Source organism: Notamacropus eugenii, chromosome 2, assembly GCF_028372415.1.
Source record: "Notamacropus eugenii isolate mMacEug1 chromosome 2, mMacEug1.pri_v2, whole genome shotgun sequence".
Taxonomy (NCBI): Eukaryota; Metazoa; Chordata; class Mammalia; order Diprotodontia; family Macropodidae; genus Notamacropus; species Notamacropus eugenii.
Window position 1 is genome coordinate 535,910,746 of NC_092873.1, and position 288,358 is coordinate 536,199,103.

Here is a 288,358-nt window from a genome sequence, read left to right on the forward strand (position 1 = left end):
CTTACCAGGCTACTTGAGGGACCTTTGCTATTTTCAAAGAACATAGACTAAGCCCTGAAATGGTCACACTCTGAAGCAGAAGCAGAACGCACCAATGGACTGAATTTGTATTTATGTAGCACCAGGTGGACCCCATAGAGACCTTACCAAAAGAAAGGACACCAGAATTATGAAGGACAACAAGTGTGGACGGGTTGAAGCCTGTACCATAAGAGGGAATATCTATATGGAAGTGATCAGAGAGCCAGTCAAATACCCACATTTAACATTTACAGAACACTTTCCTCTTAATTCCCCTGAGATAGCTAGAGAGCAGGAACCTATGTGACTATGGACAATCAAGAGACAGACAGACACAGTATTTATTAAGCATTTACTACACTTCAGGAATCATGCTAAGGGCTGGCGATACACACACAAACAAGCAAAGTCCATCCCTTTTCTCATGGCACTTATGTTCTCATGGGACCAGACAAGACAATATAGGGAGATTGGAAACAGCAGATAGTCAGGTGGAGGAGAGGTTGCTGCTGAGGACCTAGAGAAGCCCAGAGTGCAGGAGTGGAATGGGAAGGGAAACAAGCTTGGCTGGGCATCCTCAAGAAATAGTGATTCAGCCAAAGGGTCAGGCCATTGTTGGATGGGGTTGAGGAAGCCAAGGCCTGCCATTCTCTCCAGATAGCTTCATCAGGTTGCAGAGCATACTTGGAAAGAGACCACTTAGTCCTACCCCTTCATTTGACACATGAGGAAAATGAAGCCCAGGGGAAGGGGAATGACTTGCCTAGGGTCACACAAGGAGCAAACCTAGGCATTGAACAGCTGGCCCTCTGAGCCCAGGGCCACTACCTCAGAGTAGGACTTGTTTTATTCTTCATATTTATATCTCCAGCTCACAGCCTAGTGTCCAGAACAACATAGACAAGTAATAAGTGTTTGTTGATTAACTGTTGGAGTTAGCATTCTTTCCATTTTATCAGAATGACATTCTAATCTGATACAGCACTGACATCTCCCTGAGGGATCAGTCTTTCTTTCATTCTCTTGGGTCTCAGTGCTTTCCAGGCACCGTGGTACCAATCTAATTTGGCATTTGTGTTGGGTTTACTGTTCTGGAAACTTGGACCTAGTCTCCTCAGCCCTAGGTAGGGAATCACACTTTTCCATCTTTTGGGAGTTGCCCAATCACTTCACATACTAGTACAGTGTCAGGTAAGGTAGCACCAAGGGTGAGCTACTAAAGATTTTTAAGGATTTTGGAAAAAGTTTGCAAGACATAATTTTAAGTTTAACTTGTGTTAGCAAAATTTTCCCCATTGATCTCTTAAGTCTAGACCTTGGATGAGGAACTTGCTATCTCGAGGCCACATGTAGCCCTCTATGTCCTCAAGTGTGACCCTTTGACTGAAGCCAACTTTCACAGAACAAATCACCTTAGTAAAAGGATTTCTTCCGTGAAGTTTGGATTCTAGGCTCTAGAAAATCAAGAAAACAATAACTCTAGACCCAATTTATTTATTAGAATTTGCTGATTTCCAAGGTTTAAATACACTGAAATGCCACACTGAAAATTTAACAACCACTTTTTATGAGCCAATAGGAGATGGCTTCATCTCACATGACCCTGAATAGAAGCTCAGTAAATTGAGGTCAGGTCACTAGAGAATCTTGAATGGGACGGGTAGAAGCTGAACTGAGGTGAGCAAAGGCTCCTGAGCCATACAATATAAGCCCATGTACATATCCAATTGTTGACCAAGAGATGAATGGCTAGCCTTTTAAAAATAAGTAGTTTCTAATTATAGGGGCATTAGGCCATTCACATTATGGGGTAACTACCAGCCAAAGAGTAACCAGTCTAGGATATTCTCTTAGTCACTGCTCTGAATTCACTGAATGTTCTTCAAAGGCTCTGCCATGTTGTGACATAAGGTTGTAAAGAGATGGGATGTCTTCAAGTCCAGCCCTCCAATTCTATAGTAGAGGAAGCTGAGGAAAGCTAATCAGCTTTCCCAGAGTTATTCAGTTAATGGGATTTGAGCCCAGTCCACTGTAGAGTACTAACAAGGCTTAAGACTGAAGACAGGTTCCACTTGTCCTGAAGTTTCCTTTTATGAACACTGAAAGTTTCACATCTCATTTCACTACCTTGGTAGTGAAAATTCTCTGAGAAATAAAAATGCTTCCTTAATGAAACTTGGTGAAGCTTTGGGACAATTGATAAAACATTTGAGGAGGACCAAGGCATTAGAATCAGCTAAGCTTCTTGAGTATTTAAGAGATGTGCTGTCTGACTAACTGAAGGTCAAGGGAGCATTGACCAAGGGACAAAGATGTACCTGGAAGATGCAAATGAACATGGCTGGATGGATCTGTCTGCCACATTGCAAGCTTGGTGACTAGGAGATTGATGGCATCAACTTGACCATCTTGACAATTTCTTCTCAAAAGCAAGAGCTGTTAAGTAGCCCTAGTTCCCTTCCCCAAATCACCCACATCCTCAATAGAGTAATAATTTCCCTTCACCCTGGAAGTAGGACTTTTCTTTTTTCACCAAACCTTAGAAAGTTCCCACTTTCTCAAAGGCAGCTGGCAGTACAATGCAGGAGTGCTAAGTGTTTAACATCCTGTCACTTATATAACTGATTAAGTCATCCTTTTTGGTTCCAGAGCTTCATGTTTAGGGGTTGAAAAGCTAGATTGATGAATGTTCTCAGAAAGAAATATTTTTTGAGGAGTAAGTGAATCTGATGGCACATAACTTCACAGTTTAGTGAAATTCAGCAAATCTAATTCTATTATCCTGTCAAAGTTGCGCAAAAAAGAGACCTGAAAGCATATTTTAAGCAAACCTTTAAAGATTTCAGCAGCCGCACATGCATCTGCAAAATTCAAAAACATCTGGTGCCAATAGACCTTTGTTTTTCCATAGATTAGGAGAGTAAATGACATTGCCAATGATTAATTAAGTTTAAGTAAAGTTCTCTTTTAGTAATGTAGTGCCTCTTTTTCCTTTTGAAGGAGTGCCAGGGCAGTGGAACTCTAGCAACTGATATTTTCATTTCGAAAGCTTTTCAAAATGTGGGCAGGCTCCCTCAATGAAGCCACTTCCTTTCTGAGGCACAGGACTTGAATGCAGATTGCATAAAGTGTTTAAAGCCAAAATATCCTCATTTTATGTCACAATCAAGTCCCAGATAAGATCTGATAAATACACTTTTTTCCTGAAACAGCAAGAATACCTTTAAGGTATGCTGGGCAATTCATTCGTAGTCTATAGAATTTAAACAAGCTGTCCAAAGTTAAGTAAAAGGAGGCTGTCAATTCTTGGGATTTGAGGAATGGTTTCAGAATGCACATAGTGAAGATGCCCCCCCTTGGTCTGGATTAGGCAACTCCTGGTGCAGTAACCCCCTGGAGCAATGTAGGTGGTGAGCTGTACATTAATGGTATGAGAGAGTTTAGTAACACTAAGCAGTTAAGTGACTTTTCCAAGGTCACATGGACAGTACATGTGTCCAAAGCAGAACTTGAGTCTAACTCTTTATGGTTCTGAGGATAGCTCTCTATTCATATACTACATATACCCACACTACTCAGTGAATGTTTGCTGAATTTAGTTAAATTTTTGAAACAAGGAACTTTGGGGAGGAGTTTGACAGGATCCACAGGCACCAATGGCCCCTCCATCTATGATGCCTCATTGCCCAGTTTGCATCTAGACATGTGTGTGTATATGTTCCCAATAGTAAAACTTCACTTGCTTCATTTTAATAGAAGTTACAATTTTCACCTCCCCAGGTGTCAAATTCCTTTCATTTGACAGTCATTTCTTGAAAAAATCTTGCTTGAAATTCACCGTGTAAGTGACAAGATTGCCTCCAATGAGTTGAAGCATAGACTCTGTAGGTTTAAGCTTCTGTGCTCTATGGGGTAGTATGGCATGATAACCAATTAATCAAGAAGGATTTATTAACTTCTCACTATGTGCCAGGCAGTATGGTAGGTGCTGGAGTACAAAGCTGGAGATGCTTCCAAGGACACCATGTTCTATCAGACCAAGAGCCCTGATGAGGGCAAACACTTTCTGCTAGACCCAATTAGCCTGGCATGGTGAATTTCTCTATGGCAATGGTGGGGATGCAGGTGGCTAGTGGCATTTTGGGATGCCAAAAGGGTTATTTATTCCAGTGTACTAGAGAGAAAATCTCTGAGATCACTGAATGTGGACCCCAAGAGAAATAGGGACATAAATGACACCAGAAAGGAAACCCTCATTAGAAATGGGCCCAATCCTGAAGGGCATGAAATGCAGTAGGAATGGGGAGTGGGCAAGGGGAAAGAGAAGTAGTTTGGGATGAAACAAAAGTATATTGGAGCTTGCAGGCTGAAGCACTTATTAGATCATTTGCCTCCAAAAACAAGACACTGAAGATCAGGGAATGGAAATCCATCAAAGTTCTAGAAGATCTCCAATGAGCAGCCAACTTCATCTGACAAACATTTGCTAAGTGTTTGTTACATATAACTTATTGAATTGGAAACAAGAAATGCAAAGATGAAAAACAACATAGGCTTTTCCTTAAAACTCTTACTACCAATAATAATGACTGATATTTATATAGCTTTTTAAAGTTTATGATGGTCTCTATCTGTAATGTATATATATATGTATATAAAATCTCATCCACACTTTACAACCAGCCTGTGAGGTAGGTACTGTGGGCATTGTTTATCAATTAATAAGCATTTATGAAATACCTACTAACTGCTGAGCACTGTGCTCAGCACTGGATATACAAAAAGAGTCAGGAAACAGCACCTGCCTTCAAGGAAGGCACAATATAATGACCTTTTACACATGAGGGAACTGAGGCACAGAGTAACTAAAGTGACTACCATATGGTCACACAGAGGGTTTAGTGTGGAAAGAATAAATTCTATTTGTCCCATGCTGAGTTTGAGATGCCGACAAGCCATCTAACTTGAGATGGCTGAAAGTGCAGGAGAATGACGAGAGGGGCTCTATAAACAAGGGCAGCATGGGCCTAGAGGTGGTTATTGAATCCATAGCTACTGCTCAGATTGCCAAGGAAGGCAGTGACAGGAAAAAGAGAAGAGGGCCCAGGATGGAACCTTGGGAGACACACCTAGTTAGAGTCATGGCCTGTATGAAAAGTCAACAAGGGAGACTGGGAAGGAGTGGATGGAGAAGTAGAATATGGGTTCAAATCGAAGACCCACCACTTGTTATCTGAATGATCTTCAGTGAGTCTTCCTCTATGGACCTCAGTTTCCTCATCAATAAAATGGGAAGATTGGACCAGATAATCACTGTCTCTTTTGGCTGTAAACCTGTTTGCTTCATCTTAACCTTACAGTGATTCAACTTCTCAGTCCAGGGGCTCCAGTCCATCTTTCTTGGCCAATTACACATTAGTTACTTTCAGTCACATCCATCCTAGTGACAAACATGTTTATTGATTACTTGATTTGGCACATTCTAACCAAACTGGCCCATGTGACATTTCATTTGCACACCATGCCATCTCTCACCTCCATACCTTTGACCACACTGTCTCTGATGCTTGGAATATTCTTCTCCCTGACATCCACCTCTTGGAGCCCCTCTGTCCCTTCATAGCCCATCCCTAGGACTATTTCCTAAGAGATCTTTTCTGATTCCACATCTTGTCAGTCCCTCTCTGAGTATTTCCAATCTATTTCTCATCTATTTCACATTTATTTATCTCTATATACAGTCTCCATTTTGGGACATTGGTTTCTTGAGGTGTGAGGACTATTTGTTTTTGTCTTTGTATCTACAGTACTTAACAGATAACAGGCACTTACACAGTTGTTGGAGAAGGAGATCTTAAAGGTCACAGTAAGTGAGAGGCAGCCTGGCACTAAGAAGCTCTGGGTTCATATCCTGCCTTAGATACTTATTGGCTAGTCACTTAGCAAGTAAGGCAAGTCAGCCTCCTCATGCCTCAGTTTCCTCATCTGTAGTAAGAGAGGAGTTGACTTGATGGCTACTGAGGTCTCTTCCAATTCTACATCTGTGATCTGACCTCTTCATTTTGCAGACAAGGAAACTAAACTAGAAGTTAGACGGCTTCCCTAAGGTCACACACATGATCGTGAACAAAGGCAGGATCTGAACCGTCGTCCTCTGACTCGGGGCCAACATTATTTTTTTCCTCTATTACACAGTTTTGTCGTTGCTTTTGGTGCTGTAGTTCTAAGCCGAGAGCCTCAATTTGGGACAGGAAATTCCAGGTGAGATCTATGGGGCATAGAAAGTAGAGCTTGGGGATCATTCTGCAGAGATAAATGATTGGAAGGAGCTAGGAAGCCCCCAACCCTTCCCCCTTTTCCATGGGAGCTCCAGTCTAAGGTTCAGTGGCTGGTGTACCCTTTATACCCCCAAGGTTTCATCACGGATAGAACCTGTCAGGCAAAGGGCCCAGGGCCATGATGGACAGAGGCCAGGTCCAGACAACAGGTAGCCAGCCCTGGAGACCAGGGCTTGAAGACCCTCTTTGCTCTTAGCTGGCATTTTCTAAGCATTGAATCCGGCAGAAGCCTCTGTACTGAATGCAGATAAATAAAAGAAGCATGTTCCTATGGGAACCTTTGGCGGCTCAGATTACCAAGGCCCCTGGGACCCTTCTCTTTCATCATGCTAGCTCAAGCTGAATGCTAGACCAAGAGCATCACTGGCAGAGTGGGACTGGGGGACTGGCACAGCAGAAATGGCAGAGGAAGTGGCTCATGAGTTATTCTCCAGACACTTCACCCGGGATTTGCCCCCAGAGGATGGAATCCATTGTTAAGATAGTAGAAAGAAGAAAGGTTGTGTTTATTTTTTAAAAATCAGCCACAGTCATGGTCATTTGATTAGCCCCTGAACTGGGTTTTATAAGTTGCTCTCATTTAAAAAGAAAGCCCTAATGTAATGCTAGAGTAATGCTAGTCATTCTATTAGAATATTTCATATTGTTTCCAAGAGTATAGGTAAATCCTCATATGGGAACCTCCTTCCCTCTGCAGATCAGCAACTAATCTATGTCTTAGAGTCACTGAGAGATGCCCAAACCAAGACCACTTGTAAGAGGAAACACTCGAACCCAGGTCTTCCTGATTCAAAGACCAATTGGCCATCTGTGAAACGTCTCTGCCTCTCAGACTAGAACGGTAATCTCCTTGACATTTTGCTGAGACTTCTAATCGGTTGTGTTTATCTTAGTGGAAGGATTTCTTGTATTGTGAACTCAGGACTGAAAGGGATAGTGATGATCATAGTGACAGCTCACATCTGAATAGCACTTTGAGATTTGTGTATGTCTGTACATATATACAAATACACATACATATGTATCTATGTATGTGTGAATGTTATATGTATACACATACACACACAGAAGTTATCCACCGTTCTTGAAGAGGAGCTAAATGACACCACTATGTTGAAGTTACGGTACTATTGTATTCAACTGTAGCTGATGAGATCAATATGAGCTCAGAAGGTTCTACCACAAGTCAGGTACAAATAGATCATGTCGACATTTGGAGTGGAGATGTCTCTAAAATTGTGCATCTTGTGTTTTGGGGGGTTTTTTTGTTTGTTTTTTTGAGCTCCTGCAGTTCTATTTTGTTCAGCCTAGAGGCCGTGGGCTACCCAAGTCTGCTTACCTTTCCCAAGTCTTCAGTGATCAGCCGGATAAACGTTATTGAGAGAAAAGTGTAACGGGACGAGTTAGAGCCGACCCCTATCCATTTCAGGACGCCACACTGAGAGCCTGCTTAGATAACCTAGGGGCTTGTCAGTAGGGGTGGAACTAGATGGATTTCAGGAGGAAGGGTCTCGTCTTTGTTTGCAACGTGGCAGTTCTTTGTCCTGGCTCTGGATGTCCAGTGGAGAAGACACCCATATAAGGAAAGGTGATAGGTGATAGGTTCAATGTGAAAGGTAATAGGTGATAGGTCCTATGTAAGGCTTAGGAATGTTTTACGTAGGTAAGACTATATATGCATGTGATTTAGATGAATAAAACGGAGTCTTCACCACCTTTGTCTCCCGCCCCATTTCATTACTCATGAGATCAAGGCCTCTTGAGGGACAAGAGCCTTGGGTCGGGGTCAAGGGTTCCCGTAAATGGTCTAGTGGACCCCAACAGAAGAGACTTTCCAGAGTCAAACAAGGTGGTAGGCTTTATTCAGGGTCTTAGTTATGTATCCACACGCAGGGTGAGTTCTTCCTCAGGAGAAAGGAACCCTCCTCCTCCCAAGGAGCAAGGATCATATATCAAGAGGACAGGAGTGGAAGAAGGGAGGGACCCTCTTCCCTCCAAGGACCCCACAGCAAAAGAGAGGCACCTCAGGCTTTCCTGTCCTTACTTAAGCTCTCCCAGCTGCATAGTTTGCACATGAATACTGTGCGTGCTCTCAGCCCCTAGCTAGTTAACAACAGGTGTGCTCAGACCATGGACCAATCTCAAGGGTGGGATGCACTCCCCAGAAAGTTTCCACTGAGAAGAGGTGGAAAGCTCGTGTTTCACTCCTCAATTCCCAGCTGTTCCCTGGGGGGCCTCATGAGAGCTCTGAGGTTTAGAAGCCCTCACTTTTACCTGCCCAAAGCGGTTCATGTGAAAACTGAGCTTACACCCCAGCACTATTTCTCTCATAGAGCACATGCCTTCCCTGATGCGGGGCATGTCATGCTAAGTGATCCTGTGCCAGTGTCTCTCCTGTCACACAGCAGATATGCGACAAAGGTCTTCAGAGAGACTTTGAAAATGTCCTTGTATCACTTCTTCAGACCTCCATGTGAACACTTGCCTTGTGTGAGTTTTCCATTAAATAATCTTTTAGGCCAGTGTATATTTGGTATCCAAATAATGTGGCCAGTCCATCAGAGTTGGGCTCTCTAAAGTAAAGTTTGAACGCTTGGCTGTTTAGTTTGAAGAAGGACCTCAGTGTCTGGTACCTTATCCTGCCTGCTGATCTTCAGAATCTTCCTAAGACAATTCAGTCTCCTGGCATGGCACTGGTAGACTGTCCAGGTTTCGCAGGCATGCAACAATGAGGTCAGCACAAAGGCAGAAAGGTCTGTAAACCTTCAGTTTGATAGTCTGTCTAATACCTCTTCTTTCCTTTGGAGTCTCCCAAACATAGAGCTAGCTCTGGCAAATGTGTGCATCGACCTCATCATCTATATGTACATCCCTGAAAGGTACACTGCCCGGGTAAGTGAACTTACCCACAGCATTCAATATTCCTCCATTTGTTGTAACCGACACTGTAGTGCTGAGTGGTGGAGAACTGTTTTCTTGGTGTTAATTCTTGGGCCAAAATTAGTGCCCCCAGCAGAGAACTGATCCATACTTTGTTACATCTTAGCATCGGTGGCTACATTCTGCGCAAAATCATCTGTGAACAAAGTGTCCTGAACCTACTCGGTCCACTTTAGTCTTGGCTTGTAGCTTTTTCAAGTTACATAATTTACCTTCATTGTGATCACTCATCTTGATGCATTTTCATCCCTGTTGAAGGCTTCTGACAACATTGCTGAAAACATGCTGAAAAGCATGGGAGCAAGCACACATTCATTGGTGACTGTAAAAGTGTGAGAGCATCTTCCATTGTCCAGAACCTGAGCAAACATGCCATCATGTAACTGGCATACCATATTGATCAACTTTTCTGGGCAACCATATTTTGCCATAAATTCCCACAAGCCCTCATGACTGACAGCATCAAAAGCCTTGGTCAGATGGATGAACATTGTGTTCAAACTTCTGTTCTGTTCCTGGCATTTCTCCTGGAGTTGTCAGTACTTATCAATCATTCCTTGACCCTTTCTGAAGCACGCTGGCTCTCAGGTGACTGTCTTCCAGGTGAAGGATCAGTCTTTTAAGGAAGACTCTGGCAAGACTCTTGCCAGCAGTGACTAAGAGGGAGACACCACTCCCTGCCATACACACACACCATGATTGACATAAGACAATCTATTTCCTTTACCTTTATAGAGATGGACAATGGAGGTATCCTTGAACTCCTGGGAGAACAGCTCCTCCTGTCATATAACCCAGAAAATTCCACTCAGTTTTTGTATGAGCAGTGGTCTTCTTGTCCTGTAAATCTTAACTGGAATAGAATCAGCACCAGGCACTTTGACACACAAGAGGGACCTTATAATGGCATTCAAAATCTCTTCTTTAGTTGGAAATTTGGCCCACAGAAGAATCAACTTCACTTTGAGGTATATGGTCAGTAGCATCAGCATTGATTAATGATGGTCTGTTGAGAACACTCTGGATGTGTTCAACTCTTCAGGATCATGTCCACACTAATTAATGTGGCTCCCTCAGCACTGAGGAGTTGAGAGGCAACAAAAATCTTTGACCCATAAATAGCCTTCAGGAAATCATAAAAGCGCTTTGGATTGTTACTGTCAGCATAAAACAGCATTTCATCTACCTTCTTACTGAGCCAGGAATTCTGCATCTCTCTAAGCTTCACTCAACTTTACTTTTGCTCGAGTTAAGTGCTGCCTCCTTAGAGACAGATGAACTATCCTGTTGATAAAACTCTATGGAGTTCTTGTTTTTTGTTTAGCAGCTTCTGAATTTCTCCATCATTTTCATAAAACCATTCTTGATGTCTGTGAGTGTTTTGGTCCAGATGAGTAATTAAAGATCTCTCTGTGTGTATGTATGTATACAAATGCAGTGCAGTGTATATATACACATTCACACACACACGCGCACACGCACACATATATATATAAGAGTCTGGTCCTCACAACAACCCTGGGATATAGAGAGTGCTAATATTATTCCCCAAAAAGATGAGGAAGCTAGGGCAGACAGAGGTTAAGTGACTTGTGAAGCATTACACTACTCATATGTGTCTGAGGAAGGATTTGAACTCAAGGCTTCCTATTCCAAGTCAAGGTCTGTACACACTGTGGCACCCCCTCAGTGCCATGAATATATGCAAATACTCAAATGGATCTGGGATTTCATCCATGTGGCTGTGCTTTGCAACAATACAGTTCACAACCCATCCACACCTGTCCATCCTGTGCCTCTCCTGTCCATGTTCTTCCAGAACTTTAGCTTCAACATCAAGTCCTACTTGGCTTGTCTACAACTTCTACCCATCACTTCTAATTCAGTCCTCTAGAGATGGGTCTAGTCCCTTTTCTTTGCATTAGTCTTTCTAATACATAAAGACACTGTACCTTTTAGGACTTGGAGGGGAGAAACCATCTTAAGTTATCAGCTCTCAGTATTTCTTGACCTATAATTTCATTAGTAGGCTGTTATAGCAAGAAAACCACAACATGAATGGGGAGGTGCTTCTCTGCAATGTTGAAATGACATACTCAAGATCACACAGCCGGTATATGTCAGAGGTGGGACCTGAATCTGTGTCTACCTGACTTGCAGACCACACTCACTAGTTACTGAGGCACACTATCTTGCAATAGTATCTTCAGATTATGTAACATGAAAAGGAGTGATCTATTCTGCAGCCTTTCCCTCCACCCCTTTGTTTTCATAAGAGAAAATGTGACCCAGAAAATGTACCTGTGCTTTATTTATACCACTTGCAGATTGGGTTGCTCAACAAGTACTTCTGAGCCTAACCATTTCCTTCCAACACCTGAAATTTGCAAAACATTTTTCATCCCTACAATACTGTGGGTGAGGTGCTATTATCCCCCCCCATTTTACAGATAAAGAAATTGAGGCTCAAAGGAAGCCAAGTAACTTTCACATCTTCATTCAACCGTTAAGGATCCCCAAAGTGCTTCAAACCTTGACTTTTTCTGTCTCCAAGTAGAATATGATTTCCATCATGGCACGTGGTAATAGTGATGGCTTGCCTATATTTATAAAGAGAGGTGGTGAAGAATGGCAAGGCTACATCTCAGCATCATGGCACCATCTTGGTATTCCATGTCAGACCACAGAACAGACTGTAGCCTTTGGAAGAGCACATAGGAGTAGGAATCCCAAAAGTTCAGTACTCTTTTATTTAAAGCAAAAAGATTGCTTGTAATTTTGTAACCTCCCAGGAACATTTCACAAAGATCAATGTACTCCACGTTCAAAGACTTTGGGTGTTTTAAAATCTTCCCATTTGGACCAGCTTGTCATAAGAACAAAAAAGCTTCCATTTCTTGGCAGTCTATGAGCTCATGTACATGAGCACAGAGAACTCAAGTCAACATGAATTAGACAGTGAAATGGTGCCTTGGAGAACAGCTATGGAAACAGTTCTGTTTTACATATGAGAAAACTGAAGGTTGGAGACTGAGTGAGTTGGCCACATTTATTCAGGGAATGCACGGCAGAGTTAGAAACAATCCTTCTCCTCAGTCCTGGCTTCTTATCTGGACCTCATTTTGCCTCATCCTCTAGCTATGAGCTATGAGCTATTAGTTCTCTCTTACTTTCGGCATGCCTTTATATAACTTTGTGTATGCGTGTATATATACATACATGCTTACACATAAACACACGTATGTATTGTTTATATCTTATACTTATTTCTTATATGTAAATGTATTGCATTTCATATTTTATGTGTGTAAATAAAATATCTTATATTTTCCTTATATCAGTCAAAACAAACACTTCCTAAGCATGTATAATGTGTCAGGCATTATGCTAGGTCTTGAAGATACAAATTAATGTGTGCATGTAGATATTATCTCCAATTTATTCTACATAAATCTACATCTTGTTTGTACTTAGCTGTTTAACTGTCTTTGCAGTAAATCCAAATCAATAAGCATTCATTATGCTCCCACTATGGGCTATGCTGGTGTGTGTTGGAAATATGAAGAAAACAGCAGACACATGCACACATGCACCAACACACGTACACACACACACCAGTCCCTGAGGTCAGAGGAACTCACCTTCTATTGGGAGATGAAATATGTAATCAGACAGCCCCAGCATCTAGAACCTAAGAAGTCCTGATCCAACGTTTGCTCAACTGAATCAGCCTTTGAATCCTCTATAATCCCATGGAGAAAAGAGTAAGATGCTATTCTAGAAGCTCAAGTCTGTGGTCACTCTTGTGGCACATCAATAAAGTGGTGCACTGATTCAACACCAACCCTCCCACCACTGTTCTCAATCAACGTTCTCTCATTCTTTAACCATTACCTATGACTATTTATTCCATGCATGCATTGCTTTTCAGCAACCTCTTCCAAAATTGAACCTAAGAAAAACAGCACACTCAATCCACGTTTCTCTAAACCAAATAACCCCAAAGATTACACACACCATCGATTTGTCGACACAGGAAAGAAAGCAATGCCATCCCATTTTCATGTTCATAAGAATTTCTTGTGGTTGGACAAATGAACAAAACAATACTTGAGATTATTCTCAGATTGTTGTGAAAACTGTGTGGAGGACAGAACGTGACTGCATGCACGGTCTCCATTATGTATTCTGAGTGGCAGCAAATTATGTGCGTGGTCTTCCCCCAAGGGGAGTGTCCCATTGCCCCTCTCCATGCCTCTGTAGGGGAACTTTGGCTCAGCCTTCCCCATTACAACAGAAGCTTCTTGGGGGTAGGGTAGTTTTTGTTGGTGCTTGTGTCCCCAGTTCTTAGCATAATTCTTGGCTCACAATAAGCACTTGATAAATGTATGTCACCTTGCTTATTGATCTATTAACAAATAACATATGTGCATGTTGTTTTGCCCCCAGTACCACAGGCTAACTCTCCTTCCTGGAAAACACTCAATTCTGGACACTTGGAATTCTGGGATTCCTATAAAACTCAACTCTACCTCAGTTTCTAGATAAAGCCTTGGTTGTTAGTCCCCACCCCCACCCCAAGGAATTTACTTGAAATCACATTTTAATTCATTTTTATGTGACATTTCATTTCCTTCCCATGACCCCCATTAAAAAAATATGGGTCAAAAATAAACATAATTATATGTTTACTTTATCTATAATTTATCCATATATTAATATTTACTTTGCCACTGTCTAACCTGAATTGTAAGCTTTTGGGGGACCAGAGCATTTTTCATTTTCATCTTTATGTGCCCAGAACTTTACACAACACTTGGCACATAGTAGGCATTTCAAAAAAAATTTTGAAAGCCAACTTTCATTCCTGCTTCTGACATTCTGGATTTTTCTGCCATATATCTCTTCCTATCTCATCCTGGAACTTTTCTCAGTACCTGGGCCTTTCTCAGCCTGGAATATGTATCCTCTCCCCCAGTCTTCTCACCCTGGAGCATCTTTCTCCCATTGGTGACTTCCTGTAGACTCTGCTTCTGCCTTCCCAGTCTTCTTCCTCATGCCCATGTGGCTACCTCTGCTTCCTTCTCCAACTGTTCAGTTCTTTTTTATGTATTGCCTTCTCCCATTAGAATATGTGGTTTTTGAGGTCAGGGACCATCTTTCTTTTTCACTTTTTTTTTTAATCTCTAGTACTTAGTGCAGTTCCTGGCACATAATGTTTATCTAATAAATACTTGGTGTCCCCTTTACCTTATTGGCTGATCAGTTGATTGATTATATGTGCACATGTTGCACATATAATCAGTAGATTAATAGCAGATCTTTAAAGACAGGGACTGTTTTGTATATCTCTGTATCCCCAGGATTTAAGACAGTAACTAGAATATAACAAACACATAACAAATGACGGTGCAGCGATTTCGTGAATGAACAATAACATGGAGAGATAGTCCAAGTCGATGCTGCTACAATTCAGGAACAAGGGGATGAGATCCTGGATTAGGATGAGGTTTGAAAAAAGACAGGACAGAGCACAGAAAAGAGAGTGCCTTGGAGAAATCATTACGATTTCCTAGCTAACTGGCTGGATTGAGCTGTGGGTCACGGGGAGCAAGTAAAATCAGTCCAAAACCATACACCAGTGGTAAATCCGGAGTCAAGGAATTTCAAGATGAATTCAATGCTAGATAGTCACAAGGAAGCGTGAAGGGAGTTCACTTGGTGAAAGGAGATACACTTGGGATTTCCTCATATTCCTCCACAAGAGTCATCTTGCAGTGCCTCCTCAGTGTGGAGGAGGTTCAGGAGGGGATCTCGGAGATTTTGCCCAGTGAACACAAGCTCCTGCATGTTCTACCAGATTTGATGAGCCTTAGATCTGAAATGTTCTCCCTCCTCAGCACAGCCTCCTACCTTCCCAGCTTCCTTCAAGGATCAGCTGAGATCCTGCCTTCTGGAAGGAATTGCCCTAGATGCTGTATCTCTCCTCTTTGGGGCTATGTTTGTGTCATACAATTTTCTATTTATATATGCATTGTTTTCCACATTGGAATGTAAGTTCCTTGAGGTCAGGGGCGGTTTTTCTTCCTTTGCTGTATCCCTTTGTTGTATAGCTAAGCACAGTGCTGAGCAGTAGAATTTAATCAGTCACCTAATACATTTGTTGTTTGATTAATTGGTTGGAATATAGGCCTGGCTGTGGGTTGTAGGCATGTTGTCTCAGCACCAGCTTAACTAAGTCATCCATCAGCCTGCTGGCTCCAGCATGATGAAGTTTCAGCCACAACAATTCTCAAAGACCTTTTACTCCTCATAGGAGGGTTGGAATCTGCACTGATGGACAAGATCTCATCTGTAAAATCACTGATTCTTAAAATACTTTAAACTGATAAGTTTCAAGTGTCCATTTCTTGTGATCTTACCTTGAGACATGGAAGCGGCCTTAGTGTGCATCAAGTACAACTCTCTTATTTTAGAGGCACACAAACTGAGGCCCAGAGTGAGGTGAAGCAACTAGCCCAAAGTCACACAACACAACAAGAAGGGAAGACTATGTGGCTACGGGAAAGATGAGAAATTCAAGCTAGAGATGCAAACTGGGAACTCATCTGTATACAAGCAATCCTAACTTGGTGCTTTGGAAGGAGCATGTGCTTTGGAGTCAGGGGGCATGGGTTCAGGTCCTGGTCCTGCTCATATAACTTAAGGGACTTGGGTGGGAGAAGTTCCTCCTAGATGAGATAATCCCTAAAGGCCTTCCAAGGTGAAATCCTAGGAAGCACAACTAGAAGCCTAGAGAAAAAGAATGACCTGGCCAAGGAGAGGTAGCAAGGACTTTGCCAATTTAAAGAGAGTTCCTTTCATTCAGGACATATAGCAGGAATCTCCTGCAGAGGCTAATACAACTGACTCTAAGTTATCTAAGATTTCTTTTTGAAGAGTTATAATTTCCTCTCAGAGCCAGTGATGAAATCTTACCTGGCTGATATTCAAACAGAAAGGTCCCTAGTCTAGTTTGAGGCAGTGGAAAGAGTGGTAAGTTGAGGTAGGTTGACCTGGGTTCAAATCCCAGTTTTTTTCCCTTTACTTTCTGTGTAACCTTAGGTAAATCACTTGACCTTCAAGAATTCCAGTTTCCTATTCTGAAAATGAGGAACATGGACACGTTGAGTCACCTTGGAGTCCTAAGGAAGCTTTCAGCTCTACATGCATGTACTAGGGTCTCCTTCCATGCTGATCCTATGATTATATGGTCCATGCTTTCTCTGTTTGCCTTTGAAAGACAAGCAATGGGTTTGATTTCCTGCAGTCTGCAATTTACAGTAACCTCTAGCTCCATGGTACTCTTTGACTACTGCTCTTTCACTGTGGTGAGAGCTATAAATTCATTTTCATTTAGAATGTTATGGGGCAGCAACGGTGACAGAGACAAAGTATTCTTCTGTTAGCAGCCAGAATGAAATCATGAATAAATAAACATGATGAGCATCCTGGATAAATTAAGAAATGTTTATTCATAGAGGAATTCAGAGCAGAATGTAAGCAGGACATTGAAAAGGTGAGGCAGACGGGTCTCCACCTCTAAAAGGATGCATGATGCTCCTGTTTATATCAGAGGAAAGATGGGCTGCCCAGAAAAACCCTTGAAGGTTTCAAAATGCATTTATTACATACAATAAGTCCATTTGAAATGTGCCTGTTTATTTCTAGCTGAATGCCAGAACATCAGACCAGACATTTTTAATAGCTTTTCCTAGGTTTGTTATCAATTCCCCTTTCAGAACAAAATAATATGGAGGCCCTTTCCTAGATACTTCGTTAGGCTTCTCACTGCTCTTTCTCCATTATTAATTGTTGGTACCAATAAACAGCCATTCTGGGCAGCTCTCTCCCTATCTGTGCTGTTTCTTTGGAGTGAAAAGAATGATTCCCAACTTTGATCTAATCTTCCCAAGTTGAGATGTAAGATTTCATAGGCTATCCAGCCTCATCATAGACATTTGGTGTTTATAAAATGAAAAGGAACACAGTGTTATTTTAATGCCCAGCCTTTACTTGGGGAGAAGGAATGCAGAAATGTATTTTCTTCCTTTAGTCTGAATGATGGCAGATTCTGGCTGCAGAATGCCATGCACTTTGTCCACCATTGTTGATGGGCAAGTTGGTTTCACTTAACTGTTGTACTGGATTTTTTTCTCTTTGTGACAAGGGAAAGTTCTCTTGACGTAAAGGATGACTGAAGAGGATGTTGTCAGCTACAAACGGCATCAGCGCAAGTTCAAAAAACAATACCGATAGAAACAGAAACAAATAAGAAGAATGTGTATTCACGTGCTAAACAGCAGCATTACCAGAGTCTGAGATCAAAAGATGTGCCTCACCATAAGACATTTGTGTGTGATGATGCTGGGCATCAGTGAAGCCCTACTGCCAATTAAAAAAAGAAAACGGACCCAACCGAAAACCAACGGATGAACCTTCTCCATGCCCAGATAGCTTTCATACATTTTTAGTTGCATGAAAACTAATTGGACCAATTTGCATGGATGAGAAATTTTGCTGGAAGACTTTAATCACAGAGTAACATAATGGTTTTCTGCTCCACAGAGTCAGGGACATGATATTACCTTTAGGAAGATGAATTCATGTGGAGGATTCAGAAAGCACTTGGGCCTGAAGTTAGGGAAGCTTGCCTCATAAAGAGTCAGTTAGAAAGCTCTGTTGGAGGTTGATATTTGAATGTTTTAGAAAGGAATTGGGAAGGCAGCGGAGTTAAGGGGCCAGCCCTGGAGAAGGAGGGCTGCTATTTTCTTAAAGGATGAAGCAAGAACAAGGCAGTGAACACTGGGAATTCTTCTGTTTCTACAGTTGAGGTAGAGATGTCGTGACAGCAGCTTCAGGGCTTCTGAGCTTAGAGTGGTTAAGATCTGAACTCAAAGCCTCCCTCTCTCCCATCTTGGGCAGGTGATGAAGACTCCTGGAGCCTCACTGTTTCTCTAGGATCCATGGACTAGAGGTTCAAGGGGAACTTCCACCTGAAGTTCTCTAGTACTTTGTGCTGATAATGTTACAGATCGCCTCTAAATTCCAGTGCACTTTTCACATCTGTAATAATATTTGGATCCCACCTTCCTCACATACCTGTTGGGAGCAAAAATGCCTCCAAAACCTTGGAGTACTCTATGTGACTGGTCTTGTCTGTTGTTATTTGTAGGGAGGCAATGGGGCAAAGTGGGGATGTGCTAGCCTTGAAATAAGGAAGCCTTGGGCTTAAGCCCTGCCTCTGACATGCACCAGATGGGTGACCAAGTTATTAAACCTCTCAGGGCCCCCATAAAACTCTAAAAGATGTCACCCAGGAGTGAGCATCTATATTGGTGGAGATGGTCTCCATGCCAGGAGTTCCTCATACTGGTGAATTCACAGGTTCTGACTGAAACAGTAGGAGCAATTGTCATGGTGATGGCGGTGGCAGTGGTACTAGTACTAGTATTAAAGGGTAGTGGCAGTGGTACACTGGTTTCAGAGCACTAATTTAGCATCTCCTGAAGTTGTCACAGCCTGTTATGAAAAGTGGGGGAGAATTTCCTGGGCCCCAAGACCTTGCTTTGATACCACCACTCCCCTTGGCCCATGACTTAGCCTGTGGACTAAGTAGACAGAGGGTAGCCATCATTCTTCTGCAAATGGATCCAATTGTCTGACTCCAGTGACACCATTCACAGGGCAGGGGGACCAAACCTGGCTTTGGTTATGCTTGGCATCCTTCATGAGCTTGAAAAAGAATAAAATTTTATGGAACATGAAGTCAAGGAAGGAACAGAAAGTTTTTCCTTGTGTGTTTCCCCTGCTCACTTTAGTGAGCCATGGAACTCTTAATTTACAGCCTAACATGAAGAATATTCTCTTTCAACTGCTATTTAAATGAAGATGAGCTAGGCAGAAGCTGTTTACGCCTCCACAAATTACCATGATGAGCAGCCCTGAGTATTTATGGATGCAGAGAGGGAGATAGAGAAGCATAAAGAGAAAGGAAAAGCGAGACAGACTGACTCACAACTGACATACTGACAATACTGACTGTCAGGCAATTGGTAGATGGGTCTGCTGACAGACAGATAGACAGACATCCTGACAAACTGACATCTGACAGACTGACTAGTGACTGATAGGGAGGCACACAGAGAGAGCAAGGGAGATGAACCCAGAGAACCCCAGATAATCTGCTCTGCCTAAGAGTGTGAAAGTAGATTATCACCTCCTCAAGGTAAGCAAGAGCAAAGGGGAGAGAGCTTGGTGTTCTGTGGAGGGAAGACACTGCTCATAGACTTAGAGGGCCTGAGTTCAAATCCTACCTGCCACTGACATTTGCTGTGTCTGTGCTCCTCAAGCAGAAGACCATCCCTAGAGGACAGGTGGACTGAGGACTGGAGAGCCTTCCCACTCCAGGGATCCATAAATAGAATCCACTTGGTCTGAGTTAAGGCCGACAGCATCAACAACCTCTTGGCTACCTGAAATGATCCTTGACCTAGCCAAAGGAAATGAGACATTCACTGAGGGTCTACCCCAGTCAAGGCACAGTGCTGGGCCCCCAGGATGGAGCACAGTGTTGGTCTTCAAGGAGGTGACAAATCTCATACAAGAGCTGTGTATTCTACATGGTGGAGAGGGATAAGGGCAGAGGAGAGATCCAAAGAGATCCAAACAGATACAAAGTCCTCTAGTAAAATCTGAGGAGGGAAGCTAGGAAATCAGGGAAGGCTTCATGGAGGAACTTGAGGCACCTGTGTTGGGCTCAGAAGGAAGGCAAGGACTACACTAGGCAGAGATCGAGAGGAAATGTGTTCCAGGAACAGGGCGAGGGGCAATCAGAAAGGATGCTCAAGAACACAGGGTGCAATAGGGCAACACTCTGTGGTCCAGTTTGGCTGAAGGAGAGAACATGGGATCTGAGCATGAAAGAAGGCTTAAAAGGGAGTTGGAATCAGAAATGTGAATGTCTAACTGTTAGGTCAAAGTGATCTGAGGGCATTAATTCATGAAAGAGTTTGATGATGTAGGAAAAGTGGGTCCTTGAATCAGAGAAACAGGCTTAGCCTGGTGAATGAGGAAGTTTCCTTTGGCCATGCTGGGAGAGCAGATTGGAGATGGGAGGCAGGGTGAATAGTAAGGAAGTGACCACAGGCATGAGTCCAGGCCAGAGACCATGGCATCTGGGACTGACCAGGTGGAAGTGATCCAACTTCAATAGAATAGAAGAAGGGAAGAGAAGGAAAGAGGAGAGAGACAGAGAGACAGACAGAGAGAGAGAGACAGAGAGACAGAGAGAATGAGAATATTAGGGGACTGGAGAAGGAGCACTCCATCTGAAGTCTTGAGGTGGGTTCACACCTGGATCTGTGACAGTGCAAACCTTGGTGTCCTAACTACAATGGAAGGCAGTTGAACTGAGTGGGCACAGTGAAAAGGGCATAGGATTTGGAGACAGATGGCCTGTGTTAGAATCCTTTTGATGCTACCTGTAAGCACTGGATAAGTCTCCTCACTTCCCTTAGACTCAGTTTTTTCACCTGTAAAATGTGGTTGTTGGATCTGATGGCCTGTAGGGTCCATGACCTCATCGTGCCTGTGGGTGGGAAGCCAACTGGGGACAGTCCTAAAGGAAGGAGCCTCTTTGTTTTCTCAAGGACTTTCTTCTAGGAGTTTCACTGATTTTTTTTTTTAACTATTATTGTATGGTTTCCTTGTGCTATTGAATTTACAGTGTGACTATGATGTAAGATTTTATTTGGTTTTGGATGGGCCTCTTTATTTTTCAGTACTTGGTCAGAGCAGGCAGAGGGTTCAGTGGAGGAGGTGGCTGCATTTGGAGACAGAGGACCTAGGTTAAATTCCTGCTCTTCTACTTACTCATCTGATGTCCTTGGCCAAATATGTCTCTTGGAGCCTCAGTTTCCTCATCTGTAATATGAAGGAGGTGGATGATGACCTGATTCTTCTCCCACCTACCAAGCTAAATCTGCGATCCCAGAGCAATATGTGGACCTCTCAGGACTTCAGTCTCTTCATTTACAATATAAAGGAGGAGGATTAGAAATCTGGAGATGTAGATGCAAAACTCCTGGGATTAAAATGTAATTCGAAAATGTTTAACAAAATAGAAATAGGACATACATAATGTTCATTGGTGGTTTCCTAAGTCAACCTGCTGACCAGGGATCTGCTTCTTTTGGAGTTTGCCCCCTGGACTAGATGACCATGAGTCTGCATCCTCCAATGCTCAGTCAGTCTTCCCCATAGGGGAAGGGGACAAGCATTTATTAAGTGCCTACTATGTGCCGGTCACTGGCCTGAGTGCTTCACCAATCTTAGCTCATTTGATCTTCACAACAGCCTAGGAGGCAACTGCTGGTATTATCCCCACTTTAAAGGTGAGGAAACTGAGGTAGGTGGAGGTGAAGTGAGCTGCCCAGAGTCACGCAGCTAGTACGTGTCTGAGGCTGGATTTGAACTGAAGTCTATAAGCATAGCTCCACATGTACAGAGATATTATTGATAACCAATTTTGTAAATGACCCTCGAAGTTGGTACAGTTCAGGGGAACAGCTCCTTGGACAGAACCAAACTGCCAAGGTTGAGCATCAGGACACCTTTCATCTTTGGCTCAAACTCTCCACGTGTACCCACTTCTCAGAGTCTCCCCGCTCCCACATCTCAGGTTTGTAAGAAGTCATAGATGGCGGCAGCACCTGCCCCTTCCCAGCCTCATGCAATGAGGGGAGAGATTCTCTCAGCCACCTTAAACACTGCAAGCATGCCGATGGATAAAGTGAGACCGTGTTATCCTCCATCGAGCACACAGGCTAATTCCTCCTATGTATTTTAAAGAAAAAAAATCCACTTCCAAAAAGAGTTGATGACTCCGGGCACAGTAAACCCAAAAGAAAGGTTGCTCCAACACATCCCCCACCCGGAACGACTCTAGGGACAAGCCAATAGAAGGACAGCTCTCTAAGGACAAACACAATCACGCTATTGTTCCTTTGTGTCCCCAGGGCCTAGGACAGTGTCCATCTTGTTGATAAATGCTTGTTGGCTATTTCTGAAGGTGCTTAGTTTGCCAAATCTCCTGTCTAGGCCTCAGTTTTACCATCTATCCAATGAAAGCGGTTTGATTAGATGACCTCCAAAGTTCTGGCCACTCTAGCTCTCCCCATCCCCTCCCCCCAAAAACAACAAACAACACCAAGCTGGGGACTTTCCTTACCTGCCATCAGTTCCCAGTGGCCCTCATTGGAATCCAGGCTCCAGCTGCATCATTGGGAGTCACAGTTCTCATCTGGCCCCAGCGTCAGAGAACCTGGAGGTCCTAGAGGGCCTCTGGATGCTTGCACAACGGCTACCCACTGCTGGTGAGCCTAGAAACGGGGGAATGTGAACAGAAGGGGCAGGCAGTGCTGTCTATCTGCTTCTCTGTCCTTGTCCTGAGGTTCACAGGCTGTGGGCACCATCCACCCACCCCACTTATTCGCTCTTCCTTTGCATAATTTCCCTGGGGGAGAAGGCTAAACGCACCGGCAAGGCCCAAAGTCAGCAATGACACAAGACAGCTTGGTGGCGGGCCTTTGTTTCTGGAAAGAACTAACTGCAGGAAACCAGATAGTCACCCTGGTGATTAAATATTTATTCTAGAAGACAGTCACATTGTTCATGAGAATCGCCACTCAAAGAGTTTATTTTTTTAAGGAGATAAAGTGCCGAGGTCGCCAGTGAAGACTGGCTAAATTGAGTTTGATCCCCCATTGAATGACATTCTAATCCCTCCAGGTGTGCAATACCACCCAGTTCTTGGGCATCATTTGTCATTCGCTGTCCACTGAACAGCCTTAATAGCCTGCTTCCAAACCATCGTTTTTATTGATTTTTATTCATTGTTTTCCTCTGGGGACAGAGGCAGCCTAGCATCAGGGAAAGAGGACTGCATTTGGAATCAGAGAGCGCCAGGATTCAGTTCTAGCCCCTGACATCAGCCGTGGGACCACCCTCTCAATGCCACCAGGCAGGTGCCTAAGACTAGGAGTCTGGAGAAGGGGCTATTGCCATGGAGGGAGTTCTCAGAGAGCTCCTTACGCCAATGGAGGCACAGGATTGTCCAAAGAAAAACGTGGTTCCCTCAAGGATCATGGAACAGGAGGCAGGTCTGTGATGCCCTACAAAAAACAAAGCATTTTCTTTTGAGTTTTTTTCAAAGTAACTTTCAGGGGCACACCCACAAAATGAGCTAAACATGGTCCTGAAAATGCAAACTAATGTTTGGTGGAACTTCTTTTCTGAATTTTTCAGCCCTGGACAGATCCTAGCTCAAGGGCCATCTCTGGAAGAAATGAGGAGGAACTTTAGGCTCCCTCCGATTGATAAAAATGGTAAGTGGTATACCATCTTCAAAAGCAAAAACTGCCCTTTAGGGTTTATAACCACATAGTAAACAGTGAATTTAAAAAATTTTAAATTTAAAAACCACTAACAAAAAGCATTGAAATACCCCCATAATGTGATCACATATTAGACATCACTCCCCATCATTTGTAGATTGGTAAAAACATTCATATTAAATTTACCAAGATAATAACCCTACTGTGAACCATAAGTAGGGTAGGGCAACTGGCACTTTTTTGTCATAAGTGGAGACTAGACTACCTTTTGTTGGATGGTCACTGGGCACCAATATTTAAAATAATGATTTTTTAAAATTTATTACATTTTTATTTTCATAGCAATTATATGACAGCGTAGAAATCCCTGAGCCAACTTAGCAAGATTAATTGATTAAAACGTGGAACTACAGATGAAACTTTTCCCAATTCTCATCCATCTTCACCTTCCCCTGCCCATGGAAAGCAGATGTCCAGGGATCTCCTACCACAGACAACAGTGGATCAGTGGCATAGGATCATAGATTTAGGGGTGCTATTATCCTCAAAAGTTTTTTATCCAAAAAGACTTTCATATTTTATTTTTAATCCCACAAATAAACAACAAACTCTTCCAATAATGAAATGATTCCAGCTCTGAGTTCTTCTTTTAAAGGACCAAGCATTTTGGATACCAGTTCTTTTTTGGTGAGATTTCTAATGGTCAGAAACCAAGGCAAAATTGCTCCAGAGAAGTCTTGTACTTTGACAGCCTCAAAAGAAGGGTATAGCATATTTCACTTTCCTTGTAAGCCTGTGTTGTTGTGTGAAAAACCCCAACCCTTCATTTCATAGATAGACAAACTGAGGCAGAGAGAGCCAAAGTGGGTTAAAAGAATTTGCATAAGTAATAAGTCAAATAGCCCAGATTCCCACTCTAGTCCTTTTTCTCTAAAACCACAGCTCTTTTGACTACCTTCTGATGATGTACAAATTTCTGTCATTCTACCTAAAAGAAACATGGTGGCAGTCTTTCCAGGTTCACCAGTGTTGAGGTTTCTTCCCCACTCCCTTCAGACACCATTCCAGAGTTTCCCCTGCCCCTCAAATGAATTTTTCTGAAGATTCCTTCTACTAATCACTTTGTACCTAGATTTTCATCGGACACAATTACAGAATTTTACATTTGGAACAACCCCCAGTAGACATTAGTCCAGCCCATCCATATACCAATAAGAATCATGCAGTCTTTGCTCAGTGACTTCAGTGAGGAAAACCTGCTCAATGAATTGGTGTTGATTTAGCAAAAGAGAAGAAAACCTTGCAGTGGTTTTAGGAAAACCTTTCTGTAGCCCATTACACTGCAGTGGGGCTCTTGGCTACAGTTTTCTGCATCAGGCCCTTCACCACCCCCAATGACCCTGATTCTACCCAAGAAGGAAGGGTAAGAGGAGGAGTATAGGGCATGGAGAAAACAGTTGGAAGACCAATTCAAGGCCCACCTTCTATAAAAATTTGCCCTGATCCCCCCTCATGCTGCTACCCACCATCTTCAACCACTTTGTCTTTATTTGTGCATATTTATTCTGAATATCCTTGAATATGTCTTTGATGTCTTACCAGTTAGATTGTCTGCTATTCACCCATCAGGATCACTCTTGTTATTTGCATACCCTGCTTCTAGCATAGTACTTGGCACATACTAGATTCTCAGTAAAATATTCATTGATTGATTAAAGATATATCTATACACATACCAACATGATTTGGAGTGATTCATCAGCCCAGAACTACGTTAGAGACAGGTAAACACAACCGTCAACCATCAACAAGGCAGCAGTCATGTGGAAGGCAATTGGGAAGGGTGGAGTTGGCACAGACAACAATGATTTTTCCCCATGCCCACAGAAACAAGTTTTCCACTTGTTCAAAAGGATGCCACGACATGTTATTGGAAACCATGTGGACAGAAGGATGAGAGTCTCCTAAGACAGTCAGAGCAACCCATTCTTCCCCCTAAGTCAGGGAATTCATGTTCCCAAGAAGGCTAAGCTGTATGCACTCCCCTCTGTAAGCCTTCTTTGGACTATATGGGGAACTGGAAAATGGGTTATCTAAACAGATTCTGTTTCTTAAGGCAGGTACATTTTCAGGGATTTAAGAAACTTTAAATGAGGTTAACACATCTACTTGATAGAATAAGAAATCTGCCCCAAAGGCCCTAAACTGAAGCCTTCAGCTTTTAAGACGATATAAGTGATTTGGATGACCTCACCGATATGCTCAGTCTACAGACTCAGCATTACCTGAGGCGTTAGGAAGCTATTTAGAAAAATGCTCTGAGGAGTTGAATGGATGAGGGTGCAATACCTGAAAACACTACAGAAAGGGGCTTTTATGATTTTCACTTTCAACTCTAGCCTGGCAAGTGGCAAGCACCATTTATCAGCAGCTTTACCACATAATTGTGTTGTCCAGTAACAGATTTGGGGGGAAGGGGGGGTGGAGATGGAAATTGTAGTCATGAATCAAGTCATCTCATTTTTATATATAACTGTAATTTCAGTTTCTCATACTTTTATATATGTGACTATACAGTAATAAAATATGGAGTATCCTTTGAAATGTCCACCCTGACTAGAAGTATTGCATTTTGAAGGGGAGTTGAAATCTATGTTTCTTAAAGAAGCATCACTTGTGGCCAGATTTCAAAGGACAGTGAAGTAAGATCAAAATGAACTAGTTCTGTTACCATAGGGACATTTGACTAAAGGGCATCTGTGGCCATGATAAGAGGAAAAAGGATTATTATGAAAATCATCATTGGCACCAACTGATCATTTTAAGATTTACAGCATGTTTTATATAATACTCTCAGATAACGTTGGGAAGTTTTGAAAAGGAGATGTGTTTCTCTGGAATAGAAACTCCCAGAGCTGGTCAAGCAAGATCAGAAATCTTAGGATCCAGGGTTGGAAGGATGTTGGTCTCCAACCACATATTTGCTGCTACACCTGAACACTGAGTGATATCCTCTTGACAATATCCTCAACAAATGGTTCCCCAGGCTCCATTTGCATTCTCAAAGTGCTTATTTAGCATCCATTAGGCTTATTGACATAGAGTTGGAAGGGACTCTACTTCTTCAGTTTAGAGAAACTGAGACCTGGAGAGAACAAGTCTCTTGTCTAAGGTCATAAGATATTCTGTGGAAGAACAGGGAATGAAATTACAAAGCCAGCATATTTTCTACTGCAAAGGAGTGGAAGAAGGAAGGAATAAACCATTAAGTGCCTACTATGTGCTAGGTACTGTACTAAGTGCTGGACAAAATTTTATCTCATTTGAAATTGATACAGGATTCTTCCCTTTAGGGTAAGCCCTGCCGTCACCCTGTGCCTTCTCGCCATGAGCTAACATGGGGTAGAGGAAGCTCTCTGGCCGGGTGACAGGCTTCCAGGGGTGGAAACTCTGTGATAATAATGCCAATGGTAATAATAATAAAATAGTAACATTAGTAGCAGTAGTAATCGCTAGCACTTACATAGTGTTTCAGGTAGCAAAGTACTTTACAAATATGACCTTATTTTATCCTCACAACAACCCAAGGAGGTAGGGGCTATTACTACCCCCATTTTATAGATGAGGGAACTGAGGCTGAGAGGTGAAGTACATTGTCCAGGACCACACCACTAAGAGGTATCAGAGACAGGGTTTGAACTCCGGTAGTCCTGACCCAGGTCTAGTGTGCCAGCTGAGTGCTCGAGGACTCCCTGCAGAGGCTCCCTCAAGGTGTCTCATCTCTTCTGCTGATGGACTTCCAAGGTCTTTACCTTTGGCCCTCTTCTAGATCTGACCCCTGCGAATCTTTCCTTCCAAAGTTAAAGGTCAAGAGAGTGAAGGTAGATGGGGAAGTGTTGGATTTGGCATCGAGGGACCTGGGTTTGCCCCTCAGTTCTGACACAGACTACCCAGCGGACCTAGGCCAGATCTTAGCTTTTCTGAACTTCAGTTTCCTCGTCTGTCCAATGAGGAGGATGAAGCCGATGAAGTCCAGATGGGCTTCCAGGTCCAAAGTGGAGCAGCGATCTCCATCCCCAGACCCTTTTTATCTGGGTGAGCCTGGACAAGCCACTTAACATCCTTCAGACTCATCTGTAAATCACTGCGCAAACCTTAAACCCTCACCTAAAGTTATTGGTAAAATTGTCATCCCCTGATCCTGGATGGAGCCCGCCGCGCCGCCAGCCCCGGGTCGGACGTCCGGCACCCCTTCTGCCACCCAATGGCTCCATGGCTCCTGCCATTGGACCTTTCGGTGCTGCTCTGGCTTCCGTGCCCGCCCTGAGCTTGGCCCCTGGCACAGAAAGAAGGCCCTCCTGTTCTGTTCTGGACACGTGCCCAGTCTCTGTTTGCCGCTGGAATCCCATGGGACAACGAACGGACCTGCGGGGATTCCACAGCTCTGGGCAGGAAAGAACCGAGAGCTCCAAGCAGTGGGGATGCAGGGGAGCAGAGGGGGAGGGGGAAGGGGAAGGGGGCACCCGCCTCTGGGGCGCACTTTCACTTGTTTCCACTTTTCTAATGTGCCCTTTGTTTTTACCAAGCCAGAACAAATATGATGCTGTTTATCACAGGGAGCGCTCATCTAGCGCTCTGAGGTTTGCAGAGCACTGGGTAAATTGTCTCATTGATTTTCAGAACAACGAGGAAAGACTGTAGTTAAGTGACTCGCTTTGGGTCATAAAGCCTTTAATGTATGAGGCTGAACTTGAACTCGAGTCTTCCTGACTCCAGGCCCAGCATTGTAGCCAGAGCCATGGATTCTGATATTTGGGGATACATTCTTCATTCCACATCATCCCCTAACAACACACACACACACACACTTACACACACACACTTACACACATAAACCCTCACACACAAACCCTTACAAACACACACACACATACATAAACACACACACACACACACACACACGTGCACACATCACCCAGCCTGACTAAGTCTGTCATTTAACTCACACCTCAGAGGAAAGTGAAGGAGGCAGAGAAGAGCCCAGCGTACAGAGGCGTCCACAGGAGCTGCCTCTGTTGTCATGAGCTGCCTCAATGATTTTGACAGGGGTTTCTCTTGATGGAAGTTAAGTCTTCTCACCCAGCTGCACACTACTATGTGCCTTGAGAATTTAGGGGGCTGGGTTGGACTTGGAAAGCTGGCAGTCCTGGACAAGGGCAGCCAAGCAGCAATGACTATTGACCAACGAGGTGAAGGGTGTTTGTTGGCATTCACGTCTCAGCTTGGGAAACACCATTTTTAATAAACAATTGTTCTTCTGCCCAGGGTGGGCTGGGCTCTCAACATCCTGAGAAGTGAGTTCTTTTTTCTTTTCTTTTTTTTGGTCAGGGAGAAATCTGCTTGGATAGTCAGAGTGTACTGTATTGGAGATCTGTCCAAAAGAGCAATGGGGGTCCATCCCTCAATGGGGTTCTTAAGAGAGATTCAATAACCATTTGCAGGGGATATAGTAGGGACAAGCAGGATTTGGAGTCGATGGACCCTGATGTTCAGAATAAATCTGAGTTCTGGACCTTCCAGAGGGGTAAAGATGCTCCAAGCAGAAAATAAAAAGCAGCCTGGTTTAGGGATTGAAGTCTTTGGTGTGAAATTAGGAAGATTTGTGTTCAAATTCTGCCTCTGATGACTTCAGATGGACTAACTGTGGAAAGCACACTGAACCTCTTCATCACCCCAGGCAACTCCAAATTATAAGACGTGGAGAAAAACATTCTACCCTAGCTGTGTGACCTTGAGCAAAACCAAAAACCTCTCTGAATTTCAATTTTCTCCTCTATAATATTACTTGCAATACCTACTGGGAAGCAGGCTATTTGGAGTCTCAAATGAGAACGGTAAGGGCAGCATAAACGGCAACTCTGATCACTAATGATCTCATCTCGTTCAAAGGCTGGTTTTGATGATTGCTAAGTTTAGAAATTTTGTAAGAGGAAAGAAAGAAAATCATCCCATCCTCTCTCAATCAGTCAGCAAGGATTTATTGTATGTCAGTGGTGTGCCAGGTACTGTGCTAAGTTCAGGAGATACAAAAACAGGAGCGAGAGGCCCTTCTCCCATGAGGGAACAAAGATGCAGGAGAGTGATGCAGAACCCGGACCCTTCATCCAATCCCATCTCCACCATTTAGTGTCTGGGTAACTGTGGGCCAGTCACTTAAACTCTCTGGGCCTCAGTTTTAGAATCGAATGTGAGCGCATTTGGGGTTAGGGTTAGAATCTGAGTGCTGAAAATGCACTCCGATTCTATGAAAAGTGAGGGGGCTTGACCAGACAACTTCTCTGCCTGGGAGCTATGATTCTGTGATCCCAAATAAATATGTAATATATACACGTTAAGTACCAAGGCTTCTTGGGCAGTATTTATGCACATGGCTGAAAGTCAAATTCTCAACATTCCAATTTCCCTTCAAAGCTCACTTCCTAAGTGATAACATTTAAGCTTAATTTTCCTTCGGTAATGGCGCACCAGCAGCTGTTGACCAAATTCTGCAGACGTGCTGGAAAGAAACTGGCAAGTAAACAACTTACTTATCATGGAAACTACATTCTTGTCATCATTGGCTCGAGTCTGGGCTGTAAAAGAAAAGTGGGAGATGGAGGTAAACAGAGTCATGAATTCCAGCTAAACTTGGGTTCTCTTTGCAGGCTACGTGTCAGACCCCATGAGCCCCATGACCTTCCAGACACCCCACCACGGGTGTAGCATGGAGGACAGCAGCTGACCAGCAGGGAGTCTACCTGAGGAGAGACTGGCTCCCGACCGCCCACCCCAAGCTTCCCAGGGAGCCAGGCTTCCAATTACAGGGGGAGAATTTATCCCCAGAGATCACATTAAATGGCTTTGCTTATTTACCAAGTCTGTGTCATTTTCAGCCACAAAATGGACTGTGGATTTATGTCGAAAATATTAAAATGCAAAAGAATGAAGCTGGAAATGGAGGTTGAAAAATCATTTTTAATTTTGTAAACTAACACTAAGTTAATCACTACATTCATTATTTCATAGTATTATTTGGAGACAGTGCTGCCGTCCAGAGTGGTCACATGTTGTCAGGCTAGCAAGCTCATTTCTAAGCTGAATTGTGGAGGAACAAGGCTTTGAGAATTGTTATGTTTTCAGAATATTGCATATCTCTCTCTCTCTCTGTCTCTCTCTCTCCTCTGTGTGTGTCTCTCTGTCTCTACCTCTTTGTTCCTATCTCTTTCTCTGTCTCTTTCACTCTCTCCCTCTCTCTGTCTCTCACTGTGTGGCTCTCTGTTTTTCTGTCTTTCTCTCTTTTTTCTCTCTACCTCTGTCTCTCTTTGTTTCTGTCTCTTTCTCTCTGCACTCCCTGTTTCTGTCTCTGTCTGTCTCTCACTCTCTGTCTCTGTCTTTCTGTCTCTCTTTTGGTCTCTCTACCTCTCTGTCTCTGTCTCTCCTTGTTTGTCTCTCCCTCTCTTTCCCTTTATCTTTCTCTGTGTGTCCATCTCTCTCTATCTACCTCTGTCTGTCTCTATCTCTCTGTCTCTGTCTGTCTGTCTGTTCATTTCCATCTACTGTTCTCTGTCTGTCTCTCTCTCTTTTTCTTTTTATTTCTGTCTCTGTCTTTTTCTTCTCATTTTTGGGGGGAGTTTGGATTAAATATTTTTAGAAACATGGAAGTGATTACACCTATATGTTCACTGCATTTTGGCTACAGATCTTTTCCAGTTAAGACAGTTAAATAGAGAGTGGAGGGGGAAGGGAGAGGGGAAAGAGGCAAAGGGAGAGAAAAGATAGGGAGAAAAGATACAGGGAAAGAAAGACAGGTAGATTTTTTTTAAAAAAGCTGCATTCATCCTCTAGAATATTGCCAACAAAAGGCAGCTTACTCTTTAAGGTTTTTTGTCATCAATTTAATTCAATACAATAAATTTGTATTAAGTAACTACTACGCGCAGGGCACTGGAATGCCCTGACAAACAACAGTGAAACAGCCTCTGACCTTGATTAGATCCGTCCCAGATTCCTCCCCTCCCTGCCCGGGGCAGCACGGCTGAAATCACCCTGTGTATTCTGCACCGTTTTGGCAGTGGTCAGTGAAACCCGTAGGCCCTACCCAAAATAGTATTCTTAAGTATATAAAAGAAAATATGTAGAATTACAAAGAAAACGATTGCAATGAAATACAGTTGTTAAAGAGTTTTTAAAAAGCCAAGTTCACCTGGCCCCAGGTTACTTTATCACTACATGGGTGGGGGTCAAGGTTGAGAAGAGCAGCCTCTACAGAAGCCAGTCCAGGTGATGGCAGTGTTCCTGGGGCTTCCCTAAAGGGGGCTGCGTTTCCTCCCCCCCAGCACCCCTACTGCCAGTTGGGGCGGCTCTCCCACCTCTAAGGATGTCAGAATTCTGATTGCGTCTCTGGTAGCTCTGACTTCCTTTGCTGAGTTGAGTGACCGTCTGTGGTCAGTCAGGTTCAGATGAGGACATTCAAACCCTGGTGCCCACACCTAACTTTGTCCTTTCCTAGTCTCTGCATCCCTTAATCCCATTGTCATGGATTCACACACCTTACACTCAGAGATTCCCACAGGGTTTTAGCGGGAAACCAGAAGTAAACGTTGTCAGAAATGATGGACAGGATGGATAGGACCAGAACTGGAGTCAGGAAGACCTAAATTCAAATCCTGCCTCAGATATTCATTAGCTAAATGACCTTGGGAAATCATTTAACCCTGGTTTGGGACTCAGTTTTCTCATCTGTAAAATGGGAATAACAACACTTACTTTACAGGGTCATTGTGAGGGTTACTGGATATAATGTATGCATAACTGACAGGACTGGTACTGGTATTCATGGCTAGAAAAAGTAGAGGAGAAGAGATGATGGGATAAGGGATACCTGTCTCCCCTGGCCCTATTCCCTTTCCCTTCCCTTTCAGTCACTCTAGGAAATGAGCCACTTTCAAGAATAAGATGGTTTATAGTTTAATTTATTTGGTAATTCAACAGATGAGGAGTTTATGAGTTGAAATGAATACCTAACGAAGTGGGGAGAATCACTGAACAATTTTAACTAAAAGATTTACAGTATGTGTGAGGTATAATGGGTGTCTGATCAGGAGTGAGTTAGGGCAAGGCTGGGACCCTCCCAGCTTTCTAATGAACTGACTGGCACTAGATTCAGAGACTGTGCTGTTTGTTCCTGGAAACAACCATTTGAGCAAGATTTTTAAGAAACCAGTCTCTCCAGGGCAGATTTCCTGAGCCCCTTTCTTGTTTTGTCTCATTAGCTACCTGTTCTCTCCATTCCCCATCCCTTCCTATGTGGCTGCTTCCCTTCCTCCCTAGTCTTGTCAAGTTTCTGTAAATAATGAGCCTAATGTGTCTTGATTCCTCAGGGTGGGAACCTTTGGAAGGACGGAGCCACCTGTAGCCTCCCTTCCCTCTCATTAGAGCCCCCAAGATAGGGCACCTCCATCATCCCCAGGTTTCTCTCCTCAGGAAGGATTTTTCCCTCTACTGAAAAATGTCCCGCTAATTGCTTCCCTGTCTGCTGGTAAAAATGAACTTTTAGGATCATGTTTCTGCATGCTTAGCACATTAGCCCTTTTTTTTCTTGTGCTTGCCATGTGAGGCTGCCTTTGAAGCTGCCCAATTAGCTATAATTGTAAGCCAAATTACCCCAGTACCAGGAGAAGGATATTCCAACCGAGGGAGGTTTTAGGTTAAATTATTTCCAGTGCTGCCATTTTCCTGGGGAAAAGGCTAGAAGTTGTAGGGGAGTCAGCCCCTATGGCAAATGGGGTGCCCAAGACACTTGGAACAGAGCACCCCCTTGTCCTGCTAGGGAAGGGCTGACCAATGGACTCAAAAGTCAGGAAGAAAAGTGAGGAGAGTCCCTGGGAAGTGATCTTTAGGGAATGGACAACTGGCTTTTACACAAGCCTAGCTCCACTGACTCTGAATAAAAATGCCAGGTAGAATCAGTCTAGGAAGCATGCTGTCCACCTTAGGATCCTGACTTTCTTTGTTTTCCTGTGTTGCCATCAAGACAAAGCCTACAGAAGCTGGAGAGAAGGGAGCCCTGGTGGTGGCTGTTGCTCAGGACTGGTCTCAGTCCTTGGACTGGGTATGACCTGCATTCAAATCCTGGCTCAGCCACTTAGCCTCTGGCCAGGTCACTTAATTTCCTTGTCCCTGTTTTCTTACCATGAAGGGTGTGGACCTCATGGTCTCTCTGGTTCTGTGGCCCATAAATGGCTTCTCACTGTATGTTCCCCTGATGTCTCCCCAGCATGCACATCCTTGTGGGAGATGTCCTGTGGGCGAGACAGCTATTCTCCCCAATGGCCACTGCCTGTGTGGACATGCACACATCCAACGAGACCTCCATTCCTCCTTGTATACTCTCTCTCTCTCTCTCTCTCTATATATATATATATATATATGTGTGTGTGTGTGTGTGTATGTGTATGTGTGTGTGTGTGTATAAATATGTCTCATCACTGGTGATAGGCCAGAGTCTGCATATAGCCAGCATCCACATTGTGGCTCAGCATTTTCACGTTGTATTCCAGCGCTTCCTTATCTTCATTCATGGTAATGATTTCTCATAACCCTGTCAACAATAAATTACCCAAGGTCATTAGGCCAGGCAGTGGCAGAGTAGGGTTTAAATTCTGCTCAGGAGTGGGGAACCTGTGGCCTCAAGGCTACTTGTGGCCCCCTGGGTCCTCAAGTGCCACCCTGAATCCAAACTTCATGGAACAAATCCCCTTCATACAAGGATTTCTTTTGTAAACTTGGAGTTGGTCAAAAGGCCGCACCCAAGGACCTAGAAGGCCACAGTTTCCCTATCCATGTTCTACATTTTCCCTTTTGCCATGGCTATGTTGCTTCTCTGGAATGGTGTCGCATCTGACTTCTTGGTCTTTGCTCTTCAAAATCAGAGCCATGTGCAAATTCCATTTCTGGAATCATGGTGGTCTCTGACTTAGGGACCATCCACAAAGCAGACCACCTCTCATGATGGCATACCCCTCAGCAATTTCAGGCTTTTCCATTCCTTTCATAAGATTATAGTATTGACCGCAGAATGGGACTTTAGAGTTTATGTCAACCAGCTTTTTTTGTTTGTTTGTTTGTTTTTGTTTTTAACAAATGAGAAAATTAAGGCTCAGAGGATTTTACTAATCTGTCCAAGCTCCCCCAGATTTTAGCACTGGAGCAATCCTCAAAGATCTGCCTCTGGGGGTCATCCATAGACCTCTTTGTTTGCTAGATATGTTATGGAAGGTCTTCTTTGCGGAGTGCAAAGGACGATAAAGTCCTTTTGGATCTTGCCATTCTGAAATTCTAGGAATCAGTAAAAATAGGTTTAGAACTCAGGCCTTCAAACTATAAACCCAACTAACTGATCCCGGAAACAGTTGAATACTCATTGAAACTCAGAGTCTGTTAACTGCTACAGGGCTTGGTGACCCCTCCCAGTCTGACTCCAACCTTCCTTTCCAGGCTTGAGCCATTGTTTTCCCCTTTTCAGCCAACTCAGCCCTGTTGTGGTTCCCTGGTCTCACTCTCCATTCCATCAATTCGTCCTCTCTCTTTATCTTCACCTCATCATTCTTCAGAATTTCCTGTACATATTTATCTATTTATACCTTACATCCCCCCAGGAGAAGTCAATTCCTTGAGGATTGGGGCAGGTTCCAAAGCTAGTTAGTGCCTTGTGCCCAAATGCGTATTGCGTTGGATTCAAATTCACATAGAGGAGGGTGTTGAGAATGGCTGGAAGTGTGGAGACTATGCCTTTCAGGGCCATTTGAGAGAGTCTAGTCTGCAGTCAGAGAAGAGAAGTCTACATAGTGCCATAAAGTATTCTCAGCTCATGAATTTAGAGCTGGATTCCAAAGTGCTCTTTTAGAAGGCAGATAACAGGCATTTAGTATGGGCCAAGGACTGAACTGAAAACTGAGGAGACAAGTATAAGCACAAGGCAAAAACAGCTCTGCCCTCAAAGGGTTTCCATTCTAGTGGGGGAGGTCAGTGCGCAAAAGGAAGCTAAGAAGAGGGAGGGGAAAGGGGAGGTACCCACACAGAGCAGGGGGAATGCTAAGTATGGTGGAGGGGCGGTGCAAGTTGGCCAGTCAGTGCAACTTGGAGAGTAATTTGTAATAAGCCACAGTCTCCTTGGGCTCAGATCTAAGAGTACCAGGAGACAGTGACAGAAGGTGATGAAGGCTTCCCAATCATTATATTCTCTAAAGGAACTGGCAGCCTCACACTTTCCCCCTCCCTCCAAGTCTTCAAGCAGAGATTGGCCAACCATTTATTGGGTATGGTGTTACAGGGATGAGGTGGGTCTTTGAGGTCCCTCTATCCAATTCTAAGATTCTCTTTTACTGTACAGGGTTGATAGGATAATCAGAGAGACATAATAAGCCTACTTTGCAGTTGGAACATGCCACATTCATATGATAGAGACTGGGATTGGTCCATTAGCCTGAGGAATTCCCAGATAAGGAAAGTCCCTCTAACAATGATGATAGGCTCTCTGCAACTTTTGGTCCCAGAGAATCATCCTCAGTACGGATAAAGGTGATATTAACTAGTGTCTCTCCAGCATTGTAAGGTTTGTCAGGCACTTTGCAAACATTTCACCAGAATTTCACAATGGCTCTGGGAAGCAGGTGCCATTCTCCATGTGTTCTATCACCATTTCATGAATGAGGAGACAAGCAGTAAGTCACAGGGAATGAATCCCCTAAGGGCAGATTTGAACTCAAGTCTTCCTTATCTAAGTGCGCTATCCACTGTACCACCTAGCTGGCCATAAGAGGGTAAAGGACCTTTCTGGGTCACGTAACGAGGATGTGTCTGAGGCAGTATATGAACCCCAGCCTTCCCAAATCAGAGCCCAGAAAAGCCAGCTCTCCCTCTGCCACGTCATAGCTATATCTCCTGGGTAATTGTGTCCAAAATATGAATGTTCAAAATTGTAAAGACAGCTGAGATTGTTTAATACAAAAGGCATGAATTCATGACTAAATGGATTTGTTCTGTTGGTGATTTGTTAACCAGGGGGACACAATCTATCTTTCTTCTTTGGTTGCAAATATTGACACAGGAACATCGACCAGAAAATGGAAAGTTGGATCTATCTGCCTTCCTTCCTGACAAGACTCTCACACATACTAGCTGTGTGACCTTGCACAAGTCACTTACCCTTTCAGCCTCAGTTTTATCAGCTATATAATGGTTAGCCCATTCCCAGTCTCAGTTTCCTCAGCTATAAACTGGTGATACTATCCCCAGCAGCCACCGTCACAAATGTATTGGGAGGCTTGAATAAGAAGAATGTATGGGCAAGTGGATGGATGGTTGGGCAGATGGATTAACAAACATTTACTTACTTTCTGCTTACCATATGCTAAAGTTGGGGAACACAATTAGAAAAACAAGAGTCTCTTGTTCTCATAGAACTCACATTCCATTTGAGGGACACAAGATACATAGGAGGATGCCCAGCTGGGAGGATGCTTGGTGCATGAAGGCTTGGCGCACCACGATATAACTGGACTTAAATGGAGATTATAAGATGGGAAGGCCCCAGGGACAGCGGGGACTTCTGAGGTATGAATCTGTGTGTTCCAAACTTGCTGTAACCTTCCTCCTGAAAATCCTAGGGGCACTGCATGACGGGAAATGCCCGCTGGAACTAAAGATGGCAATGCACCTTCTTCAGTGTCCTTTCTGTGGATAAAATCATATTCTCTTCTGGCACTGAAGTGCTCCAGAGGGCCATGGATGTTGGGTTCCGGAGCTTTCTTTTCTTTGTCTTTAGTGTCTGGGCTGCTGAGAAGGTAGGAGGGGCAGTGTCTAGCAGGATAGCGTAGGAAGCGTTTCTGGGCCTTTAAAGTTGTGATTACTATTCCAGCGCACACATGTCCTAACTGGTTCACCAGCTGTCTCCTCCCAATAAAACAGAGGAAATTTATAATATTCTCTCTGTTAATTATAGAAGAAGAGGGGTGGGGATAATTGCAAGGCTCAGAGAACACCTACATTGTTATTTTCTCATCAGAAAGAACAAGAAATGACTGGCAGAAGCAAGACGCTGACTGATAAGACGGAGGAGAGAAGCAGGTAGGTGAGTCATTGCCATTAGGGAATCAAAGGCATCCCCCACCCACGCTCCCTTCTTAGGACCCAACACAGAGAAGGTGGCACTGCCAGTGCAGCCACTGCAGAGTTGGAATGCCAGATTCCTTCCCAGTTAAATGTTGTTCGCAGTCGCACAACCATGTAGACTGAAGAAACCTTTCTGACCAGTCACTGGCCAGTAATTCCAGAGCCCTGGCGACCAGGAGGGGCCATTTGGAAGGTGGTCATTTCCCATAGTCCATCCACAAAAGATGCAGTTTGGCCAAGGCAAAGGTGCAGCGAACACCCTATAGGAGACATGATGGAGGAGCAGAGCTCACCGTTCTCCCTAGACACCTCACATTCAAGGAGATTATCTAGACTGAAGAGGGACAAGGCTGCTCATTTCTCTTTGAACCCTGGATGCAAAGACACTCAACAAGAGATCCAGTGGCAGGCCACTCATTCGTTAATCAGGCTTCCAGAATTCAAACCCCACCCATCCCCTGGCTTCCAGGGCTTGCTGATGAAGGCAAGTCTCCTAAGCACACCCCAACCTACTTTTATTTTTAATTAGTGGAATAAAAATGAGATTAGCTGAAGGATATTTTTTTGACTGATGGACTCAGAACTGGAGGAATATTCACCACCTGCAAAGTCAGTTGCTAAACTTTCTTTGATAATAAAAATGTCGCAATTCTCCTGTGCCTTGCAGTTTACAAAGTGCCAACCTCATAAAAACCCTGGGACAGAGCTACCATAGGCATTATTATGTTAAAAACTCATAGACTGTGAGAGTTCCAAGGGATCTAGTGGCCATATAGACCCCCCCCACCCCAAGGGATACCCTCTCCAACAGGTCCTCACTTTGACTCGAAGGCCTCCAAGATCTGTTGCCAAATGGGAAGACCACTCTCGTCTGGAAGAGGGCTAGGTAGTTGGAAGTTTTCCCCTGAATGGAACCTAGCTGCTTTGCAACTATAATCCCAGTGGTCCAGCTCTCTGGGGCCAAACAGACCAAGCCGAATCATTCTTCCATGGGACAGCCCTTTAGATACAGGAAGACAGTGGCGATGGCCCTCACCACACCAGGCTTCAATGAGCTGAATAGCCCTAGTTCTTTCAGCTAACCTTTTTATGGAATGAGCCTAGGTCCTTCACCATTAGCTGGGTGGCTAGCACCGCGGGGGAGGCAGTGTCAGGCCTGAGACCAGCCTGGCCTGAGTTCAGATCTAGCCTCAGACACTAGCTATGTGACCCTAGGTAAGTTGCACTCAGTTTCATTTGTAAAATGGGAATAGTCATAGCACCTGTTTCCCAAGGTTGTTGTGAGGATCGGATGAGATGATATGTGTAAAAAGCCCAGAAAACCCTTTGAATACGTAGTGCCGAGCACAGAGAAGGTGTTCCCTTGGCCTGCCCACCCCCACATGCTAGCTACCTTCCTTAGAAGCTCCCCAGCTTGTCAGTCATTACAAAAATGTGTCCCATGGAGCCAGACCCAGGACTCCAGATGTGCTCCACAAGGTCAGCAATTCATGGGACTGTCCCCTCTATGATCCGGTAACATCTGCCTCTCTTAATGAAGCCCAAGGTCACATTTGCTTCTTTTGGCTTCCAAATCACATGACTGGATGGAAGACCTGGAGGTAGGAGGACCCGAGTTCAAATCTGCCCTCAGACAATTACTAGCTGGGTGACCCGTGGCAAGTCACCTAACCACTATTTACTTCCATTTCCTCATCTGTAAAACAGGGATAATACTAACCTCTGCCTCCCAAGGTTGTCATGAGGTTGATGTGGGATCATATTTGTAAAGTGATTAATAAACCTGAAATTATAATATAAATACTGGTTATTATGGTTAGGTACATTCTGGCCTTGTCCACCCCTAGTCCTGACTCTTTTGGACACAAGCAGAGACAGAAGAAAGCAAGCCGTAGGGGTAGATAGGGTAGATTTCTCAAATGGACATGGCCATCAATTTTAGCATCATGCACTGCCTTTTTTCCTTCACTGCAGATAGACATCCAGTCATTCACCAGCCCATTAGAAGGTCTATATAGAAACAAACAAGGGACCCAGAATAAAAACATGAGAAAAGGCTATTTATATTTGGAAGGGCCCAAACACAAGCAGAAATGGGACTGATGACAGATCTGTCCTCATGCTGCACCTCAGGACACACAATCTCTGGAAAACCTTCGATCTCCTGGAATGCAGAGTCAGAGCCTTCTTTGGACAAGTCCAAATGGTCAAGTCTATGCAGAGCAAGCAAGATTTTTCCTCTTATCCAGTAATTAAAATAATTGGCTGGTAGAAGAAAGGACTGTCTCCCTTAATTGGGCTCCACTGAAGAAACATTAGGCCTTGGGGACAGTGCATGTTTAACAGAAGTAATAAGTCATTAATGCAGATGGAAATTCTGCAAAATGTGAAAGAAGAAGAAAATGGCGTTGGGAAAGTTGCTTGCTAAAGCTCGATGAAGACCTTCTCTTCCTGGGCCTATCCATTAAGTGGTTAATTGATTTAAAAGGTTAATAAACCCCAACAGTCACCGAGGGGCCCCTCTGGATCCTTAGAGGATGCGCAGCCATGATACTAGAGATCAGAAGGCATCAAACAGCAGCGTCTACACTGAATGAAAGGTCTACATCCAGCAACATAAAAGAGCTCTCGGAAAGTTCAAGATCCTTTTCATTTCAGGCAGTGGGAAGACTGAAGGAAGGAAGGAAGGATTAGTTTAGTGTTGGATCCTGGGGACTGGAACACAAAGTAGTCACAATCCCTGACTTCCATGGGCTTATAGTTTGATAAATAGAGACAAAACATGTAGGGCAGGCATGACAAGGGAAGAATAGTTTGCTTTGGAAAGTTACAGAGCAGTGGATAGATGGCCATCCTTTATATCAAGAAAACCTGAGTTCTAGACCTGCCTCGGACACATACCAACTATGTGCTAGGCAAGCTACTTAGCCTCATAGTGGGCTCAGTGACTTTAATAAGGTATCAGTGGCAGGCTGATCACTCGTCTCCACTTGGAAGAAGATGGTTGCTCACCTGGAGTGCCTTGCACCAAAGAGGTAGAAAAGGAAAGGGAGAGAGGGCAAGAAAGGGAAAGGGGAGGGGAGAGAAAAAGAAGGGAGAGGAGGGCAGAGGAAAGGGGAAAAGAAGGAAGGAAGGGGAGGGAAAGGAAAAAGGAGAGAAAGGAGAGGGAAGGGAAGGGGAGAGGAGAATCAACCTTAACGTTTGTATTCTAAAGCCACATCTTTGAAAACCCAGAAAAGAAAGTCTTGTCACCAGTACCCATGGCACTCTCAGACACTTCAGTATCATCAACCGATGTGATTTTGTCAGTGGAGATGACATTTTACCACCTCTTTTGCTGCTTGCTGCACCCTAAGGACCCCTGGACGCGGCCATCTTAGTCGCACCTGAAACTTCCTTTGTATGTTCTCTCTCCCTACTAGAATATAAACACTTGGAAAGCAGAGAATGTCTTACTTTTCTCTGTGTGTGAATATGTATCCAAATGTTATACATATGTACATATTACACCCACCTAATAATAATTAGCACTTTCCCTTTCAAGTTTATAAATCATTTTACAAATATTGTGTAAATATGCATATATATTCAGAAATGTGTATGTACAGAATATGTGTGCAAACATATATCTATGCTGTATGTGTGTGTATATTATACCTACTTAATAATAATTAGTACTTATGCTTTCAAGTTTATAAATCATTTTATAAATATTATATATATATATATTCAGAAATATGTGTACAGAATGCTTGTGTGTATGTCTGTGTACATACAGACACACACAACAGACATACATACACTCACACCCTGTATCCCCAGGGCTTTGTATACAATAAGCGCTTAATAAATGTTTCATTTATTCCTGTGTTGTAGATCACTTTTAAAACAAATAGCAAAGGGTTAAAAAATCCTTATACAGTAAGACTTCTATAAAAAGAGATCTTCCATGGGACAATCTGGGACATGGTTTCTTTTTAAACTTGTCATCTGCAGAAACTCAGCACAACAGGAATCAGTTACATTTAGTTCATGACTTTCTTAAAGAGAGCTGTAGGAATGTATCACTCACATACTCCATTTAATATATTCTTTCAGCCACATATGATGTCTCTCGCTGGCAGAAGCATAAAGCAAACAAGGATGGTGATTGCCCCAGAGTCTCCTCCTTTGGGCCAGAAAGCACAAAGTCTGACTCCTTCTCATCCCCATCCACGTCTCCCTCAAGTGTCCCTAGCAAGTTTTGGACCAAGGTAGAAGAAAACACACAGGGTCATGAGAAATGTAGGGTGATGTAAGATGGTGCTCACTGGGATGGCTGAGTGATCTCCACTGAGTGGGGGACAGTAGGCATCATTAACTCATCATAATGTGCCAATTTCTGTACTAACCTCTGGGAAACATATGGCTTCCTATCAAAGACCATATGTGCAAACCTCTCACACTGAGAGGCAGCATTGAGCATGCGATGGTTGTACCAAGACTGTGCCCATCCCATGTCTAACTAGACTGTACTCGGAAGGATCTATCTTATCATGGGAATTGAAACATTAATCCTGAGAAAATGAGTAATACTCTCTTGAGATCTTCAATGGAGAAGGAAGAAGGGAAGGAGGAAAGGAAGAAAGGAAGGAGGGAAGGAGGAAACATTAATTAGTGCCTTCTGTGTGTCAGGCAGTGTGCTATGTGTTAGATCTACTAAGACTGGCAATAAATACCTACACACATATATAAGTGTGCCTGTGTCTACGTGAGTGTGTATGCACATGTATATGTGTATCTGTCTGTCTATATCCATCTTCTTTCCAAGGAGCTCCCAGTCTAATGATAATAACAACGAGCATTTCCATAGCAGTTTAAAGTTTGCAAAACACAACAACTATTATCTCAGTTTAGGATTTGAACTCAGGTCCAGTGCTCTGTCCACTGCCCCCCACCCCCAGCCTCCTCCAGGGGGATTGCATGATAACACATGAACAGCAAGGAAAAGAGGGTGCCAGAGGACCACAAATTCACACTGTAGGAAGATTATGAGGGAATTGAGAGACTTTAGCTCAGAACAGACCAGTACTGTGGTGGGAGGTGCATGGTGGTTCCCTCCATTGGGCTTGCATGTGGAAGGCAGATCACATGCACTGTGCAGCCAGAGAGGAAATGACCATTCAGTAATCACCATGTATTATATACCAGACCCTACACTAAGTGCTGAGGATGCAAACAAAAGGCACAAGCAGTTCCTGCCCTCAAGGAACTTCTATCTAATGGAGGAGAGAAAATATGTCAGTGGAAATCTTCTCTCAGTGTGCAAGGCTTGTACGCATGGTCTTTTCTAGGGAGCCATATGTTTCCCAGAGGTTAATACAAAAATCGGTATACACAAGCCGCAGAAATCTACTGGACCTCCACTCAAGGGACATCACTCAGTCACTCCACTGAGGAATCCCACATTCTGTATTTCTCAAAATCCCATGTTGTTTCTCTCATATTGATCAAAAGAACTGAGTTAAGGATGCTGGAGGGAGAAAGGGATGAGGGAGTGGAGCTGTGCTAGAACACCATTTGTGGAATTCACTCTGCCCAGGGAAATTCCTATTCAGGTTTGGGTTGAAATAGGTGACAGCCAAAGACTCTTCCAACTCTGAGATTCTATTTTTCTCGGATTGTTTTTTCTTGTTTTTTCTTTTAAATTTATTTATTTAACTTTTCAACATTCATTTGCACAAAATTTTGGGTTCCAAATTTTCTCCCCATTTCTCCCCTCGCCCCACCCCAAACCACTGAGCATTCTAATTGCCCCTATCACGAATCTGCCCTCTCTTCTAACATCCCTCCCTTCCCTTATCCCCATCTTCTCTTTTGTCCTATAGGGCAAGATAACTTTCTATACCCCATTATCTGTATTTCTATTTCCTAGTTGCAAGAACAATACTCAACATAGTTGTTCCTAAAACTTTGAGTTCCAACTTCTCCCCATCCCTCCCTTCCCACCCATTCCCTTTGGGAAGGCAGGCAATTCAGTATAGGTCATATTTGTGTAGTTTTGCAAATGACTTCCATAATAGTCGTGTTGTGTAAGACTAACTATATTTCCCTCCGTCCTATCATGCCCCCATTGCTTCTATTCTCTCTTTTGCTCCTGTCCCTCCCCAAGAGTGTTGACTTCAAATTGTTCCCTCCTCCCATTGCCCTCCCTTCCATCATCCCCCCCACACTGCTTATCCCCTTCTCCCCCACTTTCCTGTATTGTAAAATAGGTTTTCATACCAAAATGAGTGTGCATTTTATTCCTTCCTTTAGTGGAATGTGATGACATTAAGCTTCATGTCTTTTATCTCACCTCCCTTCTTTTTCCCTGCACTGAAAAGTCTTTTATTTGCCTCTTTTATGAGCGATAACCTGCCCCATTCCATTTCTCCCTTTCTCCTCCCAATATATTTTCTCTCACCGCTTAATTTCATTTTTTTAAGATATGATCCCATCCTATTCAATTCACCCTGTGCTCTGTGTGTGTGTGTGTGTGTGTGTGTGTGTGTGTGTGTGTGTAATCCCACCCAGTACCCAGATACTGAAAAAAGTTTCAAGAGTTACAAGTATTGTCTTTCCATGTAGGAATGTAAACAGTTCAACTTTAGTAAGTCCTTTATGATTTCTCTTTACTGTTTACGTTTTCGTGCTTCTCTTGATTCTTGTGTTTGAAGGTCAAATCTTCTTTTCAGCTCTGGTCTTTTCATCAAGAATGCTTGAAAGTCCTCTATTTCATTGAAAGACCATTTTTTCCCCTGAAGTATTACACCCAGTTTTGCTGGGTAGGTGATTCTTGGTTTTAGTCCTAGTTCCTTTGGCTTCTGGAATATCCTATTCCATGCCCTTCAATCCCTTAATATAAAAGCTGCTAGATCTTGTGTTATCCTGATTGTATTTCCACAATACTTGAATTGTTTCTTTCTAGCTGCTTGCAATATTTTCTCCTTGACCAGGGAACTCTGGAATTTGGCCACAATGTTCCTAGGAGTTTCTCTTTTTGGATCTCTTTCAGATGGTGATCTGTGGATTCCTTGAATACTTATTTTGCCATCTGCTTGTAGAATCTCAGGGCAGTTTTCCTTGATCATTTCATGAAAGATGATGTCTAGGCTCTTTTTTTGATCATGGCTTTCAGGTAGTCCCATAATTTTTAAATTGTCTCTCCTGAATCTATTTTCCAGGTCAGTTGTTTTTCCAATGAGATATTTCACATTATCTTCCATTTTTTCATTGTTTTGGTTTTGTTTTGTGGTTTCATGGTTTCTCATAAAGTCATTAGCCTCCATCTGTTCCATTCTAATTTTGAAAGAACTATTTTCTTCAGTGAGCTTTTGAACCTCCTTTTCCATTTGGCTAATTCTGCTTTTTAAAGCATTCTTCTCCTCATTGACTTTTTGAACCTCTTTTGCCAATTGAGTTAGCCCATTTTTAAGGGTGTTATTTTCTTCAGCATTTTTTGGGTCTCCTTTAGAAAGATGTTGACCCGCTTTTCATGCTTTTCTTGCATGTCTCTCATTTCTCTTCCCAGTTTTTCCTCCATCTCTCTAACTTGATTTTCAAAATCCTTTTTGAGCTCTTCCATGACCTGAGACCACTGAATATTTATTTTGGATGTTTGGGATACAGAAGCCTTGACTTTTATGTCTTTTCCTGACGGTAAGCATTGCTCTTCCTCATCTGACAGGATGGGGGGAGATATCTGTTCATCAAGAAAGTAACCTTCTATGATCTTATTTTTTCCCCTTTTTTGGGTATTTTCCCAACCAGTTACTTGTCTATTGGGTCCTTTGTCAAGAGTAAGGGTATACTCTGGGGACCTGTAAGATATCAGTTCCTCCAAGGTGGCACAATCAAGCGTGTACTGGTCGGGTGCAGGAAAGGATTTTTGTGCTCAGAATCTTAGGAGAGTTGCCTCTCCACAGGCATCTGACCTCCACCAAGCTAGCACTGGGGGGGTGGGATTCAGTGAAGCTGTTGGGGCAGGACTACCATTCAGTGCAAGACAAAGACCAGCTCTCTCAGTGCCCCCACGGGTTTTTATGATCCAGCAATGGTCTCTGGCTGCTGTAAGAGCTGTCATGAGAACTCCTGCTGCCTGCCTGATGTGGCCTTTGTGGGCCGCTGCCTGAGGCCGGAGCTATGGGAAGGCCCTTCTCCCTTCCCGGCCAGCTGAAAAAACCCCAGTCACTGACCTTTGGCACCTATGGGTTGAAGGATCTGCAGACCCTCTGCTGCTGAGACTGGAGATTCTGCCCCTGAGGGCTGTTCACGAGCCATGCGTGAGTGGCCAAGGCTGGGCTGGGCTCTGCGCTCCATTCCGTGTCTGGTGCAACCGATGTCTCCCGTGGGCCCTTCACATCACCCTGGGCTGGAAATCTCCTCCACTCTGTTGTTCTTCACTTCTGCCACTCCAAAATTTGTTGAGAGTCCCTTTCTACAGGTATTTGTGGGGAGACCTACGTCTTTACTCCATCATCTTGGCTCCATAGATTGTTTTTTTCAAAAAAATTAAAAATGAAGACTTTTAGTGGAGGGAAATAGAAAATTGTTTCCCCTCACCACCACAATGCTCATATCTTTCATCCCCTACTGCCTATCATTAAAGGAGAGATGATGAAAGAAGGGGATAGAGTTAAAAAATGTGGCAAAAGAAAGAAGGATAAGGCACAACATTGAAACCTCTATTTTAGGATTAGATGAAAGAGCAAAGTCTGACATGTATGTGTCCAAGATGTAAAGAACCTAGATTTTATGCAGCTGAGAGAAAAGGGCATGGAGGATTCCATGGTTTTCCAAGTCAGCTCACTAAGGATAGAATACTCTGAAGAATGGAAATCAGAATGCAGAAACTGGAGTGATTGTTACAAGGAAGAAAAGGGGAGATCAATCGGGATGCACAGAGACCTGGCTGATGAAGACAAAGGTAGACAACAATGCATGGCATAGTGCCTGGCATATAGTAGGTGCTTAATAAATGCTTTTGTCCATTCATTCACTCACTCACTCCACAATGACCTCACATAAAGACAACTGTATAAAAGAATTCTTCCATATTGCTTTGGTGTGTATGCATGTGATGATTTGTATGATAATATATTCTTTCTCTTTTCCTCACTCTCCCCCTCACATCCTTGCACACAGGGAGAAGCAGGGTGCTTCCCTTCTAGTCTAATGCCAGGGTGGCTCCTTTTGGCCTCCTTGACAGCAGCACTCCCACTAACATCCTACTTGTATCCACTCTGTGGCCCCAGAGTCCAAGAACTTGGAAATCTGAGCAGAGCTCATTGGGCCAAACTGGAGGAGAGGAGCTGTAAACAATTTTAGTTGTGTTCAGAGAAAATTTTGTGTTCTGCATCCCTTTTTATGGCAAACTTTGATAAAAAATGCGCAACTGGCATTTCTTTTTTTAAAATAAAATTTGAATTTAGAAAATATGAAGCACACAGATCTCCTGTGGCTAATTAAAAATAAAACTCATGAAGGGAATATATCTCCCAGGATTTGAGAACAAAATCTGTAATATGGACTGCTCATGTAGAAAGTTAGGAATCACAGATGGTTAGCCCCAATGTGACACTAGTACCAGGGGAATGTGGAAAAGCCTAGAAGAAAGAAGGCCCCTAGCTTGCTGAAAAGCCAGAACCGAGGGGAGGCTAGATCACTGTATCTGAAGGACTATCGGGGGAAGACAGATGAGCTTGGCTATACCTGGCTTCCAAAGACAGAACCAGGAACAATAGAAAGAAGGTGAGAAGAGAAGAACTGACCCTTCAGAGGAAACTTTTCCAACAATTACAACTATCCCAAAGTGGAATGGGCAACCTCCAAAATGGTGGCTTACCCCCTTCCTGGAGGTTTTCAGACAAAAGTGGATTGACTATTCATATGGTCCATTAGAATGAGCTAGATAAAGCAGTGGATAGAATGAGAGACTTGGAATTAAAAACAACTGAGTTCAAATTCTTCCTAAGACCCTTACTGGCTGTGTGGCCCTGGGCAAGTCATTTAACTTCTGCCTGCTTCAGCTTCCTCATCTGTAAAATGGGGATAATAATAGCAGCTACCTTCTAGGGTTGTTTGAGAATCAAAGGAGTTACTGGATGTATGTAGATTTGCCAGCCTTAAAGCAGTCTATGAACGCATGTGTTTGTTGTGATATTGAAGTGGGATTCTTTTTATGGTACAGGCTGGATGGGATCAAGGAGTTTTCTGAAAAAGAAGAGATCCAGACACATCACTACATCTACCTCCAAAAGGTCCAAGGCACCCAAAAGATACTGAGAGCAATGCCTAGTGAGGGAGCGTTCTTGCTCTGCCCTTAAATTATGACATCCTTCTTTCAAAGGAAGCATGCTATGGTAGATAAGGTAGATAGACTTGGATGAGGTTCCCCCGCCAGTATGTGTTCAATACAGAATCTGAACCCATCTTGCTAGCTCTGAGACCAATTCTTTGTTATATCACCTGGCCTCATTGAAGTGAAGCCATTTGTGTTTATCCAGATGCCTGAGCAGGCTGGTGTTCCATCACACTCCACTGGAGAGCCCTAGACTTGGGAGAGGAAGGAGGAGGGAGTTTGGAGCAGATTATGAACTTTGGAATCTCTGCTGGGTGCACAATCCCTCCAACCCCTTCAGGTTGATTAGAGACCAGCCAACGAAGGGGGGGAGGAGACTTTTCTGCTCTGCATCCCACCATGAACATATAAATGTCAGCATCTTCAGTGGCATTTAAGTCCAGCAGGTACCACCACGATCCTTCCTAAGTGACATTCATGATCGTGACATCCCAAATCACTTCTCCTTATACTGAATTTGAAAATATGAAACTAAGCTTGTAAATGCAGAAAGTGATAGAGTTCCTCTGTTAGGGACCCACTGCGTGTGTTTTAGCAAAGTGGGATTAAACATGTGTTATCATCTCTCTTTAATCTACAGAACTAAGTCCCTATCGAGGCTTGGCACATAAGTTATTGGCCTGATTGGAAAGTTGGGTCCTCCTAAAAATGTGTAGTGCTGGGGGAATGGAGGGAAGATGGTATGATGGCAATACCACTTGGCCTCAGAGTCTAGAGGGCCTGAGTTCAAGAACAGGTTCTGCCCCTAACTTGCTTTGTGACTCAGGTCAAGATAGATGCCTTCTCTTTGTTCAGTTTCCTCATATAGAGATAATCTCTAAGGCTCTGTGTTATACTGTAGTTGGAATCACAGGACCTGGATTCAAATCTTGTCTCCATCACGTAGCACCGGGAAACTCTCTTGCAGATGTTGTCTCACAGAAGGCAGGGGGCTGCCTAAGCAATCTGTGTGGTTCTCACCCATATTCTGCCATCATTCTGCCAGAAGCTGTCCACCCAATATTCTGACTCCCTTAATTGCTTTCTCTTGACATTGTTAGGATACCAGGTAAACATGTGGGATAGTTGCCTCTCATTCTTGTCAAAGAACCAGTTCAGCCTCTTCAATATGTATCTTTAAACCATGTCTTTCACTCTTATAGGTTTTTGTGGTCCTTTCTTTGGTGATTGACGAATTATTGAGGTGTTTACATCCACCATGTGCCTCTCCAATGACTGCAATTTGCCAAAGATAACCCAGTCTACTCCCCTCCTGCATAATTCATTCTAGGACTAACTCGTTCATTGTATGATCTTAGGTAATAGACATGGTTACATGTGTGTATATGCATACACACTGAGACAGTTGACATAGATATATACCTAAATTAGCTATAAAGCTCATGTATTATCATGTATGTCTGTATATGTATGTGAATATCTATAGATACGTGGAATGTATGTGTGTATATATACATACATATATGAGGGAACTCTACCTAGTGATAGATGAGAGCCTCTAACTGAATGTCATGATCCTAACCACAGGCATCTTCAACTACTTTTCTTGTTTTGTTAATTATTGGAATGATTTTTGATCTTCTCTAGGAGTCTTGCAATGTTCCAAGATTTGATGCAACCAATCTCATGTTCCCACACACATGCACACACACACATGCATACATACACACTTGCACATAAGTGCATATATATATAAACATGTGCAGATATACATGCATGGACACATACAGCCCCCCCCCAACTGACACATAATCATACACACCTGTATGCAGACCCAAACACTTCCACATGCACACACATACAAACATATCCACACACACTCAGTAAATGGCAGTAGCTCCCACTACCCTCCAGGACACAGTCTTGAGTCCTTGGGTTCTCTTTGCAGCCTGGCCCCTTCCTGGCCCCCAACATCCTCTTCCACCCCACAACTCTAGCATGGGGTTGTACGGGTCCGTCTGCATTACTCAGCAATAATGCCCCACTGTTCTTCTCCTTACCTCCGCACTGACCTTCACCTCTACCTGGAATGGTCTTCCTCCTCATCTCTGCCTTCTGGATTACCAGATTCCTGTAAACATGGCTTAGAGGCCACTTTCTAGTGGAGGCCTCTCTGAGTTCTCCCATCTGCTAGTAGGCCCTTCCCTCCAAGGTTGTCTTCCACCTCCTCATGTGGATGACTCTAGTTATTCCCATGTTATCTTGCCCTACCCCATGTGAATGGGAACAGTTAGAAAGCAATCATGCTTTTTGCCTTTCTTTGTATTCTCAGCACTTAGGCCAGTGCCTGGTACACAGTAAGTGCTAAACAAAAGCTTACTGATTGATGGGCACATAGTGGACACAATAAATGTTTGTTTCTTGCTGCTTGTTCAATGAATCTAAAAGGAAGATTCCAGCCTGTTGTGATGTTAATGAGAGTTATGTTAATAAGAGTTAAAGCTCTTCCCCCTCCATTAATAGGCCTCAGGGGAGCCCACTGGGGAAGGAACTTGTTTAAAGGAAAAATTTGCTGATGTGGAGGTTTGCTTGCTTGAAGGTTCTTGCACGCTTTGGTAATTAGGCACTGAAGCACAGGGGTTGTGATGTCTTCCTGTTCTCTCCATATTATGAGGTTTGCATTTTGCTTTGGGGGCTTGGAAGAAGGTTCATATGCTAGATGAGACTCTGGGTAGTTGTTAAGGAGCCCTCCCAGTCTCCCACCCGCTTGAAAACCCACATGTTGGTGCTTCTCTCTCTGGTAACTATGTACATATGTAATGATCAGACAGTTGGATCTGTCTGTTGTTCTGTGATGTATGTATTGTTTATGGTCAGACAGTTAGAAGCCCTGTCTGTTGGTCTTTATTTCTTTGCTTATATTTTTCGCTGTTGGTGTATGTGATTAAAGAAGATTGTTGACCCCTCAAAAGTTGCTTTCCTTTTAGAAAAGCAGATCTAAGAACCTGTGCTAGCAGGCTATCCTGAAGGTATCAGGGTGCTAGCTGCTCCACCAGTCTGCAGCCCCTGAAAGGAGGGAGGGAGGGATGGTGGGCAGGGATGACAGGTAGAACATCAGAAGGAGAAAATGGTCTGTGTTCTCTCCTTCTGGCAGATGTTCCATGCTTGGAAGTTCATGAATTCAGGCAAGTATTGAGGAGACACCTTAATTAATCCAGGTCATCCATAAACCTGTTCTTTCAACATTTTGTTTATTGGTACTTTTAAGAATGAAGAACACTGGAGGAGAGGAGCAGCTGGGTGGTGATCCTCATACTTTCACTGACATACTGCCCACATGGCAGACCCAGCCCAAGAATACTAAATTCCAAAGAGAAAATTCAGGTGTGCCATGAACAATAACATCCCAGCAAACACTGAGGCCATGAGCCCTTTGTCTAAATCATTCTTTCCTTTCCATCTATCATACAAAAATCACTGTTCAGTGCAGGAAAGAAGCTTACATATTTCATGAAAGCATTGTCATCCCAAAGGGGGAAGACAGAGCACAAGGACAGAAGAACCCTGATTCAGGTTTATTAAGACATGTCATAAAGTATCTCATACTTTGAAGATGAAATCATACCCTCTGTGATCCAATACCTACATACAGGCTGGGAAAAACGCCTATTAGAGCAGGGAATCCTCATCTCCCATGCCAGTTTACTACAGTTGTTAGCTTAGGTCTGGGATAGAAGGCCAGGCAGGGGAGGAAAATACATCAGCCTGCCCAGCATGCCATCCCAGTTCTACTAGAGATCTCACCACTTCCTCAAAGGCCCAACTGCATCCTTCTGATCTATTTTCTTTACCAAAAATACCATATTCTCTTCCCCCCCCAAAAAAAACCTTCTTCTGCAATGAATGACCAATGATCATGCTCCTTAGAGAATTCTCCTTCAATCAACCAAAAAAACAATTCTGGTCCCCAGGGTCTCAGAAGGCCCAGCTGACACGTTTGAGGCATTTGTGTGGGAGACTTGCTGCCTGTTTTGGGGGAAGCAAATGGCTTTTGTGGGGAGGGACTTGGGGGGAAGGATGTTTTGGTGTTGGACTAGATCTATGCTTTTGTTGGCATGGGGGACTTCCAATGAGGGGATTCCCTCTATCAATGAATGAGCTTAGTGCCTTCTAGACCAATTTGTGATCATTTCTCTGCACAATTTATGTATCTTTTTACTCAGAGGTTCACAGATCCAGAAAGGACCTCAAAGTCCACTTTGTCCACCACCCCCCTTATTTTACATATGAGGAAACTGAGACTAAAGGGATGGTACCACTCACCCAAAGTCACATTCAGAATAGACATCAGAAGTGGGATTTAAATTCAAACTCTAAGAGCTAGTACTTTGTCCAGTCTACCAAACCACCTCTATGGCCAAGGCCAGTAGCCCCCAAGGGCAGTGCTCTGTGGCCAGAAGAGTCCCAAGGGAAGTCATGAGCCCCTTTCTGCAGAGGGAGGCACACTCATGCTCATCCAGGAAGTCCTCCCAGTGGTGATCCAGAAATCTAGTGCTGCTATTTATTGATTCAGTTCTTAGCACAAATCCTCCCCGCATGGAAGTGGGGAGCATTGGGCCAACCCCATGCCTCCTGACCAGTCCTTATAGCATGAACACAGATTCTACCAGGGCTTTGATACAAATTGGGCTGGGCTCTCCCCAGGGTTATCATATTCTCTTCACTAAAGCTAAAGGAGACATTCCTTTGATTCAATATTGGTTTTCCAGGAATGAGGACCCTTAAGATGAAATGATGTAAGCTGGGAGCTTAGCTAGCTATCTGGGAAAGGAAGGAAAATAAAAATACTCTCACTCTCAGAAAGCATTTCAAAATAACCCCTCCCACTTAGAGGGAAGCACTTGGTATTATCAGAAAGAAAGGATCTTTCTAAACTATAATCAAAGACTTTTTATCCATCAAATCCATCTTTTCAGGATAATTCCCTGGGATTACATTACCTAGGTCAGCACTGGACTTTGCTTGATGAACAGACATGATTCCGTGACAGGATTTTCATGGACCAAGAAGCCAAAGCATTAGCAACCCCTAGCCACAAGTTTGGCTTAGGTAACCCAAGAAATTAACTGAGATTAAAATGGAAATTAATTTTAAACAAAAAATAAATTCACATAAACTGATAAAACTATGCAGTGATTTTGCATAAAACTATAGGGTAGTATAGGATAAAAGGAACTAATTTTAAAATATGATTTCACTTCGAAAATTGATGGACATCAATTATGGGAAACATTTACAGACTGATCCCATTAGAGAATATTCCTTCTAAGTCATTTTCTTGCAAGTCCATTTCAGTGCCTCTGGATTAAACAGAAAAGTTTGTCTTGTTGAGCATCAGCAAAAATGAATAGATAAGCATCTTGATCCAGCACAGATCTATAGCTGTGTGTGCGTGCGTGTGTGTGTGTGTCTGTGTGTGTGCGTGCGTGTGTGTGTGTGTCTGTGTGTGTGTGTGCGTGCGTGTGTGTGTGTGTGCGTGCGTGTGTGTGTGTGTGCGTGTGTGTGTGTGCGTGCGTGTGTGTGTGTGTCTGTGTGTGTGTGTGTGTGTCTGTGTGTGTGCGTGCGTGTGTGTGTGTGTGTGTGTCTGTGTGTGTGTCTGTGTGTGTGTGTCTGTGTGTGTGTGTCTGTGTGTGTGTGTGTGTCTGTGTGTGTGTCTGTGTGTGTGTGTGTCTGTGTGTGTGTCTGCGTGTGTGTGTGTGTGTGTGTGTGTGTGTGTGTAATACTCAGAGGCAGAAAAAAAGTGCTGTAAAGATCTGGGCAGCACAACGATCAGAGACTTGTCCCTCTGCGTCTTGCACTTTCCAGGAGACATATTTAAAATCATCTGAAAAATAAGAAAAAGACAGGCAATGTTAGCAGCAGGGTGATTCAGCAGAGCCTAGCAGAGCTGGGCTCTCACCGCCATGAAGGTGGCAGCTGAACACAGAGATGCGTCACAGGTAGGACACATTTTGGAAATTGCTCCTTGCTCCATATTTATTAACAAACACAAACTTTACTGCAACTCTAAGGTGAAGGCACAGGAAATACTTAGCTGAAATAAGCAGGATGAAACTTCATGTCATCCTGCTCAAAAAAGAAAGAGAGAAGTAGAGGGAGAGGAGAGAGAGACAGAGAAACAGAGAGAGAGACAGAGAGAGAGAATTTTTCTCCCACTTACGGGAAAGGGGAAAAGAGTCACTTGTTCCCCATCCCCCCAACATTTATGATATTATTCTGATTTTGTGCCTCTGGATAAGGGGGGAATAGTGAGCTGTTTACAGTGAGAACCTGTGTTCCCGATTCAAAGGGGGAGATCAAGAGAAAATCTGCAAACAAATATGATACTTAGTGAGGTTATACAGTACCCTGCTCTATCCCTGCCCCTCAACGACACAGTGGTCCCACCCAAAGCCATCACTCTGAAGGGATCAAATCTGGAACCCTGGAGCTGGCCACATTTAGCTGAGAAGCAAAGTAGAGGGGAAGCGTTTCTCCCACCAGATGTCAGCAGCTGTGACGAAACCCTGGCTGAGCTCCCTGACCACACCTCCTTTCTTGAGCAGTGAACCCTCCCCCCTCAATGTTTCTAGAACACTTTGCTTCCCTCCTTTCCTGCCATCACCCTCTCTACCTTGCACTGTGCTCATCTGTGTACATGCCTTAGCCCTTGTCCCCTAGAAAATGGAAGTCAGGACCTGTCGTTTTTATTTTATCCAGGGCAACGATTGTTTCCTGTTGTCTTTGGGTCCCCAGTTCTTAGTACAATTTCTCACCTATCTTAGGTATTGAACAAACACGTGTGGGTTAATTGCCTTCCTAGCCCTTCCAATATAAGAGGAGATTCATGCATGATCACTGCTGAATCCACTGAATTGCACTGGGCTGAACACAGTCCACATGGAGGTCTCTGCCTCAGCAGAGCATGCCTGTGTGTTGGGCAGGCCAAGGCAGGCACCACCTGTGTCCGCTTCACTCTGTGCTGATGTTTCGGGGGGACCCTGGGAATGCTCACCTTAAGGCCCTGGGGCTTCGGTTCCTGAGGCATCACCTTTCCTTTGGGCTGTGCTGTCTTGCTTGTCTCTGATTGTAGTTGTCTCTTTGGCCACAGCCATGGTTTCTAAGGCCCGGCGACTCTGGCTCTGCGGCACCCCCTCTCGGGGTTGCACTTCTCCCCTGGGTGCTGGTGATCCTGGTCTGGATTCCTCCTCATCCTCCACCTCCCCAGCCTGGTCTTTCTCCCTCATGCAGTCTTCTCTCACTATGTCTCCCCTCTGATCTCTATCCCATCCTGATGCCTGCACTATGAGTCTCGTTTCTAGAACCCCTTCCTCGGTGGCTGGGTCTGCCTCTGGGCCTGTTTTCCCTGCCCCCTCCTCTACAGCTGGGATCAGTTCACCCCTTGCCTCCTCCTCCAGTGTTCCACTGCCTGCATCTGCTGTTTTCTGTAGTAGGTGCTCCTGTCTGGGCCAAGTTTCCCCCACAGCAACATCTGAGGAAGAGGAGGTTTTATTTTCTTCTGTTTTGCCCTCAGATGCTACCTCATCTGCCAACACCTCCCCGCTCAGTGCTGTGGCTGCCATTCTTCCTGCATCCCCCATGCCTGCCTCAGCTTGTCCTTCCAAATCGTGTATTTTGTCCTTTGGGGCTTCTTTCACATGAGACATCTCTGTCCCTGTCCTTGGTGCTGGGGCAAACAGTCCCCCCATCACTGGGTCTTCTTCAACAACAGCCCCATGGGTCTTCACCAGCATTCCCATTTCTTCTCTCGCTTTAGCCCTCATTTCTCTGATTTCCCCCAGGGTCTCTGACCTTTCCATGACCAATGGTCCTTTTGTTGCGATCTCCTCCTCAGGTATCCTCTCCTTTCTTGCCAATGTGATGTCAGGCTCTCGCTCTCTATTGTTGGCTGACCTCCCAACCTCCCCTGGTAATTCCATCTCGTATGTCTCCACGTGGTTTTCTTCCTTTGCCCTGCATGTCACCTCTCTTGTGACTCCATCTCTGGTTTCTCCATCATCTCTTTCCAGTTCTTTCTCCATCTCTAGAATTCCTTCTTTCTCTGATAACTCTTTGACTTCAGAAGCAGATTCTTCCAGGGACAGTTTTCTCTCATTTTCAGCACTTTTTCTGTGAAACACCACCCTCTCCACAGGCTCCAGGGCCTGCCCAACTCCTTCCTTGGTGTCACATTCCTTTTCCTCTGTCTCTTCTCCTCCATTTGTGGTTTTTTCTAATTGCTCAAAAACCTCCTTGACTTTAGCTACAGCTAGGGGCTTCATCACTTCCCTCTGGGACTTGGTTTCCCTCGCAGTTTCAGTCAGTGCCTCAGTATCCTCCTCAGTGACTATTTCTTCTTCCCCAGCTGCTCTAGAATATCCAGCTTCCCCACCAGCATCTTCCAGATCAGCTGCCCCCGTGGTTCCTTCCTCCTCTTGGGCCACAACCCTCAGGTCTGCTGCCTTTTGCCCACCTTTCTGCTCCTCTGGGTACATTCCCTTATGGTCCTCCATGTCTGACACTTCTCTCCAAGCTGTCATGCCCTCCCTGGCTGGAGACACAGCCTCTGTGCGTTCTTCCTCTTCAGCCTCATCCACAGTCTCTTCCTCCCTGGACTTTCCTGTTTCATTTTGGATCACTCTGTCCCCCAGCCTTGCTTCACTCTTGCTGTGGTGCCTTATCTCCCCTGTGCCCTCCTGGCCGTCCCTGGCTGCCTTCCCTATAGCCTCCTCCTCTTGAATCACAGCCTCCTTTCTCTCTGAGTCTCTCTCCCTCCAAGTCTCCTCTTCAGATCTTGCATCAGTCATGACCACTGCTGTCCTCGTCCTCTCTGCTGCTTCCCCCTCTTCCTTAGATGCTAACCCCTCTCCTTTAGCTCCAATCTCCTCCCCATCCCGTGGAGTTCCAGGGACCTCCCTGACCTCAGTTAGTTTCACCTCTGCAACTAAAGCTCGAGGTGCTGATGTGGCACTGACCACCACCCAGCCCCTCCCCAAAGTTGCCTCAGCTTCCTTCTCCTCTACTTCCTCCCCCTTCTCTTCCTCCCCCCTCCCTTCCTCCTCTCCCTCTTCTTCTTCTTCTTCTTCCTCCTCTTTCCTTGATCTGGATTCCTCTGCTTCCACCTCCAGCCCAGCTTTCTTGGACTCTGGTACCAACTCCCCCTCAAAGGCTTTTGTCCTCTTCAGTTGTTCTCCCGCAGGTGCATCATGCTTGGACCCCTCATCCTCCAACTCCAGCACCATTGTTTCCTCTGCCAACAAGTCCCCATCTGGAGTAACAAAAATAATTGAAGCATTATGTGAGAGGTGTGTGGTTGCTGCAGTTCTATCAGATGCTATTTTCAGGGAAGTGAAGAAAAAGGCGGGTGGAGGGGTGTTTTTATTTTTTGTTTGCTACAGTCTTTCATTAAAAATAATTCAGAACTCCTGGTAAGGGAAATTGGAAGAGGTGCCTGTGGTACCTAGCCAGGGGGTGCTGGAGCCAGTTTGAACAGGCATGAGACAGCTGATTGTTAAATTCTCAGTGTGAGCACTTACACCTCAGAAACTGGCAAGTGCTGCAAACCAGGAATTGGTTTAGTGTTTTTGTTGAATGTCTGGACTTAAGAAAGTGTTAGAGGAAATGATAATAATTGCAGATTAAAGTTAAAAATATGTTGTACATAATACTCCCCTCCCCCAAAAAGCTGGTTATTAAACATTTACCAGGGCACCCCTGCAACAGACCTTTGCAGGTTTTCATGCCTGTCCATCTATGCCCATTTTTCTAGCAACACATTTATGTTGATGGATTAGGAGAGACAGCTGAAGATGGTGGAAGGGGAATTGAATAGCAGAGAAAGTGGGATTCAGTTATAGGGTTGGTAGGAAGTCAAGAAGACCTGGATTCAAATCTCACCTCTTCCAACTAATTATGTAAGCTTGGATAAGTCACATCAGCTCTGTCTGATGGAAACTGAGGCAGACAGAGGTGAAGTGACTTACCCAGGGTCACAAAGATATTAATTGTTGAGGTGTGAGGTATGAAGTTCTGTTATCCCAGATCATCTTAGAAGTGTTCAACTCTGCCCCTTCCCCTTTGACATGGCAAAAAAGATGACATATCGAAGGTCAGCCTGGTAACAAGGGGCAGGATTCTCACCCAGAAGCTCTAACTCTAAATCTAATATTCTCTCACTGAACTACTCTGGTTAGAAGTCACTTAGCCTCCGAGCCTCAGCTTTCTCACTTGTGAAATGGGCCTGAAAATAACAATGGCTACCTGTCTAAATGGGATAATACAATAAAATATTTTACTAAACATTCAAGTAAACATTCAAACACCAGCTATTATTATCATGTAACTCAGTGACATAGTCTGGATTTGAAGTTAGAAAGATCTGAGTTCAAATCCAGCTTCAGACACTTAGCAACTTAACCTTGCTCAGCCTCAATGTTCTTGTCTATCAAATGGGGACAGGAATGCCCTCAGAAGAACTACATGGGGATCAAAGAGATAGTAATTACAGTTAGCATTGATGTCACACTTTAAGGTTTGCAAAGCACTTTCCATGTTAACCTTCACAAACAACCCTGGGAGGTAGGTGCTGTTATTATCCTTGTTTTACAGATGAGGAAACTGAGGCAGACAGTGGTTAAAAGAAGGGAAAGGAATAGCTATTCATTAAGCACATGCTATCTGTTAGGCTGTTTACTTCGCATATATTATCTCATTTGATCCTCACAACAATCCTGGGAAGTAGGTTCTATTATTAACCTTATTTCACATGAGGAAACTGAGGTTAAAGGAAAGGAAGGGAATAAACTCTTATTAAGCACCTAATACTACAGTGGATAGAGCACCATGTCTGGAGTCAAGAAGACCTGAGTTCAAATCCAGCTTCGGACATTTACTAGCTGGGTGACCCTGGTCCAATCACTTAACCCTCTTTGCCTCAGTTTCCTTATCTATAAAATGAGCTGGGAAAAAGAAATGGCAAACCACTCCAGTATCTACCCCCAAGAAAACCCCAAATGGGGTCACAAAGAGTCAACAAATGTGACAGTCACTGTGCCAAATGCATTACCAACATAATCTCACTTGATCCTCACAACCACCCTGGGAGGAAGGTGGTACTATTACTCCCAATTTACAGTGGGAAAAAACAGGCAAACAGAGATGAATGGACTTGCCCAAAGTCATAGAGCTAGTGGATGTCTGAGGCAGGCCTTTCGGTGCCATCTTCCTGATGCCAAGAGCAGTCCTCTATTCTCAGTGCCTCCAAACTTCAATAAGGAATGTAGAGCACTTTACAGTATAAATTTGGGCTATTATTATTTTAAGGTTGTTATGCTTGTAATGTGCCTGGCATATTTAAAGTGCCACATTTATCAGTCACTGGTATTTTAACATGCAAATCAATATTTAAGACATCCATCATGATCCTCTCTCAGTTTCAAGCTTCTGATCGGGAGGCCATGTTGTTTAGTGGGAATTGTGCTGGCTCTTACCCATCATTCCAGGGCAATTCTCTGACTACAAGTTGGAGAAGAGGTGCTTATCTGCACAGGGAAAGGGAGTTCCCTCACCAGAAGGAGCTTGCCCCAAAGAACTAACAACTGCACTAAGACTTTTGGAACACTCTTCTAAAACACCTTGGAGTTCATCAACTATTGTCTTTAAATCATCTACTTTGAGCTCTGTAACAATCCTGGAAATTGGTATTTCCACCTTCATTTTAAAAAGAAAGAAATCGAGGCCTAAGAGCAGACATGATTTTCCCCTGATCTTATAGCTAGTGAGCCTCAGAAGGGTTGATTGGACCCAAGTCTTCATGGTTTTGAGTCCAGCTGGGCTAGCCACTGCACCACACCGCCTCTCAAATATGCTGCTGGAAGAGAAGATTGCCCTGTCTCGTTAAGCTCCAGGGGCTCCATATTAACTCTGTGATTCAATCTAAATTCCCCTGTCTGCCATGTAAAGCCTTTCAAAATCTAACCTACATCTACCTGTTCAGTCTTAAGAAACATTCCTCCCTTCATGGTCCCTTGCAGTCCAACTGACCTGCCTGTTCCTGGAGCTGTCCTTGGTCCTGGCTTCCACTTTGGTGTCCTTCATGTCTCAGTCAAGCTTTATGTTTTACAGGAGACCTTTCCTGATTCCCCCAGGGGTCAGTGCTTCCCTTCCCCTGACTGGGAACCCATTTGCACATACTTATCAATATGCATGTTATATACACACGTTGTGTATAGACTTACGTGTGTAAATCTCCTCTGATAGAATGGAAACTCCCGAGATCAGGAGATATTTCATTTCTGTCCTCTCCTTAGCACTTAGCACAGTGCTTGGCACATAGATGCTTTAAAAATCCTTTCTGAGAGATTGTGTGATGATTTGGGATTAGCCTAAGTGCGAACAGGACATGGCTCACATATGTTTGTAATTAAGGTAATGATAGGATTAAAAAACAAACAACTTAGGTAAGAGATTTAGTCTTCAATGGAAAAGCAACTGGGGACAACAAGCCCTTTCAAACTCTATCTTCAGCTATTCAGATTTTAATTAAAAATGTCATTTTCAAAAGTTCCCTCATAAGTCCTTTATTTTGCTAAGCTGGTTCCCAAATTTAGAAGCGAATCAAAGAACCCTCAGGAAGCCAACGGTCCAGAGTTACTGAGCTGACAGAAAAGAACTCACTCAGCTCCAAGGTCTGAGAAATGAGGTGCTATGAGACTACAGGTGTGGACCACCACCTATGAGTGCACTTAGCACAGGTGGGGCTCAGATAGAAAAAGGCTCAGCTGCTGACAAGCTGAGACCAGGTCACCTCATGACAAAGAAGCATTTGCAAGTAAAGAGAAATAAGGTAAATCATATATAATCTTAGAGAAATAACATGTGCATTACTCTCTAACCAGACATTCTAACTTCATCCACACAGCATGGAATAGTCACTAGAACACTGAACTGGAGTCAGGAAGAGCTACATTCAAATCCTGCCCCAGACACTCACTAGCTATGTGACTCAGAGTAAAGCATGTGACTGTGAATCTGTACAAGGGTGGAGTGCAGAGGTTACTTCAATGGTCCCTTCCTGTTTTCATTCTCTCCTTAGCTCTGCCTTTCGAAATCTTCTTCCTTCAAGGCTCAGCTCTTGTGGTGTTTCTACCGATTTAAAGGATTTTCTTCCTCCTGTTATTTTCCTAGAACACTTTGTCTGTGTCACCCCCTTGTCTCCACACACTCGACCTTGGATAGTAACACTCTAGGCAGACTAGGTGCTTAGGGTCAATGCCTAGTAAGTAGCAGGCTAATTTTCTGGGCCTGGGATAGGATAGTGCCTTGACCAAATCTGACCTGTAACGAATGATATCTTCCCATTGACTATTCCAGTCCCCCATCACAAATGGTTCCCAGTTTTTAGTCTTATTAGCCAGATGCAATAAAAACTGTTATCTTGTTAGATAAAGACAATGGTCAAAAATCTCATTGAAACTAGAGTAATATTCATTGATTTTCTTTAAATGAAATAAACTAGGTACAATGGCCAAATGTCAATGAATTTGAGTGTTTCTACTCCTTCTGAAGATGCCAGCTGCCCATGATGGAGATGCTGAAATCTCCCACATGACTAAAAATACTATGTCCAACCTCAAAGATGTATGGGCTTCATGATTCTGAATGATCTTATGAAGTAGATGCCCATTTTGCAGATAAGGATTCTTAGATTCAAAAGTTCCTTAAAAGTTATCTCATCCAACAACTCCCCCCTTTTACAAGTTAGGAGAAGTGAGGGTCTTGTTTGAAGACATGCCAACAAAAAAAGGCAGGATCTGAACCCATGTTTTCTAACTCCCTTTCCACCATACCACACTGCCTCTCATCTGCATGGAATTTTATTGTCTGTCTGGAGTGAGGGGAAACATCATAATAATGATGACTATAAGGAGGAGGAGGAGAAAATATATATTAAAGTTAATAATAGCCAGGGGTGAGAGGGACCTAGCTATGCCAGCTTACAAGAGCCTGCTTTTTGACATTTTATTGTGAGCACTTACTCCTCAGAAATCAGCCAGTGCTACAAATCAGGGTTTGAATTATTGCTTTGTTGAGTGTCTAGGCTCTAGACCTAAGAAAATGATGAAGAAAATACCAGTAATGCAGATTAATCATAAAGGTGTACTGTGCATACATTTGTTTTTGGAGAGCCGGTTGTTAAGCATTTACCAATTTAACTATTTAACATCTCTGTTAACAGTTCCCACTTAGATAATACCTTAAAGTTTACAAAGCACTTTAACTGCATTAATGCATTTGAATCTCAACAACAATCTCCTGAAAGGCTATTATTATCCCCATTTTACTGATGAGGCAGCCAAGACTCAAGGAAGGCTTCACATAATCAGTCACACAGCTGGGAAGTGGAAAAATTTGAACCCAGGGCTTTCTGACCCTCAATCTAGCCCACAACTCATCACTCATTATTCCAAACTGAAAGATTTGTCAATGAGCTCAGTGGAATCTTGCTGTAAAGACCCATCTTGTCCAACAACAGCTGGAAAGTCAAATCCACTGGGCTCATTTCATCTTGAACTTCACAAGGAAATGAGCATCCTTCACATTCGTCACTTAAAAAGTGTGTGTAGGAAGAAAAGAATGATGGAGGCAGAAGCTCAGAGATTCCAGGCGCACAATGCGTCAGCAGCCATTTTAGCGCCATAATTGGGTCAGTCATTCTAAGAGGCACTCTGAGTCAGAATGCTCATTACCTCCAGTCAGGTCATATGGCAAAAGTAAGAAATTCCTTCTTGCTCCTCAAAATAAAAGTAATTCAAACAAATCCTTTCTAAATGTGTGTGTGTTCAAGTGACTTCAAGGAGCAGATTTAAGCCTCTTCATTGAACACTGAAAATGAGGACCAGTTAGGCCAGGCATTTGTGTTGGCTGACTGAACCAGACAGAGGCAGCTTGTGAAATGGGTCAGCATCTGGAGCAAAGAATCACTGTTGTAGCCAGAGGACCTTTGGTGATCTCATTTCTTTCCCCCTAACCCTTTTATTTAAAAAGAGATCAATACCCAGCTTTGAGCTTCCACAACTAACTATGGCCCCTTATTAAAGAAAGAATAATGAAACCCCTGAAAGGACCGGGAATGAAGAATAGACATGTAGATGAAAGATGGAAATGGAGCTGCCTTTTCAAATTTGTTCTTAGGTAAAAGTTTGACCTCACCTTTGGGAAGGTGATCCAGATGGCAGCTCCGGCCTTCTTGTGCTTGGCCTGCGCTGGAGTCACTAGGCTCCGTTTCAGAAGGGTATCGCTCATTCTCTTCCACAGATTCTCTTATTTCCTCTTGAATTGATTTGAGATCTTCGGAAACATTGCAAAATATAAAACACAGGTGGGGAAAGGGGGAGGGGAGAATGTTGGATGATTTCTAGGCATTTTAGTAGAAATTAGGACAGAGGAAGATTAACCTCAATCCATTCCCTCTAAACTGTGATCATCCTTGAAAGAGGCAATAAGATTCACCAATCCCCAAGCCATGGTTTCATAAGAAAAAAGGCAAAAGGCATGAGATAATCACCAGCAAGAAATGCAGGCAACAAAGGCAGGAGGCATGCTCATGTGGCAATTAGACATCAGACTCCAAAGCAGTGGTGGTGGGCCGGGCACCATCTTGGAGATGTTGACCCAAGGAAATGCCCAAAAAAGTCCTGGCATTTTGGCTCCTCTAAAATTCTCTCCCTACGCTTGCATGTTATAAAGGATGGCCGTCTTTTGGAAGTGCTAGACAAACACCAGGAGGGTGTCCCTCTTTTGTTGTATTTCAGTGGTTTCTCAAATTCAAAGTCAACATAAATGAAGCAAAGCTCACTCATTTGTGAGTCTTTTTTGGTTTCTGACTTTCAACAGGAAAGACAGTATTACTGACACTTTACCAGGTAGAAAACCACAAAGAAACCCTGACAACATGACCTTTCTGATAGCTACCAATCCGGAACTACCTGAACTTTGGTCAAGAGGCTCTGAGTTCAAATCTGGCATCAGACATACACTAGCTGGGTGATGCTGGACAAGTCACTTTACCCTGTTTGCCTCAGTTTCCTCATCTATAAAATGAGCTGAAAGAAATGGAAAGCCACTCCACTTTCTACCCAAGGAAACCCCAAAAGGGGTCATGAAGAGTTGGACATGACTGAAAATGACTGAACGACAGCAAAGTAGTTGAAATTTCCCTTCCACGTTCTTCTAGTTCAATCTCACCCTTTGCCTACCCTTTAGCAACCTTTGTTCCAAAGCCCGCAAGTGCCCCGTGTCCCAATGCAGCACTGTACATGAGCCCACCTTTCATAAATGAAAGCTCACTGACTGGATGTGGAGAACCTGGGCTAAGGTCCTCCCTTGGTCACATATTACTTGGGGAAAGTCACTGGACCTCAGTTCTTCGGTAGAATGAGGGACTTGGAATAGATGGTCCCTGAGGTATCTTCCAGCCCCAGTTCTACGACCTGACTCCCAAATTACCTCTTTGTTAATTCATCCTACCCCAAGTAGAACTCGCATTCACCAGCTCTTCTCAACTAGCTTTCCTAAGGAAAGCAAACAATGAGTTTTTATTGTTCTAATACAGCAGCTGAGTAGTGCACTGTGGGGAGTGCAGGACTGTGAGTCGGGGCACTAAGGACAAAGTCAATCCTGCCTCAGACACATATTAGCTGTGTGACCCAGGGCAAGTCACAGTTTCCTCATCTATAGAATGGGGATAATAGTATTATTGACATCCTGGGTTATTGTGAAGATCAGATGAGTTAATACGTACAAGGCATTCTGCAAACCTTTAAGAGCTATATAAATGCTCACTTTGATTCTGCTACTAACACATATCTGAGACTTTGGGAGAATGTTTCTGAATTTCAAGAAAAGATAGGTAGCTTGCAAGGACTCGTCGAAATGAAGTGAATTGCAAGATTGCATAGTCTGTATTCAACAAGTCAGATCCAAAGGGATGAGGCTTTCTGGAAGATCTGGTGATATAGTCATCAATGACTTCCATGAGGAAAAAAGAAAATAGAGTTACAGGAATGAAAAAGAAGCTTTTATTAAATATGGACTCTGTGCTAGGCAGCTTAAAATTGCTGAGAATAAAAATCCCAAAGTGAGAAAAGTCCCTGTTCTCTCATCGAAATGACCTCCTGATGGTGGAGACAAAGCATGGAGAACCCTGGGGTCCAGGAAAGGGACCTTTGGTAGGGACAGTGCCAGCCACAGCAAGCAGAGCCATCAGCCCCTTGACTCTCCTCCCTCTAGTGAGTGACTATTAGTCAGTGCTGGTTTGATTACTGCCCGCCCAGGTAACATTCTAGAGATGGAAAAGAAAGGGTGTAGATACAAGATGTGAGAGCACAGGCAGATGCCTGGGTGTCCTGGTGAATAACAGGACAGATGGGAATCACAACCTGGGTCCAGCTCCATCTATGAGGTCAGGTGAGTTGGTTCTCACTGAATCATCCATCAAGACAACATTCCTCAACTAAGCAGATCAGCTCCAACAGAGTGTGGGCACACTTTCTGGAAGCCCAGTGTTCTTCTAGGCAGAGAGAAGGGCAATAAGGACAGTGGTAGAGAAGATGGCAGGATGCCAAAGTAAGCTTGGGTAGAAGCTGAGTATAGCCAGAGGCAAGTTTCACATCCCAGAGAAGGCTGAATGTTTAAAGCAGTCAGGTCTGCATTTCTCAGGGGTGTATCTATATACCAGGATCTGTGCCAGGGCCTAGCATTACAAAGACAGCCATAAAGTAGCCCTTCCCCTGAAAGAGCTTATACTCCACTAGGGTAGATAACATCTACACAAATAGAAACACAGTGTAGAAATATAAATGTCACAGCTTTCACTCCCACAATAAGTTGGGTCCCTGGAACATGGCGATGAGATCTCCCAGAGCTCTGGAATTAGCCCTTACTGATTTCAGGGCTTTGTTTGTTTGTTTCCAAGGCTACAGTTCACAGGCTCTGACTAAGGTACTTCCCAGTCTGGTTATTGATTATGAACTAGTCAACCAACCTTAGCCAGTGACAAATATCTCCCCAAAGTTGGTGACAGTCGCCCCTTAGAGATACAGAGACCAGAAGAAAGTAGACCCCAACTCAGAGAACACATTGTGTGGCAAAGGGGAACACAAAGGGCCTGGTTGCTGGAAGTTCTTTTGTTCCATTTTGGGACATCTCTCTCGATCCCCATCACCTTGTGAAGCATTTATACAGAGCTCTGAGATTTTACAAAGGGCTTTACAGTTATTAGCTCATTTTATCCTCATGATAAACCCATGAAGTAGGTGCTATTATTATGCCTATTTTATAGACAGAAAATGATGCAGGCACAGGTTATGTGACTTGCCCAGAGTTGGTCAGCTAGGAAGTGTTTGAGGTAGACAAATACAAAGAAGAATGCAAATATAAGCCCCTTCCCTCAAGGAATGGGAGGAAGAGGAAAGCTACTCATTCTTCTAATGGGAGAAAACAACATAAAAGGAATCTGGGGGCCGAGGTGGGGAGAGATGAAGGTAAGGAATGTCTACACCCTGATTCATGGGAATGTCTCCCATGAAATCAAAATCAATCATGGTCATTCTAACTAAATGTGAAAATGACTAGACCTAATGTTAACTGACTTTGGAGCTGATGGGTGTCACACAGGAAGAATGTCCCAAATGCCAGAGGGAACTTGGTTCTGCCTTCGAAGTCCAAGAGAAAATATCAAGGTAGTGCAGGATTCAGGGATTCAGATTTACCAACGTTGGGCTTTCCCATCCACCATTCACACACTCTATCAGCCTGTGGCTGTGCAGTAAGGGGAGCTGAGGACAGACTGTATGTGATGAAGCATGGCAGCTTCATGCCTCCACCAGGAGACTGCCAAAGAAGCCTGTTTTGTTTAGTCGTTTAGTTGTGTCTGACGCTTCATAATCCCATTTGGGGTTTTCTTGGCAGAGAAGACACTGGAGTGGCTTGCCATTTCCTTCTCCAGCTCATTTTACAGATGAGGAAACTGAGGCAAATAAGGATAAGTGAAAAAAAGTGAAGCACTTAGCACAGTGCCTGGCGATGCTACACAAGTGCTATTGCTTCCCCACTCCTCCCATTTTCATGATTTCTCAAAGATCGCTGAAAGCAATCTTTGAAAATATATCTGCCAGTTTTTTGGAGGGGAGGGGAGGTTATAGTACCTTGGAAGCCATCACATCCAAATCCCTCATTTTACAAATGAGGACACTGAGACACAGTGAGATTAGGTGATCTCACCTAGAGTCCTATGTCTAGAGCGTCTGTAAGGTGTGACTTGAACCCAGGTCTTGGCTCCAAATACAAAGCATTTTACCATCCTCAATGTGCTATATAAATGAGTAGCTTTCCTCTTCCTCCCATTCCTCCTCATGAAGTGCCTGAGAATACTGGAGTCAGAAAGACCTGAGTTTGAATTCTTTCTCCATCATTTACTGGCTAGTTGACTCCGAAAAAGGTCCTCACTCCCTTACTCTTCGTTTCTTTATCTGTAAGACAGAGACACGCCCACCCCCCCCCCACCCCCCCCCCACCAGGATTGTGATGACAGTCAAGATAACCGAAGAAAAGCATTTTGCAAACACCTAAAGTGTTCTTCAATTCTAAGAATCTTTCTTCTCCTCATTGTTTTAAACCTCATGGTGCCTCATTGTCTCCTATGGTGACCCGTCTGCCCCACTGCTCTCCCCCTCTGCCCAAAGTCTGCTGGAGGGAGTTGTAAGGGAGACTTCAGGAGAAGTTATAACATTCATTGTATGAGTTATTCTAGGGTACCAGGCTGGGGAGGCAGAAAGAGACACTTTACATAGAATGCACAGTTTGAGTAGAACCCTCCATTGGATTGGTAAGAATGTCTTTGGTCTGTTGCTCAGACAATATGAATGCATTAAGTGCCTACTATGTGCCATGAACTGGGCTAACTGCTGAGAACTCAAAGACAGGAGAAAGCCTGCTGCCCACCGACAAGGAGCACTCTGTGCTATGCACAATGCCAAGCAGAGCAGTGCAGCCAATGAACTAAGCTGGCATCCAAATGATGCCCCAGGGCAGAGGATGTAAGAGACTCTGTGTGGTCTAATGACCAAAGTGCAATAGACCTCTTCTTCCCAAATGGTTTCCTAGTGAAATATATAAATCCCAACATTTTCCTTTTGCTTTTGAAATCTTAGGACCCCACTGAGCCCTGGGGTGCTCCTGTGGAAACCCAGAGTTCTTCTTGGCTCTAGCACTTAGTAGTTGTGTGGCTTAGGATGAGATGACACAGTGAACTCAGGACTGTCTCTAAAGCCAGAAGAACTAGCTTCCAGTCCCCTCTGATGCTCCCTACCTGAATCAAGTCTAACAAGTCACTGGACCCCTTTGGGCTCATTTCTTTACAGGAGGAAGGAATTGTTCCAGCAACCTCTGAGAACCATCCCTTCTAGGTCTATGATCTAGCACCATCTTCTTCATAGAGGATCGTGCAGTACATCACACATAGCGGTGTGTGACTGGGATCCAAGCTGGGAGAGAAGGGATCTGGTGGATCCCTTGAGCTCAGCTCTAAACTGCTGTGGGGCCACCAGGATGCATCAGGAAGGGAGAACGGAGTCAGGTTGGAAACAGAGCCAGTGAGGGCCCCAAGGGTGCTGGTCAGCAGTGGGAAGGGGTCACTCCAGCCCAGATGGAGCCACCTGGGGTGTCCCTAGAGAGACACAGGTGGAAATCTTTACATATATATTGTCATATTGCATTTCAAAGTAACTGTTTCTTTTGTAATCTAACGTATTTTGTCACTCATTTAAGAACATCCTAAGAAGGCACCTTCACCAGACTGCCAGAGGCGCATTAAAGTGAGCTCTAGGTAATGCACACTCTTGGAAGCAATATTTCTGTTTCCCTGTTTGCAGAGTGGAGTAGAATGAACTCAGCAATAAAAGGAGATGGACCTTCTCGTTGTCCGTTTCATTTTGATGGGTGGCTACTCAGGAATGACAGATGTTGCTGCACTTTTGCCCTTGTTTTCACACAGAAGAAACCATTCCCACCTCCTTGCCTTTGCCCTGCTCATGCTCTGGGTCTGGAGTGCACGGCCTCCTCACCTCTGCAGCACAGAATCCTTCAACGCTTTTAAGGCTCCATCCAAGCACCACTTTTATAGGAAGCTGCTATCCTGACACGATGAGAACTTCTAGAGAACAAGAGCTGCTTGTCTTTGTGTTTGCTCCCCTCACAACATCTGGCACATGGTGGGTGAGTAAGACATTTTTGTGACTGATCACAGAGCTGTTTCCTTTTTGTCTTTGTCAGTCAATCATTCAAGGAGCATTTATTAAATACTTATCTGCATAGGATAGTGGGCTAAGCGTTGGAAGCACAAAGCAAGGCAAGAGTCATTCCCTGCTCTCCAGTGGGGGAGACAACATGGAAATCCAGTATATGCGCAGAGCAGATGGAAGATAACTCCAGGAGGAGGCACCAGCACACAACAGGCCTTAACAAAAAGTCACTGACATGAACTAGTATGTCTTCATTATTGAGAACCATCTGTGATTACTGACAATAGTGTAGCTCATGGAAGTGCTGAGCCATCCTTATCCTACTTCCATAGATGAGTCAGGCTCCAGAACCTGCCTAAATGCACCATTTAGGGTTCTAAGGAGCCCTTGATGTACCAATGCTACTGGTCAATCCCCCTCTCCTGCAGTTCATTGGTGGAGAATCATCTAGTCAGTCAGATTTGGAATCTTTTTAGAAAAGTGCCACAGTGAGGCACAACTGGTAGAAAACAGCCCCCAAAAGTCTACCCTCCCAGAGGAAAATGGGGCTTGAGCATAGAGAGTAGACATGGCAAAGGGAGAACAAAGCTCTTGGCTGCTGCAAGTCCTGTCCTCTCATTGGTGGGGGGATCAGGAGGTTTCCCTTAGGCTTGATGCCATCTCTTGTCTGGACTCTTTGCTCTGAGTCCAGGAAGTCTTTAGCTCCTAGTGATGCACAGATCGCCAGCAGCGGCTCCTTGGACATGGCTGGGACACTGAAGAGAAAATGGGAAAGTCAAAGTACTTCAGACCCTTCAAAGCTGGGTGTCCATTTTCTAGTCAAAGGGGATGGGAGGAAGATAGGGAAGCCTGGTCAAGGCCGAAGCTGAAGCAGAGGCCTCTCCCTACTCTCCATCCCCCAGGAAGTTTCTTTTCAGTGATGTACTGGAAAGCCATATTTCAATATCTCAAAAATACTTTTTCTCATCCTTCTTGATAATTTGTAGATGACGTTGGAAAGATAACCAAGTTTTCCAACCTAGAAAAATAGAATTCCTATTGGGCATCATTTCACTTCATCAAATAGTTTTTATTTTCCACACTTGGTCTAAGGTCTTTTGATTCTTTGGTTGATAGACATGTGTACCCGTTCAGTTAATGTGGTTTCAACTCCACTCTTACAAGACATTGGTTTAAATTGCCAACAAGCTTTTGTGCAGTCCTAAAGATAATTAGATTTCAACATATATCTGAAGATGAAATGACATTGGTCATGGTCACAATAATGATTTTGCAATACTAGCTAGAGTATGCTATCTCTCACTCACTTTTTTCTGAACTTTTTCTAATTCTCTCTCCTCATTCTGTTATTACTTCTCTTTCTTTTCCTTCATTATTTAATATGTGAGTCAAGACAATTTTCTTATATTAAAAGAATGTTTACAAAGGGTATAATGAGGCCACTACATGACTCTCCTGGGATTAGTTGCACTCTCAAGACAGGTTTAAGATGTGAAAGCTGACCAGGTCAGCTGAGAAGAAACATGGCATATGAATCTCCCCTCCCTTTCTGGAGTCAAAATTGTAACCAGGGACAAGAGCAAAGGCCAATAAAGCTCAAAGAATTTTCATAACTTAGAGTACAATTCCCTGTTACTTAGTTTTTGCAACATAGATCAGGAAAGTTTCCATTTTCCTTATTTTATTCTGAGGGATAAGAAAGTATAGCCATATATACTTTGTGTTGTTTTTCGGTCATGTCTGATTCTCTGTGACTCCATTGAAGGTTTTGTTGGCTGAGATATTGGGGTAGTTTGCTATTTCCTTCTCCAGCTCATTTACAGGTGAGGAAGCTGAGGCAAACAAGGTTAAGTGATTTACCCAAGGTCACACAGTTAATAAGTGTCTGAGGCTGGATTTGATCTCATTAAGAGGAGTCTTCCTGATTCCAAGCTCAGTGTTTTATCCACTGTGGCGCCATCTGGCTTCCTAGAATAAAATACAAGCTCCTAAACTTGCTGTTTTAAGACCAGGCCTGATCAGCCAGTCTCTATTCACCTTTCTCCTCCTTATTTCTTTACTTACCTTAGGCACTATCTTGGAAAACAATTATTAGCTGTTCTCTCACCTTCTCTGGAGTTTGTTGGCCTTGGTGCATTCCCAAAGACCATCCTCTGTGTCTAGAATTCATTTCTTTATCTCTACCTGGTGAAATCCTTTTCTCTCCAGGGACAGTTGGAAGAGCACGTCATCCAGGGATCATTTTGTGACCCCCAAGAGAAAATAATTATCCCCCTGCTCAGTTTTTTCTTAGACTACATTGTCTGTGCCTCTTCTTTGCCAGGGTCACATTCTATTTTATAAAATATTTATTTATGTAGCTATCATTGTGGATTAGTAGAAGATATTTAGATTGGATGGATGAAAACCCAATGGCATATCAATCCCGTATCTTTGCCATGAAAACCCTAAATGGGGTCATGAAGAGCTGGACATGGTCGAAATGATTGATCAACAATAATACATGTTTGATAAACCCAAAGATCCAAGCTTTTGGGAAAAAAGCTCACTGTATGACAAAAATTGCTGGGAAAAGTAGAAATTGTTTTGGCAGAAACTAGGTATAGACTAAAGTCTCATACTGTATACCAAGATAAGATCAAAATGGGTACGTGATTTACACATAAAGGGTAATATGATAAACAAATGAGGGAAGTATGAAAATTTTTACCTAGCAGACCTACAAATAAGAGAAAAAATTTTGACCAAACAAGAGATAGAGAGCATTACAAGTTGTAAAATGGATAATATTGATCATAATTTTATTTAAATTTGCCCAAACAAAATTAGAAGCAGGAAACTGGGGGAAGAATTTTTAGCAAGTTTCTCTTACAAGGCCTAGTCTCAAATACATAGAGATGTGAATGAAATGTATAAGAATTGGAGTCATTTTTCAATTGATAGATAACCAAAGGAGATGAACAGTTATTAGAAGAAATCAAAGCTATCTATAGTCATATGAAAAACTGCTCTAAATCACCATTGATTGGAGAAATGCAAATTAAAACAATTCTGAGATACCATCCCATACCTTTCAGATTGGTTAACATGACAGAAAGGGAAAATGATAAATACTGGAGGGGATGTGGAAAAAATGGGACAGTAATGCATTCTTAGCAGAGTTGTGAACTGATCTAACCATTCTGGAGAACAATTAGGCACTAAGCCCAAAGGACTATCAAACTGTGCATACCCTTTGATCCAACAGTGCCACTACTCTATCTGTATCCCAAAGAGATCAAAGTAAAAGGAAAATGACCTATTTGCACAAAAATAATTATAGTAGCTCTTCTTGTGATGATGGCAAAGAATTGGAGATTAGTGGGATGCCCATCACATGGAGAATAACTGAACAAGTGATGGTATATGATTGTGATGGATTGCGAGATAAGAAATGATGAGCAGGCTGTTTTCAGAAAAACCTGAGAAGACTTACATGAACGGATACTGAGTGCAGTGAACAGAACCAGAGTACTGTACACAGTAACAGCAACACTGTGTGATGATTCACTATGATAGACTTAGCTCTTCTTAGCAATATGATGATCTAAGATAATTGCAAGAGTTTGATGAAAAATGCTATCCACCTCCACAGAAAGAACTGATGGAGTTTGAATGGAGATCAAAACATACTTTTCAAGTTTTCTTCATTTGTCTTTTTTTTATGTCTGTTTTTGGTTTTGCTTTTTGCAATATGGCTAATAAGGAAATATATTTGACATGACTTCACATGTACAATTTATATCACATTGCTTACCTTCTGTGATGGAAAAGGGGAAGGAGGAGGAAAGAATTTGAAACTCAAATATTTTTAAAATGTTGAAAAATGTTGAAAAGTTTAGTACATCAGTTGAGAAAAAAACAAAAAAGTTTAAAACTTAATATTAATTCAAAATCCTATTCTAAGCTTATCTTTTCTTGCTACCTCTAAAAGAGTTCCCCGACTTTGGTGTTTTTTTCTTTTTCTATGACCAATCAATTATCTCCCCCATACTCCACTATGACAAGATTAGTGTCATCCCTCAAAAAAGTGAAATTGTCATGACATTAACAGGGAGAATAGAAGCCCATCTATACATTTTTGTTATACAAATATGTGTATATGTTCCCCTGCCCCAGCCACTGTTGAACATTTAATAGCACACCCCTGGAGGTAAGGGCTATTTTTATCCCCTTAGGACGGATAAGACAACTAAAGCCAACAGAGGTTAAGTGACTTGGCCATGGTAATATGGCAAGGAAGCCTCTCCAGTGAGATTCAAGCTGTGATTTTCCTGAATCCAGGTCCAGGGAGCTGGGATTTGAACAAGAACTTCGGTGTACTTCAGGCTGAGTACTTGTCTTTGTCAAGCTCCACTGACAGGTCAGTCAGAATCAGCATTTTGCTTCAAACGAAAATTTTAAAACAAATGAAATTGTAAGAGAGCCAAATATTGCAACTCAATGAAAAGACAAAATTTTTCTATCATTATGTGTCTTTTCTCTACTCTTTCTAAAATGAAATATCATAAAATTAAATGAACTGCAATGTACATGTTTATATGTATGTGAAGTTGTATATGTGCATATGTATGAATACAAATGTTTATCTATGGATATAAACCAATTTACATGATACATATGTACACATGTGTACATATGACATATACATGTGTGTCCACAGAGGGAGGTTTCCCAAAAGTCTTCCATGTAAACTGCAGTAAGATTTTGAGCCTCCTACACATACTTCCCACCTACACACATTAACACATGCATGCATTCATCTATCCATATATGCACAAACATGTCATATTCACAATATACATATATACAATGCACTTTAGTGATATACACATCACATGTTGTTTATATGTACATGTACACCAAGAGAGATGATAGATATACAAAAATTTAGATATAGACACAGACAGACAAGAAAAAAAACATAGATCTAGACCCAGACAGATATGTAAATTGGATAAATTGGCCCAAGAAGCATTTCATCATTTTGGATAGGATATTTTCTCTCAAGTACCTGTATGAGATCTAAACAGTACATCCCATAACCACAAAGCAAAGTGCTTGGGGCAGGTAGGGGACGCCATCGAGCATAAAGCACTGGCTATGGAGACAGAAAGACTCTTCTTCTTGAATTCAAATCCAATCTCAGAGATTTACTAGCTGTGTAATCCTGGGCAAGTCATTTTACTTCTATCTGCTTTACTTTCATTTGTAAAATGGGGATAATAATATTCCCTACCTGCAAAGATTGTATGAAGACAGAATATGGTAATATTTGTAAAGCAACCCTGCCGGTCTTGAAATGCTGTGTAAATGTACATTTTGTGGGCTAGTTTAAAGAACACTAGACTTCTGATCAGAGGATCTCAGCTGAATTCATGTGCGCTGGTGGCCACGTTCCATGTCCTCTCTATGCCTCAGTTTGTCATCTCTAAAAGGAGGGTAATGGACTAGGTGACCACTGAGGGGACTCTTAGCTCTTCATCTCACCTACGTTTTTAAAAACTGCATGATTATAACTGAACTGTCTCATGGGGTCAATTCAGTCCATTGATTAAGAAGCAGTTATCATGTGTTAAACATTGTGCTATGTATGTCCTAGGGATACAAATACCCCTCCCCCCCCAAAAAAATCCCCTTCTCTCAAAGAGGTTACATTCTATCATGTGCCATTTTTCACTTTTTCCATCCATATCCCTCCTCTCCTCTCTGGCATGGACGTGCAACCTTGGTTCTTTAGGCCAGTGGAGAAAGGTTTGGCCTGGGCCTCCAAAAATGGAAACTCTCCAAACTCAGAAAATCTCACTGCTAGAAGACTGACCCCCAGATCTTTAGGCACCACATAAATACTATGACATCTGGTACTTTGTAGTTTCCATCCTAATTTTGACTGTCCTCCCCTGTGCTCCTTTTTGCAGTGGAGTTATGAATATATTGGCTTGTTTGGAAGAATCTTGTAAAGTTTCTCATAGACTGTCATCTTCCATAGCAAATGTTGGGATACAAGCTTGCAACCATCTCCATGGTTTGCTTACATGTTCATTACAAGGACTCTAAATTAAGGTGATCACGTATGCCATATATGATGTTTCTTATTTGTGGTGGTCATATGACCTCTGCCACGTTATATACTCACCTCTTTGGAGAGAGTTTAAACAAATCGTGGTGTGGGAATGTAGGTAAAAAGAATATCGTAAGACATGATGAAGATGAGGAATTCAAAAAACCATGCAAATACATAAGAACTGTGACTGAGTCCAGACAAAACTGAGGAAAGCAATACAGAGCAATACAACTACATCGAATGTTTTGTAATTATGACTAACCTTGGCTCTGCAGCACATATGTGGAAATGTACTTTCCTTACTTCATTGCAGAAATGGTGGACTATGAATGAATGAATGAAAAAGTCAGTCATTTATAAGAGCTTCCTGTGCACCAAGAAGTATGTTAAGAGTTAAAGATACAAAGAGGAAGGCAAAGATGGTCCTTGATTACAAGGAGCTGACATTCTGATGGGAAGAAGGCACATATAGGAGCAGAGAGAGGCACTTGGGTCAGGGATGTACATGGATAGTAAATGACGCTATGGGGAGATTGACCCATCTCATCCAGGAACAGTGGCAGAGAGTTGAAACGACTGTGTCTAAGTTCAAAAGCTGAAAGGAGGAAAAGAGAAGGAAGGAAAAGAGTACAGAAAGTATCAAGATGAGGCAGAAGGCTTTGGAAAAGAAGTTTGGAAAGTAAAGAGGAAAATTAAACAAGGTGGCAAGGACTTTCCTGAAATAGTGGCCTATAGGGATGGAGTCATACATGTTCTGTCATATGTGGTTGCTGCTACTTTTTTCCTGAATTGTTTTGTTTTCTCTTAAAATCTTTGTTACAAGGGAAGGCTCACAGTTACATGTTAAAGGAAATGAGAAGGTTATATTCAGAAAAGAAGCTAATACGTAAATTCATCAATATAAAAAGAAAAAAAAATCAGTGGCTGGCATACTTGTCAGTCAATAAGCATTTATTAAGCACCTACTACGAGCCAGGTGCTAAATGCTGGGAATATACAAAGAAAAATATGCCTTCAAGGAGCTAATATTCTAATGGATGAGAGAACATTCGAAATAATGTACATACAAGATATCTATAATGTAAGTGGAAAGTAATGCCAAGAAGAGGTACAATGAGGGGAGAAGTGGGAGTTGGGGAGAAGGACAAGTTGGATCCTAGGAAAAGCCATATTTGATTAATATGTACAGCAGCAAACATTATTCAGAGCGAGCCAGACCTTACTGACGAGGTACAAGCCAAATTAGAAAAAGCAATACATTTATTATTTAGTCAAGAACCCATGTTTTCCCAGTATGTCAAGAAAAACAAATCAATATATTTTTATGAATCCTACAAGAACCTCATATGTACCTCTGGGTATATGGCCAGAGACAAACTGACTGCCCACATTATCCATCATCTTCATAATGCCATCTATACTTTTTCATCATACAAATATGCGTATGTGTGCCTTACTGTCACTATGTTAATTATATGCATATACCATCTACTATCTGTGATTATATATGTAGATACATTCATTATAATATCTCAGTCTAGGTTTTCTAGAATGAAAATCAAAGTATTAAGACATGGTTTCCATATCAATGAATGCATTCACCTTATTTAAGTCAAAGCTTACCTAATTTAATAAATCTGCAGAATTATCCAAAAAGATGTAATTAAACTCAGCAGTTAAGCTAAAGTTACTGAAAAGCTCAGCTCCTTTTTAAAGCAGATTTCTTAAATTCAGTTTATGGTACTGTTGACTCAGATATTACAAAACTCTGAAGAAAGAGGCTTCCTTTATGGATATGCTTGGCCTGCTCCCTTTAGCTAAGTTAAAAAAAACACAACTAGAAAGCGTTCTACCCACTTTGTTGGGCCATGTAGATGCTCAGCTCTCTAGCAGAGCAGATGGGGAACAACTTGCTTCCCTTTGTACACGTCAGCTGTGATCCCAACACAGCTCCTGTATATTGGCCTCCTGCGTAGAGAAGAAAGCTAGATCCTCAGGTACTTTAATCTCTCTAAGCCAAAGATAATGGAGAGTGGAGACCTGAGGCACGTGGCCACTCTTCCCCCTTACCAGATAGAATGAATCCTAACCTAGAAGCAGGAGTCAGTTCCTGAGAAATCCAATCAACCATCCAATGGACATCTAGTGACCTGACATGTCTTACAGTTAGGAGGATCTTACTACATATTTGTTAGAGGACCCTTGGCATTTGTCACTGGAATATCCTCAGACAATGTGGGTACAAGTCCTGACTCTGCTTAATATTGGTTCTATGTCCTGGGATAAGTCATTCAGCCTCACTCATTCCCTCATCTGCTTATTTGTTAAGGTTTCACTGATATTGGGAATTCCCAGTGAGTAAATTCCATCCACCAATACAGATTGGCACCTGTCTTGCAACATAGCCTCCAAGAATGGCTTGCAGCATTGAAAGGATATGACTTGACCAAGATCATGGGGCCAGTACGTATTAGGGGCAGGAATTTCAATTTTCTTTCTGATTGGGGTCCTGTTTTCTATTCACTGGACCACGTTGTTTCTCCTTCTCTATAAATAGGGATAAAACTCCTTAAACTCACAGATGTTTCCTGTGTCTCAGATGAGATATTTATGATGTTATGTACAAACACTTCTCTTTCCAACACTGATACTTCCTAATGATAAAGGATTGTGTCCATAGGAATCATTATATTCTGAATCAAATGTCAGAGACTGGAATAGGAATTCTTCAGGAACTGGGAGCATGTGTGGCTCATGCTATTACCCTGAAAATTCATTAAGTTGTTTGCACCTGTGAACCTGCACCCTGTTGAATATTCTCTCTGTATAGAAGTGAACGCTGTGTCAGTTACTGCCAAAGCCCTCGAGGGCATGTCCCACAGAACTGAAGGACTTAGGAGAACACAAGCAAAAGAAGACAGAAAGGCCAGGTATACAATATGATTTATGTGGCACAGAGGCAAACAGGAAATAGCAATCTTATGTCTTCAGTGTTGCTGCAAGTGTATTTCCCATGCTCCCACAAAAGATAATGGCCGTGATCTACTTCCATGCATTAGGAACATCTCAGCTCAGCTCAGTGACTATACTCACCACCACCTTCATCAACCTTACAAAGCCCTGCCATTGTACCATCTGTCTCTTTGGTGGTCTTGGCCAAAGACAACCAAACATCCTCATCCTCTTCCTTTCTTTCCCCAGAAGCCTGGACTCTGCACCATTCACTTGCATTCTTTTGGGTGATTTCTTTTAAGGAAGAGTAGCATTTTGTCTCTTGGTCTTCACAAATTCCCTCAGGGTCCATTCTTTTTGACTCCGTTTCTCTTCTATCCATGATACCCTGGTAAAAGAGGTATTCTTCTTCATCTGTATCCCTGAAATATGGGTTTTCTTGGTGAGTTTCTTCTTGGCTTTGTTCACTGTCAGTTCTCCCATCCCCCGTTTCAGACATATCATCCCCGGAATTAGAATATGTATTACTTCTGGATGAGCCTGAGAAGGAACTTTTCCTAGCTACAAACAGGAAAAACAAGGACAACATAAGAGTTATTTTTTTATTGCCCCCTATATCATTTCCATTTACCAGATGGTTAAATGCTTCCAGTCACTTTCGTAATTTCATTGACCTCAGAACTATCAACTGTGTTCAAAAGTGCTCTGGACTAGCAGGTAGGAGCCATAGGTTCTAGTTTTGGCTCCATCACTTATTGATTGCACAACCCTAGCAAATCATTTCCCTTCACTTGTAAAATGAATGTGCTGGAGGCTGTATTCAGAATCAGAGGACCTGGGTTCAATCTTGGCTCTCATGTCTGTAACCTGCATGAGTGTGGACAACTCATTTAAGATCTCCAGGCCTCCCTTCCCTCATCTTCACAATGGTGAGTTTGGGCTGGATGGCCTCTGAATCTCTTTCCAAGATTGCGTCTGTGACCCTAAGACTAGATGATTTTAGATCACACAAGGTCATTCAATTAAAGGTCATCTAGTCTGATCTCTTCACATTTTACAGATGAGGAAATTAAAGCCCAAAGAAAGTGAATGACCAGTCCAAGATCACATAGACAGGAAACGGACAGAACTGGGATTCAAAGTTAAGTCCCCATTCCACACATCTTCCATTATACCAACCACACCACTTTCTTTACAAGCTCCTATAGTTTTAGAAATCTTTGACTGGTCATGGACAAAACAGCTCAAAGGTTTAGGTTTATATATACATGCCTACCTGTATTCCATGTGATATTTGTTGTGAAAAAAAATCAAATACATTAGAATCTAATGATATTTTAAGTCTGCCAAATCAACCCAAATGGCTTGTTCTGTTCTAAGATGTTTAAAGAACAGTTATCAAATTTTGAAGACCTGCAGTAATGTTACAATATAATTAATCAAATAATATAACATGAATGGAACTTGAGGTAGGGTTAGAAATCCATTGGATATCAGAAACTTAGTAAACACTTGGACTGATAAATTAATCTAGTTATTTTATGCTGACACATTTACAGCAGTATATAATACTAATGAAAATGGACAGGCCCAGAACTGAATGGTAGCAGGATGAGGAGGGTGGCACCAGAGACAGTAGGCAGTGCTTTGAGGGATACTGTTCTCTAATACCAAAGCACATCTTCCAATCATTCTTCTCCTCCCACTGATGTTTTATAAGTGTGTATTCTGTTGTAGTTGTGGGGGAGCCAAGATTTTTGGTAACCCAAAGATTAGGAGAAAGGCATATGGTGGTTATAGTTTGGTCCTGGCTTCTTACCAATGAAAATTCATGAATGATGAGTGATACACAAGATACAGAGTTATTTGGCCAGCAACAGACATGAGAAGGTTGCATAGCATGAATGAGAACAGACGATGTACAGTCCAAGGGCTGCACTGGTAAGTGAAAATATATTAAAAGAATAGAGGCTAGAGCTCAGATGGTGGAGTAAAGGCAGGGAATCACCTGAACTCTGCCAAATTCCTCTTCAGCCAACGTTAAAATAATGTCTCAAAATGAATTCCAGAGTGGCCGAGGTGGCAAATGACAGGGTGAAACAATGTTCAGCTTAAGACAACTTAGAGGAAAGGTCTGTCTCAGTGGCGTGACAGCGGAGTGCAGTCCAGCACAGGCTACCCTGGCAAAGCATCATCCCCTGGGCCCTGGCACAAGCCAGCAACAAGGCCTCATGCCCCTGCACCAGGCAGCCAGTAGCAGGTCATGCTTGGCACAAGTCAGCAGCAGGTTTTAGGGACCACTTAAGTGGCAGTAGTGGATTCTAGGGCTCTCAATCCACAGATGGTAAGGAGGTCTGACAACTGGTCAGAAGAAAATGACAAGAGATCCTTTGCTTGCCTCCAGTACAGGACTGTTTCATTGACCACTCATGGTTCTGGATCACAATAACAGGACAAGGAGGAGAATTAGCAGAAGCACAGTTCCAGAGCTGAAGAAAGTGCTTGTGGTCATTCACAGACAACAGTGCAGGTGAGGAGAGTCCTAATCACACATCTCCTTAGATTGTACCACTTTGGAAGAACTGAAACTTACAGACTCCACTCTCCCATTCCCCCAGAACAGCACAAAAAACCTGAAGATCAGTATGGCGCCCCCACCACACCAGGGACAAAGCCAAACTTTAAAGTAAAATTAAAAATGAAGAAAAAGATTAGAAAAATGAAAACCATTAAAAAAAACTGACCATAGAAAATCACTATGGTGACAGGGAAGATGAAAACATGAACTTAGAAGAAGACAACGAAATCAAAGCAGCTTCATGCAAAGCTTCAAAGACAAATATGAATTGACATCAGGCCCTGGAAGAACTCAAAAAGGATTTTAAAATAAAAGGAGGCAGGAAAATATGGGGGAAAAGAAATGAGAGTGATGCAGCAAACAGTAAATAGCTTGGCTGAGGAGAAGCACAAAATAATGAAGAAAATACCACCTTAAAAATAGGCCAAATGTTAAAAGAGGCAGAAAAAATCCACTGGAGAGAATTCCTTAAAAAGTTGAATCAGCCAGATGGAAAAGGTGGTACAAAAACTCACTGAAAAAAATAATTTCTTAAAAATTAGAATTTGTCAAATGGAAACCAATGACTCCATGAGACATCAGAAAACATTAAAACAAAATCAAGAGTGAAAAAATAGAAGAAAATATTAAATATATCCTTAGATAAAATAAATGACCTGTAAAATAGATCCAGGAAAGATAATTTAAGAATTATTAGACTACCTGAAAGTCATGATCAAAAAAAGTGCTTTGATATTTTATTTCACAAAATTATCAAGCAAAACTGCTCTGATGTCCTAGAAAAAGAGGATAAAATAGAAATCTAAAGAATTCACCAATCTCTAAAAGAGATCCCATAATGAAATGTTAGAATCCCAAGAATATGCTAAATTCCAGAGCTCTTAGATCAAGGAGAAAATACTGTAAACATCCAGAAAGAAGAAATTCAAATATCATGTACAACAGCCAGGAAAACACAAGATTTAGCAGCTTCTACATTAATGAATCAATGGACATGGAATATGATATTCCAGAAGGCAAAGGAGCTAGGACTACCACCAAGAATCACCTAGTCAGCAAAACTGAGTATAATTCTTTAGGGGAGAATATAGATATTTAATGAAATTGAAGACTTTCAAAAATTCTTGATGAAAAGACCAGAGCTGAATAGAAAATTTGACTTTCAAACACAAGATTCAAGAGAAACATAAAAATATAAATAAAAAGGGGAAATAATAAGGGATTTAGTATGGTTATACTATTTACATCCTACATGGCAAGATGGTACTTGTAACTCCTAAGAATTCTATTTTCTTTATTTGGACAGTTACAGGAATATATATATATATATATATATATATATATATATATATATATATATATATATATATATATATATATATATATATATATGTATGTATGTATGTATATATGTATATACACACACACATATATATTATATATGTATATATATATTTATATATATATACACACACATATAAACAGAGGGCATAGGTCTAACTTGATTATGAGGAGAAGATATTCCAGAAAATTTAAATTAAATTCAAGGGTGAGAAAAAAAGATGCACTGGGAAAAGGGGTAAGGGAGAGGTTGAATGGGGTAAATGATCTCACATAAAAGAGGCACTAAAGAAAGAGCTTTCACAATGGAGGGGAAAGTGGAAGTGGTAATGATGAGCAATGCTTGAACCTTACTCTCATTGGAATTGGCTCAAAGAGGGAATGACATCAAAGCTGAGTTTAGTTCAAGAATCTATCTTATCCTACAGGGACAGAGGAGGAAAAGAAGATGAGGTGTGTGATAGAAGGGAGGGCAGATTGTGAGAGATGGTGGTCAGAAGCAAAACATTTTTGAGGATGGACAAGGGTGAAAGGAGAGAGAAGGAAAAACAAGGAAAAGCAGGGTAGAGGGGAATAAACAGTTAATAATAATAACTGTGAATATGAATGGGATGAACTCCCCATAAAACAGAAGTGGACAGCAGAATGGATTAAAAGCCAGAATCCTATAATATGATGTTTAAAGATTCACACTTGAAGCAGAGAGACACACAGAATGAAGGTAAAAGGTTGGAGGAGAATCTATTATAGTTCAAATGAAGTAATATTTTTTTAAAAGCATGGGTAGCAATCATGATTTCTGACAAAGCAGAAGCAAAAAGAGATCTAATTAAAAGAGATGAGTAGAGAAACTACATTTTGCAAAATGGTTCCAGAGTCATAAGAATACTAAACATATATGAACTGAATGGTATAGCACCCAGATTCTTAAAGTAAAAGTTAAATGAGTTATAGTAGGAAAAAGATAGTCAAACCATAGTAATGGGGGACCTCAACATGCCCTTTTCAGAATTAGATAAATAAAACCAAAAATAAGAAAGAAATTGAAGAAAGGAATAGAATTTTAGAAAAGTTAAAGACATTAGCCCTCTGGAGAAAGATGAATGGGAATCAAAAGTATTATACCTTTTTCTCAGTAGTACAGGGCACCTACACAAAATCTGACCATCTATTAGGATATAAATAACTCACAGCCAAATGGAGAAAAGCATCTATCTCAGATCATAATGCAAAAAAATCACATTGGTTAAAGGGCCATGGAAACATAAATTAAAATTTAAAATATAGATTAAAAATTAATTGGAAATTAAATAATCTAATTCTAAAGAATAAATCAAAGAATAAATCATAGAAATAATAATTTCATTAAAGGGAATAACAACAGCAAGACAATATACCAAAATTTATGGGATGCAGCCAACATAGTACTTACGGAAAAAGTTATATCTCTGAATATCCTTATGTCAATAGAATAGAGAAAAAAAAACAAATCAATGAATTGGGAATGCAACTAAAATTTAGAAAAAAAAGCACAAATTTAAAATCCCCAGTTATAAAGCAAATTATAAATCCTGAATATCAAAGAAGAGATTAATGAAATTGAAAGTAAGAAAGCCATTAAACCAATAAATAAAACTAGAAATTGGTTTTAAGAAAAAAAAATAAAATAGATAAACCATTGGTTAAATTGACTTAAAAAGAAAGAAAATAAGTTACCAGTATCAAAAATGAAAAGGGTGAATTCATTACCAATGAAGATGAAATTAAAGGATTTATTTGGAGTAATTTCACCTAATTATATGTCAATAAATTTAATAATCTAAATGAAATGGATGAATATTTGTGAATATATTAGTTTTCCAGATTATCATCAGAAGAAATAGAATACTTAAAAATGCCATTTTAGAAAAAGAAATTGAAGAAGCCATCATTGAGTTCCCTAAGAAAAAAACCCCCAGAACCAGACAAATTCATAAGAGATTTCTGCCAAATATTAAAAGAAAAATTAATTTCAACATTATGTAAAGTATTTGGAAAAATAGGCAAAGAAGGAGTTCCTCCAAATTCCTTTCATGACACAAACATGGTGCTGATAAACCAGGAAGTACAAAATCAGATAGAGAAAACTGTAGACCAATTTCCCTAATGAATATCAATTTAAGAATTTTAAATAAATTATTAGCAAGAAGATTACAGCAATATATCAGAAAGATCGTACAGTAGGATGAGGTAGGTTTATACTGGGATTGCAGCGTTCATTCAATATTAGAAAAACTAATTGTTTTTCTTAATTGTACATGTCAGTTTCTCTTGTTATGGAAGATGGGGGAGGAGGAGAGAGAGAGAGAGAGAGAGAGAGAGAGAGAGAGATGGTATAGTTGAATATGAAAGGATGCTATCTAAAAATAAAATTAAAGAATGACAGAGGAATATATTGGGAGAAGAAGGAAGGGAGAGATAGAATAGAGTAAATTATCTCACATAAAAGTTTTGCAGTGGAGGGGAAAGGGAGAAGGTAAGAAGGAATGAGTGAACCTTTCTTTCACTGGATTTGGCTTAAGGAGGGAATAACATACACATTCAATTGGGTATCTTATCCTCCAGGAAAGTAAGGGAAAATGGAGGATGATAAAGGGATAATAAAAGGGAGGGCAGATTGGGGAAGGGGGTAGTCATTAAATAACATGTTTGAAAAGTCACAGGGTCAAAGAAGAAAATAGAATAATTGAGGGGGAGCAGGATAGGATGGAGGAAAATATAGTTAATCTTTCACAACATGACTATTATGGAAGTTTTTTCCCATAACTACACCTGTAGAACTTATATTGAATTGCTTGCCTTTTCAATGAAGGTGGGTGGAGAGGGAAAAAGGGAGAGAATTTGGAACTCAAAGTCTTAAAAACAAATGTTAAAAAAATGTTTTTACATGCAACTGGGAAATAAGATATGCAGGCAATGGGGCATAGAAATCTATCATGTCCTTCAAGAAAGTAAAGGGAATGAGGATAAGGGTGGGGATGATAAAAGGGAGGGCAGAGTGGGGGAAGAGATAATCAAAATGCATTCTATCTTGGGATGAAGGGAGGGGAGAAATGGGGAGAAAATTTGGAACTCAAAATCTCGTAGAAATGAATGTGGAAAATTAAAAACAAATGTAAAAAAGAAAGATATAAAAAAGAAACTACCTCCTACATCTTCTATTTATTTTGTACATGTTCTGTATGTGTTCCAGATCTTGTCTAGAGACAGGTGAAAAGAACTGGAATCTTCACAGTCTTCTGGGATTGGGAGTATTGTGTCCATTTTCTAAGACTGGGAAATATTGAATTGTTGAAGAGCCCTTGGAAAAGAGGGTCCATGGAGAGGAGGGAGAGGGTAGGGAAAGCTGGACCCATGGAGTAGCTGCAGAGTTGCTGTGGAAACATCAGCAATGCTCCCTCCTCAAAACCAGGTCTTCTGGGAGTGCAAAGGTGAAAACTAAAGGGAAAGTCTCCAAATCAAGAACTGTGTTTCTCATGAGTTCTAACTCAAGTGGTTGTAGCATTCAGGAAACAACAAGAGGCCTCTTCATTCTCTTCTCCTACCTTTCTTCAGCTGGATGGGACTGGTCCCCACTTCTATGTGGGGTCTTTTATTCTGACCAAGATTGTCCCTGACTGATCCATTGTTATTTATCATTAACACTGGTGCCTAGCCCTGTCCTTTGCACTTCCTTGTATCCTCTGTTCATGGTAAGGGCCTTCCAGATGGCTCTAGGACCACACAGCAGACAGTGATCTTTCAGTGAGCAAGCTCCTGGTTCACTAGGAGAGAGTTTTCTCTCTCTGACTGGGGGCATAATCAAGAGCCTTCATATATCTCATGCCCAAACTTCCAAAGATAGAATTCCTGTGTCTTTGAATCGTTACATTTCATGCTAACATTCCAAATGAAGTCTTTTAATTAAGTTCATCTCCTCTTTCTCATCCTCTGCTTTATTTCTCTTTTTTCTTTGTGTTTTCCACTCTGCAACTACAAACTGATGCTGTATCATATGGGAAGAAGATAGGTTAAATGAGGTATTCCCACTCTACCCTTAACTCCTCCCTCAGCCCCACCTGCCCTGAGCCCTTTTCTCATTGTCTCTGGATGATTTCAAGGGCCTCTCCAGACCTGAACTTACATCAGGAGTTCACAAGCCTTGGTAGCCACCATTAGAACCTGACTGCTACACACCATAAAGAATAAAGATGCTTTCAGCAGCTAGACAAGTCAATTGCAATTCCAGTCTTCTCCTGCCCCCTACCTACCATGGGCATGCACCAGACATTTCTCAGCAAGATCTCTCAGGCTCCAACTCATCACTCTGTTTCCAGGACTTCTCAAGGGGCATGTGGTCTCTTAATATCAGTCAAAGTGATCAAGGTCACTTCTCCATGCTGTTGTATCAGAGCGTTAGGCATCATGGCATCCCCTCCCTTGATGAGAAATTTTGAAATTGTTTATGAAAATTTCTACAGTAAACAGTTTGTTTAATCAATGTTTTTCATTAAGTACAAAAATAACTGGAATGCCAATTTATGCATTCTCTGAGCTTCCAAAAATACTCATATCTAACACCTGAACATTTACATAATGACTCCCAATATTGGCTAATTGCCAGGATTGGCAGAGTAAAGAAAAGTCAATATGGCAGACTGGATGGAAAGTCTTCCTCAGTCATGAAGATGTGGACTCAAGTTGTACTTCCAGAGTTACTGGCTATGTGACCCTGGGCAAGTCATTTAACCTCTTAAAGTAGTCTTAGGTATAGAAAAGTTGCCAATTTGCATTAGAAGGAATTCTTTCATTGGAGAATCCCTATTCCAATGAAATTATAAATCCAGAGGAAAAGCAAACAAAAAAGGTAAAGAAAATTTATCTGCCATCCCATGTTTCTCCAGGATCAACTAGATAGTAACAAAGAATTACAGTTCATTTTAAAGTGAGCAAAACACATTCTGCTAGATGCACCTCCTGAAAAGAGATCAAGGGAATGACCTCAAAATGTTGAGAGGAGCCACTCTCCCCTATAATTTCATTTACATTTTTTTTCCAATTCAATGGCATAGTTTAATGCCACTCTCACATCTTGCTCATACGGTCTCATACTGACCCTCTCACAGAGTTAAGGCATGTAGAGACCCAAAGTCAATGAGAAATGGATCAACAAACATGGAGTCCAGCATGGGATAATAGCCAGAACCTTGGCTTGGAGGCCTGGCTCTTGATGATGTCCATAACCAAGTCACTTAGCTTCAATCACAAAATTAATCTGGATTCGCTTTGTAGATATTTTATATAAAGTCAGAAGTCCCTGGTATACAGTAACCACTTAATAAGTACATTATTGATTAGTGTAGTAGATAGAGAGCTGCCCATGGAGTAGGAAGATGGGGTGCAAGTACTACGTTTGATGCATACTAGTTGTGATGCAGGCAAAGGCAACTTTTGAACAGTCAGTTCCGCAGAAGGTGTCTGTCTGCACTGCTAGAAGTTCCTCACAAGGAGCTTGTGACACTGATAAAATCACTGCTCCATTTCAAAAGAACCTTCCCCACCATATTCCCTTATTCTTATACATTTTGTTTTCCCCATCCTACCCCCACTAGACTGGAAGCTCTTGCGGACAGGGCCTGTTGTCATTTTTGTCTTTGTTTTCCATGTATCATACACAAAGCTAGTCACATAGTGAGCATTAAATAATGCTTGTTGCACTGAACCAAATGGAATTGAAATATCAGAGATGAAATAGCCCCGAGGGGCTTCTTTTCTGACCCAGCCTCCTCCTCCCCGTCCAGGCCAGTACCTTTCCCCTTTGTTCCATTTGAGAGAACAATCTCCATGCTGCTTCACCCAAAATGATGTTTGGACAGCCTGACATCTGTCACTATGATCTTCACATCCAGCCAGTGGGAGCATTGACTGGCTACCACCTCCTGGTCCTGGTTTCCTCTCCTTGTGACCACATATTTGTTTTGTACCAAGGGACAGAAAACACTTTTTTTCTCCATACATACTAACTAAGTAGCACACAAATGTGCTTTTCTTTGACAACTTTTTAGAAGAAAACAAGTAAAAGTCCACATTTTCTTCTGTAGACATTACTGAGTAATTGCCCTGGTAATAATCCTGGATCAAAGCCACTTCATTCATGTATATAGAAGTCTGCACGTGTGTGTGTAAGTAAAGGCATATAACATGGTTGAAAGGTAGAAGGCTTAGAAGAGATCACTTCCTTGCTACTTTTACTTAATTTTCCCTCAGAATTAAAAGTAACTGTTTCCAGATATTTTCAAGAAAAGCACTGCAGTGAAATTTTTCATCCATAAGTATATGTCTCCAGATGTTTTCTCCATTCCATGAGAGACGGACTGTGTGACATAGTGGAGAGAGTAAGGAAGTAAGTAAGGAAACCTGGGGTTGCATGTCACCTGCTGTGTGACCATGGACAAGTTACATAATCTCTGAGTCTCAGTCTCCTCAGCTGTGAAATGGGCACATTCAACCTCTGGGCCCACATCACCCACTGACCCATCAGTCCAAGCTGTTGTGAGTCACCGGTGAGATACTTCAAAGTGCTATAGAACAGTCTGCCGATATTCCGGATATCTTCGGAGGTTTGTACTGCACAAGAATTCAGCAAACACTTTCAGTTGTGTGACCTTATACCAAGATAAATAATGAAATGAATGTGCATTGATTGATATGTAGAAGTCCCATTGTGGAAATTCTCTCCCTTTAGGCAGATCAGCAGTTTGCCTAAAACCTGCAGTCCAGAGTGTGCTGGGAAATGTTTGACAACTGGCCTGTCAAAAACGTAGATACCCTTTAACGTGTAATTGGCAACATTCATGTTTCCTGGCCACTTTCTTAAGTCCGGACAATCAACAAACATCAAATCAAGCCCTGGTTTGTAGGTATTCCAGTATCTGAGGTATAAATGTTCACCTTTCACAACCAGGTCTTTTGTTTTACAAGAACCCTGAAGTCAAGGAGTCTTTTGATGCTTCAAGATCTGAGTTTTCATGGCTGTGGTTTAACAGGACCTAAATCCCCCTGCTAATTCATGCAGAATGAAAATTTCTTTCTATCCAGGAGACTGCGGACTAAGTTGCCTTGGTTAAAAGAAAGCTCTCATCACCTCACAGAAAGATCACTAACCCTGGGCCTTTCTCCTTGGGACATTCAGATCAGCCATCCTTGGGCCTGGCCTCAACACCTTCCCAACTTGGTACCATGGGCATGGCCTGAGACAGGGGGTGGATGGGTGAGGGGAATGTGTCTCTGACTTCTCTGCAGAGGACATACAGCCAAGATATCACTGTATCCAATGTAGTATGCTGTATCTTTTGAATAACCCAACTTTCCTAATCATGAAAAGCCTTAGCTTTTATCCACCACATACCCTAACCCCTCTAAGCACATAAGGGTTAACTCAAGTCAAATTGTCTTCAGTTAGCATTTATTATGTACCTGCCATGTGCTGCATCCTGTGCTAAGTTCTGAGGAGCAATGATGATTCCTTCCCTCAAGGAGTTCACAGTATGCAAATGGCTCTTAGTCACATAAAAGACATAAAACAGTAGAGACCAGAGGCAGAGAAGCAACCTTCAGTTAAAATCAGGGGCTATTATGTAGGAAGAAAGAGAGATAGAGAAGGAAGGAAGGAAGGAAGGAAGGAAGGAAGGAAGGAAGGAAGGAAGGAAGGAAGGAAGGAAGGAAGGAAGGAAAGGGAAGGGAAGGGGAAGGAAAGGGGAAGGAAGGAAAGAAGGAAGAGAAGGAGGGAAGAGGGAAGGAAAGGAAAGGAAAGAAAAAGAAGGGAGGGAAGAAGGAAGGAAAGGAAAAAGGAAGAAAAAGAAAGAAAGAAAGAAAGAAAGAAAGAAAGAAAGAAAGAAAGAAAGGAAGGAAGGAAGGAAGGAAGGAAGGAAGGAAGGAAGGAAGGAAGGAAGGAAGGAAGGAAGGAAGAAAGGAAGGAAGGAAGGAAGGAAGGAAGGAAGGAAGGAAGGAAGGAAGGAAGGAAAGAAGGAAGGAAGGAAGGAAGAGAGAGAGAGAGAGAGAGAGAGAAAGAAAGAAAGAAAGAAAGAAAGAAAGAAAGAAAGAAAGAAAGAAAGAAAGACAGACAGAAAGAAAGAAAGACAGAAAGAAAGAAAGAAAGACAGAAAGAAAGAAAGAAAGAAAAATTTTCACTGAGGACAAAGTGAAAACGTGAATTAGTCACTTAACTTGCTCAGGATGGTCTCCCACTCAGTAGTAATTAGGTCCTGAACTAAGGTCTTCCTCACTTTGAGGCCATCTCTCTAGCCATTATACCACATTGTCTGTCTGGACCTGGAAGTCCTTCAATATGCAGAACTCCCAGTGGAGATATTTAGTAGAAACTTACTGGGGCTAATAGGAAACTCGTGCATTAAAGTAGTATTAGAGAGTCAGCTAGGGATACAATAATCTTACCAAGTATTTATGTCACACCCACTAGACTTACTGCTGGAGACATAAAGGCAATATGGAGGTCCCTGCCCTCAAGGACCTTACATTCTACTTATAGGCAAGGTCTGCAGAATAACTGGAGCAGGGAAAGAGTATTAACCACCATTTTTTCAGGAAAAGGCTTCATTTAAGAAGTAAGAGAGAAAAAAAGTCCAGTTAAGTGAAATAATAAATCTTGTTGCCCACTGGTACATTTGCTGACTATTCTGCATATGGTATCTTGGTGAAACACACATGGAATGCTTACATGTGTACACGTATACATACATGTATGAATACACAGAAACATATAGACATTAACCTACCTGGGTCTCATGTCTCTTTCCTATCATCTCCATCTATCATCCATTATCATCTTTCTGTCTGTCTATCCCTGTGTATCTATAATCTGTCTCATTATCTGTCTCTCTGCCTGTCTGCCTCCCTGTAGATCATTTCTCTATGTCTCTGGTTTTGTGATTTCATCAGCGAAAGGAATGCCTCCAGTTCAGATCAGCAATGATTCTCCAGTCACTTACAATCCTCTAGAGTTGGAGGGACTGCATGTTTACAGGATGCCACCAGGAAAGCAAAGCTTGTGTATGTCTGAAGAAGGTCCTGAAACTATGTCAGTCAGAGACAGTCTAACAAATAGCTCTGCTACGCCAAAAACCCACATGCAATGGGTCTGCCATGTTAACATCTTTTTAAGTGGTGATTCTTGACATCATCAGCTACTCAATAACTCTGAGCATCCCTGTTGGTGCATTAATTGTCAAGAACAAACAAGCATTGCCTACACCTTTCTTCAGTCTGATCATAAGAAAATAACTTTGTCTTAGAAGATCTGAATCTGATCGCAAAAGTAAGCTGATTATGCCACGCAAAAATAGCCCACCTGACTCCCGTGTTTCCCACAAAATCATCCTGATTATTTATGAAATCAGCAAACTAATCATTCATTGAAAAAACACAAAATTAAGACCCCTTTTGATCACAGCACTGATTCTCACATACAAACACTTTCATTCTTTTTTCACCTCCTTGCCCACCTCCACCCCCCAACTTGTTTTCTGATTCTGGAGGATTTTCTGTTTTCAAGAAAATAATCAAGTCTTACTTGCAGCTGCCACCTCTTTTCCATCAAAGGCTTTTCCTTTCCCCATGTCACAGAGTTATATAAACATTAACGTAATGTTCACGTGTACTCTGAGAAAACAGCCCTTTTATGAAGCATGCAAGTGAAAGAAATATAAATGACTCATGCTTTAAATAGAAAATCTGCCTGGTATAATGGGTACAAAAGATGTATAGAGAACTGGCAGTTATCAGTGGGTGGTTTATTCACATTGAGAGTAAACCCCAAATCTGGCTTTCAAGTTTACTGAATCTGATCCTACCTACTTGCTTTGTTGATATCAGATCACTCAATTTCAAAGAATTCAACAAAAATGGAGGTTGGATTGAATGGCCTTACATTCTCAAAGGAAAGTCATCTTGGAAGGAACGGGAGCCTGTCAACTCTGAAGTCCTGGTGACGCAGTCGAATGTGATCTTACCAAGAAAGAAAAAGGAGCATCTCTAAGGAGATGGATGTGGCTACACAGGAAGCTCACAGATGACCCAGAATTAAAATAGAAGCGCAAGACATGGAAACATGGGGAGGGACCTGACACCCACTCAAAAGGCAACACAGACCTGAAAGAATGGGGTAAGGAAAGGAAAGCTTAGGATAACCCAAGTCTTCACACACATCTAACTGTGTAAGGGGAAAGATGATGAACAAGGAAGAGATAGAACCACCACACAAGGAAGTTGGGATGGCAAGAAATGACTAAGAGATGGAAGAAGTGCTCAATGTCATTGTTTCGCTTCTATTTAAAAAAAATTCCATATCACAACATAACCAAGCAGTTGTGATCTTGACCCATCAGTCCTCTTCCGAAGGTACATATAAGCAGCAGAAAGAGTCTGTCTGGGGTGTATTTCTCCTTCAAGGAAAGAGGTATCCTGTCATTAAATAAATCCCAAGCTCTGTGAAGCACTTTCAGAGGTTCCAGGTCTGCTTCTTTTTCAGGGCAGAGCACAGAAGAAGGGACCTCAGGGTCATCTTGAACATCTCAACTTAACAGAAAAGGAAATCAAAACCCAGGGAAAGTTATGGGACTTACCCAAGGTGTTCCTGGGAGGAAGGGACAGATCCAGGATGTTGAAAGTCAGACTCTGGGACTCCATGTCTGAGATCCTTCCACTGTCCCATGTTGCTTCTCCCAAAGTCAGCTCTAACTTCTCATAATATCTCCAGGTAATAGTAGTGGGAACCTCAAGAGCGTTCCAAGATCTGCAGAGTACTTTATATACACTATCTCATTTGACCCACACGGTGACCTTGTGTGGTACTGCGGTTTGTTGGTTGGTTTGGGTGTTTTATTTTGTTTTGTTGAGGGGAGAGTCCTGTGATCTCACTGGTATGGGGGAAGTCTTGGTGTGAAAATTCCTTCTACTGATACATATAATCAGGTCATCTTTGAATTCTTAAGGTATTGCTTGGATCCCTGAGAAATGACTTGTGCAAGGTCATATAGCCAATGTGTCAGGGGCAAAATTTTCATGACATCAAGGCCAGTAATCCATCCACTACACCATATGGTTTGTCTTTTGTTATATTTTTGAGGTAACTGAAGGTGCTCCATATTGCACTGATTAGCCATTAGATGTTAGACTCCTTCCCCATAATTCTGTTGGGCTTGAAAACAGTCTTGATTAAATGAAATCCTTTCTACAAGACTGTCTAGTTTCATTTTTCTAGGGATCATTTTCAAAAGTTGATGCTACAGTTTGAAAAATCTATTTCACATGTATAAGAAGAAGGAGAAATAGTTAGGCACCAGGGTTTTTGTTGTTTTTGATTTCTGAAAAAGATCCAAGAATTTTAGTGGACCACATGCAAGTTTTATGCAAGTCACTATCATGTTATGGAAGCCAAAAAAGTTCATGTCCTCTTGGGTTCCATTGACAGGCAGAAGTTCCAGGAATATGGAGGTTATATGTACTCTCTGAAGTGCCTCTGGATTGGACATTGGTATACGTGTGCTACTTACAGATTGGTCTCTGCCCTGGTAAGACCACATCTAAAGTATGATCTTTTAGTTCCAGATCTCCCATGTTAGGAAGAGAAGGACATTGGTAAGAGAAAGGGCATCAATAGAACAGCCACCAAGTTGGTAAGAAGGCCTTGGTCCAAGCCATGAGAGGACCAACTGAGGGAAGATAAAACAAATAATCCTTACTCTCAAGGAGCTTACATATTGTTTAGGAGAGGACAGGGAATAGTGTAGAGGTGAGTACAGAATAAGCACCTGTTTATTCGTTCTCTGATTGAACACTTTCAGAGAGTTGGCATGCACAGCCTTCCAAAGCAATCTCTTCACTGAGATGGGAAGGCTATGACAGCTGTCTTCATATACAGGCAGGATTCATCCAAGAGTCCTGCTCTCTATTCACTATACCACATGCTGCCTCACCAGGAAGACTTTTATCTAAATTGGAGGCCACACAAAATGGAAGAGGTTGCTTTGGAAGGCTGTGCGTGCCAACTCTCTGAAAACGTTCAATCAGAGAACGAATAAACAGGTGCTTCTTCTGTACTCACCTCTGCACTATTGCCTGTCCCCTCTCCAAGCAGCGTGTAAGCTCCTTGAGAGTAAGGATTGTTTGTTTTATCTCAGTGTCAGGGTGCCTGGCACAAAGTAGGGGCTTTTAAAAAGCTTGTTTGATAGAACTGAATTCTCAATTTCAAGCCCAATTCTCCATCCATTATGGAACTTTAACTCTGTCCAAAGTAAGCAGTGTTATATCAAAGCTGAAAATCTCAATCAGTATGGGGACTGGGATAATTTTTCAATGACTCACATGTAGTATGTTTCCCTCACAAATAATTTGTAAGATTTACATTTCTGCCATAACTGAGTGACTATTCTTTGTATCCCAAGTGTAGGCTGATCTCCCTCTTGGAGGAAAACTACCTTCCAGGAGTGGCTCTGTACATTCCAAGTTCTAAAGTACAATGAAGTGTTCTAAAAGGAAACAGAAGCAAGGCTTCACTGGGAGGAAAGGAAGTGAGGTGAAGGCAGGAAGATGCCCCTCACAAAGAGATTAGAAGTGTGTCACACAGAGGAGACAGGGAAGAAGAGGGATGGCAATAATGTCAACTAAAGTCCATGCAAAGCTTTAGCCAAAGAGAATAGAGATGGATACTCTAAGAGGAAGCCTTTGCTTGTCCTTTAAGCAACAGCAGAGATGAGACAGAAGTTTGTTTCTCTTCTATAAGAGAACATCCATGAAGGGTCAGAGGAAGGAGAATGATGAAGACTGAAGACATCCCAGCCCCAGAATATTGCTGCATCTATCTGTCAACCTAACTGCATCAAGAGAGGGGTCTACTGTCTTTCCAGGTCACATAACCAAGGCATATCAGAGAGCCTACCAAAACTTAGCAAAATAGATGATGACGAACCTCTTCTGGAGATTTATGTAGGCAAAAATGTCACTGCCCAATGGAACACAGAAAGCATGATCAAATATTATAGTCTTAGGGAAGAAAACCTGAAGACCACTGGAGTATAGGATATATTTTCCTCAAAATGGTGATATCTGAGAATGGGATTTGAATATCCAGTCCCCACTTTTTAATAGAGTGATGATAGGTTCCTGGCCAGTGACGGAGTACACCTAACAAAGGTTGGTATTTGCTTGGTGTCCTAGAAATAAATGGGGAGATCTATTAAAAATGGTGGAGGAGGGAGAAGTCTGCCTATGTGCATTCAATAAGCTGGATATCATAGGGAGCAACAATAAGGAAAGAGAAATAGCAGTGGAAATGCACACAAGCTCAAGGAAGACAAAATTAAAAAAGGGGCCATTAGTTAAAACCCTGGCTTCAAATGGCTATATGTAAATGTATACACAATTCTAAAAAATGAAGGCAAGACAGAAAGAGAACTCAGGTTCTGATTCAAAGATGGGAAAGGGGAACAAGCATTTGTATAGTATCTACTGTGTGCCAAGTACTTTGCTAAGCACCATTTTCTTTTTTTTTCTTTTATAAATATCATCTCATTGGATTGTCACAATTCTAGGCAGGAGGTACTATTATGATATCCATTTTACAGAATAGGAAACTGAAGTAAAGAGATGTGAAATGATTTTCCCAGAGTCACACAGCTAGTAGGTGTCTGAGGTCAGAGAAAAGGTACACCTTACAGGTGCTATTGACACCAGGTGGAATAAGATCTACCTTATTGAAAAGAAACAAGAGAGGTAAAAGGTCAGAGGCACTATTGTCTATTAAGAAGACAAATGTGAGGAAATTCAGGAACCAGAGAGTGGAAAGCATGTAGGTGAAATTAATCAAGAAAGTGATTTTGTCATTGGAGGGAAAGAAGAAATGGATGAAGAACCTGGGAAACAGGTCTCAAGACTGGCATGTATGTAAAATATATAATGACAAGGGACTTAAATTCCCTAGACATCTCCTCCTCTCTGTCTCTCCTTCCTCTCTCTGTCTCTTTCTGTCTGTCTCTCTGTCTCTGCCTGTCTGTCTCGATTCTAACCCTAATCCTAACCCTAACCCTAAATGCGCTCCAAAAAAAGAGCATTCAATAACTCTTTCTCCTTGATTTAATGATAATTTTTCATCCTTTACAAGGTGGAAGAACCAATGGCTGATCTGATTCAGAATTGGATATGTGACTGGAGTCGAAGAGTAGTTGTTAATGGTTCCACATCACCATGACAAGGATCATCAGTGGAGTAACATAAGGAACTATATTTGGCCTGTGTTGTTTAACATTTTATCAGTTACTCTTATAAGGGTATATGTGGAATGTTCATCAAATTTTCACATAATATAAAGTAAGGAGGGATAGCTAACACTGTTGATGCCGAACTCATGATCCAGAAAGGGTCTTGACAGGTTGGAGCTGGGTGAATCTAACAAGGTGAAATTCGAGTGGGATAAATGTGGTCAGGAGCAAAAAACAAAAGCAGCATAACACTGAGGAAGTGTGGACAAGTAGTAACTGTTCTGAAAAAGCATCGGGGCTGCTAGCAGATGACCGACTCAATATGAGTCAACCACAATGTTTCTGGGGAAGGCAAGGGAAAAAGTATTTAATATTCACCCATTATATTCCAGGCACACCCCCCAAATGCTTCATAAATATCATCTCCTTTGATCCTCACAACAACCTTAGGAGTCGGTGGTGTCACTAGACCCATTTCACTGGTGAGGAAATTAAGGCAGATAAAGGTCAAGAGACTTCGTCACTGAGTGAAGAAGCATCTGAGGCTGGCTTTGAATTGATGTCCTCCTGAATCCAGCCTCAGCACTTTACCCACTGAGCCATGTAGCTGCTAAGAATGATTGGCAGTGGAAAAGGTGAATGCACTTTGGGGCTGCTTTCAGAGTGTATAAGCTCCAGGGACAGGCAGGTGACAGTCCTGCTGCACTCTGTCCTTCACACCTCATTCTGGGCACCAAAGTTTTAAAATGAAATTGATTGGAGGGCAGAGCCATGGCAGAGAAAAGCCAGGAAGCTGCCTGAGCTCTCCCTAGTCTCCTTCAGAAAAAATGTTAGATCAAGCCTCTAAACAGATTCTGGAGTGAGAGAAACTACAGAAAGATGGAGTGAAACATTTCTCCAGCCAAGACAACTTAGAAGGATTGAAGGAAAGGCCTGCCTCACTTGGATAAAAGGGGAGCACAGCCCAGTGCAGACAGAGTTTGGGAAAGCCAGATAGAGGCTCTTAGCCTCCATCTGCAACTGAAGTCCCTCAGTCCTGTCTCAGCAGACCCATGTGGCACAGCAGGTCAGCTGGAAGGCCCTCAGTAGAAATCAAGTTGCCAGCCCCTGAACCCAGGCAACAACAGGCATGAATAGGTTGGGCCACCCCAGTGCAGTGAGCAAATGTACAAAGACAGTGACTAGGCCCCTGGTCTCCAGCACTAGAAACTTGGGACAGTACCCTCCCCCCATGTCCCAAGAGCACAGGTCAACATTAAAAGCCACAAACAGGCAAAAAATGAGCAAGAAGCAAAAGAGAACCAAGCATCTATGGTAACAGGAAAGATCAAAACACAAACTCAGAAGAGGGCAACATCGTCAACATACCCATATCTGAAACCTCAAAGGGGAATGTGAACTGATCTCAAATCTAAAAAGCCTCCATGGAAGAGCTCAAGAAGGATATTTAAAGTCATATAAGAAAGGTAAAAGAAAAATTGGGAAAAGAAATAAGTGGTATAGAAGAGAGAGTCAACAGATTGGAAAAGGAAGTACAAAAATCCACTGAAGAAAATAATTCCTTTAAAAGTAGAATTAGCTGAATGGAAAAGGTACAAAAGATACAAAACCTAACTGAAGAAAATAATTTCTTAAAGATTAGAATTGGGCAAGTGGAAGCTAATGATTATCAGGCATCAACAATCACTCAAATAAAATCAAAAGAATGAAAAAATCAAAGAAAATGTAAAATACCTCACTGGAAAAACAACTGATCTGGAAAAAAAAAAAGACCAGAAAATATAATTTTAAAATTATTGGACTACCTGAAGGCTATGATAAAAAAAAAGAGCCTGAAGAGCATCTTTCAAGGAAATATCAAGGAAAACTGCCCTGACATACTAATACCAGAGGGTAAAATAATCATTGAAAGAATGTACCAACTACCTCCTGAAAGAGATCTCAAAATGAAAACTCCAAGAAATATTGTACCAAAATCCAGAATTATCATGTCAAGATAAAAATACTGCAAGCAGCCAAAAAGAGACAACTTAAATACGTGAACCTACACAGTCAGGATTACACAGGACTTAGCAGAAAACTGATTAATTGAAGAGCATTTTCAGAGGAGGGCTTTGAGGATGCTTAAGGGTCTTGGGTCCATATCACAGAAGATCAGAGGATGAAAATCATTGTATTTAGCATGGAAAAGAGAAGCCTCAGCACTCAGATTGAAAGGGGATGAGGTGAGGCATGACATTGTCTTCAAATATTTTAAGGGCTGTTATGGACAGGAAGAACATTCTGTTGGACTGCAGAGAGCAGGACCAGTACAATGGATGGAAGCCACAAAGAGGCAGATTTAAGCTTGATGTCAAGAAAGCCTTCCTAAGAATGAGAGCTGTCTCCAAGTAGAACAGGCTCCATAGCAAGTATGAAGTTTCCCCCCTCTCTGGAGGTTTTCAAAAAGAGAAAGTACAGAAACTTGCCAGACATATTAGAGCATTGATTCCATTCTTATATGGGTTGGATCATTGAGGTGTCTTCCAGCTTTCCTGTTCCATGATTCTCACCAACAGGGCAGAAGTGGCTTCTGGGTGGAGAGTGACCACTCCATCCTAGCATTGTAATAGAGAATACAAAGAAACCCAGACACAGTTTGACAAGTACCTTAGATCAGGGGAAGACAGATTCCAATGTTTTCAGAAGAAGCCTGATTAAGTTCCCCTGGCTTAAAATTCTACAGGGGAAGTCAAAGAGACACAGGCAATGCTCCAGAATGAAATTTTAAGGACACTAAGAGAAGCAGTCCCAATGAGAAGGAAGAAAAGGAGTTGTCTGAAAGGACACTGAAGATCTTCAGGAAATTCACCAATCAGCTTAGATTTCAAAAGAACTGTAATCAGTCAAGAGTCAGCCTTGACAATCTTTTATTGAGGACTTACTATGCTGAGTGCTGAAGGTACAAAGAAGGCAAAATATAGTCCTGGCTTTCACCCAGCTCACAGGTGAAAGGGAAGACAACAACATTCAAAGCAAGATGCACACACAGGAGATATGCCGTGTAAATAAGAGGCAACCTCAGAGGGCTGGCACTAGGGAGTTGAAGGGGTTGGGAGGTGGAGGATGGAAGAGGCCTTTTGCAGAAGGAGGGATTTGGATTGAGTCTTGATGGAATCCAAGGAAGCCAGGAGGCAGAGGTGAAGTCAAGAAGATGGAACCTGGGGCAGGTAACAAATTATGAATATGACAGGATAGCACAGTTAAAAAAATAATGGCAGGAATGCATGCGGTCAGAATGAGCTGAGGTTGCCAAGGGAAGTTAAAGACAACTAAAAGTGAATTAAGTTAAAATGAAAGAAAAGGGAGGATGGAAGCAAGACCTATGCTTGGGAAGGATGGGGCATTAATAACTGATGAGAGGGCGGGGCAGAAGAATGACCTTGGCAACGAAAATGGAAGAACCAAAATGACCCACAAAGAGTTGATGCCCAAGGCAGGCCAGCACACAGACGGGGAGCACTGAGGGACCCTTGATGGGCTCAGATCACTTAAGCCAGAGGAACTAATTAGAAGGTGCTGAAAGTCCCGGCAAATGTGAGGGCTCAGTCACTGCAGGTGATGTTTGAAGGATCATGGAAGACAAGAGAGGTCCCATAAGATGGAAACAGTAAGTTTTGTCCTGGATTTTAAGAAAGCCTGAAAACTCTAAACCAGTGAACTTGACTTCAGGTACTAAAAAATCTAGAACAACTTTTTAGATGCAGTAAATATTTAGGAAAGGGAGTCATAACTGACAGCACATACAACCATTCAATAGATTCATCAGCATGTTGGGTAGCCAATAAGTTAAGCACATGGTATGTGCACAGTCACTTGTAAGCACTGGGGATACAAGGAGCTCCCAATCGGATTAGGGAGACAGCATGCAAACATTTATGTAGAGTAAGATACGCAAAGGCCCATTGAAGGCAGACTCAGATGGAAGGCAGTAAGATGAAAGACTGGGAAACACTTTGTACAGAAAGTTGGACTTTAGCTGAGACAGGAAGGAAGCACAGGAAGGAAAGAGGCAGTGATGAGGGGGATCATTCCAGATGAGGTGGGAAGCCAGTGAAAACACTTTAGGTTGGGAGATGGCGTGTGGTGGGCGAAGATTACAAGGAGACCATAGTCACTGAACTGCAGAGCATGTGGAGGCGAGTACCTAGCATATCCAAAGACTGGAAAGGGAGGAAGAAGGCAGCTCTGAAGGGCTTTAAAATCCAAACAAAGGATTTTTCTCTTGGATCCTCGAGGTAATAGGGAGCCACTAGAGTTTCTTGATTAGAGTGACAGTCTGCTCAGAAATGCACTTTAGGAAGACCTGAGTATGAAGTGAGAGAGCTGAAGCAGAAAGTCCACCCAGAAGGCCAGCACAAAGGCCCAGGCAGGAGGTAACAAGGGCAGCATTAGAGGAGGGGAGAGGTTATATAGAAAGGAACTCATGAAGGTCACCACACCTGGATGGGGAGGTGAAAGAGCGAGGAGTCCAGGGCACCTCGTGTGGGATCCTGAGTGACTGGAAGGCAGTCTACAGTAAAAGGGAAGCTGGAGGGTTTGGGGGAATAGCTGATGGTTTCCATTTTGGATATGATGAAGTTGATGGTGCTTATGATGCATCTAGTTCAAAATGTCTAATAGGCAGTTGGAAATGTGAGGAGAGAGGTCAGGAGGAAGATCCTGGACAAGCAGATCTGAGAATCGTCAGCACTGAGAGAACTGAAACTATGGGAGCTCATGAGAACACACAGAGAAATGGAAATGTGAAGAGATCCCAGGATGGCCTCCTGTGTGACAACCATGAATTGTCACAAGAATGACTTAGATGAAGATCTAGCATGGGGATGGAGGAGTGGTCAGGAGGAGAGCCAGGGGAGGGCAGAAGCACAAAAGCCTAAAGTGAATATCAAGGAAAAGAGTATGTTTAGCAGAGTCCAAGGCTGCAGGGGTGTCGAGAGGATGAACCTTGAGAAAGGGTGAGTGGATTTGGCAATTAAGAGATCCTTAGTAACTTTGAAGGGAGAAGGATTGGTCAGAAGCCAGAGTGCTGCAGAGGAGTGAGAGGACAGAAAGCAGGGATTATAGATAGCTCCAGGAGTTTAGCGACAGAAAGGAGATACCTGGAATGGTAGCTAGAGGGGATGCACAGGTCAAGGGAGGGTATTAGGAGGATGGGGAGACAGGGGGATGTTTTTAGGCTGCAGGGAAGCAGCCAGCAGACAAACAACAATTTGAGATTAGTGTGAGAATAGGAATAATAAAGGGAGTAACTGCTAGAGGAGATGGGATGGAATGAGGACATTTGTATATGTAGAGGGGTGTGCATTGGGGGATGTGAGTTTAGTTTACCTTCCCTTTCCACCGAGCACTGGGTGAAAGCCAGGACTATATTTTATGTATCTTAAACAATTCTTGTGTATAGATGGAAAAATGTGGACTAAATGATATAATTAGTTGGATTAAGGATTGAATGGCTGGACTCAAAAGAGGAGTCATCAATGATTCAACATGAAAATGACAGGCAGTCTTCAATGGACCATCCCAGGGTCCTGTGATATTTTCATATGTTTATCAAAGACTTGGAAAATGATGGAAGATGACATGATTATCCAATCCACAGATGACAAAGTTGAGAGATCCCCCCCAAAAACAAAGGACTCCAAAGCCCCCGGCCAAACATAATGAGATGAAATTCAATGCAGATAAATGTAAAGTCTTACAAATAGGTTCAAAAAATCAGCTTTACAAGTACAGCCTAAGGGAGGCATGGTTAATTAGCAGCTCTTTAAGAAGTTGGGAGGGTATTAACGGAAAGCAAATTCTCTAGGAGGCAGCAGTGTGAGATAGAAATCAAAAGTGCAATGCTATCATGGACCCTACTAAGAGAAACCTAGTTTCTCAAAGTCTAATAGGCTGCCTTCAAGATGAAGCTGGAGAGCGACTGGTTGGGCATATGACAAGGGCGACTCCACTTCAGATATTTGGATCAATGGCCAGTGAGGCATCGCCCAGCTCTCACATTGAGTTATTCTGTGACATAAGGCTGTTTAGCCTGAAGATAATCCCAGGGAACCTGGGGACTCTCTTCATGTATGTAAAGGCCATCCCCATGGAAGGCTGTCCCTCCAGAGGGGAGAACTGGGAGAACAGGGAGTAGGTCAAAGAGTCAAATTTAGAATATCAGAGGAAAATTCCTTAATTTGGGGGGATCCAAAGAAAGACTAGGGATGTGATTTCAATTTGAGGCCCTCCTATTCCTCTACTAATGCAAAGCAGAACATTCCCAGTCACTTAGGAAAGAGTACAGACACTGAAAGAGGCAATGGCTTGTCCCAGGTCATGCAGCCCGTGTATGGCAAAAGTGTGACCTGAACTCATGTCTTCCTAGAGGCCAGGTCTCTACCTGCTACACCACAGTGCCTTCCCCCCAACTAGAGCTCAGCAACAGTGTACTGGACCATCTAGAGAGATGGCTGGGTGCCCTCTATCAGAAGTCTTCAAACAAGGGCTTGATGACTCCTTGGCAGGCATGGGATGGTGAGTTTTCCTTCTAGGAGGCCCTCTCCAACTTCCCAGTTCTGTTTGATTTGTGGAGTGAGAAGGAACATATGGGGTACGTGGAGAAGCGTCACTCAGTCAAAGTTGGAGATTGAGATCAAAATACAAAAATAAGGCATGGTTTGATCAATTGTCAACTGAATATGTACCCACATGGGTAACATGGCCTGTGGGCTACACTTGTCCACAGGTGCCCCCTCCCTCCTATCATGCTACTAATGATTCCCACCTGTGCTGGCACCCAAACCTAGAGAGGTGGAGGCTAAAACATATGGCCTTTGACGTCTTTCCAGTGAGGTGGTAGAACCTCATGATTCTATTAATTTACTCTCATTTGGGAAAAGAGAGCATGAAATAGTAGAAGGAAGATTTCATTGGGATGGATGTCAGCTCAAATATCACTTATATGACCTCAAGCACCTGCTTCCTTCTCTAACATGGGCTTACCTAAACTTGGCCTATTTCACAGGACTATTGGGGGGGGGGGGAGGGAGAAGGAGAAATCAAATCCAAAAGTGTACATGGCAGTTCTTTGTGAAATGTTATATTTATAGAAGTAGAAATCTCTCATGTGTCCTGCACAGGCTTTAAAACTCCAACATTTAATCGCTATCTCTTCAATACTTTAGGTATCTGTTTTCATCAGTGCAAGAATTCCTTTCCCTGATGAAGATTGAAAATCTCTATGACTTAGAAGATGATATTTGAGAAAAACTCTGGAAAAAAAGATAAAATTAAATTAATCATCCTGTGACTGACCAGGTTGTAAACCTCACAGAACTTTTGTAGGTGGAGCCTTGAAAGCTACAGCTGTCACCTTGCTTTTCCAACCCTTCATGGGTAAGGGATTGCCAGAACTGCTCTTCCATTGGCACAGTCTCAGAGAGCCCAATGGTATCCAAGTAAGTCCAAAGTAAGTGCAAAGATTGCACTTGATAATGAACAGTGTTTTATGAGCAGGGAAGGGGAAGTGAGGAAGTATTAGGGGAATAAACAATCATTTTTTGTAAGCTATCAATAAAGCATTTTTAAGAGAGTAGAAATTCAATTTGACTTAGTAGCATTTTAAAATATAATGTACTTTCTTAAATAAACCAAAGCTGACAAAAAGCAGTTCTGCCTACGAACCAAATTCTCCATCATAAGAATGTCTTAGGTTCCTTCTAACAAGTCTCACTGTGATCAGCTCAGACCTAGGTGAGGAGAGTTGGCATCACCAATAGACTGAGCAGGCATTCTAATGAGGAAAATGGAGAGTTTCTCAGACTCAAAAAAGTCAAGTTTTCCTCAGGCCATCTCAATATTTCAATCTCTAACTTGAAATGAATTCTAAGGATATTGGGAACGTGATAGGTAGAGGCATACACACACACACGCACACACATATCTGTGTATGTATGTATATATGTGTACACTCAAATTTCAATAAAAACAAGCACAAATTGAATTTCTGTATTGCTTATCATTTGGAATTCCATAAAATTATGGTTCCCTCCATTAGTAAAGGATGATTATAATTAATTACATAGCATTAATTAGCATCTAGTGTGTGCCATACTATGATGATATAAAAACAATCAACAATTTGCCCTCCCCCATACTTATTGACCGACATTCTAACAAAGGAAACATCACTCACGCGTGTGGAAATATGTGATACATACTAAGTACATAGAAACTAATTTGGGGGTGGATTACTAGTGACTGGCTGGGGATGGGAATCAAGAGTCCTGTAAGAGGTGGGAGCTGAGTCAATTTTTGGTGAGAGCTAGGAATTCTAAGAAAGTGAGGAGGGAGTGAATTCCAGGCATGAGGATCAGCCTGAGCAAAGACACAGAAGTGGATGGTTGAATACCATGTACAAGAAGTCAAGTCAACAAGTATTAAGTACTTATTACATGTCAAGTGTTATGGTAAGCTCTGTAGTTGGGAAGAAAGGGTAAGAGAGTCCCTACCCTCCAAGAGACCAAATTCTAATGAAGAAGGTAATTTGTAAACAACTAAGCAGATAACATGATAAGCACAGAGTGATGGAAGGTAGCCTTAGAGAAGAAGACATTAACAGCTTAGGGGATCAGGATTTCTGGAGACGGTGGTATCTGAGTTGAGCCTGTATGTTGGCCAATTGTGCTACAACCTAGAGAATAATAGGATGTAATAAGTCTAGAAGGGTACACTGGAGCCAGATCCTGAAGGGCTTGAAGTACCAAAGATAAGAGGCTGTATTTTATCCTCGAGGACACGAGATTGATTGGGGAAAGGTGGGGGGGGGGGGCAGTAAGAAACATAATCAGATGTGCTTTAGAAATATCACCTTGGCAAAAATGTGAAAGATGGATTGAAAAGGGAAAAGACTTAAAACTTAAAAGACTTGTTTGTGAGAAGCAAAAACTCCCTAAAAGGGGATGACAGTCTAAACTAGGAAGAGCAGCCATAAGAGTGGAGAGGAGATGGATTTAATGGATATGCATACAAAATGACTGCTCCCCTAGGCTATGGAAGAGAGATGGATGGAAGATACAGGAAAGATCCAAGGATGACTCTGAAGTTAGAAACCTGGGCAACAGTAAAAAGGGAAGGTGAAAGAATCTGAAAGTCTGGGGGGGGGGTGTGTGTGGAGATAATCTGTTGGACATCTTGATTTTGAGATGTCTTCAGGACTTTCAGTGGGAACTAAAAGCAGCTGGTGATGTGGTCTAAGGAGAGGCAAAGGCCAGATGTGTAAAAGTGAAAGTCATCTGGAAAGAGATAGAAATTAGACCTACGGAGAAAATGAGATGAGATTAGGGATTCAATCATTACATTTTGTGTATAGTACAAATCGGTGCCACTATCTATAAGGGCCCATCAAGAGAAACCAGCCAATGAGTGGTTTAGTCAATCCAAACCCAAACTGAAAAATTCACTATGCCACTTTGATCAGATTTTACTAATGATGTAAATGGACAACATCAACTTCATTTCGATTAGGCATATGAACAAAATTCTAAACCTCATTACTTGTGCATTGGTCATTTCTCTCTGAAGAATTAGGTAAAAAGGAGATCAAGAGATGAAAATGTCAGTCAAAACATCTGTAACCATTGGCTTTCCCCACCAGGGACAGGAGAGTCAGCATTTGGATTCAGTCCCCAGTATTCTTTAAGAGGGAGTAGAAATGGCAATAAAACAAATAATGATGGGAAAAATAGGTGCACCAGACAAAGCAAACATGTGACAAGTCCATGCTGGGGGGGGGGGGGGGAACGCTGATATCTAAAAGAGAGGAGGATATCACCTTAGAATCACCAACTAATAACTACCTATGGAAAAAGTGGCCACATCACTTATTATTGACACCCCTGCTGCATCAGCAAACACTCGGGAACCCCCAGGATGGCCTGCCAGCACAGGTTCTTTGACCTGCTTATAAAGGAAAGACAACTTCAAAGGGGTTAACAATCCCTCTTTAATTAAACACATGTAAGCCATTCACTAGTGCAGGGGAAAGGTTAACTCTCTGAAATGTGGACAAAATAGAGAGAAAATACAAGCAGAAAAATGAGCACAAAGACCAACAGACAGGGCTCCAACTGCTATACAAAGTGATACAGCCATCTGTGTACACTACTGAATGGGAAAGAACAAACCTCTGACTAGTGGGGGTTGGGGGCTCTTAACAAACAGTTGCTCAGAGTCCCATCCACAGAATCAAAAGGTGCTTCTCATAAGTGAAACTCCCAAAACAAAATACCAACCTTCCAGTATATAAAACAAAGACTTGGCTCCTGATTGGCTCAGAGCCAGTAGGCATGAAACCTAGGTGACTGTGAACCATCAGGGTTCAAAGGAGATCAATTCCTCCATCGTTTTCAATGAGCCTGGGAAACTGAAATCCAGAAAGAAAGCAGAAAAAATCTCACTTTGTTTGGGCTTACACATGTCTATCTCCTATCTCTACAAAATTTTTATGAGAAGTCCTCTCCCACATAATAATGAAGGTACAAGGAGGTAACAAGCAGGATATCCAAAATACACACACACACGTTTAGTCACACTGCTCATTCTAAGGTGTGTGAAGAAGAAAAAGCTATGTGGCAGCAGTTAGTATTTGTTGACTCTACATAAAAGGTTTAAGAGAAGGCTAAAGAAAAGCATTGCCTGCTCTCCCTTCTAACAGGGTAACTTCCATCCACTGTTAAGAAGATGAATGGCATTCATATAGCATTGTAAGATTAGCAAATATCCTCTATAAATATTACCTCATTTTATACTTATTGGTACTTATTACCAATTTTATCCATTTTCTGAACCTCTGAAGGTCTCTTGTCCTGAAATCTAGGGCGCATGCTAGCCTATCCTTGGTTTTATGTTTGCTTTATCACAAATTTCAGAAGAGAGTTATCCCTCTCCACCCCAGAAGCGCCGAGGCCCTCCTTGTCAGAAGTGCAGAGGAGAAATTTCTCTCCTTTGTTCCTCTACCTTTCGAAGGGTGGAATTATCATAAAAACAAGTCAGGAATTTTTCAGCTTCTCTGCTCTCAAAAGACACGTTCTCCCGTGGATGCTTGGGTAACGATCACTACTGTGCTACGCAGCCAGGCCAAGTCTGTGATCTTTTCCCAGAATTACTTCTCTATTCCCTCTTCCTGGCCTGGTGGTAAGTAGTGTACTTGGGTAACAACATCATTTCTATCTCTGTGGACATGATTTTGACTCAAAATCTCTTTACCATGATTTGAGAGAGTGAGAGTGAGAGCGAGAGAGACAGAGACAGAGACAGAGAGACAGAGACAGGGAGAGAGGGAGAGAAAGAGGGAGAGAAAATGTGTATTATTTAGAGCCATGCATTTGTGGCTGGCTCCTTTTCTGGATTTTGTCCCTGTGAATTTCTGAAAGTTATTCTGACATTGTTACTGTCTCTGATTTCCTTGTTGGGAATATGCAGCAAGCACTGTCCTCCCCCCCTTCCCCAACCCTGCTCAATTCACTTTCAGTAGAAAGTGGCTTTTGCTGTTTTCCTTTTTAGGAAATAGATGACTGAGCTGGAGAGGACACAAAGGACTGATAAAGAGTATTGAGACCATGTCAAACAGGAGCAATCAAAGAAAAGGGAGGTTTCATCGATAGAGGAGAGAACTAGAGTCATGATCAGATCAGTGTCTGACAGACTTTGAGGAAGACAAGGGTTCTGTTTTGTGTGATGGACACAAGCAGTAAAGAACCTTAGATTTGATTTAAGTGGGGAAAAGTCTTGCTCTGAATAGAGGTGACTGGATGGGAAGGTCATGGACTCTCCTTCCCTGAAGGTCATTAAGAAAAATGGGGGGGGGGTGATCATTTGTCAGATATATCATAAGGGATTGATTTACGCTGGTATGGGCTGGCCCAACTGGGGCTGAGGTCCCTTCTGCTCCACAGAGGGAAGAACCTGGACCAAGTGATACAGGGTATGGTAAGGTGGAAGGAGTCTTGGTAACAATCAGAGCCATCTAAGAGCTCATCAGAACACAATAAGATCCCTGCGCTTGCCAGCATCCAGAGGCTGGGGCACCACATCACAGAGATTTTCTATTAGGGGCTCTAATATTGAGAAATAAGCAACGAGATAACACCTAAGCTTCCCCATGAGGCATCTCCAGAAGACCAGCTAGTTGACATGGAACATCGAGTGCGTGGAGGTATTTTCCATGAGATGAGTCTGGAAAGGTCATTCTGAGTTCCATAGGGAAGACTTGTAAATATCTTTCTAACCCTAAGATTCTATTTATTTTTAAAGTTGATAGCTTACATTTCTGCAACACTTCCCGGTTTTACTGTGATTGCTCCCACAATTCTGGGGAGGGATTAGAGTGAGTTGGACAAATATCAGTTCCATTTTTAACAGATGAGTAAACTGAGGTTAAGTAATTTTCCTATAATCAATCAACCAGTTAGCACTATGATAGGATTCGAACCCATAACTCATGATTGTAAGTCTATATGTTTTTCAGCTATGCCAGATTGTTTACAAACCACTGGTTATATTCACTTCTATCATTCTCCTGTGATAAACTTCTTCAGTTTAGAAGCCACCGACATATAAGTCATAGAGGGATTGTTCTACCTCATCTAATTCATCTCCCTGGTTCCTAGGTAAGATTCTGCCCAGAAATTCTAGCCACATGTCTGTCTAATCCATTAAGAGAGATGAATTATTGATTGGTTCAATTTACATAGACTAGCTCCTAAGGACCTATAAAGAACGAATTTTACTTTTGGTCAAAAGAATCAAAAATAGGAAAATAACATGTATACATACATACATAGATACATAGATACATATTATATATATGTTAAGAATTAAGCTGTGTTATCCCTTGTTCAAAAAGAAACTAACCTTGTTGGTCATTCTCCAAGTCATTGTCTGAGCAGCCATCAATTTCGTATTTCATACAATCAGAGGTGTCTCGTATTTCCTGGAATGAGGCTTCACTCTCCTTTTCACGGTCTAAATTATCTTTTTCATCATCTGAGGGTGACTTTGACCTTCCATTCATTTGATCATCACTCTGTCCATCTTCATTCCCTTTCTCATTTGATTTCTCGTCATCGATTTCAAAATCTTCATCATACTCTGAGGAAAGAAAGCCTTGGCTTTAAGGCTGAAAATAGAATCCCTCACACTTAACCTATTCCAATTTAATGAGGGTTTTGACTTCATTAGGTCCTGTTTCTCTTTCCCTTTATTCACTTCTCTTTCACACAATTAATGGACACAGGAGAAACTGTGTGGAGCTAACAACAAATGACGGGTGATTGCAATCTAATACATAGACCCCAGTGGAGAAAAGAGAAAGCCCGACGCCAAAACCTACAGCAGACGGAGAGTTCATTTTTAAAATGGACATAGTCCATTACAATGAATAAAGTAGACAAAGGAAGGCAGTGATAGGGAAAAACTAAATGAGAGAGAAATTAAAAATGAGGAGAACAGACTCATCATAATAAAAGTTAATTTGGAAGCTGAGCAACAGAGTACTTTGCATGAAAGATGATCAAAATATTTGGATATCAAATTAATGAATAGTGAAGTGGAAAAATTCAATTAATCAGGTCTAAAGGCACTAGGGAGAAATGTGGTGAATATTATCTATTCTTTGAGAAATAAGTGGACACCAAAAAGAAAAAAAGGAATTGGGAAGTATATCTCATTCGGAGTGAAAATCCTACCCATTATCCATCCTTCTAACAAATCAAATAATTATATTTCAAAGCTGGACCTTCTTGGAAAGTAAAATATTCCTATTACGGCCCCTAATTTGCAACTTTCTCCACAGAGAGGCAGCAAATCAATGGCAGAAAAGCAAATTGTCACATCAGATAAACTCCAGCTGTCTCTGGTGGCCATAATTTTTCACCTTTCAGATTTAATTGTCCGCCTGCTTCTTTCCACCCACATTTTTTAAATGTTGAAATGACAACATGCCAAGGAAAGAAAGCAAAGGGCTCTCATGCGGAACCAATTAAGCAAATAAACAATTATCCATAAAAATGAAAATGAGAGAAGGAAGTGCCAACCTTGGATTGGATATTAGGGGAGTGCCATTCTGGACCTTTTACAGGGATGGGGACTGAGTTCTACATGTCGTGCAATGCAAAGAACTAAATTCTATATGTATGTAAAGGCAGTAAATCTCAACAAATTAGGAAAGCCATACTAATTCAGAGAACCCAGCAAGGCAATGGCAGGAGAAGAAAATCACAGAGTTCACAAAAAGAGATCTAGGGCAACTAGGTGGCGGTGCAGTGGATAGAGCACTGTCCCTGGAGTCAGGAGGACCTGAGTTGAAATCCAGCTTCAAACACTTGATACTTACTAGCCATATTATCCTGGACAAGTCACTTACCCCATTGACTTGTGAGAGAGGGAGAGAGAGAGAGAGAGAGAGAGAGAGAGAGAGAGAGAGAGAGAGAGAGAGAGAGAGAGAGAGAGATGGAGGCAAGTGCAACCTCAGGAGCATCTTCACACTTGCCCTAATCTCTCCCCTTTCAGCCTCATCCTACACAGCTCCTTCCCACAAACTGTGGGGCCCACAAACAGGCCTTCCTGCTGGTTCTCACAAAAGACCCTGCATGTCTCCTGTCTGCACAGGCCTTCACAGAGATGATCTGCTGGCCTGGAATGCACTCTGTCCTTCTCTCCACCTTCCTCATTAAGCTTTTCTTGGCCTCCCACCACCCCTAAAGTGCTAATGCTCCCTGGGGATCTGTTTTGCATATACTTTGTATAAACCTATAAGTGTACATAGTGATCCCCTCTGCTGGAATGTCAGTTCCCCGAGGATGGGGATTAACTTTTGGCTTTGTATTTCTGAGACCTAGCTTATACCTGGCCCATATTAGACACCCTTAATATATGCTGATTGATCAATGATCCTCAATTCTTTACTCTCAGCCCAATGTCCAAAGCTCATTAGTTCACATCTGCCCTATAAATCTCCTTTCCTCCACCTACAAGTCATCACCATGGCTCACACCTTCTCTTCCTCTGGCCTGGTCGATTACAGCAGTTTTATCATTGGCCACAGATTCTAATCCATCCCACACCCAGCTGTCAAACGGATTTGAGCACAGGTCAAACTGTGTAATGCCCATAGTCATAGAGAACAGACCTAAGATTTGACTGATATATAGAGACCTCCCAGATGAGGCCCTTCCCATCTACCCATGCAGGTCAGCACCTTCTCTACCACTTCAAGTCTGAGGGAGCTCTTAGGGACCCTTATAGCCCTATAGCTAGAATGCACTAGAGGCAGGGTTTGAAACCAGGCCTTCCAAGCAAACACTCTCTGCTACACCACACTGACTCATCATTGAGGAAAATCCAGTGGCTCCCCCCTACCTCCAAAAGCAAATGTGGAATTTTCCATTGGGTATCTAGAGCCCTTCACAACTCGGCCCCTTGACTTCCACTGCCATTTTAAACATTACTGCCCTTCATGTACACTCCAGGCTAGCCACACTGGACACGAAGAAAGCCAAGTTCAGAGAGATGAAATCATTTTTCCCAAGGTCACATTGGCAATAAAGGACAAGGCTAGCCCTCTGACTACAAATCTAACACCCTCCTCTGACTATGCCATGATGAATCTAGCACCCTCCTGAGTATATTGTGTTGAATCTAGTGCCTTTCTCTAAGACTATGTTGTGATGAATCTAGCACCTCCTCTAAGCCCGTACTATGATTTTCTTTTCCCCTACCAGCTTGCACTCCTTAGAGTAGAATCCATCATCTCCCCAGGAAACATTGAAATCAGTAAACTTATCACCCCATGACACTGTATCAGCTCTGAAATCCACACCAGCTCAGTGCCCTCTGCCTCTCTGAGCCTCCATTTCTTACTCCCAGTCCAGCCACATCTTTACTTACCTTTCATTTCCTTCATTTCCTTCACTTCACTTCTGCTTCTTTGGGGCACTGTCTTCCCCCAGTGGATTGTAAGGGCCTTGAAGGCAGGGACTGTCTTTTTCATATTTGTATCCTCAGGGCTTAGCACAGTGCCTGGCACATCACAGATGATTCATCATTGTTCATTAAGTGATTGTCACTGAATCAACCCATTCTCTGGTTGAATCTTGTAAATGTTCAACAGTCTTTTCCTATGTGGATCCAGGATCAGTGCCAGCCCATCTCTCCTTTCTTGAGTTACACAAGATAAACCCCCACGACTGACCTTTAAGTATCAGCAGCTACTGTCACCATCTGCCCCCCAGAGCTGGGAATTTTCATCCTGAACTCTCACTATTTTCAAAGATAAGAAAGTTGGGACCTTCCAAAGCCTAGAAAGCTTTTCTGCACCTTACCATCTTTAAATGAGGGTTCTCGGTCATTGTCAGCAGGATCTTGTTCCGTCTCCTCTTCTCCTCCCACCTCTTGCTCAACACTCTCTTCATCTTTCTTATCATCCTCTGTTGGCATTGGCCCCACGTTCTCCGCATCTTTGTGGAAATTTTCCCTTGGTTTGGTGGCCTCTTCCTCTTGGACAGGGCCCTCATTGACCTCTGTCATCTCCTTCTCTTTTTTTGGAGGCGGAAATGGCTTTTTATCAAGTCCCATTGAGATGATACACCTTGAAAGAGGAACAGAATGTCCATCACACATTAGGGATCCTTAACACTCTCTTCTATGTTCAGCTACTTTCCCTTATTACATATAAGGAAGGGGGTAAAAAAGCACATTTTAGAAAGGATAAGTAGATTGAAACTGAAGTAAGAAGAAGACATGGCCCATGAGGAATTTGTTTTGTCTGAGTATGTGTATATGTGACAAGGTTTGTGTTTTTCTGTCTGCTTATTTGTTTCCCAAATGCCAGTGTCTGGAGATAAGAAGAAGAAATTTTTGTTAATTAGAAAAATAAAATTTAATCTTAAAATGAATTTTCAAATCTCAGCACTAGAAACACATAAGTTAATAACTTCTTAATGACCAATATTATCTAATTAAAGAACAGAGAATTTTTAAAAGTAACATTGGCTTATAGGACCATAGATGTAGATCTGAAGGGGATCTAAGAGACCAATGAATCCAACCCCTTCATTTTACCGATAAGGAAGCTAAGATCCAAAGAGGCTAAGTGACTTGCCCAAAGGTCACACAATTAGCAAACATCTGAGGCAGGATTCAAACTCACATCTTCAGGACTACGAGTCCAACGTTACCCTAACCATTATGTGCCCAGCTGCTGAATCATAGATGCCAACTAAAATTTGAATTGTAAGGTATATTTTTCAGAGTTGGAAAGCACTGTGCAGCATCTACTGCTCCCTTCACATCACATTTCCCCAAAGCAAAGGAAAAAATGTGCACAATCACAGAGACAGGACAGTTGGAGCTGTGAGAGCTGACGCCCTCAGGGAATCAGCTTCCTCCTCTCTCTGAGCCCATCTCCATGGTAACACAGACAAGTCCAGACTGCCTAGGCTTTGGGTGTGTTCCTCAGGTGACTCTCCTCCCATTGCCCTGGAGCTCAGGGTCTGAACAATAGAGCAAGGGCCCCCTTAGGCCTGTCAGTCACAGGGAGCTGAGGAGTCTGGTTACCTGGTGGATTTCTGATTACCCAATTTCTGTTTTGTTCTCCTGTGTTGTATGTGTCCCTCGGAAAGTAATAGAATGGGTAATAAGGAAGCAGCCTGAGCTCTTGGGCACAAAGGAGGGTATGGGCAATGATTCTGTGCCAAGAAAGTGAGCAGCTTCAGTGGCCTTGACAACACTCCCTCATATTAAATTGTGTAAACAAAACCCGACAACCAAGTAACTCTGCTCTAACCCTAGACCTGAGGCTCATGAGATGTCCAGAGCACTGACACAAGAGCATCCCATGCAGGGATGGCCAGAAGGCCAGTAGTGTGAGGAGTGCCTGGTGTTTGGTGCTCTTTCCCAGAAGCCTTTTCTTCATCCTCATCCTCATCCTACTGGATGACACCTACCTGTAGGGAAGCTGCCTAGTAGGTAACAAGGAATGGGGGAAGCAATGAAATAACAATGCAAAAAGGATGGAAATCATCATTTTACACTTTATAATAGTCTGGGAGACCCATATTTTCTCTGAGAGGCAACGTGGTGCAGTACGGTGAATTTAGAATTGAATGTGGCTAAATCTCGTGTTGTGTGGGGCGTCTGCCAAGAGCTGCCTCTGAGCTTTGGAAGCCTCATCAGGTGGCCTCAGTTATCTGAAAGCTCCCTCCCAGCTCTCAAGCTCAGATCCTATTATTCTGAGCTAACTGGAAAGCAGCTCCAGTCTGCCCCCATGTGATGTCAGGACCTCAGGTTTCTCAGGAGGTTGTAGAGGATTCCAAGGCCCCTTCTACCTCTTAATAAATGGACTCCATATCACTTCTAGATCCTATTCTCTGATTCTGAAATCGTTCCCATCTACCTATTTCCTAATTTCTTCATTCCCAGTGGGAGCAGGATGTCTAGACATCAGGGAAGTCATCATCTCCTAAGAGATAATGGAACGTTAGAGTCCATTAGGCACATATCACTTACCCTCTTAACCTATGGCTCTGAAGGGGGACTTAACAATATTTTTTCCCTCTAAATCTCACAGGGATTCTTTTGAATGGATACAGTGATATGTAATGAGGGCATTAATTAGGTTCCTTGGAAACAAAAGGTTATGAACTTTAGGCAAATTATGACTTTCCACTGTCTTTTCAAAGAAGCACAGACAGAACCAGAACAAGGGAGATTAGAGACCGTGGGTCCAACTCCTCATTTTATGTGTGTGTGGGGGGGGGGACGCTCAGGCCAAGGTCACACTGCTAGCGTCCTTCCCTCTGCAGTGTCACCACCACATGTTCATACTCAAAGCCTTGCATCAGGACCATGGAGAGCTCAGCTGCCTCCAAATTTCATAGACTCAGCACACAGACTCTTCATTGTCCATCTGCTTCAGGAATTGGGCACACAGACTGTGCTTCTGTCTGGTTGTCCACGATCCTTCTTCAGGGCATACTTCAAGGTGCTGATTTGGTTTTCTAAAGCTCTAAATAGGTCACATTCTAGTTGGTTTTGGAATGAGTTTCCTTCCCAGATTTCCCAACAAGTTCTGAAAACCACTGGTGCCTTCTTCAAAGATTGCCTATGCTTAACTGACAAGCAACGTGAGGCACAGGGCTGGACTTGAGAGTTGAAGGATACCCAGGTTCAAATCCTGCCATCAGAAACTTGCTGGCTGAGTGACCCTGGGAAATTCTGAACCTTGGGTTTCAGCCTCCGATTTGTCCTCTAGAACATTCCTGGAGTACTGATACCACAGGGTTGTTGGGAGGAAAAACTGAATTGATAAAAACTAAGCATTTCACAAAACTTCAGGCGACTTGAGGCGAGGAAGACATAGTTTCAAGACATGCTTTTGATCCCCATGCCTGCATAATCTGAACAAATGACCTAACCTTTCCCAGACTGAGTTTCCTCCTCTGTACAATGGGAATAAGAAGAGCTGCCCCCTCATAGGGTTGTTGTGAGGATCAAAGGAGAAAGCACATTCAGTCAACAAATGCTTACTGTGCAGAGTGTCTTACAAACATTAACTTGTCATATCAAAGTCAATTATCTATTATTGAGACAAGTCACTACCAGCTGTTTGGATACTGACAGCTAAGAGCTAGCATGGTGAATACATCCTGTTTTCTAACTCCGTATATGACACAAAAGAGGGAGGGGACAGGCAACACTCTGGATAACAGAGACATGATTTAAAAAAAACAGGTTTCGAAAGCCTAGAGCATTGGCTTGAATCCAATGTCAAAATGGCATAAGTATTTATTTAAAACCTTACACACACATTGGTTTGAAAAATCACCTTCATGAGTATAAGAGGGGGACACATTGGAAAGCATGATGATGTTTGGGGGGGGAAATGGTGATTTTTGTTTGTTTTCTTTTGTAGACTGCAAGAAAAGCATAGCTTTGAAAATAAGGAAAGGCATCTGATGCAGTCTCTTTCATACCTGGTCCAACCAAATCTAGAGTGCTAGTGTTTGCTTCTGGGAATTCCAGCTTCAGAAGGACATTAATAAGCTATAGAATGTCCAGAGGAAGACACCCAGGATGGTGAAAGACTTTGAGATCATGAAATACAGGGCTGAAGGAACTGGGATATTTATCAGAATGAAGGGAAGACTTTGGGGAGATATACAAACTTTTGCAAGTGGGGAATCATTCTACTCTTTTACTTTTATCCCTAGGACCTCACATAGTACCTAGATCATCGTAGGGACTCAATAAATACTTACTAACTAATTGATCTTCAAGAATTTGATGGATTAAGACATAGAAGTCAATCAAGAAGACTTTATTAAGCAACTACTATGTGCTAGGCACTGCACTAGGCCCTGAGGATACCAAGAAAAGCTAACACCAGTCTCTGCTCTCCAGAAGCTCAAAGTCAAATGCCAGCGAGCTTAGATACAGAAGAGGGAAGACACATGTTCTTCTTGGCTGCAGGAGACAGAATTAGGATCAAAGAAGCAAACTTTGGCTTGATTTCAAAGAAGAAACTTCCCAACAGCTGGAGCTTCCCAGGAGACAAATGGGCCATCTTGGGAGATGAGGGTGTGCTCTCCTTTATAGAACATTACAGACACAAAGGGTGTGGCCACTTGTTGGACATAGAGTAGAGGGGCTTCATTCAGGATGGGCTGGACTAGAGGTGGTCTCTGAACTGCCTTTAAAATCTGAGACTTTTATTTTGTGAATCTGTATCTAACATGATAGGTATAAGGTAACTTTAAAGCTTCCAAAGGCCTTGCACAAATATGCTTCTGCTCATCAGCAATCCTGTAAATTAGGCAACAGAAAATTAACTTGCCCAATGACAACAATGTCATATCTGCCATAACTAACCCCTAAAAATGCCTTGCAATGCACCCTCTGCTGCACCCTTAGGATTTCTGGACCTGTCCATGAGCCCTACAGCTATGTTGTCTCCCTATTAGACTGAGGAGCTCCTTGAGAGGAGGGATAGCCTCACTCTTTGTGCTAGTATCTCAGTGCGTAACAGTGCTGTGTACACAGAAAGTATTTAATAAATGCATTTTCACCCTAGTATCCACTCATTCATTCATCTGGAACTTCTTGACTTGGAAGCCCACATGCTGACAACTAGAATTTAAAACCACGCTCAGAGTCAACACAGCCTGCTGGTTAGACCACACTTGTGAGATGCTAAAATTATGTCATGTATCATCCTGTTTGCTCCTGCAGAACCTAAAGAGTGTAGAGAACAAGAGTTTCTGTCCAGATCACCAGGCTAGGGAGTCAGGGGTCGGAGATCAAAGCTTGATCTCAGGGCTCCAAGTGTTAGAGCAGCAGTAAACATAGGCAATGTCAACACACACATGACAACTCTCCCAGTGGGGCCATGTTAAGGCCTGGGCCTGTGATTCCATTTGTCCTGAGAACTCCCAGGAGAGGACATACTCTCTATCACTGCAAGTCAACCAATTATCAGCAACTTAAAGAGTCTTGGTGAATTTCCAGGAGCCCCAAAGAGTCCAAGTGACTTGCTGGGGTCACCACAACTAGGATGGGTCAAGAGTGGAACTCCAGGTCATAGGATCACAGGCCAGGGATTCCAGAGGCCATCTTGCCTAAGCCTTCATTGTACAGCTGAGGAGACTGGATCAGGAAGGCTAATAGATCACATGAACATAGAGTGAAAGGGACTTTGAGGTACATCAAGTGGAATTCCTCCTTTTATACATGAGGGAACTGAGGTGAGTGACTTGTCCAACTGGTTAGATGAAGGCAGTAAGTGTCAAAGGTAGCTCGAGTATGAACTGAGGTCTTCTTTATCCAAAGGCATGCTTGCCTTCCATCTAATCTAGTACACCAACAACAAAGAAAGAATGAAGTTGAACAAAAGTTTCCAGGATAATTGGGGAGATATTCCTCTCTTCTCCCTCTTCCCCCATCCCTTCCATCTTTTCAATGTGGATTGGGATCAAGTCAGAGCAAGGACCAAGACACAAGAACACCTTGACTTGTGAGCCAGCTCATACCACCTATGATGCATTAGGGTTCAACATTGCTAATCATGTACCTTGAAGAAGTCACTGTCCCTCTCTGGACTGTACAGCAAATCCAATCTATGGAAATCCAGATTGATCAAACAGATGCAATTGGGCCATTTGTCTGCTCTGTGAGGGGTTCTGGGCAGGATGCTTCTATTTTTATTTACAAAGACCCAAGAGAAAATATAAACAGTACAAGAATCCAAAGGACAACAATATTAAAAAGAATTAGCTGCAAAGAAAAGTAGTGATTCTGGACAGTCAAGGCTGAACTATGTCTCTCCCCCCAGGCTCAGGAGAGAGGTGCACCCTAGGACTGTCATTCATTCCTTGCTATTCATTCATTCATTCATTCATTCCATAAGCAAGCCTTCCTTAAGTCCCTACAATGTATGAGACATGGTTAGGCACCAGAGGTAGCAAGAAAAAAGCAAAATCATCTTTGCCCTCAGGGAGCTCACCTTCTATTGGAAGAAAAAGTGTACAAACCAATAAGTAGATGCCAAGTGGATACTGATTAAATCCAAAGCAATTCTGAAGAGCACTAGAAGGGGGAGGAGTCTGGGGTTGGCCCTGAGTAATAGGGAGCCCTGGAGATGGAGCTGGAAACGGAGTCATGGATCCCCACCCACAGGCACCAAGGGATGCCAGCTGAGGCAGGAGATGGAACTTCCCACTGAGGCACAAGACAGAGGCTGGGTTTGCTTGAACAAAGTTTGTGGTGGGGAGTAACAGGGAATGAGTCAAGAAGGGTGGGATGCAAAAGACTGCAAAGGGTCTTTTGGTTCTTGAATCCCTCTTTTAATTTGTTAGAAGGAAGGGCACAGTGGTAGAGGGGCTGAATGCATATCGGCCGTAACATGGATGACATAGTGATAACAAACGTTATATCTCCTTAAATTTGATGGTGCAGAAAAGGGAGTATTGATAAACACAGGGACCAAACAATACCCGCTAGAAGAGATGGCCACCCACTATCCCCTCCCCCATGACCACTCGTATCCATACTTGTAGCACGGAGAAGCTCCCTCGATGTTGACAAATCCAAAATATCCATTCTTGCCTCCCAGCCGGGCCCCTCTGCGATGCTTAAACTCACAGCATGAGCTCAGCCTGTCCAGCTGCATCCCATTCAGGAAAAATGTGAGGCTGAAGGGGAAGCCATAATGCCGCCTGGAAATGAACTGGAATGTTTCTGGAAACAAAGAGAAAAACAAGCATGAAAGAGCCATGGAGGAGGCCTCCAGGTTGGCTTTCTGTCACAGGAATACTCCAAGGGACTTTGGAACACCTAGTCTTAAATTATTTTTTAAATTATCTATGGAATCATCATACGATCACAGAAGCTGGGTGGTGCAATGGATAGAGCCCCAGGTCTGGAGTCAGGAAGATCAGAGTTCAAATCTGTGTGACCCTGGGCAAATCATTTCACCTTTTTGCCTCAGTTTCCTCACCTGTAAAATGATCTGGAGAAGGAAATGGCAAATTGCTCCAGTGTCTTTCCCAAAAAAAACCCCAAGTGGGGTCACAAAGAGTCAAAAGTGACTAAATTGTCTGAACAACAACAAAAAAAACAAGGGCCTAAGAAGCCTAAAGAACTAGCTTAGGAGTGAAGATTCGAACCCAGGACTTCTCCACTTCTCTCTTTTCTACTGTACCCCAAGTCTGAGAAATTCTGTTCTGGACATCGAGACAAGGGGCTCAAAGGCCCAGGGGAGCTGGAGCCATGCCCCAATACAAACAGGTTCCCTCCACCACCTTCACGACTGTCCCACACAGTGTGAAGCAAGCACCATTCAGGGGCAGCTCCATTTCCTATGCCTTCAATTTCAGGAAGGAGTTGAGCCAAAGAAGGGGTCAAGAGTGAGACACGGCAGGATCCTTGACCTCAGACTGAAAGGGACTGAGTGCAGATGGAGGAAGAGCATTTCACTGTGCCTCAAGGCCTCAGTGATGTGGAGACCTGACAGGGCCTGAGCCCACCACTTCCCCAAGCAAGGAACTTCCAGATGAGGAAATGCCCTGTACCAAAGTAAAAGGTGGTCAGTACCTTCTATGCACCTGTTGTGTTAGAGCTGTCCAGAGCACTGACCAGGGAAATGGTCAGTGTCAGGTCCGTGGGCAGTGAGGGTCACATGGGCAGTAAGGTCACAGTTCTTGAGTCTCCCCTTCACAAGGCCAGCTGTCCAGCCACACTCAGACTCCTTCTCTCTTGTCAACTCAGCTATGACAGTTCTCTCACTGCAGTCCTATATCAACCATGGGGCTTTATGAAGCCCTACCAGGTGCTGGCACTGCACTGAGCAAGGTCTGCTTCCCAGGGGTGGGGGTGGGGTGGGGTGGGCCCACTGCCTCCAGTCTTTACCAGTTGGTCCTTTAAGTCTCTGTGGTCTCAATCTTGGCCCTGCCACATAGAAGCTATCCCTTGAGATTGCCCCTGCCATAGGACAGCACTGGGCTCAGCCCTTTGGGAAATAGCAAAGAAAATGCCAAGGTAGTACAGAGTCAGTGACAGGCCAAGTCTTGCCCTCAATCAGTTTACCATCTAATTGAAAAAGGAGACAACACATATATATCAAGATGAAAAATGAGAGGGCAGCCAACAACCTGCGATGGTGCATGAGTCACTGCCCAGCTGCCTAGTTCCATACTCCTGATGGTCAGAGGGAAGCAGAGAAGAATCCAAGGAGGAGATAGAATTGATTTGGGGCTTAATGGATGAGTGGTGTTGATAAGCAGGAGGAGCTGACATTCCAAGTGAGAAGCACAGTCTAAGAAAAATGAGAGAGAAGGCATCAAATCTGCATGAGTGTGCATGGACAATAAGGAGATACAGCAGACCAGAGGCATCTCCCAAAGTTTCGTACATGGGAAGCATCAGAACTGGGGGGAGCTTCCGAGAGCTGTACATTTCAGTCCTCCAGTGGTCAGCTGGTTACCTCTCCTGGCATCAGAAACGCACCCATCTAAATCTCTTTGCCTTCCCTTCCCAACATTCCTTTCTTTGTCAGTTTGAAGTGACAGGAAGAAGGTGGTCTTGTCAGAGGTGGGAGGCCTGGTGAGGAAGACCAGACAGAAGGTTCTGACTCTAAGCAGCAGGAAAGAGAGAGCCTCTGAAGGCTGCTGAGTAGGCAGGCTGAGAGCCATGATCAAGGAAGGTCATCTTCCTCAGTAATGTGCTGTGATGTGGATTTGAGATCTGGAGCCTGAGAGATCTGAGAGTTCAAGAGGTGACTGGAGAGAGGGGCAGGTGAGGTAGACATGAGGGCTCAAGCACTCAGGACACACAGGCGATGGAAGACAGATTGAGAGGGAAAAATCCACCAGGTTGAGGGAACTGACTGACTATGGGGGTTGAATCCTAACAGAGCACACTGACAGCAGGGACAGGTCATCCATCTGACTCCTTCATTTTACACAGGAGACCACTGGAATTTAGAGAAGTGGAGGGACTTGCCCAAAATCAGCTTTGTAAGTGAGGGAGGTAAAAGAAGAGTCATACTTGTCTCCAAAGGTCTCAGTCTGGGGACAGGGGACATGACACCAGACTGACAAAGACAGGAAGGCTGGGAAAGGGAGCCCATGTCTGTATGTGCCTGTGCATGTAGTGTGTGTCTGTGTGTGTGCACACATGTGCATGTGTGTGAAGATTGAATTAGGCTTTAGGAAAGTTGAGTTTTAGGCAACAGCAAAGTATTCAAGTAAAAAGTTGGCAAAATGGAACTTGAGCTCAGGTAGAAGGACACCAGCAAGGAGTTAGTATTAAGATAATAGGAAAGGAGATCTGAGGTCTTGTAGTCTGATTCCCTCATTTTACAGACAGGGAAACTGAAGCCCAGACATGATATCAGAGAGGTGGTAACTGGCAAGGGCAAGCTTCATGTCCAGTGAGGGAGCAGCCAAGATGGGAGGAGAGAAACAGGCCATGCCACTCAGTTGTCCCTACAGTTCTTCCACCAAAGGCCCAGGAATCGGGCCTGACTGAAGGCGATCAGGAAATCTAGGGGGAAAGCACAGTGGGTCCCCCCAGAGGCAAGTACTCCAGGCAGGAGCTAAGCAGAGGAGCAGGCTGGAATTGGACTTGGAGCAGGGCTGGGACACAGCACAAATAGGGACAGTTCTAGCCAGAGATTTCATGACCAGTTGGAAAAGCCCAGTGTCTCTGAATGGGAGTTCAAGACAAGAGTAAGTCCATGAAATAACCAATGCCTGGGTCATAGGCATCCCTGACTCACAAGGGTTTCACTTGTTAAAAGAATTAAAATAAAAATGATATGGTCATTTCAAGATCTTTCAGAAAGGCTTTCACAGCAGCCAAACTTGGACAGGATGGCCTGCCAATGACTCTGCCATCTTCCCAATAGGCAACTAGGCATCGATATGGAGGGAGGGAAGGCTAAGGACAACTAGTCTCTTGTGTGAGGTAAAGAGTGGGACTGGGTTACTTTTTCTACCTGTATCCTCAGTACTTAGCAAAGTGTGCAACCCCTTGCAAGCACTTAGAAAACATTTTCTCATTCACTTTGATTAGAAAAGTACCAATGGAGAATATCACCGACCTGGAAGGACAGTCCCCTAATGCAACCGACTCACGATGCAGGTAGGGAAACAGAGCCATGGAAGTGAAGAAGTTGGCCAAGACCGGGCAGCTTTGTGCTGGTGGAGATGAGAACACAATCCCACTCTCCCCATTTCAAGTCTTTCTCCTCTGCCATTTTCTGTTTTTAAAATGACTCTCTATTCAACTTGTGAAAAATAGCTCATGACTGAGGGGGTAGGAGAAGTAACCATTTGAAAGCCCAGGACTGAAAACAAAGGGGTCAAGCACCATGATGGAAATAAAAGGTTATATCTTTTCATGGAAAAAATGTGCCTGTCATGTGACTATGAAATTATCTTACTGTGATATCCCATTAAAGGAACAAACCATATTCAGCCGCCCTGGACCAGCCAAACGATGCACTGATGGAAAGATCTTGTTTTTAACGGAATTGACTGCGCAGGGCGTTGAGCGCTGAATGAGCTGATCATGTTTCACCCAGTCACTCAGCATGGTCTGGGGAGAAGGGAAGCATCTTTTCAGCCCAGCTAAACCGATCTGATGGCAGAACCCGGAGTCGGCTCTGGCTTGTACAAGTTTTCAATTCTGAACAATTACTGTTCTGGCAATCAAGGGGCCCTCAAAGGTAAAATCCTCAGGGGAGCGGGATCCAATTATACCCATCTCCATCCTTCACCATTGTGGGAGTCTCTGTTAAGCTACAGCAAACAGCGGGGAGTCCTAGGATAAATCTGTGTGTGCTGGGTCACAGAGCAAAGGACTCTTCTTTCTTCTGTAACCTTAAGTCTGACTTCTGTCTCAGAGCCTGAGTACAGCACGCAGGAGAATTAATCCAGCTAAACCTTGGGCCTTCATTCATTGGTGTGCATCAATGTTGTCTGTAAATTTTCCAAAAGCCCCATACACATTCTGCTGAATAAAACATTATCTGCCATGCAAGGCTGGCTTAATTATATTAATTCCAATTTGAGCCTACAAACTGTTTTCAATAAGTCTTTTAATAGAGGTACTTGGAATTACATTTTGTGTTTGCATAACAGGAAGCAGGTGCTGGATGACTTGGCACTCCCGTGATACTCTTTGGGAGTGACTCGATATCCCCAGCAGAAGCCTTGGACATTTAAGGGAGCTGACATTCTCATCTCGTTTGGATCTCATGAGAAGTATGGAGCCTTGGCAGCTGCCACCATGTTCTGCAAGCAGGAGCTCAGGCTCAGACAGGTAGAGAGATTGGACATGGTCTCACTGCTAGTGTCAGCCTTAGCATTTGAATTCCTGTATATAAAAGCTCCCTGAGGGCAGGCACTGTTACATTTTCTCTCTAGATCCCTAGTTCATAGCACAGAGTGGCACTCAGGAGAGAGAGACAAGGATTGGACTTGTGATCTCACTGCTGCAGGGAACTCCCAGGTGAGGGAATTTCTACCAATGAAAATTGGCAGCTTTTCTGCCATCTGGTACCCTGAGAGATTAGGTGACTTACCCTGGCCACACACCCCATGTTCTCTAGCACCAGACTGAACCCCCTCCCCCAGGGTTTTTTGACTTTGAGGTTGGTTCTCTGCTCACTCTGCCATGCCTGGCAGTTACAGGGAACTCAATAAATAAATGCCTGATGATCAGTTCCTGACTCCAACTCAATTCTGAGCAGGACTGGATCCAGAAGTAAGGGCAACAGCATTCCCAGTTCTAGCTCCAGCTGACCAGGTGACCCTGGCAAAGTCACTGCCCCACTCTTCACTTTGGTTTGCTCAGATCCAAAATGAAAAGACTGGAAACATGACTGGTGGTCTCCTTTCAACTCAAATCTTCCATCATTGTAACATATATGAAAGAATTATCACTCTGTCAAGCTGAATTCTAATTCAAATATGTAATAGGATAAAATTCATATTGAAAATCCATAAAAGTATTTTGTATTTAGTTGAATTAAAAATAAAATGCTTTGTAGGCCCCAAAATGTTGACTTATTAACAGTCACACACATAAAAAACAATATTTAGTTACGTTACTTCTATTTAAACAAAACCTAGAAGACAGTTTTCCTCATCTGTAAAATGAGGAGATTAGATTAGATACCTTCCAACTCTAGATCTCTGATTTTATGGGGAAAGAAATCACTGAATTCAGTTTTTAGATCATAGGACCCTGATCTGAGAGCTAGAAAGGACTAAGAAATCATCGGGTCCAACCCAACCATTTAATAGATGAAAATATTGAGGCCTAAAGAGCTTGAATAAGTGTCCCAAGGTCACACAGGTAACACTGAGTGGAAGAACATGAAGGTCTTTGACTCCCCATCCCATGTCCTTTCTCCTGTGCTGCTACAACTTGGTCTCAGAATCACAAAAATCAAAACTTGTCAGGGTAGGGAATGGGCCTCCAGAATCACTGAGTCCTGCTCTTTCCTCCCCATAACAGCCCAATTCACAAACTGGGTGCCTAGTTTTTCCCGGGGGACCTCCAGGGAGAAGGAGTCCCTGCCATCATGCTCAGGCCCATTTCATCTTTTGATAGCAACCATCCATAGGAGCTTTTTTGTGACATTAAGTCTAAATTCACCACTTTCTTCTCACATTTAACCCAAAGTTGCAAACTCAATCCATTTCACTCTTCATTTTCCCCTTTTATTTTTTGTCAAGGAAAAGCTAGGATGACTGAAAGGAACAATTTTCCCCATTTCTTTCCTGCCCCACCATTACATGAAGAATGCCAAATCAGTAGAAAAGTTTCTATTTGAATGAATATCTGGAAACAAGTCCTTAAAGATGACATTCTTTCTAGACATATTTTCACAAATAAGCTATTAAAACTCGAATGTCTGAGAGAAGTAAAAGCACAGCTACAAGTTTCCATTTCACTCTTGTTTCACATGGCTGGATATGTGAGAGATATGTGGTTTCATCAGCACTGAGGAACTTCCAGTAGGAGAGCTTCCTCTGCCAACAGATTGTAACCCTAGAACATAGTACATAAATCTTCAAGAATCGCCCAGGGCTCAGAAAGGTTAGAATACTCGCTTATGGTCACAGAGCTCTCCTGAACCAGGGGGGCTTGAACCCATATCTTTCTGTCTCCAAGGCCAATCTTCTCCCTATTACAACACGTTAAAAACTCCAATGCACAGCTGACTATCTAAAGCCAGATACTGAGATTTAGTACATGAGAAATTGTGTCAGAGAGCAAGTGGCCTGGGGCTAACTATGATCAAGTCATGATGGAAATAAGACAGAAAGCAGCATACATCCCAGACCCCAGACTTGCCCACCATACATGGGGCACATTTCACAGTGATATTCATCAGGTTTGTGATTTGAGGTCAAGGTAGAATCTACAGAGAACCAACCATCATCCTGGCATATTTCTCTCTGAATAAGGGATGGTATCTTTCCCAATGGCAGCCCCACCAGGAACTATGGCCTTCTAAGACAGCTTAGTCCTGCAACCTTTGGATAATCTCCTCCTTGAATTAACCTATTACCTGCTTAAATCATGCCACCTTCTTTCTCAGACAGTCCAGCAAAGTCATTGCTGCCTTAATTCTACCTGCTAAGAAGCAGTAAATCCCTATTTGCTTTAAGGCAGGAAGTCCATAAATCCCAGGATGTGCTCCTGGAGCAGGGCCAGTTGTTTTTGTCTATACCCTCACCTCCAGCCCCTATGTGAGGACTCTCCCTAGTGGGACAGATACCTTTTTCAAGGAGTTTGCCTTGGAAGACACAAAGGTTTTCCCCGCCGCAGTGCTGCTGATAAATTTTGATCTCATCTCTGTAATCTGCATCATCATGATTCAGGTGCACACTCTTCCCCCAATAGATCATGGTGATGAAGGCATTACTGTGCAAAGAAGATTTGTGATATCTGCCTGGATCCTGGAATGAATCAAGAAAGCCCCCATTAACAAACCAACAAGATAAGGAGAGCCCAAAGTTCATCCTCCGTAGCTCTTGATGGCAGACCTAAGAAAGTTACTCTTTACTACCCAATAAAATGAAGCAAAACCTACTTTTCTTTTAGAAAACTAATCTGTCTTTTTAGGCAAGATGAATTCCTTTGAACAACCACACCCAATCAATGCTTCTTTGGTGGATTGGTGGGTTAGACATTCATGAAGCTCTTTTCAACTTGCAAATTCAGTGACTTTATAATATGAAGATCTCCGGAAGAAGGCAGCACCTAACCCCAAACCTTGACTTGACCCAAGGCTTTCAAAGGATGGAGATGAGCAAAGAGATCATTCCAGGCATGGGGGCCCATCTGTGCAAAGGAATTGAGGTGGGAAATGGGATAGCATTTATAGGTGAGCTGTAAAGTATGAGGTCCACCTACAAGAGATCGTGAGAATGATAAAATGGCCTGGTGGGGCATCACTCTAAGGTTGATCCCAGGGACACTGGTGAGCATGAATGGGCTGCCTTGTATGACACAGAGAGAAGAAGAAGCAGCATTGGAGTGAGAATGTGAGGAGCTACAGTGGCCACATGACAAGAGGTCAGTAGGATGTGAGCCTGTCCACATGCTCCCCACTGGCCTCATAGCACAAGGAAGCAAGCATTTATCAAGCTCTTACTGACTGTGCCAAATTGGACAAGATACAAGGAGGGAGATTTCACCCCCAAGAAGCTCATGTGCTAATGGGTGAAAAGGACATGTCAAGGGAGAGTTGGGCAATGTGGGGACTGAATACAAAACACTGTGCATAACTCAAAGTCCTTCCCTCTATTACCCATCTAGGTACTGACTTGTCCCCTCTGTTAGAAGGAACTCCTGACTGAAGGATTCTTCCATGGGTGACATTTACACCCACGGGGCCTGACCCCTACTAGATGCTTCAGAAATGCTCAATATAATTGATTTCAAGACAAAATGGTTGCCCTCAGCTCTGTGGGCGGACTCAGGATGGGCAGCCACAGATGACTTGGGATCTGCATTGTTTTAAGGGACTTCTATACTGATGAGATCACAGATCCACCACAGCATTTCAGTGTCTGAGGAGAATTATTTAATTCATCCATGAGGAATATCACATTGGGTGTGCCCAGGGATTGGCCGCCATAAGAAAGGGGATAAGGGAACAAGCTTTTATCAGACACCTTCTCTCTGAAATGTTATGAAAATATTGGAACTTTCTTCTCTAGTTTTCTATCAGTAGAATCTCAGTAGCAATTTCTGTTTACTGAGTAGGCAAAGTTATAGCTCTCATTCTTACTCCTGAATTTAGCATACAGTGAAAGTGAGAGAGAAGGCCATTTGGCTTCCTAGCAGACTGTGCCCATTAGCAGTTTACCTGGCTCTTAAATTTATTCCTGCCTCAGTATTTTGAGGGACTAAGTCTAACAAAATGTAATTAATGCCTCCCAAGAACAGAAAGAGAGACTCTTCAAGATGAGGGTCATATTTGACTGTGTCTCATTAAAAATCAACTTTCATGTTTGACCCAAAGGCAGATGCAGCAGAAACTTCTGACACTATACTAAGACATGAGTCAATCAAAGGAGTGGTTACTTTGGAAGTAGGTCTGGATTACTGGGTGGTTTTGATCCCAAGACTGGTTAAACAATTCTCTTCCTAAGGATGGTGAATGGACTGTCCAAGTGGACTGCTCACAGCCTGGACTTCTGTTGCACTGGAGTCAGCAATTACATTTAGAAAATTGATTCCATGTCTTTGCATTGGCCACTCTGCATATCATTACCCCAATTTTCTTCCTGTGCCCTTGAAAATCTAGCTCTACGCCCTGTGAATCTGCAAACAGATTGGTTCAGTAATTACCCTGTGAGGATCCGGGATGTTTGGGGCTGTGGTTGGACGGACTCTTCTCCTCCATGCCTCGATTCGACGTCTGTTGACCATCTTTTCATTTCTTGGAGACGGTGGGGGGGGCACAGGCATCAAATACTCATTAATGATGGGCAACTGATATGGAGCCACTCCATGGGAAATTTCTGAAAGGTTCTTCTGCCTTTCTCCCTGGAAACATATGTCCTCACATTAGAATTCATTTAAAAAAGGAGATAAAAACCACTCAGATTGAACCAACTCACACAAATCAATATATTCAATGTCTAGAAGTCCTTCTGATAGTCTGATCTTGAGTTCTAAGCCAGTTTCAGGTACCATCTTTGCCCCTCACTTTCTAGGTGACCCTGAAGAATTCCATCTCTCTGAATCTCAGATGTGTCAAAAGTCAAATGAGCAAACAACACCCACACAAGGGTACCTCCCAGGCCCATAACGAAGGTCACATTAGACCATGCAGACCCCAGTCTTGTGTGACTTAAAAATGAGACATCAAGCTGAGGATTCAGGTCTCGGTCTCACAGGATGATGACTTGGATGTCTCCCACTGGCACTAAGATTCTGAGACTCTACATTCTCTCACTTGGTGCATGTAGCTGTTGATCATACCCATCATTGCATCAGAATTATTAAGCCTTGTCTTCTCTCCTTGTCAATATAAAGGAAAGCATAGGAGAAAATCCAGTGGCCACGCTTTCTTGGCGATAGGGTAACTTCTTTCTGGGAACCAGAGACAGGGGAGCAGCCTAGCCAAATGCATTTAACAGACGTGAAAATTCAAATTTCTGATTTGCCAACTCATATATGTGGCCCTTTGGCCAATACTTAACCCACTGGTGGCCACATTTCAGTTTCCAGCCACTCCCCTGATGTGGTTGCGTACCTACACTAGGCAATCCAGAAGGAAGTATTGAGATCATGGGAGCCTATTCCCTTGAGGGTCAAGTATAGACTAACTCCTTTTTTTGGCATTCAAAGCCCTCCACAACCTGGTTCCAGGCTCTCTTACCAGCCTCATTATACAAACAACCCCTCCTCACACTCCTCAGACTAGCCAAAATAGCTTCCTACTATTTCCATCCCCAACATTCTATCTCTCACCTCCATGTTTCTGGATAAGCTGTGCTCAATACACACAATTCACACCCTAAGAATCCATACTTTTCTCCAAAGCTCAGTTTGAAGATATTCCTACATGAAGCCTTTCCTGATCCCCTCAGGTGTTGGCACATTTGTCCCCATTAGAATTTACCCTGTGTTTATTTTGAATGTGGAAAGGCTGCCTGAGAGAGACTGGCCTGCCCAGCTGGTCTCAGAGCCAACCTGTCTTCCCGATCCACCCTGGCAGTGTGCCCTTTCTTTCCCAGGGTTCATCCTCACACCTCGCTATGTCATAGAGAAGTTATCAACCTACAACCCGCACACCAAGGAAATCCTCAGATCAGACCCTCCAATGCACTTGCACATGGACAGGCTTGCCAACCCTGGGTAGAATGAGAGTGCCTTGAGGACAAGAGCAGAGTCACTCGTATTTTTGCATTCCTGGCACCTACTGCAGTGTTGTTTCCCAGGAAGTGCTTAATAGATGCCTGGTGACTGTTTTCTGCTTTAGCCATTTGTTGTCAGAATTGCTACTGGACATGGATTTCTCACAATATATTTTCACTATGAAGATGAAAGTTATCAATACCTTCCTATAAAGGACATGTGCCCATGAAAGGAACCACTGGTCATTGTTACTCTCTGTTCCCATTGGAGGCACAGTCTATACTTTAGGCAGGGCAATGGGACAGCCCAGAGTTGGAGGGGACTCTCAGGCATCACATAGCCCAACCCCCTAATTTGACAAAAGAAGAAACTGAGGTTCCAGATGTCAGAGCTGACAATCTTCCCAGGTGAGGGTTTCAACCCAACAGCCCTGACTCCAGGGCCTCTCCTCTTTCCTCTGTGCTATTCTGAGACCACAGTTTGAATCCTGGCACTCAATAACTTGTTATGATAAATAAGTAAATTCATTTTAATCCATGTTATCAACAAAATGGGGATACTAACACACCACTACCCCTCAGAGAAGCAAGAAGAAAACCACTTGTAAAATCGCAGGGAACATGATCCTTGAAAGAATCTGTGATTCCATCAGTGCAAGGCCACCTTGCACCCTCCCTCCCCTCAGGCAGATTCCTAACTCTCCCCAAGTTAGTAGGCAAGTTTTAGGAAGGGGCTAGAAGTACCACTGGTTCAGTAATAGTAAGAGTTAATTAATAAAAATTAGCATTATATTACATTGCTAAGATTCACAGAACACAACAAATATTATCAACTTTTTTATTATTTCCATTTTACAGATGAAGAAACTGAGGCAGAGGTTAAGCATGTGACCCCTACCCACATTATTGTCTGAGGCCAGATTTGAATCCAGGTCTGAACTCCTGCCCCTCCAGCTGACCAGATTCCCTGAGCTCAGGAGTGCCAGAGGCAGGATTTTAGTCCCAGTCTGTTAACTCCAAGCCTAGTCCTCTATCCAGTACACCATGAAAGCTCAAGTTCCTATGGAAACAGAAATTATCACAGTGCCCCCCCTCCCCACAGTGAGTGTTTAATAAATGCTTATTGGGGGACCAGCTGGGACAATAAAGAACAATGACCAGCACTTCCATATCAGCAGAAAATGGACAAAATCTTTGCTGTCCGTTCATCTGGACACTTAGCTCTTGGCTTCTGCCCATACGGAGAGAAAAACAATAGCCTGACATTCATTAAGGTCATAATGAGATTCCTTCTGTCCACTGGGGTGATTTCTTTGTGTGGATTTCACAGCACCCACATGTAACTAAATCTCCCACAGCGCACATTTCCTCAAAGGGACCCAAACCCACCCAATCCCTCCAATCCAAAGCAACGAGGATTTTCTTTGGATTTGTCCCACACATAAGGCTGCCATCATCTTACATTTATTTAGCTCCATCCCTAATGAATGGGCTAATTATTCCTCCCTGTTTCGGGATTTCCTAGTTTCTGACCTCCTCTTAAAATCATCAAAACATTATCACATCTACCCAAGTATGTGAGCAAAACCTAAGCCATCACTTCAGAAAGGCAACAAATCAGAGGACTGGGGATGATTCGCTGGCACTTGGCCAATGGAAAATCCTTATCCTTTCTTCATTGTTCACCTTTCTTGCAAGTCAAACGCCAAGCAATTTCATATGTTGATGGGAAACAAGATGATATTCGAATTGCATCTATTTCAGGGCTTCTGATTCCCTTGCTTTTGTGAATCTGTAGCACTCCTCCCTCTGGAGTTGCCCCTCCTCGATGCTGAGCCCAGTAAAGGGGACTAGTCTGCAGAGCCAGAGAACAGGTGGTCCCAGGAAATTTACAGCCAATGGTGCCCAACCCCAGGTCAAGGAGAGGGACACCAGCGGTCATGGTAGGGGCACTTTGTGCCTTGCTAGGCTAGACATGAGTCCACTCCTTCTGCTCTGTGAGGGCTGCCTGAAGCGTCATGTCAGAGGCAGGAGAGTAGGGAATGAGATCAATCACCCTCAGCTGGCCAGGAGAGGGGGGAGTAGTTCTGTCTTCTCTTGAGTCCACCCAAGTGCAGCCACCACCTCCCCCAACCATGAGTCCCAGGTCCAGAATTCCTCTCGAGTTTACTAAAGACTGGTCCTGCTGGATATTTAAGTCAAACACATCTGTTTGTTTCCACATCTCTGCTGTTTGCAAGCTACCACATTCACGGAGGAAATGAACAGACCTGAACTGGCCACATCTGGATCTCGAGTCCAGCTCCATGCACCTGCTGAGTTTCCCCAGATTTTAATACATGTGGTATGCTAATAATTATGTAATGTTTAGCTTATCAGTTCCAACAGTAAAAACAATTGCAAGGCATCATCCCAACATGTTTGGTTCTATGAAGAGTCAGCTCACTCTGCTGAGGTAACATGCCTAGGAAACCCTGAGCACAGCCAATTCAAAAAGGAGACTGTGCCTAGGCTGTGTTGGATGGGGGCTCACAGCTGGCCCTGTTCTGAATAAATCCACAAATCTCCATGCCTCAAGGTGAGGTGGAGCTGAGAGAAAGAGAGACAGACAGACAGAGAGACAGACAGAGACAGAGACAGAGAGACAGAGAGAGGAGAGAGAGAGAAGAAAAGAGAGACAGAGAGAGAAAGAGAGAAGCCCCTGGCACTCTGAAGACCAGAGTGGGACTGCTCAGCACATGTCCAGGACTTCTGCCCAGCAGAGTATGCACAAACTGCCAAGATGGAAGTGAGATGCCCCGGGGCCCAAATGAATTGAGTTAGACAGGATCAGAGGGTGGATGTTGATGCCCCCAGTGGCTAAAAATTTAATATTTGGAAACAGCACAGAATCTTTTTCTTTTACTTTGGGTGTAATTCTTCAAATGCCCTTCTCCTTATTTTTGGTCAGAACTCAGAACTCTATCCTAGGACACCACTTCTTTGTCTCTCTCTTTTCCTCTCACCCCCGCACCCCACCCCATGTCTCTGTCTCTGTAAGGATGTGATCTATACCTAAACCATAACTTCAGAAAGAATGGCCAAGTGCTTCCTTACTGAGCCACCCGGCCACTATAACAGTAGTTTCCTAAGTAGTCTCTCTGCATACAGGCTTTTGCCCTTTTCAATACATCTCCCACACAGCTGTGGCCCAATTAATATCCCCAAACTTAACTGTGAGCATGTCACTCTGCTGCTCAAGAACATTCAGCGCTTCTCTATTTCCTTTAGGATAAAGTGCAAGTGCCTCATTCACTATGTCTCATGCTCCACATGAGACATAGTGCTGGTACCTTTCCAGCTTCCTGTACATTACTGACCCTTCAGACAGATGTGCTATGCTTCAGGCAAGCGAGATGACCTCTTATTCCCCATATACAACATTCTATCTCCTCTCTCCAGTCCTTTGCACAGTGCCTCCCATAACTCCGTAGCCCCTTTTGATGTGCACCTATGGGAACCCCGCCTCCCTATCCTCAGCTCAAGATAAGATCCTACAAGAGATGCTTTGGATTCCCCTTTTGTGAGTGTCCCATCCAAGAAACTTGTAGTTACTTTGGATGTCTTATATTTTTATCTGTGGACATGCTGAACCACCATTATCAACCACCACTCAACTGAGACTGTCAGAAGATCTGGGTTTGAATCCAGCCTCAGACACTTAACTTTGTGTCCTTGGGAACTCCCCCCCACCATCTTCTCTCAATCTCATTTTGCCCATTTGTAAAATGAGAACAATAACAGCCCCTATGCCCCAGGGCTGTTGTGATGAAGGAAGGAGGTACTGCATGGAAAGCATCTGAGAAAACCTTTACAAATCTATGCTAAGGGTGGTTATGACCCTCATCATCCTGGGTCTGACACATAGTAGGTATTTCATAAATGCTTACCAGATTGAAGAGCAAAGGATTATTTTTCAATAACCCAGAAATAGTAGGATTTCCATTCCTAGGGAGCTTGACTGACACTACTAAAACCAAATTTAGATGAACTCTATTATTTTACAAAGGTTTCTAAGACTTCAATGCTTTCCAAAGCATTAGGAAACATTCCTCAAGGAAGTGCCTCACCCCACTGGGAAATCGACCCTCTATCTCCGCCTGAGACGGCTTTGACTTGGACATTGACGTTGACTTGATTGTCGCACCCGCTGCCTGATGATTGAGGATAGGCTGCAGCCGACTTGGTCGTTGCTGCATGTTTGCTGGGGCAGTGCTGGGTCTTCCTGGGGTAGTATGTGGCCGAGAGAGAGCCTAAATAATCAGGGGGAGAATTTGGCTTAAATTAGAATCTAGATACAGTTCCAAAACCAATTAACAGCCCAACAAATTGCCTAGAGTAATTAAAGTTGGGTTTTTTTTTTAACTGAACAGATTAAACTTTAATTATATCCTTCCATTATACCCCCTTGTGACCCAAAGTATTTGTTCCAACAGTCGGTGCTAGCGTTCTCTGCATAAGCAGATGCAACAACCGCAGAGGATTCTAAACAACGGAGATGCTCTCTGATACCTTTCGGTATTTTTATTCATCCTGTAAACCCAGCGACAATATTGAATCTTGGCTGGGAACAGGATGGCTGACAGGCATGCTCCATAAACACAGAAGAGCAAGATGTTCAGATTTTGGAGCCCAAAGGACTGTCCGAAAATTAATCCTTTTCTGCTAAAATGTCATCAACGTAAAGGATTCTAGTGGACTCTCAAAGTCACAAATCTGTCCAGGACCAGAGGCATGCCAGAGTCTGTGTCTAAATCAAACTTCAGAGTCTGATCTTCTACAGCGTGTCTGACTAGTGGTCATCCAGTTTTGGCTGAGGGCACCCTAGAAGCCAAAATGAAAAACCCAGCCCTTTGGCCCGGACAGTCTTTCAAGCTCTCCAAGACAATCGTTACTATAATAATCTGTGCCCTGCATCTTCTCTTGCCTAAACATCTTCAGTTCTTTCCCATGAGCCACCCAGCCCTATCCTGAGAAGAGAAGAGCTCCAGAAGGACCGAATCTCCTGCGGGACAACAGTGCTGTCCTCTCAGAGTTTGGTGAACTGAGTTGACTTCAAGAATCAACACCATCAAGACATGTAAGTGACCTACACGGATGCTTGGCAAGACTCAAGTCGAAGTGCATGTACGTTGGGCAAGCCAGCACGCTGAAGCAGGGTGTACAGGTGACCATGGCCACAGGGTGGCCCAGAGACCCCAAAGAGCTTCTGTGTGCCAAGGCTGCTCTGAGGATCCAACGGGATGCTGTCTGTAAAGTGCTTAGCGCACAGTAGGCACTATATAGATGGTTCCTACTGCTATGACTACTGCTAACGTTATTATCATGACTAATTAGCACAGTGCCTGGCACACAGTGGGCACTATAGAAATGCTAATTGCTGTTGTTCTATTTCCTGGAACACAGTAGGTTCTATACAAACACTATTTGCTATTATTACTTATTACTCTATAACTATCATTATTATAGAATTATCATGAACATAGTGCCTGACACCTTTGTTCAGTCATGTCCCTTCATGACCCTATGGGCCATTCTCGTGTCAACACTGTCCATGAGATTTTCTTGGCGGAGATATAAGAACGGTGGGCCATTTCCTTCTCCAGCTCATTTTACAGATGAGGAAACTGAGGCAAACAAGGTTAAGTGACATGCCCAGGGTCACACAGCTAGTAAGGGGTCTGAGGCCAGATTTGAGGTCAGGTTTCCCTGACTCTAGGCCCAATGTTCTCCGTCCTACTCAGCCTAGCTGCCTCCACCTGACGTATAAGAAGTGCTGCGTAAATTCTAAATATTATTACCATAATCATTCTTTCTGAAAAGTGCCCAGCATGTAACGGGATCTACATAAACACCAGTTATTAGCATTATCACCATGAGCACGATGCCTGGCACCTCACAGGGACTCTGTAAGTGCTATTGTTATGGAAGTAGTGGTGGTGGTGATCAACATTTCCTCAGGAATCTTACTAACTTCGGAAGGAGGCAGCTGACCAGCAGTGTGGCCGTACGTTACCAGTGTGAACACTTGTTTGAATGTACTTGTAACAAGGGAGGATCCTGGGGGGGGCAAGAGGGAAGGGAAGACATCTCCTAGGGATGGTGATGGGCAGATATAGATATAGAGAGATTATGTGTATATGTATATGGACACATATACGTATGTATGTGCATATATGAATATATGCATACATATACATATGTGTATATGTGAAAGAAAATAATTCAGGGACTGACAGAGGTCCCAGAGTAAGGAACAGCCATGTTGACTCTTTTGGGTGTGGTCACTGCTGGTGGCTAGATGAGCAGATCACCGAATAAAAAGACTCCCAAGCAGGGGAAGTGGGGTGGCCATGCATGGTGACTCACAAAAGGGAGCTGTGTGATACAGTGGATAGAGAGTTAGGCCTGGAGTCATGAAGTACCAAATCCAGCACATTTAGGGTTCAGGTTTGGACAAATAAATGAATCGTTTACCTCAGTTTTCTCTTCTATAAAATGGTTGTAGTGAGGACCCAGTGACACTTAGTTCAGTGAGCCTGGCACATGACACCACACAAACGTTAGCTACAATAATTGATATCACCATAATATTATTATTACAACAGGACAAGGAAGACCACTGAGAATTTGGTTCCATGCTGCCTTAAGCACAAGTCATATGGAGGGGCAGTCCCTGGGTTAGTTAAATAGTTCTTTAACTTCTACTACTTCTACTTATGCAGGTATTAAGTCCCGAGAAAAAGAGAAATTCATAACGCAGTACAGGAATTCTTAATCATTTGGGGTCTCGTCGACTCTTTCGGCAATCCAGGGAACCCCATGACCCACTTCCTGGAGTACTATTTTCATATACACTAAAAATCAAGGTGGAATTTTTCCTATCCAAGTTTGCAGATCCACTGAAATTGATCCCAAAGGATTCCTATATCACAGGTTAAGAAGCCTCAGAGAGAATAAGGCAGGAAGTAGTCGAGTAGGATTGATCAAGCTTCTCTCATATGCTAAGCAATGTGCTGGGTACCGAGGAAACAAATACAACGAATGAAAGAATCCTTCCTCTTTGCCACATCTGTCTATATTAACAAGGCCAAATCCCTTTGGCTGTGATCTACTCACTCTAGTCTGTGATTATAGGATTGCTTTGGAGTCACCATAGAAATAATTATAAAACATTCTATACTGAAAGCAGTGGTAGAAGAGAGGATGGTGGAGAGTCAGAGGATCTTGGTTGAACTGGCAGGTCTGCCATGTACAGCCCATGTGACCTGGAGCAACAGCGGACAAGGAACTCAGAAAAAACCTATCATGGAAGAACGCATGGACTTTGGCCATGAACACGACCTGCCTGGCTCTCCATACTGTCCACTTTTGATTGCATTTGGGGCTCCTTCAGAGGGACCATGGTCAGACTCTGACAATACCCATCTGGGCAAGCAGCTGTGAGCTGGCCCAACAGCTGTGAGCAGAGCAATATTGTAGGTCTCCATCTGAAGCCATCTACAGACAACTACGTTTGGACGTCTCCCTCTCTATTATGTTGGCATAAGCAGGAGTCCGATAAACCAGTGACCCTGGAGAAAGTGCTGATAGAACATGACCTGAAGGAGATAACCTGGAGATGACCAAGTCAGCTTAGCATGACAGTTCTTAGTAAAGAGGTCTTTGGGGATAAATATTCCAAAACCACACTGCACTTTCATGGAGATCACGCAGCTGAAACTGGATGTGCTGATGACCAGCAAGCTTACATGTGATTAGAAGCAAATGTAAGAACTCTGTGTTGTTGCTTTTTTAAAAATTTTATTAGATTTTGCTTTAAACCAAAAATGCCCACAATTGTATAAGGGATCATAGGACCACAGAGGCAGGTAGAAGGAACAGGAGAGGCCACATAGTCCATTCTCCTCATTTTACAGATGGGGAAACTGAGGCCATGAGAATATAAGTGACTTACTCAAGTCACAGAGGTAGTGAGAATTAGAAAAAAGATCGAACCCAAGGTGACCCAAAATCTAAGCAATCAGGTGGTTGACCATAACTGACCAGATGCAGTTATCCTGGGCAGGTCACATCCAGAAAGCTCTAGAGCCATATTTTAGGATGCACATTGATGAATTGGAGGCATCCAGAACCAAAGAGCTAAGGATCAAGCTATATGAGATGGATTGGAGGAAACTAAGAATATTCACCAAGGAGAAAGGCAGGTTCAGGTGAACAAGGTGGTTCTCTTGGGAATTAGAAGGGCTGCCCTGAGGAACATGGATGAGATGTTCTCCTTGTCTCCAGAGACCAGTGCCAAGATAAATGAACAACAGGTGGTCAGTTAGTCACTCAATCCAGAGGCATTATGAAACATCTACTATGTTTGAAGCACTCTGCTAAGCCCCAGAGATGCAAAGAAAGCTTAAAACAATTCCTACCCACAGAAGTTCACATTCTAATGACAGAGACATGTTAGTAACCGAGTATACACAAGATATATACAGAGTAGAAAAAAGATATCTCAGGTAGGAAAGTATCAGCATGCAGGAGGGCCTTCTGCACAAGGGATGCAAAGTGAAATCTAGAGGAAGCCTGAGAAACTAAGAGGCTGAGGTGAGAAGGGACAGCATTCCAAGAAATAATTTCCCTAGGAGTCACATAATTACTAGGTGGCTCAGACAGAATTTGGATCCAGATCTTCTTGACTCAAGGTCCAGCATTCTATCCACTACCTAGTGGTTACCCTATTCTACATATAGACATAGACATATTATGTGTGTGTATGTACGTGTATATATAGTACAAAAATATAGACAGGTATACACACACAATTTCCATATATGTAGAAATAAGAGATAACATGATGGAGTAGAGAAAGAGCTGGCCCAGGAGTCAGAAGGGTGTGGGGTCATGTCTAACCTCTGCCATAGAGCAACTGTAGGACCCTGGGCAAGTCCCATGATTCTTTGGGGTCCCAGGTGGGTCTCTAAGACTATAAATGGGAGAAGAGCTGCCCATCTGCTTTGAATGATAGCGCTTCCCTCTCAGTGATCCTTATACCAAGTCACACTCACACACACACACACACACACACACACACATACCACACATATGCATGTACATGTTCAGAAAAGGCTATACTTAGGACTTCTGTGATTGGGCAAGTAACTCTCTCAGCCAAGGTTGTTCTACAGTCTATGATCCGCAAGAATTGCCTAGAGCATGAAGAGGTTGGTCTGCTTTGGGATCTCATGAGTTTTGGCTTATCATTCAAAAATATTATTTGGAGAAGTAGCCCAGAGGTTTCTCCAAATGTACAGGACATGAAAATGGCCAAGGACCCCTTGTTTAGGGTGGGCCTAGATCCCTGGGACTTGGGAAGACATCCCTCACGTTCCTAGACAGCTAGACAGTTCCTAGACAATGAATTAGCAGAGAGCTGGCCTTGTTGAAGCTCTGGGGAGCCCATTTGGACTCGGTATAAAGAGAAAAGGTGCTTGGAGCCATCAGAGAAGTGAGTCAGCCTCCTCCCCAGGCAGCGAGCCCCTCCCCACTGGAAGTTTCCAGGCAAGGCTGGATGACCACATGCTGAGGTCGTAGGTAGAGGACCTGAGTGAGAGTAGGGAGAGGTGGCTCCCTCTGCCGCTGTATCCCTGGTGTGTAGCACAGTGTCTGACATACTTTAATGATTAGTAAATGTTTGTTAAAATGAACCGAATCAAACTGTGGCAGGATTTGGACCGGCAAACTGCCAGAATCCTCACAGTCACCTACATTTATGTGGTGTCAGGAGACCCTCACAGTCCAAGCTTCTATTTTCCATCATTTTTTCAATTATTTCCAGATTTCTGCTACTTGCTGACCTCCTGGACAGAACACAGACTATTCACCAAAGGTTTTCAGCTAGAAACTAGTAAGGGTTAAAGGAAGAGATAGAAATCTCTTTCAAGAGATTTCTTCTTTTGCCCCCTTTCCAACCCAAGTGACAACCCTAAATTCAAGCTGGATTGGGTGGCTGAGATTGACTCTCTTTCCTGCCTAGTGGCTGATCAAAGGCTACACAGACATAGACAGATCTGGCTGGCCCAGGAAGGGAGCTGAGGAGTAGAGGTCTTGGGATTTACATGATGGCCCCAAGCCCATTTGCTTTTTCTCGGTTTCCCTTTGCTTTTCCTGGTAACATTCCACTTCTATAAATGCTGTCTAAACCCAGGAGTCATTGCAATGAGGAAACAGAGTATTGGATTTCATAGCAGAATACAAAAGATGAGTCAATGGGGACTTACCACACCCATGTTAGCAAAGATGGTGCATTTGTGAAGACATATTCCTTTGGTTAAAGTACCCTTAGCTACCTCCAAGCAACTAACTTTAGCTAAGGAAGTTAACACAGCCCTAGGACAGAGTCCCAGTTACATTCAACAAGACATGTCCCCACTGTGACTCCCCCTGAACCTCAAACCCTAATAGCCCCGATGTCTGACCAAAACATCCTCCAGCTTCTATTATATGACTCTAAACACACCCCCAATCACCTCTAATTTTATAATTGTTTTAAGCTTTTTAATCGAAAACGCAAATAATTAATCCTATTTCTTCATGATTAGACCTTTGATTTTGTTTGAAAGAAGACCTCAAATGGATCCTGGAACGGTGAGTCCTGGTGCAGCCCTGTGCACAGGCACCTACAGTCTCAAAGCCACAGAGATCTGAGTTTAAACTTATATCAAGGGGAGGATGGGGCAATAAATCTGTAATACGGGTCTAACGATCATCTCTATGCTGATCATTTCCAGCCCCAGTCTCTCTCCTCCCCACTGGTCTCACATCACCAACTGCTTTGTAAACATCTGGAGCTAAATACCTGATAGACCTCTTGAACTTCACTTTTTCCAAAGGCCGTGTTCACCAGCTTTACTCTCCAACCCTCTCCTTTTCCAGATTCCCCATCATCATCTCAGTCAAAGCAGGTTCTAAATTTCAAAGTCATTGCCAATTCATTCTTTGCCCTCATCTCACAGATCGGATCTGTTACTAACCTTGTCTTTTCTACCTTCACAAAATATCTCAGATAGATCTCTAGTGCTCTAAATGCCGTCCAATCTCCTCCCTTCTGGACCATGACAGTAGCCTTCTCATTATCCTCCATAGCCTATGTCTCTCTCCTCCCCCTGAGTCCCCAAAGTGGTTTCCCTGAAGCACAGATGTACTCTCTCTCTCTCTCTCTCTCTCTCTCTCTCTCTCTCTCTCTCTCTCTCTCTCTCTCTCTCTCTCGCTCTCTCTCTCTCTCTCTCTCTCTCACACACACACACACACACACACACACACACACACACACACGTACTTAGTGAATATTCCTAGAAAGTATAATTCTGAATAAAGAACAGAGCTGCTGTTTTCAAGAGAAGATTTTTAAGGCTATAGTGACATCCACGTCTTGATTCTAGCTGGAAACTGAACCCAGCTTCCCACATCCAAACATCACATGAATCTTCCCTCCCCATATTCCTGGGAGATGCACAAGGAGTCTAAGAATGACAAAAGGGCTCGTGCTTATTTGATTTTATTCAACATGCAATCTATTAAGTACCCAATATCTGCCAAACATTATGCTGCATGCCAGTGATATGAAATACCCCCAAAAATAAGCCAAAAAAGAAGGAGCCTTGGCCTCCAGGAGCTCCTGTTCACCTCTACAGAAGAAGAGGCATTCTGTCTCAGAGGCATAACAGCAGGGGGTGGGGGGAGAAACATGATGGCAGCCGATTGAGGCAACCACAACAGATGTCATTACCTATGAACCCTTAAATTTGTCTACTTTTTCTGTTTTTAATAAAAGCAAACATGAAAAACAGCTGTCTATGTATAGAATTTCATTTCACAACCGAATTGGCTACAACAATAACCATGAAGATGGTTAAAAAGAAACTCAATTAGAATTACAGATCAATCAGTTTTTGATTCTTTAGTTTCATTTTTATGAGTCAGATTATATTCCCCTGCAATAGTGATCTCTGTCATTAAAACTCGGAAACTTATATTATCCTGGAGGATTCTTTTTGTTCCAGACTCTAACCAAAATTGGCATGTTTATTGCATATCTCTATGAATGCATAATATACGCATCTGTTTCTACATATATAAATAGAGATATAGAGCATAGTACACAATGCATATGTAAATACATGCATTATATTACATTACACATCTATTCATACACATGTAAATGTAGATGAATGAGTTATACGCTTATCCAAGAGCTATCCATAGGAGGGGATGGAATGGGACAGACTGACCAGATGAGAGGGCTATTGCTCACAGTGAGCACAGATGCGTGGTTCCAGGACAAGTGGCCAAGTAGAAACTTTATGAGAGTCTGTTTCTGACTACATGTGCTGAGGAGTTGGTTCTACTTGATAACAAAAGTGTTCTGTTTGGCTTTGGAGGTGGAAGCAATGATGACACAGGGGTGGCTGACCTGGAGCTGAGTGTGAATGTAAAGAGGTAGCACATCCACCACGGCTCAGTCTGTCTCCTTTGTAGTGATGGCAGGACGATAGAGCCCTGGGCTATCTGGAGGATTAGGTGGGGGATGCCTTTCCCCTTCCTCCCTCCCACCCTCCTTGGTAGGGAGGGCCAGGAAAGGTAGGAAGAAAGTGAGACATGTTATGAGGTATGGGAAGGTAGGTTTTGGGGTTAGCAGTTGGACAGATTTTTTCATTTGCTTCTTTTTCCAGGAATCAGGTCTGTAATTTTTACCAACATTTGGCTGTCTGACAGATATCTTGAGAATCAATACTTCATTTCCTTCCCAGCTGTGTTTCCTCTAGCACAGATCTCCGTTAGGAGCACTTGGCACAGTCCAGCTACTCTTCTTTCCCATTCCCCTTTTCTTTAGCAGAATTAATTTTTTCTCCCAAGTGTGGTGCTTCCATGACCATCGGTGGAAAAAAGGGTCCATTGAAGAAATCTTCTCAGATCTTTTCTATTTTTCATGCACTTGTTATCCCCTTTCTGATTTTATCCCTAAAGAACTTCTGGTCAATCTGGCATAATTGATTCTCCCTCTAAATTTTTCTGTGAAGTTGATTTTCCCTCCCTTGTTTCTTACTGTTCTATAAATAATGCTATCTATAATTTTCCACAATTTTTCCCCATAAGATTTTATCAACAAGCTTCTAATTAATATAAATGAGTGGTACCCTTGACTGCCTTGTTTCTCACTTTGACAAGGAAATCTGATGAGGAGGTTTCTAAACTCTTGTTCTGTTGACTAGGAGGATAATTAAATATAACTCGTTAGTGATGGTGATCTGTATTGATTCCTCTGGGCATGTGTGTATGTGTGAGTTCTTTATGAATTTCCCAAATTCCCATTTCCCAAACCATGCGTTTCCAGTAGGTAAAGGTCAAGGGGCCACAACTGGATTCAGTCTATTTTTCCTCAGATGGGACCCAGCTCTCTCAGCCTCTATCACAAATACTGAGAGGGTCAGCAGGGAAGATCACTTCCCCGCCAGATTCCCAGTATTTTCAACCCCAGCAATCAGGTTCTCTTCCTGGTCATGTCCTCAGACCTCATGTGTAACAAGAGGTCAGGATGGGCATGCTGGTTTTCTCCATTGCCTTTTTGGTCACTAGATAAGGGTCTTCTGTGGCAAATAAAATCAGTCCAATTAATATTAGTTAGAGCCAAGGTAGGGTTTCCTAGGTGCAGGCTTCCAATTCCAGCCTTCCTCTGGCAGATTCTTGGAGAATTGTCTGGGGCACTGAGAGGCTGAATGACTCTCCACTCACTTAACCAGGCTTTGTCAGGAGGCCTGTTTATAGGCATAGGAATCAGGACTAGATCCCAGGATCAAAGACTTGGAGCTGGAAGGAAACCTCAGGGCTAGCTAGTCCACTCTCTTCATTTTACCAAAGAGGAAACTGAGAGCAGGAGAGGTTTAGTGACTTCTCCCAGGTCACACAGGCAAAAGGAGGTAGAGGTTAGATTTGTTCCTGGGTGCCCTGGGTATCAGTGCAGCACTTCTATAGGAGGGCTTGAAAAACAGACATGATCTATTGCTGGGACTCAACCCAAAGCCATTCTAACATGGTAAAATGCCCAGTTTTAGAAGGATATCACCTGAAATATTAGAAGGGAATGTTAGGGAGTACAGGACCAGAGGACCTGAGTCAGAGGGGACCTCAGACGCCAGTGAGCTCTAGTTCTTCATTCTAAAGATGGAGAAACCAAGGCAGATTATGGAACTTACCCAGGGTCATACAGGAAGGTAGTAACATCAATGGAATTTCTCTCTAGGTCATCAGACGGATGGCAGAATCTTTCCATTGACCACCACTTCTCCCAAACATTCTGATAATCTTTACAACTTATGGACAGATCCATTTGGGCATTGAGCCTCTATCATCAGACTCACCAGTTTTACAGAGCTGGAATACACTTGGTCAATCATAACACATGATCCATGGCTAGCTTTTGAAGTAACTGGAGGATGAGGAGACAACACAGGCATGTAATGCTCAATTCTCCGTGAACGTCCAACCTAGAAGAAAAGAGTAGCAGTGGGTGAGTGCAGACACCATGGCTAGTCTAATCCAACCCTACCACACATCTTTTTTGTGACCCATTAGATTACACTGTCCAAGAGGACAGTCACGAGCTTTTTAGGAGCATTCATAGGTTACTTAATTAGAATTATTATTCTAAGAGCTCACAGGGTTCCAAAATTCTTTGTAGACACTCTCACTTATCACACGTGTGTTCCATATTTTCAAATGGGTCACTTCTGACATCCATCAACTATGTCATTCTCCAAAAAGCAGAGAAAGCAACAAAAAGGAACTTCAATAATTAACCCAATTCTGACTCACAAGCAGGCATCTGTTGCTGAAAGAGAAATAATGGAAACCTTGGAAGGAAAAGACACTGACCTCTTAAAAGTCTATGACAGGTGATTCAATTCAATTCAATACGATACACATATGCTAGGTGCCAACCACGTGGCACTTATCTTTGGTGCTAAAGATAAAAGGCACAAATCATATAATCCCCACCTTCAAAGACAGTACATTCTCCTGGGAAGTGAGGAGGATTGGGGGTGATATGACATGTATTCTGAGAAGTAAACTCAAGCTTCATACAAAATACTGTCAGGAAGCAAAGATAACTGGTAACTAATGTTGGCATCTGGACTGGGCTTTGGAAGAAATAAGGGATTGTATAAGGCAAGAATGGATTCCACAGAGGGGAGGAGAAAAAGAGGACCATTTGTGCAGTTACTTCCACATCATAGAAGTCAAAACGATAAGATCTGACAACTAATTAGGAAGGGTGAGGAAAGTGAAGAGCCAATGATGACACCATGACTCTGGACCCAACATCATTCCCCAAGCCTATGTCCCTTCTGCCTTCTTCAGGTAAACACCAACCCTCTACTCATGCCATTGAACCAACTCCTGCTGGATTCTCCATTTATTATTTCCTCCTCTTCATTTTCAACATCTATATGCTGATTCTTGCTCTAATGCCTGAAAACACTACCAGATCTCTCATAAAAACACTACCAAATCCTCCACTTACCCTACTATCTCCTCAAACTATCATTCTGAGGTCTCTCCTTTTCATAGTCAAACTCCTCAGAAAAGCTGTTTACACATACTGAGCCCACTTTCTAACCTCCCACCCACTGCTCAAACCCACAGAACCTGGCATCTCTTCCCACTACTCAACTGGACCCACTCTCTCCAAAGCTCCAGATGGCCTTGGCTACTAAATCCAATGGTCTTTTCTCAGTCCTCATCCTTCTTGACCCTTCTGTTGCATCTGACGTTGGGGGCCACTGTCTGCTTTGGGATAGTCTCTCTTCCCTTGGCTTTCACAACATCAGCCCATCATGGTTCTCTTTCTATCAGTGAACTGTTCCTTCTTGGTCTCTTTTGAGGGTCACTCCCCTTCTCTTCTTCATGTGACTTCCAAGACTCTGTCCCGGGTCCTCCACTCTTCCCTCTCTGCACTCCCAGTGAAAGCTCTTCTCCATTCAAATTTCATCGCAGCTCAGATGACTCCCAGGACTCTGCATTCAGCTCCCTTCCCTCCAATGAGCCCTAGTCCTGCATTTCTAACTGCTGGATATTTCTGCTTGGTTGACCCATAGGTTACTTCAAACATAACTTCCCTCTTCCTGTTTAGGTTATCACCATTGTTCCCATCAATCAAGTTCTTGATCTACAAGTATCTTCATCATCTGCTTCACTTTCTCTGCCTGCTCCCAACATCAAGTCTTTTTCCAAATCTTGTCAATTCTACTTCCTACCTCTCTCACAGGCATCACCCCCTCTGGGCTCATAGCAAAGCCACCCTGGTTCACACATCCCCACACTAGTTCTCACATCTCTACCCCAATTCACACATCCTCCAGCCCAGTTCATAAATCCTCCACCCCAACTCACACATCCTCCATCCTGGTTCACATCCTGGACCTATCACAGGACAGTTGCAATAATGGCCTCCCTTCACCCAGGCTCTCCTGCCTCTACCCTATCAATCACACAGCTGCCAAGTTGGCATTCTTAAATTTGGCATATGTTTGACACTTTCCTCCTCTGGTCTAGGAGCTTCTGAAGCTCCCAACTGCCTTTAGGATAAAGTACAAAATCCTCTGTGAGCTAAATCGGGCTTCCAGGTATACAACGATCTTTTCTCCATCTTAGTGAGAACTGCCCCCAGGTCTAGAAGGTTCTCTACCTTCCCTCTGATCCATCTGCTCTGGGGGAATCCTACCCCTTCAAGTGTCAGCTCAAAGCCACCTCCTTAAAGGGGCTGACCCATCCACCCAGACATTGTATATTCAGGCAGTAATCGGATGGACGGATAGATCTGGAGTCACAAAGATTTGAGTTCAAATCCAGCTTTAGTGACTTAGAGGTATGATGCAATAGACAAGTCACTTCACCTCTATCTGCCTCAGTTTCCTTGACTATAATGTTGGGATAATAGCAGAACCTCTCTACCATGGTGTGGTTGCTTTGTAAACTTTCAAGTGACATGTAAACGATAATCAGTCAATCAACAATTGTTGAGTCCCTACTGTGTTCCCCTACTGTTCTGGGTAAAGGGAATAAAAAAAGAGATAGAATTAAATGGCTAGAGTGAGTCAGAGTACACAAGTGCCCAGGCAAGAAGCAGGAGGACTTGAGTTCAAATTGAACCTCAGACACTACCTAGGTATGTGACTCTGGGCAAGTCACTTAACCACTGCAGTCTGCCTCAACTTTCTCATCAGTAAAATGGGAAGAGCAATAGCCCCTCACTCCCTGAGTGGGTGCAGTGAGGACTAAAGCAGATACTTGTAAAAAGCATCAGCACATTAACAGAAGAGGAAGTTGAATACTTAAACAATCCCATCTCAGAAAAAGAAATTGAACAAGCCATCAATGAACTCCCTAGGAAAAAATCTCCAGGGCCAGATGGATTCACAAGTGAATTCTATCAAACATTTAAAGAACAGTTAATTCCAATACTACATACACTATTCTTGAAAATTGGAGAAGAAGGAGTCCTCCCAAATTCTTTCTATGATACAAATATGGTTTTGATACCCAAACCAGGAAGAGACAAAACAGAGAAAGAAAATTATAGACCAATTTCCCTAATGAATATAGATGCAAAAATTTTAAATAAGATTCTAGCAAAACGAATACAGCATCTTATCACGAGATTAATACATTATGATCAGGTAGGATTCATACCAGGACTACAGGGCTGGTTCAATATTAGGAAAACTCTTAGCATTATCGATCACATCAACAACAAAGCTAACAAAAACCACATGATTATCTCAATAGATGCAGAAAAAGCTTTTGACAAAATACAACATCCATTCCTACTAAAAACACTGGAGAACGTAGGAATAAAGGGAACTTTCCATAAAATAATAAGCAGTATCTATCTAAAACCTTCAGCAAGCATTATATGCAATGGGGATAAGCTAGATGCATTCCCAATAAGATCAGGGGTGAAACAAGGTTGTCCATTATCACCACTATTATTCAATATGGTACTAGAAATGTTAGCTGTAGCAATTAGACAAGATAAAGATATTCAAGGAATTAGAATAGCCAAAGAAGAAACTAAGTTATCACTCTTTGCAGATGATATGATGATTTACCTAGAGAATCCCAGAGATTCAAGTAAAAAATTACTTGAATTAATAAACAACTTTGGCAAAGTTGCAGGGTACAAAATAAACCCACACAAATCTTCTGCGTTCCTATATATTAGCAACAGAGTCCAACAGCAAGAGATAGAAAGAGAAATCCCATTTAAAGCTAGGGTAGACAGTATAAAATACTTAGGAGTCTACCTGCCAAAACAAACCCAGGGATTATATGAACACAATTACAAGACACTTTTTGCACAAATAAAGTCAGATTTAAGTAAGTGGAAAAACATTAGTTGCTCATGGGTAGGCCGTGCTAATATAATAAAAATGACAATTCTACCCAAATTAATATACTTATTTAGTGCCATACCAATTAAACTATCAGACAATTACTTTCTAGAGCTGGATAAAATAATATCAAAATTCATTTGGAAAAACAAAAGGTCCAGAATATCAAAGGGACTAATGAAAAGAAATGCTTGGGAAGGTGGCCTAGCGCTACCAGACCTCAAACTGTACTATAAAGCAGCAATTATCAAAACCACTTGGTATTGGCTAAGAAACAGAGAGGTAGACAAGTGGAATAGACTTGGCACTCAAGATGCAGTAGGCAAGGAATATAGCAACCTTCTGTTTGATAAACCCAAGGACCCCAGCTTCTGGGATAAGAACTCATTGTTTGACAAAAATTGCTGGGAAAACTGGATAACAGTGTGGCGGAAATTAGGCATAGACCCATACCTGACACCGTACACAAGAATAAAGTCCAAATGGGTACATGATTTAGGTATAAAGATTGATACCATGAATAAACTGGAGAAGCAAGGAATAGTGTATTTATCAGATCTATGGAGAAGGGAAGAATTCTTTACTAAAGGAGAGATAGAAAGCATTATGAAATGCAAAATGGATAACTTTGATTACATTAAACTGAGAAGTTTTTGCACAACCAAACCCAATGCAACCAAAATCCGGAGGGATGTAGTAAATTGGGAAAGAATTTTTACAGCTAAGCTCGGGGATAAAGGCCTTATTTCTAGAATATATAGAGAACTGATCCAAATGTATAATCATACAAGTCATTCCCCAATTGATAAATGGTCAAAGGATATGAACAGGCAATTTTCAGAGGAAGAAATTAAAGCTATCTATAATCATATGAAAAAATGCTCTAAATCACTATTGGTTAGAGAGATGCAAATCAAAACAACTCTGAGGTACCACATCGCACCTATAAGATTGGCAAACATGACAGAACAAGAAAATGATAAATGCTGGAGAGGATGTGGGAAAGTTGGAACACTAATTCATTGTTGGTGGAGCTGTGAGCGCATCCAACCATTCTGGAAAGCAATTTGGAACTATGCCCAAAGGGCTACAAAAATGTGCATACCCTTTGACCCAGCAATATCGCTACTAGGACTATATCCCCAAGAGATCATAAAAATGGGAAAGGGTCCCACATGTACAAAAATATTTATAGCAGCACTCTATGTAGTTGCCAAAAACTGGAAGTCAAGGGGATGTCCATCAATTGGGGAATGGCTGAATAAATTATGGTATATGAATGTAATGGAGTACTATTATGCCATAAGAAATGATGAACAAGAAGACTTCAGAGAGGCCTGGAAGGACTTATATGACCTGATGCTGAGTGAAAGGAGCAGAACCAGGAGAACTTTATGCACAGCAACAACCACAGTGTGTGAGAGTTTTTTCTGGTAGACTTAGATTTGTGTAATAACACAAGAACTTCTTACCAAAAAAAAAAAAAAATCCCAATGGAGGATCTCAAGGCAAAATGCCTGCCACACTCAGAGAGAGAAATATGGAAGTCACTCACATATTGTAGCAGATCATGTTTGTGTATGTGTATGTGTTTGTGTATCATGTTCTGATTTGTTATACGATTTCTTTCATTTATCTTAGTCTGACTACATAGCATGACTATAGTGAAAATATACTCAATAGGAAAGTATATGTAGAATCTATACAGAATTGTATGCAGTCGTGGGGAGGGAGGGGGGTAGTGGGGAGTAGGTGGGGAGGGATAAAATCGCAATTGTATGGCAGTGATTGTTAAACATTACAAAATAAAAATATAAAAAAAAAAAAAAGCATCAGCACAGTACCTGCCCATGTATGGAAGAGAGTGAAAGAGGAACAGTGAGGAAATATGGACACATGAAGGTACAGGCAAGTATAGACAAGAAACAGAGTAGGGCAAGGTGAGGACACTTATGTGGTCTGGGGAATTGGGAATGGCCTCTTCCAGAAGGGGTTGCTTCAGCGGATCCAGGAAGGAAGCCAGGAATTCTCATATTACAATGATTAAGAAAGTCACTTCCATTTTACCAGTGTTTATTAAACAGCTCCTATACACAAGCCCCTGTATTAGGCCCTGGCCCCAAGTACTTAGCATAGGGCCCCGCACATAATAGGTGCTTAATAAATATTGATTGCCCAACTGACCACAAAGACTAAACCAAGGTGCTTATCCTTAGGTAGCTAACACTCTACTGGAAAGATAAAAGGATTACAAGTACTACTCATCTTCATCTATACCATCATCCTTATTATCATTGTCAAAGCTACATCAAGGAGACAAAACTAACAGGGAGATAACCTGTAGCTCTTTGGTGAATGGCTGGCACCTGGTCTGAGCTTTCAAGTAAGAGAAAGAGTCCGGAAGAAAAGAGAAGGAAGTGTGTTGGTGGCCAGGGGGTTAACAGCATGGCCTTGCACTCTTGACTCTTGGTGTAGGCTAGCTGGGGACCCAGGCTGACCATTTCACCTCTTAGAGCTCCAGGTAAACTCTCTAAGACCAAACCCCTCAGACAAACTCCTATCGAGACATTCCCCCAAAAGACAAAGCCACTGGCCCAGACAGAACAAGCCAATAAAGATCCCATCATCCTTAGGATTGCATGGGTCTCTTACTCTTTCTACCCAGCATGTTCTGTTCTTTAAAAAGAAAACAGAAGAAAGATAACAGTGATAGTCACCATCCTCTATCATCATCATTGTTTCCAACCATAAAGAGGAATTAGTCCTCTCCTTTCTGTTTCTTCTCCTTTCGCCAACTAGCCCAAACCAAAATAAATGCCTTTGTGTTACTAGTTGGCATTAACCATCAACCTCAGCTCATTCTGAGTTTCAGAATTCCTGACATAGTTCTTATGGGACCACCCTAATCTTCTGCATCCATCCTCAATGACTTACCCTTGTCTCCATCTAGACATGTATCTTTTCTGAGTTTATCTGTGAGATCCCTATGAGTCTGCATAGGTCTCTGTAAGAAACTCTCCCTTTCTCTTCATCAGTGCCATTTTCTGTTTATCTCTTCAGTATTTCATTTTTGAGAGCTCCTGTCCTCTTCTGGGTTGATTTTTCCCTGTAGAATTTTATTTTTTTTTCTGGACTCTTTAAACACTACTCTCCCCAAATCGTGGTTTTGTGTAAGATCATTGATGCTTTCTCTCACCTCAATCACAAACACTATTATGGGCTGGTTATTCCCTTCCCTATCATTTCTACCTCAACAAACAATCCCTCCTTGTTGGACAGAGTAGGGTCCAGAATAACATTTGCCCATTCACTTCCCCTACTTTGGAACAATCATTAAAGCAAGTGGAATATTTGCTAACTTTCTTGGTTTTTGTTGACTCAGTACCAGATAACTGGTGTCCAGATAACTGAAATCTCCATCACTACCATATCATCCTTCTACACCAAGTTTGTGATGTTCCCCCAACTCCTCCTCCTTCTGTTTAGTCAATCTGTACCCTAGCCCTCCAAGAGCGCCATTTCTATTTTGGAAATCATTTATCCTCACCCAAATGCTTTCCACCATGCTTCTCCCAATGGGCTCCTGCTATGCCTCAGAAAATCAGCTACTGAAATAATAAGGTACAAATGTGGTGGTTCCACTATCGTCCCTGAGGAGAACAGAAGACCATAAGAAATGCCAGTAGGTCTGTTACATTTCACATCTATTTGCTGTTTTCTTTCCAGTTTAATCCAAAAATGCTATCAGAATGATCTGCTCAGCTGAGTCTCATCTCAAGGCTCCAACAGTCTTGTTTTCTCTTTGACTGCAGCTGCTTTTGGCTGTTTTGTGAGGCAACACTGCTTGGAACCTTCTGCTGCTTTGTGATGTTTTGCAAATCAGTATGCTCTAAACCCGGGTTGCCCTTGGCTGCCTTGTCAAACCAGAGGGAAAAAAGATCAAATGTAGCTTGACCAGGTGCTTTCAACATATTGATGCCTTTCCTTGTTGTGACCACTACACATTGACAATGATTAGGTTTCTCCAAGAAATGGATAGTCAATATCTTTACTTCTATCCATTTCCCAATTTCAAGCCAGTAGGTTGTTTAGAGAGGTCCAGCATGAGTTGCTGTAATATGCAATGTTACATTTGTTATTTTACCTAAAGTGCCAATGATTTTTCCTTTGCTTTAATAGCTGGCAGGCAGAATGCATCCATATAGCTGGGTCAGAAAAAAATACAGCTACATGAGAAAATGTTTATTCTCTGCCTTTCAAGAGCAAACAACTTCTTTTGTTTGCAATGCTGTTTAATGCTCTATGCTCTTGAAGAACATACTCAAGAAACACAGGCATGAAGCTATGAGTGGCTTGCCAGCCTTTGGCCTCTAATTTCTTCATCCTAAGCTGTATTTTTAATATTGCCCTCCTAAAAATGATTTTTCACTGTAGTCAAACAAGTACCAAGGCATATGTTGACTCAAGTCCTTTTGTGGAATGTCTCTACTTCTTAAAACACTACAAATACTGGCCAATCAGCTACAATGACCTTTACAGTGTCTGATTGCTTATTCTCAATAGGAGTGCTACAAAGGGAAATGACCTAGAATCCCATAAAGTAATATTTACTTTGGGAGTTCTCCGAAATCAAACCTATAAACTCCTTTATTTGCCCCTACAAAGACAACCTGTGTCATCCTTCCATTTTTCCTAGTTTCCTTATATTTTTATTGATAAAATACATATGAACATTGTTGGATTCCTGCAGGAGTGAGATTCCTTGGTCTTTGGACAAAGATCTCACATTGAAAGTACCCCTACTGAAATTAACTTTTAAGAATTGGTCAAAGAACTGATTGATGGTGGCCTTTGTACCCTTCTCATCCCTCTGCAACTTTCCCTGTAGAAGGAGAAAGTGAAAAGTAGTCACTTGGTATTTTTAGGTTTCATGGATTGCCATAGCTCCCAAAGCCATCAGCTTAGTGCCTGAACTACTGGTAGTGAGCCTGCCTGCACTTAGCTAAGTCTCAACCCTGAAGAGTGGACAATCTCTTGGTGGATCTGTACTTGTAGCCTTGCCACCCCCTTCAAGAAGCCTTTCCCGGTCTTCCTGAATTCTGGTAACTTTTCTTTGAGCATTGGTGTCTGAGACAAGATTTGAGCTCAGTTCTTTGGGATTCCAAAGGCAGCATTTTAGAGATACTTCAAAGTCGGCGTCCAAGGTCTGTCCTTCCTTACCTTGACTCTCTGCACTCGTTCCTTCTTTGCTGTGGTCTCTAGACGCCTCTTGAGCTCCATCTGGTAGTCGTGCTAAACAGAAGGGGAGACAGGGAGAGGGGGCGGGAAATGAAGCCTCATTAGAGTCAAGAAACATTCGTGAAGGAATCCCACCAGACGTGACCGTATCAGGGAGCTCTCTTTAAGGACTCCCGGCTCCATAAGATGATAGGAATCATGTTGATCCAAGCGGAACCTGGGAAATCCTCTGATTCAAGTTTTAGGAGGTTTTCTTTGGATTCTTTAAACCATCTTCCTTTCAGTGAGATACATGCACATGTGTATGTGAAGAGAGAAGAGAGGAAGGGAGGAAGGGAGGGGGAGGAAAAGAGAGGGAAAGGGAGAGGGAGAGGGGGAGAGAGAGAAAGAAGGGGAGGGAGGAAAGGGAAGGAGGGAGGGAGAAGAGAGGAGAGGGGGCAGGGGAGAGAGACCTTTTCTGCAATGTATAGTCTCAGAAAATTGTCTAAAGCACTGAAAGCTTGGATCAATCATCCAGGGTCACATAGTCAGTCTGTGTGAGAAGTAGTACTGCTTTCCAAGCCAGTCCTTTAGTTTCTAAACCCTGTTGCTTCTCACAGAAAAACAGACAACGTAGAGATAGAGATGGGTAGACAGATTAAAAGATAGTCAAGTGATCAATGAGAGATTGATGATAGACACATAGATGGCAATCCTTGTTAGAATGCATATGTGCGTGTATGTTTATTTAAACAAACATTTAGTAAATGCCTACTATGGGCCAGGAGCCATTATCAGTGCTGGGGTGCAAAGATCAATTCAAACTGTGCTGGCTCCTTTGGAGCATGGCATTGTGGATGACTTGAACATGTCCAGAGAGACACAAAAAAGATGAAAGCACTAGAGACTTGGCAGGCCGTGGGAACCTCAGGGAAAGGCTCCCTGGCAAAACCAGCCCTTGAGCCGAGCCTGGAGACATGGCACAAGGAAGGAGAGAGACTGCCATGCATCCTGGGCACAGGGGACAGAGGGCAAGGCTAAGGAACAGGTGAGGTGGCACATGGAGAGTCATTGACAAAAAACACAGAGATCAGTTTGGCTGGTCGGGAAATAATAGGGGAGCATGGAAGTGGTGTGCAGGAGAGGCGGGGAGGTGTGAAGGTACCAGGCTCCACTGTAGTTAAGTACTTTTGTGGAAGTTATTATCTTTGAGCACTTTTCTACAGCCGGTACATTAAGTATTTTATTTAAATCGTTATATTTGCATCCTTTTCTATAGCCTTTATGGAAGCTCTGTATTTAGGTGTTTTATTTGTGTTATCATATTTAAGTACTTTTCTATAACCTTTTATATAAATGTGTGTGCTTGTGTGTATCCACCACTTAATCACTCTGGGCCTCAATTTTATCTTCTGTCAAGTGGGAGAGCCAGATTAAATGGCTCAAAGGCATCTTCCATGATAAAACAACGAGTCTATGATCCTAAGTTCTCTTATGGTTTGATTTCCCTTTTCAACAAGGGTGTCTCAGTGTTTAAGATACAGAATGGGCACCATGCGACCTGATCCACCCTCTGCCCCAACTCCCAGGACCCTCCAGCAAGGCAGCCATGGGCCACTTCTGTCAGGGGCTTGCCCTTTCCTTGAAAGCTCATGTGTCAATATCTAAGCATCAGTGGTGGCTTCTATCAAATTAGAACAAAAGTCTTATTTTAAATCAGACAAACTCTCTACCTGGAAACAGACAGCTCATGCTCAGATGGCAAAGACTCAGGAGGTCACAAAACGTAAGGTTTCCTCAATGCAGTGGCATTGTGACAATAATTCAGACCAGCAGTTAAATATATTTAGGATTCTTTTACAGGCAATTCTAGAGTCGTTCATAAATGTTGAGTGAATTCCCCAGGTCAACAGTTTTATGAACCAACTTTCATGATTTACCGCTCTGCGTTCAAGCCAAGAAGCGATCTGCTTTTTCACAGAGATTAAAATGCTGTCCATGCTTGAAACTACAAGTTGCTTGGGGTAAGCCTGAGCCACTTTATCAAATTAGGTGGACACACCACTAAAAGTGTCATGACAGATAAAGGACATATGTGGAGTGTTCAGTGCTGAATGAATATATGTTGACCAATATGGCCTAAAAAGAGAGGATGTGTTCATGCCAATGTCCCGCATGATGGGGCAAAAAAAATGGAATCCAAGACCTGGTTTCAGATCTCAGACACTGACTACTTGAGTGGCCAGGGGCAAGAAATGGCAAGGACTCCGTGCCTCAGTTTTTTCCTGTGTAAAGCAGAGATAATGAGGCCTGTGATACCTCCTTCCTCCCGGGGCTTTTACAAAGCTCACATAAAGCCACGCTGACCAGCTGCTTCCTAAACTTTCAGCACATCTTTATTACTGAAGGCTCAAAATGGAGAGGAGTCCTTTGGTTAATGGCCATAGACTTTAAAAACGAAACCCTAAATTAGCAAGCATGAATAGGGAAATGTCAACTGGTTTACCTCCATTTCAAGGATCTTTTTGTATATGGCGTGTGTTAGATGTTCTCTGGTGAGTTTGTGGTGATCCTTCCTCATGATGTTTTGTCTGTATTCTTTCTCCGAGAGTATTCTTCCACTTCTCGTGATCTGCAATGAACAAACAGATACACGATCAGAAAACACCCCTCTTCTCCCTCCACCCCACACACAGCCTAGACACAGCAGCCGGGAGACAGGCGGTTTCTACGTGGAAAAAAAGGATAACAATAGTTGATCAACTTTCATTGTCAATGAACATTTCATCAACCAAGAAGGAAGACCAAAGAGGAGGGTCCCCTCCTCTGCTGCCATTCTGAGGGGGGCCAGGTGGTATATGTGAAATGGGCCACCGAGTTTCCATTTGCTTAAACAGGTTCTCTTGATGGAGCCCAGGTGTTCCTTGCACCAGACTTCCTGTGACCATCCCCATAAGACAAGATGATTTTAAAAGAGCATGTTGGAAAATGAAGAAAGCCGTCCAATATCCTGAGTCATAGACACATCATTGGTGCAACATGTGCACAGCCTTACAAAAGTTCTAAGCTCCACTGAGTAGTTACTAAACACCAAGTATGTGCAAAGTGAAAGATCATGGTGCAGAGTTGAAAGGGTTACCTTCAGTGTCAGGAAGACTTTGGTTCAAGATCAATCTCTGCCCCATATAGGCTGTGTGACCCTGAACAAGTCACTTACCTCAGTGACAATTCTCTAAGGCTATATAGAAGAGTGTATGTTGTATACATGCATTTGCATACATATGCCCGTGTACATGCATATGTATACATGTGTATGTCCGCATTGTATGTGTGTGAGATGTGGGTATCTGTATGTGGGTATGGATATGGGTATGCATATGCACATATATGTGTATGTATACATACCTTTGATTGTCATACCACAAACATATATATATGGAATATATACATGGAATGCATACTTGTATATACTTGTAGGCCTCAAACTAAGTTCTGGGAATGAGATCCAAAATGGATAAAATGTTGTAAGTTTTGCAAAGCACTTTGTCTAAGTGATTTCATTGGAGTGTATTAAAGACCCTGTGAAGTTAAGTACCACAGGTGTTTTTGTCCCTATTATACAGGGAAGGAAATGTTTCAGATATGTCAAGTGAGTTTCCAAGGGTCACACAGCTAGTTGGTGTGGGAGGCAGCATTTGAATCTAGAACCTTTGGACTCCAAATCCAGCTTGCGTTCCACTGTATCATACCACCTCTCTCAAGTTAGGGAAACTATTAAAGGATGTCATGGGAAAGAAAGGGTGTCATGGTCACAGAGGAGAGAAGTAGAAATCAGGAGCAAAAGGTTCAAAGAGACCAGCTTTGACTGGATACAGGAAAACCTTCCTATGGATCAGGGCTGCTCCCAGGGCAATGGGCTCCCTCTTCCTGTCAGTCTTGAGGCCGAGACCAGACACCCACTAGTCAGGTGTGCCTTCCACGTGTGCACTGGATGAAACCAAAGGTTCTTAGCACAGTGCCTGGCACACAGCCAGCAGCACATACATGCATACTGTTAGCTATTTGGCTAGATGGTTGCTAGGATTCCTTCTCATTTTGAATTCTCTGCTCTTGGGCTCAGCACTGGTGGAGGAGGTGTTCTCCTACCCTGAGGAAACATCAGAAGTACTGAGACTCTCAGGGGAGGGCTGAGGATGCCAAGAAAACCAGTTCTTGCCCTCAGGCATTTAACTTGCCATTAGATGTGGTCAAGACATAAACGATGAACTAGTTCAGAGTGTTTTGTTTTTGAAATAGCTTTTCATTATATTATCAAACTTTGTTATTTTCCTGCCTTGGTAAATATAACATAACTAAGATAATTTGTGGAAGAGTATGGGACAATGATGAGGTCACAAATCCACTGAAGAATGCTGTCCAAGGGGGTCCAGATTCACAGAATCATAGACTCACTGAGTCCAGAGTTAGTAGAGACCTCGGGCAACCATCTGGCCCACTCCTCACCCAACGAAGACTCCTCCAGCACCTCCAACATCCAGACGATGCTTGGAGACTTCCAGAGGGGGAGCACCCAGCTCATTCTGCTTTTGGACGGTGCCAATGGTTAGAACATTTTCCACATATTGGTTCTAACGATTCAAGATTCTGAAGTCTACTTTGATTGCGCAATAATGCAGGTGTAGATGGAGCTAGTCTAAGAGATTGGTCTGAATCTATATGGTTCCTTTATCACCTGCTGTAAAATGTGCTAGTTTAGATTCTTCCCTGGGTCTAGTCTCATGTGGATGGCTACAGAGATGTCTAGCAGTTTTGTGATTCTGTAAAATGAAGAAACTGGGGAAGGTCGAGTTTGAGAAGAGATAAAGAGTCTGGTTTGGGCGGTGCTAAATTTTCAGAACCAGCAATTCATTTAATATGTCAAGCAGGCAATGAGAAAACTGAAGAGTTCAGGAAAAAGGCTGGGAGTGGGCCAGTAGATTTGGGGCTCATTGACATACAAGTGAGGAGTGAGCCCTTGGAATTTTGAGGGCTGCATTGGAGAATACAGGGCCTGAACTCAATCCTATCTCTTCTACTAATCGCCAGTGTGACTTAGTCACGTCACTTAAATTCTCCAGGTTTTTTCATCTCTAAAGTCTGAGGGTTAACCTAAACGATACCCAGTGCCCCTTCTAGTCTAAATCCATAATCCTATTTTTTGGAAGCAATTCTAAGAAATAGTGTAGGAAGAAAATGGGTTCAACTTGCCCTGTTTATGAGATGATCATACTCATCAGTCAGTCAATAAGCATTTATTAAGCACCTACTATGTGCCAGGATTGTGCTAAATGAACAGCCCAAGAGATTGAGATGGAAGAATCACACAGATAGGGAGAGAGCCAAGGTAGAAGAATAGGGTCTCAGAAGCCAAGGGAGCATCAGGTGCTACAGAAACATTGAGGGGGATGAAGACTCAGGATAAAAGCCAGAATGAAGTTGCCAAGGGTCTGGATGAGGAGAAAGGAGGGGAGACCCAGAACTTCACCTCACCTACACTTCACCTCCCACATCCTTGAGTCACCTCCTCCCCCAAGAGCTCTGGTCCTTCCAACTGCTTTTCATGGACTTGGGCCTTTCTGTCATTTGCCTGGGTTTTTCAGGATGCTCTCCAGCTTATCAAAATCCTTCCTGAGGCACCCAGACCTGAATACACCCACCTGGGGCAACACAAGGAAGAGGCCAGGGGTTGTCACGTCCCTCTTCCTGGATGCTCAGCCTTTCCTCACTAGTCCAAGTTTATATCAGCTATATATTAGACACCTCATCATGTCACTAACCCAAGGTACCTTACAGTCTGGAAAACTAAAAGCCACTCTTGTCTAATCATCTCCAAGCCCATCTGGTTTGGAGAGGTCACTTTTGGAACCCAAGCATAAGACTTTACACTTATCTCTATTAAATTTTGCCTTATTAGTTAAATTTTGACCCTGCAAAGGTCCCTTTGGATACTGGCTTTCACCCAGGGTGTTCAATATCCCTCCCAGCTCTTTGTAACCTTCAGATCTGATCCACATACCCCCTATGTCTTTGTCCAAGTCACTGATAAATGTTAAACAGATCAGAACCCGGCACAGATCCTGGTGTGCTCCACTGGAGATTTCCCAAGGTGACATTGTACCATGAATACTGACTACTCTTGAGTCTGCTTGTTGAACCAGACCCAAATCTATCTAGTCACGCACAAGTTGAGCACCTATCTATCTCCTTCACTCTCTTTTCTACAAGGATGGCTTGAGAGACTTTGGCTAATATTATCAACAAATCTAGGAAAACTCTGTGGCATTCCCTAACACTAGTCATCCTGCCAAAAGAAGGAAACACGGTGAGTCTGGCATGACCTGTTCTTGAGACAGACATGGTGGCCCTTGGTGGTGGCTGCTCCTTTCCCTAGATGTTCTCTTGCCATCCCTCATACATTCTAGAACTTTGGGAGGAGTTGTAGTGAAGCTCTTTGGCCAATTGTTTGGCAGATTTTATTTTCTTCCTTTTCTTTTCCCCCCAAATTAAGATATTTCCTCTTTCCCATTCTCTACAGTCTTCCAAATATCACTCATAGTGGCTCACCAGTCATATTTGCCAGTTCTTTCAGAATCTATCTTGGGTTCATGGGCTCAGAGATCTAGAGGTGGAGAAGCCCCCTAGTCCAACCCCCTCATTGCACAGTTGAGGAAACCAAGGCACAAGACAGTTGCTATTTTCCCAAGGTTAAGTCAGGTAGCCATCCTCAGAGAAGGACTGGAAACTGACCCACATTGCCTCCAAAGGTCCAGTTCATATAGGCCACCAGATCTGATTTATCAAAGTCAGCTTGGAGGTCTCTTCACTGTGTCCTTACTTATCTCAGGCCCCACCCACCCCCCTTAGCCATTTTTGCTTGGTTTGCTCCAGTCCAGTTCTCCTCTTTGGCAGAGAAAACAGAACTGAAATAAGTATGGAGGGCAGGCTTGTTCACCCCACCTAGCCTGAGTCATCTGTGAGCATGATTTTGTACCCCCAACAGAGGCAGTCTTTAACTGTCCCCAGAAACACAAGCTTATTTTGAGTTTTTGTTCCTCTAACACAGGGTCATACCACTATTGAGATTCTGAGGTAGGATTTGAACTCAGATTTCCCTGACTCATAGTCTAGCATTTTATCCACTAGAAAACCTAACTGTTTTTAAAGCCTTAACTTGCTTAAACTCTTACAGCCTCAGTTTCCTCATCTGTAAAATGGGGATGATTAATACTTTTGGTAACTACCTCACAGGGTTGAGAGACTCAAATAAGATAATGTATGTAAGCATTATGTAAAATGTCAGTGCAGTATTAACAAACTGGATTAAAATTAATTAATTAGATTACTTCTCCAAGACTTTTAATGTATGTCTGTAAGAGCAAGCAAAGTAGGATCTTTGTTGTTTTCTTTTGGGAGTTCAGTTTTCCAGGCGCATTGAAAACATCTGAAGGCTCAAACTCTTTTGAACCCTGGTAGTTCACAGCTGTGCTGAGTCACGTGCCTTGTGATGCCTTCTGACTCTGAGCCTATTAGTTGAAAACTGTATATACTGGGAGGTTAGTGTTTTGCTTTGGGGATTTTGCTTAAGAGAAGGACCTTTTGACTCCTTGGATGGGACTCTGAGTAGCAGTTTGTTAAGAGGCCCCAACTACTCAGATGTTGTTGGTGCTTCCCCACATCCAGTGGTATATGTAGGTGATTGTATTACTTTGGCAGACAGTTGGAGCTCTATCTGTTGATCTTTGCGATAATTTCTCTCCTTATATTTTCTCTGCTTGTATTTTCTCCACATTCACGATGTTAACCTTTCCCTTGAACTATTGAATGAATTATATATGTTTAATTAAAGAAGGATTATTAACCCCTTTGAAGCTATCTTTCCTTTATAAAACAGATCAAAGAGCCTGTATTAGCAGGCCATCTTGGGCCTGCTAAGGTGCTTGCTATTACAGTATCCTATATGGATATATCTATCGGGACATGAAATGTAGGCTCCTAGAAATCTCCAAAGAGGCAATATGGAACAATAAAAAGAGAAATGGCCTGGAGTCAGAGATCCTGGATTCAGCTCCCCCTCTGTCACTTTTTAGCGATATGACATTGGGCAAGTCACTTCCCTGGACAATGTGGCTCAGTTTCCTCATCTGCAAAATCAAAGGATTGCATTAGCTGACCATGGAAGTCCCTTTTAGTTAAAAGCTACCATCTTGTGACCAAAACATCAGGGGCTGCCAAATATTTTCCTCATGATCCATGAACATGACAAATATACTCATATGGGAACCATAGGACAACAGAATGAAGGAAGCCATCACATTTTGTAGACATAGGAAACATCTGGAGCAAAGCCATCTCCTAGAAGGAGCAGATGGAAAGGTTATCATATAATCTAGTCTGAGGAGGAAATGAAGAAAAAAGTGTGGAAAAAGGAAAGAACTAAGAAAGAAGGAAGGGGGCAAAATCTCAGGGAAGCCCAACAGAACCCAGAAGGCATCAACATACGAGGACGGCAACTTAATGTAATCTTATTTAATCAGTGAAGAGCTTCCAGGGGCAGGAAGGAAGGACATCATCAAAGAAATGTGTGATGTGAAGAGGGCCTGGTCACGTGACAAGGATTAGGGATGACAAGGGGTCAGGAAGAGCACTCTGCTGGTGCCCCAGACATGTCAAGAGGAAGCCAGGAAGGCCTCTGGCAAGCGGGGTGAATCTTTTTGTGACCAGCTTTTGGGAGGACACACACCAGAATCATACAAGATGGGCTACTATCCTCACGTTGAAGGAAACAGCTTCTATATCTATTTCAATACCGTGTCACATGGCCTTTTTACACTCAAGGAAAGCAGCATGAAAAGTCCCCTCAAATCCATTTTTCAAGACAAATTCAGTTGAGTTTGGAATGAGGATGGGGCTGTAACCTGGGATATGAGGAACCATGGGAGAATAGTACCTGGGCCACCATTTTGCTGCTGAAGAATGGAGCCTACTATAGGACTGTGTAAGGGAGGAGCTCACCTGGGATATGGGTGCCAGAAGGAAGAGGAAACAGCCATCTGATAGCTCCCTATCTGAACTGATTATGATTATCCCTGCTAAACAGATGCTAAGTTCAGATGTTTCTAAATTGTTGAAGGACTGTCGTCATAAGATCATATCCCCAGAGTTAGAAGGAACACTGGAGGTCCCATAGTTCCATCTCCTTATTTTACTGATAAGGAAACCAAAGCCCAACGTTGTCCAAGGTCACTCAGATGGTGAGAGAAGTGGGATGTGAAGCCCAGCCCTCTGACTACACCACCAAAGCCCTGTCTGCTGTCCCACACCATCAGTGCCTTCTCTATCCCATGGCCTAACCCTCTTTACAGCACCTTGATGGAAGAGAAGGGTACTTTACTTTGTTGCTTCTGGAAAAGGGAGCCTTGGCAGCCAATGGTTTTGGATCATGGGCGCTTCAGTGACTGAGCCCAGTGGCCGCTACTTCCCCCAGTGTCATGAAAAATACTTCCTTGTATCAAGCAGCTTTTCTTTGCTCATTTACAGAGTCTGATGTGAACTTCTTTAAAAGATTTCTCACCTGAGCCCTGAATGCATAGACCTCAGTGCTCTGGAGGAGATGACCAGAAGCAGAGTGCGCATAGACAAACCACTGGTCAAAGAACAACATTTTTCAGAGAAACTATCCAGGCTCATCTTGCCTCCTCCCCACATATCTCCTCCACCAACCTAGCCCATATTTTCCACCATTAAAGTTTGCCCCCTGACCAAGGAAACAAATCATCTTGGTCCATCCTCCCCTTTGCCTGTTTCCGCCCATCATCACCTCTACCCTCATTTAACTAGACCTCACCTAAAACAGGCCTAAAAGACTGAAGAGACTGGTAAGATAAGGCCACTGCGACATGAAAGGTGGAATGAACTCCCAGGAAGCCTAGTAAGAATGAAATGAAGACTTACCAGCCCCGATCTCTGCAGATGTCTCCGTATTCTTATATTGCTGAAATAGCCAACTAGGTGTTTGTCTGTAAGGCTGTTGTATGTGGCAAGTGGTCTGGAAGGGTGAAAAACAAGCCTAACGTTAGTATCGTGAGGTGGATATAAGACAGTACATTTAAATCCCCAAATGGAGTCCCTGAATTCAGGCTTTAAGAGGCTGCTTGCAAGGATCAAAACGAGATGAAAACAAGACCAGAACAAGACCGGAACGAGAGCACTGCCCCAGCCTAACAGGGCCATTTCCCTGCTCCTATGAGGGGTCGCGAGGGTCTTCTCTCTAGACACTGGGACCCATCCAGTGTTACCCAGGTCCCATTTTTCCCTCCTATCTGAACTCACCAAAGGAATCAACACAATTTTGATTTCTCTTGAATGGCCCTGCTCCTAAGGGTCAAAGCACAAGCTTCTTTTCCATTCTTTAAAGTGACAACGTTGTGGCTCCTGCTCCTTGCTCAGAGAGCTTTAGGGTGGAGATTTTTCAACTAAATAAATAGGGAGGATCAACACCTGGCCTTTCAAATTGTTGACACTTTCACTGAAGCATGTCTTGAGCACCTACTGTGTGCCAGGCATTGTGCTAGGCCCTGAGGATACAAAAATGAACAGCCCTTGTCCTCAAGGAACATAAAATCTCCCCCAGATTCTCCAGCGCAGCTGACTGCCTTTGCCTCCATAACCAACATCTTCTTGGTTAGCCTGTCCCACTCGGTGCTGCCCTCTAGTGTTGAACCTGACTGTCTTCTCCTTGTCAAACCCCACCCTGGATAATCCCCTCTTTCCTCCTTTCCCTGCTCCCAATGCAGATGGAGGAATTTGGGCAACGACGTCTTCTGGATCCATCACAAGCTGATGATATCAATCTCAACTGGGCTTTCTTTGCAACTGAGAAATCATTTTAATCCTTACCAGTGAATCCTCTCTCCTCCTCCTCATAGCTGTCACTCTAAACCTTCTTTTCAGTCTTCAAGCCTGCCATGATACTTCCAGCCTCCATCCTCCACCCTGAGGACTGTGTCTCCTATTTCACTTAGAAAATAGAGACCATCTGCCATGTGTTTCATGTTCTCTGCTTCTCATAACCTCTAGATAGTGCTCTGAATATGAGCTGGCATTTATTCTCATGAAGAGCAATCACTTTCCATGTATCCTTGACCACCTCCCCATCCTGTCTCATCTTCTCCTGCCAGTTACCCCATAATCATTTTGAGTCATGATAATATTCAACCTTCTTCCATCTACTGGTCGCTTCCCTATGGTCTATAAAGAAACCCCAGGCTCCCTTATCCTGAAAAGCAAATGCTCAGTAGACCATGCCATCCCCTTAAGGGGATTCTAGACCTCTTCTCTTTTTCTCAGCCAAACTCCTAAAAAATGTGGTCTCCTATACCTACCTACACTTCCTCTGTTCTCACCTACTTCTCATTCAAATGAAAATTCTCTCTCCAAAGTTGCCATTGAGCTTTTGACTCATTCCTCATCCTTCTTAGACTTTCTGCAGCATCTGACGCTGCTGACCACCTTCTCCTTCTGGACACTCTTCTTTCTGGGAGTCTGTGACAAATGCTCTCCTGGCTCTCCTCCATGCCATTCCAATCATCTCTGGTATATCACCATCCAGATCAAGCCTATTACATGAGGATGTACTTCAAGGCTCTGGCTTGGACTCCATTTTTTTTTTCCTTTCTATACTCTCATCTGGTGACCTCATAATCTTCCACATCTTTAATGATCATCTCTATGCAGATAAATCCCATATGTGGGCTCTCTCCTGAGTAATAATTCTGATTACTAAGTACCAAACCGGATGTGCAACCAGCATCTAACTTGTTCATGTCCTCAAATGAATTCTTCATCTTTCCTTCTAAACCCAGATCACTCTTGCTGAGGGCACCACCATCCTTCCAGTCATCCAGGTGTCCAGTCTCAGAGCTCTCTCTCTCTCACTCACTCCACATATCTCATTAATTTCCAAATCTTATCATTTCTTCCTCTACAAAAGTTCATACACATGCTCCTTCTACCACATCTCCCCCCACACACATTCTGGTCCTCACCACCTCTCCCCTCGATTTTTCTAACAGTTTTCCAGTTGATATTTCTGACTCAAGTCTCCCTTCACTCCCAGGCACAGAAGCTAATGTGATTCTGAAAGTACACATCTGACTGTATCCTCCTCTTCTCAAGAAATTCCAGTACCTTTGGAACAAATGCAAACTCCTCTGTTGGACATTTAAATTTCTGCCCAACTTGGCCCCAAACAACAAGGATAATAAAATATCAGTTCCTCTGTTTGACCTTTAAAGGCCTTTCCCAACCAGGCCCCATGCTACTTTTTCATACTTATTACACATGAGTCCTCTTCACTCAAGCGTTCCTCAGACATGGCAGTGTCTTTCTCATGGCTGACGCCCTTAACTGGGATGCACTTCACCGCCATACTGCTCTCTTAGAAACTCCTTCAAGACTTGGCTCCAGCATGACCTCCCCAGGCCACCTTTTCTGGCTCCCCTCTGGTTGTTGGCACCCGCTCCCTCAAATCTTGTATGTATATTGGCAATATTTTGTGTTTATTTATGTGTGCTGGTTGTGATCTTCCTGGCCCCAATGTCCATCTGCTAAATTCCTCCCTCTCTTCCCAAGACCCAGCTCAAACACCACCTGCAATGAAGCACTTCCTGTTCTCTGGAGCCAGTAGGGAGTTTTTTACTCTTCTGACCCTTCAGGATGTGGAACTGGCAAACTTCTCTTAGAACTCCTTCCATTCTATTTTACTTATGCCTTCAGGCCCCGTGTGCACTCTCTGAGGGTGGGGACTGGGTCCTCTTCAGCCTTTCATCCTACCTGGGACGTAGGCTGGCGTCCCGCACCTGCTCTATATGCAATGCTATTTGTGGAAGGAAGGCTGAGAGTGAGCAGGAGTGATGTCCAAACTGGCCTGGCGGTCACACAACACACAAACACTGAGGACGGGGAGCACTTGTGGAACGAGGTCAGAAACACTAAAAAGGGACAAAGAGGCGCCAAAGGCACACACTTCCTGCTTAGGAAAGACTGTGCTGAGGGGAATGAATGATGCAAGAGTGAATGAATGAATTGTTCTTAGATTGTGCTTTGAGTTGGCAAAATCCTTTATAAATAGAATTTCATGTATTCCTCACAACAACCTTGGGAGGTTTGTGCTAGTTTTATCTCCATTTTACAGATGAGGAAACTGAGGCAGGCAGAGATTAGGTGACATGTCCAGGGTCACACAGGTTGTATTTGAACTCGAGTCATGCTGATTTCAGGCCTGGAAATTTATCCACTGCACCTCCTAGCTGTCAAAGCATTTATCAGGCATTGACCATGAAAGGCAATTTGTCAGGGAGGTCTGGATTTCAGCCCAGTTCTGACACATCCTGGTCCTGGAGTCTTGGGCAAGTCATTTTACCACTTGCCCTAGGCTAGTCTCTAAGATGATGAATCATAGAGGAGGCGCTATTTTGTGTTGGCAGGCATTTCCTCACCTGGGAGTTCCCATACCAATAAAACCAGCCAACCCTATCTCTATATGCTTATTATGTGTCAAGGTCTGGGAACACAAATTTAGAAAAATAAATGGAGAAGTCCCTTCCCTCAGAAAGGTTACAGGGGAAGACAATGCCCAGTACATGACAGCCAGGAAGGGAACTGGCCTCCACTAGCTCTGCCTTTGCTGACTCTGCCCCAAGTTTACAACAAGAAATATGTTTTGTTCAGCACTGCCCTCTCTTCACACAGTGGCAGATTACTGTGGCTCTGGCAGACCTTGGATCTACCTGGATCTCCTATAGGCTTGACTGAAGAAGCCAAGGTAGAATCCGACTGAGCGAGACACCTCAGGACAATGCAAAGCTACTACTCCAAGCTCAGGCTTTCATATATTTCAGCTTTTGGTCTAGATTCCTGGTAATAATAACTGACATAGTGTTTTACCATGACTAATTATCTTTTCAAAAACGTTGTTATCTCCTGGAGTCTTGATAACAAACCAAGGAAGTATAGGTGAAGCAAGTAGTCCCAACATTCCCATTTTACAGGTGGGAAAACTGAAGTTAAGCCATGCCTAAAGTCCCAGAGCCAGAGAAAAAAGAGGCCCAGGCTTGAACCTGGTGGGTCCCTCTTATTTCTTGGTCTAGTGCAATGCACTCTGTTCTTTTTGGCTCAGCTTTCTGCTGCTCTGCTTCCAAGAGGGTTAACCTCCTTCCAAATCTGCATTCGTATAGAAGGTGCTCATATTTTCACCGAACTTGGGAGAGCAGAGCTGTCTCTGTATTTTTTCCAAAATGCCCGAGATCCACATTTCCAGGAAGACTGACTGATGCTAACATGCTCATCTTGTGCAGATAGAAAGAGTTCTGAGGGGGCAATTTGAAGTGGAATAAGAATAAAGCCCGTATCAGGCCGATCACCATCATCACCTGGGACATTGTGACCATCACCATTGTCATTACCTCCATCACAATAGCTCACGTTTACATCAACATGTGCAAAGACCTTTGACACACATTGTCTGAAGCTTTTCAATGAGCCCATGAAAGAGAGGCTTCAGGTGTATCTCACATGAGCTCATCTGACAGACAGGGAGAGATGCTCTGAGAGGCTGACGTCATCCAGTCACTAAGGGGGCTCACCAAGGAATCTTAGTGTCTCCAATGTAACAAAGCTTTGTTTTGTCCTCTAGGGATGAAACACTGGCCTCAAAACCCAGAAGATGAGATGTCACCTTCAGGGCTGAGGATGTCCAGGCAGTAGGAATAAAAATTCCTGTGAGCTTACATCAGGCGTCGACTCTCTGAGGCTGGAGGCTTTCAGTAATGTAGGCACCTCCAAAAACCAGAGGCAAACAGCACTGAGGTGTTCTTCAGGTTACCCTGCTGGCCTGGGCATATGACCAAAGGTTTCCTGCCACTTCAAGGTCCCCCTTTCCGATCCTTACCCTTTTCTATTTCTTAGAACATCTTTTCAGTTGCTCATCTGCCAAAAGGTGAGGTGTCCTTCACTCCTAACAGTCCTGATTCCACGGTTCGCAGGCTTGTAAGAGAAATCATCAGAGTCCTGTGATAGGATAGACTTATTGTCTGTTTTTCTGACTCAAATATCTTTAAACTAATCTCTTTGCAAAGTCATGGTAACAGGAATGCTCAAATGTGGATTAAAGAAACTGGGGGCAAGAAGTTGTGCCACTCCCGGAATGCAGGAGGGAGCTTGTCCGACGGCCTTATGCTTAGACAGTATTTCTTCCTTTGATATGGTCTGGAAAGGAGTTTTCACAAAAGAGCTCCCCCCAAGTCTGCCTGCCCAGCACTGTCCCCTCTCAGATCCACCACCTCAGGGCTTTCTTCTACTCCTGTTATCAATGGACTAAGGGATCACAATAGTCAAAAATGTACAGCAATAAGTCAAGAGATCTCTTCCCCAAGGCTCCCCCCTCCCCCCCAGCCCATGCCTTAGTCTGCTCTCAAAGATAGATCCCCATGGAAACCCAGCTAAAAAGAAAGGCCTCGTCATCACCACCATCATCAATAGGCATTTATTGAGCGCATACTGTGGCTGTGGCATTAGGCTGGGGGCTGAGCACACAGAAAGCATAGGATGGGCTCTCTGCTTTCAAAGGATTTAAACTCCTTTTATGAGATGGTAATAATGCATACAAATATGTATTGGCTAACTGCACGGTCATCGGATCTAACTACCTGGTGTCTTTTAGGTAAGAATGATTAGTAATGATATTTTTTTTTAGATCTGAGGAATAGAAGTCACTACATTTTTTAAAATATCTATTCTCCTTTTAATTGAGAGTCAGAATACCTGGGTCTCCTCAGAGCCAGTTTTTGACCTTTCCAGACTTCAGTTTCTTCATTTGTGAAAGGAGGTGGGAAGGGGGCAAGGGGATCACTCATATCCATCCCTATGGCTCAGGTTTCCTATGAGGGTAGACCTGCTTTAGAACAGATTTCAGCACACGTCATCTCCAACACCCCAGCAAGCTCCACCATTCCTCAAGGATGGGAGCTGAGTCATTAGCCACAAATTTTTAACTGTGCCACACATACTCCAGGTGCTTGATGAATGTTTTAAGTGCCTTGTCTTTTTTTCTAGTTCCATTAGGAAACTGGCAGAGGGCCAAAATAAACGTTACTGTCCCAAAAGTAAGTCAGCTTCGCTGGACAGAATGGGGTTGTCCAGGTTTAATGGTAACCCCTTTAGGGCTTCTTTCCTCACTTTTTGGTCCTCTAAACCTCTTCCCCTTTATTGGGGGGAAGTGATAGAATCCTGGATAGCTTCACTCAGACTGGCCAGGCTCTTCCAAAAGGAATTAGTTCGACCAGTTCATTTACATGGAGGATTCAATGGTCAAATAAAGCTGTTGGCAAAATTCTATGGGAGAAAAAGATAATGTGTCTGTATGCATGTATGTATGTATCTGTATGTAGAGGTTTACACATACACATTTTGTATCCTGTAATAGAGTCACAGGTAGTTTTCTGGGGCTTGGAAAATAGAACTCATTCTCTTCTACTGACCTGCTATGTGACCTTGGTAAAGATAGCACTTGACCACTCATCGGTTGCATTTCATAGTTATCTAAGGAGAGGACTCAGTATCTCCTCTGATCTCATAACAAGTGTGTGAGTTACAGAGACAGGCATCTGGAGGCAACATTGAATTAGTGTTCTATATCTATCTATCTATCTCTACACATAAAGGGAGATGGATTTCCATATCTCCTTCATATCTACATGTGAGTAGTTATAGAGACATAAGGAATTTACAATACAGCTCAACGTTGGGTCCTCACCGACAAACCGTTGTCACTCGGGTGAATTTCAGACACGCCACAGCATGGCTCTGGATTTAAAGCTCTGAGAAAGTCAAAAATCTCCAACTTGTCCTTCCAAGGAAGTCTGAAGACATGAAGACAGGCAGTGGACGTAGGGGGCATTTATTTTCCATCCCCGAATAAGGAGCCACAGTATGCCAACTGAATTAAACTATAAACAAGACTATGTGGCCCGCGTCTTCCATGAGGTGACTGAACTGATATTAGATCAATTAGTTTATATTACTTCCTTCATTCCTTTTTTATTTGCATTTGGAGCTACCAGACTGCAGCGATTATGCTAAATATTGACTTACAGTATCACTCAGCAAATTCTAACGATGTAGCCTGGGGAGAACTTTAATATTATTTTCTTTACATTCTTAATATGTCTGGGTGAAATAGCTAGTAAAAAAAAAAAACCCACTGATCTCCATCTGTGCGCACTATTGGCAAGCTAACCTGCAAACATTTCATTTCATGAGCAACATTTGGGTGGAGCCCATAGCTGAGTGAACTAGCTCAACATATACTTCTGAGCAAACCTCCACAGTCTCTAAGAAGGGCTCAGAATTATCTGGTTTGAAAGGGACCATGTTTACCCAAAAACCTAATGCAACCTTAGAACGATTTTTCACCCCACAATAGAGGAATACCAGCTTGGGACGAGAGAGTCACTGACTTAGAGCCCAGTGGGAAGTAACACTTCAGGGCAACATCATAGGGGACTACACAGGGGAGAAAAGGATTTCCACTGTGGAAGCTGTCACTCATTAGACATGTTTTCTATACACACATTCCTCATTAGCATTTTCCTTTAAGTATGTGCCCACTCTCCCCATGTATGCTGGGCATATTTTTCAGAGTTCTCCCCAAAGAAATGTTTTCCATTGACTGTGTTAGTTATACTATCTCACTAAATGCCTTGCCTAAACAAATCTAAGTAAAACTAGCAGGTGAATTGTTAGCATGGAATCACATCAGTGCAGGCTTGTGAGAGGTAATATGGCCCCTCAGGAATACCCCATAGAACAGGAATTGTCCCTCTCAGACTGCAAACCACAAGTGCTAGGGAAGTGAGCGCAGAAGGGTTGCTCTACATGCATCATAAATGAATAACAACCACACAAAAATGGTCCAAATCACTAATAAAAAAATCAAATTCAAATTGAAACGACTGCAAAGACTCAACTCACGTCCATGCAGTTGCCAAAGATAAAAAACAGAAGTAGAGTGAATGGGGCTACAGGAATACAGAAGCAGGACTAAACTGGTGGAGCAATTCAATTTTTCTTGATCATTCTGGAAAATAATTTAGAATCATACGAGAAGAGTAATTAAACGATGGGGAGTAAGGTGTGAGATGACTGGGAAGATAGCAAGGGACCAGGTGACAAAGGGCTTTTAATGCCAAGGAGAGAATTTGATATTTGATCTTGGAGGTAGCAGAAAACCACTGGGGGTGACACGATCAGACCTGCACTCCAGCAGCTGAACAGACCATTGACCAAGTTCATCTCTGCTGCTACAGTCTTCAAGGAATCTTAGATCATTTTAACATGTGTACAGATGTTTGGTGGGAAAAGAACCTTTAAAACAGTAGCCTTTGCTCTATTAAACTGAGTGTTTTTGTTATATTCAACAAACAGGCATAATGAGATTGATACTCTCTAAAGGTTTCATTCAGTCACACACTGGCAAAATGTATTCATTTCTACAAGTCTGCTCTTCCCTTCTAATGCCTCTGTCAAGCCTGACCTTGTGGTATGGATGGATGCATGGATTGTTCTCATGGAAATCCTCAAGAGGAGAAAAGTTGTCAGAGTTATTGACATTCTTTTGGTCAGTATTTTTTTCATACCTTTGATAAATTCTCCTTCAATGCCCTGAAAATTTATTTCTCAGCACCCCCAAAAAGTTGTCCTTTCTAGCACATCCCTTTCTGGGTACCATGGGCCAAGTCTGACTTCTTTACCCATCTTTATGTCCATCTCTATAGCCTCCCCTCTATAAGCACATCTGAGGTTCTAAAGTCACGGTCCAAACATGGTGGCCTACAGTCCTTAATAGTGAAAAATCTTGGTAGATCTTTGCCATCTTTTGTCTGTGTGTTTCTCCCCTTCCAGCACATCCCTAAATACCTTCAGTATCACTTCAGCTCTATCTCTCACCAAGCTTTCTTTAAACTGTTTTTATCCTTCCACTTCTGTTCAATGTTTATGATGTAATAAATATAAGTAATATTATATTATAAATATAAAATAAAAATTGGGCATAACTTTCCAATGTACTTCTCTATAAGTTTTACAAATGTTTATATTGTCAGCTAGCATTGTTTTTGCTTACCAAATCTCTTCACTTTGCAAAAAAGTCAAGTGCTTACTGCCTAGGGTGATTTTTAGTGGTTTTGACCTCCCTTTATGACAAATTGTATTAATTAAATTTCATTATTAAACTGTCCATTTTACGTCCCAAAGTTGGCCCCCAAAATTTATTTAAATAGGTGAAATTGGAGTTGTTTTCATTGTACAACACATCTTTTTTCCCATTTGTGTTCTTTCTAGCCTAATATAATGCTATTAATATTTATCTTTCTGTTAACAAATCAGTAATCTAATTATATATTCACCATTGACTTAGGAACGCCTCCCACACCACTAATGAGTTCTTTCCCATCTGTTAAAATAAAATCAATTTCATTGTCAAAGATATTATTTGGTGTTTGTCATGTCTGGTACCTTTTTTTCTAATGAAACCATTTATAATATATTAGCATGAAGCTTCAGAGCAGTCTACAAATGTTGGGATCTTCTCATCCTTACTCTTCAACCAGAGTTTCTAACTTTTCTGGTTTCTTTGCCACACTCACCTACTACCTTAGCAAGTTCTTAGAATTTATATCTTCACTCTTTGGACCAGATGCTGCCACAGGCTACCATCATTTCTGTGATGCCCTTACAAATAATGAACATGAATGCTGCAACACAGGATCAAATAGCTCATAAATTGTATTTCTTTCTGCCGTTGGATACGTGATGAAGTCAGCTCTGTCGATTCCTTCATCGGCTTCTCTAAGGGAAACCCGTAAGCCAACATTCCATTTTGCTGCAATCCCTTCCATAATTTGTTTCTCTTTTTTCTCTTTCTCCACAACTCCTAGGTTCCTCCCTCCCAACTACCTTTTATTTCACTCCCTTTAGTTTAGATGTGTCCGTGCACTTCTTAAATGGATATTTAGGCTATTTATTCTACATGCTCTTGTCTCCCCATGTGAGTAAAGACTGTTTCCTTCTTGTACTTGTATTTCCTAGCTCAGTGTTAGCACATAGTAAGCACTTAATAAATACTCATCGGTTGCTTAAGGGCTAGATTGATTTTGCTGAAGTCAAGAACATCCAGAGTGATACCATTCAGTCCTCCAAGAGTAGGTCCCCTCATGGGCCACTGGATAAGGATATATCACATTGGGGCTGCAACAGCAAAGGTAATGATTAAGGACTGTTCATGGTCTAACAATCATGTGATTCTTTGCCCCACTTGCCATGACTTTGCCATCATCACAGTGGGATGAGGACCATCTGTGGGACATGGGACTGAGGACCACTACACTGAATTTGGGACTAATTAGTCCCAAAGCTTTGGTGATGAGCATCTGAGTTTCAGACATAGTTAGACTAGTCTTCAAAAAGCAGACATGGCATCTGTTTCTAGGACCATACTAGAAATCTTGCAATAAGGCAGAACTTACCAGTAGAGCTTGCCCTCCGTCAGGAAGCTTTTGAGAACTCTGGGTCACTGCTACTCTGTGCCAGGAGGCATAAAACTGGGGTTGGGAGAGATACAGTATGTGCAGTGACTAGAATGGTGTAAGTGAAAAGAACACTAAGAAAGAAATGAACTCACTCTTGGTAACTGCAATGACCAATCGGCTCTTGAGAAGAGACAATGAAAAATGCTTCCCTCTGCTCACCCGGGAATCAGAGTTCAAAATAAAGCAGAAAGGCAAGATCACGGTGTTTATTGGTTGTTTTGACTTAATGTTGTCTTTGTTACAAGGGAAGGCTCAATGCAGAGTCGGGGGGGAAGGAAGAGAGCAGGGTGTCCAGAAATAATGACAACAGCTAACATTTATAAGGTACTTTAAGGCATATAAAACACATTTTTAATCTCATTTGATCATCATAACAATCTGGTGCCATACATGTTCTTATTATACCCATTTTACAGATGAGGAAACTGAGACAGGTGATGGTTAAGTGAATGGCCAAGGATCACACAGTTAGCAAGTGTCTAAGGCAAGATTTGAACTCAGGTCTTCCTGATTCTAAGTACAGCATTCGATCCACTACACCACCTAGCTACCTTATCTTACTGTTATATAAAAACAAGATACATCAGTAAAATGATAATTTTTTTTAAAAAGAAAGAGCTATGCTTTTTCTGAATAGGAATAATGCTGTTGCAAAGATCTTGCAGTGGACAGTAAGGTACAGGAAAGTTCTTAATAAGAATGCCACATAAAACTCACAAATAAGAAATATGACTGGTTATAGCCCAGAGAAGGAAAGAGATGGCCAAATTAATGACTACCATAAAATATTATGACTCAGTTCTGCTTGGAATCTTTACCTTTTTACAATGCCATTTCATAACTAGAAAGTGCCACTTCTAGTACCTAGAGCACTTGGATGTATCTTTCTTTAGCTCTAATCTTTCCCCCTACCTTTTGAGATCAAGGATGTTCAAAGGTTTGCCATGTGTGCTAATGTCATCTGTGGAGGTTCTACCAAGGTCAAGGGGATTCTAGGATGGACCAAGCCATCCCCTTGCATGTCTCTTATCTAAAGACCAGCAGAGCTGAATGGGAAGAGACCCTTTCACTACATTGGTCACCAATAGATGAATCTTTCAGCCACAGTGAGTCCTTAAGACTACCTATTAAGTTACAGAGGATTTTTGTCCTTTGCATAAATGACAAAATTGCAAACCAATTAAGTATTTTTTCCTAATATAAATTCTTAGGCAGTGTTACCTAGTGCATAGAGAGAGCCTGACTTAGAGTTGGGAAGACCTGGGTTCAGGTCTTGTTTCTGACACCTGCTGGCTGGGTGACCCCGATAAACCCCTTAGTCTCTTAGTGGTCCTGGGCAATGCTCAAATGCCAAATGGAGATAAGCTGCTCTTTTGCATTGGAAGAGGGAGTTTTTTAGCAAGAAGCTCTTCCAAGCAAGGCCATCCCAGTCTGGTGCCGCTGTACCCTTGTCTACAAAAAGAAATTTGCAGTTCTTTACCAGTGCTTATTCTTACTAATAAAGTCATAACACCAGGTCTCACTAGATTATAAATTTTCCTTTTTTTAACCTTCCCCAATTTGAAATGACGAGAAAGTCATTTGATCACGAATCAAACAGTATTTTTAAAAGCACTCAAAATTGTCTTCTTTCACTATTGCCTCTGAGCATTTTCTTCTTGCCGTGACTACTTTGTATCTTTCAAACATCTCTGTAGACATTCTGCATGTATTCACATGATTTCTATTTTGTCTCCCGCTTAACATGATACTTCATTTGGAATGGAGCAGAAAACTAAATTCAGCCTTTTAATTTTTCTTTTCTTTTTTTCTTCACACTGTCAAGTCACATTTGGCCATTACTTATGGAACCATGCAAACAATACAAGGTAGATGTTCGAGAGGCAGGAATTCATAGCATCAGCTGTGGATTTAGACAAAAGCCAAACTGAACTCAGAGTTTTTGAGTAGATAGAAACCCAGATAATCCAATGAGAATTTCAAGTGTGTTTTGTGTTGGCAAAGGGCAAGATCATGAGTAACAAGCAATCAAAATGACAGATAGAGCCAAGATAGGACGTATTTCCCATTCCTTCACTGCTGGCACTCACTAGAAGTAGAAGAGGCTAAGGAAGGAGACAGCAGGATTATAGTAAGCAGGGAATTGCCACCAATGGCTTTTGTTCAAAATGTGAAGGGAGGAGATGCCATTTCTCTGTAGTTTAGGGATAACCACACTGGGAATATCCCCATCTGGGTGATGTCTGGGCCCCCAAAATAAATTGCCTCACTTGCTTACAATTAGTTTTCCAAGGAGAGAGTCCCTTCTCAGCCAGCAATTTTCAGGATTTTGAAACAAATGTCTGACAAAGTGCTGTAGAGGATTGAATCTCTTTCAAAAAAATAGACTTGACCTTCTGAGAGAGAAAAGGACCAGGGATGTGTCATCATATCACCCTTGCAGAGTAAGAAGGTAACTAAACTTCAAAGAACCAAATCAGGAGCCTTTTTATTCAAAGGAACAGAGCCACTGAACAGCAGCTTCTGGGTTTGCACCAGCATTTCCAAAGCTAAAGGGGACACTGCATTTTCTGATTACTGCCCATTATCTTCCTCTTTAGTGGCAAATAAAGCCCTCTGAGACCCTTAGGGATCAAGACTTTAAGTGCTTTTTTCCATAGTTGGAAATTTTTTTAAATTAAATTGTGAAAAATTTTCACAGTAGTATTTTCATGGAAAACAGTATTATTCCAAGCTGTTTTACCCATTTTGTATTTTAGAACTGAAACCTCCTTGAAAAGTTACTAGTATTGGGTTGATTTTGTTTTCAGAACATGAAAAGTCGTAAAGTTGTCAAAGGAAAATGGGATTCAGGTAATGAAACATTATAGATGTAACTGACCAAAACCACAACAAACAAAATCAAAGGAAGGATTTTCTCCAAGATGTTTGTGTTTTTCACTGGATCTGTGATTTGATCAGGGTAGGGAAACATGAGGGATAAAAATCTCTCCCCCCAATAGAGATCAGAAACTGTTCTGCAAATCAATCATTAGGTGAAATAAAATTGAACAAAAAGAAGACTCATCTCACCCCAAAATAACACAAACATAATAGTTGTATGCACTAAGAGCTATGATAATGCCAGACATGCTTCTGGAAGCATTAAAGCAATAAAGTCAAGCTACAAGATGGCAGGGAAACAGCTGAGCTGTAGGGCACACCTGAGAACTCCAGCAGATACTCCCCCATGTGACTTGTACTGCAACCAGAACATCAAGCAAGGTACGTCCTGGTCTGATTCGGGTCCCCGAGAGCAATTGTACAGAACCCTCTAATGTTAGAGGAGGGGGAAGGACAAATAGGACTGAATGGCAGCCCAACGAGACAACAGCTGGATTCAGGGATGGACTCAAAAGTCCAGAGAGAAAAACCATGATATAGCTCAGAGATCACGAGGCCCAATCCCCTTGGACCACAGATGGGGAAACAGACTAAAGAGTTTAAGGTTTACCCAGGAGGCTGTACATCCAGGAGGTGGCAGAGATGTAAAATGGATAGCATTCCAAATGGAATCCAGAACATTTCAAACCAAGGCAAGCAAGGCTTCTAGGCTCCCTGGCCATTCTCATGACACACTCCAAAGACTAGAGGAGGCAGAGGTCCAGTACAGTGACCTACTCCCATCTCACTTTCTATTAGTGGGGCCTCTCTCTATGGAGAGAAGGACACAACACCTGCCATCATGGAATATGAGTATTTGGCTCACTCTTCCCAGGCCACAGCCTGGGGTCCTGCCAAGTTAATAAGAACACGCTGTAGTTTTAAGGCTAAGGGAACAATATAAACTCTGTTGACAATCCTCAGCTCAGTGATTGACTTTTCCTGTCTTCATGAAAAAGTTAAATGGCCCCTGCTGAGATGAATCCAGGAGATGAAAGCTGAAGGTCAACTCAGCTGTTCAGTTGCCATTCCAAGAACTTTTTCTGGATATCTTGCAAAAAACATGTGTATATAGTTCATCAACTGTGCCCTCATCCTCTCATTACTGTTCTCCTCCAGTAGAGTGCTTTAAAAAGAGAGAGAAAAGTGGGAGCAGCCTCAGGAAGCCCCCCCTTCTTGGCCATCTTACAGCATCACCCCCCCCCCCTTGCTATGCAACAGAAAGCAGATTTCAATTGTGTCTACACATTGACCGAAGTTTTCAGCAGAAAAGGGTTTGTACAACGTTCGATTGTCAAAAAGAAACCCCAAAAATTTCAGACATTGATGCACAGATAGTTTTAAGCCTCCCTTAGCATTAGAAATGCGTAGAAAACATGCCACTCTTCTTCCCCTCCTTTTTCATAATCACTAAAATACAAAATAAAGTTAAGTCTAGCTGCCTCCACTTGGGAGGATTGAAGCCAACCATGTAAGCAGGACACAGGGTGACTTAGTGTAGGAAATCCTAGAATCAGGAAGCTGTGGGTTCAGATCCAACCTCTCTTCATATTTCAAAGGGGGCTAATGCACAGCTGCCTCACAGAGGGTCCTAAGGATCAGAGGAGACAAGGTCTGGGCAGCCCCTGCTGGGCCAGATTTGGACTTAGCTTTTTTCTTTCTTTCCTCCACATCCTAGCAAAGCCTCCAGAGTCAAATTTGCCCTGGTGTTCAGGTCCTTTTGCCTATCGAAAATACTTTGGGCATTTGTTTGTGCCAGGGGTTTTTTACCTGCCTTCTTTTGTACTAGGCCCCTTTACTATTCTGGCAAGGCCAAGTTCCACTTTACAGAATCATCTTGGTAAATCCACAAAATAAAATAAGGACAAGGGCAAAGGAAACCAATGGTAAAGAAACACAGTTTTACATTTTTTCAAACATGTTCCCAGAGCTTGGTTAAGAAGCCCTGGTTAGGCCTTGGCTTCCCTGGCTGCCTGCCACCTCCTCTTCTTCCTCCTATTTTACAGCCAGCTTGGTGGGGACTGAGCATGGGGGTCATCCCCAACCTCTCTCCCTTCTTTTTCAGTTCAGTTCTTTATTTTCAGATAGAGCCAAGACCTTGATAATCACTTCTATCCCACCTTTCAGGGTCAGTAGAGACATTCTGAAGAAACTTCATATTTTAATTGACATGATCTAAGTAAAAAACAAGTCCCCTGAAAACTCTCCTGAACCCAAAGACAATGTCATCAAGTTTATATCTGCCTCTGTTTTTTTTTTCTTTTTTTGGTCTCCTAAAAACTTACCCATTCTTCCCACATCCCTTGCAACGATTTTCTAGGGGCCAAGGCTAACTGACAGTATTTACAGAAAACATACTATTACTTAGCCAGTCAGTTACCTGTAGCTTTTTCAATAGGTGGTTTGGTGTTTGGGTTCCAGGGGTGGGGAACATGGGCATGGGGCACTGGAAGAATGTCCAAAAATCAAAAGCTAAAAACATGTCTTACCTATTGTCATGCATGGTTGAGAGGTCTAAGATCAAGGCACTTCATGCACAAAAAACAAGATAGGGCCAAGTGACTTAAGCTAACCAAAGGATCTATCTGCTTGGACATTCTACTCTACAGAAACCTCCTTAAGGATGAGACCACCAAAGATTCCATTGGATGCTATCAATGGAAGGTCACGAAATTGAAGGGCTATTAAAACCAGAAGGATACCAGATTAAAATAATGGAAACATGGACAATGTTAAAAGGTGACCCCCCCCCCCAACTCAGATTCATTAAAATGGCCAGACTCAGAGAACAGATGAGCAAACACCACTCTCTTCTCTCAAGGGAAAGGTTGAAGTGTATGGATGCAGAATGTTGCACACCCCATCAGACAGAGCTTCTGTAGAAGCTGACTTGTCTTAGCTGTTGGCACTAGGAGGGTACAGGGAAATGTCCAAAAATGATGACCATTTCAGTCCTGGTCATTTCAAGTTCCTAGATCTGCTGCTTTCTGCTTGTGTGCCTTCAAGAGGCAAGTCCTTTAATCTGTCTCTACGTGTCATGTTAATGCAAGGTTAATGATGGGTGGGGGGAGGAGTTAAAGATCTTGCTACCCATTAATAGACCTCAATACCTTTTGTTAATTAATGAGGCATTGAGTCATGAAGGTCCCAATGCCCTCCAGCTCTGAAAAGTGTATAAATACTCTGAGTTGAGGTTTTACTTTGGGGCTTACTCATTAGAATTGTTTGGTCAGATGAGACCATGGGTAGTGGTTAAGGAGACCCTCCCATTCCCCCCTTTGAAAACCCAGATGTTGGTGCTTCTCTTTGTGGTAACGATTTGCGTGTGGTCAGATAATTAGATCTGTCTGTTGATCTTTGATGTATGTATTGCATACAGTTAGACGGTTGGAAGCACTGTCTGTTGATCTTTGTTTCCCTGTTTGTATTTTCTCTGAAGTTCAGGGTGCTGACTTTTTCCCTGAACTAAGTGAATGATATATGTGCTTGATTAAAGTAGATTGCTGACCCCTCAAAAGTTACTTTCCTTTTAGAAAAGCAGATCTGAGAACCTGTACAGCAGGCCCTGCTGTGCATGCCGGGGTCCCTGCTGCTACACTGTCTTTGCTTCTTCCTCAATAAAACCAGAGCATTCGGACTAGATGATGTCTGATGTCCCTTTCAGCTCTAAAGCTTGAATCTCAGCTTTAAACAAAAAGTCAAAGGCCACTCTCCTTGAGTGGTCTTTATGACCATTTTTATTTACTCCAAAATACAGCTGAACCAAGTCAGCATTGGCCATTTACAATTTGTATGTAAATTGTTCATGCTGTAATTAGGTAAGTAATAGAATCCAAAAACAATAGGATAAAGAGTCCATCAGTGCACCCTTCATTGATTGGTGGAGTTTTGAGGAATTAAAATGTCTGCTTTATTGTACAATTGTACTTCATTACCATGTTCTTCTTGAAAATAAAGTCATAACAGCTAACTGCTTTACTAATGATGGAAAAGCTTTCTCAGCTTTAAAGAAATCCTTTATTTGCTACTGAAATTTTTATTATTTCTAAATGGCGGCATATGCAAAACTTCACTCCTTTTACTCTGAGGAAAATATTAGTAGTTTAGAAAATCTGGCCCTCAAGTACAATTGCCAGCACGTGATGGTGGTGGTGGTAAATTTCATTTTGCTGTTTTTCTTTTCTTTGAAAGTGGGCCCAAAAGAGAAGCAGAAAGTTCTATGTCCCCAAAACACTTCGGATAAGTAAACACAATGGACAGACAACGACCATAGCCCACTACCCGTATTCTCTGCAACAAGGCCAGTGGCTGAACAAAACTCACCGGGGATTTCTAGTTCTTATGTCCACATTAGCCGGATTAAGTTTATAGGTAAGAGTAAAGTATAGGTAAATTAGAAGGCCCTCTGGGCCGGCACATATTCTAGGCAAAGCCTGCACATTCCTGGTGCCATAATGTAGCAACAACTCTTGCGTTAACATTAAAAGTCTTTGTTTCATGGGTCAAAGAAAGAAAGGAAACAGAATAATAATGTGCCTCATCTCTGGTGATGAAAACACCAAAACTGAATTCATAAACATATCAGTGTATGGATGGCGCCTTGAGGAAGTAGAAATGGTGCTTAAGAGGAAGACAGAATGGGCAGATGTACCTGACCAAGTACACACAAGAAAAATCCATGAAGGGGAAGCATTAGTATGAAAGCAATTGAAAAATATTCTGAAGATATCTTGAAGAAATGATTCCCCCTGCAAATGGAAGAGATCATGGATGAGAGAGAAAGAGACAGAGAGAGAGAGAGAGAAGAGGAAGGATGGAAGGAAGAAAGAGAGGGAGAGAGGGAGGGAGAGAAGGAGGGGGAGGGAGGAAGAGTGATGAAAGATCAAAGAGACATCAGCGACTATAAACAGGCCTATTCTTACTGGTATCATGAAGAGTAGTGAGAGATCTCTCTTTTAATGTGGTGTTGGAAGATGGAGAGAAGGTTAGGGACCAGTCATCACTAATTCCACATAAACTTCCAGCATGGTTGGTGAAACTACATACTATAAAGAACTATTAACAAAGATTACAAGGTGTTATGGTCCTAAAGGAATTGTAAAGAAGTATCAACACACTTCTGTATACCTTAATGAAGTGTGAAGTTCTTAGAAAACACTTGATAGAATTAGGGGGCAATTGGTTTGGCAGTGGCCCAGTGAAGAGCAAAGAACACACTCTAGTAAGTCAGGAGGAGTATTTTTGAGTTTAGAGAAAGTGGATTCTGTTCATTTAAGGTCCAGCTGCAGATAGGAACAAGCCCAGGGAGCCCATATAGATCCTACACATAGAGTGCAAGACTGCTGAACTGTTTTGACTACATGTGTTTCCAAAATGTCTGCCTAAGGCTATCCTTTATATCTATGCCCATTCTTGCTACTAACAATATAGGATTGGGTGGTGAGGCTATATCAAGTTTATGGGAGTAATGTTTTTAGCTTCTATTCTTACTATATCATTACAGTGCATACCTTTGCTTTGAGCTAAGTGTGTTAGCTGGCTACCGTAGGTAACACACTGATGGGGGCTCACAAGTTCCAGTTTTATAAACCTAGACCTAAAGAGTAACATCATCTGAGACTCCTTGAGTGTGAGATGACAGTGGGAGAGGAGCTCTTGGAGGGTGTGTTGTACTAGATTTCATTTTAAAATTCTCTTCAGAGCCCCAGCTTCCCTCCCCTTGCAGACATAGTGAAGAGCTGTCCATAAGCTTCAGAAAAATTTGACTCGAGTAACTGAAGTCTCAATTATCTACAATTTAACAAGCAGTTACAGACTTTTCTCTACTTAAAAATTGATGATTAAATGGTCTAATCAGACTCCTAACTTAGCCAAAATATTGAAAAATACAGGAAGACAAGCATGACATATTCATTTTCCTGAAGGGAGGCATCGCCCAGACACCAGCTGGAGGATATAGAACTCCTCCTCCATCCAAAACATCCTGCAGCAAACTACAAAACAGGGACGCACTTAAGACAGCTCTACAAAATGCCAATGGTTTAAATGCAAAATAAAGAGAGGAGATGATAAAGGACAAGGGCCAGAACTGAAGTCTGAGAACCTGGACTCAAGAGCTATCAGGGCCTGTTGCTTCATCTGTAAAACAAAGGGGTTGAACCCCATAAACTCTAGATCTCTTCTAGCTCCAATCTATGATCCTACAACCTAAGGATGAGAGCCAATAAAGCTCTGGCCTCAAGGTCATGGAGACCTATGGCCTTTGACATGTACCAGCCACACTGGGGTCAAATCATTGAACTTCTTAGTGCCCCCAAACAACTGTCTAGGACTGTAAGTTACAGAAGAATGGCTATCATTCACAGGGAGAGAATTTCTGCACTAGATCTGGAGAGGTCCAAAATATAAGATCACATAAAAAACAAGTGGAACTATGAGGGAGGCGGATTGGTATCTGAGAAAAACAATACTGAACACAACATCAAGTCTGGAATGCAAGACCCAAGTTGGAATTCCACCTCTAGCACCTACTTGGGATGTGACTACAAGGCAAGGGGCTTAAACCCAAAGGCTCATTGTCTTCATCTATAAAACTGGGAGATCAGTACCTACCTAACAAATGAGATTCAAGTGAAATTATACAAGTCTGGCCTACAGTAGGTGCTTAATTAATGCTTGTTGATTGGTTGATCATGGTCATTGGGGCACCCTGCAAAACCTAAAGATGCTGCAGATATATCAGTGATCATTATGATCCCTGGATCATTTCCCAGAAAGATTTGGAGCTGTTTTCCAACATGGCACCCTCCTTTGCCTGCAGTTTCTGAGTCATTCAAGCTTATTTCATCTGCCCAGAGAATTCATTAAAATGTGAAATCCGCAAGTTAGACTATAAATTCCAAGTGTAGCCATTAATGCTGCATTTCAGACATCACAAACTTCAAATGACTTTAGATGTGTTGTCCTCTACTAATTTGCGGCTCTCAATAACGCACAATAAATTCAATTAAAAAGAAAAGCATCTTAAAATTATTTGCAAGATCAACTAGGATAGCTCTTGGCTCCCTAGATGTATCATAATAAAAACTCATCTAATATGCATTACATTGTTTAATTCAAAAGGAAATTGGATCTTCTCCTGCCACCCACCAGAAGGGATGGATGCCATTTTTTTTTAAGTAGCGTTCACTAATGATTGCGCTAATTTTCTTGAAATATTTGACGTATTTGTCAAGCTCATCTTCTGGAGGCAGATCTTAATAAATGTAAATGGGAATGGATGATCATGGCCTTCTTCCCCAAAAAGGCCTGACCCTGTTCAGTCCCTGAGGGCTCAAGGGAGCTCCCTCACCTTGCTCCCCAACCTACCCAAAGGTCCCTGAAATCCTATGAGAGTCAAGGGGTTGAAATCCTGCAATAAAGCATTTCACTCACAAAGACATCTTTTAAAAAACATGTCAGATCAGCCGATGCCTCATTCCTATGCAAGACACAAGAGTAAGAATTTATTTTTCAGTGTCAATTCTCCAAGTTAACGCGTATTTGGGTGACCTGTAACTTTGCATTTAAACATATAAGGCTCCAAACCTCGGGGTCTTCGGACCCCAACTACTGTCTCAGCTTAATTTATGTACTCCCCACTGTCATTTTTCTTTTTTAATTCTTCAGGTTAACATTTCAAAGGGGCTAGTTAGTTCAGGGAAGGGGGGGGCGGGGAGAAATGAATGTCTCTGGGAGGATTTCAGCCATCCAAACAGCAGCAGCCCAGAATTCCCATCTACAAGCCTCCCCACCCCATCCTCCTCCTCTCCTCCTTATCTATACTCTCTCCCCCTCCTCCCTCTCCTCCTCCTTCTTTCTCTCCCTCCCTCCTTTCTTCCTCCCTCCCTTGGAGGAAGGAGGAGGAGGGGACCCTGGGCTGAAGCAGCCGCCAGTGTTTGCAGGCTCCAGGTGTCACTTACCCAGTGGGGTGTGGACGGCTCATTTTTGCCGGATGCCTTGTGGACAGCAGAGAATATAAAGCAATTAGGTGGTGCGCCAGGCGGCGGCTTGGGGCGCTGGGGAGCCGTGGCCGTGATCGTGGCCGTGACCCGCTGGCCAGCCCCACCTGTATCAGCGCAGGTCCCCTCAGCGGCTGCTGGCCGGGGGCCACTCCCTATCTGCGCCCCGCACCCTGCGACCCGCACCCAGCGCCCTGCGCCCCGCGCCCCGCGCCCCGCACCCTGCGCCCCGCGCCCCGCGCCCCGCACCCCGCGCCCCGCGCCCCGCACCCTGCGCCCTGCGCTCAGCCCGCAGCCTCCTGGCCCCGGGCCGGGCCCCTGGTAGCCACAGCCTTCCCGTTGCTAAGGGAGGAGGAAAGGAAAGGAGGGGGCCGAGAGCCGAAGGGTGGGTGCTCATGTGACAGAGCCTGGGAGCGGCTGCGAAATCCAGGGGCCCCCGGGAGGCGCTGAGAGATGGGACCCCGAGGGGCAAGGGAGGGCAAGCAGGAAGGGGAGCCCCGCTCTTGGGGCCAGCCCAGGGGAGGGAGGGAAGCGCCCCTGCCCTGCGCTCCTGGGAGCGAGCGTTCCCCAGGCAGCTGCAAGCAAACACAAACACACCCCCGGACTCCGTCCACCGCGCTGGGCTGCTTCTCTGGACGCGGCCAAGGGGGTGCAGCGCGGGGTCCAAGAGCAGGGCGGGGGCTGCAATGAGCCCGAGCAGAGAGGGGGGCGGGCGGAGGATCTCCCTGACGGAGGCAGGTGCCGAGGAAGGGGAGCCATCCCTGCCCAGGAGGGCTCATTTCGGGAGCCCCAGAGGAGCGAGCCAGCTTGCTCGCCTCCTGCCCCACTCAGGGCCTGCTGGGATTGAGGATCTTTGTGGGGGAGAGCACGAGGAGGAATCTGGGAAAGCTTCAGGAATCTGTCTTTACCCACTCTGTGCTGAACGCGGAGATGCTGTGGTCCAGGGCCAGGGATGCGGTCCTAGGCGGAGAGGCAGCCAATCAGTTTCCTCCTTTGTCCAGCGAGGCCCTGGTCCCTTCCACATCTCCATCCTCCGACGCCCATGAAGCAGAAGCTTGGGCCTGACTGTCAGTCACTGCCTTGGAGACCTGGGGTGTCCCTACCTCTTTGACAAAGATCGTCTTACCTGGGAAGTGGCAGATGGTGATCTCTGAGGGACCTTGCCAGTGTACTAGGCCCATAATGCTCTTATACTGGATCTCTCCTCTCATCACCGAACTAACAAAAAAAATTGTAAACGTAGCCTAGACTCTCACTGTGTCTTCACTGTCTACTCACTCACCCTCAGCCTCCTGCAGCGTCTTCCTTATCTCTCTGCTGAGCTGCTCTCTCTGAGGCTTCCAATGGCCTCTTAGTTGGCAGGTCCATTTTTTAAAAATAAAGGTGTTGATGATGCTTTTAAAAAACAGCTGTCACCTCCAGGAAAGAGAGGAAGAAGGAAGGAAGGAAGGAAGGAAGGAAGGAAGGAAGGAAGGAAGGAAGGAAGGAAGGAAGGAAGGAAGGAAGGAAGGAAGGAAGGAAGGAAGGAAGGAGGGAGGGAGGGAAGAAAGGATGGAAAGAAAGGAAGCGAGGGAGGAAGAGGAGGGAAGAAGGGAGGACGGAGGGAGGAAAAAGGAATTCATTGTTTCTTATATGCCAAACAGCTGAGGATATAAATACAAAAGTGTTGTAGGCCCAGCCCTCAGTTTACATTTTATTGGGAAATATGGTGACTAGGAAGGAGAAGTCCTAGAAAGCCAGGGAGGTGGTGAGCTGATCTGTAGAGCCCTTTCCAGAAACACCAGCAGTATCAATCTGATCGCCATACCCAGTGTCCCAGGTGGAAGCAGAGGAAGAGGAGGGTCAGGCACTCCTGGCAAGCAGGTGGTAAGTCCTCCAGGATGGAGGCTGGCTAAGATGTGAAGTATGGTCTGACTGCCCGCTCTGGGGTCTGGGCCCATTTGGATACAGGGCATTGGGCTACTTGCCTTGGCACTTAGCCACTGGCCAATCAAGGCAGCTCAGCCTCAGATTGTGGTTCCAATGTCTTTCAGAGATGCTTTTCTTTACACGATTGTAGTGGTATGATTTTTCTTGTGGTTCTGTTTACATCAGTTCATGCAGGTCCTCCCAGGTTTCCCTGAATTTTTTCTATGAGTTACTTCTTAATTAACCAGTAAACATGGATTCCCCAAGTGTCTGTTACATGCCAGGCATCACACTAGGTTATGAGGATGCTGAGACAAGAGGAAACAGTTCTCCCCTCAGGAAGTTTCCATTGGGTCAGGGGAAATAAGAGGGACCCATCAAAGTGAATGTGTAGTCAGTGGGCCAGGCACCAACATCAGGCTGTAGGAGGCTGGAAAGAAGCTAGGGCTATTGAGGAAGCACCTGTTCCCCCACTGATGGGCAGGTGCCCACAGGCCTGGACTCCACTTCAGGAGAGACCCTTTCTTCCCTGAACATCCACCCCAAACAGCATGTTGTTCATGAAGTTTCTCTTGCCTCCACCCCTTCCCAGCTGTCTGTGCCCACCCTCCTCGTGCCTTCGTTATTAGCTCCATGGTGCGTAGTTGTATTAACCCACTTTGGATGGACCCTTTGTCTCTTTCTCTATGTACTCGATGCCTGAGCCCCATACAAGCAGGACTTGTTGCATTCTTTGTCCTTGATTCCCCACACGCAGCACAGTGCTTGGCACCTAGCAGGTGACTGAGACTTGTTGACTGGTGGTTTTTGTTTGTTTGTTTTGGTTACTAAGATACATGTTGCTACAAATCTGTGCAGGAAGTGGAATGAAGCATTTCCCCTAAATGAGCTGGGCCTCTTCAATCCATTCGACCGAGATGTGCTTTGACTAAGTCAAGGCAAGTCACTGAGCAATTATTAAGCTCTTGGTGGGTGCCAGGCAGTGTCATGGAGATTACAGTCTAAGGGGAGAGACAATATAGATACAGGAATGTTGGAACTAATCAACAGGGGAGGCATTAAGAAGAATTGAGAAAGGCTGTTTGTAGAAGGTGAGATTTTAGTGGGAATCTGGGGAAGTCAGAAGGCAGAGATGAGGATAGAGAGCATCAAATGCATGGATTAGCCATAGAGAATGCCCTGAGCCAAGACATGGCCAGGAGGCTGGAGGCACTGGATCCCAGAGTATGGGGCAGGGGTAGAGAAGAAGGGAGGGGAAAAGCGCCAGAAGACTGGAAAGGTAGGAAGGTAAGAAGGGACCAGGTTACAGGAGCTTTAAATGCCAAATAGTTTCCTGGAGTCTCTAGCATTTATTGACTATGTGGCCAGATCTGAAGTTTAAGATCAACCTGGTAGCATTGGGGAGGATGGACTGGAGCGGGGAGAAGCTGAGGCAGGCAGACCGTTCCCCGCAAGCAGATATCGCAGTAGACATGCATGAGATGAGGAAGGTTTGCACCAGGGTGGGAGCAGAGGCAGAGCAGAGAAGGGCATTTGGGGGAGGTAGCCGAAGCTACAATATCCCTCAGCTTGGATATCAGGGGTGAGTGAAGGTCGAGGATGATTCCAGGGATGAGAGCCTAGGTGACCGGGTGGGGAGGGGAGAGGGGAGAGGTGCCCTAGGCTAGTCATAGAAAAATGAGGAAAAAAGGAAGGGCTGAGGGTGGAGGAGATAATGAGTTTAGTCTGAGGCAAGTGGAGGTCTAGACGTTCTTATCTTACTTGATCTTTCTTTAGCATTTGACACGGCTGATCACCTCCGAGGCTCTACTCTCTTCCCTTGTCTTCTATGACAGACCACTCCCCGCCCCCGCTTCCACTTCCTCAGACTCATTTGGTTCATCTCCTTCCTCCTTGCCTTTAAAGGAACACATCTTTCTCAGTTCACATACTTAGTGAAGGTCATAAGGAGGTCTAGAACCTAGGTCTTCTGACCATGGTCTCTCTCCATGGTAGTCTGCTGCCTCTCCCATCGCTCTTTGGTCTTCCTTATTTGCAATCATTTCTCCAGGTCTGTCATTTCCATAAGGACAATATCTCTCTTACAACCCTCCCCTCTTTTCTGTTCTCTCCTGCTCAGTTCAGGCCCTCACCAACTCTCACCTAGAATGTGCTTGTAATTGCCTCTGAATGTTTCTCCCCTCTCTGCCCTCTCCTTCACACAGATGCCATAAAAGCCTCATAACCTGAAGGTCTGATTGTCTTAATCCTAGAGCAGCTGCACTGGCATTAATGAGTTCAGAGTCTCTGGAAAGCAGCCACTGGAACAACTGATTAGTATAGTAGAATAGATTTAATTAATTGCAGGGATAAAGGGGGTGATTCTATGACTCAGCAGGGCCCTCCAAGTAACCACCCTTCTCTGGTGCTATGGCGTTTTATACTCCTCTGGAGGCTTCTAAGGGAAGGGGACTGCCACACCCTTATGAACTGATCGAGGCCTCATGGCTACCTTAGGGACAAAAAGAGACTCGGCAGTCATTGAGCACCTACTATGTGGGGGGTGGGGGGTGTTGCAGGGGTGGAGAAGATCTGCCCCAAGCACAAGAAAACTTCCTCGGGCACAAGGGGTAATAGAGAATAATCTGTTCCAACAGCTATGCAGGTGACCAAAGCAGGCACTGTGGAGTACCTAGAGCTTGGTTAGACTTGGAAGACACCAAGGTTATCTGCCACATCCCAAGCCATCACCAGTCATGTTGACTTTTGTCCTGCCACTGGGCTTCAATGACTCTGAAAGAGAGAGTGAGGCTGATGGCTTGGTGCAGCTCTGCCTCACTTAAATCCAGTTCATGTGCAGGTTATTAGTGATGTCATCAGTCCTCTTTGAAGAGGAAGGATGAACAACTCTGTGTCAGGCTCTGTACATACATGGGGAGATGGGGTGGAGCCGTACTGTGAACTAATTAGTCAATATGATGCACAAAACTACGGAGAAATTGGGGGATGGAATAGTATTAAAAACTAGGCCAATCAAGAAAGGTCTCTTAGCTAGGAGGTCCAAGAGGCAAATGTGAAGTGGGAAAGCATTCTAGGAATGGGGGATGGCACGTGCAAGAGCATGGGAGTGGGAGATGGAAAGTCCTGCCAAGAGAAGAGCAAATGGTCCATTTCACTGGATTGTAGGGTATGTGAGGGGAGCAATGGACCTCATTTAGCTGGGTTTCCCTGCTGTGGTGCCCAAAGTAGAACACCATTCTTGCCAGAGACCCTCTCCTGTCCTGGCCCATTTCTTTGTTTCTCCATTGCAATGTGCTGCCTCGTATGTGAAATACCTAGCATGGGTATCATATTGACCAGGAAGGTGTTGGGTCTTATGGTCCCAATTATGTATGTTCATAGTGGGGGATGGATAGGGGCAGAGAAGCCCCTTCTGAAAATTGACTTAAAAACTTCTACTTAGTGAATGTACCAAGATCCAAGACCAGCCTCTTAGAAGCCACTGGCTCCTCTTCTAATCCCTCTTTAGATGCATCAGCTAGCATGAGGCCAATCAAACAGTCCACAATCTTTAATCAAGCACCTACTAGGTGCCAGACCATGAGGATACAAAGGCAGAAAGGCTCCATGGTTGCTTTATCCTTCCTTTGTTGCTTCTACCTCCCAGTCTGCCCAGCTGACTCCTTGAGCCTTTCTTGGAATGAGTTAAAATGGACCACATAGAGATCTGGGCTTTAGAGCATCAATGAGTCTTTGCACAGGCATCTCTCTTACTTTCCCAAAGACTGAAAGAGCCTGGGTCAGGATATTTAAAGTAGGGGCTGCATGTCACAGGGATTCAGTAAATGTTTGTGAAAGACTCCAGGAGTCAGAGACTGAACTCTCCCACTTATTTAATGTCAGAGCTGAGAGGGGAGGTAATCAGTTGGTCCCCTTGAAGGAAAAAGCTGGAAAGTCATTAGTCACCATGGAGTAGGAGCCAGGCAGAACCTGGAAAGTGAGAATGTCACCATATTCTCTTATGAGAAAGGAAATCAAGGAAAAGGAGTATGTGGTCAGATCAGAGTGATGGGACCCACAACACTCATTCTGCTTGGTGGCATAGCCCTGAGCTGGGGGGGAAGGGCGAAAAGGAAAGGAGGGACCCACACCATCCAAGGACTTAATCTGTGCCATCTTGGAAGCCATTAGAATTTTATGGGTTTGACTTTTGCCTCAATACTAAAGCATTTCAGATTAGTGTTCTCCTTTCATTAGACTGGGACCTCCAGCAGAGCAGAGTTCCCCTAATGTGAGACTAGCCTCATGCTGAAGGTGGAGACATTTGCTCTGGGTTCTTGCTAACGCCAGAGAATGGGATAAATCTAGATCCATTGTGAGCCTTACTGAACTACCCAGTCTCAGCTCCTTTTTCCTCCCCTCCCCTCCCCTCCCCTCTCCTCTCCTCTAGTCTCCCCTGTCCTCTCCAAAAACCTTAACCCTACTCCGAAGCTGGGAGGCCAATGGGCCCTGCCTGAGGGCTCCTCTGGACCCTCCTGGCTTTAGAGTGATCATCAGTAGTAACTGTTGCTGATTTCCACCCAGTCTGATGTCTTTCTTTTTCTTGACCTCATTAAAGGCGCCATGCCCTGGCTACTTCTTAAACAGTCCTATTCAATGAATGGGCGTTGCCTCACCCTATGTGAGTACTTGTAAAGACCTTGGTCTAAGGGGTCCAAGGTCCCCCAGTGCATCCTGGGTCATCTCCAGTCATCCTGATGAATATCTGGTCACCGGATTCAGATGGCTGTGGAGGAGAAGTGAGGCTGGTGACCTGCACAGCCCTCCCTCACTCAAAACAAAGTCAAGTGCAAGTCATATCATCATTCCTCTGATGGCATGGTCTTCGGCAACGAAGGATGAACACAATCACCTCTTTGAGAATGGAGGCTGGTGAGATTTTTCTGTTTGTATCTCCAGAGCTCAACTGGGTGCTTGATGCAAACAGTGAATAAATTCTTATTCATTCATTCATTCATTCATTCATTCACTGACAATTCCAGTTTCCTCATTTGAATGAGCAAGGCCTTCCCTCAAGAGTCAGTAAATCAGGGTGATCTGCTCAACCCTTGTAACTGGAAAGACCTCACAGGTCTTTGAGGAATGGGCAGGTGGCATTTGTGGTATCCAATAGAATGTGGGGAGATGGAAACCTCGATGTTTGTGCTAAAGAACCAAAAAAGGCTCGTTTATCGCCTGTGTCCCAGAAACACTGGCTCTGGTTAAGAGAGGTGAGGTTCAGGCTCGAGATGCTCCTCGCTTCACATTTACCGGTTTTTGCCCCTACTCAAGGTCACTCTCAGGAGTATGAACCTTATGTTATGCTCACTTCAGACCTGGGTAAAGCTGATCCTTGGTTCCCATGCAACTACTTAACCTAGCTGGTACATAGACAGACAGACAGAGAGACAGAGTGGGAAGCGACTGTATAAAACATTGAGTCCAAGAATCTAATTTGCTCATTTATGTCTGTTCCATTGTGCTGAATGAGAGAGAGAGAGACAGAGACAGAGTGAGAGACAGACAGACAGACAGAGACAGACAGACAGAGGGACAGACAGAGAGACAGAGACAGAGACAGAGACTGAGGAAGAGAAGAGGAGAGATTCATTCCAAGGTTTTTTCTCTTTTTAAGGGAAAATCTCAGTTGTTTCAGTGATCATTTTACAAATGAAAGCCATTACTAGAGAAAGGTTTCACTAGAATTTTGACACACACACGCACGCACACACACACATGCACGCATGCACACGCACGCATGCACACATACACGCACATACATACACACACATACACACATCAAATTCTACTGCAGAAACTATCCCCTCTCCCTCTTTCCTCCTACCTCCCCCCTCCAAAAAAAAGTAAACCTATAGAAAGAGGGGCAGGTGATTCTTAATTTATGTGTTTATTCAAGTATTTGTGGACTCCACTGAGATACAACAGAGAAGTACAAATTGTGATCCTTGCCCTTAAGGAATTGGCAGGACAACTAAAACTTCAATTAAATGAAATTGAATTTAACACAAACTTATTGAGGACTTTCTATATGGCATGCACTATACTAGGAATCTGAAATACCAAGGTGAAAAATGAAGTCTTCCCTGCCTTCAGGGAGTTTATAGGCTATCAGGAACACACACACACACACACACACACACACACACACACACACACAGCATATGTGTGTATGCAGCACGCCCACTGGGTGCCCACTGGACTACAGTATCTGTCCAACTCCTGCTTAGAGGTTGGTTCCCTTGGGAGATGAATAACTCAGGGTCAAGGTACTTTATGTGTCTGTATTCCTGAGGTTATAGTTCCTGAGTCTCCACCAGTGTGTTCAATATACATGCACATGTGCATGTATCCGTATGCATATTTAGTGGAATCTCCATATACATTCATATTCATATGTGTGTGCACACACACTTCTCTATGCATTGTGCCATTATATCCTTATATATGTGCATATATCCACAAACATATGTCTAAGAATACCTACACTTTATAAGATGCGAATTTTGCTCCCCTTTACAATCTGCAGTATATGTGTACATATATACATACATACATATGTATATATATATATATATTCTCATATGTATGTACAATTATGTGTGTGTATATGGACACCCTGTGGTATCCTTATACTCCACACACGACACCTCTGCTGGCAGGTCATCAGGTCATTCTGGATAGGATTTCCCCTGTACTTCCAAACCGTGCCTCTTCTACTGCTGGTTTATCCTAAAACTTCCTTCTACACCCCAAGATTCTTAACCCCGAACAGCTCACCACCCCTGTGGCCCCTCAAGCCAACACAAACATCCACAAGGTCATTTTCCTCCCACTGGGGATCCCCTCCTGGTAGAAGAGAAAGCCTCTGTACTTCAGAACCAGGCCCCAGGTACCAACACTGCCCCTCGCTCTCCCCAGACCCTCTCCCACTCACCAGCTGCCCTTCCTGTGTGTTCTCTTCCCCCATTCTAATCAATGGAGTCTACATGGAGACATCCTATCATGATCAAAGGCTAGAAAGTCAAGGGAAGTCTCTAAGGCCACAACCTTAGAAAGGAAAACCATCCTTCACTCCAAAGTGCCTTGTGTTTGTAGTCAGATGTGGAGGGGCCCAGAGCGATCAGATTGACCTGATAGGGCTATGCTCTGGCAATGGATCAAACAGCAAACCCAGATGCCCTTCAAACCCACTTCTAGGGAGAAGCCCAGTGAGTCAGAGAAGCCTGGGGTGTGGCCATGGCACCTCACTCTTGCTGGTGAAGTTCTCTCCTCTCTGTCTGATGCTTTTACTGAAGTTCCCTCTCAGTGAGCACTTGACAAATCCCATTCAGCATTTGGGGTGGGGAGGGAGGGATCCTGACCCCAGAGTTTGCTTTCTGCCCCTCTAGAAGTGTGCCACTGAGCCGAAACTTTGATTCCTGAGCTCAGTCGTCTGCCAGGTGGGGTTGTGGTGGGAATGCCAGGCCTCTCAGAGGCACAGGGATGCTGAACATGGATCTGACTTCCAGACTGTATTGCCTTGGAGGCTTTGATGTGCGCTACCATCAAACACAGCGACTTCCCTGCTAAGCCACAAGCCAAAAGGGAAGACAGCCGAGTGGCTAATATCAGAGTGTATCATGGCACAGAGTATCAATTAGAGATGGGAAGGGGTCAGGAGGAAGAACTAGGCAGCTTCCCAACTAGGTCAATGTGGTTCCAGTCCTTCAATCATGTTAAAGAAATCCTGGGTCACCCCACACGGAAGATAGGACAGCACACTGAGGAAGACAAGCCATCTAGGTGATGGATGCACAGCTCGAAGCTCTTAATGACCCACCCAGGCCAAGTGTCTGGCTGGGCCCTGGACTCGAGGTCTGCCTTGGAAAAAGTAGCAGATGACTTCTAACCAAGGACAGGATGTAAGCTTTGTGAAGGCAACAATTGTTTCAGTTCCATGGCTGTGTCCCCAGTACCTGTGGAGCCCAGTGCCTGTGGTGCCCAGTGTCTGTGATGCCAAGTACCTGTGGTGCCCAGAGCCTGTGGTGGCCAGTGCCTGGCAGAGTGCAAACAGTGAAGTGGTGCTTAGCAGATGCAGGCTGCTTCCCTTGATTGCCTGACTCAATTGCCTGCCCGGTCTCTTCAATGGGATCTTTCTAATCATGTGCTCATCGTCTGGCTCTGTCCTGCTAAAGTGCTGCTAATCTGCACAGGTGCCTTGCCCTGACATCATCAGGACTCGGGGAAGATCTGGAGACCTCTTTGACTCTCGTCCTCTTTCCCCTCCCAGTGCCCATCACCTGCCAGGTGATGACCTGCCAGGTCGCCTCGGTTCTACCTCCACACTGTCTCCGTTATCAATTCACACCTTTCCACTGCACAGAAGCCCACCTGTTCTTCTCTCTGTTCCGTCTCATCTCCGAGAATTCTAATAGCTGCTCCTGACCTTGCCCGCATTCTCTCTCCTCTCCAGCCCATCCTTCACAGGGCAACCAAAGTCATCTTGTTTTCTCTTTTATATATAGCAATAAATAATCCCTTGTGATCAGTCTTTGGTAGTGTTTCTCTTGGCACTTGTATGTCAAATCTTCTGTTAAGTTCAGTTGTTTAAAAAATAAAAACGTCTGGAAGGTCTGACAGTTACTCAAATGTCCATTTTTTTCATTCAAGATTACACTTAACTTTTCTGGATTTGATATTTTCAGCTGGAGCCCCAAAGTAATCTTTCTAATGTGCACTTGTGCTAATGATCAAGTTGGTCCAAAGCTCTAGAACCTGCAGGGGTCACAAATTACTTAGGTGGCACAAGAGTTAGAACAAAAAAATGAAACCAGGAACATTTGATTTCAAATCTTGCCTCAAACACTTATGACTCTGAGCAAGGGAGTTCCCCTGTCTCCACCCCAGCATCCTCATTTGTAAAATGGGTATACTGATAGCGCCCACATTGTGAGATTGTTAGGAGGATCAAATGAGATAATACAGAGAAAACTATTCTAAAAAATGTAAATGGTACGTAAAGGTGAGCTCTTTCAACTCTCCAGTCTGATTCCAAGCCACTCATCCAGTCTGTCCCATGGACAGCGTCTCATGGACCAAGTGTATCAGCCAGGCTGGGTGACTCGTGCTTTCCCACTTGAGGTTGCTTAATTCTAAATGAAGGAGAGAACACTTTGAGCTGAGGGATCAGGGGATGCTTTGTTTTTCCTTTGCAGAGAAAGGGGATGTTCTCTATTTAGGCACACTCCCAGGACATAGGAGGTCTCCCCTTTGCACTCAGTTGCTGTTCAAGTATTTTTCAGTCCTGTCTGACTCTTTGTGACCCTGTTTGAGGTTTTCTTGGCAAAGACACTGAAGCAGTTTGCCATTTCCTTAGGCTGTTGATTTTGCAAATGAGGAAACTGAGGCAAACAGGGCTAAGTGACTTGCCCAGGGTCACCCAGTATCTGAGGCCAGATTTGAACTCAGGAGGAGGGGTCTTTTGACTTTAGGCCCCCAGCACTCTGTGTATGATGGCATCCCCTAGCTGCTCCTTTGTATCCCAATTGTAATTATCTATAGGGAGAGCATCTAAACTTGTGATTTCATGGATAGAAGGAACTCCTGGGTGAGGAAATTCCCTCTGCCAGCGCAGTTGGTGCCTCCTCTGAATCTCACAGCTTAGAGAGTCATCGGACAATATTTGGGGCACCCAGGCAGCGCGGGTCCGAGGTGGGGCTTGACTCTCGCTGGCTCCCTTTTCCCAGCTCCATTTCCTGGACTGCATCTCCTCCCTAATCATCTCTATTATTTCTGTAGGATGTGGACCCTAAGCTCCAGGGACAGGACCCCCCTGGACCTGACAAGTTCAGTCCTTCATGGGTCACTTAACACCAATGACAGCCCAACCTAGGGTGGTTCCCCGTGAGGACCAAAGCCAGACCTAACATGATAGATGGGCTGGACAGCTGAATGGGAGAGAAGGGAGAGAGATTTAGAGTCAGAGGTCTGGGGATGGAATTCCAGTTCTTTCCCTTCCCATTTATCCAACTTTGGGCAAAGCCTTCCTGGTGCCTTGTCTATAGAATTAGAAGACTGAGTCAGATGACGTCTGAGGCTTCCTCCATCTCTAGATCTATGGTGCTGTTCCATAGATCTTAAGATCTCTGGGAAAATAGTGGGAATAACAGGAGAAAATGAAAATCCAGGGAGGGGCAGGTTTTGGGAGGAAGATTCACCTGGGTATGAGTGGGCTACAAAATGGGGGCAGGAAGGCCAGGTGAAGATCAGCATCCAGCAGAGAAGTAGAATTATGAAGACAAGGTCGGGAGGGGAGAGGCAACATTGATGGGCGTCTTTGTAAAACCCTTGCTACTTTGGAGCTGAGACCTGTGAGGCAGAGCCCGTGGTGGCACTGAAGCTGAAGGGAGCCCGCCACCACCACCGCTTCCACCCCCACCGCCTCCCCCGCCAGGGCCACTCCTGAGCTCTTTGAGTGTTTTCCAGGCAGGACCTTCAGTTCTTTCCTGTGTTTGTTTCATTTTGTTTTTGATGCAAGTTTGATTAAATTTGCTGTCGGTGACAAGAATAATTAAATGACAAAGTCTCAGAATAATTCAGAATCAGAATCGCAGAATCTCAGGTATGGAAGGAGGCTAGGAGAGCATCAGATCCAATCCGCACCTGACCAAGAATCCCCTGTGGAAAAGGGGTCATTCAGTGCAAGCTGGAATCTTTGAGCAAAGCAGTGGGGGCCGGTCCCCCCAACTCTGGGACCCCTCTCACTAGGAGCAAAGTGTTTCAGCAGCCAAACCGAAATCTGCCTCCCTCTGACGTCCACCCCACTCTCCCAGATAAATCCCAGGTATAACTGGGTGGAGCTAAGTCCCGTCCCCTCTCCACACGGCAGTCCTTGAAATGATTTTTTGGCTCATAATCTGTCTCTTCTTCTCCTGGCTAAACATTCCCATTTCCTTCAACTGACCCTCATCTAGGGGTGAGGATCCAGTCCATTAAACCCTGAAGGACCAGAAGTCTTGATTGAATCAATCCATCAAAGGCATAAACTAGGAGCAAACAAGTTCTTAATCAATTGGAATGTCTTGTGCTTGGATCATTGGGTAAACACAAATGAGGGCACCTAGGAAATATTCTATGTTTGTTTGGAAAGATATAGCTGCCCCGGGTGGGGGCTGTGGGTCATGCAGCTCACCAGCTCAGAGCCACAAGTCAGACAGTAAAGCCAAGAACATCCAGGCTCAGGAGCCCCTGCAAGCCCTGCAACCAAGGAAGACTGTGAAGGTGACGTAGCTGTTCCACTGACTTCAATAAATCATTGATCGATGATTTTGTCTCTCTCCGTCAATGCCAAGGATATTTATTCCCTGCAAGACTTAGTCACTGTCCTTCAAAACTTGTAGTATTACATTTAGAAAATTAAAACATTCCTACTCTTTGACCCAGAGATCCCACTATTGGGTCCATACTCCAAGGGAACGGAAGAAAGACCACTACCTGGCATACATCAAAACGTGTCTAGTAGCATTTGTTTGTTGTAGCCAAGAGCCAGAAGCCAAGTCGATTGCCGTTAACTGGGGAGCAGGTCAACAAACTGTGGCGCACTTCTGTAATAGAATATTATGAAATTGTAAGAAATCAGACACAGGAAAATCATGGGAAGACATAAACTGAGACAAGGAGAGTAAGCCGAACCAGGTAAAGTGTGTACAAAAGAGATGAGGAAGCACCCCACCCTCTCTCAGCAGAGGTGAGGGTCTACAGGGCTGGAAAGCTGACAACCACAGCAGACCTTTTCAAGTTGCTGGTTAGATTTGCTAAGCTGCATTTCCTGGTTTATTTTTACAATAATGGATGGCTCTCTGGGTGGGGGAGGGAAGTGGAATACTTTGGGGAAAGCGGGTGACAGGAACACAAATGCAGCCAATAAAAATGTCAGCTGTCTCTTCTCTGAGAAGGTAATGGGGTGCCAGGCTCAGAACTCTGCTGTGCTGAGCACAAAGAATGAGGGACTTAAAATTACAGGAATTACTTGGATTCAAATCCCAGCTCTGCCTTTTATTATCAGTTTGGCCTTGGACAAGTCATTTCCCCCTGAGGAATTTTTCTGATGTGTGAGATGAGGTTTGACTTGACCTTAAAGGCTCCTTCCATCTCTGGAGCAGGGTGTGTGTCCAGAACCCTTGGTCAATCACTCAGGCAAAGCCCTTCCTTCTCAGAATAAGGCTATTGAGGGAATAAAGTGAAAAACTAAGGATTACAAAGGTAATCAGGCTATCACAATGAAATGGTTACCAGCTTTTTTTAAAAACAAGTCTACCTATCCCAGGTTGGACCCCCCAGCCCGAGATCTATGCTCCTGTGATTCCCACCTTGCCCTAGTATGGATAGTCAGCCCTTCAGTAGGGTCCAGGGGCCAGATAAGGATCTGAAGGACTGGAGATGGCCTGGGATACGGTGGGGACGTTGGCCTAACCAACCAGACTGAGAAGGAATTTTTACAAGAGCCGCCTGTCAGCACTACAGGCTCAGCTAGCCAGAACATTTCATCCAGAAGCACCTGATGATGGCATGGCTGGCCAGGAGGGGCCGGATGGTTTCCAGTCTGAAGCATCCTCCTTTGGAGATGGGCGTCAAGCAAGGTCAGGGAGGGGCAGGCAATTGGCTGCCTTTTCTGTGCTGTCATGATTGATGATACAATGAAAAATGTACATATCTGTGGAAGAATTTGCTCCCGGCCCTCCAAAAGGCTTTGTGAGTTCAGGAGGTTGCTATCCTGCCTGATGTCTTTGGGGCCATCAGACAGGAGCAGCTTTCTGCTCTATGAACTGAAGGCTCCATGCACCAGGGGAACCTGCCTCCAGCTGTCAATCATTCCTCAATTTTGGCCCGGTGATCCAGGCTGACAATTAGCCTGCACAGCACAGAGGGGATGTCTTTACTGGCCCCAGGCAAGTCATGCAGACAACCCAAATTACCACCAGCAACATGGAGTTCAAAGCCACATCCACAGCCTTGTGCGTGGATGGTGTGCTCCTCAATGACAGTGCCTCTGGCTTGTCTCAGGATCTCTTCAAGGATCACAAGCATGGGACTCATTAATGGAACAGAGAAGCAGCCACTCATACCAATGAACCCAATGTATCTTTGGGAAGCCTGTCAGACAGGATTGGGTGGCAACAGGGCCCCTGATTAGCCAGGAGGATGAGGAGGTCAGCTCCCAGACCCTTTTATACAGGTGGAAACTGGACTCATTAGCATCACCTCCGCAGTCCACTTCAAGCTCTCTCCAGCCAAGAGGTCTAGAGAATGGCCAGCTGACAATATCCTCCCACCTCCTCTTCCTGTAACTGAAGAAGGATGCTCCTCCACAGACCTAGCGAAACAATGGAAAAATCTGTAGGAGGTGAAAACACTTAAGCAAATGGTGATCACATAGTTGGTCTTTTCTGCAGTCACCACCCGTTGTCTCAGGTGCTCACTAGCTCAAAAGGCAGCATGGACCCAAACCTACTGAACCCAGAAATCTTTCAAGACTGGGTGCTATGTATACATATGTTTTATTTTTCTGCATTTCAGCAAAGCAAGAAATTACTCAAAATATATACAATACTAAAATAAAGCATAAGCACAAAGAAAAGGAGTAAATGCCCAGAGGGAACTGAGGAACTTGTACCAGGCTCTTGAGATAATGGGCTCATTTTCTTTAGTGGACGAGAAGGAAGAGAGAGAGAGAGAGAGAGAGAGAGAGAGAGAGAGGGAGGGAGGGAGGGAGGGAGGGAGGAAGGAAGGAAGGAAGGAAGGAAGGAAGGGAGGAAGGAAGGAAGGAAGGAAGGAAGGAAGGAAGGAAGGAAGGAAGGAAGGAAGGAAGGGAGGGAGGGAGGGAGGGAGGGAGGAAGGAAGGAAGGAAGGAAGGAAGGAAGGAAGGAAGGAAGGAAGGAAGGAAGGAAGGAAGGAAGGAAGGAAGGAAGGAAGGAAGGAGACAAGATCCACTATGCCAGGCTGTCTAAAAGGTCTCTGCTGGTCACAGGACAGAGGCACTCCCTGCCTAACAAATAAACCAGCCCAGCATCCCACCATAAATAAATGCCTGCATTTCTCGTGGCCTTGGGGATCAGACCTAGCTCGCCCCCTTCCCCAAGGATGGAGACAGAACACCCACAGACACGCCCCTGGCATCTCTGGGACTTGATGCTCCCCCACATTTTTAGTTCTTTCCACAGACTAGACTTTTCTTTTATTCTCATTTTTTAAAAAAATCTGCTCTCCCTTTTCTTTTGGCAATTTCAGTTGGAAGACTACAGTAGAAAGAATATTCAGAGAGAGACTGAAGGTGAAATCATTTTTATTCTGTAAACCATGCCTAAATGATCATCTTCCCATAACAGCCCAATTAATGGGTTCCATCAAAGCAGACAAGCCAGAAGGGATACAAGGGTAGAACTCGGGCACCATCTGCTGGCCACCACACATCTTGCAGCTTGCCAGCAGCAGCAGCTGCACGAGGAGTTTGGGGAGGGTCATTTCTATTCTGGGTTTCCCGCTGAGAGGGGGGCACACCCACCTGACTTGGGCCATGCAGGCTGAGCCTCTCAGCTTGCCCTTCTTCGTGGAGTCTTTGACGGAGCCTCGGGAAGGTTCTTCGTCATGTTCCTGAGCTGGTGCCCAAAGCATCTCTAAATCCAAGCCCAGCACCACGCCATCCAGACTTGAATGAGCTCCCATGTTTGGGTCAAAGAAGCTGTGGTGAGGACAGTTTGGCACGAGGACTGTCTTCAGCCAGCACCTAGTAGGTGCCTGTGCCTGTCCCATAGTAGGCACTTAATAAATATTAAGTGATTGAGTGATTGATCTGAAGGGCTGAAATTGGCCATGGTTGGTTAGCCCCACAGGCTAGAGCAAGAAGCCATGGTGGGACATGTAGCTTTCGACTCAGTAGGGGAAAAGGTGTCTCTGAGGAGACTTTCCCAAAGAGAAAAGGGAGGCCTGCGGGGAAGGAGAAGGGCTGAATGCTGCCCACTCACTAATGCTGGACTGGGGCTTCCTGTCCAGGGACGGGCCAGCCTGGATAACTGCTGAGATCCTTTCCAGGAGGGAGATGCCATGATGCCCCCAGAACAGGCAAGTGCATGCTTTATAACTTAGATAGCAGGGTCACATCTCCCATAGATGTTCCCTTTTACTGGTGTTAAAACCTGGAAGAGAATAAATGTTACCAGTTGGTCTCTGGGTACAGAAAGGGTGCAATAAAATGTAACTCGAGTTACAAAGCTTCTCACTCATTCCGCACATCCTGATTCGGGGTCTCCTAGAGAGTGGAGGCATCGAGGCATGGGGAAAGGGTCCCAGCTGTGGGGCAGTAAGGCCCAAGTTTCACAGAATCACAGAACTACAGAGTTAGAAGGCCATTCACAATTGTCACTGCCTTCCTTGTCATGATCTCCAGTTTTTCATTGTCCTTAAAATGTGGGGCCCAGAACAGAACAAAAAAAGACACAGTAGATCCTAGAACCTCTCTTTATTTCTGAGCTATGGCTCTCCTAAAGCAGACTAAAATCACATTTGCTTTGTCTGCTGTCAATCACTCATTGACTCATGCTGAGTTTGTGGTCCACTAAAACTTTCAGATCCTTTCCAAACTGTTGTATAAACATATAGGTAACCAAGTTTACTTGAAAAGTCGTTTTCTGAATTCAAGTACATTAAGTTTTCCCTTTATTTTTATTATCTTTTGATTCAGTTCAACATTCTAGCTTATCAAGATTTACATGGATCCCAATTCTGTGATCCAGAGCATTGGCCTTCTCTTTAAGCTTTGTGGCTTTGGTTTTAATGTGTGTCATCTGTGAGTTGGTGCAAAAGGAAGGGCCTGAACTTTGAGGCGGAGGATTTATGTTCTTTCATTTACTACCCTTATGACATTGGACAATGCCACTCTCTAGGTCTCGATTTCCTGATCTGTAAAATGAGAGGTTGGGTTACATGGCTTCTAATATCCCTTCCATCTCTGTCGGATGATCCTGCCAAGAGAACTAGGAGTGACCCTCCTTTGGGTCAAGCACTAATCTGTCTAGACTCCCATAATTCTGTAAGAGATAGACCTATCCAGACTACATCTGTCCATGTTTTCCACAAGAATATTAGGAGATACTGAATTAAGAACTCTCTGTGTGACCATTTAGCAACTTAGCATCCATCCTGGGGGGAAAGGGAAAAGACTCCACATGACAGTTATGTGAACCAAACCCTCCTCCTCCCCCTCCCTGCAAAATAGGGGGGAAAAGATTTGTTCAATGATAATCCACCCAGCCAACCAAGTCTTTAAAGAGAGGGAGATAGAATCAGGCTGTTACCGCCCACATCATGATTGGGGTGATAACGCAGCAGCACCAAGGATGACTTCTTAGATTCTCCCTTTTGGCAGGAAAAAGAGTTCCCTCCCCGCTGTGATATAGACATGGTTCCTCCTTGTGAGGGGCTCCAGGATATAATTTTTTGGAAAACAAATAATTAGCTGATATCCCCAATCCAAGTTCTATGCTGGGAGATCTTTGAGTTCAGTAGTTAAGTGGGGATGAGAGTCTGGCGGTGAAATGATCTCTGATTTACTCAAGGTCAGTTAACAAGGGGGAGGGGAAGGGACTTGTCTATAAGGCCATCTTCATCCAAATGAGCACATCATGTGTGGGGTTGTTATTGGGAAAAGAGGGAAAGAACATCTTGATTCATTTGAAGAGTGAGAACCAAAGAGCAAGGGACAAGGAATGTCCGGAGGCATATGAAGTGAGAAGGCCATGAGCCTTCCCAGCACATGCTGGAAGAATGGCTTAGGTTATTGTCTCAAGTGAGGAATCAAAGACCTCCTGAAGGGGCACAGGGGTTTTGGTTAGTTAGCCCCTCTGGATGCTCCATGTGCCAACTCATTCTCCATGGGGATAATGGAATAAACTGCTAATACACAACGACCCTAACAGAGGTTTAAGGTATTTAGTGTACTATGAATGTGTGTGCTTGTACATATTCCATGGCAAGCAGTACAGATTCATTTAGACTCCTCAGGCTAAAGAAGGGTAGCACACACAGTTATAAAAGTTATAACTTTTTCTGTTATAAAACAGAACCATAGCCCTTCTACTGCTAAGAGGAAGGTGTCACAGAAGGGCATGAATCAGACATCATGAAATGAGTAGTAGTGGCCATAGTCTTAACAAGCCCAACAACAAGAGATGCTGTCCAGAGTTTTGTTGAAATCTAGGGTCAACGTATCTACATCATCCCTTCTGGCTTAACAATATAGTGATGCTGTCAAGACAGAACAGAGATAATCTGGCCTGGCACAATCTGTACTTGATGAGGCCAGTCTGTGATCAAAGCTTTCTCTTCTGGATGGAGATGAGCCATTGAAAAGAATGATACTTCAAGAATTTTCCCAGGAAGCCAAGGTCATTGACTTAGAGTTTTCTGAAGATGGAGACCCTATCTTCTTCCTTCTTTGAAAATCAGTGACATCTGCTTCCTCCAGGCCAGTGATCTTTCCTTATTCTTTAAAATCTTTCCCATGTTGCTGATAGTGGTTCCTCAATCACACTTCCTGGTTCTTTCAGGACTCCAGGCTGTGAGTCACCTGGGCAAAGGGACTATACTTACCACAGGCATCTGGATGCTTTTCTCTTCTTACTCATCTTCGGAATGAATTCTGTTTTCTCCATGTGGACGCCACTGTCTTTGGCAGAGAAAGAGAAGAAAAATAGCTGGGGAGCAGCTTTGCTCTGTCTCCCTCCTCAGTGCTGCCCCATCTACACCAGGCCAGCCATTCAATCAGTTTCAAACCCTGCAGCCCTCCATGACTTCCATTAGAGTAGTAGGAGATACTGAAGTAGAGTCGCTTGTCCTATCCCTCAATCAATCCTCAGCTTCAGTTTGGGGGGTGGTTGTTAGCCTTTGCTTCCCTGGAAGCCTCAACACATTCTGAGTCCTCTCCTCATGGGGTCCCAGGATGGTTTGGTTTTCATTCTCCATCACAAACTAGCTGTGTCAACTTCATCTTTTTTTTAATTTCTCAGTGTCTTATATGGCTGTGGAGGACTAAAAGACAAAGTATTAGATGGATGGATGGATGGATGGATGGATGGATGGATGGATGGATGGATGGATGGATGGATAGATAGATAGACAGACAGACAGACAGATAGACAGATAAATAGATAGATAGACAGATAAATAGGACAGGTATATGTGTGTGTGTGTGTGTGTGTATACATATCGGATTGAGGAGATGAGGACAGCAAGTAGTTAATTAAGGGAGTTGAGGAACCACACTGACCCCACCTCATGACTCAGTTCTGGAGCTAGTTTCCTTTCTATTCAATTATGGGTCTAGTCCAATTTCTGTCTTGTGAGAAAACTTTATTCAGCTGTGTGAATTGGGAGAAGACGTTACCGCATTGTCTGAACCAAGCCCTATGTGGCTGGGAAACTGGATGACCTCTCCCTGTGGCTTAGAGACCCTACAATGTACAGATCTTCCCCTCCCATTAATGGGCCTCAGATTAGGGGAGGCTTGTTTTATAGGAAGGCCCACACCTTTGGTTAATTAATGAGGTCCTGGCTTATGAGCATGGTGATGCCCTCTGGCTCTGAAAAGTGTATAAATACTCTGAGGTGAGGTTTTACTTTGGGGTTTTCTCACTGGAAGTGTTTGTTTGCCCAGAAGAGAAATTCTGGGTAGCTGCTAAGGAGGCCCCTGGCTTTGAAAACACAGATATTGGTGTTTTTTCCTCTGGTAACTATGCCTGTATGTATGGTCAGACAGTTGGATCTGTCTGTTGGTCTGTGACGTATGTGTCGCTTATGGTCAGACAGTTGGATCTGTCTGTTGGTCTGTGACGTACGTGTTGCTTATGGTCAGACAGTTGGATCTGTCTGTTGGTCTGTGACGTACGTGTTGCTTATGGTCAGACAGTTGGATCTGTCTGTTGATCTGTGACGTATGTGTTGCTTATGGTCAGACAGTTGGATCTGTCTGTTGGTCTGTGACGTATGTGTTGCTTATGGTCAGGCAGTTGGATCTGTCTGTTGGTCTGTGACGTACGTGTTGCTTATGGTCAGACAGTTGGATCTGTCTGTTGGTCTGTGACGTATGTGTTGCTTATGGTCAGGCAGTTGGAAGCCCTGTCTGTTGCTCTTTATTTCTCTGCTTGTATTTTCTCTGTTGGAATGTGTGATTAAAGAAGATTGTTGACCCTCTGAAAGTTACTTTCCTTTTAGAAAAGCACCTGTAAGAATCTGTGCTAGCAGGCCCTCCTGGATGTGCTAGGGGCTGCCGTTACAGACCATTAACCAAGGACCTTGTTTATGCTGACCAGAAACCCAGTCAGATCCGAAAATTGGTGCAAAGAGTTTTCTCATAATTGTGCATCCCAAGCAACCTACAGGTCTCATGTGAAAACTGGCCTCCATGGACCTCCTGGTCTCAGTTACTGTTCTCATGTTTCTTTGATCCTGCAGACCCTTGGGGAGGGGGTCCTCTCTCTGAATTCAGATGATTGTACTAGTTCGCTCTCCCCCTCCCAACTTGGAAAGTTCCCAATTTTGCATCCAAGTGGAAATCAGACTCCCTCATGTTGTGTTATTTCCTTTTAATTACTTGGCTTTATTTGATTAATTGTTTTCAGTGTATAAAAAGTCTAACACGCCGTGTCTTTGTGGTCTAGGCACAGAGGTCTGGTCCAGGTTTGCTGGGCAATTGATATGTATTGTTTAATAAATAGATAGGATAGGAAGAGCAAGCCTTTGTTTTCTCAATCACTTTATCTTTCACCTACCACAGTATGTAGCATGTGTGTGTATATAGATATACATATGTATGTATAGATATGTGTATACATGTATACATCTATATTAACACATACAAATTTTTTTTAAAAAATGTGCTGTGTGACTATTGAATTAGCAATCTGTGGGTTGGAAGAGTTATTTATTTGCAGTTCCCTTGTGTGGCACACTTGATATTATACTCGGTATATTATATGCTATATCCTTCAGGGATGATCATAATAGGTGGTAGCTTTTATAAGGCCCTGTAAGTTGCATATATTCCAAAGGTGTAATGCTTTAAAATTAAAACTCAAATCTAAAGTGAGTCAGCCCACAAGACCATCACCCAAGAATAAATATCTACCATAGAGAACTGGGGAGAGGTGAGCAGGGTGAATTCTATGTGCAAGAAAATCACATCATAAAATAGAAATGTGAAGGATGAGATGGAGGCTCTTCTGAATCCTGGTCTTAATAGAGCTATTGCATTTAATTCCAAGTCCAATTAAACTCTGTGTTTACATGGGATTCATTCATCTACTATTATTTATTTACACCCTCAGTAAGTAGATTTCGACTGAGGAAATAAGAAAATTCAAGATGAAATGGAATTTTTGATGAGATTCAGTTTGTACTAATTTCGTGTTGAGCTCCCTTTGGAGCGATCACTACTTAGGTATCCATAATGCAGAGTCAGGTGAATCAGCAGCCCCACCTTTAGGAGAACCAGACCTGTCAGGAAGCTGCTCTCTGCAGCTGGCAATCCTAAAACCTAACTCCTGCCATGGCTATAGCCAAGCAGCAGGAAGAACAGCCCATTATTACACCAGATGCACCATGATTACAACAGATTCAGTATCTCTTGAATGTGGGTGTTCCCTCCTCCGTACCTGCTCAGTCAGCCTGGGGGCTGCTCACCCCTGACCCACTCTCCCACCTTAATTCATTTGGAGGAGAGTTGTTCCCCCACATGCCTGGAGAACCTCTACCTGTCCTCTTCACCCTCTGTGGACACCGATGGAGAGTGGATTGCCCATTGATTGTCCTGTGCTCTCCTGTCATGGTCAGTCTGTCTTTTCTTCCAGTAATATGGTTCCCTCGGGATACCCTTGACAGAGATGCTCCTGCCCAAGGTTGCATTTGTAAGGGGCTGCAATTTGCTCTCTCCTTCCACCATGCACTTCTCCACTGCTCATAGCTTTAAACTGGATGGAGCCATAGAGGTCCTTTAGTGTAACACCCTCATCTTATAGATAGGGACATTGAGGCTCATAGAGGTTGCCCAGGTTCTTACAGGTGGAAACAGGCAGTACTTGGACCCAGGTTCTTTGACTCCAAATCCAGTGATCTTTCTACTAAATGACACTGAATCTCTCAATTCTCGCGTAGTCTTATCAGTTTAATAGCAATATTCTTTTGCAGCATTGTCTGACAGAGAAGGCATAGAATCATATAGTCTCTGAAAAAATGAAAATAAGGATTCATTTTTATAAATTTATTTTTAGTTTTCAACATTCACTTCCATAAGTTTTAAATTTTCCCTGCCTCCCTTTTTCTCTCCCCTCCCCAAGACAGCGTGCAATCCGATATAAACTCTACACGTATATTCTTATTAAACATATTTTCATATTAGTCATGTTGTATAGAAGAATTAGAACGAATGAGAAATAAAAAACAAAACAAACACAGGGAGCAAATAATCTGCTTCAATCTGCACTCACACTCCGTAGTTCTTTCTCTGGATGTGGATCACATTTCTCATCATGAGTCTTTCAGAGTTGTCTTAGATCCTTGTGTTGCTGAGAAGGGTTAAGTCTATCAAAGTCAGTCCTTACACAATGTTCCATTGTTACTGTGTACAATGTTCTCCTGGCTCTTCTCACTTCACTCAGCACCAGTTCATATAAATCTTTCCAGGTTTTTCTGGTCTGCCTGCTCATTATTTCACATGGAACAATAATATTCCATCGCATTCACATACCACAACTTGTTCAGTCATGCCCAATTGATGGGCATCCCCTCAATTTCTAGTTTTTGGCCACCACAAAAAAAAAGTTGCTATAAATATTTTTGTACACATGGGACCTTTTCCCATTCTTGTGATCTCTTTGAGATACAGCCCTAGAAGTGACATTGCTGGATCAAAGGGTACGTACACACATTTTTATAGCCCTTTGGGCAAGTTCCAAATTGCTCTCAAGAATGGTTGGATCAGTTCACAACTTCACCAACAATGAATTAGTGTTCCAATTTTCCCACATCTTCTCCAGTATTTATAGATTTTCCTGTTTTGTCATGTTAGCCAATCTGATAGCTGTGATGCAATAACTAAGTGTTATTTTGAATTACATCTCTCTAATCAATAGTGATTTAGAGCATTTTTTCATATGACTTTAGATAGCTTTCATTGGGGAATGACTTGTATTCTTATAAATTTGACTCAGTTCTCTCTATATATTTTAGAAATGGGTCCTTTATCAGAGACACTGGTTGTAAAAATTATTTCCCAATTTTCTGCTTCCTTCTTAATCTTGATTGGCTTTCTGCAAAACTTTTCAATTTAATGTAGTCAAAATTATCTATTTTGTATTTCATAATATTCTCTTATCTCTTGTTTGATCATATATTCCTTCATTCTCCATAAATCTGACAAGTAAACTATTCCTTGGTCTCCTAATTTTGCTTATGGTATCAGCTTTTATATCTACATTGTGTGCCCATTTGGACTTTATTTTGGTTTACTGTATAAAATATTGTCTATGCCCAGTTTCTGCCATAGCATTTTCCAGTTTTCCCAACCGTCTTTGTCAAATAGTGAGTTCTTATCCTAGAAGCCAGGGTCTTTGGATAATAAGAATTCTTGAAAATAATACTAATCACTTTAACCAGCAATAAACATTTGCAATAGTTTTGTTTTGCCCACAACAACCTTGAGAGGCAGGAAGTATAAACATTAATATACTCATTTTACAGTTAAGTAAACTGAGGCTCAGGGAGGTTAGATGATTTGGCCATGGTTATAAAGCTAGCAAGAGTCAGAGCTGGGATTTGAAACCAAGCCCCCTGATTCCCCAAATTCTCAATCTGCTGTTTAAACTGAACTACTTAACAGCAAAGGACATAAACATAAACTGGAAACTGCTCTTGAATTTAGGCTATAATAGGAGACAAAAAAAAAGATGATCCCTATTGCCTCCCAAATTTTACTTTACCTTCTTCCCGTTATATATACTAGTCTAGCACAGGCTATAAGTTTCTAGATTACCTGGCCCATTGGATAGAAATGGGGGTAGGGGGCACAAGGGCAGGAAAATCAACTCCCTGGCCAACAGATTTCTCCCAAAACTAAACGCTAGAAAACACATCACAGCATTAACTTGGAATTGGGACATGCACTAGAAGTCATGCATGAATCCTCACTAAAAGCACCCTCAAGAAATGGTCATCCACATTCTTCCTGAGGACCTCCTTGTAATATCACCCAGGGGACAGGGAGAGCGAGAAAGAGGAGAGAGGAGAGAGGAGAGGGAGAGAGACAGAGAGAGTGAGAGAGAGGAGACAGAGACCGAGACAGAGAATGACAGTGAGACAGAGAGAGAGGGAGGGTGAGAGAAAGGGAGGAAGGGAGAGAGACAGAGAGACAGAGAGAGACAGAGAGAGACAGAGAGAGACAGAGAGAGAGAGAGAGAAGACAGAGACTGAGACAGAGAACGACAGAGAAACAGAAAGAGAGAGAGAGAGCACTCTAATTGCTGGGGACCCTCCATATACTCTGAGTTGAAATCTATACTTTCTACCATTGGTTCTCATTGTCCCTGTTGAGGTCAAGCAGACTGAGCTTCATTTCTCCTGCTATGTGACATCCCTTTGACTATTTGAAAGTGGCTCTCATGTCCCTGAGAAGTCTTCTCTTTCCTGGACTAGAAATCTTCATTTCTTGGGGCCATTCTAATTCTAATGACATGGCTTTGCGTTCCATCATGAAACTGTTTGCCTTTCTCCAGTGATGCCTCATTAGATCAATGCCCCATTGAGAATGTGGCACACAGAATGGAACCCAATGCTCAAGGTGTCGACTGAACAGTACAGTGTACAGCAGGGCTGTTCCCTCCCTCATTCTAGGCACTGTACATTAAAAACGAAGCCTGAGCCCACAGTAGGTTTCTGGTGTCCGCACCCCACTGCTCACTTACATTGAGTCTACAGTGACTCAATTAAAGTCCCTAAATCATATCCACTTAAATTGTTATTAAAACCATTACTCTTCCAACCTATGAAGTAGGCAGTTGTAATCTGAACCTACAATCATGACAAATATTTGTTCCTGCCAAGTTTAATCTTATTGCATTATCTACATTGTATTGCATGCATTATCATGACTATAATGTATATATTGGAGGCAGCCTGGCAGAGGAGACAAGGTGCTGGCCTTAGTGTCAGGAATCTTGATGTTCGAGCTCTACCTTTGATAAATACCATCCGGGTATCTCTAGGAAAGACCTGTGTGCTCTCAGCTACCCCATCAGTACCAGCGAGAGGAGTTTTCATGCCAGAAATGTTCCCCAATCCTAGGAAATCATAAGTACAGTCATTAATCTCCACTCCAAAAATGTTTGTGTACATATTACACACATATGCCTAGATGTATATGGCACATCTACATCTATACACATTCGTGTATGTATGTTATATAACACAATGCATAGATATATGTGTGTGGTGTGTATATACACATATGGATGTATGTGATATGTATACATACATGAATATATATATGTATATATATATATACATGTAATGTATTAAAGGTGCCTTGCAAATTTGAAAGCGTTCTAAAAATGCCGGTTGTTTCTGTTACTGCTCTCCTCCACATGTGACCCACTTTTCCAGCCCATAAAGGACTTTCCGAATTTTGATTCAATCATTCAAGATAAACTTCATCCCACTAATTTTTGTAGATGTGTCTATGAGTCCTTGAGATAGAGACCGCCCACTCTACACCTCAGTACAACGTGTATCCATAAAATGAATTGGATGGATTGGATCACCACCATCCCCTTCTAGGGAAAATCACAAATACACGACAGCCTCATGTTTATTTGAAGTAATGTTGCATTCACTTGAGGAGTATAAGGCACCACATTTCAGGAAGGAAACGGCAAAACTTGTAGCCTTAGTGGTTACTTACTGATATGCTGTGAATTGTAGTGTTGTTAGTGGGCAGTCACACTGCAAAAATCTCTCCTTCAAACCAGGCTTGAGATCCGCTTCCTTTATGGTTCCTTTCCACCTTCAAGTTCTATGAGTCTGGGAAACTCACTAGGCAGATGACAGGTGGCCTGGGTATGTCTATCACTAAGAAAGGTGGAAAGAATACTTCTATTCTTCTGCTGAGGGACACTGTGAGCCTTTTAAATTCTTGTCACCCATGTGTCAGGTGCAGAATCAGCTGATGGACTCCATTAAAGAGGCATTCACAAACAACCTCCCCATTGGGAAGTATGGCTCCGACTCATTCTATGGAAATACTGAACACTTAGGCATCCCATGTAAACATGAGGTTGGGGAAGATCCGTTGTGTTGGATATTAACAAAAGCGATACGATTGCCTATAAACAACACTTCCAATTCACAGCATATAATTAAATAACTTATGTGGCAATTAAATTATATGCCAATTAAAGTGGATTGCAAGCTTTAATAGAACACACTGAAAAACAAATAAATGAAAAATATTACTAGAGCACATCATTTACTCTTTTTATCTCCTAAGTAGAATTGACAGTTAAACAATTAATATTGACCCAAGAGTCCTGCATTGTCTGTGTGTAGAATGAAAGTCTAAGAATGACTGCTAAAACTTTGAGAATATTTTTTTTAATCAGCTAATTTCCAGTCACGTTAAGAAGCATCCTGTCCTGTTGCCCTAAATGAGGAAGGAAACTGACTATATAACCAAATGGAGATCCCCATATTTAGTACTTAGCATGACGATGTGTGTTCATGGCTGAACACTGACAGAACTTGCAAGAGTCTCTTATACTTTGCCAACCTTTGCATGCACAACACAGATGTCAGATGTCAATTCTCGTAATGATACACTTCATACATAATATACCTTGGCAGTAAAAATCTATGCACGTAATATCCAAACTATAATTCCGCATAATTCTACTTGCCCCATAACACACTTTGAGATTAGAAACAGCCAGCACAATAAATATTAAAAACAATGAGAAAATGTAGAAATTGAATTGAATTCACAAATTCCATTGTGAGGGAGAATTGGAAAAAAGAAATGACTTCCCCCAACCAGAAACTATTTATTGCAAACAGGCTTCAATTTCCCGGTGCCTCTCATGTCAGCATCTCCAGCTCAATCCCCATTCTACAGACGAGAATCATCTATTTTTGCTAAGTGCTTGAAAGAAGTATGGCATAAAGCTGCTTGTGCTCCTTTGGAATTCCTCAAAATGATTGCCTTGGACACCACTTGGTACCAAGGGTCTGCAGATGGCTGCATAGATCTCTTCTGGACACTGGTATTAAAACTTAGAAAAAAAGGACCTTTATATCTCCAGCTCTAACGATGAATGAAAATGTGACCTGACTCAGCATTGGAAATTAAAAGTATCTATGAGTATTTTCCTTCAGAAAAATATTTTAATGATGGCAGATTTTAGGAAGCTATAGAAAGCCAAGGGAAGGCCCCATACTCCCTGGTAACTTATTCTGTGTATACAGTGGATATGTCAAGAAGACTGACTTCCACGATGCACACACATTACATTCCTTGTCATGTTGGTATCCCAAATTAAATCAGGTTCCTGTGATCTCAGACCACCAGAGTCCCAGATCTGAGATTTTAATATCTATCTCATCTGATATTCATAAAATCCCCACAAGGCAGGTGCTATCATGATCCCCATTTTACAGATGAGGAAACTGAAGCAGGCAGAGGTACAGTGACTTGTCCAAGGTCACACAGCTAGTGAGTGGGCAAGGCTAGATTTGAACACCTTATCTCAGGTTCATCACTCACATCCAACATGCCTCCTAGCTCTATCTCCGTAGCTAGCAGGCATTTAATTCTTACTGATACCACAACATCACCGCTCCACAGGATGCTCCCCAGACACACAACATTGGGGAGCACAAGGCAACGCCAGCCCTTCTCAAGATTTCAGCAGGACACTGTGCTTTCCCTCCTATCAAAGGCCAGCTCTGTTGGTCAGAGTCCCCAGTTCAGAATCCCATGCTTTGATAAAATGGCTCCAGGTGAGCTGCGGGCCAGGGAATGATCGGACCGTCAACATCAAGTTCTCCCCTTTACATGGGCTGCCCATCTCCTTTGTTGTCTCCTCATCCCATACCCTTTTTTGTTTTTATTGTTAACATGTCCTCTACTCAGGTGCACCACCGGCCTTGCCATTGGGTTATCTCCAGCTTTAACTCTCTGGCCTTTCTTTATGGACAAAGAATCAGCTGATCAAAAATCATTCACTAAGCCTCTACTGTGTGCCTGGCACTATCCCAGAGGAGCAAATACACAGAATGAAGAGCACTGCCAGGCTAGGACAAGGCATGGGATGGACAATAGAACTGGCCCATTGGCATGCAGGGAGAGGACAGCAGGCTGAAGTATCATTGGGAATGGGGCTGTGCTCAGTGATGCCAGGCTTCTCCAGGAAGACCCAGCTCTTTAACAATAGAGTCATGCAATGCTTCAGTGTCCAAAGAATGGAAGTCAGGGGTCCCCCAAAGGGTTATGGAGAGGCACCTGGTGGGTGGAAGCAGGCTGCAGCACATAACAGAGCAGTAATTGCTGGAGATAATTGGAAAACAATGAATCCAGTTAAAAGTTGCAAGCACGTGTTGGGAGTCATAAGGTACCATACTGGACTAATCCAAATAGAAGAGGCCGGTGTGTGATTTGCCCTTGGTGGAAACATAATGGGTATATGGAAGAACATATCCTCCTTAGCATTATGAACAGGGATTATAACTTTTTATGTGTCATAGGTTCTACTCAAAATTTTTTTTAAGTCATGATTAAAGGAAATACCAAATGTCAGCAGCTAAATGGAAAGAAAGATGCAATTTTTCTTCCCCCAGAGGAAAGAGGGTTTGTGGACCTGTAGAAATCTATCCAAGAGGAATCCTAAGTTCAGAAGGTTTTATTTAGAGATTATTGTCATGAATAAGACTCCTATAAAGCAGAATAAAACCAGTAGATACACGCAGATGTACAGGTCCACAGACATGGAGCTGAGAGGGATCTCAGAAGGCATGATGCCTCACCCTTTCATTTTGCATTTTACATATTAGGAGAGTTTAGGTGATTTGCTCAAGGTCCCATAGGCCGTGAATGGCAGAGGCTGGATTTGAACTCAGATTCTCTGACTCCAAAGCAAGTGCCCTTCCCATAGTGCCACACCGCCTCCTTCCCTAGCCTTGCACCTAGATGGGGGAAGGCTGCCAAGCATGAAAACATCCAGGACAGAATGTGTGAGATACAAGTAGCCTATCTGCCATGCTGCTTGATGGAAACTTCTGCTGTCCCCTCCTCCTGTTTCACCTGCTCTGGTGCTGACCACGGCCCCTCCACTCACCTCTTCCAAATCAACCCTTGTTCATTTTTCCTGTGTATGTTCCCTGATTTCCTCAGCCAGGTGCAGGGGGCCTTGGTGGTTTTGTCCCATCTCAATGGCGCCAATGCACCATCCATGGAGTCTGGCCATTGTCTCTTCTCACTGAAAACGACTCTCCACCTCTTAAGTCCCCAGGGGAGGTGCCCCGCTGCCTCCCACTGCCTCCCCACAGCCTTCTGGGTGGATGCCAACGTTCTGGTGGCACTCTTGGGTCTGGTTTAGTTTGCTATTCTTCTAGAAAATGATAGCCCTTAAAAGAACCTCTGGGTAGACTAGGTATTGCTAACAAGAAGAAACTTTGGAGAAATGGAGTCACAGGGAAGCTTGTGATCCTTCGGTAAGTCATTGGATGCAGCGTTTGTTTCTGGGAGCTTCATCAATCTCTTTACTTTTCCTTCTTTCTCTCATCATCCTATGCTCCTCTTGTCTTCATCTTTCCACTCTGTACCACCCTCAATGTATCCCTTTTCTTCTCTGCCTCGCCTGCTGAACGGGTCCCTGACACAAACTCCCTCCCTCTAGAATGGTGTGACTTGTCTAGTCGCACATCCAGGATGCTTCTGTCTGTCTCCAAGGCCACCATCCACTAATCCACAGGGCCTCTTGGAAGACTTGATAGGACACACTTGAAAGCAGGCTGGTTTCAGAGGACACAGAAACACAGGTAGAAATGTCTGTGTCCTTGTCTGTGAGTGACAGGGAATCAGATCTAGAGGAAAAGTGGGGACGACAGAAACCCTTCCAGACATCAAGGTGACAATTTCTCCTGGTAGAAGAAAATGGGGTCTCAGGTTGGTGTCCTTGTGCAACAGAAAAGCAGACTCAGAAATGCCCCCCATTGGCATCTGCCAAAAAGCCAAAGGTCTCATCATCCTAAGGTAGTCTTGGCATCTCCTACCAAGGCTGAACAAGGTACTCCCAAAGAACATAATACTCACAGTAAAACATCATTGCCTGTTTTAAGAAGGTGATGGAAAGCACGGACACTAACTAGCTTCCATGTTATTACAGGAAAAACACATTTAGGAATTCAAAGGAAAAAAACACCCCACCGATGCCATCCATTCAATATTAATACAAGGCAATTTCTTCCAGATCATGTCACCAGAATAAACCATAAATTAACAGTTTAAAGTTAATTAGAAAACATTCTAGGCAACAACTAATTATGAATGTGTGTGCATACAATTACATAGAAATGTGATTAAAGGTAAATACATGTACTCAAGGATTTAATCAGAAATCACAGACTTACTTTGAACGTTCATATTAAACCCTTAAGGTGAGCTGTTCATATTTATTACTTCTGCTACAGGGCTTCCCTTGAGCAGAGTTCATACCTTATTTTACCTGGAAGAGGTAAATTCTTCTGGCTGGAGGAATCTCTCTGAGGAGAAAGAATACTCAGTCTTCTCTTTTTGCACCCTCGGGGCCAGGCCCTGGAAGAGGTCAACCTCAACTAGACTGCTTTGGGGCACTTTAACCAATGAGGGTCCGTCACCCTAAAAAGGCAGAGGACCTTGGCAGAGTTACAAAGAGTCCGGCTCTACTGTCATTCCATGAACTTCTAGGGCATTTCCTTCAAAGGTAGGAAGACTGCTGGGTGGGAGAGCTCATTCTTTCAGTCCCCCATTTTGGAAGTAAGCGTCTCCTTCCTTCTCTTCTTTTGAAACAGCAGCAAAGTGTGGTCCCGGAGGATGCACCCATCTCCTGAACTCCGCTGGAATCCCTCCTTCAAGAGAGGGTGTTCGGGTGGAGTGTGGGCCATAGCCAGGGAGGTGGGCAGAGTGCTGCTTCACATGGGCCAGAGTTTATTTCTGGGGGAAGGCACATGGGGAATGAAACTTGGATGTCAACTAGAGTCAAGGCTAGGGACATGTGAGTCAAGGATTTCATATGCTGCAGTTTCCAGAGGTCCAAATGGGTCAGAATGAATCAAAATGTGGATGGGTAATAAGGCATCCGAGCTCAATAAAGTAGATTTTAGGGTCCAGAAGGTCAGGCATCAGGATGCTGGAAGTGGTCATTTGAATGTGAGAATGACGCAGCACTCCTTAAATTAAGGGCTTTTGAGAACTGACCCAGAAACAGGAAGTAACTTGGGTCAGACATGATTCGGGATAGGCTGGCAGGTCCAGGAAGCTGCAACTCGAAAGATGGGACATTTGGTAAGGGCAAGGAGCCTACTGCCAGGGCTGCCTCACATCATCCCCCCAGCAAGTGTAGCCCATTTCTCTTTGAGTTGAGACAATGGTCCCAGGCCAGCTCCCAGTCTGGGGCAGCACTGTGCAAGTCAAGTGGAAATGAGCCTCCAATGCACATGATCTCTGCTGGGCAGGATTTGTATGTATTGTGTTTAGTACAGCCCAATGACCTTTTTGTCTGATTCCAGATCCCCCAGAGGAGGCCCCTCGCTCGCTGAGGATCACAAAGAACCTTCCAGAGCAGCCAGTCCTCTAGAAACATATCCCCTTTTATTTCTTTTATTTAATAATTTTTTTATTCAATTTCAACTTAAAGTGAGAAAAGAAAAGAAAAAAAGAACATTGTCACATACTCAACAGAACATGAGAGAGGGTTCAAGATAAAACAATAAATTTCCATTTCAAGAAAACCTAACTAATAAATACTAGATACTGTTTTCAAGGCTGCCCCTCTGGTCGTGGCTTCCTGGCAGGTTTTCTTTTGTCCTCTGCTGTGCACTTTGTACTGTACTTTTTCTCCCTACCTCCCCCCGCCCTAAAGAAGATTACAATTAAACACGGATATAGAAAGATACATGTACACAGATCTCTATAAACATACATGCACACAGACATACACATACACATACGCACACATTCACACACAGACACACACAGACATACACATACACACATACACACACACACACACACACACACACACACACACAAGACTGCTCTAGGGTTATTTCCTTCTCTCATCTGTCTCTCTGAAGGCACACAGCACCTGCCTTCATCGGCTCAAGTCTAGCCATTTCTTCTAAATCAACCAGTTCATCAGCCCTCAGACCTAAAGGACCATTCCAGTCCAGTCACATTCTGTCGAAGAGATTATCTGTGAAAGGATTTTCCCCAATTTTCTGCCTTCCCTCTAGTTCTGGCTACATAAGTTTTATTTATACAAAAAAATCTCAATTTAAAATAATTGAAATTATCCATTTCACACTTCAACAATGCTCTCACCTTAAGGTCAGATACTACTGAATCTGCTTCCTTTATATCTTTTTTTTTCTACTTGTTTCCTTGAAATTCCTGACCTTTGGTCCTTCCAAAGAAACTATTATTTTTTCTAACTCAGTAAGATAATTTTTTTGGTAATTTAATTGGGATGGCAATGAATAAATAGATTAGTTAGGTAAAAAATGCCATTTAAAAACATTATATTGGCTCTACCTATCCATGAACAGTAAACATTACTCCATTATCTAGATCTGGGCTTTATTTATATAAAGAGTGTTTTATGTTTTATATTCATACAGTTCCTGTGTCTGTCTTGGCAGGTATACTCGCAGGTATCTTAACACTAATAATTTTAAATGGTCTAAAACAATATTAAGTAATATTGCTGAAACATTGTTCAGTTTCCCTATTTTTCTCTTTGATTAAATCTTTTAGCTTTAATTTTGCCTAAGATCATAATTACTGCTCATGCTTTTTTGACATAATAAATTCAGCTCTAGTCCTTTATCTGTGTCTCTCATTTTTATAGTGTCTCCTCAAAGCAACATATTGCTGAATTCAAATTTTTAATCTGCTACGCATTCCTCTTTTATGGGTAAATTCATTCCATTCACACTGTAAACTATAATTATTCGTTTTCCTCCTCATTTTTCCACTCCATCCTTCTCACCCTATTTACCCTATCCTTTCACTCCTCTGCTTTACTTCTCCCTGCTACCCTGCCCTCCTATTTCTTAACCTGCCCACTTCTCTGAGTCCCTCCCTCATCCTATTCCCCTGCCCCCCCCACCTATCCCCTCACCCTCTTCTTTCTGAATTTAGAAGACTTTGATACCTTCCTAGATATGTTATTCCCTCTTTAACCCATTCCTGATAGGATTAAGGATCCAGTTCTAGCCGTCCTCCGCCCCACTAGCTTCTTAATTCTTCCTTTTATACCTCATTGGCATGAGATAATTATTCCTGTTTATCTCTCCCTACATGCTATTTTAGAATCACCCCATCATACACAGCACAGCCCAAGCCTTTCTTTCAAACTGTCCAAGTAATGATGAAAATCATAGAGTATGGAGAGAGGTAAACAATTGGACCTCATCCAGTCCCTTAGGACTGGTCTTTAATGTTTACCTGACGTTTCTCCTGGATCTTCTATGTTCACCTTAAGTTCTGCTGCTTTTGTCACAAGTGCCTCAAAGTCTTTCAGTTTGTTCAATGCCCATTTTTTTTTTGTTTTCATTCAGAATCATACTTAATTTTGCTGGCTAAGTTAACTTGGTGCTAACCCCAGCTCTTTAGCTCAATGAAACATAGTACTCCAAGACCTACATCTTTCTACTTATTATAGCTCCATGTTTTAACTGTTTATCATTGCTTGCAATATTTTATCCTTAACCTAGAGCTTTGAAACTTGGCTAGGATATTCCTAAGCCAGGTGGTGATCTGTGGATTGTTTTCCCTCTCCTCTTTGGCTTTTGTTCTAGAACTTCAGGGCGATTTTCCTTGATAATTTCTTGTGATATATCAAAATTCTTTTTTTTTAATCGCAATTTCCAGGTAGTACAACTACTCTGTTATTTCTCTTCCATTTTGTTCTCTAGATCAGTTGAGGTTTTTTTGTGATTGGATGTTTCATACTCTCTTCTATTTTTCATTCTTTTATTATTTCTTGGTGCCTTAGAACATCATTAGCTTCCTGTCCTTTTATTTCCTACAGATTTCTCTATCTGATAAAGGGCTTTCCTCTTAATGTCAGGCCCTGGATGCAGGGCAAGTCTTACATGAAGAATGCTGTATGCATACACAAAGCACTTGAGGGGTGACCACAAGTACCTAGAGGCAATGAGTGCCGTGCCAAGAACATCGGAGCCAGTTCGAGATCTTGCCTAGCGCGTCTCTGAACAATCACATGGTATCTTTTTTTTTTTTTAAATAATTATCAACTTTCTTCTGGCTCAGTTCGGGCCTTTATTTATTTATTTTTTTTGGCAGCCCTCCACTCTGGTCCCTCTCCCCTTTGCCCTGGATGCTGGTATCCCTCCCTCTTTCTGGATACCTTTTTCCCCTTTGGCCTAGAACAAAGAACCAGACTAAGCCCCAGGGACTTCTTGGTCATGAGGCTGTCCACGTGGCCCTGCTCACTTGCCATGGCTTAGTGGGGGCACCTTGAAGTCGAAGGTTTGCCTTAAATCCCCCTGGAGAGTAACAAAAACACATCGGGAGTCACTTAATAATATACTTTATTGATGAAGGCCTACAATGACAAAGCAGAGACAGCCTGGACTGGGCACCATCAGGTCATGACCAGAACTATCTTTCCTGAAGCCCCCTGGCTCTTGATGATGTCCTCGTGCGCCTGCGCGGCGTTCTCCAGCAGATAGGAGGACCCGATCACTGGCCGCAGCCAGCCCATCTCCATGCCAGCCAGCAGCGCAGCCACAGACTGCAGGAAATCGTCCTATGGGAATGCAAAGGTTCAGTGCCATCTACACAGGAGCAAAGGTGTTCCCAGACATAAAGGAACACAGGAGACCTCTAGGCGAGGGGGTGCAGGCTCCTTCATGACCCAGGGGATTTAATACATTTTGGGAAGAGACCCACAGGCTTCTAATGCAGACCGCCTGCCTCTGCATTCACATGAAGAGGTGTGGGGGCACTTACCCTGGGGGAAGAAAATAAGGAGACTCCGATGATGCTTGTCTCCTTCTTCATGGTGTCCCTGGGGTTTATTTCTATGGGGCCCCTGCAGCCAACAATCTGGGGCACAAAGAGGGGTCCACGTTACAGGGGGGCTCAGAAGAAGGAGGTGAGGAGACTTGAACTGTGTCCTCTGGAGAGCCCAAATACTCACTATGACCCTGCCTCCGTAGGAAAGGAGATGTAAGTCATTCTGGAGGTTGACATTTGATAGCATTTCAATGATCACGTTCACTCCATTCTCCCCAACATACTCCTACGGCACAAGGGTGCTGGTTAGCAACCCATATTAAGAGTATATTAAAGCAGCAGATTTTTCAGAGCAACCCATGCAATGGTGTCATGGTCACTAGGCTGGGCTAGCCAAGCCCCAAGGACAGAGGACTCAGAGAGCCTCGCCAAGCATTCCAAGGGGGACACACAGGAGGCCCCTCGCAGTTGGAATCACCCCCTCCCCAACCTAGGCCTAGTAGAACCTTAGAGCTAACAGTGTCTAGTGGGAGCCTCTAGACCTTGTGACAGAGTTGAGAAGTCAGGATCCCAGTTCTACACATGTGGCAAGTGAGGCTCAGTCAGGTCTGAGGGCATCCCCCTAGCTCACAAATGTTTATCGAGCACTCAGAACCAAAAGAGAAGCCTCCTGCCTGTGGCTGAACCTGTCGTACCTTGTGTTCTGGGCCCACTGACAGATGATAGATGCACAGGCCCCTGGGGGCTCCAGCCTCCACAGTGGCGCCCGTCACTGCCATCTCGTGTTACTGGGTGAAGCAGTGAGTCCTCAGCGATGCTGCCCTCTTGTCCCCAGAGCTTCCCTTCCCTTCCCAAAGTCCCCAGGGCCAAGCAATGAGGGTGAGGTAGTGACTTGTGACCTAGCCAGTCCTACTTTGAGTCAGTGTGAATAAGCATTTATTTGGGCAGCACAGAATCCAGCCTCAAGCACTGACTAGCTATGTGACCTTAGGAATATCACTTCTGCCTGCCTCAGATTTCCCAGCTGTAAAATGGGGCTAATAAAAGCACACCCTCCCAGGGATGTCATGAGGACCAAGGAGGGGACGCACTGAGCACGGGGTCTGGCACACAGTAGGAGCCATAGAAATGCTAGCTATTATTATCACCATGACAACTACTACATGCCAAGACAAGGAGAAGCCAGTTAGCCCCTGCCCTACCCTCACCCCAAGACCCCACCTTGATTTTATCCATATAGTCAGGCTCACGGTGATTGAAGACCCTGTGGGCTCCGTTCTTCAGGACCATTTGCCTCCCCTCCTCCGTGCCAGCTGTGCCCAGAACTTTGAGGCCATAAGCCCTGGCGATCTGGCAGGCCGCCACGCCAACCTTAGGGGAAAAAGGATGGGTTTAGCTTCCTTACTTCCTGTCCCATGCCCATCATCTGGGGCCTAGAGTTGAGTGGCCTCTGCACAAGAAGATGGTCAAGGGAAGCATGTAGGAGACTAACGGAACTAGGGACATCTAGACCTGGCACTGATGCCGGGCTAGACTCACCAAGACCCTGCATCCTGGACACCCTGTGCTGGGAGCTTCAGGGTGACATACGCACAATCCTCCCCACACACTGGGGTTGTGGTGAAGGTGTGGCTCTGCACTTCAGGAAGAGTTGAGGGACTGCTCCTGCTCTGGGAACCCCACGAGCTGGCATGGGGTCAGAAATGGAACAGGGAAAGGGAGCTAGGGACCACGGATTGAGGACAAAGGTTGTCTAGGCCAATCCCATTTCAAAGACGGGAGGTCTGGAATAATGAGTGACGCACTCAAGGTCATACAAGTTATGGAATCAGGGTTCTAGCAAGTGCGATGAAGGTGCAGTGCAGATAGCACCAGGCCTAGACTCAAGGGGACCCGAGTTCAAATCTGACCTCAGACGCTTACCTGGGCTAGTCACTTTAGCCTTGGTTGCCTGTTTGCTGCACTGTGAAATAGGACAGTAATAAAAGCTATCTCCCAGGACCACTGTGAGGATCCAACGAGGCAATAATGATAGGAAACACTCAACCCAGGGCCTGGCAGAGCCAGCACTGTTAACATTAATTATCATTAACGATGGTCACTGACGTAGAGCTGGTGGGGCCTCGAAGGCTGTCTAGTCCAACCCGGTTAATCTACAGCTGAGGAAACTGAGGTCTGGAAGACAAAGACCTTCTGCAAATTGCTCATGTGCAGACATCAGATGCACAACTTGAACCCAGGACCTGACTCCAGACTAAGTCCCTGCACACTCCAGGAGTCACAGGTACATTCCCTACCCTTCATCTTCAGAAGGAGCAGGTGGAAGGCTTGTCGTGCTCCAGTCAGCCCTGGTGTGGTCACCCCTACCTGGGACCCTGAGCCCGGGACCCCTCCCCCAGCCTCTCTCGCTGCTGTTATCCAAGGAATCTAACCCTAACCCTAAAGGCCTGCTGTCTGCTTTTAACACTGCTGTTCAGGGGCCGGGGCTTACGAGGGTGTGGAGGATAACAGGGACTTCTGCTACACTCTCTCCTCTGATTCCTACTCGGATCTGTGTTCTATACAGAAAACAGCAAGGTGAGCTCTCTCAAAGTCCATTAGAGATTAATTGGGGCTACTGGACATGTTTCGGCCGTTCTAAGGTATGTTTAATTCACCCAAAGATAGCCGACTGAGGGAGTCAGAGAAGGAGTGCTCCTGATATGACTTATCTCTCAAACCAATTCTCAACTACACTAAGACAGCTGCTGGTGCCTCCCACAGGGAAATTATCTCCCCTTTTCTTGGTGCACCAAGTTCAGAAGCAGCACAGGCTCTGAAAGTCAGTAATCTCTGAAAAGCCTGCTGGGCTGAGCTGGGACAATAGGGGGATACCCAGCTAAGCCACTTCGGATCCCTTTGGCAGTAGACTGGGCACTGCCTGGTCACCTTGTGGGAAGATCTGACCCACAATTCCTGGTTTAATGGTATCAGCCTGGCGCTGGGAAGGTGATTGCCAGAGTCAAGTGAGCTGGGCCCTACTAACCTCCTGTCTGAAGACGCTAAGTCTTGTCTCTCAGATTCTGAAAAGTGGGGAATGCCTTCAACCAGCTGGTGACAGCAGGGCTCCTGGGGCTCTGAGTCCATGCATACTAAGCCAGTTAGCTAGCCTTCTACATGGGCAGGCAATCATGGAAGCCCATCCCCTCAGGAGCCTCATGATGGCTCAGCAGGTAGACCAAGAAGTGAACATGCCAGAAGGTGCTGGAAACTATCCAGGGCAAAGCCTGAAGGACCTTCACTGTCCACTTACCATACCTCAGAGGACCAGCTGGCCCAAGCTCTGACTGCACAGAGGCAAGAGGGAGTCCTGAGCAAAGCAAAGCCCCTGCCTTGATCAGTGCAGCCATCTGCAAAGGTCCTGGAAAGGTCAGTGCCTTGGTGAGGATCACATGACCAGGCCAGAGGCCAGAGGCCAGGAGGGAGCCTAGAATGGCCAGGCCTCATTGGCCACTAACCACCTGCTAATGCTTCAGCCAATGAGGGTTAAAAAACCAAGTTTATCTTTTCACATGAACATCAATCTGTTCTTCCTTCTGCCGCCTCCCTCCATGGAAAAGAAAAAATGTCCACGGATCAAACGTGGTCCAAGACCTCCTTTTGTGCATCGGCCACACCTGTGGAATCTACAGAGCATGCAACTGTCTTCTGGGGAAGGGACAGCTACCACCCTCCGGGAAACTGAGGAGGCAAGATGGGGAGGGCCCTGAGGCCTCAAAAATCAAAGGAAGAAACCAGAAGACTGTGCCTGTATTCAACTTGGGCATGGGGGCTTCCCATTTAACCACCTGCCTCCCCAGACCCAGCGGCAAAGGCAGGGTGTGGTCTGACCCCATGGGTACCCAGGTCCCAGCTCCCAGAGGCCCCATGTCACCCTCCAAAGAATACTCACACCTCCACTGGCCCCATGAACAAGGACACTCTCTCCAGGCTTGGCCCGGGCACTGGAACAGAGAGCACAGCTTCGATGACCTCCTGCTGGCCCCCTCCCCCAGGCACAGAGTCCAGTGGCTACTCAGGGGCTTGGCAGGAAGATCACGCCCCTGTACCTGGATGGGCAGGGCAGCTCAAAAGCTCCCAGCCCCTGACATCCAATCCCAGGATTCTGAGACAAGCCACAGCCCCACAGTCAGCAGGAATCAGAGGCAGGGCCTGACCACAATTCTGCCCAGCTCTGAACCTCTTCAGTTCTGCAGGCAGACATCTCAACCATGCTATGGCAGGAAATATGGGAGGCCTGCTCCACAAGCTAGTTTAGGGAGCACTCTGAGCACAGGGGGGACCGGCCTGACCATCTGAGGAGGGAAGACCACATGGCTGTGACCAAAAGTCACCTCCAGAAGGGGGAAGAATGTAGCCTGTGGCTTCCCCAAACCCAGGTTCAAATCCCAGCCAACACTGTGTGCAAGTTCTCAGAAGACCATGGGGTGGGGGTTGTAAAAAGCACTTTACAAATGTCAAAAAGGAGAGTGGCCAAGCCCACCCTTTTCGGGAGGGCTGCCCTCCTACCCCCACTCCTACCCCCACCTCCACCCCAGCCAGACAGGTCCTCACCTGTGTATCAGGGCACGGAAGGCTGTGAAATAGGGGATCCCAATGGCAGCACCCTGACCGAAGTCCAGATTGTCCGGTAGGGGGAAAACAGAGTGGTCATGGGCGATGGTGTACTCGGCATAGCCCCCGCTGACCGTCCTCGTGGTGAAGACCCTGTCTCCTTTCTGTTGGGAAAGACACAGGTGGGGAAGGCGTGAGGGATCCGGGACAGGCTGCACCCGTGGCAGCTGGGGAGTGACCATGCGGGCCTCCCAAGGGAGGTGGGGGGGCAGCCAGTGCCCCGGGCACAGGGAGGGGGGTGGGGCGAGATCCAGAAGAGGATGGCTATGTTCTGTTTATCTCAAAGGCCGGGGATGCCAGGGAGGGTTCTGAGCCCGGCCCGGGGGCAGAGCAGGGAGGGGCAATAAAAGGCATCTGCAGAAGGAAAACCCTGGGGCGCTACCTTCAGGTTGGCCACGCGCTTCCCCACGGCTTCCACGACCCCCGCCACGTCCGTGCCCGGAGTGTAGGGCAGGGCCGGGATGCGGTTGTAGGTCCCGGAGCGGATGTAGGTCTCCACGGGGTTGACCCCGCAGGCGTGGACTTTGATCAGGACCTGGAGGCACGGCAGGGCTGAGTCAGGGCTGGGAGCCCGAGCGCCCCCAGCGCCCCCCACCCAGGTGCCACGGCCCCCAGCGCTGTCCTCGGCCTCCCGCGCTCCCCCCACCCCCTCCAGCCCCTCCTCCGCCTCGCGCGCTCCCCCCGCCCCCCCTCCTCCTCCCATGCTCCCCCCGCCCCCCAGGTCCCCCCAAGGACCCCCGGCGCCCCTCCTCCGCCTCCCACGCTCCCCCCGCCCCCCCAGCCCCTCCTCCGCCTCCCACGCTCCCCCCGCCCCCCCCAGCCCCCCCTCCTCCTCCCGCGCTCCCCCCGCCCCCTCCAGCCCCTCCTCTGCCTCGCGCGCTCCCCCCGCCCCCCCTCCTCCTCCCATGCTCCCCCCGCCCCCCAGGTCCCCCCCAGGACCCCCGGCGCCCCTCCTCCACCTCCCACGCTCCCCCCGCCCCCCCCAGCCCCTCCTCCGCCTCGCACGCTCCCCCCGCCCCCCCCCTCCTCCTCCCGCGCTCCCCCCGCCCCCTCCAGCCCCTCCTCCGCCTCGCGCGCTCCCCCCGCCCCCCCCTCCTCCTCCCATGCTCCCCCCGCCCCCCAGGTCCCCCCCAGGACCCCCGGCGCCCCTCCTCCACCTCCCACGCTCCCCCCACCCCCCCCAGCCCCTCCTCCGCCTCGCACGCTCCCCCCGCCCCCTCCAGCCCCTCCTCCGCCTCGCGCGCTCCCCTCGCCCCCCCTCCTCCTCCCATGCTCCCCCCGCCCCCCAGGTCCCCCCCAGGACCCCCGCCCCCCCTCCTCCACCTCCCACGCTCCCCCCGCCTCCCAGGTCCCCCCCAGGACCCCCGGCGCCCCTCCTCCACCTCCCACGCTCCCCCCGCCTCCCAGGTCCCCCCCAGGACCCCCGCCCCCCCCCTCCACCTCCCACGCTCCCCCCGCCTCCCAGGTCCCCCCCAGGACCCCCGCCCCCCCTCCTCCTCCCATGCTCCCCCCACCCCCCAGGTCCCGCCCGGACCCCCGGACCCCTCCTCCTCCTCCCATGCTCCCCCCGCCTCCCACGCTCCCCCCCACCCCGCTCCCCACCTGGTTCTCCTCGGGCTGCGGCACAGGCACGTCCGTCTGCAGCTTCAGCACCTGCGGGCCCCCGAACTCGAACACCCGGATGGCCCGCATCACCTTGGGCAGCCCGGCCATGGCCTCTGTGGGAGCAGCGGGGGTCAAACCAGTGCGGACGGAGCCCGGACCCTGACCCAGACCAGGGGGCCCCGCCCCTCGCCCCACCTCTCACCCTACCCTCCGCACAACTTGGGGGGGGCTCTGGGGGCCCTACTTCACACTCGGGGAAACTGAGGCACACAACTCCCTTCAGCAGGGACCCCGGCCAGAAAGGCCCTGAGGCCCCGTGACCCTCCTCCACCCCTCACCCCCCAACCCTCGGAATCCTGCAGGGGGGTCCGGGGGTGCGCTGGAGGAGCCCCCACCTGCAAGGTCCGGCTGGCCGGGTTTGCCTCCTCTGCCACCCCGCAGCACAACTGGCTCAGCCAGAGGGCCAAGACCACGGGTCAGGGCCCAGGGCCAAGCGCCCCACGTGACAGGGGCGGGGCCCGGACACCCCGCCCCCTCCTGCCACCTGCGGCGATCTACCCCATTTTACAGACAAGGAAACTCAGAGAGGGGCGGTAAAGCCACGTGCCCATCAAGTGGGTCCTCACCGCGCAGTGCCCCGTACACCAGAGGCGGCTAATGAGTGCGTGTGGGGCTGGCCCGGCCCCCCGGGGTCCTCTCCCCCAGGGGCAGAAGAGAAGAGATCGGGAGGGGGCGGAGCAAAGAGGCGGCCCCGCCCCCAGGGCTCCCGCCCCCAGGGCTCCCGCCCCACGTGGCTGGGGGTGGGGGGAGGGCGGAGCTCCCCGGCCCCACGTGCTGGGCACCCCGCGGTAGGCCTAGCCAGCCCTCCAAGCCCTGCTCTGTCCGGCCCGGGGAGCGCGAGAGAGAACGCGGCAGAAAGTGCGGCAGAGAGCGGGGAGGGCCGCTCACCTTCCTCTCCCGGGGCGCTGAGGGCAGGAGAGTGCGGGGAGGGAGCTCCGCAAGAGGACGCGACGCTGCGGGAGGGCGGAGCCTCCAGCTCGTCCCCGCTCCGAGGCCCCGCCCCGCCAGCCCCACCTCTGCCCTCCGAGGCTCCGCCCAGAATCCGCGAGGCCTTTTGTTCCCGGGCGGCCGCCGTCCGTCCCAACATGGCGGCGCCCATGAGACCGGCTCGGAGGCCGTCGCAGAGTCGGCGTCAAGGGTCCGCGTCGGCGTCAGCTCAGGGCCTCCGCCCCGACCGGACCCGCGTCCTCATGGACCGCTCCGGCGAATTCCAGAAGTGGAAGATGCAGAGCCTGAGCAAGGCGGACCTGAGCCGCAAGGGCAGCGTGGACGAGGACGTGGTGGAGCTCGTGCGGCTCCTGAACGGCCGGGAGCAGTTCTTCACCACGAGCTCCTGCGCCGGCCGCATCCTGCTCCTGGACGGGGTGAGTGGGCCCGGCCTGGCCCGGCCGGCCTCGCGCCGCGCCTCTGCTGCCATGGCAACGGCCCGGGGCGGGCGGCGGGCGCGAGCTCCCCTCCCCCTCTCTCCCCTCCACCCCTCCCCCCACGCGCAGACCGGGCGTTGCCATGGCAACTGTGGCGCCTGCGCACGGGCGCTGTCCATTGATCCTCGCCCGGCCCCGCCCCTTCGGAGGTCCCGTGATCGGACGGGCCTCCAGGGACTTTAGGTAATTGACGTAGGCGTGGCCGGGCCGGGGGGGGGGGGCCGGGCCTCTGCTCTTGTTAAGCTCCTGCTGGGTGTGAGAGGCCCGAGGCAGGCTCCGCCCTCCTGGAGCGCCTAGGCTGGGTGTCCAGGAAGACCTGAAGATGGGTCGGGCCCGCGGGGCAGGGGGAACCGCCTGCTCTGGTTGGTTCAGTGGCCCGTGGCAGCACCCCGTCCCCCGGGGGTGTCCGGCGCCCACCCACAGGGAGGCCAGGCGTCACACGAGACCCCGGGTGGGTGTGGCAGAGCTCAGGTGGCCCCAGCTCAAGACCCTGCCCTCCTAGCTGGAGGTCCCAGTGAGACTGGGTCCCCCGTGGGAGAGGCCCCCATCCCGGGGCTCCTCGGCGCTGGGGGCCATAGCCTAGACGGACAGACAGCCGCGGAGCAGTGAGCCCGGGAGCCCCCCTGCCAGGGCCCAAGGCCCAGTGGGTGACCCCAGGCTCGGAGCAGCCACAGCCCCTCTCCAGGCTGCTCCCTGGAGGTCCTTTGGGGGGTCTGTGCCCCGCCCAGCCCCCTCTTTGGGAGAGGACCCCGGCCTTAGGCAAGCCCCCCAGCCCCTGGGAGCCTGCCTCCTCTGCCTCACTGGTCACCTCTCTGTCATGGGGTCCTTGTTCCAGGCAGGCCAGTCTGGGTGGCCCGGGCTGGGAGGGGCATTGGCCTCTGTGGATTGTCCGTATGTCCGCGGTTAGCTCCCTTGGCCCAGCTGTTGGAATCCGCCTGAGTAGTTCTGACTGGAGTGATCAAGTCCTTGCGAATGCTCAAGGATGCAATTGTTACATTTGGGAAACTAAGTTTCATTTAGTCATTCCGGTAACAATGTGTCTTCTTTAAGGGTATCAATGGCTGTGAAATCCAGAAGCAAAACTGTTCCTGGCTGCTGGTGACCCACCGCCTTTGTGACAAAGATGAGGTGGTAAGGACAGGGTACAGGGTTCCCACCTAGAGGCCACAGGGAGCTTTCACCCCAGCCCACGTTTCCGGTGCCACTTACATGAAGCCAGGCTGCACCCCTGGACAGGGAGTCTGGCTTGGAGTGTTCAGCTTCCAGCGCTGGGCTGGGAGGGGGCAGATGGTGACCACATACTGGGCCCCAAGATCTAAACCCCAAGGAACTGAAAGAAGGAGCAGGGGTGGTTGCTGAACCACTGGGAGTGGTCTTTTAAAGATCCTGGAAAATGAGACAGAGAGGGAGAGTAGGTGCAAGGGGGAGAAACAAAAAGAGAAGGGGAGGGAAGGAAAATAGGGGAAAGAAAGGGAGGGGAGAGAGAGAGAAAGAGGAGGGGAGGGAGGGAGACACAGGGAGGGACAGGGAGAGAGTGTGAAAGGGCATGGGATTAAAGGGAAAAGGCCTTACCAGTTTTCCACCAAGAAAAGAGGAGAGAGTTTACAGATGAACGATCTTGACATCAAGTGACTGGAAAGAAAACAAGAAGGTGATTTTGACCTACTTAAGATGGACTATTTCATTAGAATCTGGAGGGGGGAGGTGCTGACATAGAAGACCAGCCTTGAACCTCACCTTACCCTTCCAGCACAAAGGGCAGCTCTCTGAGGTGACAGGCTATACAGACAAGGTGTTGGCTTGTATTGGTAGACAGAATTTCCTCTCCTGGGAGTTCCCTAAAACCAATGAAATCACAGGTCCAGGCTCTGTCTCATATTTAAAAAATGCATAGTTCTCAAAATTTTTAAAAATTATTTTATATCTTATATAATAATATATGAAACATAACTTTTTAAAAAAATCTACTTCCTAGGTAACCTGACACTTAGAACACTGCTCTAGAGCAAGCCAGTTGCCATCTGGTTTCCTTGATGAATTCCATCTTGCCCATGGGCCCAGTTCTGAAATTGTCGTTGCCCTCACGGGGCGTCAGGGGAGGCCTCATCTGAGCTTTGTAGTGTAAGGGATGCTGCTCTGTAGCTGCGTGTCCCAAGCAAGCTCGGGGATGCTCAGAGCCTGCAGAGGATGACAGAGAAGGGTATCAGAGAGAAAGAAACAGAGATTTGAGGGAAGAAGGCAGACCACTGCTGATCTTGCAGGAGGAGGGGGGTGTTAGGGTTAGAGCTGGGTCAGGGGAGGGTGGCCAAGCCTGCCTGACCTCCCTCCCCCTCTCTGGCCTGCTCTTTAGCTCTCAGCTCTGAAGAAAGCCCGAGGGGACGCCGTGCTGAAATTCGAACCTTTTGTCCTTCATGTCCAGTGCCGGCAGCTGCAGGATGCCCAAGTCCTGGTAAAGCTTGGAGCCTTAGACCTTCAGTGGGCTGTGGGTGCAGCTGTGGGGGTGTTTGGCTCAACTCTGTCCCAGAGGGGAGGCTGCCGTAACTGGCCCCTTAGGGACCCGGGACCCTGGCAAGCGAGTCCTCTGCCCCCAGGGCTATCTGCCCTCTCTGGGGCTGGGCTTCACTCTTCAGTTTTCTGTGCCTGGGAAACACCATGAAAATGGCTCATGAAATGAGTTTTCTGGGGTGTGTTCAAGGGTTTTGGTTCCCGTCATTTGAACAATCACAAGGGAAGCATCCTTACAGTTTTGACTTCCAGTATTTTACATGTTCTGTCCACTCCTGGTGAGGTGCCACCCTAAGCCAACTGTGTGGACTGAGTGTGAACTGGATGGTGGCATTGTAGATGCCAGTGCTTAGCCTAGCTCATGCCTAGGCCCACCCTTGCCCGACCTTCCAGGAGTCCAGCCTCTGGGCCTCCAGACCTCAGATTGGTGTCCACATTGAGCCCATCTTTCTGGGCCCCTACTTATTCTGACAACAGCCAGTATGGAGAACTCCTGGGAGGTGGCTTTAGGGAAGTCAGGCCCGTGGGACATAGAGGAGCTGGGCTGAGAGGACACAGCGGCTCCACCACCTCTGTTCAGACCCAGTGCTGCCCATTCCTCCTCTTACTGGTGACTCAGGGATCCTCACTAATGTGGGCTGGGGGGAGGGGGGGGACATGCACTTCCCTCCTTTGGATGAGAAACCCCTCGCTGGTGGCGAGCCTTAAGGGGCCAGAATACTGAATTAGGGAGAATCCAGCACTACTCATGAAGAAATAACTCCGGGAGAGGAGAGAGCTAGGTGGGATTGGGTGTGGGGAGATAGATGTTAGAATTTCATTTATTTCGTGTCCTGCTGAAGTTAGTATTATAGGAACGTGACCTGATTAGGGTCAGCAATGGGGCCCAGTGGATCAAGGGCTGGGTTTGACACTAGGAAGATCCTAGTTCAGATCTGGCCTCAGACATTTAACAGCTGTGTGACGATGGACAAGTCACTCACCTATGAGGTGGGGACAGCTGCAGAAGGAAATGCAGAGCCATGCTGGAGCAGGCTGATAGCTTCAAATGCCGTAGCACTGCTTTAGGACAAGGCTTGCCTTGGTTTCCAGCATCAGAAATGGCCATTGGCCAAATAGGACAGATCTTTCAGGGAATGATTTCATTGAAGTCCTCACTGAGACCCTTTCAGATGTGGTGTCTTGCTGTTTCCCATACAAATACTATGAAAGTTTCTTAAACAAAATCTAAGTTGGTGACTTGTCTGTTAATGAAGCCCCAGAAACGTAGTCTCAGCGTTCGATGTTTAGCTGAGCTCAACGCAGGCAGACAAGGAGAGTCTAAAGGTCATTCTTTTTTCTTTTCTCACAGCATTCGGTGGCTGTCAGTTCTGGATTCAGGAACTCTGGCATCACCGTTGGAAAAAGAGGGAAGACGATGCTGGTACGGAGATGTTGTCATAGTCTGAGACCTTCGTGTAGAATTTTGGCAGAGAATCTTTAAGAGTGGTTAGAAGGTGGCAGAGTCTGATCTAGTGAGAATGTCTGCCTGAGCGGGCAGAGACCTCAGAAACTGTCCAGCCCAACCCAGGTGTGAGCTCAGACCCTGGGCTGGGACTTCCCAGGCCCCCAGCTGCTGTGGGCCATCCTTCACTGATTGGTTGTTTTTAGTCCCCCATGTAGTGGCCCCATGTGGGGTTTTCCTGGCAGAGACTGGAGCAGTTTGCCACTTCCTCCTCCAGCACATTTTCCAGATGAGGAAACTGAGGCAAACAAAGTAAAGTGACTTGCCCAGTGGCACACAGCTAGGAAGTTTCTGAGGCTGAATTTGAACACAGGAAGATGATGAGCCTTCCTGGCTTCAGACCTGGTGCTCTGGGCACCGTAGCGCCATCCCTTTTGGCTTGGTGCTCAGGGCACTGTGGTGCCCCTGGCTGTATCACAGTACAGTTGGCTGTTCAGCATCTTTCAGTTGCCCCCCTCCTGATGGATATTCTTCCTTTCCTCAAGTCTTGCCACTGCGCTCCCTTCACCATCCCCTGCATGTTGTGTCTCCCAATCCTACTCTGCCCAGCATTTATCTTCTCCTGGTTTAGATATGCCTGGAGGAGAGGATGGTGAGCCTAGAGTGAGGAGCACATTTGTAGCGGCCACAGAGGAGTGTTGTAGCCCATGTAGGTCTTGTTTTTATGGCCCACTAGGACCTTCAGATTATCTTCACGCGCATGCCCTGCCACACTTCCCCACAAAGGGTCTCACTAGGCTGAAGCCCAAGGGTGAGACCCTACATCTCTCCCCCTCCCGTTTCATCTTGCCCTCAAGCCTGCTGGGCTCTTTTGGATTCTTCCTCTCTTATCCAGTCTAGGACCCAGTCAGTGCCTGTGGAAGGAGGCAGCCTAGAAGCCTAGAGCCAGAGTCCCGCTGCCTCCTGAACCCTCCCCACGCACTTGGGAGCTTGTGTGCATCACTCGTGTATATATATACTTGTCATGGCCGTGTTTGTCTGTGCCTGGAGGCCAGGGCTGGTATGCATTTGCCTTCTTAGCCCTTTGGTGCCTCGTGTAGGAGGTGCTCATGAAGATCACTGCAGAGATACTGCTGTGCCTGATGTGCTGAGCTTAGCTCTAGCCTTGGGCGTTGACTTGCTGGCTTAGCCTGGGCCTCATTTTCCTCACCTGTAAAGTGGGATATAACAGGGTGTATGTGTGAGGGTTGTTGGGAAGGCCCAGTGAGAGAACATAGGAATGTGTTTAGCCTAGTTCCTGACACAGAAGAGGCACTGGGAAAGGCCAGCCGTCATGGTCAGCTGTATTGCTTAATTACTACTTGTTGATTAATTGATTGATGGTGCTTTTCTTCCGGGGCTGTTGTGGGGATCAAATGGAGGATTGTGTGTAAGGCATCCTGCAGATCTTCAGGCCCCACAGAAGTGGCGGCTTTATTAAAGCACCGCCTAGACACCAGGCTGTGCCTTGTGGGACTGGTTATGTCAGGCAGTGCCCTGCGCGCCTGTGGAGGATGGGTCACTGTGGCTGGACTGCTGAGGGAACGCCTACGGGGGCTGGAGTAAGGCCTTGAGCCAAGCCTCCGAGAGTGGGGTCAGCAGGAGAGCAGAAGGAAGAAGGACGTTTGCTCCTGGTGCCCTCAGCCTCGACTCTTGGGGCTTCCTGGCCCTGAGCCTTTTATCCCCCACCCCCTTGCCTCTGGGCCCAGCCTTGGGTTCCGGGCAGGGGTGCCCTCATAAGTCCTCATTGTTTCTAGACTCAGTTCCGGTGCCAGCTCTTCCCGAGGCCTCTCTGACCCGGCCATCCCCGAGTGGTCTCAGCCCCTTGGAGTGCGGAGGGTCCTGGCTGCAGCGTTCTCTTAGCCTTGGTTATGTGCCATGGGATGCCATTATTTAACTCTTCTGCTTTAAAGGAGCCCATCAGTCAGCCCAAGAAAGGGTTTGATAAATTAAAAAGCTCAGTCTGTGTGTTCAGTCATATCTGTGTGATCAGACACTCATTCTGGGTCTAGTTTGGGGCCTGCTCTTTGGGCTATCTGAAGGACACTTTGGACTCCGTTACTGCGTCTTTCCTTCTCCACAAGACCTAGCGTCCATGTCCCCTTCTCTAGGCTCCCTGCCACCTGGACTCTGCCAGTAACCTCAATGGCCTGGGGCCTCACTGGACCCTCACAGGAAAGGCCAGGGATTTCTTGCTCCCTCAGGGCCTGAGCTTTTCCCACTGTTTCCCCTACCTGGTTTTCCAGATTTCTCTTACAGGTAGCCCTGCTCCTGAGTCTCAGTCTCTGTTTGCCTGGGCAGAGCAAGCCTTTGGAAATGGCCCGAACAGGGAGGAACCTTCTTATGTCCTTCCAGTTCAAGCAGCCCAAGTCCAGACTCCTGTCACCAGCCCTGGTGGCAGTTCTCCTGGGGAGGAGGGGGTCTAGGGCCCTGGCGCACTTATCCTGACCTCCCCCAAATCTCTTTGTGTCCCCAGGCTGTCCGAAGTACACATGGCCTGGAGGTTCCATTGAGCCATGAGGGAAGACTGATGGTGACTGAGGAATATATTGATTTCTTGTTGAAAATAGCCAATCAAAAAATGGAAGAAAACAAGAAAAGAATTGAAAGGTATTCTCACTGCCTCCTTCCACACCATCCGAAACCTTCTAGGCCAGCTTTGAAAGTAAGAATTAGTGCTTTTTGCCCTTCAGGAGGTTGGGTCTGGAGGTTTGCTCACCATCTTCACTTATGAGCCAGGTAAGTAAAGGAACAGAGCCAGAGAAAGGTGACCACGTGCATGACCCCTCATTCTTCTGCCCATGACTCCTCAGGTGTCACCAAAACCTAATTGTGCCCAGTTTTGATAGGTAGTGAGACTTCCTCCATACTTCCCTGTTGGAAGACCAGAAGGTGGTGTGGTCTGATGGAAAGCAAGCCCTCCTTGGTGCTAGAAAAATTTGAGTTCAAGGTTTACCACTGATGTAGGTTACAAATTGTGGAACATTTATCCCTCCTTTCCTCCCTTGGGGGATGACGAAGAGACAGACAGACAAATGAAGGACACTTCAGGGGAGTGGGAGGAAGGACCTGAAGGCCTGTTCAAAGCCAAGGTCAGACTTGGGCTGCCCATTCAGCGATCACATGGCTGCCATTGATTTTAGAAGGCTATGAGCGGAAAGGCTCAAGGGAAGGAGCGTAAAGGTGGAGGCTAATCTTTCACCTGAGGGGGACGGCACAGGGTAAATGGCCCCAGACAAGAGACGGATCTTGCGCCCATCAGGGTCCTCACTCTCAGGCCAGATCCATGTCCAGTACACCAGAAAAAAAACCCTCACCTGTGTGTGCATCTCCATTTCAGCCCACAGGTTTGTAGCATTTTAAAAATGTGATGTAGGCACTGAAGCTCAGGTTACCGGACAGCCCAGACTGACAGACTTGACTGTCCTGAGCTAGCTGACACTCAAAGCCTGGGGGCAGCCCTGACCTTAACATCCACCCACTTCTCTAAGAGAAAACCCATCCATCACTGTGGGGATTTCACCTGCATTACAGAACTCTGTCTTCTTTGGGCACTTTATTTCAATTCCCTTCTGCAGTAACAATGGGCAGGCAGGGGGATGAGTCAGCCGCTCTTACCCAGTTTGGCCTTATGCTCAACAGAGAGGAAGCTGACTGGGCCTAGGGACAGGTGTGGACCGATGCATTCTGAGTGTCAGCTGATCTCACTGGCCCTAGTGTAACTCGCAAAGAAAAAGATTCTCCACTCTTGCAGGTATTTGAGTTAGAAGTCTGTGTAGGTCTTACTCCTGGTAACTGTCTCCACTCCATGTTTCTCATGTATTGACCCAAATGACTTATGATCCCCAGGGGCCAGCAGCTTTCTGGCTTTGCTTCAGTGCAGACTTCTCTCCTGGCCAGTCTGGGTTGGCGGTGTGCTGAGGACGTTTGTTGAGCCCTAGTCACCAACTCTAAAGTCAGATTCTGCTTGAGATGATACGCTGAAATCATTTTAAAAGTTTTAAAATGACAAATGCTCTCGAGAGCTGTGCTCATCATCTGACACCAGTAGAAGAAATTAACGCAGAGTCAAGAAGGCTTCAAGGTCCTGATTAGAAGATTACATGGGAATTCTGGAAGTGTGAGCGAATTAGCGGAGCTGTCTTAGGATCCGCTGTACATTCTGCCAAATGCAAAGAAAAAATAGCTCCTCAAGGCTAAAAAATACAAACTTGATGAGGGCTGCAATCAAACATTTGGTGCTAAAATGTAGCATCAGAACGTTGAGCATTCAGATGTGCATAATGAAAAAATTAAAATGATGAAGGCAAAAACCTAATGAAGAAAATCTGATTTAAACACCCAGAAGTTCTTGGAGGCCCAGAAATAGAAAGCTCAGAGAAATAAAAGAAAGGCTTGAGACTTGGAAAGATGGAGAGTGGAGCACAGCTACACGAGTGTATTAATTACTAAGATAATTTCATAGCTCACCTCAATTTAGGCTTGTAGGATCTTAGGGTGAAGTGGGAAAGGACCAAAGTTGGCATACAGTCCAATCTGGGACCATTTTAGAGATAAAGGGACAAGGGCTTGCCCAAGATGCCATAGGCCTTTGACTCCAGATCCATTAGACCACACTACCTTGTGGTGGGATTTATTAATGTGACTGAAATGAGAAGGGAAAGGCTTCTTTTGTGAGCTCTTGTGACTGACTTGCTTGGGGCCATTGGAAGAGCCACTTGGAATGAAGACTGGATTCTCATTGCGGCCTTTTCGACCTCACTTGTAAAAGCAAAGTGCTGGATGGGCATACTAGAGAGTGGCTGGGGCACCATAGAGATGACTAGTGGAGCAAAGGGGTGCCTGACACCACCTGATCCCCCCACTACTTCCAGGCCCTTCATTGACCTTGGACCCTTCTTCTCTTCCCATCTCCTCTGGGATCCTGTCAGAGAGTGCCCTTGATCCCTGATCACCAGGAACCCAGCAGTTCAATACCAGATTAGCCACTTACGCTCTCCTCAAGACTAATCCGGTATGAGACAGCCTTTCTGTGTCCTTGGTGTGCCAGAATCTGCATGCTCTGTAAGGAGAAGAGAGAGGCAAACAGTGTGGAGATGGGGGAATCATGTCTTTAATCCTTTTGTTTTCCTCACAATATAATTGGATATGCCTATATCCCATCAGTCTAAAATTTCAATATACAAATCTACATGAGCACGGCTGTCTTTGATATTAGTGAAGATTCACACAAATTCATGCCCCATTTCAGAAGCTATAGCCACTGTTGTAATGTGGTCCTGCTTTATCACAGACACTGCCCTGGCTTCCCTTCCTAAAGAGGAGCCCTTCCCCAGCCTGGCCATCACACCCACCCTCACACAGAGCTGAGTCTGTGGATAGCCCGAAAGCTTTCCGAAGCCCATCCTCCAGGGCACATGCTTCATCCCAACCTTGAGCTCCTTTAAGAAGAAATAGGCCCACGGGGGAAAAGCGGGAGAATATTGCTAGCCTGCGTTTGTCAGCTCACTTCTGTTGCACAAGTGTTTTCTCTGGAGGAGGACTTTAAGGAAGACTGAAAGGAAGGAGAGGCAGGCTTTTTGAGAGCCCAGCATCCCTCCTCCTTGAGGGTGGCTTGCATGAACAACTTCTATCTTTGCTTTCTGGCTGATGAAACTTCCTGTTGCATTTTCCCCATTGACTCTTCGGTCTGCTCCCCCAAACGCACATACACCCTTGGTGTGAATCATTAAGCCCTTTAAGGAGACGATTAATGTAAATTGCATGTCAGTGTTTAACTATGTTTATCCATGTGATTGACAAGACAGCTCTCAGGGAGTGTTCATCCTCTGTGTGTGGGTATTGGTAGAAAGTATTTCCCACCACCTCACACATGTTTCATTCTCCAGAAATGGACTGGTTAATGCAGGTAATCCAAAAACGTGACCTCTTCAGGGCTGTCTTTCAAGTAGTGATTCTAGGCTTGTTTTCTTTGGTTTATTTATCATGAGCCACTTTTCAGAGTTCAGAAAGTATGGCTAGCCACATGGAAATTATGGACATGCTGATGACCAAGTCCCTGACACTGGGCACATGGCAAGGGGCTTTGGGAGGATTTTAGAGTATGAGAGGAATAGGAAGAGACCACTGCTTCTGAGACAATATGGTCCCACTCTTCTAGAAAAGAGGAAAATGAGCCCCAGCCCGGCAGAGAAGACCAATCAGGTGAGGTATTGTTAGAGGTGGGGGTGGTTAGAAGAACCAGGTGAGGAAAGTGAAAATCTCCTTTCTCAATGCCTGAAGCATCCAGGGGTCCTTCCCTTTTCAGAATAGCAGCCCAGAGTCAACAAAGATAGACCAGTGACAGCGAAGGCACCTTTCAGGAGGATTAGAATCCAAAAGAAGAAGGATCTGTTTCCCTGATTCCCCTTGGTACAGTAGGACCAGAGGAGGTACCTCTCTGGAAACCTTTAGTATCTTAGGCAGTGAGATAGCAGCTAACGTCGATATAGTCCCTACTATGCATCTGGTACTGCTCAGAGCTTACAGGTAGGATTTCATTGAATCTTCATAGAACAATCACCCTGGGAGGTAGGTGCTCTTGTGATCCCCAGTTTACAGATGAGGAATACAAGGCAGATAGAAAAGACTTGCCCAAGGTCATGCAGCTAGGAAGTATCTGAAGCTGAGATCTCCTGGACTCTAGGCCCAATGCGCTGTGCACAGTGGTGCCTGTTAGATGCCTCAGAACTACATGAAGCTGGTATGGCCTTCTAAGGAAAAAGGAAAGGACATATTGTGTTTTATATGGAAAAGTGGAACTGGAAAGAGTGAGTCAGATGAGAAACTCCCTCCACCTTCTCCGCTTTGTCACCCTGCAACCTCAAATTTGGCCACTGCCATTACTGATGTCAGAGCAGGTTGTGAGGAATACCTTATTAGCTGAGCAACTGCATCCTCAAACATGGTTTTTGTTGTCTCTAGGTCATGTTTTCCCAGGAAACCAGTTTCTGAGAGTAGAAATCAGTGTGGAAATAGGACTCATCTTCTAGAAAGTGGTGACTGCATCTCTGGGGTATATAGAATGAAAGGCTTCTAGGTCTCGTTCTGTCCCATTTCTGGGGTACAGAGAATGGCAGCCTGTCTCCAGTTTGCCTTTGGAGCTGGGCAGGATGGGCAAAGCAACCCAGTCTTCTCGTTCCCAGGCACACCCACACACACTTTTGGGCATGCAACATTGCCTTGGTACCATCTTTAAATCACCCTCTCCAAAAGTGTGGAAGGTGGGTAGTCATGGCCTCAAGAAGCTTACTAGACAGGGTGCTGGGCCCTTCCACTCAAGAAGATAAAAATGAAACAATCCCTGCCCTCAAGAAGCTTACATTCTCTCCGGTCAAACAAAAGGTGATCTGGGGATGACAGGTTCCCAGTCCAACTCTCAAGACCATTTCTTGGCTAAAGTCGAGGAATTTTAAATTTTCTTTTAGAGTCAACACCTGGATTGGGAGGTATATTTCTTTATATCCCATTTTGTAGGTGTAAATAATGGCAAGAAACAGACGTTTTTGTGTTTGGCTTCTAGGTACATACCTAAGAAAAGAATTGTCAACTGCTCAGCATTTATGTCTGTTCGATCCTAGCAAAATATCCCAATCTTTGTCGATTGGTAGGGTCTCTTTTAGTTGTTACTATTTTCCTGACCATCTGAGATACAAGGCGGATGTTTATTTCTTGACAGGTTTTACAGCTGTCTCCAGTTGGCCCTGGAAAGGGAAGAGGCTGGTGGTCTGCATCCTGAGACAAAGAAGATGACTCATCCTGTGTACACTCACAGGAGAAAGAGAAAAACGGAAAAAATGCATCGCCAGTGGAGCTCTCCAGAGAAGCAGAAAGACCTGGAAAGTGATGAAGATAATGCGGAAATCAGTCTCAGTTTTTTCCCTGAAAATTATTAATATCTGACTTTAAAATGCCTTTGCAGGAAGACATTTTGTGACCCTTTGAATTATTGCTCTTTATAAGAGCGATTTCTTTTGCTAAGTTCTGAAATCAATTCATAAAAGCAACATTTGCCAGGTATTACTTAAGATTTTGAATGAAATGTGTTTTATGAACGCAAGCATTGTGTAAACAGCATTGCATAATGTTAGTGTGAAAGCACCTCCAGGTGAAGCCTCTCTGGACCCTTTGGCCAGTCTTTGTATGGTGTGATTTGAAGGCTCCCTCTGCCCTGATGACCTTCCTCTGAACACTTCCAAGCTTATCTCTGTCACTGCTGAAGTGGTGCCCACAACCAAAGATAGAACCCCAGAGGTGGCCTCACTGTCCTTGCTTTGGATACAGTGAGTCTCTTAAGATACCCTCCGATGGCACAAGCTTACCTGCTGCCATGTTGTTCTCTAGACTCCTATTGAACTTGCCAGCTATTAAAACACCCAGAGCTTTTTCAGATTCATTATTGTCAAGTCATCCTTACCCATCTTGTACTTGTGAAATCACGTGTATTAACCTCAGTGTGTAAGATTTTACATTTACTTAGATTGTATCTTAATAGACTCTCCCTCTTGTTGGAGCGCTCCCAGACACACCTCCTTTCATGCTGACCTTGAGCCATTCATTGGGCCTGGTCCCTTGGCCGATTCTGGATCCTGCTCACACCATTGCCACCTTTTTCATTTTTCCATTTTGTCCACAAGCTAGTGGGAGAGGGCAATGTAGTCACAGGCTTTACCTGCATCCCTAGTATCAACTAGAAATCTTTCCAAAAGGGAATTGGGATGCCCAGAATCTGGCATTCTGTTTGAAGCCTTGCTAATGTTCGTTGTGATTTCCACCTTCCTTTGCTGTGTGCTCACAAACTGTCCTTTTTATAAAGCATTTGGTAATTTTGCCAGGAATCCAGTCAAGCCCAGTGGCCTAAAATTTATATTACATTCCTTTTTTTACAAAGTGAAGACATTTTCCCTTCTCTAGTACTTGACGTGAGAAGACAGGAAGAGAGGGAAGGAAAAACAGGTGGACAGGTAGAACTTTGGGATAAAAGCTTGCAAAATTGCAAATTAGAGATGAAGATTACCTTTCCACCTCCTAACCGTGAGCAACAGGGCTCAGCCAGCAAGGAAGAAGTTTTGGAATCCAGAAGAATAAAAAGAACATGTAGATGGATTTTCCCGGGGAGCATTGACCAAGAACTGTGTTCAGAATCCTGTTCAGAGTTCACCCAGTGTGAGATGGCTTTCTGCCTCTGTACCAACATCTGTGACGATTCAGTTCCACTGTGTGGAATGACTGACTGCATGAGCTAGGCTCTGTCGGAAGGTTTGCCATCTGAAGTTCATACCTCCTTCAATACCCAATATGTCCCAGTATGACCTTGGGACGTAACAGAGAGTGGATTGACCCTGGAGTCAGCAAGAACCAAGTTCAAGCCCTGCCTTGGGCACAGTAGGCACTCCCTCCAGCATCAGTGGAGGGAGTTTCCACACTGGAAATTCCTTCATGCTGAACCAAAAACAAAAATGTGAATGGAACTCTCGCTTTTCAGACCAGCAAACCCAAAATCAGTACAGTGAGAAACAGGCTTTTGAAACTTGAAATTTGTTTTCTGCTTTTTTCGAGGCCCCAGATTTCATCAGCAAAGCCTGCACTCCTGTGCCCTAAACAGTTCCTATGCCTGTGGCTCAGTCCATTCCTGGATGACCACATGTAGCCTGTCATCATCAGGTCTCAGTGAGAGGCTTCCCGGGGTGGCCTGGCTCTGCTGGCCTGTCCTTGGCCAATTCAGGGACATGTTGATGTCCCTCCAGAGGTGCCTGGCTTTGACCTTTGTCCTCAACAGCTGCATCTCACCAGCCAAGCCATTCTGTAAATGGGCTCCTTATTTCAGAAACCTTAAGAAAGTTCACAGTTTTCTCACTTGGGATAAAAAAAATTATGCATTTGGCCATTTCCTAACATAACATTCTCCCAAGTGAGTCCTCCCTTGTGCCAGGAGGTAGGGAAGGGAATAAGCACTTATTATGTACCTACTATATGCCATGCGCTGTGAAGCACTTAGTATTTTATAGTTATTATCTCACTGGATGCACACAACAGCTCTGGGAGCATTGTTACTGTCCCCATTTTACAAATGAGGCAATTAAAGGTGAAGTGACTTGCCCAGGGTCATACAGCCAGTAAGTATCTGAAGTCAGATTTGAACTTGGGTCTTCCTAACTGCGGGCCTAGGGACCTGGCAGTTCCTCTTACAGAGAAAGTATAGTTAAGCAAGACCAGCTCCATCTGGCAGTGTATAGAACATTCCAGACTCCTAGGCCCCAACTCTCCAACAGATGAAGACTCAGGATTTGGCTTTGTCTTGTCCATTATTCCTACCTCATAGATTGTTTCCTCCGGCCTGCTTACATCCCTCCATGCTTGTTCTCCCATACCTTAAGCACACATTCTCCCTGAAAGTCTCTCAAGTTCAGTCTTTTTTCCAAAGCTAGATGCACCCATAGGAGATCAGGGCTGGGACGGCCAGGTGCAGTGACCAGGACTGAGTCTCTACCTCTGAGTCCTGCACTTCAGTCTCAGTCCTGTTGTCTAGTCCTGAGGTTCTCAGACTTTGGTCTTGGGACTTCTCTGTGTTCTGAAGTTGAGGAACGTCCCCTCTCTCCACAAAGGCCTTTTGTTTATTTGGATCCTAGCTATCAACATTTATTGAATCAGAAATTACACTGTCTTGGTATCATTAGTACACTTTTAACTGTCCTGAAAAGGACTCAAGTCCCGTCAGACTCTCCAGACCTCACTTTGGGAATCATTGGTTCTGCATCTGAAATTAGATTATGTAAAATTATGTAAAATTGGGTGTTGGGAAGCATTTGAATGATTTCCAGATCTCAAGGATTCATACAAATGCTCATTTCCCTCAAAGAAGTGGAGTACCATTCAGTTGTCACAGTTGTGTGGAGGGAATGGCAGTTTGAGCCCTAGAGATGTTAAAGTTCCTATCTGTTCTATTTGGAAGTTAATCAGAAAAATCTCTGTTCATTTTCTGAGACGATTTTGATTGAAAAAACAATGTAGACCCAGTGGGAACTCTTCATGGTACTTTTTTTCCCCATGAGCAGATAACCGAATGCTTCACTGATATCAGTTTGTAGTTTGATACTTCACTGTCTTTCATCCACTTTATTCATTCAGTTAACAAGCATTTATTAATCACCTATTGTGTGCCAGGCACTGTGCTGAGTACTAGGGATACAAAGAAAGGCAGAAGAAAGGACCTGCCCTCAAGGGGCTCACAATCTAATCTTTAAAAACATACAGGTGAACAGTTTTCTTAGCAAAGTGAGCAAAGACAATTCAACAGGCTCTAGGGTTATGAAGACAAAAATAGAACATGTCCCACTTTACATAGTATGTGGGCCAGTGCCAGGGGTCTTGGACCTCTTTGACCGTCTGATGAATCCTGTGGACCCTCCTAAGAACCATGTTTCTAAATGCCTGAATAACACAGAGCTTTGGGGAAATAACACAGGAAAGGCAGTTAACACAGTACCAGGCCACAAACTGTTCAAAAAGATGTAATCACCAAAATGTTTGATTCTGGTTAAGAAATGGAGAAGTTGGGGAAACAATTAAATTTACACCCTACAGAAGCAAATGAATTTAGTAGCCTAGTGTTCAGTAAACCCAAAGATGGAAGCGACTGGGATAAGAACTCACTACTTGACAAAAACTACTGGGAAAACTGGAAAACAGCCTGAACACAACAAAGCACAGACCAACATTTCATACCCTGTGTCGAGATGAGCTTCACATGAATTCATGACAATGAAATTAGAGGAGCAAGGAAAAAATACCCTTCTGATGTGTGGATGGGGGGGATGGAGAAGGTAACAAAAGACAAATGGACAGTTTTGATTACATACAGTTTTAAAAGATTTTGTACAAACAAAACCAATGCAGCTAAAATCAGGAAGGAAACGGTTAACGGAAAAAAAAGCAAGTTTCACTGTTAAGGGTTTTATTTTCAGGATATGTAAGGAACTGATTAAAGGCTAAAAGAGCAAAAATCATTCTCTGTCTGATAAATGATCAATGAGTATAAAGAAGCATGTGCTTTTCTAAGGAAAAAAACCAAGTTGTCAATAGCTGTGAAAAAATGTTCCAAATGACTAATGAGAGATGTGCAAATTAAAGCAACTGAGGTTTCACCTCATAGCTGGGAGATGGGCAAAGTTGAATATAAAGGAAAAGCAGACACGGATGCATTGTTGGTGGAGCTGTGAAATGGCATAGCCATTCTGGAAAGCACTTGGCAACCATGGCCAACAAACTGCCCTGTGCATGCACTTTGACCCAGACATGTAACTACTGTGTCTGCGTCCTGATGAGATAAAAGAAGAAAAGGACTCATGTGTACACACACACGCACACACACACACAAACACACACGTACACATACTTTTTAATTGAAGCTAAGGGGATGCCCATCAGTTGGGAAAAGGCTGAACAACTTATGGTACAGGATGGTAACAGACCACTGTGCCATAAAAAAATGATGAAGGGAACAATTTCAGAAGATCCTGGGAAGATTCATATGAATTGACACAGAGGGATGTGACTGGAACCAGGAAAAGAACTTATGTAACAGTACCACAAATTGGAAAGCCATAAGAGCTCAAGGCAGTGGCCAACCATGATTCCACAAGACCAGTGATGGAGCTGACACTGAGCAGCTAGGTACATACAAGACAGCCTGCAAGGCAAGTCAGCAAAGGGCCAAGAGGGAAGGCACTGCCTATTTGAGTGATTGGGGAGGGGGAATTTAGAAGGAACTGTTTTGGAAGTTTGATTTGAACTGAGTCTCTAAAGAAACCTAGGAAATGAGAAGCCAGAAACAAAGAGAGAGAGGATTCTGTGCATAGGGAACAGCCCAGGAAAATTCACAAAGTCATGAGATGAGAGAGCATCCTTTGTGAGTGATGGCAAAGAGGCCAGTGTTGCTGGAGAAGAGGGAAGCAAAGTGTAAAAAAAAAAAATGGGAAAGATGGAAAGGCACCAGGGTGGGAAGGACCCCAGACAACAAACCAAGAACTTTCTGTTTGATCCTGGAAGTGACTGGGTGCCACTGAGTGACATGTTCAGACTCACATTTTTGAAAGATCACTGTCCCTAAATGGAAAATGGCCTGGAGTGTTCATTCATAGGCTTGGTTTTGGACTTGTTAAGTTGGAAATTCTGCTGCACCCAGTAGGTGATGTCCAGTAGTCTTAGGGACTAGGAAATGGAAAGCATGGATGACATGGAGAGGCATGGTCAGGAGCCATTGGTGTGTGCTGGAAATGACTACATGTTCTTGAAACCTAAATGCCAGCAGAGTACATACTCTTCAAGGTCCCTCCAAGCAATGGTGCTGTGGAGTGGGACAGTGACTGGATCTGGAGGCAAAATACTTGTCAAATCTTGGCTCTTCCATTTACTGCCTTGTAACCTTTGTCGAGTCATAAGCTTCTCATGGCCTTAGTTTCTGCCATAAAATGAGAAGTCAGAAGAAGATGACCTCTGGTCTCTTCCCAGTTCTGCAGTCTAGGAACAATTTGTGGACAATACATTTAATATTTAAAAGATTCTCTTACCATTCCCAATGCGCAAACAGCTAATATGCCTGCCTCTGAGCTCTTTGTCTGGCTCAGAATTTAGGAATCTCTGTATCCCAGACCAAGGATTCCTGTTTTTCAAACTCCAGTGGTTCTAGCCCTTGGTGAATTTTGAACCTAAGCCAGATACAGGAAAACAGTATGTGTCACCATGACAAGCTTGGTTGAAAGAAGACCTTGTCATGGAATTTCATACTATCTTGGAAAACGAAAGGGCTTTAAGAGATCTTCTAGTCCAATTGTTTTCCTTCTCATGTTTTCTGAAAGGGCTTTGTCTGTTTCTCACTTTTGTCCTCATCACTTGGAACCTCATCACTAGTTTACATAATCTGTGTTTCAGTTGAGGACCAATGGCCCAAGTTTAGTTTGGAATCTGAAGGTTAGCTTCACAGTTATTGACTTGTGGGAACATCTAAAGTCTATCTGAATGAAGTTTAGCTCCTTGATAACAGACCATCCAGAAACTGTACAGTAACATAGTAAAATGTTTAACTATAGCAGGATTGTACAGCAAAACAGCAGGAAAACTTACCCCAGTACTGATTCTCAGAGGGGTGTGACTTCATCCCCAATTCTCATGAGCTGTTGTGTTTTTCAGTCATGTCCAACTCTTCATGACCTCACTGGGAGTTTCTTTGGCAGAGAATCTGGAATGGGTTGTCATTCCCTTCTCCAGCTCATTTTACAGATGAGGAAATTGAGGTAAAGAAGGTGAAGTGACTTGCCCAAGGTCTCACATTTAGTGTCTGGGGTCAGATTTGAACTCAGATCTTCCTCACTCCAAGTCTGGTGCTGTATCTACCGTGCCACATAGCTGCCCCATAATTCTTGGGAGAGTAGCCCAGAAAAAACAGCTTTCCTGGGAATCATGCCTCTGAAATGGGAAAAAGGTCTCTCACTTCAGAACCACAATGAGGTGAGTAAAAGCCTTCATTACACCTGCAGTGCTACCTCCTGAAGCCTGTTGGCCACTGTCTTGTTCTTCCAGCTCGTGTGCAGTCAGCTCTCCTGCCTCCCTGGGGTCCCACGATCACAGAGGGCAGAGTGCTGGGAAGCTCTAAAGAGGTCATGGATGGAAAGCACCTCATGAACCTCTCTGTCCTTTCTTTTCCTCCCTCTTCTTGTCTGTCTCTGTGTCTCTGTGTCTCTGTCTATCTGTCTGTCTCTCTCACTATCTCTCTCTCTCTCTCTCTCTCTCTCTCTCTCTCTCTCTCTCTCTCTCTCTCTCTCCCTCCATCCCTTCCTCTCTACCTTCTCTTTTTTGCCCCTCTCTTCCTTCCCCTCCCTCAATTCCTGTATCCAACCAGTTAAACAGAACTGTTCATCTGAGCAGTTAAGTCTCCTATCCTTCCACAGTGCTGCACATCTGTTCCCTTCTTCGCCTTCTTGCTAATGTAACCCTCCTTTCCTCTTATTTAGACCGTCATAGCAACCCAAAGTGGACTCCTGGACTCCCAGCTCCCCCCTCTCCCATTGGTCCTCTTCCTAAAAGTCATAGTCCTGGTGCAGCAGCTTGTGGCTCCCCTGTCCTGTTACTTGTTGAAGTGACTCCACTTGCATTTGGAGCCCATCATAATTAGAACAGTTCAGTTCTCAAAAGACTTTTATTGGTGACCTGTGCCAGGTATTTTAGTAGACATTTGAAATGTGAAGACAAAATGAGAAGTTCTCATCTTGAGAGCCCCTGGAGCCAGATTAGGGTGCAATGTACCAAGGAGGCAGCTCGAAGTCAGTCTTTCAACAGACATTTATGAAGCACTTTCTGTTTGCCAGGCACTGTGCTGCCTCTGGGCATACAAAGAGGCAAACGAGTCTGGTTTCTAGGAGCTCGTAGTATGGAGGTGGGGGAAGGGGGCAGTGTGCCAATAATTTTGTGTGACCAAGACAGAATAAACTGGAGATAATTACTGGGGGAGATAATAGCATGAAGGAGGCGGTGGAGTTGGGAAAGGGTTTTTGTGGTAGGTGGGATTCCAACAGATTTGAAAGAAGCTGAGGAAGGCAAAAGGTAGAGATGAGGAAGGAGGGAGAGAATTCCTGGCACGGAGGAGAGCCAGGGAAAATGCTAAGAGTGAGAAAACGCAGCATCTCAATAGAACAGCAAGGACGCCAGGGCCATGGGATCAAAGAATATGTGATTTTACCCTAGATAGCAGCCCCCATACCACAGGATGCTGCCTGGCCCACCACGCTTCCCTGACCTTGGACGTCATCATCATCATCATCCCCACTGCACTGACATCATCATCGTCAGCCGTGGTCTGTTTCTCCCATTGTTGTGGTCAGTGGAGCTCAGGAATAATTTGAAAAAGAATTGCTCCTACCCAGGACAATTTGCTGTACTGCTTTTATTGTTTTGTTTCATGTTTGGCAAACTCCTCCACAAACTGTTGTACCCTGGGCCCTCTTCTCGTCTCCCTCTATATGATTTCACTTAGTGATCTCTTTGACTTCTGTGGATGCAGTGATCATCTTTTACAATGATAGTTCCTTCATCTAGTAACCCAGTGTCTATAGCTGCCAATTGGATATTGTAAACTAGATGTCCTGTAGACATTGTAATCTCAACATGTTCAAAGCTGAACCTGTCTGTCCACCCAAACCTTCCCCTCTTCCTCCCGGTTAACCATGCTCACAACCTAGCTGTCATCGTCACTCTCTAGTCCCCCACCACCAATCCGTTAGCATCCTATCATCTCTACCTTTGGAGCAGCACGTATGTCCCCTTGTCTCCTGGATCACTGCTGCCGTTCTGGTGCAGGTCCTCATCACTCCATGCTGAATTGTGGCATGACCTCTGACTGGGCCAGTCTGTCCTCCACTCTAGTCAAAGCAGTCTTCGTAAAGGTCCTTTCTCCTATTCAGTAAGCTGCAGGGGTTCCCTGTCACCTCCAGGATCAAGTCCAAAGTACTTGGTTTAGCATTCAAAGCCCTCTCAAGCCTGAGCCCTTTGGCCCTTTTCCAGTCTTCTTAGGTTTTATTCACCCCCATGGCTTCTGCCATTCCATTCCTGGCTCTCAGTCATTTCCTAGGTTCCTTCTGGTAGTGGACCATGGGATAAAGCCAGTGAAATTTGTCTCTGAAGGTGGGACCATTATCATGCACTGCTTAGGTGTGATAGATTTACTGAGGGGGAACCCATCTCATTATTTTACTAGGTGTTACAAGGGCCTAGGCAGCTTCCTACGTATATCAGGACATCCCTCTAGATTGGCTGACCCCCCAAACTTGTGATTCGTTCTAGGTCTATTTAAAATCAGGGAGCTAGCTCAGAACCCAGCTGTGAGTCTTTGGGGGCAGAGAGGAGGTCAGATGACCTTGGGGTAGGAGGAGAAGACCGTGCTTCAGCCTTCAACTGCCTTCCTCTCCCCCAACCAGAGGACCCTATTGGCTAGAAGGGTGTTGGACTCCCTTGTAGTCCCCTTGTAGTCTTAGCTACACCCCCAGAAGACTGCTGGCAGTCTGCCTCAGGAGCCAGGGATAGGCTAGATAAAATGAGGGTAGCAGATTTAAGCCTCCATGAAAATCCAAGCCAAAAGACTACCTTGTATCTAAGGGGAGTCTCGAAGTCTCCAGCAAAAGGACTTCTGGAAACAGAATCCCTTTGCCCCATGTGCTCTCTAATTTGAGCCCACCTTCCTCTGGAGTCAATATGAACTGGTGAGAGAGCGTTGCTGGCTTTTGTGGGGAGGGAATGTTTTGTACCAACTGTTTTCCTAAACACCTTAGTCCACCTTCCTCAAAGTAGCTCCTGTGACCACCTGATGTGGGCTGATAGCAGAGGAAGGCACGTACCAGAGGGGGTTCTGAAGCTATGTAGCATTAGAAAGACCTAGTGAGAGCTAGCTTGAGAGCCAACAGAGGTTGACTTGGGACCTTGACTCCTTGGTGTGTTCGGGAGTGGAGATGAGAATCTCCAGTCTGTATGCACTACATAGCCATTGTCAGGCTTTCCTAGTGCTGTGAAATGTGGAGTTATTTTCATAAGTTTTTAAACTGTGGTCATGAAGGCTGAGGAGATCTCAGTTCTCTTCTTTTTGATCAAGTGCCCACATTTCTGTATTGGCCTTGGAGAGGGGGGCTCTGATTGGTAGTAGGGGTAGCAGCAGCAGCAGTAACAGCATATTTTAACAAAGGAATTGTATATTTTGGTGTTGAACTCTAGGTATGTAATCTTGGAAAAAAGGAGAGTTCTTGGAAGAAACTGAAGTCAGTCAGTCAGTATTTAATGACTATTCACTGTGTCAATAACTGTGTGATTTGCACGATACCTAGATCTTTAAAAGTCCCCACTTTGATCTTGAACCACCTGTAATCTACAGTTATAGACAAAGAAAATGAAATATGTATTTTACTCTTAAATGTAACAGATCTAGTCTTTTAAGATTTCGCTGTTTTTTATAGTCATCTACTGGCAAATGAATAAGATTTAAATGCTTGGTTCCTATAACATACATCAAAAGTAAATGAAGTTGGAAGAGGCCTGTGGAGGAGTACAGAGGTTCCCAAACTTTTTGGTCTCTGGACTCCTTTATACTTTTAAAAATTATTGCCTCTTGCCAAGCTTTTGTCTGTGTGGGTTCTATTTATCAAATTTTACTGTGCTGGAAATTAAAACACAAGGAATTAAATATGAATAATTCATGCATTTAAAAGGGAGAAAGGAGAAAAGCATTTATGAATTACCCACCATGTATCAGGCATTTTAAAAAATAAAAATAACAAAACCATCCATCACCTGTTAATATAGTTTTATGAAAAATACTGTACTTTTCAAACTGAAAAAAATGAGTGAGAACAACATTGTATTGCATATTTTTTGCCAATCTCTTTAATGCTTGCTTTAATAAAAGTCACCTAGATTCTCTTAACTGCCTGTGTCTTCAATATGTCATTTTGATTGAAGTAGATGAAGAAAATCCAGCCTTCCACAGATAGAAAGGAAAGTAGATGAGGATTTTTATAGACAAATAACATCTTAATTTTATTGTGAGAAGAGCTTTGACCTTGAGGATTCCTTGAAAGAGTCTCAGGGATCCCCAGGGTCCAAGGATCACCCTTTGACTCTCTGGTGTAAAAATAACAATGATCATCATTCACATTTCTGTAGTTCTTGAAGGTTTGCCAAGAACTTTACAAATGTAGCCTCATTTTATTCTCCCAACAACCCTGGGATGTAGGTACTATGATCCCCATTTCACAGATGAGGAAACTGACAGGATAAATGACATGTCCAGGGTCACACAGTGAGTTAGTGTCTGAAGACAATCTTCTTGACTCCAGGTTCAGTTACTTTTCCCTGCATCCTGGGGAGCTGGGCTGGGTGTTGGAAAAATGTAGGTTCAAATCACACTGACTGTGGGACCAGGAGAGAGCTTCTGTGTAAAGTATGGCTGATGGTCAGATCCAAACACGTCTCTCTGGAATGCTGAGAAGTTCTAATCAGCTGATGGTCAGTAAAGCTCTTGGGCTTTAACGTTCTCATGATGATCACCCTGATGCCCACGTTTATACAGTTTTGACATCCACAAAGCAGTCTCCCTCTCTCTCTGTCTGTCTCTCTATCTCTCTCTCTGTTTCTCTGTCCTTTGTCTCTCCAACACTCTCTGTGTCTCTCTCCTTTGTCTCTGTCTCTCCCTGTCTCTATCTCTCTGTTTCTCTTTGTCCTTTGTGTCTCCATCACTCTCTGTGTATCTCTCCTCTGTATCTCTGTCTCTGTCTTTGTCTCTCTTTCTGTCTCTCTCTCCCTCCTCTCTCCCTATGTCTCTCTCTCTTTGTCCTCTGTCTCTCTATCTCTCTGTTTCTGTCTCTTTTTTTCCCTCCTCTATGTCTCTCCATCCTCTGTCTCTCCATCACTCTCTGTGTCTCTCTCCTCTGTCTCTGTCTCTCCCTGTCTCTATCTCTCTGTTTCTCTTTGTCCTTTGTGTCTCCATCACTCTCTGTGTATCTCTCCTCTGTATCTCTGTCTCTGTCTTTGTCTCTCTTTCTGTCTCTCTCTCCCTCCTCTCTCCCTATGTCTCTCTCTCTTTGTCCTCTGTCTCTCTATCTCTCTGTTTCTGTCTCTTTTTTTCCCTCCTCTATGTCTCTCCATCCTCTGTCTCTCCATCACTCTCTGTGTCTCTCTCCTCTGTCTCTCTCTGTTTCCCTCTCTTTCTCTTTGTCCTCCATCTCTCTGTCACTCCCTTTGTGTCTCCCTCCTCTGTCTCTCTCTCTGTCTCTGTCCCTCCCTCCTCTATGTCTCTCTCTCTTTGTCCTCTGTCTCTCCCTCACTCTCTTTGTGTCTCTCTGTCTCTGTCTCTCTCTTTATCCTGTCTCTGTCCTCTGTCTCTCCATCACTCCCTTTGTGTCTCCTCTGCCTCTCTGTCTCTCTCTTTCTCTCTCTGTCTCTCTTTGTCCTCTGTCTCTCTGTCTCTCTCTGTCTCTCTCTGTCTTTCTCTCTGTCTCTCTCTCTCTGTCTCTGTCTCTCTCTGTCTCTCTCTGTCTCTCTGTCTCTCTGTCTCTCTGTCTCTGTCTCTCTCTCTCTCTCTCTCTCTCTCTCTCTCTCTCTCTCTCTCTCTCTCTCTCTCTCTCTGTCCCTGTCCCTCCCACCTCTGTGTCTCTCTCTCTTTGTGCTCTGTCTCTGTGTCACTCACTATGTCTTTCTTCTCTCTCTGTCTCTCTCCTCCAAGGAGCTGCAGAAGAGACCACTGTGGGAGGCGTTATTGTTCTTGTCACTCCCATGTTTCAGGGGAGGAAGTTGGGTCTCTGAGAGGCCCACACAGCTGTAGCAGACATGAGATTTGAGCCCAAGGTGGTAGTAATGTCTCCATCTAGTTGTAACAGGTCTGGTCCTGTGCTTTCATTAGTTGGGGAACTCCCAGTATAGAACTTCCCTCCATAAATACTCTTTGGTGTCTCTTCTGTATCTGGTTGTCACAGGAGTTGCTGGGTCTTGAGAAAATCGTGGGATTTGCCCAGGTTCACGCAGGCCCCAAGAGGTGGAGTCAGAACTCAAACTCAAGACTTGATGACTGCAAGGCTGCGTGGCCCTTGCATCAGTTATCATGACTGTGAGGACCACTGCTTCTGCCCCTTCTACTCATGTCTCGGTACTTGGAGTCATCGCCCTGCTCATAATCCCAACCCCTCCTTCTATGACAGGACACTGGGAGACTTAAATCAACTGCTCCCAGAAGGTTGGGGGTATGCCCCTTGCAACACCAGCTGTAATTCTTGCTCCTTCTGTTCCACTCCAAGATTGCCAACAAGGTGGACCAGCCTGCCCTGGATCTGGGGCCCTGTCGCACTGGCGCTGTGAAATAAGACAAAGGCAAAGGAGTAAGTCACACAGTGGGCCCGTGTCCCTGCAGAGAAGGACCAAGCCTGGGGAGCCAGGCCCTAGAGTCCAAGGAAAAGAGGGAACAACATCCCCAGTGCCATTTTCTTCTCTTTGGTAGCAGGCCACTAGATGGCACAGGACTACACACAGTCTTCTAGGCTCAACTGTTTTCAGCATCATTTCAGAGTGGGTTGGTGCGACTGGGAGGGATTCAGGGAAGGCTTTATTTCCTTGTTAAAGAGTCGCCTTTACTCAGTCATTAGATTGAAACAAAACAAAACAATTTTAGAAAGCTGGTACTATCCCAGCGGCCAGCCAACGTCCCACTGGCTGTACATGCTGTGGTCGGCATGTGTCCAGTTGAACTGGCATCTTCTGAACTTCTCGTGGCTCTTAGAGGATCCCATTAGGTTCCCGAATTAAACCTTGAAAACAAATTTCCCTTCCAAACCCCCACGTGGCCAAAATGTGAACGGTGTTGGTGCTACTGTTCAACCAGCCTGCTCGGAAGCATTTATAGAGTGCCCACGGTATGCAAGACGCTCAAGACGCCCTCCACGAGAGCACCTTCTGTCAATATACAACACACATGCCCATCAGCAGATGATTTTTAAAAGAACAAAATAAATTCAAGCGATTGGAGATTGTGGGAGGAGACACTGACAGGGAATGGGTTTGGGGGTTCCGAGACACCTCCTGTAGTGTTAGAGGTAACCTGTGCACCTGTGTTTCAGTCGAGTCCCACAAACATTTATTGAATGCCTACTGTGTGCTCGTCACTGGAGATACAGAAACAAGCCTCGGGGTGTTTGTAGTCTATTGGTAGGGTACAAAATGTACCCAGATACGTATGTACAGTATTATGCATATATAAATTAGATGTAAACTATTTATAGAATTGTATGTAGCATATAAATTATGTCCATTTACATGCAAGTTATATATTGTTCATTATATACTATATTACACTTTGTAATGTACATAAACATTTCTTTCGTGCTTTAGCAAGTGAACTGCCATATTTTTCTTCATTCAAAGGGATTTGTCTTAGAATCTTCTTTGGAGACATTTTTCCCATTATCTGTGTAAAAGGGTTACTTTCTTTGGATTTTGTTGGAAGTTGCGTATGCTCATTATAGCTAAATTTTAAATACGCAGAACCATGACTTTTGTGCGCACGCCTTTTTCGTTAAACTGCCTTTTGGAATCATTCTTGACACTTGCTTCAGTTTTGAGAATGCAAGTGTTCCGTGGCAAAATCATTGTCCATAAAAAAGAATGGAGGGGGAGGGGAGAGAAAGGGCAGGGGATGATGGCTTTTAATCCTTGGACATCCCAATGTGTTGGGAATCGTTGGGCATAAAAAAAATTCTCCAGCGGTTGATGCTGGTTCATTCCTAGTGATAACATTATCTTAAATATTGTGCTGAATCCAGTGCAATGATTTAGCTCGCTTAAATTTCAGAGAATACACAGGCTCTGAATTCTTGCTGCCTTTGTCAAGTTAAGCAGACCAATAAGACCTTGCGAGAGTCTATTTTCCACTAAAAGCACATCTGAGGACACCATAGCAGGCCTCCCTGTGACCAGAACCATGGCCAGCTAAGAGCATTGGAAAAATTGGAGCAAACAGGAAAGAAAAGCCTGGGGAAAAAGCAAATAGAAGTGAAGGCACTACACCTATCCCCAGACACTCTTTGGACATCTTTACCATTCTGGATCTCAGTCCCTCTCTGCTCCTGCTATGGGCCAACAGATGCAGGCCTGATACCAAGAACATCTGGTGGTCCCCGGCCCCTGTGTTTGTAACTTTTTTTGTGAGACAGAAGAATGCTTTGCTTAAACATGAACAGTAATAATAACTGACGTTTCTAAGGCTAACAAAGCATTTTAACGCGCATTATCTCCTTCAGCCCTCACCACAATCCACCAGTGTTTTCACTCACTTCTATGTCTGAGGCTGGCTACTCCACCTCTGCTTTACATTTCTTCTCCTTGCAGGGAATTTTCTCTTTCCCCCCCTAGGCTAGATATAAAGGATTTTCCAGATCTTTATAGTTTCTCTATATCAGTTTCCCTGGGTATGAAAACAAGGATCAATGAGAAATCATTCAGAAAAGTGATGTGGAAATGTGTGCTAAAAAGGTTACAATCTATCCTCATTTTTTTTTCCAGTTATCATTCTTCTCTTTCCCTTAAAACAAAACAAAACAAAACCCTTTCTTTATTCTTCAAAACTTCAGTTTGATTGGGTTACTTAACAATTAGCTGTTTGAGGAGCCTTCGGACCATTCGGGGGTGAGCAAGTGAAAGAGAGAAATGAGTGTATAGTTTGCATCAGTCCTCATATCATGCTTTCCCTCTATGGAAAATATGCAATCCAATTTAATTATATAATCTGTTGTTCTCCCAGAAAAGGCTTCCAACGGGGCCAAACAGCTCTGAAGCAGGTTCTCTTCTATTTTTTTAAAGGGCTAATCAGAAGGATTTATGATTTCAGAATCACCAAGAGGTAATTAATCATGCCATTCAGACAAGGAAAATTCCATTCCAAAGCCCTGGATTTTTTTTTAGCTTGTTTTGTTTTGAAAAAGTGGCAATTTGTTACTACTTATTCTTGTGAGTGGGGCATCGTTTATGGGGCATTCTTGGGTACCCAGTGCAAAAATAGATGTGGAATGAAGAACAACGAATGAGCCCAGAGTGACTATAAGAATTGGCAAATCATTCCTCTTCAGAATTGAAATTTATATTGAAAATGAAATTTATTTCTAGAAACAAAAATTTCTACATTCACTTAGGATGAGGGAAGATACACTATGAAATATATACACATTGTTATTATTTTTACAAAGGGGTCTTAGCTCTAAAATTTAAATTGTTTCTTTAAATATATATACATATATATATGTTTTCCTTTTGCTTTTAAAAATTTCTGGTCTGTTGACATGAACACAGATTCTTTTTTTTTATCAAAGTAGAACCTAGCAATTATATTTTTTAAAAGAAACTCTTATAATTATACATCTTAAATATGAATCCTGATGCTTAACTAATTAGGTCGTAAGACTGTAATGTCACCTTGCATTAGCAATAGATTATCAAATCCTAGCAATTCATCAAATGCCCATAGAGACAGACTAGTAGAAAAAAGCCTGCCGTAATTGTGAGACTTAAATAAAATACACCTGAATGCCATGCAGCATTCTTTCAATATTTGAATGTTTACTAATGCTGTTTAGTAATGAAGTTTGTCATTATGGCATATTGTCATTCTACTCACAGATAATTACGGTGCAGCAATAAGCATACAGAAACAAGCTGTTTCTCCCCCCTCCCCAAGAATGCTCTTAAATTGAGATCAGAGCAGAATTCCAAATGTAGCTTTGAATTTTTTTATCTCTTTAAATTTTCATCTATTTTTCTTAATATTTCCTGAAATCATTGCATTGTGCCTCATCAGTAAGGTGGAATAAAGGCAAAGTAGGTTATTTTTCTCATACTTTTAAATGAGACAAAAACTTTGATTTTCCCATCTTTTCTTTTTCTGGTTTTTACTAGCAAACAAGTCAGTAGTATTAAGCATTTTCCATTCCAATGACAATATCAATTTACATTTTCGATATCAATTTCAACTGCTAATGATTGATAACTTTCCACATTTTCCCCAGATATTTGTAATTTTTTAATAGAGACTTTTTTATGAGGTTTTCCCATTAAGACATTCTCCCATACTGTTAGACCGATTTCAGCCAAGGGTTTAGTTATGACCCCCCCACCCCCCAAGTCATAATAATGTTTCCTTCTTCATCAAAACCTTTGCCTTCCCTTCCAGTGACCATGTGCATGGTCAGTTCATTTAAACATCATGGGATTCATATCGTGCTTCAAATTTTTCAGACTTCTGAAAGAACCAGCATCATCGGTCTACATTCTCCCCAAAGTTCATCTTCTAGAAATATCAACCACATTTTAACAGGTTTTGAAATGGTTTTCATTCATGTACACTTGGTCCTTGGATTCAATTGGACACTGCACAGTTTTAGAATATCCCTCCTTACAATATCCCCAAATAGTTTTGTTAAAATTTCTAAGGCTCAACAATTTGAGTGATTTTCCATTAGATCCATAAAAACTAGGATTTCGAGTTTCTTTCTAGTTGACTTTAATCCTCAAAGAGCCAGTCATGAGGGAAAAGTTTTCTCATGTTTGGCCTCCTCAGTGCAACCAAGATTTTTTGTGATAAGCTCTCCCCTCTCCCCACCCCATGCTAACATCCTGTATTTACCATTACATTCTCCCCTGTACGCTCTGCTCATAAACACACAGATACATAACGTAGGAGGAAAGAAAATCCTTCCTGGGAACGAAGAATCTCAAATTCCCCCAGCAAGTCCAAGGGTTTGGCATCCCTTTCTCTACTGTGCCCAAGGAGGAAGCTTAACTTCCTTGTTCTTCTACTTCGAGTGTGCATTTTGCATATGGAATAAAGTAGTCCTCCAGTGAGCTGGCTGTATCCCCGTCAGTGACAGTGTTCAGCGAACACATTCACAGGAAGGGGCTTATTGATGAAGAAATGGGGTTCCTCTGACTTCCCTTAAATTGCTTCCTGATACTATGGGTCATTTGAGCTTAGAGAAAACTCTGGGGGATAGTTTAGAAAAATAGAGGAATGTGACATTTCCTTGAAAAGTCCTTTAAAAATCCAGTTTTAGCTTTCTGACCTCTAGATTTAGCTTTAGCTTTTTTCCTCTCATGGAACTTTACATTAATTCTATCACTTTGTTTCAAAAGTGCATATTCATGCAAGGTTCAGCACGTTAGCCTTTGGCATCTCCTCGATGCAGTTCATGTCAATGTGAGCCAAGACAGAAGGGTTCAGCCCCATTCTCTACATCTGGACGCTCTGTGGATCTTGGTAAATTTATTTTCCTCCCAAGGCATGGAGGCACCTCAGTGTGATCAGACTTTCCTGATACTTACCATTGGGGTCGATTCTCCATCTGCTGTGACTTCTAACTGATACAAGGGTGAGTGTGCTGAGAGCTCTGGACTGGGTCATATTATATCCAGAAGGCAAGTCTCCTGTCTCTGGCATCCGACAGTTCCCAGCTCTACTACAAGGCCATATCAGGAGAGGACCCGAATTTCCCTCCCTCAGATTCAAAAACATTAACTCCCCTTCTGCTCGCTCAAAAAAAACAAAACAAAAAAAACACAACAAAAAACAAAACCCCGACTTTAAAGGAAGTGCTTCTGAACAGAGACCTATCATTCAAGGGAAAGAAAATCTCTTTTTTCAGAACAATACTTTGTGTTTTACAAAACCTGGTTCTTTGAGAAACAAATAAGACTTAGGAACCCAGTGAGGTGAGATTAAAAAAAAATCAAACTTTAAATCTCTTTTGACCGTCTGGAAAATGAGGCCTTCGATACCTTGTCAAGCATCAAGTTCTAGGGCTCTTGCTTGCTTTTTAAACATGGTTTGGGCTTTGAAAAGCCCAACAGATAGTATACTGTGTTTCCTATTTTTAATTCAAATTCACATAATGCATTTTGATTGCATCATATTATCTATAAGAGGGCCTTTTTTTCCAGACATGCAGGGAAAATAATAAAAGAGCATTTTCCCCCCTTTTGTTAACAGATGGACAAATGGCTAAAATATACATTGATTCACTTGATGGAGGACTCCCTCTTCTCTTATTCTTCTTGTGAGAATCACGCTTTATTGTCCCTAACAGACAGAGTGGGCCTGGTGTCATCTGCTGGTGAGGGGGCTGCCTCAGATCTCCTTTGACCTTGTTCCTTCACTTCTCTACATGAAAAGACCACTCATTTACTCCCAGTTCTTCTAATTGACCTGACTAGTTGAAGCAACCAGCAGTACTATATTTCATTTTAGAAGAGATAGAGAGTAGAGAGACAGAGACAGAGAGACAGACAGTGGAAGAGAAGCAGAGACCAACAGAAAGAGGCAGATAGAGATAGAGACAGAAACAGAAAAAAAGCAGAGACCATCAGAAAAGGGCAGATAGAGACAGAGACAGAGAGACAGGCAGTCAGGGATAGAGACACAAAGAGACAAACAGAGACAGAGGGAGGAGAAACACACAGAGAGACAGAAAAAAGCAGAGACCAACAGAAAGGGGCAGATAGAGACAGAGACAGAGAGATAGGCAGACAGGGATACAGAGACAAAGAGACAGACAGAGATAGAGACAGAAACAGAAAAAAAGCAGAGACCAACAGAAAGGGGCAGATAGAGATAGAGACAGAGAGATAGGCAGTCAGGGATAGAGAGACAAAGAGACAAACAGAGATAGAGGGAGGAGAAACACACACAGAGAGACAGAAAAAAAAACAGAGACCAACAGAAAGGGGCAGATAGAGACAGAGACAGAGAGACAGGCAGACAAAGAGACAGATAGAGACAAAGGGAGAAACACACACACACACACACACACACGGGGTTGGGGGGAGATAGAGACTAATAGAAAGAGGCAGATGGAGACAGAGACAGAGACAGGCAGAAAGATAGACACAGAGACAGAGACAAAGGAAGAAGAGAGAATTCTGGTTTCCACTGAATACCATTTTTAAGTACTTATGGACATGTGGACTGAAGGCAGTACATAAATAGAAAGATATTTCATTATCTACACTAATGGAAATAGTTGAAAAATGAAGGAAGATGGTCTCTCATGCTGCCTCCCTCTCTGGCTTTAAAAACAAAGCCTGATCCTCTTCACAGCTGATTGCTAAAGTAAACCTCCCCTTATTAATTCTATGCTGGTGCATGTTTCACATGTTAATAACTGTAAAATAAATGGCTGAGGAGCACTTCTGCTTTTTTTATTAAAATACTCTGCATTGAGGTGGTTGGGACAAGTGGTACAGAAACAGTAAGATATTGAAGAAAGATGAAAAAATGGGCCGGCTCAGCTACTCCTACAGGCTCTCTGGGCCCAGATCCTCAGGGAAGCAGAGGGGGCAGTGGAAAGGGGACGGGCACTGGAATGAGAGGAGCTGGGTTCATTTGTCACCCCAGTTTCCTACTACTTCTGTGAGCTCGGGTAAGTCACTGAAGCTCTGGGCCTCAGTTTTCCTATCTGTAAAACAAGAGGGTTGGACTAGCTATGATTCCTTCCACTTCTAAATCTCTGGCCTCATGGTTCTTTATCTGTAAAATGAAGTGTTGAGTTAAATGATCTCTCTGGTCCCTTCCAGGCCTTATGGTCTTCAATAATCATTTTCCTGGACGCTTTGCCCATTGTATTCTAATTCCCTGTTTCTCAAGGGAAAAAAGGGAGGGGGCTGAAAGGGTTGGAAGATACTACTGTATCTACATACATACACATTATGTTCTCTTTTCATTTTAAGTGGGCTATTCCTCTTTTACAACAGTTTAAATCATTAAGACCACTTAATATGAAAAGAAAATATTATGTATTTGTGTATGGACACTAGTACTAAAAACACTGACTGCGCTGTACTACACAGAGGTAACTGCACATACAGATGCTTATAAAGAGATATATTTCTTTAACAGAACATTTTATGTTATGTATAATTCCATATAATATGTAGATGTACATATATATTTAGACGTGTGTATTTTTTTCCTGAGTGAAAAACGTGAGCTTTGGATCCCGAGCTAACCCTCTCCAGCGCATTTCACTTGGATCGATACGGTATTTTCTAAAACAGCCAGCTCCACCGTCGGCTGAAGACTGTGCTCTCTGAGGTCAGAAACAGGGCTGGAGATGATGCCTGCATTTGAGCTGGCCAGCCCAGGCCGGAGCGATGGAAACCTCATCCCCAGGCAGACCCGTCAGCACTCGGACAACGCCCAGAGTGCCCGAGGCGCACAGCTGTCCCTTGGCTTTGCCTCCGAGCCTCAGAGGTGGACATCTTTCCCGAATCAGCAAGGCACAAGGCCCTTCACCAGCCCACAACCTTCCGTCCTCGCCCAAACTGGTTTGGAAATCGGCTCCACGAACGCCGGCAGGAGCCAGTCGCTCACGTTCCCCTGCCCCCAGCCTGCCCAAGCTCCCCGGGGTCTCATCCCTCCGTGCCAGCCGGGCCTCTCTGGCAGGGGCAGGCCGGGCCTTTGGCCCTGTCCAGCGCTGGCCTCTCCTCTCCTCCACCCTCCTGGGGTGGTGTTCCGGTGGGTCCTGTTCTGGGGGGCCTCCGCAGAGCGGAGAGGGCAGCCCGCTAGCCCTGACCGCCCCGCCGGCTTCCTCTCTCCTCCTCCTCTTCCTCCTCGCCTCCCCTCCCCCTAAAATAATAACAATTTGCTAAATTGTTGGGAAGTTGTTCTAATTCCTTTGCCAAATCGTCCCTCGCCCTTCAGATTAGAGGCGAGGCCGGTTAGCAATCAGCCGTAAATGGCAGGATTTCTGCAGTGAGAAGCACTTGTCTGATTGTCAAGTGCAGCCATTATCGGGTTGATTGGCCCTTTTCTTGGCCGCTTGATTGGCCGTCGAGAGCGCACATTCACCGCGGCCCGGCAGCAATCAGCGCTCCTCCGCAGCGATTTAGGGTCCACTCCTGCACAGCTGGCACCTTTCAGCTTCCAGCAACAGACGAGATCCTTTAAAAATCAAGGTGGGGGCGGGGGGAGCCGCTCGAGAGCCCGGACTCCCGGACGCTTGCCTCCCTGGTGGGCTCTCGGCGGGCACCAAAGTTTTCTGTTCCAGCTGGGAGCTGGGCTTGGGACCTCAGCTGCCTCGTGCTTGGGATGAGCTTGGACAGGGGCATGGAGCAGATCCTCCCTAGCTATATTTACCCCTAAACAGGTGCAGGGGCAAGGAGCAGGGACAGCAGCCACGTTCCCAGCTCAGCCGACATGGAGGCATCTCCGTTTGCTCCCAGAGAAATTCTGAGATCACGGTTCTTCACCTCTTGGAAGTTCTGCAGGTTTTTTTCCCCCTTTTTCCTCTCATAAAAGCCTCTAAAGTCTTCTGAAACTCAAGTCCCGTTGGCATCACGTTTGCCAAATGCCCACTTTTGTCCATCAGACTCAAGAAGACTGGCCCTTGCTGGAAACAAGGCTCACTCCCGTGAGCACTTCAGCCTTTCTACCTGGAATGACCTAAGAATCTGTGAAGGGATTAACTTGGACCTACTGATAATAATTAGGATGACTATTATCATAATCCTTATCGTTAGGATAGACACAGGGAGTGTTTTAGAGTCCATACATGATCTCATTGGAGGCAAAAGCCTTAGGAGTCTGGGACTACTATTGTGGTTACCCCTATTTTACAGGTTACGAAACTTATCTCCAGGATCAAACCTAGACTCTTCTGCTTGACGTTGAAAGGCCTTCAAAGCATGAACACAGCCTTTCTTTGCAGACTTCCTCTGCATCACTCCTTTTCACAACCTTGACAACCCAGTTAGACTCTCCTCACTCTTGCTCCTTATCTCCTGACTATGCCTTTGTCGGAGAAGGTGCTACAGTGTACAGAGCCCCAGGCCTGGAGTCAGAAAGACCTGAGTTCAAGTCCTGCCTCAAACACTTACTAGCTGTGTGATCCTGGGTAAGGCATTTAGCCTCTTTTTACCTCAGTTTCCTCATCTCTAAAATGGGGATAATAATAGCACCTATCTCACAGGGTTGTTGTAAGAATCAAATGAGATAATATCTGTAAAGGGCTCAACACAGCTCATGGCGCATAGTAGGAGTTACGTGAATGTGTGTTCCCTTGCCCTTCTCCTTGGCATAGTCTGACCCTCAGGCCCGGGAGGCAGGCTCTCTGCTCCTTGGCCTCTCCCAAACCCGAGTTTTCTTCAAAGTTTAATTCAACAGCCACAGTTTCATGAAGCCCTTCCTGGTCCCTTAAATTCTAGCACCTCCCCCTCCCTCAGGCACTCCACATTCTCTCTTTATATATTTATGTACTGGGTGGTGAGGGGGAGTCTTCATTTACTAGGCTTCAAAGTCTCTTCTGCTAAATGGTTGCCTAGTGTCACAAAGCTAGTAAGTGTCTAAGGCAGGATTTGAATTCAAGTCTTTCTGCTACCAAGTTACACTATTCACTTCACCATCGATTTACTCCCAAAATAGAAATCTTTTTCTTTCTTCCTTTCCTACTTTTTTCCTTCCTTCCTTCCTTCCTTCCTTCCTTCTTTTTTCTTTCTTTCTTTCTTTCTTTCTTTCTTTCTTTCTTTCTTTCTTTCTTTCTTTCTTTCCTTCTTTCTTTCTTTCCTTCTTTCTTTCTTTCTTCCTTCTTTCCTTCTTTCCTTCCTTTCCTTCTTTCTCTTTCTCTCTCTCTTTCTTTCTTTTTCTTTTTTTCCTTCTTTCTCTTTCTTTGTACATTTGTTAATGTGTTATGAATCTCTTGAACCTTATAAGGTTTTTGTTGGAGGAAATAAGCAGATGCACTTTTGCTGATATCCACATTGCACAGAGGGTACCCTTTCTAGAAGGGACCCTAATACCCACATTTTCCAAACATTTTAGACACAAGCTATACCTATATGCTTTAGAGAAAGGTTTTGTTTTGGTTGTGTTGGTTGTGAAGAGATTGTATTTCTCAGCTGGAGAAGGAAATGGGGAACCATCCAGTATCTTTACCAAGAAAACCCTCCAAACAGGATCACGAAGCATTAGAAGTGACTGAACAACAACCTGGGATATGGGAAATCAAGGTTCCTGCTGTCCATCCCCTTCTGTGTGGGGTCAAATTTCTATACACTTAAACATGGATGTTATTTCCCCAGAAAAATGTGCATTCCTTGAGGGTAGGGACTATTTTCTGTTTTGTCTTTGTATCTGCAGAGCCATGCTTGGTGCATGGTAGACCCTTAATCAATAATTGGTGATTGATGAATGAATGGGACTGATTAAAGCACCTGCCGATGATCACACAGGATCCCTCCTCATTCTCCTGGCAGCACTTTTCTCCACACTGTGCTAATGGGGACTTTAGTCTGGAAGACCAGCTAATCTTCATGGCACAGCCTAGAAAAGTTCATCAATGATAATGTAATGAAAAGGGCTGCTTACCAAGTTTTCCTCTCCCAGCCTTGGTTCTGGAATCTTTCACCCCTGATCTACCCTATTGATTCTAAAGAAGAGAAGGTCACAATGTGATTTTTCAAAGAGAAGAGATCAATTATGAATCATGAGCCTGAGCAGTACTGACCTAGACTTACCCCAGTCCAGAATACTGGGCTCTTTAAAGAACAGATTTTTTTGAGACCAGAGGTCATATATTTTTATAGCATGAGCCATAATGAAGACATGGCCATAGATTTTGAATATTTGATGTGTTGTAATGAAGAAGAGAAACTGTTCTCTTTCTGTGTCTGTCTCTCTCTTTCTTTCTTTCTTTCCTTGGTCCTAGTGGGTCAAACTAAAGAAATAGGGTAGCAATTACAGAGAGGTAAATTTCAGTTTGATTTGATGGAATACTTCCTCACAATTGGAGCAGTGCCAAAGCAGAATTGATTATCTTGGAAGGTAGTGAGTTCTTTGCTGTTAAAGGGTTTTAAGTGGAGATCACCTAACTGGTTAGAAATGTTCCAGAGAGAACTCATTCTTCAGCTGTGGGATGGATCAGTGTGGCCAAGCTCCCTTCCATCTCCATCTCCCAGTTTCTAAGGCTCAATGAGTCTCTTTTGAACATGTCTTTCAAGAGGGACCAAAGTCTTCCCATCTGGAAGATGTCAATCACACCAGTCCTGTTTTTTCATCTCTTTTTTTCTTTTCTTTATATTTTTAAGACAGGATTAAAATAAGAAGATGGAAAATGACAGGTTGATTCTGTGGGTCCATGTGAGAAAAGGAGGAAAGGCTGTTTTAAGGCTGTTTGCTTTGAAAGGAAAGCCCTCATTTCAAACTTGCCCATCTCGGACCCTGGGGGGCTTCTGGACTCTTTTTCTGGCCTAGGGCATCAGAATTTTTTCAAGTCAGACTTATGCAAGGCACAGCCCTTTGGAACTCTCCCAGCACATAAATGCCTTTGAGACTGTGGCACTTGGTAGCATTCTCCTGCTGTTATAGGGTGGTTGAATGATTAAGGACTGGAAAAAAGGGAAGACAAAAAGAGAAGACAACCTTGGCCAGCTGAGTTTCTGTCCAGGCTGTAGACTATTTCTACACTACTGAAGTGAAGTGTACTTTCAGTAAATGTTGAGAGTGACCCCTTCCACCATGCAGGCTCCGTCTCCCACATCAGCATTGGGCTACAACAGGAAGGGGACTCCTAAATCCTCAGTGGACACATCAGGTAGTGGAGGGGGCAAGATCACCCTCAAACAACGTGTCTCATTAGAAAGAGGCTGTGAGAAATGCAGGCTGGACTCAGTCAGGAAGCCCTGAGTTCAAACTCTCATTTTGTTACTTTTAGCTGGTCAAATGGCCCAGCTTCTATGAGCCCCACTATCCTTACTTATGCTTGTACCACCCATCTATAAGCAACGGTTAGGAAAAGGTTTTGCTAAATGGAGTGCACTGTGCATGATATGGATGAACTCTGCTCCCCCACCCTCTGCTTGAGAGCTGGGGATGTTACCTTTCACCCATCTCTCAGGGTTCTTTGGTATCCTTGGGGGTTGGGGGAGGGGTCTCTTGTCTCTGCCATTGTCCAGAGCTCCATCTATTATATTCCTCCCCAGCTTTAGGGATTCAAGTACCCCAGTTTCACTTAACAGTAAGTCAACTTTACATAGGTTTAGTTACCTAAAATGTCCAACAATCATCATCATAATTAATAGCAATAATAGTAACGAGCATTTCCATGATGCTTCAAAGTCTGCAAAGTGCCTCACGTGCATATCTTTTTGGATCCTCACCACTCTTTGAATTAGGTGCCCTTTTTATCTCCATTTTACAGATGAGAAAACAGATTGAGGCTGAAAGAGGTGTTGTGACTTGTGCAGACTCACACAGAGAGAAAGGGTCTGAGGCAGAATTCTACTTCAGATCTTCCTGACTTTGGGCAGGAGGAATGCTTTGGGCATTATGTAATCTAGCTGAACACACCTGCAATGTCTTCCTTCAGACCTGGCTACATAATCCTGCACTACCCCACCCCATCCTCCATCATCTCAGTATCTGATGAGAGGAGGAGGATTAGGCTTGAAGCTTAATTCAGTTCCCACACATTATTAATCCCACCAAGTTCAAATCTAAAGATACCACCCTTGGGCTAGTGTCTTGGAAACCTAGCTTCTCAGGGCTTCCCTGCTGAGCTGGGAGCAACACCTGTTCTAGAATCCTGGCCAAAGTAAAGAGCCTGCTCCCAGCCATGAAGGAGGTCCACACAAAGTCTCCATGCATGCACCAGTTCTCCTATCACAGAAGCAGTTTCCTGGCACTTCCCATGTAGGCACCTCCATTTCAGGTGGTCTTTTACATAAAAATAAGAGTCAGGAAGGTATAATAGATTGGGCACTGGACATTAAGAGGAACCAAGTTCAAAATCTGCCTCAGACACTGATCTCCTGTAGGATGTTCATTCCCAACTATTATCTTACACGTAGTTAAGACTTATTGTTTGTTACAGACAAAACTCTATTGACTGTAGAATTGAACTATAGAAAACAGGACCAAAAACCCAAGCGCTTTCATTTATTTATTATTTCCCCCAATGAGGCTCTTGTGTGGACAAAGGTGAAACTTGGAGACATCGTGAATGAAATCCATTCATCCAGTCATTCAGTTCACACACAATAGGGAAGCCATTGGGTTTTGTTTCAAGTTAATAAATTCAGAATGTTAAGTGCAGAATTGTTGGTGTTAATCAACCAAATGAAGTTGAAACATAGGCTACAGAATGAAAAGAAGAATAGGAAGGCTTTTTTAGAGAACATCGCCAACATTCTAAAATCAGCCCTCAGCAGTCAGAGAAGTGGCGGGGGAGGGGTGGCAGGATGAAGAAAACAAACTGAGTCAACACCCCCAAGCAAAAGTCCAAAAACTCAAGTGGCTTTATGAAATCAAATCCTTCATGAGACAGGAAAGGCAGAGGCCTAACTTGGGGTAATAAATCAAACCCTGGAAAGGAGAGAAGGTAAGACAGGAAGGAGAGGCTGGTAACACACAGCTAACACACACTGTTTGTTATAGTGATAGAACTATATTTGCTGTAGAACTGAACTGAACTATAGAAAACAAGATGAAAAACCCAGGGTTAGGGCTGGAGTGAGCACCAAGGGTCTGGTCATCCCCACTGTCTCATTTTCTCTTACCCATGCCAATATTGTCATAGATATTCAGTGTCTTAATAGGAGAATGGGGTCAATCAAGAAACATTCATTAGGTACCCACTATTCACCAGACACATAGTCTGAGATGGATGGGGAATTAGGGTCCCTAACACCAACTCATCCCTTCCAGAGAAGACCCCAACAAGTCTGCAGTCCAGTGAGGTGTTGCCCAAGCTAAGCACCACTAACTCTGAGGCTGCCCAGTATGTTTGACTCATTCTAAGTGTTAGGTCAAGTTTAAATTTCCATCTTTGTGACTGCAACCACCAGCCATTACCCTTTTATGACCCAACAGAATGAGAATAGTGGCTCAAGAGCCTGTTAAGTATTTGAAGTCAGACATTTTCTACCTCTTCTCCCCTCAGTGCCTCCCACTGACCTTCAGGTGGCACAGACATGAACATCTTCCATGTTGTTGGCATGTATTCAATTCGTGTATATGTGTGGTGTGATGGATAGAGCACCAGTGCAGGAGTCAGGAGGACCTGAGTTCAAATCTTACCTGAGACACTTAACACTCACTAGCTATGTGACCTTGGGCAAGTCACTTAACCCCAATTGCCTCATCCTGGGTCATCTCCAGTCATCCTGAGGAATATCAGATCACTGGATTCAGAAGGCTGTGGAGCAGAAGTGAGGCTGGTGCCCTGCACAACCCTCCCTCACAACAAAGTCAAGTGCAAGTCATGTCATTATTTCTCCAATGGCATGGTGTTCTTCAGCAATGAAGAACAAACACACACATACACACACACACAGACACACATGAGTAGACATGTAAGATTAGCTGTAAAGAGTTCATCTTTAACCATCAAATGGGATTTCTATATTGCTGAGCCTGAATTTAATATTTTTTCCTTCCTTTCCTTTAATATTTTCCTTCACTGGTCACATCCATCAGTAAGCCTTTCCTAAGGACCAAACTGTGCCTTCAGGGAATAAGCTAGTTAAGATAGATGAAGGAGATCCTTCATCCCTTGAGTGCTGTGCCCCTTCTTTGCTGTCCAGCTTTGAAACCAGCATCAGATCAGTACTGTCCCTGCTCCTAGAAAGGGGTGACTACTTTCCAACCACTTGGAGGGTCCAAAGCTTCTAAAATCACCAGAGTAGGGGGATGGGTAAAGGACAAGCATTCTAATCAATGCAAGGAACCCTGAATCAGAGAACCCGAGGTCAAAGTCTCTTACTGTCCAAGCTCCCTGGAGTGCTGTTTCTTTTGCTTCCCTGGCCTCAGATTCCTCATTAGTAAAAATGGAGGTATTGGATTCGAAGTCCCCCTTTCCCCACCTCTGCACTGTGCTTCCATGTCCCCATACAAAGGAAATGGAAGGAGGACGAGTGAAAGTTTTTGATCAGTTCATACATAAGCTTCCAAACCAAGTAAAGACAAAGCCCAGAAGTCGGGTTAAGGACCATATGGAATTGCAGACATGTAAAGAAAAAAAACAGTTTGCCCTTCTCTCTAGTTAGGCTGGGGTACTCTGCAAACTCTGGGAAGTTCAGAAGCATCTCCCAGATGTTCTGGGACATGGTTCATGGGATTTCTATCATGCCCTGAGCTCAGAACACCGAAGCATCCTCATCGGCCCATGATACCAAGGGAGCTCTTCTTGGAAAGGTGGATTCACGTTCTTCAGATTCCTGTTCTTCAGTGAACACACTTTAAAGTGCTCCCAGGGGACCTGAAAGGGGCCAGACCCAGGATGCCCTTGTCATTTGTAACAACATGATAGATGATAGCATGGATACCCTTGCTATGTGCCTAGCTCTGTGCTGAATGCTTGACCATCATCATCTCCTTTGGTCCTCACAACAGCTTTGGGAGGGAGGCTCTGTTATTATCTCCATTTCTTTAATGTTTTTCTCAGGATCCACCACAATTGTTTTTAAATTTATGTTAACTTTTTCAATTACCCTTTTGTAAAGGAACATTGGTTGGTCATAGAGGACTAAATGAAATAATCTATGTAAAATGCTTTGAAAACCCTAATGTGCCATATAAATGTTGGAATTTTCATCATTGTAGCATAGATTTAAATAGACAGAGATCCATCTCTCAAATAACATTTATGGTCTAAACTATAGCAGTTTTCTTTGGGGTGGTAAAGAACTAGGAATCCAGGGGATGCCTGTCCATTGGGTAATGGCTGAATTTATTTGTGCTGTATGATCATGATGTAGTATTACAGTGCTATAAGAAGTTATGAGCTCAATGATAATAGAAAAACATAGATTGACTTGCTTGAAATAATGAAGAATGAAATGAGCAAGGACCAAGAGAACACTGTATACAGTAACAGCAAGATTGTTAGAACAACTGTGAATGACTTAGCTATTCTGAGTATTACAAATACTCAAGCCAACCACAAAGGACCTATGGTGGAAGATGCCATCCACCTCCAGAGAAAGAGCTGAGAAGTGGAAAAATGTAAAATATGATTTTACGTGCATACATACATACATACATACATACATACATACATACACACATACAGTATGGGGGAAAGGGAAAGGGAACTTAAAATGTAACACAAATAAGTTTAATTTAAACATAACATTTATTACTGATCTGCTATGTGCAAGGCATTGTGGTTGATGTTGGGCACTCACATATAAAGAGTGAGATGATTCCCACCCTCAAGGGTGAGGCTTCAGGGGTCATTTAGTCCAAATCTTTCATTTTCTTCATGAAGAATGGTAGAACGCAGTGAGGGCAAATGCTTTAGTCAAGGTCACACAGCTCATTCGAATCAATGGTGAGAGGCAAAGCCAGGTTCTCTGATTCCCTCCCCATTGACAGCTCTTTCTATGACCCCACACTAGAGCTAGCTTTAGTGCTCACTAATCACGTGATCTTGAGCCAACTAGCCCCCTAGAAGCCAAGAGTCAGAAGGCCCTTGGGATCTGCTCCAGTCCAAACACAATCCAAATTCCCCCATATAGCACTTCTGTGTGAGTGTCCTCAACTAGCTTCCTGATAACTGGTGCACTTGCAGGTGCCTGGACTTTGGTTCATTTGTAAGAGGTGCTTTTTCCTTCTGTTTACTCTAGAGTATTATAACCAAATGACATTGATGACCTTGGTGCCATCATTCTACCCTTTAGAACAAAACAGCCCCTGTGCTGTGGCCATCTTCAGCATCTTCCATCCCTTACCTCCACACCTTGACCCCTTTGTGCCTGAAATGTGCTGCCTGCTCCCTTCTCCCTCCTACGATCCCTCACTGCCTTTACAGCCAGACTGGAGTATGGAGGCCTCTCCCATTATAAGAATCCCAGCTTCATCCCTGTTCATTTGTAGGGGAACTTTATGTATCTTGCATACACACCATGTTTTAATAATAATATTAACCAAAAATAGTGGATAGCATTTATATAAAATGTTAAGGTATGCTAAGTGTTGTATACACACACATACCTACATATTACATATGTGATATGAAAATGATATATGTGTGCAGGTGTGTGTGTGTGTGTGTGTGTCTAATTTTGTCCTTTCATTCTCACACCAGCCCCATCAGACTGGTACTTTTATCATGTTCATTTTACAGATGAGGAAAATGAGCCTGGTGTCACTGGATCAAAGGGTGCATGGAGGACGATAAGGTATAAGAGCCTGCAAGGGTAGAAGGGAGCCAGGTGATGAATGGCTTTGAATGTTAGAGCTTCTTGGTTTTGATCCTGAAGATGATAGGGAGCGATGTGGTCAGACTTGTGCTTTAGGGAAATCCCTTTGGTGGCTGAATGGAGGATGAACCAGAACAGGGAGAGACCTAGGCAGACAGACCCCCAGCAGCTATTACCCCAATCCAGGGGTGAGATGATGAGGGACTGCACCAGGGTGGGGACAGGGTCAGAGCAGAGAAGGAGGAGTATTGGAGAGCTGTTCTGAAGGTATGATCAACAGTTCTCAAGGACAGCTTGGATGGGGAAGGTGAGAGATGGTGAGGAGTCCAAGGGGTGGGAGCATGGTGCTGATCACAACAGTAATAAGGAAGTAAGAGGAGAGGGCTTAGGGACTAAAGTAACAACCTCTGCTATGGACATAGTGAGTTTAAGTTGTCCACCAGAAGTCCAGTTCAAGATGTGTGAAAGGCACTTGGAGATGCAGGCGAGGTCAGAGAGAGATTGGAGCAGGAAAGGTAGATCTGAGGATCATTTGGAAAGAGAAGGCCATTAAATGCATGGGAGCTGATGAGATCCCCAAGTGAGGGATCATGGCAGGAGAAGAGTGGAGGGTCCAGGATGGAGCCTCTGGTTAGAGGGCCCAGCCAAGGAGATAGAGGAAGAGTGATCAGAGAAGGAGGTAGAGAGCCAGGAAACTGGCTTCTAACAGAGATCTTCTCAGATCTCCACAGTGAGAGCCCTCCCATGCAAACTCTCCTTTCAACCACTTTGTGTGAGCTTGTCTTTATTCCCCCTCTATTTGTGCTTTATCTGCTTACATGCACCCATACCATCTTCTCCATTAGAACGCAAACTCCTTGTGAGGGAGGATTGCTTAAGGAAGCCAACAAGGATTTATTAAGCACCTACTACATGCCAGATATGGTTAGGCTCAGGGAAAGAAGAACAAAATGGAAACAATCCTTTCCCTCAAAGAACTTATATCTCAAGGAATATACATGCAGGAAACAAATCCAAAGTGCTCCAGGAAACCTGGACAGGAAGTCATCTCTTTTGCAGTCAGGGTCAAAGAAAATGTGTGGTTTTTACATTTTTTTTATTTTCTTGGTGGAGAAAAAGAAGGCAGGAACATCTGAAATTCAGCAGAAAGTCAAAAAGAAACGAATGAAAAGTTTGGTGAGCAGTAAATGCTCAGAGCTAGTGTTTGAGCCTAGGTCTCTCTGACTCCAAGACGAGCGTCCTCCTGGAGAGTGATTCCTCTGGAGGAAAGAGCTGGCTGGGGACCAAGAAGGCACACGTCAACTGTGTGACCCTGGACAAGTCACTAGAGGTGCACCAGGGAGGTCAAAGACTGTACATTACTAATGAGGTGCAAACCTGCCTTGGTAGGAGAGTTTTCTCCCCAAGGAGTACCCTTGACTAGTGAAGTCTCTGCCAAATTTCCTATCCCTGCAGGTAACAGGCAAGAGCCAACTACAAGGTAGTTTAAGAAGGCTCAGAAAGTAGGGGAGGGAAAGTGGAAGGGGAGGGGAGAATTGGGGAAACTGAGAGAGGCCTGTGCCTCTGGCTTGAAACAAGAGACTCCATGAGATGGAAGTGAAGAGGAAAAAGTACTGCAGGTGTGGGGGATGCCTCTGCTACTTGTACGTGTCCTCATTGATAATTTGGGGAACCCATGGCTTATCAGAGTATTTAAGTGGCCATGGGATGATTAAAAGGGCTGTATGTGCATGCTTGTGTGTGTGGTGCATGAGTGTGTGTACTTTGTGTGTGCGTGTGTGTGTTCAAACACACAGGAAGAGTCATTCAAACTCAGAGAATGGGAGACGGTGGATGGTAATTATTTGCTTGGGCAGACATGCAGGAAGGAAGGAGATTCTCTCCCAGCAAGTCATTGCCATCTTCCTTACGTCCTCTGCAATTTTGACCTTTTCCATCTCTTTTATCCATGAGATTTAACCACTTAACTGAGGTCGTTCCTTTCAGCATCCCCGTTTGGAACAGAGTGGTCGCCTCCACCTGGACCTGTGTCTGCTAAAGTCCTGGACAAGCAGCTTTAGGGACAAACCAGAAATGCCAGAGACGTGCTCAAAGGGTAGTGAGTAGCACACGCTTTTGCCCAGGCTGGCCTGGGCGCCATGGATGGTGTGGTCTCTCCTTTGCCTACTTGGCTTAACTAGCCCCCAATCCTGGGCAGTTACTTAGCTCCCTAGTCCAGGAGCTCTGCCCAGACCCATGGATGCCAGAGGCCATGTGGATCTGAGAACTTGACAGAGCCTGAATTCCACTTTATGAATGAAGCCCCCTCCCCCTCCGTGGTGTGGATATGTCCACGGGTCCATGACCAGAGGTAACTGAGGGGCCAGGGAGAGATTGCGTGGCTTCACCAGGCAACCAGTCAGGGCTAGAGGCTCCTCGGGTGGTCCGTGGGGCCATTTCTGTGGCCTGCTGCATCCAGGGGTCCACTGAACTGGCGGGAAATAGCCCCAAGCGGCCCATGAGTGGTGGGCTCTAGGCCGGCTCTCCCAGGCAGCTGGGGAGAAGGCGCAGGGGTGGAGATGGGCGCTCTTGCACTCTCGCGGGTGGTAGGTAGCCTGTCACGGGCTCGCTAACAGAACAGGATAACCATCTCTGTCCAAACTTGACATGTATAAATCGATTACATAAGTGGCCTGTGGTGGTCCTTTCAAGTGCGCGCCTTTCGTGGCAGCTTCACAGTCAAATTTCCAGCAGCAGTTTACAATTAAGGGAAATAATAATAACTGGGTACGCTTTCATCTGCACACACAATTACAATGAGCGGCATGCTTTAATAGGATTGTGAAAAAATCTTCGTTTGACCCATGCAAAAAAGTAAACATTCTTGTTCTGGATACTATGTCATTATCACAACAAAGAGAGACTCCTGAAACCCGAGGATTCAAACATCTGGAGAATGTTAATCACTTCAAAATGACGGATGTTTTTTATTTGAGCTCTTGACAGACACACTCCTTTCATAGATAGATGATTATTTACATAAATTACATCATCAATGTGAAAAACTCAGAATAACTTCAAAGGATAAAACGCTTAATTAGAAAGAGACTTGCATTTCTATTTCTTCTCCTTCCCCCCAACAATTTTTACGAAAGGACAAGAAAAAATACCTTTTCCCGAGGAATCCTTTTGTCCGTTTATAAATTTGGAGAAGTCGAGCTTTCCAGTTTCTGCTCATACATGATGATCAGTCAGTCAATCGCCCTTTAGCATAAATTAGCAGCTATGGATTTACACCTTGAAATCCCCTTAACTGCCTCATTTCGCTCGCTCATAGAAATCTTAGTCTGCTCTGATAGTACAGAGCCCCACTAAATGACGGTAAATTGAAGGGACACAGGTAGTAAGTGGCTGGTGGGAGGAGGGGTCACACACACACTTCTGGGCTAACTTCCTCTAATTAACCTTTGTCTGCATGGGAAAAAACCAAACTTTGAAAGCTGACCAGCTGAACCTGGCTAATAGGTTAGCAGATTCCATTTCACATTGACCCTGGGGCACGACAGAGGGAGTCAAACCCAGAAAAGCCCTCGTGAAAGGGCTGAGAAGTCCCTCTCCCCAGTCCCCTGCTTCCTCTGTCCTCAGGCCTGGGAGGCTGCCTTGCTTCAGGCCAGCCCCTGACTGGTGGCGTGCTGCCTGATGCCGGCTGCTAGGCCCAAGCCAATTGGGCTGGTCTGGGGCAATTTCCTCCTACACTCAGAGCTGCTCCGCAGGCTGACCTTAGCCAATTTGTCTTCTTTTCTGGAAGAAATGTCACCCAAAAGGAAGCTATTAAGTCAAGAAGGTAATTCTGCCACAGCAGTCCACTGCATAAACAGGACTTGACCTCAGGTAATTTATGGCTGGGCCCTAACAAAGAGACTTAAGAGATAGGAGAGGGAGCTGCAGCTCAATCTGAATCTGCTGGCAGCAGGGTCCTTGCAGTCAGGACCCCTGGGAGCTTCTCAGGAGTCAGAGGCAATGGCGAAAAATGGAGGAAAATGTGTTTTCTAATAAAAAAAAGGAAGGTGGGGAAGGAGAGAAGAGAAAATGGGGATTGGATTATTCAGAATACTATAGGCATTATCAGCATAAAAGCAGTGGGTCTATCCAGAGTTCCAATGACTCTTTGGACTAGGTGAGCCTCTTTAAATAATCTCTAATGATACATATTCTAGGTCACAGACTGTCTTTGTGTCCTGGGGATCCAGCACATGGCTCTGCTGCATACAGCATGCTGGATGTGGAGTCAAGAGTCAGGAGTTCAAAGCTAGCCTCGGACACTGACTTAGCTGTGTGACCCTGGACAAGTCACTTAACCTCTGTCTGCCTCAGTTTCCTCATTTCCTCATTTGTACAGTACTTCTGTCTTCTATCTCAGGGTTGTTGTGAGGACTTGAAAAGTACTTTACCTTAAAGTACCATATAAGCGCTAGTTCTTATTATAGAAACAGTCTTCTCAGGACATAGAAATCCTTTGACTAGGAAGGTGGAAGAGTGAGGTGAGTCATTCCCAGATCCTCCAGCCAGTGAGGGGCAGAGGCTGGACAGAAGCCAGCTCCCTTGCCCTGACACCGCACTCCTGTGACTCTCAAGATCATTGTGTTACTTTATTCGTTATCTCATGATGACGGAAACAGGAGCTTAATTAATGCTTATTGGATGGAATTGAAGGAACATTCATTTCCCAGTTTGGCTCACTGTGCTGCTGACGCAGACAAAAATGAACTTGAGAGAAGTCCTGTTTTCTTTTTCTACCCAAGTTATAATTGCAGAGTTACTGTCTCAGGAAGGGAGGGGGGGATAAAATTTGAAACTCAAAACTTTGAAAAAACAAATGTCAAAAAATTGTTTAAATGTGTATTTGGAGAAATCTATGTGTGTATATATGTGTGTATGTATATATGTGCATATATGTGTGTATCTACTTATACACATATATAAAATTGATAGAGTTCGAAGAGCAGGGTTCAGATTCCATGTTGGATCTTCCAGTATGACTTTAGGGAAGCCACTAAGGCAGTCTGGGTCAGCAGAGGATCTTCTCGATTGAGAGTCAGAGGATAGAAGGTCAAGGTCATCTCTGTGACCTTGGGCCATTCCCTAACCCACCTGGACCTCAGTTCCTCCTCTGTAAAATGAAGAGACTTGGCTACCCAGCCTCTGCAGTTGCTTCTAGCTCTGCATCTAGGAACCTCTGTCTAGGGAGCCTCTGGTCCTGAAGTCCTTACCTGATTCCCCACCTGCCTCCACACATTACTTTGTGTTTGCCTGTCTGCGTACATGCTGCTGTTTCTGAGTGGCATCTGACTCTTTGTGGGTTTTCTTGGCAGAGATACTGGAGCAGTTTGCCATTTCCTTCTCCAGCTCATTTTACAGATGAGGAAACTGAGGCAAATAGGTGAAAGGACTTGATCAAGGTCATGCAACTAGTAAGTGTCTGAGGGTAGATTTGAACTCAGAGCTTCCTGGCTCTAGGCCTGGCACTCCATGGCACCTCCTAGCTGCCCTGTCTGTACACATAGGGTTTCTCAAAGTACTTACTGTAGAATAGAAACTGCTTGAAGGCCGACTGGGTTTTGTTTTTGTCTTTGTACCTCCAGCACCCAACTTAATAATGCATATATCCAAATATGATGGGACTTTCTGACAGCTGCCAATGTGATTGAATCCCTGGGTCTTTGCTGACTTTTCCTCTCACCCCATTGCACAGAGTAAGTAGGACTTCTTTCTAAGCTGAAAGACAGAACCACTCTAGGCTCCTTGGAAAGGATTTCTTTTTCCCTGCCTCACTGAGAAGCTCACCTCTCAACAGATCCTAGAAGTCCCTTCCAGATACCACGCCTACAATCTTCTTAGGGAGGGAGGAGAGGGCAGTGTCTCCAGCTGCCTTTGACTCCTTGGATTAAACCATCTGCTTCAGAAAGTTCTCAGGTAAGGCCTTAGGTGATCTGGAATCACTCTTTGCTCAGTCCTCTTCACACTCAGAAGGCTTGTCTTTTAGGAAGGATAACAATCACCCAAGAGGTCATTAAGTTCAATCTATTTTGGGAAGAGAGTGATTTTATCCCAGTGGGGAACCCAGGGGTTACACAGAGGTTCCAGGGTTACACAGCTCCCCATCATGAAGTGGGTACAGAGTGCGGACCAGGCCTTCCTGGTTCTAAACATGCTGTTCCTATCACCATGGTGTTGCCCTTACCGATCTCCCACTGCCCAGGAATTCCTCTGTTAACAGCTGCCCACCACTTACTCCCCTAAGGGAGACCTCACTGCTTCCCAGGGGAATCCATTCCCCTTTGGGAGAGCTCAAAGTAGAAGGAATTTTCTCCCCAGGGCCTAAACTCACCCCTTTGAAATGACTTACTCCCCTTTCCTCATCCTTCAGCGCCCATGTCCACAGCTGACCGACAAGCCTGCTCCCTCTTCTTGGCGTCAGCCTTTCTGGACCTTGAACACTGTCGTGCTCCATGTTGTCTCCTCCAGTTGACATATCCTTTCAGTCCATCTTCTTAGAGGTTGTGATAGCCTGGCCTCTGACTATCCTGGGGGCTCCTAGTCCTTGTGTGACCACCATTCATTATCAATGTCCTTCCACATCGTGCCTGGGCAATGAAAATGAGGTGATGGTGATCATTTATACCATGCCTTAAACTTTGCAAAGTCATCTCTGGACGAATTCCGAGGTTGTGGTTGGAACAGGGCAGAGCGCTCTGGGACAGGCACCTCCTTAGGTTGGCACTTGCCCCTGAGGGCCCTGGCTTCCTTGGTTGGGTTCTCACTCTGTTGAGTTTAGACTCTCTCACACACTCAGTTCCCTTTTCTTCCTAATTTATGGTCCCATGATTTAAGGAAGGTGAAAAGACTGGTCCAGAACCTCCAGGCAGTTCTTCCCAGGATATCTATTCAATGTGAGCACTAGGGAGGAAGGAAGAAAGGAGAGAGAAAAAGAGAGAGAGAGAGAGAGAGAGAGAGAGAGAGAGAGAGAGAGAGAGAGAGAGAGAGAGAGAGAGAGAGAGAGAGAAAGAGAGAAAAGCCTGTTTTTCACACCAACTGAAAAAAAGATTAATATTTAGGCAAGACTGGTATGAGTTCCCCATTCTGAAATGACCCCTGGATTGGGAGTCAGAGGGCCTACATTCAAATTCCAGCCCTGCCCCTGAGTAGCTGTGAGCCTCTGAATAACTTAATTAACCTCTCTCAGCTTCAGTTTTCTTTTCTGTAAAATAGGGACTGTGTCACTTTACTCCTTCTCCCAAAGAGCGGTGAGGATAAATGGGGTAGTATCTGCATGCCTTTATAGATGAGTTAGAAGTGATGGCCTTTGGTTCATTAGGGACTAAATATCCCATTCCCTTTGCCAAGATGAGCCTTCCTTTGCCCTTTCCCTCCTTGCCCTCATCACCCCCCACCTTTCCAAGGTCCAGGCTCTTCGAGGTCTGGGAGCACAGGTGGGGTGGGGGACAAGAGAGGACACTGCTCAGTGGAGAAGTCCCAGACTTCTTGTCCCCGGTGCCTCTACCTTCCCCAGATCCTGAAGGCCAGCTGGCTTCCTAGTACCAGGTTCAGAAGGGAGCTCCAAGATGTGCTCCTCCGAGACCACCCACATCCAGCAGCAGGCTTGCTAGTACTGAAAACCTGTCAGCTGGAGCCAACACAGGGGCTGCTGGGTTCGATTTTAATTCCAGGAACATTTCCCTAAATTTCTGAACAGAGCCCTGGCCTGGTGATGACAGTGAGAGAGCAGAAGTAACAATTCATGGGGTCGTTTCCTGATGTTTCGATTAACTTTGTCCTCAAGGTGACGCTTAACACAGCTCTGAGCTTTCTGTTACCTCAGTTTGTCCAGTGGGAAAATGGGACCAGCTCAACAAATGAGAGGCCAGAGGCAAACAACCATGGGGCATTTGAATCAATAAAGTGCTTTGAGATCCTAAGAGGAAAGCTCTAAAAAGGGATGGAAAAAGGTGATGAGGCATTTCTAAATTGGAAGTGACAACCACTATTTAGTGCTGGGGATTGAGGAGACGGCCGGCCGGGAAAGCAGGAAGCCTTGGGCTCATACTAACAGATGGTTTAGTTTTCAATGAGCAGTGGGAAAGAACAGAGCCTGAGTATGTAATTCCCCAGTTGGCCAGCTCCTCAGGGAGTCTCTGGCAGTTACTGCAGGGGTGGGGGGGTGGCTGTACTGAGGCATGCCTTGAGCTGTCTCAGGGCACCCAGACCACCTTTGGGTAACAGTAACAGCAATCACTCATTTACAGAGCCTCTACCATGGGCCAGGCACTCTGCCCAGGGCCTCACAACCATCGTCTCCTCTGACCTGGGCAGGAGGGAGGTACCGTTACTATCCACATTTTACAGAGGGAGAAACTGAGGCAAGCATGTCCAGGCACACACAGCTAGCAAGCATCTGAGGTGAGATTTGAATCCAGGTTTTCCTGACTCCAAGCCTACTGTTCCACCAAGCTGCCTTGTCTCTTGTGATAACAACTCTTGACATTAAAAAAAAAAAAATTAAAGTAAAGTAAAAATTAAAAGGGGAAAGGATAGATTTGGAGTCTTAGGTGTGACATTGACATCTTCGTGCACAATGAGACAGAACGAGAGCAGTAGAACACGCGTTGTCTTGGGACATTGCCCTCTAGTTTCTCTCTCAAGCATTCTTGACTGTTCTTTGAAGTGCAGACCTGGGTCAGCTACAGAGTGACCTTGGGAGCGTGACTAAGGGCAGGCCTCAGCTTCCTTGCCTGCAGATGACGGCATAAAACCAGGGGCTCTGGGAGCTCCCTCTTCCAGAGCCAACATTCCAGGAAATGGCTTCCTTTCCATTTCAAGGGGTTAAGCCTCATTAGTTAAAATTTCCCAGGTATTCTATGGCTAGTTATATACCTTTCAAAGGTGAATGGCAAAAAGAAAGGTCCCCATATGCAGTAAACCATTTAAAGCAGTAGTGTGTGTGAATGTGTGCACACACACGTGTGAAAACCGCCTTCTGAAAGTTTTCTTAGACCAGATTAAAAAGGGAAAGATGATCCCAAAGAGCCAGCCAGCCTGGTTTCATGAAGAGCAGCCACCAGCCCGGCCTCATTTCCTCCCCAGGACAGGGCCATTAGATGGTAGACTTCAGCTAAGCAGTTGACAAAATTCCCCGTGGGCAAAGTGGAAATATGTGGACTAAGTAATTGTATATTTAGATAGACTCAGAAATGGTTAAAGGAGCAGATCCAAAGAAGTTAGCTATTAGTGGGTCAATGGCAATCTGGAGGGAGGTCTCTACTGGATTTCCCTAGGGATCAGTACTTAACCCTGTGCAATTCACAGTGTTTCTCTGTGACTTGGATTCATGCATAAGTCACAAAAATTATAAAACTTGGAGATGACTCAGCTGGGGAGGATAAGCAGCACCTTAGGGGAAAGTTAGGATTATAAAAGATTGTGGTGTGATAAAACATTGGACTGAATCTAATCATGTGACATTTAAGAGGAGTAAATGCATAGCTCTACATTTGGATTAAAAAAATAACTTCTCAAGTAAAAATAATTGGGGAGTCAGTACTAGGCAATAATTTATAAGACAAAATCTGAGGAGATTAGTGGACCTCAACCTCCATATGACTCAATGGTGAAATCTTGGAGCCCAGAAAGGCATGGAGACATCAGGCTGCATTGAGAGACCCATAACTTTTCAGAAAAGAAGGCAACAGGGTCCAAGGGAATGAGTGTTGGATTGGGAGCATAAGGCCATTTTCAAACTCTGACTTTGCTACTGTGTGCCACTGGATAAGGCATTTAATTTCCCCGGACCTCAGTTTTCTCATCTGGCAAGTCAAGGCGTTGAAATAAGTGACCTCTGAGGTCCCTTTCACCTCAGCAGCAATGATCCATTTGTACAGTGTACAGCGATGTAAGCGTTTGTATGGGGCTTTCAGGCCTGCAGAGAACCGCCTATGTTAGACAGTATTATTTCTCATTTGATCATGATGCCTGGAGTAAGCTGCTGATAGCCCCAGTGCACGAAGCCTGGATCAGGCCCCATGCTGTATGTGCCTTCAGTTCTGGATGCCAGGTTTTATTAAGAATGTAGAAGACCTTGGGAGCATCCAGACGATGTCAATCAGGATGGAGAAGTGCCTTGTGAGCACTCTTTATGAGTACTGGGCAAGAGCACCGGGAATTCCTGTTCTAAGGTGAGGGTAGGAAGGAGGTGTGTGATGGCTTCTTCAAATAATAAAGGGAGGAGGAGGAGCTATTGTTTTATACAGTGCTTTAAGGGTTATGGAGAGCTTTACTTGTGTTACTTCATTTCATCTTCACAATGACCCTAGGGACCCTACTATCCCCATTTTTACAAAGGAGGAAACTGAGGCACGCAGACATGACTTGCCCAGGGCCATGAAGCTGGTAAGTGTCTGAGGCTGGATTTGAGCTCAGACCTTCCTGACTCTAGTCTGGGTGCTCTGTGCACCGTGACACCGGCTGCCTAAATATCTGAAGAACTAGCCTGTAAATTAGGGATTAGGGTTGTTCCTCTTGGCCCCGGAGGACAGAATGAGAAGCAGTGGCTGAAGTGCCCATCTAGTCCAAATCCCTCTTTTTATTAATGAAGAAACTGAGGCCCAAAGAGGAGATAGAATCCTAGGGCTAGAGCTGGAAGGAAACTTAAAGGTCACACAGCCCATATGCTTTATTGTACAGATGAGGAAACTGAGATCTAGAGAACTATAAGTGACTTGCCTTAAGGCAAAACAGGTCGTATCAGATTCAGCATTTGAATCCAGGTTTATTTATTCTAAAATCTCCTGTACTACACTGCCTTCATTGTCATCACCACCATCTCCATCACCATCATCATCCTCTCACTTTTATCACCCTGCCTCGAGAACTCAGCAGGGTGACGTGGCAGTCCAAACAATAAATCCTCTTCCTAGCCTTTCAGAGCTCTTTCTCAGGGGAGATCAATCCCTCTTTCTTCTGCCCTGCTCAGACCACATGGAGGGCTGTCTTGGGCTCTGGGTACCACAGAACAGGGGGGACATTAATGAACTAAAGAGCTCCCAGATAGACAAGGGTAATGGGAATAATGAAGGGGCCTTAATTCCATGACTTAGGAGGAGCTTTTGAAGAAACAAGGGGAGTTTAGCCAGAGAAGAGAACATTTAAGAACAGATCTGAAGAGCTGCTCCTTGGAAAAGGGATTTGACTGCTGAGTTGGACCAGGGGGAGGTTGCTAAGAAGTGAATTTAGGTTATGCCTCAGAAAACAAAAGAAAATAAAAACTGAGCTTTCCTAACACAGGGGAACTTGTTCCAAAGAGGAGAGAGCTGCCTTGGGAAGTAACTAGGGGGCTGACCCTCCTGGGAGGGCTTTGAGAAAAGGCTAGATAACCAAGCTTCAGATGGGTCGCATTGGAGAATCTTTTCTAGGGATGGATTGATAGATAAATAGTTCTCAGATTCTGGGTGTGGGCATGTGGATGTGTGTGTGTGTGTGTGTGTGTCTGTGTGTGTGTGCGTGCGTGTGTGCATGCATGTGTGCGTGTGTATGTGTGCTTGTAGCCCAGTATCACACACTGAAGTGATGAATCGTGGCAAAAAACTATTTAAGGAATAATATGAATAATATGGCTCGGCCGCTGAGTGGAGAGAGCGCTGCGCTTGGAATCAGGAAGATTCATCTTCATGCATTCAAACCCTGCTTCAGACATGTACTAGCTTTGGTGACCCTGCGCAAGTCACTTCATCCTGTTTGCCTTGGTGGAGAAAGAAATGGCAGACCACTCCAGCATCGGGTCATGAAGAGGCGGTCACAATTCAGATGGAGCAGCAGCAAGAAGGAATAAGGTAGAGTGGAAGAGGAGGAAAGGAGGTGGGTCTCTCTGAGGAAGGAGAATAAGCATTTATATTGCACCCCACTATGTGCCAGGCACTCTGCTAAACACTTTACAATTATTGTCTCCTTTGATCCCCACAACAACCATCCAAGGCAATCCTATTTTTAGGCCTATTTTACAGTTTAGGAAACTGAGGCAAACATAGGTGACTTGTCCAGGGCCACACAGCTAGCAAGTATCGTGTACCTTGTTATGTGCATGCTGCCTTCCCCATCAGACCAAGACCTGCTTATTTTTCTTATCTCCTGACTCAGCTTTTCTCTGGCTATCCCCCAGGGCCTGCACACTCTCCTTCCCACCTCTACCTCTGCCTGGCATCCTCTAAGTCCCAGTGAAAATTCCTCCTTCTAGAAGAAGGCTTCCTGATCTTGATACTGCAAGTAACTGCCTTCTCTTGATCACCCTTGACAGATGGACAGATGCTGTCTCTGGCTTGTCTATAAGGTGTCTCTCCCATTAGATCTTGAGCTCCTTGAGAGCTGGGACTGGCTTTTGTCTTTCCTTGTATCCCCAACACAATGTCTGCCTCATAGAGGGTGCTTAATAAATACTAGCTGACTGAAGAATCTAGATTTCTATCTATACATGTTTATATTAATATCAGTACACAATACATATCTGCATGTTCTGTTCAGCTCTGTCCAACTCTTCAGGACATGAAGAAATAATCCTCTCCATGTCCCACTGACATCAGGAACCCAATGGAGGACTGTCTTCAGGTTTCTTCTTTGTAACCCTCCTATCTAACAAATTCTCCTGGAGCTCTCCAGCCCCCGCAGGGGAAGGGACTGGACTTTTTCTGAGCCTGGATCACAGATATTCTCTGCTTAGTCAACAACTCAGGGTTGTTGATTCAGAGTGTCAATTCAGAGTCATGTTTGTTGCCTTCAATGGCCTCTCAGTTGCTGGAGGAAATGACCTGCTCCAACAGCCATGTCAAACAGGGGCTGCTAAGCTGTATATAAAGGGCTCACCGATCTTGGACTTAGTTTTAAAACATATTCTGATCTGTGTTTATTGTATTTTAAATTATTTTGTTAAATATTTCCCAGTTGCATTGAATCTAATTCCAGAGCTCTGTGGGTCATGGGATTGACATCGAAGTGCTGGAGTCCAGTGACCAGTGACCTGGGCCTCTGTATCCTAGACTTTGGTCCTGGCTCCACCCCCAAGGAACCGCAGTCAGATCCCTTCATCTTCCTGGGTCTCAGCAAGACTCTGGCTATACCAACATTTGCTCCAGCTCTTATGGTTATTGATGTCAAATGAGAGAGCAGATAAGAGAGGGCTTTGAAAAGAATAAAACTCTACCTTGATGGGAAATAGGATTGTCAATAGCTCCCATGTTCTTCTGGTCTGACACTCACTGGCAGTAGGAGCTTGGGTGAGTCATTGCTCAAGGACAGGATTGGCAGTGGGGTGGCAAGGTGCAGTGGCCAGAGTGCTGGGTCTGGAGTCAAGAAGACTTGAGTTCAAATCCTACCACAGACACTCAGGAAATGTGGTAAGTCACTCAGTTCCTCTACTTTCAATATCCTAATCTAGAAAATGGGGACAATGAACAAGCCCTCACAGGGTTGTTGTGAGGGTCAAAGGAGATTTCATGCGGATGCATATGTACTTATTGTGTGTGTGTGTGTGTGTGTGTGTGTGTGTATACGCATGCATACATACACAAGAAATCTCCTTTGAGATTTCTTCTTCACAACCATGTGAGGCTGTATGTGTGTGTATGTGGTGTGTGTGAATTTGTGTGAGTATGTGTGTGTTTGTGTGAGTGTATGGGAGTGTGTGTGTGAGTATACCTATGTGTATGTCTGTGTGTGAGTGTGTGTGTGTGTGTGTGTGTTTGCAAACTTCAGAGAGCCATCAGTGCTAGGTGTGGTTATTTTCTTGTACTCCCTAGCTCACCCCTTTGGGGGTTGGAGCAAGGCAGAAAGATGGAATAAATGTTAGCCGTGATGATTATTTTGTGTCAATGATAAATTAAACACCAGTGGGAATGGGGAAGGCCATGGAGAGGCAGCTTTGCCCAATGGACAGGGTCTGGTCTTGGAGTCAGAAAAACTCGAGTTCCCCCTTCCCCACCCTGGCATTATTAACCCTGGGACCTTGGACAAGGCATATCACATCTCTCAGCCTGGAGTCCTTATCTGTGGAATGAAGGGGCTGAGCTGGATGGTCTTTAGGGTCTCTTTAGATTTCTCATCTTCTGACATGATAGCTTGGAGGAGTGAGGCCCCCAGAGTCAACTTTTTTTCCTCCAAATCCCAGAAGCCAATCTCATTCAATCTTTTTGTCCTACTTAGCACTAGGAATCCTTCCTGGATGATGGATTAAAGGTTTGTATGGAGGAAGGGCTCGGGGCTCTGGGTCCTCAGTCCTGCCAAAGAAAAGACAGGCCTGAATGATGCAATGTTCCCTCCATTGGATCTGAGCCTCTGGGGCCTTCCTGAGCCACTTTAAGCCAATGGCTTGCTCAGCATCACACCCAGGAATCTTTCCCTATGCACCAGATTGCAGATCTCTTGGCCAGTAGCCCCTGCGAGCCCCAGCACAGCCTGCGCCCACTCAGGTGTCAAGGCAGTTTCCAAGATAACCATGCCAGGAAGGGGTGACTACAAACTGACTTGGAGCTGATAGGCGATTCTAGGAGCAGCCCCTGCTCCTGAGCTCCATCTGCTTCCCTGGGATCCCTGGGCAGGGAGCTGGGGGTGGGGGGGGCGCCTGGGCTGGCTGCTTTCGCCAGGCACATAGAACAGACTGACTCACATCCCACGTCTGGGCTCTGCTTTCACTCCTGGCCCAAAGAAAGACTTCCTCGATATTAGCCAGGCACCTCCAATCTGTTTGAAAAGCTCATTGACTCCAACAGGAAGACTAGCCTTTGTTCAGCTGTGAACTCCCGGCTGTTTCCTATCATTAGGGGGGATGGTTCTGGCTCTCCCAGACTTACTCTTTTGTTTGTTTGGCTTGGGGCAGAGAGACAGGGGCACTTGTTTTCCTTTTTTTTGCTTTTGCTTGAGGCTGCTCTCTTACCTTTTTGGGGGGAGTCCTTGCCCCTGGCCACCTCTTGGAAATCCTCCAGCTCTTCTACAAAGGTGTCCTTTCAGTGGAGCATCGTGGTCCCCCATCCTGATCCCGAGGTTTTGGCTTCCTATCTGATGGATCTGAACGGATCCAGCCCATTTCTGGGAGGCAGCTGCTGACCTCACCCGGCTCTTTGGCTGGCTTCCTGCTCTAAGCTAATGATTGCTGAGAAGATGAAATAGAATTTTGGGGGGAAAATGCCATTAAAATAAACAAGGCCAATTCTATCCTTCCTCAAAGAGACAGCTAGCTCTAGGATGAAATCATGGGTCTAGAACTAGAAGGAGGACGAACCTGGAGCTGGGAAAGAGAACGAGGCCATCTAATACAAGCCTGTCATGAGGAAAGAGGAGGAAACTGACCCAGAGGGAAGTGAAAGGACTTTGCCAAGGTCACCAGGGTTCTAAGCAACAGAACTGGGACTTCATTCATGTCCTACAGC

The 288,358-nt window shown here is 44.3% G+C and overlaps 4 protein-coding genes and 1 long non-coding RNA gene across 11 annotated transcripts in view; 3 read left to right on the forward strand and 2 right to left on the reverse strand.

Moving 5' to 3' along the window:
• Positions 1 to 30,639, forward strand: part of TNNI3K (TNNI3 interacting kinase) — a 322,872-nt gene extending 292,233 nt beyond the window's left edge. Inside the window, 2 exon segments of the mRNA XM_072638208.1 lie at positions 23,646 to 23,725; positions 30,439 to 30,639. Coding sequence (XP_072494309.1) covers positions 23,646 to 23,725; positions 30,439 to 30,515 — 157 coding nt within the window. The 3' untranslated portion in view covers positions 30,516 to 30,639.
• A 20,861-nt stretch (positions 30,640 to 51,500) lies between these two features.
• ERICH3 (glutamate rich 3) lies at positions 51,501 to 186,710 on the reverse strand. Of its 4 annotated transcripts, XM_072649854.1 has the most exons (15): positions 186,404 to 186,710; positions 186,095 to 186,130; positions 164,521 to 164,614; positions 157,037 to 157,162; positions 154,534 to 154,605; positions 145,282 to 145,407; positions 134,944 to 135,126; positions 129,321 to 129,518; positions 127,240 to 127,420; positions 119,996 to 120,182; positions 113,273 to 113,538; positions 109,806 to 110,042; positions 63,516 to 63,653; positions 55,321 to 57,573; positions 51,501 to 54,150 (listed from the first exon to the last, which is right to left on the reverse strand). In XM_072649854.1, the coding sequence occupies exons 2-14, from the start codon at positions 186,115 to 186,117 to the stop codon at positions 55,322 to 55,324; spliced, it is 4,083 nt and encodes a 1,360-aa protein (XP_072505955.1). In that variant the 5' UTR covers positions 186,118 to 186,130; positions 186,404 to 186,710; the 3' UTR covers positions 51,501 to 54,150; position 55,321. The 4 variants fall into 4 exon arrangements, with proteins under 4 accessions (XP_072505955.1, XP_072505957.1, XP_072505956.1 ...); XM_072649856.1 differs by lacking the exons at positions 186,095 to 186,130; positions 186,404 to 186,710 and adding an exon at positions 175,149 to 175,877; XM_072649855.1 differs by lacking the exons at positions 186,095 to 186,130; positions 186,404 to 186,710 and adding an exon at positions 169,517 to 170,034.
• Positions 170,028 to 171,584, forward strand: LOC140530330 (uncharacterized). The gene is made up of 2 exons (XR_011975903.1): positions 170,028 to 170,287; positions 171,412 to 171,584. It is a non-coding gene; the product is annotated as an uncharacterized lncRNA (long non-coding RNA).
• Positions 186,711 to 221,945: 35,235 nt separating the features above from the next.
• On the reverse strand, positions 221,946 to 229,806 carry CRYZ (crystallin zeta). Of its 3 annotated transcripts, none has more exons than XM_072649858.1 (9): positions 229,596 to 229,806; positions 228,645 to 228,760; positions 227,425 to 227,577; positions 226,983 to 227,146; positions 226,321 to 226,372; positions 223,611 to 223,760; positions 222,574 to 222,675; positions 222,384 to 222,479; positions 221,946 to 222,180 (listed from the first exon to the last, which is right to left on the reverse strand). In XM_072649858.1, exons 1-9 carry the CDS (start codon positions 229,804 to 229,806, stop codon positions 222,016 to 222,018), a joined length of 1,209 nt encoding a protein of 402 aa, XP_072505959.1. In that variant the 3' UTR covers positions 221,946 to 222,015. The 3 variants fall into 3 exon arrangements, with proteins under 3 accessions (XP_072505959.1, XP_072505961.1, XP_072505960.1); XM_072649860.1 differs by having other exon boundaries at positions 229,274 to 229,686; XM_072649859.1 differs by lacking the exon at positions 229,596 to 229,806 and adding an exon at positions 229,043 to 229,371.
• Positions 229,793 to 242,549, forward strand: TYW3 (tRNA-yW synthesizing protein 3 homolog). 2 transcript variants are annotated; one of them, XM_072649862.1, is made up of 6 exons: positions 229,793 to 230,071; positions 231,182 to 231,262; positions 232,482 to 232,580; positions 233,988 to 234,059; positions 236,596 to 236,729; positions 241,837 to 242,549. In XM_072649862.1, the coding sequence occupies exons 1-6, from the start codon at positions 229,793 to 229,795 to the stop codon at positions 242,051 to 242,053; spliced, it is 882 nt and encodes a 293-aa protein (XP_072505963.1). In that variant the 3' UTR covers positions 242,054 to 242,549. The 2 variants fall into 2 exon arrangements, with proteins under 2 accessions (XP_072505963.1, XP_072505964.1); XM_072649863.1 differs by lacking the exon at positions 229,793 to 230,071 and adding an exon at positions 230,400 to 230,582.
• The last annotated feature ends 45,809 nt before the right edge of the window (positions 242,550 to 288,358 follow it).

Bases quoted from the DNA above. Each gene is read 5' to 3' on its own strand.
- CRYZ (XM_072649858.1), bottom strand. From the start codon at position 229,806: ATGGGCGCCGCCATGTTGGGACGGACGGCGGCCGCCCGGGAACAAAAG. The intron at 228,761-229,595 runs GTGAGCGGCCCT...CTGCTCCCACAG, and splicing joins CAGCGCCCCGGGAGAGGAAG to AGGCCATGGCCGGGCTGCCC. The intron at 227,578-228,644 runs GTGGGGAGCGGG...CCGTGCCTCCAG, and splicing joins CGCAGCCCGAGGAGAACCAG to GTCCTGATCAAAGTCCACGC.
- TYW3 (XM_072649862.1), top strand. From the start codon at position 229,793: ATGGCGGCGCCCATGAGACCGGCTCGGAGGCCGTCGCAGAGTCGGCGT. The intron at 230,072-231,181 runs GTGAGTGGGCCC...GTCTTCTTTAAG, and splicing joins GCATCCTGCTCCTGGACGGG to GGTATCAATGGCTGTGAAAT. The intron at 234,060-236,595 runs GTACGGAGATGT...TTGTGTCCCCAG, and splicing joins AAAGAGGGAAGACGATGCTG to GCTGTCCGAAGTACACATGG.
- ERICH3 (XM_072649854.1), bottom strand. From the start codon at position 186,117: ATGAGCCGTCCACACCCCACTGG. The intron at 154,606-157,036 runs GTAAACCAGTTG...CCTTCTGTTTAG, and splicing joins AAAAGATCCTTGAAATGGAG to CACGACTACCAGATGGAGCT. The intron at 145,408-154,533 runs GTAAGGAAGGAC...CTTTTCTTCTAG, and splicing joins AACGAGTGCAGAGAGTCAAG to GTTGGACGTTCACGGAGAAT.